Source organism: Simochromis diagramma, unplaced genomic scaffold, assembly GCF_900408965.1.
Source record: "Simochromis diagramma unplaced genomic scaffold, fSimDia1.1 OVJJ01000308.1, whole genome shotgun sequence".
Lineage (NCBI taxonomy): Eukaryota > Metazoa > Chordata > Actinopteri > Cichliformes > Cichlidae > Simochromis > Simochromis diagramma.
In genome coordinates, this window is record NW_024386785.1 from 1,502,900 (window position 1) to 1,791,257 (window position 288,358).

The window sequence follows — 288,358 nt, forward strand, 5'->3', positions numbered from 1 at the left end:
TCCCATGTGGTTGCCGTGGCGACTGCATCATGTGGTCAGGAAAGTTGAAGCAGATCAATTAAATCCTCATCTGCTCTGCTTAACTGATTGATTAGTAGCTCTAATGGACGCCATCTTTAACGAGCCATTAGCTAATTGGCTGGAGCTTTAAAGACCGGACTCTGTGTGTGTGTGTGTGTGTGTGTGTGTGTGTGTGTGTGTGTGTGTGTGTTTGACTGAACTGACACAAGACTGTGTGTGTGTGTTTCTTTTACTCCCTTTATTACAGATATCAATAATAATAAGTCAATTGATTAGTAGAAAGTGGAAAATGAAAGGAGATAGAGAGGGTGAAGAGTTGAGCAGATAGAAGGTACTTCATTTCCCATCATACACCTGTCAGACATAATGAATAGGACCTTTTTAAAACTTGGATTAGATATTTATGCTGTTTATTAGGTATGGATTTGTGAAAGGTCATTAATACTAAAAGAATCCAGGATTATAATAGCTAGGTTCTGGATTAATCCTGCTTTGACATCCTGGGTTTGGGTATTAAGAGTATTCAGACTTTGAGTGATTTATCTTTCAACTAGTTCAAGACTAGAGAACTATTAGAGTCCTGGGGACGAAGATAATCCTGGATCAGAGCGATTATGCTGTAAGTTTGTTCTATGTTTCAGCATTTTAATTCTGCAGGCGTTCTGGATTAGAGAAAATCCTTTATTAGAGAATTTAGTTCTTGGATTTAGCACTTAGGCTGTGAATTAGTCCTGGATTACAGTATTCAGGCAGTAAGTAAGATGGCAGTTTAAACACACTGAACATAAGCTGATTTACAGTATTACAAAAATATATATGAGTATATATTTAAAATAGATTATTACTGGATCAGAGTATTTATATTATATAATAATCATGTATTGTAGCATTTCAGATAAAAATGACTCCTGAGTTAAGGCCTTTACACATCAGATGTGCAAATATTTCATGCATTAAAAATATTTTTCGGACCAAGCTATTCTTAATACACCTGTCCTCACAACCGTGTAATTTCATTGGATGAATTTGTGGTATTTACTTTTTTTTTTTAAAAACCAAGCTCTATTTTTCTGAACCAAAAAACCAGATCTGACCAATCAGATCACTGCATTTGGCAACAGGCACACTCGTTACACAAATCACATACAGGTACCAAATACTTAATGATATGCAAATAGTAAAATAATACTACTTTACCTCAGACACTCAGCTAGAGGCTGCCGTGGGTCAGTCAGCAGTCTGAAATGGTTTCTCTGCCTTCTCACGTGTGGGCCCTACTCTGCCAACAAGAGCCCAAACTGCCCCACCGACATCCTGAAAGATCTACAAAAGCAGCTGTTTAAACTCGTGGATCAAACCATGAAATTCTCCCTGCTGCTGCCGTCTCCTGGGAATTGTTTGGAAGCATCCGGACCAGCTCGTCATGGCCTGATGGCAACCTTTTTTTAGAGTATTTTTTGAAGATTGATTTGCGTTGGATGTGCATGCCAGTAACATGGCAAGCTTGAGTTTGAACTCTATTATTGCAGAAATATTTAAGTAGTTCTGGATTTAGCTGTAAAACTAACCATTTAAACCCTGATTAAATCCTGGTTAGTCTATCCTTAAATGAAATCTAGATTAGAGAATGCACCCCTGTTTTAGCTCTACGTCAAACTTTAGAGCACAGATTAAGACGGATTTATTATTTCTTAAACAACATGTTAGCGCTGACATCATGAAGCTAAGTGATCAAACTCTGTCTGCCCAGGGATTAGTCTGTAACTAAACAATATTCACTGGTGGACTCAGGCTTCCTCAGGGAGGTCTGCATATTTTGGTCTGGCTTTGTCTCTGGAGAGCAGACACTTTTGATTCGCTGCGCCATGGCAACTGTTGCCAGTTCCTATTAGAGACATCAACTGTAAATAAACTGGGCCAGTGGGACATGCCTATCACCTGGAAACAGGCTAAATTAAATATGCACTCCAAAGACGTTTCAGAGGAATTGATAATTCTGGTTAGTGTCTAATGTCTGGATGACTATTATTCATTATTTGAGTTCTTTAGGGATGTGTGGATTCCGACCTAAAAAAATCAGTGATGAACAACACATCTCGATTTGGTCTATTCTCTGGAGAGGGCATATTATTAGTTTTTCAGAAGCTCAGAGAGTAGTCCAGTCCACGTGGGATTTGTCTGCGTCTGTTACATTCAAACAAAAATCAAAAACTGTAAATAAGAAAGTAATAAAGTCATTAAATGATGAGGATAATAATTAAAAATGACATTCTTCTGCAGTGAACGGCTTCCCACAGGTTTTTTTTTTGGTTGAATCTCTGAAGGGAGGTGGTTAATTTTCTCCTGAGGGATTGTGGGTATTTTCATCTCAACAACAAACACTCAGAGCCTCATTAACGTCAGCTCAGGGGGAGAGAAGGTTCAGTGCAGTATAATCCCTGGCCAACTCTCTTTCCTGTTGTATGGACGTCAGATCAGCTCATCCAAAGTGAGTAAACATCAACAGTTACCTTTAAAACGTGCAGACGATGCAAAGAGTGTAACCATGCATCCAAATTCAGATATGAGTCACAACGTGACTGGAAGAAGGTATAAGTGGGAGCAAACTTTCCATGTGTGATCTAAATTTGAACTGTGCAGAGGTGTGTACAATTGCACGTCTTTAATGTGTTGATGCCAAATAATGTGCGGTGGTCATGGGTACTCTCAGTTCATCGATGTGTGAACTAATGTCTGAAACACACATCAGGGATGTGTTTCAGTTTGACCTGCAAAGATTGAGGTGTCTTTCCCAACTTGTAATTTTTCAGTACCAAGTATTACGGTGCTTCAAGACAGGAAGTAGCAACGTGGCAACCAGAGACCATAAAGGGTTGATGACCCTTTGTGACTTCAAGCAGCTGTCATTGAAATAACTTGAACGGAGTGACTCCCAAGTTAAACTTTTCTTAACTTTAAGCCAAGTCATTGAAGCAACTACCAATGAGAGTGAGTTGACTGACATATGGTATGCTTAGTCACACTATGGTAAAACCAATGTGGCAACCTGGTTGCAATTAGGAAAAATTGGTTAAAATACAAAGATCACATTTTTAAAGCTTTATTTTCTGCAGAAGCTTCCCTGCTTTCTCTGGATGAAATATGCACTTCTGGTTAATACACTTCTCAATTCCTAATGAAATCACAAATTCATGCTTGACATGGAATAAATGTCACAAATCCTGTTCATGGACTTGAATAAATAGATTTTTTTGTTACTATTTTATAAGAACGGTTTGAATTCATAGTAAGTGTCATTTTTTCCTGATCCTGTGTTTTGGTTCTATTTAGGTTTTTTATCATTTAAGTTCCTGCACTTTATATTTTGGATTCCTGTTTTGTTTTCTTCTAGTTCTGCACAAGTTGTTCGAGGTGTTTCTTCCATAGCGGCCTCAGTTAGATTTGTTTGGTAGGACATAGCGTGCTCTGAAACCTGCTTTAGCAGTATCTTTAGCGTTACCTTAACTTGGCTGACTAATCAGACTGATGGTAGGACAGTTTTCCAGAGGTGTAAGTTACCTTTCTTGGGTAGAATGATGATTAGGGATTGTGTCCATGGTGTTGGTTATTCTCTAATCTCCTCCTTTATTTATTAATCCTGCGGGTATATTTTCCACTCCTACTGATTTCCCCAAGCGATTTAACTGCTTCCTCTACGTCCTCACCAAGGATGGAGAGATTATTCTAGTCTGTTACTGGGGGGGGGGGGGGGGGGGGGGGCAATCAGTACCTCTGATAATACCCTGATTGGTAACAGTAAATTCAATACCAAGAGTACTGTTATTAACACAGTATTATTATACAACACTTACACTGATGTCATATCATATCTTGAGATGACTCAACGGGCCTGTCAGTATTGTTATAAAATTGGTTTCTAAGCCAAATGTTAGGTAGTTATCGGTCTGGGAACCTGTTGGCAAGTTGCTTAACTTATCTTCTTGGACTGATATTTCGGGGCATGTGGGGTAGCCAGGGCAGACCTCCTGTTCCCCGTACCAGTCATTGTCCACAGCATGTCTTTATCCTGTCTTCCTTCTCTCACCCCAACTGGTTGCAGCAGATGGCCCCGCCCCTCCCTGAGCCTGGTTCTGACAAAGGTTTCTTCCCGTTAAAAGGGAGTTTTTCCTTCCCACTGTCGCCAAAGTGCTTGTTCATAGGGGGTCATATGATTGTTGGGTTTTTCTTTGTATGTATTATTGTAGGGTCTAACTTACAATATAAAGCGCCTTGAGACGACTGTTGTTGTGATTTGGCACTGTGTAAATACATTTGAATTGAAATACAAATGTAGATATATTTTAAAAAGCTTATCAGACATCTATCAATAATTGATTCGTAATAATCAGCGCCTTTAACATTACATTATGCCTAAGAATATTACTCTGAGACTCTTCACAAGGACTGTTTACCTGCATTTAAACAAGGAGTGCTCAGATGTGATTGGTCAATAGAATTCACACTAGACACCAGAAACTTTCTGCTACCGAAAATCTTGTCGTGCAGATTCTGAATATTTATGTGCAGATGTCTGTTTATAGTGATAAGGAAGGGACTGACAGAAAAACAGAGAGATTTATTTAAATCTTGTACTGCCTATAAATTCTCCTCCAAATCCAAGGAACAATAGAAGTAACCGAGAAAGAAGAGTCTTAAGAAGTTTCCTAATCAGACACAAAGTTTGAAACCAGAAGTTTTATCAACAGGAAAACACACAGACCCAAAACACACAGCAAAGAAACGTAGATATCAGAATTCAATAGAGACAGAGAGAGTGAGCGTTATCTGTCTGAAGACTCTGTGTGTGTTTTTCTTCCGTCCCTCTAAAATGTGTTGTTAATGGGCCCTCCCATGACGACCATCATTTATTAATAATTCACACAGACCACTCCCTTCACTCTGACTGGGTCCCGTCGCTTTCAGAGGTTCTCATGGGTCCAAACATTGCAGATGGACTCACTTTGCAAACCGACTTATTTTGCAGTTTTGGTCCAGAAATATTTGAATATTTTGACTGATATCGATCATAATGAACTCAGACCCACTCAGATTGAATGTGCAGGAATACACACAAACACACACACACACACACAAAAGTCAGAGCCGGTCAGAAAGTGCATCAGTTTTGGTCAGCACATTTTGCACCTCAACATAAAGCAATGGCTTTTAGATCAATTTACTGTTAGCACTAAACACTGACTTTATATATTATAAGGGAAGTTTCTTAAACCTGAATTTATTATTATTATTATTATTACAACAAGGCGGCTCTTCTGACTGCAAGAAGAAATCAATCAGATAGACATAAAGGTTGTCCAAATACTGAAGAACTTCATGATTCATGGGAGGTTTTTGTGCGATGGCTCAGATTGAATAGGACTCTAAAACGCTCCAGCTTAAACAGTATAGTTCTATTTTTAGATTTTTAAATGTCTCGATAGCGTCTGTGCAGTGTTGTTAAGGATTAAAAACTTCTTTATGTGTTTGTTACCTCTGGCTGGACTGGACTTTGAGTCCTTATTATCATTATTGTTCTTAAAGGTTTGCCTAAAGACTTCAGCTGATCATATTTCTCCCATATCACCTTCTCTAACTGGCTTCCTGTTAAATCAAGAACTGAATTTTAAAAATCCTCTTTTTTTACATACAAGGTTTTTAATTAAACTGTCCCCATTATACTTTAAAGACCTCCCAGTGTTATATTAACCCATATCTATTTCATATGAAACCCTTGGCTCTCAGACTGCAGGTTTACTTGTTGTTCCTAGAGTATTTAAAAGTAGAATGGGAGGCAGAGCCTTCAGCTTTCAAACTGGGAACCAGCTCCCAGTTTGGATTCAGGAGACAGACACTATCTCTACTTTTAAGGTTAGGCTTAAAACTTACTTTTTGATAAAGTGTATAGTTAATGCTGGATCAGGTGATGGTGACTCATCCTATAATATGATGCTATTGGCTCAGACTGCTGGGAGTCTGCTGTCTGTATCGTCCTGTTCTGTCTAGTGTTGCGCTGTCTTGTCTTGTTTTGTGCAATGTTTACAAATTGAACTTCACATAGTCGTGTGTTCGTCTGTTATATGTGATACGTAGCACCAGGGCCTCGGAGGAACATGGTCTCCTGTTCCACTGCAGATGGCTGAAATGACGATAAATGCCACCTGACTTGACTTGAGATTTTTCATTCCTTCAGCTCTTTTCACTCTCGATCTCTTTACATGGTGCTCCTGCAAATCATCAGCATTTACCGCATTTTCTGCTGTTTGTTGATCATGGTCTCTTCAAGCTCCCCCTTTTTTCTCTCTTCCGTCTCCTCCTCCAACTGGTCGCAGCAGATGGCTACCCCTCCCGAGCCACGTTCTGTTGGAGATCTCCCCACGAGTGCCAAGTGCTGCTCATCTGATTGTTAGGGTCTATGGTTTTATCCTACAATGTCATGTGCCTTGACAACATAAGACAGCCTGAACAGAAATAAATTAAATTACACTGCATGTGCTCAAATATCTTATTGAGCTATAAAAAAAGGAAGGTGATGTTTTTTGATTACAAAAATGAGCAAACTGATGCCTCGTCAGTCGATTAGCAATAAAGTGAATGTTTATTCCAACAAGATGTGGTCAAAAGGTTTAACCCCCTCGGTGCATACTTGGAATTTCTGAGATTAGCCTAAATAAATCCATATTGACGTGACCTGACTTTAATCTTTGTTCGCTGTCAGTTTGCAGCAGCTGTTCAATGTTTTTATGCTTTGAGTCATTGATTATATTGATGTCTGGTAGTGAAGGGACCCTGCTCCAGTGAAAGGCCTGAATGACTCCTGTGACCTGGATCGGCCATTAGAGATACCATGTGCGTATGAGTGTGGGAAACAAACATCTTAGATCTGAGAAATCAATGTATTGATTTGGTGATGACTGTGTGATTCTTGTATTTAAGTTGTGAGTTGGCCAAATGAGAATCAGCTGAGGTAATACTGTTGCACCATTGTGTCGAGGATGCCCCGCAGCACGTCAAATAAAGCTGTAAACACGACACATGACCCTAATGTTTGTCTGTATCAGACTTGTACAAAGGTCAGCAGATTATGTTTACTTTTATAAGGAAAAGCTTGTAAAAGTCCTTCAGAGAATAACCAGCAAAGGTCCCGCTCTCCACGCTGCATGAATATTAACTGGATCTGAATCATCACACAAGGGCTTAAATGCTTGAGAGAATACGCAGCCCTCAAACATAAGAGGAGAGCTTATTTTACATCATTTTAAAAAGGCTGTTTTCTTTCTTTTATCATTGTTACACAATCTACAAACTAATGCCAGTTTTTGAAAAAAAAAAACCCACAATTGGGTGAAAATAAAATGCTAAAACTTTAGGCTATGAACAAATAAAAGTACTTCACAGTACTCCGGTGTCACTATCAATAACCCACTGTGTGCTGTGATGAGAAAGACTATAGTCTTCCAGGAAACAAGTTTTCTGGGACACATAAAAATATATATATTTGGCATTTAACTGCATTTTTCATATTGTTACATTAAAGCTTGTTTTAACCACATGTCTTATTCCAGGCATCAAACCAAAGCCCCATTTAAAAAACTAAACCCTGCTGAATTCAAGCTCAAAAATTCTAATTTTAGGACTTGATCCTGCATTTTTTTTTTTTTAAGTTTTACGGTGACGGTTAAATTGTCTTTGCTAAAGTGACACAAAACATGCCAACAGGCTGCGAACACTACTCAGGGTCTCTTGACTGTTAACCCTGAGACGTATGCTGCCACCTCTCCCTGCACTTCAGGAGCTTTATGGACAACCATTGAACCTGTCAGTGGTCTCAGAACACCGACACTAAAGCACACCTCACGTGCAATGAAGAGCTGCAGCAGACAAAGCAGTATTATATGTATTTGGATACGAACGCACTGCCCTTTCAAAATATGAGGCTGGTAATGCTGCGCGCTTTGAATTATTTTGCCAACCAGATCAACAGAGCGTAATCTCCCCCTGGACCATCTTCAGGCCAACAGCGATTCATCTAAATATTGATGTTCAGGAAACCGTTAAGAAAAACCCCTAAAAAGCTCGGCTTAGCAGTGAGCTATCCAGAAATAGAGCTAATGAAAATCTGTGGAGTGTGGCAGAGACAATTGTGATTAGTGTTTTAGCCGTTTTTGGAGAGTCATCACAACAAACAGATAAAACGGATGTCAGGCAGTCAGATCAGGTTGAAAAGGGTTCTCACTTCTACATAAACTTACTGAAATATGTACAATTTTAGTGATTTCAATTGCTAAAATCTTCTTTGAGCCCTTTTTCAAACACAAACTAGTTACACTCATATATTATACAGCTTCTTAAGTCAGTTTTGACCTTACATACAGTTACTTCTGCATGCTTATGAAAAGTTGACCTGCTTCGTTGCTGCTGGAAGAAAAGAGTAGAGGAGGAGAAGGAGGAGGAGGTGCAAACAGGAGGAGAAAAAACAGCCCGAAGAGTTTCAGCTCAGCTCATAAAGTTCATCATCAGGTTGGAAAATAAGAATCGAGCCACAAGCAACAATTCCTGCTGATACCGTTAAATCCGTTTCTAAATGTTGGACCTAATTAAAGCTGCTGGGGGAGAAAATCTTCAGTGTAATTAACAGAAACAGATCTGACCTGCTGACATCAGACACACTCATGATGAAACAATTATGTTATGAAGATTCTCAGCAGAGGACGGCGCTGTGACTTCAGTCGTTAAGAGTTAATGAGCCACTGTGATTGTTAACTTTAACATGATCTGTGAGATCAAACAGAGCACATGAACCAGGAATTTCCCTCAACTGTGAGAGACAGACGAACCAATGACGCTCGTTAGGTTCTGACAAAGATGCAGACAATACAGCCTGGATGGGAAATTATCAGGTTTATGAAAACTCTCGCATTTATTAGAGTTATCCAATCGTAGAAATATTCATTAATTCATTCAAGATCTTCACACAACAGTTACTTTGTCTTGAGATATTTCATGGGTGCCCTGGAGTGTGTCTGCTGCCAGTGTTGGGTAAGTTACTTTAAAATAGTAACTTAGTTACATTACCAGTTACTTCTATCAAAAGTAACTCAGTTACTTCAAGTTACTCGTTACTTTCAAAGTAACTAGTTACTAGGCAAAGTAACTTTGGTTTTACTCAGACTTCTTTTGTTAATGTGTTGCTCTGTAACTGGATACCCAGCCAGACTGGCAGTCTTCTAGCTTGCTTACTTGCCACAACTGCACTGTGCCACCTACCAATAGAAAGGAAAAGATAATGTGCATATTTCCACGAGAGAAATCCCACGCCTGGACCGTCGTTGACCGCTGCCATGATTCTAGCCTATGTCACAGCGTCATGTGCGCTTTTACATCCAACACAAAAACTGCAGTCGTGGTGCTTTGATTGTACTCAGAACTCAGAAACATCTTCCCCTTCTGAATAGGAAGATGTAGGTAACACCAGACTGCAGATGAGCTGCTTACAGGGCTGGACTGGGACAAAAAAATCAGCCCGGGCATTTTGACTGACCGGCTGCCATTATAGGAAAAATCATAAAGCCTTTGAATGAAAACACACGCTGTTGTGACAGTGATGTTCACTGTTCTGATGGTATATATGCATCAATCTATCAATCGTTTGTTGTAAGATTCAGATAATTATTTTTTAAAAGTGAGACATTTTAAATGAGAATAAGAAAGAAAAGTATTTCTTTGTGCCCCCCTTTCCCTGTTAATGCCCTACATGCCCCCCTGGCAACACTTTGCTAGACCCGCCCCTGCACAGTTACCAGCTGTCAGCTACTTAGAAAAGGATCCTGGTGTTATTTGTCTCTCAGAAACAGTTCATAACTTCCCTTCAACTCATTCATGTCACCTAAAAGGTAAACCTGTTTCTCCATCACAGCTCTGATGATTCAGTAAGGACATCTCCTGGTTTCATCTTCATGTTTCCCTCTCACCACATATCCAAACCGACATCATGACCAGCAGCTTTACAGCTGTGGCTCCAGCAAACATCAGCTGATACTAGAAATTAATATTAAATAAATTCTAACAACAGCTGATCAAGCTTAAACGTGCTGCTGTTGTTTAACGCGACATCCACTGGTTTCCTCTTTCTGGCACAAAGTGGGCGATAAACAAACAAGAGAGAAAAGCCGGTCAGCTGATCATTGATCAGTTTCATGATTGAAGTAGAAACGGGAGAGGGAGGGGGAGAGGATGAGAGAAGAAGAGGCAGCTGTGCAGCAAAGATGCAGAATAAATCCAGCTTTGTGCCTTTTTCATTGTAGCTGAAGTCCGGGACAAACTGTGTTTCTTTTCACCTCAATACGAAACAAAAATATTACGAAACGCGTAATATTTTCTCTGAATACGGAACGATTCTGTTTTTTATGGGATGGTTGGCAACTCTAATAATTAACCTTATGAACAAAATAAAGTTTAACATCAGTAACATCATAGCACCCACCCAGCTGTATAGAAACTCTGTCATGCTAGCTAGTATAGAAAAGTCAGCATAACGAAAATAAACTCCACCTAACTTGGATTATATCTGACCCAGATAGACTGCAGGTCATAACTTCTTACCTGAAGTTCAGTTCACACTCGGACCGGCGGCCGCTTCGGGTCTCTCCTCCACCTGCGTCCCCTTTCCCTCATCCACCTGCTGGCCTCCACCACTTGCTAATGTTACTGAATCTGTAGAAGCTCCACGATAGCCACCACACGAAGCAACGAATAACGAGCCTATCTAAATCCCAGTAACGAGTAACGCGCTCCTGATTTTGGCATAATAACTAGTTACGGTGCTCGTTACCACAATAATAACGTAGTTACTGTAACGCGTTACTTAATAACGCGTTAGTCCCAACACTGTCTGCTGCACATGACACACTGTAAAGAATAATATAGCCTGCTGGCTTTGCTAGCTGGTGGTAGTACTGCAGCTAATGCTAAACTGAGTTCATGTGAAGACTTGGGTTGCTGGTCTCCTGCTCTGCCTTGTTGCTACTAGTGTACTGTCCGTCTTTCAAAGGGGTCCTGTCGCCTTGGTCGCTTCTCGATTCCCAAGCCTCCTAAGGCAGCGGTCCCCAACCTCTTTTGCACCATGGACTGGTTTAATGTCAGACAATATTTTCACGGACCGGGCTTTAAGGTGTTGCGGATAAGTATAACAAAATAAAATGACACGACCAAGACAAAAACTGTGGCATTTCGTAAATATAATAATAAATGCAAATTCACTGTTTAATTGTCTAACTTTATTAGCAGCATCCTCCTGAAATGCGCGAACAACATTGAGAGTAACATCCTCCTCTCTGCTCCTTAATGCTCTCTGGTTGCTATGGTAACATGTAAACATTTCTTTCAAAATAAGATACAAAACTAGAACACCGGAAAAGAGTTAACGATAAAACCCCTGAAAACCATAAACTTCACACCCAAGCCTCAACTCTCGAGGCCCGGTACCAAACGACTCACGGACCAGTACCAGTCCGTGGCCCGGGGGTTGGGGACCGCTGCCCTAAGGTGTCACCAGCCACCAGGCAGGGTTCCAACTAGTGGCAGCTGCCAGTCTGTTGGTGGGGACTGGAGCCTAAACCATCTACAATAAGGCGAAAGGCGGGGTACACCCTGGGCAGGTCGCCAGCCTGGCACAGGTCTAACACAGAGAGACAATAATTTATGCTAACATTCACACTTACGAAGATTTTATAATTGTACAGTCGGAGGAAGCCAGAGTACCTGGAGTGAACCGAAGCAAGCACAGGGGAAAACACAGAAAGTTCCCAGACAAATGGTGGATATGAACCCAGCTAACCAACGAAGCTAGCCACTGCTCCACTGTGCTGTATACAGCACCTGGTATTCCCAGATGGTCTCCATTCAAGTAATAACCAGGCGAGATCAGGCGTGGGGATGGTATGGTCATAAGCTCCAATTCAATTTCATTTAATTATCTGTTATTTATATAGCACTAAATCATAACAACTGTCACCTCAAGGTGATTATTTCTTGTTGAGCCTGACACTGTTAACAGTTTTGCTTCCAATTAGGAATGTGTGCAACTGTTTGACGAGATACGTAGGTGCATATATGTATGTTTCGTCATATCTTCCTCTCTTCACCCCAAACGGTCATGGCAGATGTCTGCTGGTCCCTGAGCCTCATTCTGCCAGGGGGTTCTTTCTGTTAAAAGTGCGTTTTTCCTTCCCACTGTCGCCAAGTGCTTGCTAATAGGGGGTTGTTTGATTGTTGGGGTTTTCTCTATATTATTGTAGGGTCTTTACCTTAAAAATTAAAGTGCTTTGAGGCAACTGTTGTTGGGATTTGGTGCAATATAAAAATTAATTGGAATTCAACTGAATTAAAAATACACACAACATAGTTTTTGGCTAATACTTAACTTATATGTGTTTGTTTTCTGTTTTGTCGAATAGTCAGCTGGTAAATTAGTTCTAAGAAACATCTCTCCTTCCAGTACCTGACATTCACTGCTCCAGTTTAGTTCCCTTTCTTTTCAGGCACTTTAAAAAAATCTTTTGGAAGTAATTTTATGTCTGTTTTTGACTTATTTGAGTAATTTTGGCCATCTAGCCACCCATTCTCTTCTGTTTATCCTTGTCGGGGGAGCGGGGGGCTACAGCCTATCACAGCTATCATCACCAAGTGGTGAAATCAAACACAGGACCTTCTGGCTTTGAGGCAACAGCTAATCACCACACCACCGTGCTACCCTAGTAATAAGCAATTACACGAGATTGAGATTACACATACATCAGATAAAAAAAACAACCCAAAAAACATTTTAAAAACCATGCTGTTATTTCATTAGGTTTTTCAGTTTTTTGCAGCTAATAATTTAAGAAAATTTTCAACACAATTATGAATGATGTCTCTCAATCCCACCTGGAGCACCTTCACTTCCCAGCCTGTAAACACTTTGGTCATTCTAAGTATCAGAAAGGAGGAATATCAACGATTTGCTGAGTGAGGGTGCAGTTTCACACTCAGACCCACCCCTTTCTTATTGTGCCCATTTTCAAAACACATTGATGGCAAAAACATGCATCTTAAGGCTTCAAAAAAGGATTTCACAAACCAATATGTAATGTGATGATAGCTATGTTCGTCTTTAATTTGGTGAACACCAATGATCAGATGGTACTGTAATGTCCGAGTAAGCGCTTCACTTTAAATGGAAGAACTTCCTTTCAAACATCTGGCAGAATGAGTCCACTTTCTTACTGTTAAATGGTTTGTGGATTGTGCATTATGAATGTAAGCTTGGTGATTTTAGCCTGTTTGAAATAAACTTTGAGCTGCTTCACGTTAAACATGAACATCCGCAGTAGTGGATCAGACATCTTACCCAGCACTGCATACAACAAGCACAATCCGTGTGGTCCTTCTGTGGAAAGAAACGAGTATTGGAATGTTACACAGACGGGAAGAAATAAAAAATAAATACAACAATTTAATCACACGATATATCAGGGAAAAAAGCTGCACAATACAACTTTTTGACTTTTTGATCTAAACGTCTGCGGACTCCCACAAACATCAGCAGAAAAAGAAAACACACTGAAGAAATGATTACTTAGACCACCAATGCTCTGTGTGTGTGTGTGTGTGTGTGTGTGTGTGTGTGTGTGTGTGTGTGTGTGTGTGTGCAAGGCTTGGAGCAGCAGAAGAAGAGGGGAAACTCATGACTCAGCACGTTTTTTACCATTTATGATTAACGGTTAATTTGGGAGAGTGGCTCCCTGTGGGTGTGTATGTGCTTGTGCAACTATCTTTCTGAGGACCAATGGGAGTTTACGACATTGTGGGGACATATGTGGTTACAGGAGACATCTGTAAAATGAGAGGACATTTTTTAAAAGGGGAACATTTGTTTAAAAAAAGAAAAAAGTAAGGACAGTTTTCAAAGTTAACAGACTTGAACATGAGTTGTTTTGTGTGTGTGTGTGTGTGTGTGCGTGTGTTTAAGATGTGGTTAGGAAAAAGTTGACATGCATGGATATTGTCAGACAACAGTTTTTAATGTAAAGACACTTTTATTTTGGAATACCAGGGGACCCAAGAATGCATTATGTCAACAAGGGTCCTCACAAAGACATATGCACCAACGTGTGTGTGTGTGACACCTGTAGATGCTGACTGAGCAGCTGCTTAACTGGCAGCACAATCTGACTCAGGGCTTTACAAACACACACACACACACACACACACACACACTGAGCTTTAATCAAATCAAAGCTTTATTGAAGCTCATTTGTTTCTCCACTGCAGCTTGTCATGATAACAAGCCTGAAGTCCTGACAGAGGCCGACATTTGGCCTCGCCTACCTCGTATGAAAACACTGGAGCGATCAGTCTCACAGTCACTGACAGAGGCAAGTGATTGATGTAAGTTTGCAGTTTACAAAAAGACTTAATTGTTAAAATCAGGGTCAAAGGAGGGGCTATGTGCTTACCTGCTGCTCTCTGGCAGGTAGCTCCATGCCCTCCTGGGTTTTAAATGCACCTTAGAACACACATGCATCAACATTACAATGAGCGGGTGGAGGGAGGTTTGGAGTCTTCACACACCCCCGTTCTCTGTTGCCTGGTGGGGCAGAGGGGCTGGGAGGAGGAGTTGGCCGTCCGATTGGGGTCTGGAATGTGGGGCTTCCCTGCTGCTGCGTAGTCGGGGCATTCTGCTTCACTCCACCCCAGGGAAGAGGGTAACACCACCTGGGTCTGGGTGCAGTTTCCCCCTCCAGGGGCACGGGTACCTAGACCTGGCGCTTGGGGAGTGTGATCGTGTGTACAGCGTCTCTTCATGTCTGTCTCCACGTTGGTTGAGTGTGGAGTAAGTGCATATGAGAGCATGAGGGTGGGAATGGATGTTTGTATCTGTGTGCGCCTGTATGTCTGTGTCTATATGTCAGGTTGGGTATCAGATGCCACCTCTCTGGGGACATCTCAGGCCCTCTAAGGTATGGAGGCCTATCTCCCCCCACCACTTCCCCTACCAGTGGCAGATGCCCTCAGACATCGGTGCGTTGGTGGTTCTTTGTGTTCTGGGGATGGGCGTCCAGGTACACACTGGCTCACTCCTTGGTGGCTGCTTATCGGGGCCTGGAGCCTGGGGCTCGCTCGGGCCACTTCGGAGGTGGGGTGCCCCCGGCCTCTTGGCCTGGGGCTCGGTCACTCAGGCACAGCTGGCTGCCGGTGGAGCTCACGGGCACTGCAACCCCCCCTGGCTTCTGCTCCGCGGCTGCTGAGTGACCCCTCATCTGGGACTCTCCTCAGCTCTTCCTGGGATAGTGGAGCGGCTGCCCCTCTGTTGGTCTTCCTTGGTCTCTTGTGCTCTGAGGGCCTCTGGATGTCTGGAGTCTTGATCTCCTCCATACCTGCTTCATGCCCAGGAGGACGGGGCTGTGGCCCCCCCACACCCTCTAGCAGATCATTACATGAAGGAACCTTTTAAAAAAACAAGCGCGTCCATGCTCACAGGTGTACACACGGGTGCTCACACACACACAAACTACACCCTTTTTGGCTCCTACCTCAAAGCACATGTCGATCCTACATGATGCACAATAATATTCAATATTTAGTATTTACTGTTATATTCCCATAGATCATCGCGATCTATGGGAAGCAGGTTTACAAAGTTAAATTTAATCCTCTCAGGCTCAAATTAAAGTTTTTGTTGCTAATGCACAACCAAGTCCTGCAGTGGTACTTCTGAGTAAAAAAACCCTCATAAAATATGTATGTGGGGTAATCAGGTTGTTAGTTTTTAACTGTTGCAAATCGGCAACGCCTACCTTGAGAGGGTTAAGAGATTTAAGACTTTTTTGACCCCATATACTGTCATGGCCTAAGATTTTGGCAGTGGCACAAATTGTATGGCCTTCTGCTTGTCCACCCACTACAAAAAAAACCTTAAAAAAAGCAACTAAAACAAATATTAGATATAATAATAATCTTGTTACTGAGTGTAGATTTATGGGGACAAAAGTAGTGAGTTTTATTTATCTGTCAACAAGTACAGAGTATTTCTTTTAAAGCAAGTATTTCCTGTTTTCATATAAAAAAATCTGTCCACATGACAGTGGAAAAGCAAATGATATTATCAGGGATTAACAGATGGGATTATGACCCTAACCCTCACCGTGTACAACGTCTATAAAGGTCAAAACACAGAAAAAGTTACGTTTCCAAAATTAGAAGTGTATGTATCAGCAGGACCTAAAATGAACTCCAAGAATAAATAAAATAAATATGAATAAAGTGTTGAACTGGAATCACTGCATGCACAGTTTGTCCAGACTTGAAATAATCAGGATACATTTCTAAAAATTAAAACCCGGTATGGGATGAAATGTCTTTCATTCATGAAAATAATCCATATCTATGCAAAGTTTATAGAGTAATTTCAAATACATTAAGTCTGGAACTTAACACTGCATTTACAGAACTTTATCTCTCTCTGTCTATATCTATATATCTATATATAACATTAAATATATATTCTCAGTCTGATGTTTCCTTTGCATGTACACAGAGGATGCAGTCATGCATAATGCAAAAGGTTAAAAGCTATTTCATCATTGCAGAATTGAATCCATCTTTCACTTAGTGTCATTTGGTCATGCGAGCCATCTTCAATATTTAATCTAAAGTAAGTTCAAGATGCAGCAGCACAACATGCTTTCACCCAAATAAATGAGGAAAGAAATTGTGTTGGACGTCATTAGTGATAGTCCAGATCTGTGAATAGTTTTTCATCTTTACTTGTCAAAATAAAAGGACCGTTTACTTTTATGACTGCCTTTTATTCTGCGTTCCTACCATTGCTTTCGGCGATCAGTTGAAGTGTGTTACTTCTCTCTACAAATCTGCAGACAGCAAAGAAGGCCACCCTCGGTCCATTTACAGAGATAGACAGCAGGCTTTTGGTCAAACGACCATAATTGATGTTGCTTTTCTTCATAGTTTACACTGCAGTCTGTTTAAGGTTTCAGCACTAAAATTCACTTGGTGAAAGGGATACTGTAGGGGGCAAACTTTAAGAGATAAAAATAACCAGAGGCAGAGGCAAAGCTATGTAGACCACAGGGAAATCCCCTTATTGCCTCCAGCAAATCTGACCCTGGACATAATGGAGACTTTAAAGGAATATAATAGCTGGCCACGAAAACATAAGCGTTACCAATTCAGTTCCTAACAAAGTGTAAAATGTACTTGCTATCACAGCCCTCCAACCCCCCAGTTGTATTTTGTTGAACAAATTCATGAAATCATAACAGAGTTGGATCTTTAAATGAGTGGTTATTTTATCCACTTAGACTGAGTCCAAATGTACTTTTGTGTCAGAAGTTAAACATTTTCTCATTCCTGGAGAGGGAATGCGTATTCATGAGAACGTGAGGGACAGCAACCCTGAGAGATAAAGTCCTCGGGCCACGTTCATGAGACGAAGCATCAAAAGTTAATGGCCCTCAGTGCTTTCTCAAGGAACTTCTGTGATAACTTCAAAGTCCCTTAACAAACAGAATTCAGGGCTTTTTAAGATTTTTCAGGTACATTCTGACTCCCTGATTTGCTTGTTCACGTCACTTCTTAAATGGAGACTACTTAATGTTTAAATACCTTTGTCCTCTTATAACAAATACTTTTATATACCAAGGAAATGAGAGTTTAGACTCTGTTTTATGGTGCAGGAAAGAATCCAGTTAGGAACATCCATCCAAAGCTTACCCAAAGTTGGTTCTGGCAAAGCAGGGCATCCTTTTCTCCAGCATTGTTTTCCAGTTCCTCCTGTTGGAATCCAGATGCCACAAGTCAAATTATATCAGTCAATCAACTAAGCTTTTGTATATACTACTAAGTGTTTCTGCAACTTTAATTTCTTCTGAGGTGCTCCCTCAGAGATAAGATATATATTCTTGGCAGGGACTCCTGCATCTACCAAAGGGTTTCCTCTGAGTTGGGAAAACCTCCAAGGGGAAGTGCTCAGGAGGCATCCTGATTAGATGCCTGAACCACCTCATCTGGCTTCTTTCGACACCAAGGAGCAGCAACCGCACTCCGAATTCCCCCTGGATGTCTGAGCTCCTCAGCCTATCTGTTTGACCCAAGCCACCCTATGGAGGAAACTAATTTTGGGTACTTGTATCTGCGATCTTTGTCGGTCACTTCCCAGAGCTCCTGGGCACAACTAAATGAAATTAAAAGCTTGCTTTCTGGCTCAGCTCTCTCTTCACTACTGCTGGGGAATATGTTTGATCAACGAGGGCTCTCGTAAAGATAAATCTCTTTTTGCTCTTCAACAAACAACAATAATCAATAACCAAGCTGTAATTTCTTCTCCTTGATTCTGTTTGTTTCTCAAAGCTGACCTTTTCAAATCTCATGAAATCACTGGACAAAGCTGTCAGCTCTCTTTCCGTCCCTCCATCTCTCTCATTCTCCCTCTCGGCCTCGGGCGGATTTTAATCAAGAGTGTTTCCTGATAATGAAAACCTGCGATAACGACTCTTTTCTTGCTGCTGCTGATAAGCACCGCAAAGCCTGGATCATTGTTCTCCATTAATTAGCCTGTACCCTTGCCAGTATTTGATGGGTTGACGCCGACACAGCGGGAGAGCGACCCTGGAGTCATCTCACAAACGAGCAGAAAATTGTCTGATGTGTGAGGAACTGGCACCGACACAAATGTGACTGTACCTTCACAGAAACTGAACGCCGTTTCTGTCACTACTTTATGGATTTGGACGTTGTTTTTGATGTTTCCACACTATATACACTCCGTCCCCCCGAGCAGAACCAGAAGAAACACCAAACTTCAGTCCAACTTTTCCATTACACTTTAGTGAAATCACACAAATATACAAACTCAGCAGAAGGCAATGGCAATGATATAAAAACTGACACAGGCTATTACATGAAGATTCATCATCATCGTCATCATTACATTTTAATTCAGCAAAAATGACAAATAAAAACAAGGCAATGGCGAATGGTCTCAAAAAATGGGCCCTGACTACATCCTGGAAAGCGCTGCATCAAGGCGACATGTATTTCTGCGTTTTTAGTTTTCAAACAGAACAAAAACTGTTTTTCCAGGCAGAGAGATGAACGGCAGCGCTGCAGAGCTGCTGGCGGCGGATCAGGAGGCTTCGATGGTGGGTTTCGTAGTTTCACACATTCTTTGTGTTGCATATGAAAAGAAGGTCGGCTGGTTATGAGAAAATGTAAAGACCTGCTGAAGAGATATGTTTATATTATAGTATTTTGTGTGTTTTGTTACATTTGGTTTCATATCTTCTATTTTTCTGTTTTTATTCATTTATTCTGAAAATTGCATTGCAGGATTTTATCCCTGCATTTGAAATAATTCATCTTCTCACTTCAGTCAAGCTACAACTGAGACTGTGTGTGGATACTTTCAATACCATTTTCTTTGTGTTTGATGGGAAAACATTTCTAAAGGAAACTGGTGTGGAATGATTGACCAGAAGGTTTGTTGAGGCTGGAAATAATATAAACAGGTGATAAATGCTGATAAGGCAACATGATAAATCCTTTTGTGTATTCTTTTAATTTTCACAACAAAGACGACATCAAACTATCCTTCTTACTACATTTTTTAGATTTCTCGCACTACAACTTGGATTTTGCTTTAAGCCACCTCCAAGCAGAAGCCCTCACTGGGTTTCATGAGCTCTACAGTTACTGACTGGGCAGTTATTTGGGTAATTTAGAAATGGAGACATTTTTAATGCGCTTAACATCGTGACAGGATTAAACCCAAACCACGATCCTATTCTAAACCTAACCACACAGTGGACCGAAACTGGAACTTCAAGCTATAAAAAACAGCAAACTAAGTGAGAAGATATTGCAATCTCAGGGCAGTTTGTCCCCAGTTTCTTGGGTTAAAGTCCTGTGGATTGTGCCTCCACCTACACTGGCTGACTACACCTGTATTTTTAAAATGTAGGGTGTTTCATTGGACAAATACGTTTCCCTCAGCACACGACTGACACGGTGTTTAGTTGTACAGTAAAGGTAACTTTTAGGTGCTTCAATTAGCAGTTAATCTGAATGTTGTAAACATGTAAGAAATTAGCAGAAAAGTTCAGGATTGCTTGAAATTTGTGACAGTTTGTGAAAATCTAAAAACATAACACATAAATACTGAAAGAAGCCCATCATTGGTTTTGTGACAGGTTATTTCCAGCCAAAACTGAAAAAAATGAGTATAATGGTGGAGGACAAAAATTATTAATTTGTTTGTGGCAGATGGTTAAAAGGGAATGTTTTTATTTTGTAACAGTAAAATGTTTAAATCTTACATTTATGTGTAATTACTAATGAAATAATGTGATTTTTGGACTGTCGCGCATGGTCACCTGTGTTTTTAGGTTATATATTTATTATATATCTAAAAAAGAGATATACATGACATCTACAGTCATGCTGACAGCCATGCCCTGTACAATAAACATCTTGCATTTTTGATTATATCTTTTTATAATTATCATGAGACAGCTGCTATTGAACTTCAAAAATTCCGGCTCTACCAAATTTTAGTCATAATAATATGTGGCATCCGGCCGTGATTCATAAACTAGATTCACCGTCAGCTTCCTAATAAATAATGACAGGGATTTATCAAAGTTTGCTTGGCGAAGCCTCATGATCCAACGCTCGCAGCACCCCAAACACCGCCTGAATGAACAATCAGATCCTGAACTAAGACACAAGATCCAGTGTGAGCGGCGCTTCTCGACTGGTGGTTCAGGGACCCAGACGAGGACTTTTGGACTGTGTGTTTAAAATCCAGGACTATATTCTGAAAGTGCTTATAGATAAAATTTATTTGAATGCTGTGGATCCTGATGGCACAGCAACCAAGAAGCCTCCGCTCAGAATATTAATAATAATTATAACTGTAGTAATAATAATCATATTATGGTACAATAAAGACATCTGACCCCCCCGTTTGAGCTCAGAGGGGAGTCCAGTGATTCGCTGTTGCTATGGTACAATGAAGCCCGCTGGGATCCGCTGTTGGCTCAACTCGTCTATCAGTCACCCAACTGTCTGTCTGGAGTCTGCAGGGGTGGGAGGGGCCTAATGAGGTGGGGTCAGCCAGCTCCCATTGATTTCCAATGGGAGGTCAGTGCAAGTTTTCTGTAGGGAAACTCTCTGACCTACTTCTGCTGCTGGTTACTGAACCTCCCGCAGATTATTAATGGCAGTTATACCATTGAGTTTAATCTCCCATTAGTATAAAATGGATTTTTTTCCCACAGGAAATCAATGAAAGCTTTACAATGTGACTTGCATCTTAAGATACCATTAATGATAAATTGTTGGTTGAGAGATTTCCCAGAAAGTTAAGAATTATGGTCAGATTCATCTAAATGATAAACAATACATAATATGAAAGTGGATTTGTTCTCCGTGGTCACCTGATTGTTTCCAAAGAATCTGATAAATATGTCGAACTCTTCATTGGGTATTGATTCCATTACAGATGGACGATAAACTCTTCATTAGGTTTGAAGGGGACATTTTTGTAGTTTCTAGCACTGATTTCAAATCCAATTCTTCGAAATAACACAATGGATGGAAATATAACAGAAAAATAGAAAAATCCATTTTTTAACCAATGTACAGTAAGAATACGATGAATGGAGCAACTAGTTTCAAATAAGAGATTCCTAAGAAAAAATACAAAATGATAAACATTAAATCAACTTGTTTATTTTCTGTCAGAAATAAGAATAACACCATTATACTAAATGTATTTTTGTCAATTGATCTTCAGTGGGAGAGCTCCATTTCCCTGCTGATGTCTTTCCCCAACCCCTTCTTTGCTTTTAAAACTCCTTAAGAACATCGTCTGGTAAGGAGTCGAACGATTCAACAACTCATCAGACGGTTCGCCATGTGAGTGAAGTGAGTCTGATGGGCGATTCTGATCAATAAAATTGATCAGTCTCTCTGCCTCCTTCTTGGTTAATAACTCCAGGCTGAGAGGAAACAGACAGACGGATGGATTTGATGAATTGACTATGTGCACGATGGGAAATGACCGACTGAACCAGAACGATTTGTCACATTTCTCAATGTTTTTCGACACGTCCTGTTTCTGACTGCTCTTAAACTGGACATAAATGCAGGAAACAAGTAATGAGTTAAAAAATTAAAATGGCAAGAATGAATATGAAGTGTGACCAACAGTTCTGGCTGTTTCCCAGGCTGCACATGGACTGTTTTATGACCTGTTAAAGTGTGTGTGTATGTGTGTGTGTGTGCAATTAACGTCTGATGCTGTTGGGCTCTTCCTTCTGCTTTAACGCTGTACAAACTAATAAAACTGTCTACATCCTCCAACAATAAATATAACCCATTGTAAAAAATAAATTAAAACAAAAATAATAAATATCTCACCACTGGAGAATGTTAAAAACGCTGAGTTGTGTGTGTGTGTGTGTGGATGGATGCACGTAAAACAGGGTGTAAATCAATCTGTTTTTTGTTTTGTTGTCACAGGAATTTAACTTCGCTCTCCTTCAGTCTCTGTTGCCTCCTCCCAGGTGCACGTGTGTGTTCAGAGGATGGACATGATGTTAAAATGTACACACACACATTCTTGCTACCACAGTGGAAACCCACCCAAGCATCGTTTTATCCCAGCTGAATTTAAACTTGATTGTAAAGGTTTTCTTTTCCTATTCACTTTATTTGCTAGTATTCGTTGTATCGAAGTCTGTTGGCGGCTGACATCAGATGGAACCTCTCAGGAGTTTGTGAGATGCGTTCAGTGCTGCACCAGGAAAGAGTGTCACTACATCTGACGAGCCCGAGCTTCATGGACGAAATGCTTCCATTACCATTCGTTGGTTTGCCCAACTAAAAGCAGGATTCAGGTATCAAAGAAAAGTGGAATATTGGCCTTGGTGCAAATGGAACATCTGGAAATAAAATCATGAGCTCAGTCTCATGGCAATTCATGAATGCATGATGTAAAATAAATCTGTTATTTTCGTTGCCACAATTTAAGGCTACCAATAGGAATTTTTAATCATAGCAACTCAGCTTAATATCTGCAATTAGCATGAGGATTGTTTTTTCTGGACAAACAACAAAGAAATACAAATTGGCGAACTACTCAACCACAAGAAAACTCCTTCTAGAAGCAAGTTGTGACAGCCATCTTGGAAACTCCTATAGGCAATTATGTTGAAGCCCCTAAATTAAACGTGGAGACAGTCCCACCATTAATTCCTATGACAGCATAAAAACTACATGCAGGGAACCACAACTTAAATCTGTAAAAACTGCTTTAAGTAGATCCAGCCTTTCTGCTACAGTAAGTAGTTATCATAGTTATCATAGTGTGGCTGTTGATAGGCTCATTGATCCGAAAGTGCCAATCAACAGCTGATCTTTTCAGGACTTTTTGCAGGAGATTTCTTGTAATGTCTCTGCCACAAACCAGTCCTTGCCCAGACGAAAATGCAACATGTAATTAGCGTGCTACAAACTGCCAGCTCTTGACATGCTAGCTAGCCAATCGCTCATTTGTTTATCCACATGTAAGTATGATCAGCAGAGGGGGGCTGAGCTGCTGAGATGATGGTCTGGTCAGTTCTGGTAATTTGAGGGTATCTCACTAAACAGCATAAAACTAAAAAGCTATAATTTTAAAGTCACATCTTGTGCTGTTTAATGTTCATGCTAACATAAAAAAGCTACATTGGCACCAATGCTAAAAACAGATTCATGTTATGCAACTATTGCCATGACACTAGGAGTGCAGGTATAACAGAAACAGTCTTTAGTATTTGCCCCTGCACACCTTTAGTCATTCCTGCCCCTAAAACTTTTACCTTCCATCCTCTGATTTCTCTCTATAATGAATTTTACGTTCGCACGAGTAACTGAAATGAGCATGAAGCGTTTTTGCCTCCTCTTCTTCTCAGAGACCTTTCCTTCCCCAGTTGGTTTGATGGATGACGTTGCCTCCATCTTTTTTCGGCCTGATCAGTATTCTCCCTCTCTCCTCCCTCTCAGTATTCCGGCAGCATCTCCCTCCATCCTTCCTCCTCACACTTTAGCATGCAAAAAGAGAATCTGACCTCCCGCTTTCATCCTCAACCTCCTGTGTTACTCTAACATTTATTTCTCCTATTTACATTTGAAGGAATTCAGGTTTTCTTTTTCACCTTTTGGCACAAAAATACCCCTTCTCTCTGCAGTTCAACAGTAATTTCTCCTCTTCCTCACTTTTCAGCATGCAGAGGGAGTTTACTCCTGCCTTACAGTTTATATGCATCGCCCAGCACCTTTTTTTTCCCAGTATTCGCTGGTTTTCTTCTCTCCTCCACCTCATCGCATCAACAGAAAGGTGAAGCCTGATCAAACACGATGCGCTGAATTATATCCGATTTATCTGTTCTTGATGACTTTGAGTTTAAAGGGCGAGCTGAGATTTTCATTATTTTTTTTACAAAAAGACTGGAGATCTGATTTGAGATTTCAAACGCATCAAAGATACAGATCAGGTGATTTAAACGGTGCAACTACAAAGAAAAAGATTTTTAATTGAGCTGCAGATACGATCAGTGATTTAATGGCTGAGTTTCCACTGCAGCAGCAGCAGGAAAACACACACACACACACACATACAGGTTGGTGAACAGTGGTATTGGTATGGTAGTGGCTTCCCTCCCTGTTCTACAATTAATCATCTTAAAGGCAGTCTTTTATCAGGACCCTTTCCTCCTTTTCCTCAATCCTCCCTCCCTCACTCAGGTCCTTTTGGCCCCAAAGATTCAAACGACAGTGAAACATCAGCAAGAAAGAAAAAACAAAAGGTGCTTGGTTGCTCTATGGCATCGCAGAGAGCCAAAAGACAGATGCTTCATGGTGGAAGAACATTTTCACGCAAAAAAACTGGCTTTAAGTTTTGACAACCCCGTTGAGTTTCTTTTCACAGCTTGGTAAAACCATTGATGTTTCAGGTTTTCTGTGGTTTGCATATAGGACTAACCTGCAGGTTACTAACCTGGACACCATCTTACGCTAAAGATATGCTTTCTGGGTTATTTCTCATTCTCAATTTAAATCTTCAAACACCATGTGTGTGTACAACTTTTTTTTACCTATTAGTTTTCCTCTTGTGTATAAAAATGGTCTACACTTTACGGTCTACATTCAGTCAAACCTCTCATCAAACATTTTTTTTAAACATTAACATTAATGACATTTTCTGGCAATCAGCTGTAAGTTGGCAGAAATTTGCAAGAACTTTTCTGGTTTTTGAACTATATTTAAACACACCAAAAAAGTTGGGGACCTAAAATCTTGTTCCTGTTAGAAGCTTAAACGTGAAAGGCCCTGAAGCAGTTTGCATCTTATTTAAAAGGGGAAAGCAAAAAAATACATACCAGTCTTCCACTGGCACACATTTACACAACATTAGTTTTGACCGAACAGTTCTGGTGCAAGTTGTTTGCTGGATGTCATATAGTTCGACAGAACTAGAAGATTAAAATCTGCCTCAAATCATTGTTGAGTAGAGGTTAGTTTGTGTTTTTAGTTTTCAAAAGGCCAAATACCTATGCAATCAAACTACATCCCAAACTGAGCTTTGGGCAATATTTACAAGCCAGTTTCATGATGTGAAAATGTTCTACCACACAGGTGGGACTGGGAGGTTGAAGGGTGCATTGTTGCCATGTTGGAAAGGCCGACGTTCACACAGAGAATAAGAGCTTTTCACACAGAGCTTTTTTGAGTTGCAGTAGTTCCAAACTTCTTCATGAGCATAATTTTTACTTGTAAGGTTTTAGAACTTAGGTGTGTGAAAGCCCTGGATGAGGCAACAAAAGCTCAGACTCCATCTGAAGCGCTGCCTAAAACGCTACCCAAACCTTCAGGACAAACCTCCATCCAATGCCGCTCTGGAAATCTGTTCAAACAAACAACCAGTTTGGCAAATAAAAGCACCAAAAAGTTCAGTTTGTTTCCTCATCTTCCACATACAGAGCTTCTAACACAACAGACTCCAGTTGAATCCAGTTTGGTTGGGTCTGGGCCTGATCCGATGGTGAGGGGACGGTCTTGGTTTGGCTTGAACCGTCGCTCTGCCTCCTGGCTCTTGCTCTTCCTCCAGATTCTGATGTAGCATAACGTTCAGTATACAAGTTCAGCTCTTTAAAATCCATACCGTCAAATCCACAAAGTTCTTATTACATGTTAACATTTCAATATTTTTTTCCTTTCTTTTGTATTCTTTTTTTATACTTTGTCATCATTATTATCTTTCTTTTTTTGTTGTTTACAATTATGGCCACAAGTCTTAAGAGTTCTTGAGTCCGGTCCGGCTAAAATTCTTTGCCGGGTTGTTTTCAGTCCGGATTTGGTCCAAGTCCGGTCCAGTTCTGATGTGATCCGGTCCGGTCTTTACATGGCACTGGGCTTGTAGCTCTGCACAGTATTTCCCCCTGGGCATGTTTAGCATGGTGCTGTAAAGCATGGCTGTATATGTATGTGCAAGGTCTGTCGATAAAGCGCTGCACCAATAAACGTCAAAGTTTGTATCCAGGTGTTGACTCCAGGACCCCAGCGTCTAGGTTCTTGTGGTCCTGAAAAATGCCTGTTACTCCACTTTTGGAGATTTTTTCTGTTGAAAAATTCTACAGTCAACCTACTTATTTACAGACCTTGCCTGTGTGCCTGTGCTGGAATGTATTCAAAACGTAATGCTATATTCGTTTATATTCACTTCTAGTAAATTATTCACAATTCTGGCGAATTCCACAGTCTTGATTGGTCGGGCAGTACATTACTAAAGAGTCTTCTTGGCCAGTAGGATGGCCAGAGGCCAGCATGACTGACCAATGATGGAGGGTCGAGGGTCGAGGACGAGCAGGAATCAAAGGTGGGGAGAAAGAGCGAAGAAGGAAAGAAAAGGAAGGTAGAGAAGGAGTAGGACGAGGAAAATTAGGAGGTAAACTTCTGATGGACTGTGAAGAAAAGAGGGAGGACGGGATAAGGTTATGGACACAGGTACTGGTCTGTCAGTAGGCATCGGGCTCAGTGTGCTGTGGTATAGAGTGATTGTCCAGAGAATCGAGTGGTTATTTAAACAGCAACTTAGAAACATTTAGATCCTGACGAGGCTTGGCCGAACAAGTCCAAGGTCAAGTTATATCATCTCGCTTCAGAGTCCTTATTACTCTATGTCCAAATCCTCTTAGCATCCAGTGATTTCAAGTTAAGGTCAAGCCATCGGTTTATTGGACATTTAGTTTATTTGCTTTCGTCTTCTTCATTAAAGCTTAAAACAACCAACTGAATCCAAAAAAGTCCACGGTAGGGTCAGATATTCCAAATCGGTGACTTGACTTTGTCGCTTCCAGCCTCAAGTTCTGACCTGACTTCCTTACAGTGGATTCTTCCAGACAATGCTAAGGGTATGGTTGAGGATAAGTGGTCCAAAGTTACGACATCAGTAAAGAGGCTTTGAACCTCTGTGGTAGGCCTTGACTTAGCCCTGGACTTGTTCAGATTATGATGAGGCTCTTAAAGTTCAATCCAGCCTGTTGTGTTTTTCCTGTGACTGTCTGACCATAGGCGTAGTTTCTTGATCCTTCAGACAGAACAAGCTTTTCAAAGTGTAGTCTGTAGCTTTCATGGAAACTTGATCTGACCTTTCAACCAAGCACCTGTTAAGTTCCAAAGCAAGCTGAAGTCAGGTCACTTTGTTCTCACGTCACATCCACTGTTCGGAGAAACGTGACACAGTCTTTAGCCCACAGCTACATCCCCTTTGTTTGATCCCTGCTTGCAGTAAAATCAAATCCAAACCGACAGATGCATCTAGAAGGGTTATTTTTTGCCCCCAAATGACTCAAAGTTCCGTAGTAAATGTATCCGCATCGGTTTGGAAATCAATTTTCCACCCCAAAAATCCACCAAATGGAGGTAGTTGGGGTCCCACCCAGCCAGTCGATCTTCAAGTCAATCAATCCATCAACTGACAAATAAATTACTGATAGATTGATTGCTAATGCAACTGGAGCTGTGGCTGTCAGTTCGGTCCAACACGGAGCAGTTCGGCTGACTGTTTAAACAGTTCAGAAAAACCAAATGCCCTCATTTCCCCCTCCCCCATTCTTCTTCCCACGCCCCCCCCATCCATCAATCCATCAGTCCATTCATCCTTCCCCTTCTCTCAGCTGCTTCCAGACATCAGATTGATGGCTTGCTCCAGTTTGTGCCTCAGTTTGTGTTTGCGACAGTACCCATCCCGGTCCAGTGCTGTTAGGATCTGCACATGCGGGAAAAACAGAAGAAATGATATCAGCTAAGGGTATTGCTTCATGTCCCTGATATAAACAAACTTGTTCGTGCATCAGTGAAAATGTTATTTTGATAGAGGTGCTACGAGTGGTTCAGAGGATCTGGGAAAGGATCGTCTTGCTCAAGGTCAGGGTTGGATGACTAGCTGATTTATTATTTTACTGCCATGTAAGGTAAGTTGATGAGGCAAGTCTTAAGGGGAACCAAAGAGCTGGAAGGTCGTGCTAGTTGCTTTTACAACATCAGTCATGTAGCGAATGCCAATGTCAAACCTCAAAGTTACTAACTCACTCACCTCTTCCTTGTACTTGTTGATGTAGAAGTAGAGCTCGCTGAGTGCACTCAGTGTGTTGAACTCATTTCCGTGGAGTCGGGACTGCTCCACCAGGTATGCGTCCATGTCCTGATCGCTGATGCTAGGCATCTTGGCTATATCCCTGTAATACCTGAAGGACACAGACAAAGTTAGCTGTGGTGACTAACTTCAGACTTTAACTGCATCAGCAAGTTAATGTGTAGCTTTTGGGTTAATTTACCAGGATAATTACCCAAGTCGCCAGCTCTAATGGTGTAATATTTTTACATTTTGCATGAGCAGGCCTTATTAATCATCAGCACTAATTAATGTGATTATGACCCCATACTATTATTCTAATAAGGCAAGAGTCTCAGTCTCTGCAAGCCTTTCTTCTTTCTTTCTTTCTACAGTTCTGCTCTTCAGAATGTAAATTAAGCTGTAGTAGCTACTTTAACATATTAATTCTGACAGGTTATATTGATCAGTCACTTTCTTGTCACAGGGCATCAGCTAATATTAGCAGGTTAGTTAACTGGTTATTTACACCTAAACCCAGCTCACTCATTTATTTTTCTTAAATATATAAATTAATTAGCATGTTAGATACTTGCTTTACACAGGATGTATTAGTTAATAAGTTAGCGTGCTATCTACCTTTCCACCCAGCTCTTGTAGTTGGGGATGTCCTTCGCGTAGAGCAGTTTGTTGGATGGAGAGTCTTTGCCGAGCCGATGTTCAGACGTCGAGCAGGAATCCATGAAGGTCTGAGCGACGACTGACAAGCAAGCGTCGGTGATGCTGCTCTTGTGGATGTCGAACACAAACTGAGGATTCTTAATAACATTCACCCAGAACCTGAGAGGAAGGCTGCAAGAACAGAGAAAAGAGATGTTTTTAAAAAAACATTTAAACAGCTGTGACTTTACCTTATAATTTTTTAAAAATCCACATTCTTGAGCAACTTTCTCTCACCAGTTGCTCTTCCAGGTGTGTCGGACGTCTGGGTCAGTTATCTGTCGTTTGTCGGCCTGCTCGTCTAAGAAGTCGAACATGTATTTTATGGCCAATGGGAGTGCAGAGCCACGATGGGCGGTGCTAAACACAGTCTCAAACAGGTCATCCACAAACTTCTGCAGCGTCCCCTGTTGGTGCGAGGACCAAAACAAAGGTTTAAATATTTAAAAATTAGATAATAGAAAAAAAAGATCATTAACCAGAAACATTGGACAAATTCAGAAGGTTAAAATTAACATTTTACCTATTTTGCTTAAACTAGATTATAATATACAAAATGTACATCTTCTGAAACTACAGTCTCTGCGTACAATGAAGATGATTATTACAGCCATACTTTAAGGCATTACTGTAACTTTAATCTTAAGCCCCACACTGACATCTGTGAAGGCTTGTGCTGTTTTGTTTGAGGTACCTTGGTTGCTAGAAGTCTGGTCAGGTAGATTTCAGAAACCATCTTGCTGCCACGGTCTCCTTCTCTCTGGTCGCTGTGCTCATGATTTTTCACCAGGTGCCACAGTTTAGTTCCTGGAAAGACACAAAGGCTCGATTACCAATCCCAGTTTTCCAGAAGCCACAGAAGTCTCAGTTTTACTCCTTTCTTTGGTTAATTATCAATTTATTTGAAGCAATTACCTGCAAATTTGCCAAAAACTGGCATCACTCTGTAGGTACCCTGTGTCAAACTCTATTTCAGGTGTTATTCATTAACTATAGAACTCCAATATTATCATTTTTGGTATCTAGATAATATAATTTCCTTTTTCTTGGCAGAGTTTTTGTCTGAGATAGACAAAACGTCCAAGTATATCAAAGATCATGACTGTGCTGTCACAGAAGTTAAATGTAATGCTGTCTCAACACAAGCAATGAATCCTGTTCATCTTTCACAGCATCTTTGAAACAAACTTAAAGGTCTAACACATGAAAACACCACAGATGTATCCTAATGTAAAGAAAGCTACTATATCTGAGTATATCTGCTGCCATATTACCTGTTTCCTGGTCTGGGGTGATCATTGGAGCTCTGGATCTCAGGCTGTCGGGACTGCTGGATGTTCTCAGTAAAGACTCTGATGGCACAAACAGAGAGAAAGATGGTCCTGATTAGTCATCTGGTTAGAAAAGAAGAGGCTGAACACTGATTTTGTGAGTCAACACTGTGCTTTAATGGTGAGAACTGAACAACAACATCTGGCCTGGATATAAACTAAACTTTCACTGTTTTCCACACAGCTGCTGTAGCTATAAAGGTAAACAGTTATTGTGCATAACTTCCAACAAACCACATCTGTATAACTTGTAACGCCCTCAAAAATACATCTGTGTAAAATTTATTTTCACCAACGGAATGTAAACGCTGTAATCTCGCAAGTGTTATGGATTAAATCAATCTCGGATTATTATTATTTCTGACTGCTGTGTTCCCCATTAATTCGTCTGTAGCGTCTCAGTGAGTTGTGCTAACTTTTACTTTCCACCTCCAAAGTTATTGTGACTCTCAGACGTGTTAAATACATTTATTTCCTCTTCACGTTAACTAGCTGTGGGCAGACACTGAAGGTAGCAAGCTGAGAAGACATGAGAACAAAAAATTCATTTTGATGAGTGAATATCGTGTTAGATTTTCTCTGTCACTTCACTGTCGGTCCAATCCTCTGTGTTTGCTTCCAGTTTTGGAGCCAACTGTTTCCTAAAAACATGTTTGAAGATGGTGATTGATGGTGTTGCCACACTGTCTAAATCAATCACCGTATACTCATATCAAAAGACTAAAGACTAAAAACGCCGTTCTTCTAACTTTGATAGTTGCTAGTTCCTGCTGTGCTCAAACACAAAAGAGAGAGACTTCCTGTAGAGGTTGGGTTGTCCGTACAGGTTACCAGTAATCCAGATCATGGTACGAGTTTAAAAACCAGAAGAAGGAGGAAGCATAAAGCATTCTTTAAGTTTGTGAAGACGTTTCAAACCCTCATTACTTTGATTTATAAGCAAATTGAATGGATGCACTGAGCTGCTTTTAGAGCCAGCAGTCCACCACAGTGTTAATACTGTGGCGGATTGGGTCCACGCGGGCGATGCCATTGGCAGTCACGATAACCTTGAAACTTGAAGGACTCCAGGTTACCTCAGGTTTGTTAAAAACAGATATGCTGGCATTTCTGCAGCGTGTACAGGCAGTACAGCAAATTTTAAATTGCAGTTAAAAAAATGTTTGGACTGTTGCTAAATTTAACTTTCCTCCATTTCTTGAAATATGTGCAATGTGGTACAGAATGAAAAGTTTGCATGACCTATGAGGAGGTAATAGAAACGGGAAATACAGTCAGGTGAAATAAACCAGAATGATGCATTTGATATATGAAAAGTCTGGAAACCATTAACCCTGCCAATAAAACACGACGCAGAACTGGCCAGCAAGAAAACCTAACAACCGTGTGTGTGTGTGTGTGTGTGTGTGTGTGTGTGTGTGTGTGTGTGAGCGCGCTCAGTACCATATCTGCTCAGTGATCTGGTGAAGGTGAAGGAGTTGGCGATGTTGTAGGCAGAAACCTGCTTCTGGACGAGCGCCACCACGGAGCCGTCTGTTACCTAGCAATGCACAGTGAAACATCAGTTAGTCAGCCAATCGCTCCATCAATCAGCTGACTAATTATCCGTTCAGCCAGTCGATTCTTATCCCGTCCACAATCTTGATAAAATCCACACGTGCCGCTGCAGGAGCTGATGAAGAACACGAACTTGCTCGGAGCTCAAACAGAGAGCGAGGGTGCACAGGCCGCTGAGATTTTAATAAATCGGCAAGAGGAAATGTTTTCAATCTGCAGCTGCACAGTCATTTTACGAGTGCCGTTTAAGTATTATGAAGTGGACTGACTGTATACTTACATTAGACCATTCTTTCATTCTATTACATCTTCAACAGTCTTCTTAATCCTCAAAATGATCTTATACTGTATGTATATTAGATTACATTATGTTACACTATATCACAATACTTTATGCAATAGAATTTTATGTTGCCTTATACTATATAGTATGTTCCATTACATTATGTTAAATATAAGAGTTTTCCTGGATAATGTCACGTAAATCAAAGCTTTGGTGCTGTCTGGGTTCAAAGGTTTGGCTTGTGGTTGTCAGTAGTTTCAAACTGTCTAATTTTCAATTCTTTCTTGTATTTGTGAAAGAAAACTGAGAAGATTTATTGACTTATTCAAGTAAAACATCTGTTCTTTTCACCAAACAACATGTTCGGCTGGTTTCTGTAACAAAGCAATGTTTCCCATTAGTGTGCAAAAGTCAGGAATTCCACTAAGCTATTAATGAAAGACTTATATGTATTCTTACATAAGGTCTTCAGTTATTAACACAATGGTGCTAAAATCAGGGGTGGAAATATGAACACCACCTTCCTTTTTACTGTATAGTGGAGACATAACCCGACCTGCTGCTGGTAGAAATCTAACTGCACTTTTAAAGCTCTCGACAATTGTGATTGGTCTGTTAAGCACCATTGATTCCAGCTGTGATGTTCAGGATACTTTTTGCTGGAGTGTTTGGGAAAAACGTGTGAATACCACTCTCCTAACATTTTATTTGTCTCCATCGTGCACACAAGTGACTGGCGGCAGCAGCATCAGCCACTTGTGCAGGTTACGGTGTAGGCTGTACAGAAATCCGAATCAGCCGACAGACCGAGGACAGAAACACAGACTAAATACATACAAGGAGTGAAGGGAAGAGGGGAATTAAAGCACTGTGGGACAAGAACAAAGAAAGGAATAAAAAATAGGGAAAATAATAATAAATGGTATTTATGTTAACTAGACAAGATAAACAGTTAAAAGTTTCTTTACTGAAAACGTTTCAAATGTGGAGAAAATATTATATTCTTACTAAAAGGTTTCATGTGGATGAAACTGCTAACAAACAAACTTTCAGGTGATCTCTGCAGTAAATGCACGTCTGTACCTGGTAGTGCGCCAGCGTGTTGAGTCTCTTCCAGTCGCTCTCTATCTTAGTTGTCACGTCTTCGTCCTGCAGGATGATCCTTGTGAGCCGACCCTGACGCCACTCTGACATCACGAGCACAGACAAAGGATCAGAGAACTGTCCACCCAACCCCGAACTGCAGTCGTGTTTTAAATGAACTGGGCTTAAGTTTGACGACTCTCTGCTGGAGTATGTAACTGATTTATTTTTACTGACATTTTATTATTTACTGAAATTCTGATGAATGGGGACCTATTCTCCTCATGTATTCACCTAATTTAATACAATTATTAGATACACAAGTATATTTTGCAGGTATCGTGTGTCTCAGAAGATGCATTTACCAAGAACTCACATGCGTAGTGACTGTTTACTCGGTGGTACAGGGTTTTTTATTTTTCCCCCACTAGGGATAAATTAGCATCCCCCGACTGGTTTGTAAGCAGTGCTGAGTTTGCTGGCTGTCTCTAGGTAAAACCAGCCACAGTGGTTGTGGTTTCTAGCAACTGCTGCAGGCAACTTGTATAAAATTATCGCTCAACTACTTGCTGAGATGCAGCAAAACTGTGAAAGGTGCAATACAAACTGGAACTGAAGTAAAAGTAGTGCTGTGTAACTGTAACAGTCCATTTTAAAAGCTGGAACTTTTACTTTGAAGGCTAACGCTTCCTCTTTCTGGTTTGCATTGCGGTTGCCACCAGTTTTGCCTGTTTACTACCAGCAACTCCCACCGCTTGCCAACCAGTTAAGGAAACATTTTTATCTAGCCACAGTGGTTGCCAGGGAGTTGCCAACTGGTCTTTAGTCCTGTGTAACTGGGGACTAACTAGCAGCTGGCGGGTTGTTGGGGACATTAAACCCCATCACGCTGAAGACAGGACCTGAGTGGTGATGGTGACGTTAAACTCACTGAGTAACAGTAGCGTCTTACATATAGCAATTGCAATTATGTCTCAAAAACTAGAAAAACAACATTGACTTGTAGATGTTATGCTGTTAAACAAGAAAATATTTTCTGAGCTAATCCAAAGTTTATGTAAAAATCACATCACAGCCACAGAGATGTCATCCATTGGTTAGCAAAGTCCTTTCATAAGTTATAAACCAGCGAACGTACCCGACTGTAGCCACCTTTGTGACTCCGGTAACGACCATTATTACCAAAATAATCTCATGTTCTATTTAATTAGGCTTTGAAACAGCACGGAGGCCATACACTGAGTGACAACTTTGAAACAGCAATACTTCTTTCTGCATCCAGTGGAGTCGCCCCCTGCAGGCTATTAGAAAGAATGCACTTTGCAGATGAAAAGCTGCATCCATGTTTTATACTGTCTGCGCCTTTTCTTGAAGTAGGATATCTGTCAGTAGTTACCCAAGTCCATGTCGTCGGCCTGAGGTCTCTGCGAGTATGGGATTCCTTTGTAAACAGCGTCCAGCAGTTTGTCTTTGACCTGAGTGACTGTGTCGCAGTTCAGCACCTTCACTGGCACCTCAGTCCCAACTTCACCCTCAGGGGGGATGCACATCAGCGTCTGAGACGGCGAGAGAGAAAGCAGAGACTCATCTGTCTGCACCAAACTTTATTAAGCTGCTGCTTGTGTGTTTACCACAGTGTTGTCACAGCGAGGAAAACGTCACTGGCTGTTAAATTGGATATTTTTAACCACACACACACACACACACACACACACACACACACACACACACGCCCTTTACATAATTTATAATAATCCCCAGATGGTGTGTCAAACACTGAACTTTCATTCGCCGCAGACCCCCGACAGAAAACAACGGCGAGTGGTCGTAAACATCCAGCTTCTGTGCTTCAATGATGCTTGTTGCTATGGATACAGTGAACGCAACAAAATCCACTTTGTGGTGAGTTAAAGGACTCATCTGTAACACGTTATAAGGGAGCCTGCAATTTACAGGGTGAGTTTATTGTATGAATCAGGTACCAATAAAACACTGCTGGTTCCTGCTGCAAAATTATGGGGAACAAGTCAGTAGCCAGCTGTGTATTTCAAATAAAATAAGAAACATATTGTACTCATACACTCACACACTACTCAGCTATATCGTATAGCACGCAATTAAAGACTAACACAGACTGTTCTGGAAAGCACTCCCTCATTTAGTGATATAGATGTTTGTTTTGAGGTTATCAATTACAAAAATTGCATTTGTTTTCTATGAAATTGATTTTTATTAACAGATCAAGTCTAAATTAGTTAAATTAACACAAATTATTGACCTTGGGTAAACGTGGAGGGAACAAGCAAACAAGACAGCTGACAGACTGAGAGCTCTGGGTTAAACGTGCTGCTATAGCATAAACTTATACTGCATATTTCAACACTGCTATTCACTGAAAAACCCCCGACGTGGCGTGCTGTCATTTAAAATCTTTCTGTTGGGCAATGATACAGAAGGTGCCTGTCAATAAAACAAAGATTTAATGGAGGTAACATCACATTAGAGCTTTACTTCATTATTCATGGCATCTAAATTAATGCATTCATTTAAAAAAATCATAAATATCTACAGAAGATTTTTTTAACAAATTTAATTATTTGCATTTGTCACTGCGAATTTTTAATAGATGGCTTTTTTTGGGAAGTTATTTTAGGTCAAGTCAAAAATCAATTACCCGGTTTGTTTCCAGTATAATGTGTTATTATGGACACGCTGTTATGTTTAGCATTTAGCCGTCAATGGGCCACGAGGACTAGCCGCAAATCTTTAAACTGGAAAGTAATGTGAATAAATATGTAGCGTTTTTTGTCTTTTTTAAACGGCCGTGTGCTTTATTTCATCAAATTTCTCTAGGAATGACTTGACAAAGCTAAGGCTGGAGATGTGGTTTATAACTAATAAACAAAACTACCAAAATATGGTGAAACCAGCAGTCTATTCTCACCGCAGCTGCACTCAGTCACAGCTCAAACTGCTGTATTTAATTTTGGTTGGTGTGGGTGCGCGTGTGCGTTACCAGCTGTTTGTAGTCGATCTGCTGTCGGATGAGTTTGTCTTCACTGAGAGAATAACGAGCTTCTCCGGTGATGGCGTCAATCGGTCCCTTCTCCATCTGCTGCTTTATGGCACAATACAGCATGAAGAGAGGCTCGCCCGCACACTCCTGAAGGACAGGAAGAGGGGAGGGAATGAAGGGAAGGAGGGGAGATTTTTTTTAAAAGGAGGAAAGAAGAGAAGGAGGAAAGCCAGGTTCATTACTACAGTTTAATCCTCAAAACTCATCAGGGGGATTTAAGCCAATCCCCTTCATTCCCTATGAATAAATTAGCTGCAGCTCTGATCTGATTGGTCACGCTCAGAGTTGAGAGGCAGACTTTAATGAGGTCAATTAGGGGGAGCAGGAGGAAAGGTAGGAAGGAAGGAAGGAAAAAGCAGAGAGGATGGTGTACCTTGAGGAATCGATGGAGGAGGAAAGTGAACCAGTTCGTCAGCATCTTCTCAGCAACAGACTCGGTCCTAAACACATATATACAGGTCGGAGGTCATTAGTGAAAACATTAACTCCTGCTCTTTCCTGATTGGTCACATCAAATTGGACAGGAAGAGCTTAATGAGGTCAGTTAGAGAGCAGGAGGCAGGGATTTGGGGGTTGAAGGAGGAAAGACAGGGCTGCTACACCGGCTTCATAAACAAGGACTTTTATTCTGAAGTCGCTCTTAGAAATGGGATGCGACACATTCAGTGCAGGCTGTTACTCAGCCAGACGTGGATTCATTCAGGAGATCAGTTTTAATATTCCAGGTGTGACCACCCACTCACACTGAAAACAGTCAAACTTAAAGTGAACAGCAGGGAACGCACCTCCTCAGCAGCAGTTTGGGATGGTTTCTGTTCTCCAGGTTTTTCTCAATCAGGTCGGCCAGCAGCTGTTTTAACACCACTGTAGCATATTCCATCCGACCCTGAAGAGGCAAAGACAAAGACTTTAACCGCTCAGCAATTATTTACATTTTTTTTTTAACTCATAATAGGTTTACAAGCCTCTACTGCTATCACTACAGGTGTAGTAACCAGCATAATTAGCAGGCTGTAGCACTGTGACAGATACCTGCAGAGCAGCCATGAGCAGGGAGGCCACGTTCCCCCTGTCTCTCATGGAGAACGACCTCTGAGCCTCCAGCGTGTGGATGAAGGTCAGCAGGAACATCTTGTTGTTCAGCAGCTGGCTGAAGAGACGCAGAGCTTTCTCCACATTGGCTGGAGACTAAACAGATGCATGTGCACTTAGTTATTTAAACACAAACAGAGAGTCGCTCACCAAGAGGTCAGGTCAGAGGTTAAAGATAACACCAGTAAACCAAATAAACATCAACAAATCCACAGTGATATAAATATAAATTCATTATTTAGTTGATAAAATCTAAATAAACTAGAAAAATCCTAAACAAACCCCCTAAAACCTAAGACCTAAACATGTGGAAATAAATCAGAACAAGGCAAGTTAACCAAGCTAGGACTGAAAAAAGACTAAATTTGTACAAGTTGTTATTAATCTGAAAAACCATCAGAAATTTAAATGGATTTAATAAATAAGCCCCAGAGGATGAAAGAAGGAAAGAGCAATAAACTCAACCAGATGACAAAAGCAGAATGAACCTGAATAAACATGAACAAACCTGACAGATGTGGAATAAATGTAAGTAACCCTGAACAAATATAATAAATGTAAGTAACCCTGAACAAAGTAACGCTGAACAAAGAACCAAACTGAAATAGGAAAAAACGTGAAAAAATAAAAAATAAAAGATGAACAAATCTGTACAACAGACAATAAACCTAAAGATATGAATGAGAATAACCTTCAATAAAACTGACAAAGTTCCAAAACAAAACCTGAAAACAGAACTAAACAAATTTCAATAAACCTAAAGGGGAAATAAATGTGAATAAACATAAAATGTTTGAATAAACCTGGTTAAACCAAATAAAATTAGAATAAATGTAAATAAAAGATCACAAATATAAATGTTTAAGCCTGAAAGAAGGAGATTTTGTCTTTTTGAAAAAATAGAAATAAATAGGAATAAACCTAAATAATCTACAGAAATAATTTAAACATAAATCCACGATGAGGGAAGAAAAACTAATCTCTGGAAATTATAGTTCACTAAGTTTAGGAAAATCTTTCCACCTGTGGGCTGATTTGCTGCCACACCCTGTTATTATGATCAGGGAAAAATTGCGGCTGTGGATCCAGAGACTCAAAGATCCGAACATCCTGCCGTATTGTACATACGTCAAGCTCTTTGAGGACGGGGTGTTCTTCTATCCCAGGGAACATGACCCTCATGGTGTATGTCCGATATTCCAAGAAGGGAATCTTCACTCCATCCATGTCATTGGTAAGTTCTTGGATGTCTGTCTGCAGCTCCGCAAAGGCTGCGAGAGGAAGAAGAACATTAAAACAAATCACCACAGAAGGAAGGACTGGAGGTAAGGAAGGAAGGCAGAACGCACCCTCTTTGCACTCTAGCGCCACCCGGCTCTCCAGGTTGTCCATCTGCAGCTGGAGGCGTTTGAGCGTGCGGTCGGCATCACGGGTCTTCCTCTTGTAAGCGATCAACACTGCGATGATCGCGATGAGCAGCACGCCTCCGCCTGCTCCGATCCCAATGATGGCAGGCAGCGTCAAGGCACTGTCGGAGTAGATATGGAGCATGCCCGGGGAGTACTCCAGACCACCCACCAAGATCTACAGAAGACAGAACAAAAACGTGTTTATGACACGGTTACCTCCCAACATCAAAGTTTTTTTTTTCTTTTGATCAATTTCATAACTTTTTATCTACTTTTGATTATCTCACAGTTGACATACCTTATTTCAAAGTGCCATAAAGACTCATATTGTCATGAAAGCTTCATTAAATGGACTCTGTCATCAAAAAGTCACATATTTTTCTTATATTAGCCTCTTTTAACAGCCCCCTGTTAAAACCAGAGTTACATTTAAAAGCCTTTAGCTCTGAAAGTGCTGAATGATCATCATGTCTTAAAGACCTCATGATATCATACTATTATACTAGAGCACTTCTCTCGCAAACTGTAGGATTGCTCGAGGTATTTAGAGTTTCCAAAAGTCGAATGGGAGACACAGTCGTCTGCTATCAGGCCTCTCTCCTGTGAAACAGCTCCCAATTTGGGCCCAGGAGACAGGCACATCTTATATCTTATATTTTATTCCAGTTATGATCCCATAACTGTGACGCTAATGTGCTTGTTTATACCCGTCCGATAGTTGTGATTCACTAATATTCAGTTTATAATATAAAGCTGTTGTGAACTGGCACAATATGAATAAAATTGTATGGAATTATCTGAATTGAGGCATTTTGCTGCTTTACGTACAATTCCTCCCTTAAATTACTCTGTTAAATCCTTCATAACTAACACAGTTTAGCTTTGGTTAAAGAAAAACTGTAAAGTTTTAAATGCTGCCATCCACTGTGCAGATGTTACACGGTAACTTTGGTAATGATACTTTGTTGCAGGAGAATACAGATTTTCAGTCTTTTAAAGCGACAAAATTGTAACAAATTATACAGTTAATGTATAAACACACACACAGATAGATCTTCATGTTATACGTGTTTCATTATCTTTGTTGTCTCTTGTATTAATGTTTCATTAAAGTGTTTCCTCTTTACAGCCTTTTAATATCGATTCTACAACAGATGAAGGTACTATGAACAAACTGATAAATAAATGATAAAGAAGATATGAACAGACGCCGGAGGGGAGGGAGGCATTCTGAAATGATAATCGATACTTTTAATAATATATCAATAGTTTGTCTCGTAGGAGGTTCTGTTCATTGATACCAACTTCACTTTGAAGAGCTCTGTGTGTGTGTGTGTGTGTGTGTTTGTATACATGGTGTTGTGAGGACATGAATGTATGTACAAAACCACTACGTGGGGACAAAAAAGTCCCCATAAGGTAAATCATATAAGTGATAACAGTTTATTCATTTCTTCCACAGGCTGAGCTGTGTATATCTCATTCATGTGTAAAGAAATGATTATTTCTTATTATTAATTACATTTTTTTTCTCATATATCTGAAAATGTTCTTGCTTTTGTTTGTTTCGTATTTGTCGGTTATGTATGGTTAAGCTTGGGCTAAATTTAGTCTTCAGGAAATGAGTGTAAGGCAGTGCAATGTCCTCTGAAGTCCGGGAAACATTACTCTGTGTGCGTGTGTGTGTCACTCTATGATATGTGATATTGAACCAATTACCCATGACTCCCTGCGGCTGCACTTAATGACTTTCACCTTTATAAAGACCCCCTCCTTTTCCTCCTTATCCTCCTACTCCTCCTCTTCCTGTCTCTGTTCTCCCTTCAAAAAGTAGTTCACGGCCAGGATACTCAAGTCCATGTAAACACAGTCAGTGTCTATGACTTAGACAAAGTCACATCAAGGCTATTTTAGGCTTGTTTTTCATGTGATACTTTAGTGAATCCTGGTAGATGGAGGAGAAAAGCCAAATCCACTTACAGGTATTCAAAAAACCTTAAAAATATGAGTGAGACCTATTATTCTCATATCCAGCTTTATAATTCCACTGTACTAAAGTAGCTTTCTATTATTCACAGTTCAAAATAATCCTTGTTTTTCACATACTGAGTTCACCTACTAGCTAAAACAAGCCATTTTAGGTGTCTTTCATTTCTCCCTGTAAGCCAACTTTCTTCTCATTGGCTGCCCCTCGTAAACAAAGACATAAACAACAAATAGGTGGCGTTTCTGTGGAGAAATAAGCACATTAGACATGAACTCTTAAAAGGTCTGGAAAAAGCTGACAGAAAGCTTTTCGGAAGCTCAGTCAGGAAATAAATTCAGCATAAAAAAACCTTACATACACCAACACAAAATATTTATTTGTAATAAGTTGATCTATTGATTTCCTGCTTCATGGTTGGTTCATTTTCTGTTATATAAAGTTGATGTTTGCAGAGGTTTTTACCTGTTTTTGTCCCTTTTATTGGCTCTATGGTCATTTTTTGAATCCTTTTTGGAGTCTTTGATTTGCTCTTTGTGGTCATTGTGGTTGTTTTTTGTTTTGGCCATTTTTTAAATCTCTGTGTAGTCTGAAGCATCCTTATAATGTTTTTTTCCTTTTTCAGGTCTTTTTTGTATCTTTGTTGTCTGTTTTTTCTGGTTTCAGCGACTGTTTTGTCTCATTTTTGTATGTTATGGTCTCTTGTCTCTCTTTTCTTGCTTTGTAGTTGTGCGTTTCCTCTTTGTATTTTACAGTTTTGTTCACTTTAAAAACAAAATGTAACAAACTTCCCTTTCTTTGTCCTGTAACCTTTCTTGATTATTACTTGCTGTTTTCTATGAATCACTGGTTAAGGTAAGAATGAAGAGGAGATTACTCACCACAACTCTCTTTTCTCCGGTGATATCCGGTGAATCACAAAGCAGCTGGTTCTCTGACACGGTTAGGAGGCAGGGTGACTCTCCAATCAGGACTGTGTAGTTCAGGCGGTTGTTACCGGGGGCAGGAGGGATCAAATTTTTACCCTGAAACACACAGACAAGTTTAGCTGGATCATTCACACATATACTTTGAATATGGATTGCATCAAGTTTGAGAACTCAAACCTTGAGGATGATGGGTGACCCTGGTTTCACCTCGAGGATCCCAGAGTTCCCCAAGGAGTCAAAGGTTGGGTTCGGGTAGTGTGTAAAGGGGGTGGAGTTAAGCACCAGCAAAGAGGACACCTGCACAGGATGAAAATATTAATGTAATGTCAACATGTTATTTAGAGAAAAAATGCTCCGCGTGTGTTTTTATCTCTGATCTGTGTGATTCAGGCTATTTTTTTCTTTTGTGCGTGTCATAAGCTTGTACTATGATAAAGTAGAAGCTGCTGCTTGCTGTGGGTGAGCGATACCTGGTCGAAGATGAAGCCAAACTCATCGGGCCGCAGCGCCCCCTCTGGTGGGTCGGGTTTAGTGTAGACCAGACCAGGAGCCAAGCATGTCATTGTGCTGTCATTGACTACAGTGCAGTACTAGAGAGAAAACCATGAAGTCCGGTTAGGACGAAGAATGCAGGGTGACTGCAGAGTGCAAACGGCTAAGGTCGCAGCTGAAACTGGTTTAAAACAACATCTCACAAACAAACTTCATCTCCTCAAAACTCCAATAACCTTTATTGTATTTCAGAGCATAAAACCAATAAGTGCTGCGGTACAGTTTAAGGTCCCGATCCTGAACTTGGGAATAACTGAGGTCAGAGTTTTGTTCTTACATTGTTAGTTTCCACTCCTCCATATTTGGCTCTGACTTTGGGCTCCTGGATGGTGTGCAGGTTGGTTCCCGTCACCGTTATCAGCGTACTGCCACTGCACAAATAACAGACGCACAGGTTACAGATCCATTATCGTGATTGATTATTTGATTAGTGATGAGGAGAATGTGGAGGATTTACTTGAGGATGGTCCAGTTTGGTTCAATGCTGGTGATGGTTGGGTCATCCGTGTATGTGTACTTGGTATCTGTGCTTGTAACCTCGGCCCTATCAATCTTCAGACGGATGGGGGCTTCGCCCGTGCCTGACGTGGAGCTGGGAGTTATGCAAACTATCTCCCGATCAGTTCGTCTGGTGGAGAAAGAGAGATATGTCATTGCATCTGGTTATTATTTACCAACAGATATATTACTGGGTGCATGTCAGAGTCAAGAGATCCCAACTAACTTGACAAACAGACACTCCTCCTTGTTTATGTAGACAGTGACAGAGCTGCCGGCATTCAGGTGTCGACCCATCACCGTCAGCCTGGTTCCCCCAGAAACAGGTCCCTTCTCTGGATGGACACGGCTGAAAGTCGGGCTCTGGAGAATAAAACACAAAAAACAGCGGTGGTACATTAAAGAATAAAAAACATCAAGTATCATACAGGAGTTTTTCCACTGTATGATAATTTATAGTCCATTATAATTAACTCTGCTTCCTCCATGCGCTGTTAAGACAAGGCAGACCTGAAGATTTAAATGTAAGAAAGTCTGAAATTCCACGAAATCTAATCCTGATAACTCAACCTTTCAGTTTCCATCACAAATAGTGCGAAATGGTGACTTTAGTGCACGTAAACACACCAACAGGATGCTGAAGCACTCACCACGAAGGCGTACGTGTCACTGGAGAAAGCTCGATATTCTTCGTTGCACAAGCCGATGCAGACCTCTACCCGACCGCCTGGAGAGTGAGGCAGAAGAGCCTCGGCCATGTCACAGACGATCCTGCAGACAGAGAGACGGTCAGACTCACTCACACACTCCAACGTGTCCTCATAACAACATGCTGACACCACTGACCTCTCTGCGCTGATGTATTGCGAGGGGATGGGGTTACAGCGGACTCCCGCCACCTGAACATGGGCGATCTCCTTCACCTGAAGACCCAGGTTCTCCCCCTCGATTGTCACCCGAGTCCCTCCTTCCCGGGGTCCTGTCACTGGACTGATCTATGGGGGAGGGGTGCAGCTTAGAGATCACATGACATCTGTTTCTTGATTTGCTGCAGCTGCCACTTACTGTCTGTCCATGTTTTCTTGTTGTCTCAATAAGTTATATTTAAATAGGTTTCAAAACAGAGAAAGACACAAATGATAAAAATGTCTGTGCAGTGATTATCCTTTAATAAACAGCATAAACTTAAACAACACATCTACAGGTTCCTATGGGATGGTAGCGCACACCCTCAGGGTCTTTTTAAGGTCATTTTAGGGAGTTGTTTTAATTTTATGATCATTTGTGTTGCATTGTGTTACTTTCCTTGACATAAACAAGGAAGACAAAATATTGTGAACACATGACTTAATATCTTCTAAAACATGTTCGACTCAAAACATGCAAAAAGCCAACATTACTAGACTGTTTATGTATTAGTGTTCTGGTGACCAGTTGGGACAAACAGCATTGTGTAGTATTGAGCAAAGGCCTTGTTCTACCACACAACTGTATGTAATGGCAGAAATGTAAAATCAGGCCAAAATGGGTAAATTATTTTATTATTGGTTGTTTGCGATCATTCGAAGAGGGCTTCCAGTGCTGATTACAGTGAACTGACAACCCTGCAGCATGCAAGTCGCAGGTTTGATTCCCTACCTTGGTGATGCGTGGGTGGCTGCAGCGCAGGTTGTGTCGGGTGTAGTGCATCCAGTTCTGTTCGGGGGACGGGCAGTGCTGTCGGAGGAGGCACTTCCTGCTTTCGGTGCACCACCCGCACTCGAAGGCAGTTGGAGCTTTGAGGCACTGACCACAGCTGGAGCGCTGAGCCTCACACTTGTACAGCAACGCTGACAAACAGCACACGTTTGATCAGACAGCAGCCAAACACGGCGTATCACAGGTGGAAGAGTCGTATGTGCATTTTTGCTACTGTCAGCATGAAGATATCATGAGGTGATTTTTCACAAAGCAGAAAGTTTAAGAAAAATCTGTTGATTATTTTTGCCTTTTGCCATTTAGTCCCATAACTTTATCCAAGTCTCACAGTTTAATCAGTTTGTTGGGGATGTGGTGTGATCACAGTCACTGTGGTGGGCCCACCGAGGGGTTAACCCGTCCCACTGGAGGAATTTTCAAAGAAACTTGCAGATAAATAAAGCAGGCTTTTTGGGATTTTGTCACAATCATTAAGAAAAGACGGATTGATCCGAATGGTTTTCCAAACGTTTAACTTCATCCAAGCCAGAGGTCTAAATCATCTGCAGGTTTATGGGCTTTTAATGATTCAGGCAATAATCTATTCCAAACTGAAAGATGTTAGGCTGAGAAATAATGACAGTTTTTTTCCCCACAAAGTTACCAAACTAAGTGCACATACTCTCATAATACATTGTTTAAATGATACTTATTTTTCTTCCTCAGGCTGTTTATCATGTTTGGTAAAACTTTGCTTCATTAAATGTGAGAGTTGAGTGTGAAGTTTAAAAATAGTTTATAGCAACATTGTTTTACTGATTTGGTCCCCTTGAGATCAATTTGTTATATACGTAGCCCATGATATAAAATGAGTTTGACACCTGTGCTATAAATACTCAAACTCTGTCCCGACAATCAGCAGCAATCAGCTGCTCGACGCTGCTAAAATTACACGATGGCCCCAAAGCAAGAGAACACTGGAAGAAAATGAATGTTTGCAGGAACGGGTGGAAGTTCAGGTCTGCAAGTTCAGAGGAAACAACTTGTAGAAGTTTGACTGATGACCTTCAGGAAGCAAACTCTGGGGCGGTGTCGCTCTGTTCTGCTAAGCAGCTAACCCGCATCGATGCAAGCTTCATGGAAGAACAAATCTCTGTTCGACACAAATTTCAGTGCCAGATGTTTGCAATCAAACATCTAAAGGGCTTAAATGCATGTTTGGAACAACTCCTAGAAGGCAAATAGAAATTTTTTGCTTCACAGAAGTATGAGCATCTCTCTAAGTGTTCAGCATGGCAGTGGATCGATCATGCTTTAGGCCTGTGCTGCAGACACTGTAAATGTTTCACTGGCAAAAGGAAGCATGGATTCAACCATGAAAGGACCAAATTCCAGAAGCAAATATTACAAAAAGCTATGAAGAAAAAAAATAATGAGATTTATAGTATGGAAATACTTCCAAATCAATGGGATACCTCAAGAGAGCCACAAAGCCCCCGCTCACACCCAGCGTTAAATATCTCTAAGAGCATAGCAAACAGGAAGAATAACCCAAAATCCTGAGCTACAAAACACCTTGAAAACCTTTCATTTGTGTCAATATGGGCTTTAAATATTGAGCATTTAAACGTTTTTTGTCCTTTCTGTTTTCATTTACGACAAACAGAAACGCACACTTTTGTAGCTCTATATGTTTCATTTAAATAAACGTTATGTTTATATTTACTGATGGCGTCTCATTTGTTTCATATTCACCATACAAACTAAAACTTAAACTAGACTGATTATAAAACAATCAAAGTTGATAAAAGCTGGTTCTATTCTGACTGAGACAAAGTCCTAATCGACTCACAGATTTCTGAAGACGAGCAGTTTGATTAGCAGGTTTTACCTTTCATAGACGCGGGCTTGTCGATGAAGAAATCTCCATCCCAGACAATGGAGAAATCCACCGGGAGATCACCAGCCTCGTCCCCTTCATACCAATACTGCAGAGACACAGAGGGGGAGTAATTTAAGTATGGCACGTTTTAATTGGGAAACGGAAAATTTGATTCTGTGTTAATTAACGGGAAGCAGCAGGAACAAATTTTAATTAAAGGAGGAGAAGAACAAATCGATGTAGAGAAGAGAGAAGAACAAAAAACAATGCAAATGATTGTATATGCAGATAAAATATACTGAAGCCAGCGTTCAATAACCACACTGGCAACTGTAATAATATGAGTACAGCTGATATTCACACAAGTGTCAGTGCAGTCAGTATTCCTGTCTGACAAACATCAAAACTACCCTCCTGCTCCAAAAACAACTCTGAACCATCAAACCCTGAACTCCACAGACCTCCGGAGGCACCAAGGTTTTAGAGACTTTGCAGTAAGTCCTGGATGTTATCATGTGAGGTCACCATGGACTGGATGACTTTTCTTTTCCTCAGCACATCTCACAGGAGTTCAATCAGACTGAAAGGCTGAGGCAGCACCTTTAACTCCTTGTCATGTTCACTGAGAGCCCCATCCTGCTGAAAGAGACCACTGCCATCAGGGAGTGCCAATGGAGGGTTGGCACATGTTAAACAGTCTGCAGACTTTTCAGGGTCTAAAAAACCGCCCGGTGTGCCGGATTGAACCCTGTGACGGGGTATACTAGTGACCAAAGCAATGCACAACAGGAAAACTGCTTTGCATGTAGACTTTAAAGAATTAAGTAACACAGTAATGGCAAATACCATACAGCAGACAGATATCCATCTTCAGGGATCTGAGCAGACATGTGCCTGAGACAGGATAGCCATTAGAGAAGATGAATGCAGGCCCTAAGTATTGCTTAACTGCAGTCATTGTTTAGGTAAGTGGTGCGCATCATAGCGACATCCATTTAAATAGCAGGAAGCCTTTTAAAAAAAAATCTTAAATGTGCTCTTAATTATGTCCGTGGTGCTGAGGTTGTGGCAGATTGCAAGTATGTAACAATATTACTGAAAATAACACATTTTGTAGGCGCTACAGCAGCATATGGTGAAAGTCCCACAGCTAATGTTTCTACAGCCGGCGTTACTTCAGGTAAGATCTGTACAGTTTCTCTTCAGAGAAATTGAGGACAGATGGTGCTGCTTTAAAGAAAAAGATGGAAAATGGAAACACACACAGACACACACATACTGGATCGGTGTTGTCATGGCGGCTGCAGGTCTCTATGGTAACCAACAAAACACTGTCAAAGAAACAACATAATGGACTTAGAGCTGATAGGAACCTGATCTACCTGCCGGTCTCATCGGAGATAAACAGTGGGGTGTTAATGGAACAAAAATCTAAAAAATATAACCTCTGTGAGCGTGAGTGTGTGTGTGTGTGTGTGTGTGTTGAACAATACACTTCATCTCCCATGCTGCTGAGAAGACAGAGAGGCTGTGTCCTGAATATGTCAGCTCGACTCCAAAGGCACCAGATAATGTGACGTCACACAGCCGCACACACAGTCGGTGAAACCGAAGTCGGGTTTTCAGAAAGATTGAAAATCAATGTGTCTTAATGACTCTGGTCTGCTGCTCATTTCATTAACTTACATCACACACACACACACACACACACACACACACACACACACGCACGCACACACACACACAGATTAATTAAGATGTGGCAGCTCTATAATCTTACTTCAGCAAAAACATCTACTGTAAAAAAAACCTCCTGTATGACACTACAGGACAGAGTCTGCTGCACACACACACACACACACACACACACACACACACACACACACAAAATTAACAAATTTCATTAAGTCAAAACGGGTTCAGGTCAATATTCCATCCTCAGCAAAAATACTTCACCATCCAACCACAGTTTTACGGCTCTTTACCTTTCTCACACACACACACGCACACACACACACACACACACACACACACACACACACACACACACGGAAGCAGAGACAGGGCTGTAATTAATAAAGCACTGATATTAAAATGATCTTTTCTGCAGAGCTGCAAGAACGGCCTCATTGTTCATAAGTGCGAGCACTTTTGTGTCTTTGTGAGGACTGAATTGAATTTCAGACCTCGTGAGGACATTTTGTGGAAAGTAAAGTTCCATTTGGAAAGAGAAAATTATCAAAAGAAATTACCAAAAATTGAGGACATTTAGTTCACAATGAGGCCATTACAAGCCCTACGTCCCCTCTAAAAACTGGGGTTGTGGAGCATTTTCTGTAAAAAATGAAGAATTTTTCTTTGTAAAACAGAAAATGGACATTTATTGAACCTTAGAAGCGCTTTTAAAACAAGTGCATTTCAGAAAATTGGAGATATTTGGACAAATACAGCAATTTTTTTTTTTAAAGAAAACCTTATTTTTGGAAAAGATACATTTTCAAAAAAATGTTGGTATTTTCCTAAAATATCCTCATATCTAGTAGTTAGTGGGGTTAGGTTCATTGGTGACTCTAAATTGCCCATAGGTGTGAATGTGGGTGTGATTGGTGGTACCCCGCCTCTCACCCTGTGAAAGCTGGGATAGGCTCCAGCCCCCCCGTGACCCTGAAAAGGATAAGTGGAAGAGATTGGATGGATGGATCCTCATATTTAGTGGGACATTAGAGAAAAGTGATAGTTTTCTGAAGGTGACGGCATTTTGGAATTCATCCTTTGTGTAAGACAATTTGGTTACACATTTTGCAAAAATTTAGAAAAGTGGGGATGTTTTTGAATGTATTTAGCTTTTAAAATGTGTCCTTTTTAGAGGAGTAGTAGATTTTTCTATCACATGGGCACATTTTGGAAGTGGAGATATTTTGGGAAAGTGAATCAATGCCGAGCAAAGATTTTTGGTGGAAAATTTGTTGGACATTTTATGCAAATGTAGAAATTTTGGAAAAGTGGCAGCTTTTAGTGAAGTTAGCATATTTTTCAAGAGTACATTTTTAGAAAATTAGCATTTCAGAATGTGTTGTTTTTACCAAAGTAGGACATTTTTGTTAAAATGTGGATATTTAGGGGAAATATTTTGGAAAATTGAGTCTAAAAATACTTCAAAGGCACCAAAAGCAGGTTGTAAACATATTTACTTCTGCTGTAAAAATGGGAATTTCAACCCAAGAGTCTGTGGGCACAGACTTGTGGAGCGAGTGGCCGTCAGAGGAACTGCAGTTTTTGTCTCATTGGCTTCATTTTTCAGCCTGGGAGGCTAGATTAGATTCAGGTTAGGATTGCAATGGTTAAGATAAGAAGCCCTTGAATACAGTGAGAGTCCTCGCAAAGACATAAGTACATTGAGTGTGTGTGTTAAAGTGATGACCACACAGCTGAAATATGTGAAATACCAAGACCAATTGAGAGACAGAGAGAGAGAGATGTGTGTGTCTAATGTGCTGATTTTCCATTAAAAGCAGCCAGCTGAGCCCAAGAGAGCAGCATCATAAGTCATTGTAACGCACACACACTCTCTCTCACACACACAGAGGCAGGCAGGATAAGAAATGAAAGGAGAAAGTGCTGTTGAACACACACTGGCGCCACAGATGACAATCACAGGCGATGCTGGTGAACGCAGCTCTTATCTGCAGCTCGTACAGTGGCAGAGCTCCAACCTGTCACATCTGAAGCTCACAAACACTCCTGATCTCACACTCACGCCACAACTGAGCCTCCAAGATGAGGCACAAACACGACTACTCAAGCATCAATACCCAAGCACCAAAGTCACTACATTTTAAGCATAAAACATGAAAACCGTGTGCATTTAAGCCATTTGTTGCATCGCTTTTTTAGCTGGGCATTCAACTGTAATGTGTTTGTGCACGTATGTGAGCCCCTGGGTATGAACATTTTTAAATAGCGTTATATTCACCGAGTATAGGCATAGAAAGAACAATGACCTGCCCTTTCAGGGCACACCTGTATTCATATCCATCCAAAAAAGCCTCTATGCCAATTTTATTTGGAGTCTGAAGTCAGATGAAGGCCCTTTTCACAGCACATTTGTAACATCTGGACCTATAATTTGTTTTGCAAATGTGCCACCACTCCACTAACAAATATGCGTTTTGTAAGACACACACAGGCTAGTAGCTGCTCGTGTGTGTAGTTTAGCTTTCTTGGCACAATGCTAGCATAAGCTAACTTCTACCAAAAGATGAGGCTGAGGACTGTTGGCATATCCGGTCTAGCAGAAACCATAAGAGTGGTCGTCTTTTCTCTTCTCTTTAGGAGGTGGGACGTCTGTACTTGTGGTTTCCTCCACACATGAAAGTGATCTGTTTCCCCCTCTCATTAGCTTCCTCACTGTTAAGCACAGTCTTTGATGTGTCACACTCCCATAATTTGAACCATCCAGCAGCTGGTTCGAGGCTCCCTTTTGTCAAAAGGAATTTTCCAACCTTAATTTTTTAATTTACCTGGTGCGCTTCTGCAGGGCTGTTCTTTGTCACCAAGGACCAAGTAATTCTGCTCATAACTTTTATGGATATAGTTTCCAAGTGCAGCCAATGGGTAAAGGGTGTAAGCTTCATTGGCCACAGGATCACATTTCTGCTCATGTCTGATGGTGCGGTCGTGCTGGTTTCAACAAACAATGATCTGTGACTCACACTCGCTGTTTGGGATTAGAATTAGCAAGTCTGAGGTCATGGTTCTCAGTCAGACGAGGGCGGAGGGCTCACTCTGGGTTCAGAGTGAGTTGTTGCCCCAAGTGGAGAAGTTCTAAGTATTTCGGGAACTTTTTCGGGAACTTCACAAGTGAAGGAAGGAGAGAGCTGAAGATTGAAAGATGGACTGGTTCAGAGTACCGAGTGGAAACTTTCTGCTGTGGTAAAGGGTAGTAACTAAAAGAAGGGAGACTGTGGCAGAAATGAGCTTCCTCTAAAAGGTGGCCAGACTCTCCGTTAGAAATAAAATGAGGAGTTTGGCCATTCAGGAGGAACTCTACTTTTCCACATGGAAAGGAGGCAGTTTATATGGTTCAAGCATTGGATGAGGATGCCTCCTGTGCACTTCCTAGTTGAGGTCTTTCAGGCATTTCGTACCAGGAGAAGGCCCGGACACCCAGCGGATGCTGGAGAGATTACATGTCTTGGTTGGGAATGCCTCACTGACACTCCAGAAGAGCTTGAGAAGGCGGCCGGGGAGACGCAGGTCTGGGTGTCTCTGCTGAGATTGCTGCCCCACAACTGAAGTTACTGACTTGGCTTGAACAATATTCAAAACAAAGGCGTAATTGCAAAAAGCACCTTTACAGGTTAATGACTAGGCAACCACATAAGCGAAAACGATCCCCCCGGACTTCTGAGGAGTTTATTTGCAGAAAAATCTGTACATTTTTAAAAAGAAATGTAAAGTGTAGATACTGCAAGCAAAGCCTTTTCTATAGAGTTTTATTTCTTCAAATTCAAATGTTTAGGTTTAAATTTAATTTAGTGCTTGAACTTCCACAACCTTGAAACTGTAACAACTTCAGAGACTTTTAACCGTCATTCTCTTCTTTCCTATTCACTGTGCTGTCCGTACAGTTTATATAGCTGTTTGCAAAGAGGCATTATTTCTTGCTTGCTTGATAGTTTGTTTTCCCTGCTCTTTAAAAATATATAGTGATAGTACAGTAAGTCTGTACAGTACTGCAGGGCCTGAGCGTTACAATAAAGCCGACCCATGGCTGTGCTCTGTGTAACCTGCCTTCCCTCTTTGTCTCTTTAAAGCTTCTTACGTGTGTCTATTGGCTTTCTGGGAGCTGCTGAGCGCTCAGATGTGATTGTGTGATCTATGTTTTGTGTCACTTGGCTTGTTATTCAGAGTAATTCACTGGGAAACATTTCTCCCACCGGGACAATAAACTCGGGTCGATCTTAATTCTTGTTTCTTTTTACTTGTCAGTATTTCTCTTCCTGCTCCTGTCTGCTTTCTTAGTGTCTCTCCTCTGTCTCTCTCTCTCTCTCCTGCTGGGTCTTAATGTCACAGAGCTGGTGGACACACACAGAGTATGTGTGGCTCTGTTGTCCCCATGGTAACCCTTGTGGTCGCTAGGGATGCCACTATGGGGTCAGAGGTGCTTGGCAACAGCGGCATGAACGTGTGTGTGTGTGTTTCTCTTTAAGAGCTGCTCATGCAGTACGTTGAACTGCAGTTCCACTGGTGTCCACTGGGTTCTGTGTGATTAAATTTAGTGGACTTAAAGTGGACAGGAAACCTTATGATTCACAGTTTTTATACCTGCACAGGTGATCTTTATCACCACAGATTTGAATGGGAAATTTAAAACGAGGCTAATTGGTTTTTAAGTGAGACAAAGCTGGCAGTTTGGGCCTTAAATGAAACAGAGTTCATTTAATCTGACTGTTACAAACTGAGTTTGTAGCTTCTGTATCAAAGGCTTTTCCAGAGGCCCTACACACTTTGATAAAGTGAACATTCACACTTTGGATAACTGAACTGAAACGTAGTTAGAGGCTGTACAGAAAACATCAATCAATCTAAATGTTATATAAATCAGCCTATATCTTCCAAGTCGTCTGATATGCACCATTGAACAGCAGATAGCCTCTTTGCTTCTGGCCTTACAGTGGCAGTGCATCAGTAATCCAGGGGCTAAAATTGTCCACACTGTGGATAAAGGCGTGCCTTTGCTGCAATGATTCAATTTATCTTTAAATTTTAACTTAAATGTAACCCATCTTTCTAAATCTCTGGTGCCAGTCTTGATTTCACACTGGTGTTAACAAGCTGAGTTGTATGTGCCAGGTGAAACTGCTCACAGAGATGTATGGTCTTGGTAGAAAATCTCCTTGCTGTTGCTTTGGTCAGTAGCAGACTGCCACAGTCCCCTATAGTTTGCAAACGCCAACTACTTGCTAAGCTTTCACTACAGCCTGGTGGTGAGTTAGCAGGGCAGCTGGGTGCCACAGTAATCCATGTAAATTATGGACAACTGCAGGAATCTGCTAATGTCCAAGGAGGTTGTGACACAGCACTCTGCTGGTGACCAATTTTACCCAGTCACAGCCATCAGCCCATAGCAACGATTTTCAAACCGCTTTGTGAATACAGTGGTACAGTTTTTTTTAATTATTTGAATATATATATATATGAGTGCTTGTGTATAAATACACAAACAATACACATATGCTTTCAATTGTGCAATTTAAGTGATCTGTGTAGCTCTGTTTTGGAAGTGTGTTTTGGAGGTTGTACGTGCTTTGTCTCTAAGGGCCACTGTATATATTTATATATAAACATATATAAATAAAACCACGAGTAGTGACTGTTGCTGAATGTAGCCTCTTATCTCTCTGTTGTTCTTCTTGTTTTCCATTCAGGATGTTATCTAGAAGACTGACATGGTCCAAAGGCATTGCATTTTCCACATGAGTTCTCTACATCACCAAAGCACAATATAGTGCACACATAGGGATGTATTATATAGAATATTTGTAATATAGTTTTACGTGCATGTGTTTAATTTGGAATGAATGGAATGAAAATACTGGGTTTCATTGTATAACTTGAATAACTACGAAATAATTGTTCATCAAGTACTGACAGAAATATTCAGACGTTTTACTTTTTTAAAGTGATTTATTGTAATAACAGTACAAAAATATCGGCAATCAAAATAGTCAAAGAACTCGTGCTGCAGAATCATATATACATTAATTTATCGGACCATAATTGATTAATTAACATCAATTTTGCTTTAATGATGCAGTTAGAGATTGTTTTACTTTAATTCTATACTGATAGTGGAGTTTGATTTAACACAGTGATACAGCCAAAAATACCATGAGCTTTAAAATAAATGGTATGCTGTATAAAACAAAATATTTGTACTTAGTGGCCTGAGGTTGCAATCAAATTTCAGTGGGTTGGTGCCACCTCATGCCCACAGCATGGGCACACCCCTGGCCACATTATAACCCAGCATAAGGAAATCATTTTAGTTCTTAAGTAAAAGCGCTTCCTCCACCACATTCTGCTTTAATAATATTGGGGGTGAAAGGAATAGGACAGAGGAAGGAAAAGAAAAATGATAAAGGAAGGGAATGGGAAGAGAGATTGGAGAATTAATGGAAAGGTGCATGTAGAGTAGGAGGAACATAGCAGGAAGGAACGGGGGGGAAATGAGAAGAATTCCCTTTGGAATAACTGCGGGCGAAGATGGAGAGACAGATGAGGAGGTACGCTCTTAAAAAAATGAGATCATTTACCATCCACTGTCACTTCTCATCAAGCTTTCATCTATCAGACGTGCTTCCACATGTGAACTTCATCACATGATCGTACATCAAACCCAGACCGGCCGGGCTGAAGACAACCCGCCATCATTAAAACAAAAAATCCTGCGATAACACACGATAATTAAGCTGAGGTTAGCCTGTTACCTTCAGTAGATACAAAAATAAAGCAAAATGACTGACAAGGGAGTGTAATTATAGACTTCTATTAATTTATTTGAAGTGTTTTCTTTGCCTACTATCATTTATATGTCGACTATAAGCTATTTTTGAAAATTACGACAGTATTTCCCCAGAGATATTATAAAAGGGGAGAGAGATGGTAGTTCGATAATCGTACAGAAATATGTAAAGAAAATCTGAAATATATATATCTAAACGGCAGCTACTCCACCGGCCACTGAAGAGCTAACGAACAGCCAAGACGGGAAAAGACTCGTTGACTCGTTTTTATAGTAAAGATCTGCGCAAGTCAGTGTTTTTTTTACTGAGACAAGGTCTCCGTTTTACAGATGTTTTTATTACTTTTTAATTACTATTTGGTAAAATAGATTGGGCAGTCTTGTAAGAAAAGCCAGTAATATCTCAGAGAGGAGACAGCCTGTGCTTTGGGTCATTTATAACAGGCATGTCCTTAGGAAGGCTAATGACATACTGGACTGTCTGAATCATCCACTCCACGGGGAGTTTGAGCTATTGCCCACAGGCCATCATGTAAAACACCACATGTCTCTTTTTTATTCTGAGGACTACTGATACACTTAACGGCAAGTTACACTCTGACCATATTTCTGCTGCTACTGTGGCGTGTGTGCACTTTCTTCGTGTTTATGCTAAATTTTAACAGTTTACACGAAACCCCTGGTGTTATATTACAAATAACCTTGAACATTAAAATGGAATTTATTCAGTGCTCTGGTGGGATGAGCAGAGAAAGTGATCGTGTTGCCTGTGTGGAGGCTGAGTGTGTGTTACAAGGCTGGATGTGGAGCTTCATAAATCTTATTTTGGAGCGAATTCACCAAACCTTCTAACTGCCTTGTAATGGCTTTAACAGTTGACACTATATATCATATGAATGTTCCTTTGTTGATCAAAAGGAAAGTTTCATGTATGTAAGGGCCTGAAAAAAACTGCCCTTGCTTCTAGGAGGACTTTTGTTTCCCCAAGATTGACCGCTGCAAGGGGCTGGGGGTCAAATGATCTTTGATGGCAGGATCAAAACCACACCCACCAAAAATCAAACAAACAGGATGTACAAGTTAGAGTAACAATGTCACTGCATCTCTACTGCAATGGTAATCCTGTCTGAAAGCAGTCTTAGACCATGCTTTTATTTTGAAGATTCAATAGTCTGCATGAAGAATGTTAGAATAGCAGGAATGTGTGTGTGTGTGTGTTTCTCTTGTTGTACTAAATGGCCAATTTCCACTGGGAATAGTAACTTAATTAAATACAGACAGAGAGACACACACACATACTGACCATCTGTATGTAAGTGTTGTGCTGTTGTCTGCCATAGTAGCGGTATGTTACTGCATAATAAGTGTGTGTGTGTGTGTGTGTGTGCGCGCGAGGTGTCTTTAGGGCGGCCTCACCGACAGGAAGACAGATGAAGGACAGGAAATGAGCGCGAGCAGACGGACAACAGTTGGTTTGTGTGTGTGTGTGTGTGTGTGTGTGTGTGTGTGTGTGTGTGTGTGTGTGTGTGTGTGAGAATGCAGGACATCGAAAGGCGAGTGTCATCTCACTAAAGGACAATAATCAATCTGTGGAGTCCGTGTGTTCTCGTATGTCTAGTTTTGTGAGGACAGATTAGATTTTATGTTTTGTCCGGGATATGGGAATAACTTCAGTGAGGGACCTCACAAAGATAGCCCTGCAAACGTATGTGAGTACATGTTTGTGTGCATGAACTAGAGTTAATGAACAGTGAGCGTTTTTAAGGTCCTTGAAATACTTGGCAAATGTAGAGTTTTTTGAAAGGTATTTCAGGGAAGCAGACATTTGTGAACGCTCCTTTTTAAAAAATAAATAAAAATGTGGGCATTTTAGAAAAATAGCAATACCTTGGAAAAATGTAGAGCTATTGGGAAGTGTGGATGGTACTGGAAAAAATGGAAAAATGAAAAAAAAAATGAACAATTTTAGGAAAACTGTTCAAATATTTTCAGAAAGTGGAGATTTGGGGAAAGTTTGGACGTTTTGGTAACTTAGTGACTTTTTTGTGAACTGTGGATATTTCAGAAATGTTTGGATGCTTCTTGGGAAAGAATCGGTATCTTTGAGGAAAATGTGGACATTTCAGGAAAGATTTAGAACATTCTCAGTTCTCTTAGATAAACTTTTGAAAAGCAAATAAAAAAGCCAGAAAACTGTTGGAGGCACGTGTAGGCAATTATAGAAAATAAGGACATTTTTGGGGGCGGTTTGGACCTTTATGGTAACATGGGGATATTGTAAAGTTTGGGGACTGTACGATTGTGTAGATATTATGGTAAACTTGGAACATATTTTGGGGTTTTTTCTGGGAAAAGATGGACACTTATGAGAAGTGAAAACCTTTCAAGAAAATATGGGCATTGAAGGAAGTGTGTCACAAAGTGTGGATATGATTTTGGGGAATTTCAGGAAATTAGGAGCACTGTTAGGTTTACATAAAGTTTGTAAAAGAAAGGACTGTTTTTGGACAAAGTTGAAAGATTTCAGAAATAAATTTGTTTTGCTTTGGAAATTGAAAGGAGGAACATTTTGTGAGAAAATGTCCACTTTTTTAGCAAATGTGGATATTTTGGGAAAGTGAGGACATTTTCAAGAGGAAAGCATATTTTGGAGAAGCGGTGATTTTCTGGGAATGTGTTTTAGAAAGTCTGACTATCTGTGAAATGCGATTTTATCTGTCTTCACAAATTTCGGGAGGTATTTACTGTTCAAGTCTCGGGATCTTATAACCAGATTAGGGTCAAGAGCTGGGGAAATATCATGACACTGATGGTACTCACACTGACAGAAAGACCAACCTGAGTGTGTGTGTGTGTTAATTCAATCCCAGTCAGACACATCAATACTGGCTCTCCACCTGAAGCATGACCTTTGAACTCTGGAGGTTCACCATCATCATTCTAGACACACACACACACACACACACACACACACACACACACACACACACACACACACTCAGACACACTAGACTGTGTGTGTGTGTTTGCTGATGCTGCAGATGTGTCAGAGTCACCTTCAGCTGAACACATGTTAGCTTGTTTTATATTCTCGTCTCTCTCTCACTTGGCTGCATAATGAGGAGCAGTGCATGCTGGGTCATGTAGTGTATCTTACCGAGGTGTTCTGACACTGAATGCAGGAGGAGTTGAAGCGGACGGCGGGGATGCGCTGGACTTTTCCCTGGATGTTAAACACGCACTCGTAGTTTTTCTGACCGGACTGAGGTTGGGGAAGGTTACGAGCTCTCAGCGTGATTGGACGAACCATCCCGGCTGGAACCAGGATGTCAGAGGTAGGGATTATCTGAGGACAACCCTGCAGAGAGGGGGGAAGGGGGAGGTGGGTTAGTACACAATCATTTATCATTTATGACAGGCGAATGGAAATCAGCCCAGTGTATGATGATATATGTCATTATTAGAGAGAACGGTTTCTATTTTATTCACCGTAAACTATTGATCAGAGTCAGCATATGTCACTGTTTACAGGTACAATAACATGTTGCATAGCTCACTTTAAATACACCTGTTTTTAAAGTTCCCTCACCTACTTTTTCACAAATGCTCATTTCTTTTCCAAAATGCCCTCACTTTTCACAAAAGTACACTTTCTAAAAATGTCCCGACTTTTGAAAAGTGCAAAATGTGTTCAAAATATTAATAAAAAAAAATAACATTTTCCAAAATGTCCCTGTTCTCATTTTATGCACATGTTAACAAAATATCACTTTCTCTCTCTCTTTCAGAAAAAGCTTTTTTTTTTTTTTTTGCAAAAGTCTCTAATGTCCATGAATGTCCCCATAATCCAAAAATGTCCATATTTATTCTTGCAGTTGTCTTGAAATTTGGACTCCCAAACACAGAAATACATCATCTTCCACACACACACACACACACACACACACACACACACACACACACACACAGCCGACAAAGGCAGATAGCTTATCTAACAATCTGTCATCACTGAGTGGGGACAGAGACACTGTAACAGTGAGTTTGTGTGTGAGGTCAGTAATGGACAGCTGGTGACAGATCCAAACTTCCTGCGGCTGCTTGAAACACACCCCACACAGCGTACACACAAACACACCCACACCCACACACACACAGAGTCTCTCAGTGGGGTGAAAGCTTTATTAACGGCCGTCACTACGGTAATTAATTGTCTTGTGAATGACAGGAAGACCATTAGCTCCACAGGAAGTGGACCAAAGCGCAGTGGTCGCCAGCAGCTACCGTGGAGACCGTGTGTGTGTGTGTGTGTGTGTGTGTGTGTGTGTGTGTGTGTGTGTGTGTGTGTGTTTGGGATAAAGGCCAAGTGTGGCTGTGAGTCTCTCAGCAAACCCTCGACATTTAACCAAGCACATCAGCCATCGGCTGCACTAGAAATACCCAAACGAGCACAACGGCCCAGACACACCATCACACCGACACATCAAACAAACTTTATTTATTAAGCAGATTTCATGTGGAAGACTTGATGTTTCCACAGATGGGATTATATGATCCATTCTGATGCTTAGATCAGTGATTTGTAGGTTTGGAATTAAACATTTCTAACCAGGAAACAGCAGGAAACTCTAATCAAAGATTCCTCTTCCAGGAACACCTGTCCCTCTGATTCACAGGATCTGTACCAGCAGCAGCAGAAAGGCTGCAACTGTTTCCACCTTATGAGTGCTTGTGCTTTTCATCATGGTGAAATGTGGCCCTGGAGCCCACTGCTGTAGCACGAATTACAGCCGAGGCTATTCTGAATGCTCTGCCATATGTTTATATGTCTGTATGCAGATTTTCAATCATAAAACTTTAAAAGTGCGCAGCTGAGATCAAAATTAAGGCTCGTGTTAAGGAAGCGTGTAGTCCAGCTTGTGAGTACTGAGTACTACTGAGTCCCAGATATACATGTAATGTTTTTGCAACCCGATATATGGGGTATTTATCGGGTGTATTACATTTGTTTTGGGGTTTTTTCCAGTGACGGTGTTTCTGTTATCAGTTTGTAAATTGGTCTCCAGTTTTTCTTATGATATTGCATTGACCAAATTCAGCTTGGATCCTTTTTACTGTCAGTGATTGATGAAAACTGTGAGGTGTAGTTTGACTGAAGTGGAGCGTGCTGCATAAGTCTGAGAGAAAGTTTGTTACTCTTACCTGGGCTTAGGTTACAATTCATCGTAGTTACAGCTATACGATTTAAATGTTTAGAACGTTTTACTTTCATGGGATTAAAAATTGCCAAACTCGCCATTTTGGAAAGAAAATGCTGGCACAGACTCACACGAGCTTTTCAACATTTTCCATGACATTGTACAGACTGTTCCAGAGGAGGAACATATTAACATATTAAACATAAAAAAGGTATGTCCCAATTCGAAGGCCGCTCCAAATGCGTCCTCCTTTTCCCCAGATTTGAAAGATGGGTCGGGTGTATCCTTCGTGGCCCAACCTATCCCAGAATTCATAGCGCAGCCCAGCCAATTCCAGTTTCCAACAATGGCGGCAGCTACTTAGTTTTAATATTACTCTTATTACGCTGTCTGGGTCACAAATAAACGTTTAACATATTTTCAGGCGAGAATGTAGCTGTGTAAACTTCAAATATCTGCTCGGTTTATCAAGACATCACATATTTGTAAAAGTCCCATTTCTGTCTCGGTCTTCGAAGGACCCGGCCCACGTAGACGGCGAAGGCCGGGTCCTCCGAAGCATGCGGCCTATGAGTTGGGACATAGCTAATGTTTCAGTTAAGGTCACTGTGAATGATCCCAAAGCTCGAGTTGCAGAATGTTTTGCGTACTCTTGAGTCTATATGATGCCACAAAAAGGGGACATCCCCAATGTCGTCATCACATCTCTAACTGTGAGTGCTGAACCTCCACCTGCTCTTCCAACCTCCTGTTTGTGAGGAGCAGCCAGTTTAGAGAAAGTTGGCTTAAAGGGGGAGGAGCCAAAATGGCTCGTTACAGAAAGAGGACGAACTGAGGAGCCAGTATAAGAGCCGTAATGATAATTATGAATATTAATCATGCAAAGCGTCTCTAGCTATAGCCTTAGCAGACTGTATTTTTCCTCTTCAGAGGCTCATATGGATGCAGCGAAGGCTTCGAGGCAGAGCCGTCTTCTTGCATCTGTATTGCCTCAGCTGCAACAGCGCCAGCGTTGGGCTTGTCAGAGGCTGAGCTCATGAGCACCATGGTCCTTGATTAAACTAATGTCCACTTCACAGGACTCAGAGAATTTTGCTGCTTTCTATATTTCTCTGCACTGGAGATCAACAGGTGAGTCCCGTCTCACACATTCAAACCTCGTATCTTATTCTCCTTTTAGCATGTTTACACAGAGGGTGGGGTTTAGCTCAGGGTGAGGTTATACTTTGGGGGTAAAAGAAAACACAAAATCGCATGACTGAATCAATGGAACTAAATCTACACAGATCTCCTTCGTTCATTCTAGTGCACATTTTTGTTCCTCGTCTATGCACCGACTGTGACAACTCCAGAAACCGGCTCCTTGTTTCCTGCACAGCTTCGCCTTATCTCTACTCTTTTAGTATTGCAGTTATCGCACAAATACTCTCTTATTCTGCACTGAGTCTACAAAGGCGGCTCTTTTATTGCACTGAAGTGTGATTTGTAAGCTTACATGCTATATAAACACCGAGCTTATCATTAGCAGAGTCTGGAAAACAGAAAGGATTGGCTTTTGTGGCCTAGTGTTTTCAGCTATTATCATCAACATATCATCAGCTTTTAAATTATCTTAGCAAACTGTGTTTTCACTTATGTTCTGCAAACACACAGTGATCATTAGCAAAATGATTATTGGGTGTTTCAGTGGCTTTTAGAGCTTTTACTCTGAGAACAGCTGCCTGCTGCAGTTATAAAAACAGCCAGAGTCAAAACACTAACATTGTGGGGGGACAGAAAAACATGACCCAAGACTGAATCCAAGATCTGTGAAGTCCAAATCAGCTGCAGAACAAGCTGAGGATTCTCTGTAGGTTAATCGTTGCTAGCGACAGCTGAATACTGCCAAGGGATACATCATTTAATTAAAACACTGACTTTAAGCACTTTAAGAGGAGACAGGTAGGAAAGTCCCTCTGATGAAAACGTGGACCACTAAATTCCACATGCAGAGATTAGCAGTTTTCACACGTGCACCTTAACATCTGTACACATTACTCAGTGGTGCTGCATTCAAGGTCCAAAGACAGCGCACTAAAATGTTCTTGTGGTTTAATAAAATGAATTTTAATGCAGAAAAGGTACAAAATGTATCAGAATTAAAGGATGTTCACAGTTTTTAGTGGGCGTCACATCTGCTACCTCCTCCTTCTCTATTCAGTTAGCTCATGTAAACCCCACAGAGCGTTTCCAATAATGCAAATGAGCTGAAAGTGGACTACATCCCCCACGAGTCAAGGGTGGAAATCTGAAGTCTGTTGGAATTTCTAATAAAATTAAACCCTGCATCATCCACAAGGATTCAACAAAATATGAAATCTTAAATTGAGGCTGCTGCTGTTTTGCAAACGAGAAAATAATCTATGTATTTGTTCCCAGGTTTTTGTGTTATTGTGGAGTTCTAGTTTACATTTAGATTTTATTGTTATTCCCCTTCTGGTTTTAGTGTCATCAGTGTTTCCCTCCCATATGGAAAAGAAATAGTAAAAACATATATGATTTACTCATGAAAGTGGCCACTTTCTCATTACTTTCATATATTTTTTTAGTAAGTATACAAAACATACAAGTTTCATTATATAATTTTTCAAGGGATCTTATATGTGTTTTCACTCTTGTATGCTTTTCATACAAGTTTCATACAAGACAGATAAAAACTTTATAAGATTTATATATATCTTTTCCATATGGGCTGCCTTCGCCTCTGTCCTGTCTTAATCCGGTCTTTAAGTCTGACGTCATTCGCCGTTTCCAGGTCCAAACTGCGCTTCAGGTCCCAAAGTCAAACGAACACTGCGGCATCACTGAGAGTCACAAACTGTCTAAATTCTTTCATCATTAATAAAATGATCAGTGTTGCTGCTTTACCAGGTGTAAAAATCAAGTAGCTTGCTAACCTAAACATGATATAGCATGTTCTGACTTAAAAATTCAAACGTACAGCTTTGCTATCACTTCCAACATAACTGAAAACAGAAAACTAAACATTAAAGCATTAAAACATGTTAAAAACACAACAGCTTTAACCTCCTAAGACCCGAACTCTTCCACGGCATGCATTTTTAATTTCTCTTTGATATTTGGGCTGATTGGTACCTGATTAATGTAAAAACAAAGAATTACCAGATTTTTTTATTTTTTTTTTACCTAATTTTTGTTTCTAAGAAAAATGAGAGCCATAAATGAGGACATTCTTTTAAAATTTCGATAGAACAGTAGCAATATAATGTCCTCGTAAGTGGATATCAGGCCCTTGTAGAGCAAAATTGAGTATTTTGGTCTAAATAACCCAAAATGTGATGTCCACATATGTGGACGCCAGGTCCTAGGAGGTTAATAAACGCAGAGTAGTTTGCATCTGGAAGTTCACATGTCATCACTTAACTACAGGATAATTTAATCATTTCTCGTCACCTTCTGTCTTTGTTCTCTGATCCTACAAATATTTATTTTATCTTCTCGTGTCTGAATTTCCTCATTTCTGATCGTCTGCCCCACCTTAGTCATCTCCACCTGTGTCTCATTGTGTTACAAGTTCTCTGGTTAACAGTATTGTTCTTCTCCTTTCATCACTCTTCTCTTCACCATCCACAGAACAATCCATCACAGTTCTATAATTCATATTTTAGTAATTAGCCAGAAAACGTTTTGCCCCGGAGAAACATGCATATATTTATTAGCAAAAAGGTGTTTTTCACTTAAAGCTGATAACTAAGCTGCTGTAACATTTACATGAGAAGCTGTTCCTCATTTAATAGAGGAATAAAGTAAAATCAGGAAGAAACAGCAACAGAATGCAAAAACAATTTACTTACAGCCTGAAATATGAAATTGTTAATTAAAAGTCGTGTTGTCAGGTGAGTTCTGTGAAAAACAGATAAGTAGTTGTGTGGTTCAGCTGTGCACTTTCTTTATTCTCCTCTTTCTGCTGACAATCCTAAATTCTCAGCTGCGGATGAAGAACATCAGAGCTGCTTCTCTTCGTCCTTTTCCCTCCCTCGCTCCGTCTTCCTCTCACACAGATGAAAAAGAGACCTTTACTCTGCGAGACACTTTAACCTGCTTGAATAAAGGTTAAATAAAGAATAATGAAATTTCAGCCTCCTCCTTCTCCTTTTTCCTCTATTGCTCTTTTCTCCTCACGACTCCCTCGTTTCCCCCCTCCCTCTCTCTCTTAGTTTGCCTAATTGCCTGGTAATTAACATTAATTGCCAGGATTGGACGTTTTCATGTCAATTAAGTGGCTATTCATCTTCTATTAACCAATTAGCCAATCAGAGGTTGTTTCTGTCACCCGGTAATGACACCGAGCACCAATCACGTCAACGAGACGCCCAAACAACTCGATCCCGGCTCGCTATCCTCTCCACTAACGAGATAACAAGCAGACTGAGAGCAGCTCGGCTCGTTAGCGACACGAGTGATCTGTTACTCAGTGGCAGGTGGAAACTGACTGCTGGATCCACATTACACAGCAAACTAACTGCTCTGTCTGCTGAAACACTCCACTCTTTACTTCCCTCTTTGTTTATTTAGCGCTTACTTGTGTGCAGCTTGAAACAATCATACCTTTTGATGTGACGGGCTTTTAACGGCGACATATTCTGCTCTCTTCCAGCTCCAGATTTTTATTCTGGGACACTGAAGTAGCTTTGTTCAAAAACAATCTTTCTTTTCTTCTTCTGGCTCTTTGCACAGCCTTAAACAGGCCATCCATCCATCGCCTCTTATCTAGGCCTGCGTCTTGGTGGCAGCAGAAACAGTCACATATCCCCTTTTCTGGCCACCTTCACCAGCTCTTCCGAGGATACTCCGAGCTGTTCCCGAGCCAGCTGAGAACAATAATCACTCCAGCATGTTCTGGGTCTGCCCTCCTCCCAGTTTGACATGCACTAAGCACCTTACCTAGGAGATGTGGCATCACATGCCAGAAACACCTTTGCCAGAGGATAAAGGACTTGCCCAGTGTCCCACAACTACTCCTGTATCCAATCGTCAGTTTGATCAATGGAGGACTATGATGCCCCTGAAGTTGGGACACATCCTCAGATCTCTTTCTTAAAAAAAGGACCACCACAGTCTGCTAATCCAACGGCATTGTCTCTGACTTTTAAGGAGGTCACTCTCATTACTGAAGCCATGACAGAGGGTGTGCCCTTCTCCTATGTGCTTATTTTCTTACTACTGCCTACTACTGATTGGACAACTTCTGGTCCCAGTACTTGCTCAGCGCTGCCTTTTTCTTACTCTGTCTCACAGAAAAATCCCACCTTCTACCACTGGCAGCACTAATCTCAGAAAACACACATTCATTTCCTCATCTTTAGCTGTTAACATCTGGTCATCTCATAAAAATAAACCAGTGGTCCTTCACATCTTCTGTGTCCAAACTATTATCAACGATGAGATCTCCCTGAAGCAGCGTTTCCTAACCTTTTGGAGCTACGGCACATTAGAAAAATCACACGGCACACCACCAAACAAAAATCCCACAAAAAGCATATTGATAATCAGATGTAGCAGAATTGGCTCGCTTTGTCCACAGTTGACCATGTTTGCTTTCTTCTGACCAGTACTCATGCCAGGGCTTTCATCTGGGTCGGGATTTTCTCCAGGACCAGGTCAGACTGACTACTTTTTCTTTTCAAATATTTATCTATTGCCATTATGCGCTGTGTTGTCAGATGACTATGTAATTTGTTCGTTTTCTGATTTACTGGAGGTTGGCAACCAATTTAATTGGAGCAGGAAGTTGTACTGCCCTCTAGTGGAAGAGAATGTAACTCTGCAAGTTACTCACGCAGTCGCTCAGACCAGCGGTTGATGATAAAAAACGATAAAAACCATAAATTTCGCACCCGAGCGTCAACTCTTGCGGCCCGGTAACAAACGACTCCGGTCCGTGGCCCGGGGGTGGGGACCGCTGCTTAGATTGCCAATCAGGTGAAAGCAGATAATCTTCCACGGCACACCTGAACAGCGTGCCGTGGCACAGTGGTTGGGAAACCTAAAGCATATCCCTGCTTTATGTTGCTTCTGCACACGTATAATGTGTAAAATAAACTTCCTGTTATATTTAACAAGACCTTAAACTATGGATTTGTTGATGTTACGACTAAGTTGTGTTTCTTTGAAGCAGGTGTCTGACTCATGCAGATGACACTGTGACTGTAGAGAAAATCCAAATATGTTGTTGGTTTTTGTTTTTAAATCAAAAACATTCGTCGTTTTATTTTCACGCGTTGACTAATTGGGTCAAACCCCTTTAACTGATATCTGCAGCAGTTTTTGTTTTCTGAGATACTTTTTCTTTGAACTGTTTTGTCCGGTTTCTGCAAGTTCATTATTTTGTGAACACGTCTTGTGGTTCGTCTGGCTCAATAAAAATGTGTTCTTAAAAAAAGCTGAGAAAACAAGAAGATAGAGAAAGCATGCAGTATGAACGTTGTGCTGCTTCCTGGTTTTGTTGACTTTTCCACATGCCTCACATGCTTGAAAAACTTCAGCACTTAGATCAGAAAATGGAGAAACATCCGAGTTTAAACAACATTCGGGCTTAGCTCGTCTGACTGAAAACACCTCTCAGGAGCCGACTCTTAAATCCCATCAGTCACAGAGTCCTTGAATGCATCAGCAAGGACAGACTTAAACATGGTGTGTGTGTGTATGTGTGTGTGCGCTTCCACCCTTCACTGTTGACCTGAAGCTTTACTGTCGTTTACTGAACCATGTAATGACAGAGGGAGCAGCTCTGACCTCCATCACTGCTCCATCCTGTAGAAGAAACTGTCTGATTTAGACACACTGTCAGCTAACAGGTCTCTATAAATACCCAGTACACCGAACTATAAATTAATGAAGAAATGGCTGAAGACTAATAGATACTAGAGGAATATATCTATTAACATTTGAAGATGACTAGGTGTGAGAAAACCTCTTTTTTGGTTCACTGAAAGAACAGATGGGAAATCCAGAGGTGTTGTGTTATTTGTTTAAGCAATGAAGCTCAACAAAAATGCACCAGCTCGTGTGAGTTTGAGCTATAACTCATTTTGAAGGTTATGGAGTCATCCGTCCTACAGCGGCAGGTTTACAAGCGTCAGTCAACTATAACCGACCAAATGATCTAATATTAGACCGACTTCATGAATCGATCATCTGTCCTTCAAGCCTGTCTGACCAGCTTCATCAGCCGCTACATGCCCCTCCCATCCCGCTACTCTCCATCAGTGCATGTTTCTCTGATTCTCCTTTCTTCGTAGCTCAAAAGATTAAAACAACTCAAGTCTAATTAACTGTTACTGTTTCAGCTGATCAAAAAAGGCCTTTCATCTTTAGCCTACTTAGCCAATAAGTAGCTTACTTTAGTTTTTTTTATTATTTTAATGTGCGCACTAAACGAGGAAAAGGACTAACAGCACCTTTTAAACTCTTGGCAACTTTGCAAGATCAAATTGTTATCAAGATTTTCTTGCCTGACACAAAATATAAAGGTGGATTGTGTTTTTCCTGCTATTTAGTGATAATTTGTTCAGCTAAATGGACACACTTTTTTTTAAAAAGAAAAGGCACCCAGTCTAATTAACCAATTTTCTATGAAAAAATGAGGCAGATCCTCGTTCCAGTGAACTCTGGCAGCACTGCACCTCTGGCAAAATCCGTCAGAGAGCCAAGAATTAGAGCCGTCACAGACGACGAGCTCTCAAAGACAGAGTGGGAAAGTGTCAGAGAAAATGAGTCAGAGAGAAGAGTCTGACAGCAGAGAGCGAGAGTCCGCGACTCAGACAAGAAACACTATTGTGGGTTTCATGTGTTTCATGTTTCACGTCTAGCAGAGAGAAGACTTCAGTGAGGATAATGTTCTTCCTCTAAAAGAAAAAAAGACACCTGCCGTGAGGGTGGCCAGCATGAAACAACGACTTCCACTGGGATGGTTTTATTTTTACTGTTAATTAAGGTCACAAAATGGTCACAATTAATCATTGCTGTTGTGCTATTAACCTCCTCACATCCACCCGGTCACCGGTGCCCACCTGAGAGCTAGGCAAGTGGAAATATCTCACTAATTACCTTTATTTAGGTCCAGTGTCTTCAAATGCAATGATGGAGCCAGATGCTAACGAGAAAACTGGAACCCGAGATTTGAGGTCCAGTTGAAGAAGAACAGATCCTGTTATGAAGGATGTGTTTTTTTTGGTTATCTTGGTTGTGATACATTTGTTTGCAGTTTGGCCTTGGCTCACCATGGGCGGCAGGTTCAAATCCTGCTTTTTTCCCCATCTCTTGATCAATGAAACGTATATTAACTTTGACAAGTGGTTCTTGTGGTTCCTTGGGACTTGGGGGAGATGGACGTCTTCCATGTTGTGTCTTGGCCTCGTGAATTAAAGGCAAATGGGTCAATCAAAAAAACAAAAACCAACACATGGCCTGAAACTCTACACAGTGAGAGTTAGGCACAGAAATTGAGTGGTTAGAGTTCGAGTTAACCATTAGGATCACCATAAGATAAAGGGAACGTCCATTTGAAGCAGCAGAGGTTATGCTTATAGAGGACTTATAGCTCTGCAATAGTCCACACTGTAAGTATGTCGTAACTGGAAACCCATCTGAAACCTTACACCGCACATTATTCCATACTCTAAACCTCAAGTGCACCTACTACTGTATATATATTGTACTGACCCAGCCCTCTTCTATGTGTACTTCTAATCGAACAGTAAAGTCATCCTGAAGAGCAAAAACTGCCACTGCCAACATGTTTTTGAAAAATCTCAGAACAGTCCTGCACTGGAGTAACTGGTGGCAATCGTGTCGGCTACTAGCATAAACATGAAGTCTTACATAAGGTTAACACAAAAGTATAAATAAAGTTTTAGAGGTTTGGGATGGAAAATTCTAGAAATTTGCCTATTACTCAAACTCCAGGCCTCGAGGGCCGGTGTCCTGCAGGTTTTAGATCTCACCCTGGGTCAACACAGCTGAATCAAATGATTAGTTCATCACCAGCTTCTGGAGAACTTCAGGACATGTTGAGGAGGTCATTCAGCCATTTAAATCAGCTGTGTTGGATCAAGGACACATCTAAAACCTGCAGGACACCGGCCCTCGAGGCCTGGAGTTCGACGCCTGTATGATGTGTTCAATTATGAACAGGTTGGAAAAGAGGTCTCGTCTTACACATCGATAAGCATCTTTGATGACTTTTGAGACGACGGCCTCACTTCCTCCTACAGAGAAGCCATACTGACAGCAGAACTGAAGTTTGAGTTTGTTGTGACTTGCTCATAGTTATATGTTGTTTTGTGTCTTCTTACAGTTGTTTTATGTCTCTTTGTATTCATGCCAGATTGTTTGTAGGGCTTTCGCGCCTCATTGTATTTAATTTGTGTCTCTTTATGACGGCTTTCCATCTGTTCGTAGCCATTCAGAAGCAGGTTTTTATTTATTTGCTGTTGCTTGTCTTTGTACATTGTTGTAGATTATTTATGTTCATTTTATTTAATTTTCAACATGTAAACGACTCAGGCCAACCATCCAATCTCCTTGTGATTGTTCAGATCTGGGCACAGTAGGCTTGTGTCATTGATCCTTATCTTGGTATTTAGCACACAAAAAGGTCTTTAGAAACCTGGACCTTTTCTGTTCTAATAATCACAGTAATATTACGTCTACTTATCATCCTCTCTGCCTTATGTTAGTGTCGAAACATGCCAGGCAGCTATGTGAAGCATTGTGGGGACCCAAAGATGTTCCTTCACCTTCCTTCGGGGGACATAAAGTCCCATACGGTGAATCACATTTTAGTGTGAGCGCTTGGTTGTAAGTCCAGTTAAGTGATGAAAACAGGTCTGTGTGTGTGTTACCTCCATGTTGCTGACTCGTCCCTCCTGGAAGGAGCAGTCCTGCAGGTTGTTGGTGCAGATGTGACGATATTTACACCAATGACACGGAAACTCACTGCTGACACAGGAAGTGCACCTAAGAGAGGAAAGAGAGAAAAGTTCTGAGTGGTCGAGCACAACCAGCAAGAATTTATGAGTTCATTACCGAAGAGACACACGAGATAATTAGGTTAGAGGTGTTTAAGGCTTACGAGTTGAGCACAGAGCAGTTGTAGTAGATGAGGTTTGTGGTGATGAACTGGTGTCCAGTCTCTGTGGAGCGAAGGCTGAGCTGCACCACTCGTTTCGCTCCTGAAATTAACAGCATAATAACATCCTTCTTAATACTTAGTTCATAGTGATCAATATAATGGCGCGTTACACTGAAGCTGACATGATTACAAAACATTAAATGTGATAACCGAGAAAAACGAGAAGGCAAAAGAAACAAGTTCAGAATAAGTGGGAGTGTGTATACTTGTTTTTCTGCTGTTTGGGGACTTGCATTAGCACAATCTCAGAATGGGGACTTTTTGGGTCCCCAAAAGGCAAACCACTGAATTTTAGGGTTAGGCTGGTGTTAGATTAAGGTAAGGTTAAGAGAAAAGTAGGGTTAGGTTAAAGTGAGGGTCAAGTTAAAGGTCAAATTTCCAGAACACGACAGGACAGTAAGGAAAGGTGATGTCCTCTGAATTCACTGAAGCATGAATTTGTGTGTGTTTCTTACCAAAGGAGTGTGTCTGTGCTGGAAGGTCCCTCAGTGATGGTGACATACACATCACCTGACCTTTGGCCCGCACCTCTCCGGGGGCATTACTCAGGTCCTCAAACACACAGGTAACCCCACCAGACAGCGCAGGGACGTTCTGCACCTGAATGGTTAACTGGACACCAACAGACACTCGATCACTAAAAGTAAAGTTCTTATTTACACTTCAGAAAGGTTTCTATTCACAGCTGTTGCATGAACCAAACAGCTGAACTAAAGAATAAATCCACTGACTTTCAGGGAAAATCAGCAGATTGTAATGGGAATTCTGACGGAGAGTATTTTATGTAATTAAGAAAATAATGGTTCATACCTGCATTGCCGGGGAGGTGACTGACATGCTGCTCGGAGAAACAGAGATGTTGACGCACTGGTCCAGTTGTGTATTAAAGTGCTGAGGCTCCTCCCACTTGTCACATGCTTCCTGTCTGGAACACCTGCAGGAGAGTGAAAAGTAACCAAGGGATTAACATTGACGGAAGAAGCCACTTGGACGAATGATGAAACGCAAATCAGCTTTTTGAGGTTAACATCTACTAAACATATACATTATTTAGTGCTGTTGACTGACACAAGCGTAGCTCTGAACCTCAGGCTGGACCTTACAGCGGTTTACTTTTTTGCAGCTTTCCATCAGCAATCATCTTCAGATCTTAATTCTTTAAATATACTTTCTTCTCATTCGCCCTTTCAGATCAAGTCCCGTTTACAAATGGGTGTTTCTGAGGATCATGTAAATCATTTTGATTGTGCTAACTTATTGTCTGTCAGTTACTTTATAAAATTCACATTAGTAGCTCATAACTTCCTTTATTAAATTATCCATCCATCCATTTTCTTCCGCTTTATCCGGGGCTGGGTCGCGGGGGCAGCAGCCCAAGCAGAGAAGCCCAGACCTCCCTCTCCCCAGCGACCTCCTCCAGCTTATCTGGGGGAACACCAAGGCGTTCCCAGGCCAGCCAAGAGATATAATCTCTCCAGCGTGTCCTGGGTCTGCCCCGGGGCCTCCTCCCGGAGGGACATGACTGGAAAACAGCGCCCAGGAGGCGCCCAGGAGGCGCCCAGGAGGCATCCTTGTCAGATGCCCGAACCACCTCAGCTGGCTCCTTTCGATGTGGAGGAGCAGCGGCTCTACTCTGAGTCCCTCTCGGATGGCTGAACTTCTCACCCTATCTCTAAGGGAGAGGTCGGCCAGCCTTCGGAGGAAACCCATTTCCGCCGCTTGTATCCGCGACCTCGTTCTTTCGGTCACTACCCACAGCTCGTGGCCATAGGTGAGGGTAGGGACATAGATCAACCGGTAAATTGAGAGCTTCGCTTTTACACTCAGCTCTCTCTTCACCACAACAGACAGCGTCCGCATCACTGCAGCAGCTGCACCAATTCGTCTGTCGATCTCCCGCTCCCTTCTCCCATCACCCGTGAACAAGACCCCGAGATACTTAAACGCCTCCACTTGGGGCAGGGTCTCGTCCCTGACCCGGAGTGGGTACTCCACCCTTTTCCGGCTGAGAACCATGGCCTCAGATTTGGAGGTGCTGATTCTCATTCCCACTGCCTCACACTCGGCTGCCAACCATTCCAAGGCAAGCTGGAGGCCATCACCTGATGAAGGCAACAGAACCACAGAACCACAACAGAACGAGTCCGACTTATTGCCGGCTATGCGGACCAAGCTCTTGCAACGGTTGTATAAGGACCGAATGGTCCGTAGCAATGGGCCAAACACCCCGTACTCCCGGAGCACTCCCCACAGGACCCCCTGAGGAACACGGTCGAATGCCCTCTCCAAGTCCACAAAACACATGTAGACTGGTTGGGCAAACCCCCATGCGCCCTCGAGTATCCTCGAGAGGATAAAGAGCTGGTCCAGTGTTCCACGATCAGGACAAAAACGGCATTGTTCCTCCTGTATCCGAGGTTCGACTAGCGGACGAACTCTCTTCTCCAGCACCCTGGCATAGACTTTCCCAGGGAGGCTGAGGAGTGTGAGCCCCCTGTAGTTGGAACACACCCTCCGGCCCCTTTCTTAAAGATGGGGACCACCACCCCGGTCTGCCAGTCCAGGGGTACTTTATTAAATTAACTACTTAAATTAAATTAAATACTTTATTAAATTAATTAATCTTTAATCTTTTAGCACTTTAACATCTTTTGTGTGTAAATGTGATGTAAAATCATAAATAAAACTTCATGATACTAAAAACATTTTACTTTGTCTTTAAACGCACAATTTTAAAACTTATTTAAATTTCATGCAATGATTATTTACTTTAACTCTTCTAATTTTTTTATATCACATTTTTAGATATAAACATTTTTTTATATCTAACTTCTTTATGACATTTATTTTTATTTTTATTTCTCTTTGTTGTTAATTTATTATTATTACATTTAGTTCACTCTCTATATTTTTAAAAGGGTTGTGACTATTAACCTAAAATCAGGTGACAGAGGAATACACTGGTGGACGACAGGATCTGTCAAACTAAAAAAAAGATGGAAAACATATTTTCTATTTGTTGAATTTCACTAATAAAATTAAAGTGAGTGGTGAGTGACACTGGTGTCGTCGTGGGATTTCAGGTGGAGTTGGAGCAGGAAACAGTCGGAGGTGAAGCTTGGTGTCTGCAGAAAGCAGCAGCTCCAACATATGCAGCGCCACACAGCATAGACAGCAGCCCGCAGTAATGATCTGTTTACTTCTAATTAACAACAGATGGACAGAATGAGAGAGGGAGCGTGAGGAGGAGAGGAGATGAAAAGCAGAGAGGACCACAAAGATTGTACATTTACAGTTAAAATCATCCGTTTGATGAACTGAATAAGTCACAGTTTGCTTTTCTGCTCTTTTCCTTTCACACTGCGAACCAGACACCAGACATCACTCTTTAAAGTAGTGGAGTCTGTACCTGGCCTTGGAGGCAAAACTCGGGGTAAAAAAGGTTCAAAAAGGAGACTTCCCATTGAGCTAGCTTATTAAAGTTGCTCAGATATTTTTTTCATCCACTCAGACCTTCTCTTGTCTGAACAGTCAGAGATTTTAGAAAGAAACTTAAAACTATAAAAGTGAGGGCGACATGTCTTCATGTCACACTGGGAGATGGGTTTACGCACAAAGATGTCCTGCTGCAACATATCTAGAAGCTTCAGCATAAAAACAAGCTGTGTTTTGTTCTCTGTAGTTCACTGCCAGTCAGAGGCTTTTACTTTGAAGGGGGAGCTAACTGATGACAATCCAAAGAGGAACTTCCTCCACCTGCTTGGATGCTGAACATCAAACATCGTGATGAGAGAGACTGTGTGAACCATTTATAGAAGCATTAATGACGCCTCATGGGAGCGTGCGCGCGCACACACACACACACACACACACACACACACACACACACTCTGTTCAGTACTTTTATTTCTCTAATTTATGTCCTGCTTCTCTTCTCATGTTTGAAATACAGAGACTGACTTTAAACTTAAACATGTATTCTTATGTATTGGAGAGGAAGTGGTTACTGTAGTTGATTCACTGCCATTTGCTTTAACTTAATCAGTTACCAAAAAAAATCAATTAATAGTTTTAATTCTTTTAGAGCAAATAGAACAAAAAAGCATGAAATGTTTGCGGACGCTGGCGTCACAAAAGACAAAAAAAACTGCTGCTTTTGAGTTTGGATGCAAAATTAATGTTTGAAGGTTTTTGGACCCAAAGAAATTGAGATATTCCAAGGATTTTGTAGAGCAAATAATTAAAGTTTTTTCTTTTGCTTGCTTTAATAAAATAACTTAAAATGTCTAAAGAGTCAAGATCTTCATTTGACCTCATCAGCCACAACATTAACCTGTCTGTCAGTTATCCAGGTGAATGAGTGGAAAAAACACAAACTCTACACAAAGTCCTAAACTGTATTTTGTACCAGGCTCTAAATGTGCTTGTTAATGCTGTTGCAGCGGGACTAAACGCAGATTGACTCACTTTTGGAGACAGCCTCATGCAGCCACTTCAAGTTTTCGACACTTTGGCATTAGCTTAATTTCTCAGTTGGCCCTTGGGTCATACATGTCGAAATCACATCTACATGGATGCCAGGAAGCAACGTTTCATAGCATAACATTAAACTGAGCATCACATTCCTCTGTTGTCTTCACTTTTCACAACAATGAACAACGACTGACTTTAGTTGGCAAACGTTGGGAGGAAAAAAATTAAAACAGAAAGAGATCTCCAACATCTGCTGCAACCAGATGCTGGGGTGGGTGTAAAAGAGGAAAGCAGGAGAAGGAGCACACACCTGGCTGTGCACAGAATCTCAAAGAAACTGTGATTCATGAGACCGGACCATCGGCTGTAGCCGCTTTAGGCCGTAGACACGGGGTCACGACGGCTACTCAAGAGACCGTTCTGCAGGTATGCAACTCCAGATGCAGCAAGCTGTGAAGCATTGTATGTTCCGACACCTTTCATCAGACCAAGCACTAAACGGTTCACATTACAGTAACATAATGAGCTTTCAGCCACCATGACCTGTCAATGGTTCACTGGTTCTCTTTCCTTGGACCTCTTTTGTAGGTACTAACTACTGCACCCCACGGACTGCGTTAAAGGCCTGCCATCTAAGCATCACAATTTAACCCTCGGCAAAGTAGCTCTGACCCTCACACAGCCATTTTTTCTGATTGTTCACTTCCTGCATTATTTAAGTCTCACCCCTTCATAGGTGCTTGAAAGGAGACAATCAATGCTATTTACTTCTCTCAGTGATTTTACCAGCGCACAGACTGTTACTGGGTGCATTTTAAAATGAGAGACGAAGCTGTTATTTTGTTTTAGCAGAAGAAGAGCAGGAGCTGTTCGTTCCTTACTTGTTGAAGAGGACACACCATCCACAGTGAGGGTCTCCTGATCCCAGACAGTCTGAGCAGCTGCTGTACTGCTCACAGCTCTCCACCGGCAGTCTGCTCACCTGAAACAAACATTCACACCAGACATGTGACCAAGTCCACCAACAGTCGTGTTTAAAGCAGAAACATGGGCAGGTACCTGAGAATGAAAACTGGGTTGGTATTTGATATTTTTTTGTTCATGTGTTTTTGAGGCTTGAATGTTCAACAATTTTATTTCCTGTGTGATTTGGTCTCAAACTGTATATCAGTTTTTTAGGCAGCTGAAAAAAAAAATTGGCTAAATTTATTTTTCCTAGAAAAACTTTTTTCCCCCCAAAACATTTGGTTAGGTCACCAGTGATGCCTTGAATCACTTAATGCCTCTGAAAGCACATGAAACATACGTGAACATAACTGAGCTGCTCGCCATCTCAGTTTAAGATGGAGAACAATGGATGTTTGAGACAGTGAAGACAGAGACGGTCAGTTCGGGTCCTCACAAAGACGTAAATACAAGCGTGTGTGTGTCGTATCTTTTACCCAGAAGCCATTGCAGCAGGGAGACAGTAAACACAGTGATAACTCTGTTGGTCTCATTCAGACGTTCACACATGAATACATTCATTGTCTCGCACAGACGGTCCTGTCTCCTCTCTGACCCCATTATCAGGTTGCTCTTAAAGAGACGCTGCTGTTTCCGTCGGACTTCATCTAAAAGCTGCTGACGCCGTGGTTCCCATTCTCATACAGCCCCGTTCACATTGTTTATTCACTGATATGTGGAGTTCAAATCATGCTGACGCCAATGAAATCCAACTGATGAGAAGAAACTCCCGGAACACTTATTTTTATCCTTATTTTACGTGTTCACAAGCAGCATATGAACCTGTAATACACTAGTTATATGCTATAATGCAACGTTGAACTTGGTAAATGGTAAAGTAAACAAGTTGTGGGTCACAAGACATCGGTTTTCCAACAGGTCAGCCAAAGTCAAATCCATTTAAGGTTTCAGTGGTAGAGAGTTCTTTGTTTCCTTTGTCTGTTGAAGGACCCGGCGCTAAACCTCCACTGGAAATCTGCTGATTTAAAAGTTAAGCAAGTCTTCCAGACTGACAGTCGCAAGAATGTCAGATTATTAAATTCAGAACTGTGAACACTTTGTTTGGTATTATCACAGGAATCTGAACAAACAGCACTCAGTGGTCACAAACAGTGACGCTAGAAGTACTGGATATGCTGACCCAGAGTACCTCATGTGTAACTTTCAAGCTCCTGTGGGGTCATTTATTATCACCGCCCCATATTTATATGTATAGTTATTGTAAGTGTTTCACAGTATGAATACATCTACTTTTTAAAAAGAAGAAAACCCAAACAGCAATGGGTCGATTGGTGAGGCAAGAGCAACAGACAAATGTGAGGGGGGCATTTATGTCATTCTCATGTTCTACTTCTAACTGTTGTTGTTTCTGTTTTTACTGGGACTTCTTTTGGGCATCTTGAGTGTTTTGCCCAAAGGCACTTGGACCGGAACACCACCCACCTTCTAACTGGTGGAGAACCCCAGTAATGTGTTGCAGTAAACAAAGAAAAACAGCTTTAAGGCAGACACTCAGTGCCTAAAGTGACAATTAAAGCACAGCACAGTTGTCAGAGATGAGTTGGGTTTGAATGAAAATGATAAAAAATGACATTAAGCCCACCACCAGCCCACCTGCTCAGGAGTGGCAGTTGGACTGTGAAAATGCAAACTTCAAACAGAGTAAAAGGTTTTACTTTGAAATGTGTTGATTAAAAACAAGAAGATTTTGTGAGGTTATGGCAAGCCAAGGCATGAGATCATGGATTATCATGAATCATGCAAAGCTACTCTAGGAGACATCAAGAATAAAAATGTGCTGGGAATGAGCAGACTAGGTCCTGTTCAAGTAAACCTCATTTTCATGATATGATCAAAACAGGAAAAAACTCATAAAAGATACTCATGTCCATGGAAACACAGTCGCTGAGACTGTGTGTGTATTTGTGTTTTCTTATTTTATTTAATCAAAAAGAATAAAGTCAGGAGTTTTGCTGGGAATCTGCTGATTTAACTCTTACAAAGATCTTTAATTCAGAGATGAATATCTTTCCAAAAAACATCCTCTGGAAAACTGCATTTCTCCGTATCACTGAACATAAGGTGGGATGTATGCAGGATGGTTGCTGTAAGAATGCTAATAACACCAGCAATTCATCTTCCTCTAGATGTGTTTACTCGTGTTTATGTTTATTTAATTCTCGGCACAGCGGCTAAACTGAATCGTGATTAAAACACGGAGCTGAAAACACTGCAGGATCTCAGTCAACACTTTTTTTTTGCTAATGAAATAAGGATTGAAGTGTTTTTAGGTCATGCGAGTGTCTGTTTGGGAATCCTGTCTGCTGTCTGTGAATGCAGCAGCTGCTGCAGGTGTGGCACTGACAGAAACAATCAGTTTGATCGCAAACTGGTCGAGTCTGTCTGCTCGTATGGCAGCCAGCCTGCAGTTCTGATTGGCTGCTGAAAGCTCATGTAAATGTGTGCGAGTGTTTATGTAACACTGCAGTGAAACAGTGTCAGGCAGAGAACGAGCCGAGGACTGCGCCTGTGTCTCTGAATACTAATCAAATACAACTGCACATCTGACCTGTTTGTACTTCAAGTGTTTACACTTCAGGACACTTGGAATGTATACAGGACCTTAAATTATTCTATTCACATACAAAGTCCAGAATAATCACTCTCCATCATCTCTTAAAGACCCCGTAGTATCAAATTATTCCAGTAGGGCAGTTTGCTCTCAGGCTGCGGGCGTACTTGTGGTTCCCAGGATATCTAAAAGTAGAATGGGAGGCAGAGCCTTCGGCCTTCAGGTCTCTCCTCTGTGGAACCAGCTTGGATTCAGGAGTCAGACAGCCTCTCTACTGATTCTAGATCAGTCTTTTAACTTTCTATCTTGATAAAGCATTTAGTTATGATTGGATCAGGTGAGTCTGATCTTACACTCCTATAGGCCGAGGCTGCTGAGGGACCTCACATGATGAACTGAGCATTTCTCCTTTTCTAGACAATCCGCCCTTTAAGTCTGACGTCATTAGCTGCTTCCAGGTCCGCTTGAGTAGTTTGGACCCGGAAGCAGGGTTCATACGTCATCACTTAACAACCAGATAACACAGCAGACTGTAGCCAATCTGGTGTGTTTCCAGTATAAATGGAAACAGGACTGTGGTGATGTCACACGTTTTTCTTTTCACTGATTCTTTGTAAAGTTCTGATGATTTGTATGTTGAGGTTCGTTCTTTACTCCTTTATTCTTTCCTGATCCAAAACGGTCTGCACGTTTTTCCCGTGTGCGCTCTCGCTGACTTCCTCCCACAGACCAAAGATGCACATGTCAGATTGCCCGGAGTCTAAACCCGGTCGTCTGTCTCTCTGTTGAACCATGCAACAAACTGGGGTTGTATCCCGCCAGTGACTTATGACCCTGAATCCAGTAAGTGGAAGAGGATGGATGGGCATTTCATGGTCCATGCTTTGGAAATCATGGACTAGATAAATAATCAATTTGTTGTTTGGCTGTTTATCACCAGATTATTCTTACATCAAAAAACATCATGTCAGAAATCCCTTTTAAGAACCAGCTTATTTAACAGTGATGTTTGTCTTTGATATCTTTATTTATTGAAAACTGCTCATTTACAGTATCGACTGCTCTGTCACAGAAATTATTCATCTTTGCATTTAAAAATGTACTGATTCTGAACATATCAGCAACTTAAAAAATGTGTCTCTATGAAAAACAAATTTTTAATGGAAATCAGCTTATTGAAGCTTTTCTGTTTCTCTTAATCAAAATATATTAAATCAGACCCTGATTGAATTTTTACTTTATCAAAATCACTGATGTAGAACTTCCACAGTTTTTTTTCCAGAGTTTTTTAGATGTACGTCTTTAAATGCCTTGACTGATGTGATTATTTCATATTGTATTAGGTAATGTGTGAAAAACCTCTGACTCCAGAACTACATCATTTAATGTTTGTCTGTGTTCATCATGATGGAGAGGAGCTCAGGTCCTGCAGGAGCTGGGACGTTCTGACAGTCGTTTACTGACATCACAGCTTTAAAATGGACAAAGACGAACATTTGTGTGTGTGTGTGTGTGTGTGTGTGTCTCCCCTCAGCTGCACAGGAACTAACAGTTGTTGAACTCGTCTCTGCTTCCTCTCAGTGGTACAATGAGAGTTTTAACATGGGACACACACACACACAACACACACCCTCAGAAACACAGTGTGTGTGGTGGCGCCAGCTGAGCGATATTCATATTCTCAGCTTCCTGTCTGCAGATGTTAAAGCAACACAATTCATATTTCTCTTTCTGGCAACCACACACACACACACACACACACACACACACACACACACACACACACACGTAACCTCCCCTGTAAATGACTGCAGCTCCTCTGATAAACTAACCTGCTGTGTATTTTTTGGGCTCATTTTCTTATCAAAAAGACAGAAATGTGCAGATTCTCCTCAGTGCAGAATCTTTCCTTTTTTACATCAGCTGCTGGAAGCCCTAATGCGGAACTTCCATTGGGAATGTGCTGATATAATGCTCATAAGGCTTTCTTCTGTGCAGGACTTTGTTCTCTGCAACTTGAAAAACCTACGCTAGAAGTTGCATTACAAGAAATTTAAGCCAAATAGTCCGTTGGAAATCTGCCCACTTAATCCTCATGAGTTCTGTGCAGAACTTTCCCTGCTTTTCATTAGCTGCTGGAAAGCTTCCATTAGGAATCTGCTGATTTTACACTCAGAAGCTTTCTTCTATATAGAACATATTTTCCCCCCAATTAATGACTGGAACCCTTATTGACGAACTAAAAACCAACCCATGAGTCTTTATTGTGTACAGACCTTTTCTTTCTTTTCATTGGCTACTGAAAACCTCGATGCAGAACTTCCATTGAAAATCTGATGATTGAACATGAAACAAAACGCCTTCTTCTGTAGAGCATTTTATTTTTTATATTTATCAGAACTTCCTCTGGAAATCTGCTGATTTAGTTCCATTTACACAGATTTGCTTTTCCTCATCTCATCTACACCAAGCTTTTCTTTGTTTTCATGATTGATTAGAAGATAACTAAATGATTAAAAGTCTTAATGCAGTTGGAAATGTTCTGATCTAGCTTGTTATTTTCATTTTCTTTAGGTTATTCAGTAATTCTATTATACAAGGATACATTTCTCTGGGTGAGTAAAAGTTCACTAAAATCATTTACTGGAAATCTTCACAGTTCTGTCCAGCAGAACGTCCATTACAGATCTGCTAATTTAACCCTCAGACGTCGTTCTTCTGTGCAGGATTTTATTTTTCTGAATCAGGGAGAATCTAAGCCAGAACTTTTTGATTTCCTTATCTGTTAAAATGCAGGTCAGTTATAAATCTGCTGATCAAATTCTTTCGAGCACAAATGTTGTTAGATTAACCCATAAAAAAAACCAATCATGTCAGAGCGTCACAACGAAACCTCTGTATAAACATTTAATATGAAATGTTCACGGTGACCCAAACAAGCCGATCTGGTGCGTCACCATCACGCCAGCTTTGTGTTTTTTGGGCTGTAAAATTCAAAGAAGAAATAAAAGGGACAAACGAACGGAGAAGAGTCTCGTGACCGTTTCTCTGACTGATCGTGTAAGGGCTCGGCAGGTGTATTTACCTGTCTGTCACTGAGCAGGTAGATGTACTGATGGTCAGGACTGAACACCATGTCTCTCAGGATCGGCTTCCCCTCCACCACAGTCACTGTCTCATACAGCAAAGCGTTCTCGGCCGGCGGCGGGATCCCATCCACGCGGATCTGAAACGAACACAAAAGGAATGACGATCATTAAAAAAACCTACCTGTAAAAACAATAAGAAACGCTAACAAACTGGAAAATCACTCAGGAAGGAGCAAACGGAAACTTTTATTTTCAATTTTCAAAGAAAATTATGTCAAAACTTCCGTTAGAATCTCCTCCATTAACACAGAGATTTTTATTATGCAGAAAATTTCTTTTTCTTTATCTAGTGAAAAACCAGAGCCTACATTTGAAATACGCTAATTTAACTTTTAATTAGGTCTTCCATACAAAGATGATTTTCTTCCTTTAAAAAAAGTCAGACTCGCTTGGAAAATCCGCCAGTTTAACACCCACAAGTCTTTCTATTGAAAATCCAACAATGAATCGAATGATTTACCTTCTGTGCTATTTTGTAGCAGAGATACAGTTTTTTTTAACAAGAACAATGAAGTCAGAACTTCCACTGAAAATCTGAGTTAACTCTTAATTACAGAATTAAAGTGGAGATGCTTTTAAATCCAAAACAACATCAATTACAAACCTAATTTAATCATTTTTTCCTTTAAAGAAATATTATTTCTATAATTTATTGGAAAATCTATAATCTAAAGCTAAACTTCAACTAGAAATTTGCAGTTTCATCAGTTCCAAATATTTTTCATATACCGAACGCGTGAAATAAAAATCTGTCTTTTTATTTTTTTATATTTTTCCTTTTGTTTAGAACTTCAACTGGAAATTCACAGATTCAAATGCACAAAGATTTTTTTTCATTGGGCTTCATGCTCTGGTGACTTTGAATATCCACAGAAATCTGCCCGGCAACTGTGAGGGTGCCTCACACTTAATGCAAAGTGTTGAACTGTTTCATAGCACCATGTAAAAAAAAGCCGCCATTTTACAGATATAAAAGCGAATAATGGGATTAGATTTCACTGAATAGAGATGATGATGATGATGAAGATGATGATGATGATGATGATGATGATGATGATGGTGAGCATGTAAAGTTAAATACAGCAGAGGGCTGATGAGGAGACACACTGCTCGAAAATGTGGAGCGACTAAAATAAGATTCCCCAAATCTCCCCAAACCTTCCCGCCTCCCTCCCTCTGTCTGACCCAGAAAAACACCACAGAGGAAGAGGAGGAAGAGGGGGGTAAAAGTGGGAGAGGGGAAAGAGAGAGGGGGAGGAAACGGGGATAAAAAAAAAGGAGAAAATGAGAAGGGGAAAAAATTAGATGAGAGAAAAAAGAGAAGGAAAGAAAATGGAAAATTACAAAAGCGACAATTAAAATCACAGAATGGAAGAGAAATAAGATCTGAGGGGAGTTCAAGGTAAGGAAAGGAAGTGAGGAGAAAGGAAGGAAGGGGACAAGTGAAGAAAAACACAAAAATATAGAGAAAGGAATGAAAACAGGAGGGAAGTAAGTGGAAAGATTCAAGGAAATGAATGAGGAGGCAGGGATAAAAGTTAAATAAAGAGCAAACCACACAAAAAAGGAAGACATAAGGATTTAAGGGTGCAAAGGTAGGGAATAAAGAAGGAAAGAAGGAAAGAAGAAAGATAGCAACAAAAACGATGAAGAAACCAGAGCGTGTGATGAAGGACAAATGTGTGTGTGCTTCTCTTAGTGTGTTAATTAGCTGTCTGCTCGTTAAGAGGCCGAGCTTAATTAGAGCTGACGAGTTGCACACACACACACACACACACACACACACACACACACACACACACTCAGAGGCAGCAGGTCTGACTCACAACCAAATACACACTTGCACAATCCTGTTTTACAGAAACACACCGATTTTCTCTCTCTCACACACACAGACACACTCATAGCAGAGTGAGGGAGGAGACGTTAAAGTAGGACACTGCAGCAGACAGAAACCTAACACAAATTTCTCTCTCACACACACACACACACACACACGCTGTAAAATTCAATTTAAAGGTGTAATCTATAGAAAAATGAATTTTTCCAAACACCAAACAAACAACATTTCATTTTCTCAGGTGAGTTTTTTACCAGAAAACAAGAAACTAACAAAAAACAGCAAATTCCAAAATGGGACTTTTGTGGCTATGCTCGCCGTAGGAATCAGAGGTGGTGGTGGAGCTGGTCTCTGGGGATGTGGCCACCAGTTTGGTTTCCACCAGTTTCCAGTCTCGTGCCAAGAAAGGCGAACATCATCCTGAATCTTTCAGCCTTTTCCACAAAACACATCAAAAGTCAGATTTTTGCCTTATTTTCCGAAACAGGATCGCATTAAAATTCTGCCTTTTTCTTAGCTGGAGCAAACATGACATCGACCAATGAAAAACTTCAACGAGCAGCAATCAGAAATCTGAGAGACTGAAAATTAAGATGAGGAAGAAAAGAAGTAAACAGGAGAAGATGAAAGAGAAACAGAGAAAGAGGAGAAGAAGACGTGACGGGGGAGTGACAGAGCGACAGAGGAAGTGACCTTTGACTCGTGACTCCCGGCTGGATTCAAACCGTCAACACCTGCTTTGTTCTGAGCACAGCCCGAGGTCGCGATCTCACCCACACAGCCTCGCTCTGACCTTTGACCTCTCGCCCAGAGACACAATCCGTCTGTCGTATTGTGTTGCCCCGGGGTGTGCTTCGGCGATGAGCATTACTCACTTTGTGGGGACTCGACAGAAAAAGTGCCATTAAGATAAATCGTTAACTTTCACTGTGAAGTTTGTGGATTGAGCAAGTCTCGGGAAACGAATGTGTGTGTGTGTGTGTGTGTGTGCGCGCTGACAGACGCACTCCTTCCGAGTTTCATTAACCGACAGGATCATGTGACGAGAACAAACTCGAATGTCCAGCTGAGCTCTGAATCACATATCCAATTAGATTCGGCTTTAACGCCCAGCAGCAGCTGTTTCCACCTGATTTCAGATGCAAGTCACAACTTCCATTAGAAAAGATACTAATTTAACCGTCGCCGAGTCGATCTTCAGTGCAAAATGTATACGATTCAAAACTCTGAATCAGGAAACTGTGATATAACAAGTCTGTTTGTTTCTTTAATGAACCAAGCTGTTGGTTTGTTTCATCCTTGAACGTCTTTTGGAAAACTGCTGATTTAAAACTTCAGCTGTAAATCTCTGGATCAAGTGTAATTTCTTTATTAAAATCCATCAGTCCAAGTCAGAACTGTCTCGAGTGCTTTTATTCCTGTGGAACGCGCACACTGTTTAGTAACATAATCCCTATCAGGACTCCTGCTGGAAATTTGCTCGTGTCATTTTTTTTTCCAGGACGAGCAGTTTTCTCTTTTTTTTTTAAAACGTTCCCAAAGTCAGAACTTCTAACAGACAGATGCAGATTTCACCATCATCAAAGCTTTCTGCTGCACAAAGCTTATCCAGTTCAAAACTTCTATTAAACATTGCTTATGTAACGCTCATCAACTCTTTTTTTTAATGATCCAAACTGTTGTTTTTGTGGGAATTTAGGTCAGAAAACTGCAGATTTCAAACTCCAGCTGTGAATCTTTGCACTGAAAACTTTCGTATTAACCTCCTAAGACCTGAACTCTTTCATGTGATGCATTTTTATTTTCTCTTTGCTATTTGGGCTGATTGGGACCTGAAGAATGTAAAAACAAAGAATTACCTGATTTTTTTTTTTTTTTTACCTGATTTTTGTTTCTGAGAAAAATGAGAGCCACATATGAGGACGTGTTGTAAATTTCGATAGAACAGTTTGAGTATAACGTCCTCGTAAGTGGATATCAGGGCTTTGTAGAGCAAAATGTTGTATTTTGGTCTAAATAACCCAAAATGTGATGTCCACATATGTGGACGCCAGGTCCTAGGAGGTTAAAGCTCAGTCCAACTCACGTTTGTCTTCAAGCCCTTTTGACTCGATGAACGTCTAAACTTTCCACTTTAGTCAGAACTTAAACTCCCATCAAGGCTTTCTTCAGCACAAAGCTTCTCCAATTCAAAACTCGCTGATTTAAAGCAATCGAACAAAAAGATGTCTGATTTTTTCCCCCCAGAACGTAAATCAGAACTTTAGAAATTAGAAATGTAGTAATTAATCCATCAGGTTTTCCAGTGCTATCAAATGGAGAACTCTCGAGGGAAACTGGCAGAACTAACAGACACTAAAGTGTTCGACTGTCTTTGTGTTTCACTCTTTCATAAAAAACAACATCAGGCAGAAACGGGAAAATTGACTTTTAGGGATTTCTTTCTGTTTCTCTAAAGGACCGTTTGTCCATGTTTAATTTAAGCAAATGCAAACAGGACTGTCTTCTAAACAACTCACAGTCAGAATTTCCACGAGAAATCATTTTCTTCCGTCTTTCTTCTCTGCTTTCCTTTTCCTCCAAAGGATCTAATTCACAACTCCCACTGGAAACTTTCTTATTTAACAGACGCTGATCACCATTTAATCACTGCCGTGCGATTGGGTTCTGTTTGTCTTTGTGGCTGAAACGCAGTTCGAGCCATCCTGATTTTTGGAAACTACGACACTGAAACTCCAGCCTGTACGGAAAAGAAGGAAAAACATCCAAGTCAGAACTGCCACAGAAAACCTGCTGATTTCACATCCTTCTGTAAGCCTGTCTGCAGCCAGTGAATTATTAACCAACACAATCCGAGTCAGGACGTTCATTTCTCACTCTGCATTTTGTTTCTTCCATTAGAAAATATGCTGATTAAACTCTCGTGTGCTCTTCCTCCTGGTGTCTCTGATGCCACTCGCTGCCGTTTCAGTTTGTTAAACGCACACAATTTTTCATTTTCACTGTTTATTCTGCTTAGTTGGTCAGCGACTGGTGAAAACCAGATACCACACACACACACACACACACACACACACACACACACACACACACACACACACGGCCTGCAGCCAGCTGCCTGAAATTCCGTTGTAATGCAATACCTCCATGTGTGTGTATCAGTGTGTGTGTGTGAAATAAGTATTAAACGTGTGGTCCAGCCCGATGGTGAGGGAGGGAGACAGAGTAAAGCTGCCGGTTCATCTGCGATAAACCGACTCTATTACTGATAATACCGACTCTGAGCGTGTGCATGAGCTGCACACACAAACACACAGGACTACATAAAGCTTTTATAAATTCATGACAGAACTTCATTTTAAAATCATACGATTTAATGTTTTTCCCTGTTTATTTAGATATTGCAAAAGTTCCTCTTGGAAGTTTGTTGACTTCATGTTAACTCTGTTTCCACAGATCCATTCATTTGTTTTAAAATCATCATTTAAAAACAATTATTGTTACTGCATCCAATACGCTGTGTGTGTGTGTGTGTGTGTGTGTACAGTGTGTATTTATGTTTCTGGAGGTTTGTAGTTCAACTCTATTGCTATATGTGATATAGAGCTTCCAGTGAAAGCTGACAGTATGATGACAGCTTTATTCCTATGCGCACATTTTTAAAACAGTGTTATCAGCAGCAGATCAGCTTTTGACTGCATCCTCCCACCAACATCATGGCTCTAATTTAAAGGCTGATAGCGTTGACTATACGTCAGAATCAGTTTCCATCCAGCGGTCCCCAACAATACATTCAGCGACCGGCCTTTAAGGTTTTGCGGATGAACACAACAAAATAAAACCGGTTCCTAGGATGGCCACTTGAGGCTGCCTCCAAAAGTGAGTCAGTCCTAATAGGTTCCCATGTTAAAATGTCGAACTTTTGTGTTTGTTGTTTTGTGTCCTTTGGATTATTTATCTTTCACGAGTCACATGAGTCGGGGGCGTGGCAGCTGGTATCCTGGTATCATTAAACTGTAACTTTTTACCATGTTTGTGGCTCCGGAGACACGTTTTCATGTATTATCTAACTAAGATTATGATCTGCTTTATGAAGCAGGCCATCCAAGAAGCTCCGCTTTTACTGAGTGAAATTCTAGTATTTTATGAGTCTGTAACTCAGCATAATTAGTCAGGATGTGTGTGTGTGGGTTTCAGCCATGCTGTTTATAGATGCAGCTTGTTTTTGCACAAGGCAGCAGAGTGACATCGTGGTGGCTACGTTCATCTTTTTATATCATCTCGGTCACTACGGCAACATTTCTAGAGTTTAATGACCACAATGGGAATTTTGTGTCTCTCTGTGTGTAACTAAGCACATAAGTAGTAAAAAATAACTCTGTCAACTATTTTTTAAACTCTCAGAAACAGTTTAGATCGCACTGAGAGTCAGTAAAAGTTAGTGCTGTTTATGGATTTAAAGCTTTAAACATGGAGCCACATCGACTGGCAGTCCTGAGGAAACATTTAGATGTGTTATTCCTGTGATTGTGTGTCTGCAGCTCAGTCTGATGCTGTTTCTGAGTCAGATGAGGGAGGTTGTTGTGGTGTTGTATTGTTTGTGTTAGTGCAGCTTTAACCCTGACGATGTTTCTTTCTTTTTATTTTTTAAATTGTCGATCATTTGATCATGCTTTGACCCAGTTTTACACAAACTTGTGTGAGACTTTCATTGAAATTTTTTGATGTAAGATTTAAAATCTTGCAAAAAAACCACTGAATTAACTCGTGTTGATAATATGAAATCTCACTGGAGTCGTGATGAATAAAGTATTTATCTGTCTTGTATTAAAAAGAAAAAGAAAACAGTTAAACCTGCACAGACTAGCGTTGAGTTTTCCTCTTCACAGACACTCGTGGCATTTCTTTCGCTTCATTAAAAACACAAGCATTTTTCCTTCTCTTCATGTGTCACCTTTCTGGCATGTGTGTTTTATTTTGGTAGAGACCTTGAATTCAGCGTCTTTCTAAAGGCAGCCTCGTTCTGTCAGACTCATTAGTGTCTGTTAACAGACTCATTCAGCTCTCATTCAATCTGTCTGCCTCTCTCTTTCATTCACAAACACATTATAGCACCCTGAAACTCAACACCTGCACTACTTTCCCTACAGCACGCACACACAGACACACAAAAATATGCAGCAGGTCTGTTAGCATGCTACGCTCAAGTTTCATTCAGCTGCTGCTGCTTCTCTGCTGCAGACTCTCCTTTCAGCCTGTGTTCTCACTAATGTGGACAAATTTGAAAATCATGTTTTGCTCAAGCTCTGCTTTGAAACTGAAGCACCCGATAACAGAGCGCTTCAGCGTTGAGTTTGCTCGCTTAGACCGGACTGCTGCGTCGGAAACAGTTTCTGCCGTTCGGCCCGTCACACAAAGTGTGTGTGTCTGGGATTCTCCGCAACGTTGGAAAATTAGACATCATTTTCTATATTATTGGTACAAATTCTGCAAATTAAACTCCTCTTAGAAATAGTCTGAGTTTAGGTTCTAGTTTAACGTCTGTGGCTTGATTCAGGCTAAGTTTACTTTGTGAAGTAAAAGACATCCAAGACCGATCTCCTGATTTACCTCAGACTGATTTGCATGTAGGGCAGCACAGTGGTTAGTACTGTTGCTCCACAGCAAAAGGGTCCTGAGTTCAAATCCACCATCTGTGTGATGTTTGCATGTACTCCTGGTGTTTACACGGGTTCTCTACGGGTACTCCTGCATGCACTTAGTGGGGTTAGGTTAATTAGTAACTCTAAACTGCCCATAGGTGTGAATGGCTGTCTGTCTCTATGTTAACCCTGCTACAGCCTGGCGTCCTGTCCAGGGTGTACCCCGCCTCCACAGACAGCTGGGATAGGCTCCAGCCCCCCGCGACCCTGAAGAGGATGGATGATCTGCATGTGGAGCTGCTTTTTTAATTCTTCTAATTTCTTTTAAAAATCAGCTAATTTAAGCCCTTCTAATCATTTGACCTCATCTATAGTATGAATACTCTGTTCAGTGATTTTCCTAAAAACTAATCTGGGAATAATATGACATCCTCAACAGGAACATATATTATACATATTACATTTGAAAAATATTCTAATATAACACTCAGAAAGGCCTTTCTGTTCCATGGAGGCTATTTACTTTTTTAAACCAGTGAGAACTTGATTTAAACCTGACTGGAGTTACTGCCCATTACAGCGTGGAAAGACACCAGCACTAGAATGAGAAAAAATGGTGGCATCTTTTATTATTCCGTCAGAAAACAATTAAGCTGCTCATTAGCACCTCCAACAAGATAGCAGAGCGTTAGGACCATCAAAGTGTCTCTTTAGACCGAGTGGGGCCGATCACGCCATCCAGCCGGTGTACGAATTACCACGAAATGTATTGAAACTCCATTTCAGATGGAAAATAATCATGTTGTCGCCTCCTTCTTCTGACCTGAGATCAGACAAGAGGAGGAGACAGCGTGAGTGTGTGAAGGAGGGCCATCGTATCCATTTAGCTCCTTCAGACGGACACTAAACATTGTTCAGTCAGCCATCGCACCCTGAGGGAGGAAGAGGAGGAGGAAGAGCAGCGAAGGGTGAAACAGGCAGAGGGGAGGCACTTAAGCTTATTAGTTCCTCCCCCATCCCCCATCCCCCAACACACACACACACACACACACACACACACACACACACACACACACACACACACAGCAAATAATAGTAAGACCTCCAACTGATGGTTTTAAGCCCTCAGGCACACACACACACACAGACACACACACACTTAAACTGGATTATTGTTTTTCCGTGAGTCTTAAAATCATATTTCCTCAGTAAGCAACAAAATTAGCTGCAACTAATGCACAGAAGACTTAAATTAGCACATTTCTGATGGAAGTTATTTATAAGATCCTTTGGAAGTTCAGTGGATTTTTAAGTTTCCATCATTTTTACAATGATGGAAACTAGCACCACATGCTAGTCCAAAACCCAACCTCTGTTTATCTGTTCACAGCAGATGCTATTGTTATGCTTTGTAACAGTTTGGTATCACCACTGCATGACGAGTTTTCCTCACTGAGCTCTCAAAGCTACACCACATATGAGAAGGTGACTGGAAGGTGGTTCCCAACTGCAAACCCGGATCAACGAAGCAACGGGAAGGTGTGGGGTGACAAAAGCCAGCAGGAAAAGAGCTGACAGGCCGAACCAAAGACGAGAAGATTTCAGATCCAAGTAACGGCAAGTGTAGGGTCCGGTCACTCGTGCACCAAAGGGTTAATCAACCTTAGCGGCTGTTAAAAATGTACTTCCAAAGAGAACGAATCCCAGAGTGTCCGGGGGGAACAGTCCTAATAGGTGTAGTAGTTTTTAATTTGCCTGAGATTATACGTGATTAATGGTGCATGCAGAGGGAACGGTTAGGTTAACGTTCAAGTACAAAGTTTAAGGTTTGGACTCGGCTCAGTTTGTCATCTTATTAGAAAAAGTCAAGTCACAGCTTCCACTGCAGGTTTAACTCAGCTCTGTGTCTGCCTCTCACACAGATCACAGTTTGTGTTTCAACCAACATCATCTTTAAACATCATCTGATTTATCGCTCATATATCTTTACTTTTCTGCAGAGCTTGAAAACAACAACTAGTCACCGACTGTTAGTTTTAATCAACTTATTGTTCAAGAAATGATGGAAACTAGCACAGCAACAAACCCGTGAGGGCCCAAAAGCGCTCTCCCCTTTAAGCCTGCATTATCTTTGCCATGGTAACAATTACACATGCTATAACAGATAATATACCCGCGTATATCCCCTCCCCCACCCGCAAGTCTCCTGGATTGAGTGGAAGAATGAAATAAACAGAGAGAGAGAGGATGAAGTGTGAAGAGTCTTCAGTCTCTTTGGGGAGCTGACAGATTTGCTCATTCTTCCATCATCTCCCTGGCAACCGAATAATAATTAATCCACCTCTGTGCGCGCGTGCATGGTACGACGGCATGTGTGTGCGCACCGTGTTTTTCTGCAGTGTGTGTGATATTTTTTCTGTTGCCTGTGGTGATGCAACGATATCTATCCTTCAATATGTAGGGCAGCTGGTAGCAAGGAGAGAAAGAGATGATGCAAAAGCAAAAAAAAGAAAAGGGGGTGGGAGTGAGAAGCAGCAGCGGGGGGAGGGATCCAAGTCAGAACTGCCACTGGATATCTGGCAATTTAAAGTCCAACTGTTTGTTGTATATGCAGCTCATTTTGTCTGTTACTACCAAGTAACTTTAACTCAGGAAAAGTATATATATATGAACATTTGCTTTTGAGATATCTCTACACCTAAAATGAAGTTTGATCATTTCTGACTAAATGTTTATGTAACAGCTGATTGATGACCTAAAGGACTGTAGGCCACTGGAGAGGCAGTGACTGCTTTAAGTCAAACGTACGCTGCACTACATGGAACAAGTGAAAAGTCTCCAAGATGCAAGATGCACTGTCTAAAAACAAGCTCCTATATCTCACTGAAATGTTACTCTGCAGCTGAATGTGTCTTATTTTAAGTGTAATTTTTTTTTGACTAGAAATAAGACAAATATACTTGGTAAGATTTTGAGTTTCTGCAAGTGTGCATTTTCCATTTTATCCTAAAAACCTGCTAAAACGCACTGAATATTTAACAGCAGGTTGGTAAACACACAGGTGCAAAGTGTCCAAATCCAAACCAGAAGTGGTATCGGACATGTGACAACATCTAACCCTGAGAGTACAAAAATCCATACACAATACAAAAACCTCAGAACAAAATCTCTTGATGTAATCACCTCAGACCCCTACAGAGAAAGAATAACTAAAAACAAATCTGCTAACTTACCTCGGTTGTGTGTCCACAACTAAAATGGAACTAGGCTAATCATCTCCATTAAGTCTTTCTTCTGCATGCAACTTACTTTATCTATCATACTGAACAATTCAAGTCAAAGCCTCCAGTTAACATTGATCATCAAGTCATCCAAGTCTGAACGTCTATGTTGAAGTTTTCTTTGTCATCTGAATTTCAGTTAACTTCCCAAAAGGTTGATTCTGTTCATCTGGACGTAGCGGAAAATGTTTCGTCATTCATCCAAGTGACTTCTTCAGTCTCAGCTGACTGCAGGTTTCCCCAAACGTATAAACAGTACATTTGCACAAGTAGGCTTCAGTGGTGCTGGTTTCAGTCATGATGCAAATGTACTGTTTATAAGTTGGAAACCTGCGGTCAGCTGAGACTGAAGAAGTCACTTGGATGAATGACGAAACATTTTCCGCTACGTCCAGATGAACAGAATCAACCTTTTGGGATTGACTTACCTGGATGACTGAGCATGCATCAAGACATTCTGTTAACTTCATCGAGGACAAATCTGAACCGGATTTGGAAATCTTCCAATGTATCAGGTATGTTTTACAGATAAAGACACAGGACAGACGACAGAGCTGCAGAGTGTTTAGAGTTTAGCGAGTTTGCGTCTCTGCGTGACACAGAGCAGATCGCACAGGAATGTAAACGACACATCAAAGAACCTGACGGCATACATCTTTGTGAGGACCGCTATTAACATCAGACATTCTCTGGTCCCCGAACTGGAGTCCAAGTCAAACCCTTAAAACAAACATAAATACTAAATATGCTCCAAAAATTTAAAAATAGACTCCCCAAAGCAAAAAGTAGTCAGTTTGCAGATATGAAAATAAAAACTCTTCGGTTTTTAGCTTGTTTTTACTTTATGCTGGGGAAAAAAAATCCAAACCAAAAGTCTTTAAGTATTTGTACAGCTCTGGTTTCTTATTTATTGATGAAAAATAAAAAAGTAATAGGATCCTCCACTGGGATTTATCTCTTTTTGGTCTTGCAACAAAACTCGACAGGACATTTTCTGATAATATTTACTTCTTTAGACGCTGCTGTAAATATTTATCCATTTAAAACAAGCAATCAAAAGAAAATCCTGATTGTATATGTACTGATTTAGCTCTCATTGCTCTCTCATGTCCACAAATAAATTAATCCAGGTCAGAATTTCTTTTACGTACTCTGCACCAGAGTTTCACATTTACCCTCTAAACAACACTGGATGTCAAACGAGGCCCAAGGTCCCAGACGAAGGACAACACGTCCTCACAATGTCTAAAACTCACAGCGGTCCTCACAAAGACAAATGTTCAGCTTGTGCCATCCACCTGCTGCTGTGCATCTGTCCATCATCCAGCTCCGAGGCCCGGTCCAGCTGAGCGTCTGTGTTTGCTCAGCAGTAATCGTCTGCTTGTTCACATGGACGCAGTATTTGCTGCTGTCCATTCTGACTGCGTGTGTTATCAGCTCAGTTTGCTTTATCAGAGACTGATAAAAGTGTCACTTTCACTCTCTGGTTCTTTTACAACTTTGACAACATTTCTACCAAAAACCAACAATTAGATGTTTACATCAAACACTTATTAATATAAATGATGAATATTAGCTGAATCTGAAAGCAACGAAAAGAAATATGTTTTAAACAACGTAGAATACTGTCCAACATTTTATTCTGCATGCAGCTTCATTTATCTTTTATCTGAGAGACAGTGTAAGTTATAATTTAATAAGCTGTAGTCATGGGCTGTAGCCTCTTAATATTAATGAAGAATAAACATAAAGACCATCCCAGTCAAAATTTACTTTGAAAATCACACGATTTAAATTAAAACTGCAACCGTAAAGGAGTTTAGCTTTGTTTTTAAGTCTCTGATGGCCCTCTGCACAAAGACCACTGTCAGTATTCAGTAACAAGTTATCCAAATATATCCGCAATTGTTGTTTGTTGGACTGATGGTAGCCGGCTGGATACTACTACTACTATGATGCATGTTGAGGTTCAGCATTAGTGTTTTGGCTACTGCAATGCTGGTTTATTCAAACCAAAAGCATTATTTCATGAACGAGTGGAGTGTTCATTTTTCACTAATAAACTTGGTTAGCTAGCAGCATACACAAACTATACATGCACATTGCACAGGATTATATGACAGGGAATTAGATGATTGTTACAGACTTGTTACGAGAATTTAACTCAGCAAAAGGGAATGACGATGTTTTTCGGATGGTGTGTTCACCATCAAGCTGTAATATATTCAGATAAAATGCTCTAAAAGACTCCAACGGCTCTCTCACAGTGAAGCCGTCGTCCTAGTTTCATGATTCAGAGTAATGGCTGAGGCCATTGAAGCTAATTGGGATATGTCGGTCAAAGATCCAACACTCCTAATGCAATTATCCAGGTGGATGAGTTATTAAAAAAAAAAAAATCTCAGAGTGATTATGAAGGGAAAAACTGTTGATTAGGCCAATGGTTTATTTTGTGTGGAGCTGTAAATATTTTTTATGATGTAAAGCTGAATATTTAACATGGGAATCTGCAGTGGCCGACTCTTTTTGGAGTCAGCCACCACATACCAGGCTAAAATGCCTGTATAGATCAGTTACTATCCCTAGATTACACTGGGGGGACACCAGTTCGGTTCATGGATGTCTCTGTGGTAATGAAAGATGTTAGCTGTTCACTCTGACGAGACACAAGACCCAGAGCTTGTTAGTATGGATTCAGGTAAGACTGAGCTAAATATGTCTGTCCATGGATTCAGGGTGATGAAACATAAGGAAACTGTTTCAGTGGAAACATCAAACCAAGACATTAATATTACTTATTCATTTTCCTCCAATTAGGAAAGACGTTAATTAATGACTTGCTTTGCTAGCTGCAACATCAAAGGTCACACAAACACAGATAGAGAGAGCTGCGTTTCCATCACTACAGAGACCTTCCCAACATGAAACCAAGGCTTCCAACTCAAAGCTTTCCTTTTCAGGACTTTTTGTCCCCAAAAGAAACCCGGGTCCCCAAACTGCGAGATAATGAGATTCAAACTAAGTGACTGATACTGTACAGCGTGTCAAAATACGTGTTCTTCAGGAGTCTAACCGTGCTCAGATTTAGCCTGGGTGGGGCAGCACACACACACACACACACACAAAGAATAACTCACAGGCTTTTTTCACTCAGACCACACACACACTGGTTTACTGTGTCTGTTCGTGACGTCACACTAAAACGTGTCCTTTGGGACAAACTTTATGGATTTTGCTCTAAAACACAGTCAATAACGTGAGAGAGAGAGGGGGGGGGGAACAAAAGTGTGAGAGAGAGAGGAGGGGTGAGGAGGACAGTCATGAAGGCAGAGAGATAAAAAGAAAAGCGAGGTAGAGATGAAGTCATTCCCCAAGGTGAGGCACACACACACACACACACACACACACACACACACACACACAGCTGTGATAAACTGTGTGGGGTTTTTTTTTTTTCATGAAATTTATTTATCAGTGATTCATTTATCAACCTGCGAGGACACAAAGTCACAAAATTAACCCACAATTTATGGGTCTGTTTAGCAAAAATGTCCTCACAAGGTCCATAAATAAATGCAGTCCTCACAAAGACACATGTGTAAGAACATGCACACACACCCAACGCGGTCCCAGGTGTTTAGAGGTGCCTCCTAAACACCTGCATTTATTACTATGGCAGCTACAACAGGGGAAAAAAGAGAGAGTGTTGCAAGTCACTGCATTAAATAATTACAAGAAACACACATGGCGCAGGAAAAAGGCCTGGATACTGCCTTAAACATACGCACACACACCCACACACACACTCACACTCGGGAGGGGAGGGGGGGGGGGGGTCAAACAGTTAGGTAAACAAAGTAAATCATTACTGTGCTCTGTGTCAGGTTCAAACCCGTTAGCGCCGCGACACACCGACACTAACAGCCGACACACTTACAAGGACGGATTACGAGACAAAGACCCTCCACCTCCGCCCTGTCGCCTACAGAAATGTCTCACGCACTGGGTTTTGTGTCCCTTTTAGGTGAGATTAAGCTGCTGTAAATGCAAGTAAATTGACCGAAAAACTCCGCAACATACATGACATTCAGGGGAGGCTCTGTTCTGTCTGTGGAGCTTACAAATCAAAGCAGAGACCTGCTCAAAGCAGATCTGAGTCAGAAATCCTCCCCCCTCTCAGAGTCGCAGCTCAATCTCACACACGAAACATATATTTTTAGATTCAGCGTGGCAAACGGCTTCCGGGGCTATAATTATCTCTGACATCTCTCCAGAACACACCTCCATAAATCTACATAGAAATAAGAGGAAAAAAACTTGAAGTTTTCTTTGGTATCACAGTGATCTCATGTAGTATCTGAAGTATCAGTACGTCCACGAGTCCGTTAAAAATAGGCCCAGCTAACTGATGCTTCTACAACTTTTAATGGAACTAATTTAACTAAACAAATATCTCTAATGTCATTCGTGAGTAAATGGACATAAATCCACTTTAAAACCTTAAAAGGGACCAATTTTGATACTTTTAATGGCTGGTCTTGCTCCTACCATGGCTTTCATTTTTTCTGCTATAATATGGGCTCCCAAACAGGCCCACGTGTTTTCACATTATAGCAAAGAACAGTCAAAAACAGGTCAAATTTCACACTGACATGTGGTGATTTATTCCTACAAATGGACTCCATATGTGTAAAAATATAGCATCTAATTAGCATGTGGGCACATGCCATCAACAGGTTTTTTTCCCTCCTCAGAAAGCAGAAACAAACACCAGCTGCTTTTAGTGGACCGCTGTCTCCTCCAACTTGCACAGCTACAAAATAGCTTAAACTAATTACAGTAAGCTAACAACACTAGTTTTGCAGTTATTTCCTATAAAAAAAATTATAGCTACATCTCTACACAGAAGGAAAAGAAAAGTGAAAAACGAATAACACTAAATTTCCAGCATAGCGCTGATGTGTATATACTTTATGGGTCTTTTCACTCTGTGACTTCAGAAAGGATAAAGCAGCCTAACATGTTGTGCTAACAATCCTAAAAGCCAATCTCTATGAAAGCTAGCATGCTAAAGGGCCTCAAAGACTGTAATTCTGTGATCTGTATGACATAAAATTACTGTTAGCATCATAAAAGTGATACAGAGTGAAACTAATCTCAGTTTGGAGGGGTACAACTCAAACGATAACCAACAGGAGTGAAGAAGATCATTGATTGACACATGACACCATAATAAATCCAAACCATTAAAGGTTTACATTTTAGCATAGAAACTGCACCTATTCTCTGTACTCCTTACAGCACCATAATAAATTACATTATTATTACTTTAAACGTGTTGATCTATATAAAAAGTCACCTTAACTATCACAAAGATCCCAACAGCAATTTAAACTTTTAAATGTTAGTTTAATAACATCAACTATATGATATATATGATATAAAACATTTTTCCCTGATATAAAATAAGCAGTGTTGGTAAAGGTTTCATTGTAGCCGACTGAACAGCTTTCAGCTTTCAGAGATAACAGCACTACTCCTCTGTAAAGTATAAAGAAATTATTTCTACATCTTGACAAAGTCTTTGAATCACAGCATTTAATCACTGTACAGGTGATGTTTTTGTGCGTTTGTATGCCTCACACTGTGATCTGTAGAGCAGGTGTATAACAATATAACGTATTATTGAAACAAAACTCATTTTTATGAGGCTCTTTGTTCATGTTGTAAATTATTTAAATGTGGATGTTTAAATCTTTGTTTACAGTGAATGTTTGTCATTATTTACATTAAATCATTGAGATTACATTTCATATCTATCTATGTACTGTCGACAAGTCATATAAAACACTGTCATTAGAGCCCAGGGTTTGGACTACTCTGACTCTTTCTGATGTTTCTGTTTTATTTCTCTCTGCTTGTTTCAAACATTATATATTTATCTATTACAGACACAGCATCCCCACCAAATATAAGCAGAGCAGCTCACAAACACTGGTGGAGCCCTTTGGTAGGCTTCCCGCTGTCTGCCAAGCAGAAGACAGTAGCCTTTTAGGGAGGATGCCCTTAAAGTTAAATGGCTGGGGAATTGGGGGGCTTAAACTTTTTCTTGTAAGCTGTGAATCATGCAGGGCTACTCCAGTGGAGTTCCAGGACATAAATATAGAGCCTGAAATGAGCAGACTATGAGCGGTATATGCCAGTTGCATTTCTAAAGTTAATGTTCCAGCTGCCCACTGATTTATATAATAATCAGTTACCATGAGGAAAGTGGATCTTTCTCTGTGGAAACGTCTGAAACTACAGCTACTTTCAGATATTAAAAGAAAAAAATTACATTTTCCAACAGTGGAAAGATTTAAACTTGCAATTACCGTGACAGAAGTTATATAACTAATTATATAAGTGTATAAAACAGCCGAAAGCCAAAGACTTAACAAGTGACAGCAGGTTTAAACTTCATCACAGAAATGGATCGTACATCTGCTTTTAACTTGAACATCTGGAAGCACTCTGAGACGGTTCATACTGTAAGTTGATGTTTTAACACATCGTTGATTCGTGCTCGCCAAACTCCGCCCTCCTCTATCGCAGAACTCGCACATGACAGTTGAGCTACACCTCTATGGAAACCAAAGCACATCGGATTCTGGATAAAGTCCACACACACACACACACACACACAAATATGGGGTACATAATCAGACAAACAACTGCACGTTAGCACAAAAACACAACCTGAGGTGAAGGAGGCGATTTATGAGTGTCTGGCCGGCCTCTGACAGCTGCAGCTCGTCCAGGCGGAGACATAAATCTGAGCCCAGGCTTCAGACTTGGCCTGTTTTCCTTGATCCATTTAGAGCCTATTAGAGAGAGGGTGGGCAGGTGGTGGTGGTCATGCAGTAGCTCTGTGACTACAAACCAGAATAAAAGGGTCGACTTGCCCGAGAAAAATCACGTTTCCTAGTATCCTAGTAATCCAGGGATAGTTATCTGCACCGTAATAGGCTCATTGGAAAACGGAGCTGGTTTCGACACGCTTTTCTTGGCCCGTTTTTCTCTGGTAATGTTGTCTTTAAAGGTCTCTGTGAATAATGGAGGAGATGGTGTGTTATTTATAATTTTAAATAGTTTTTAGGTGTTTTGAGACACGATGGCAGCACAGCTACACATGAAAGGAGAGGCGGATAAAAAAAAATGTAATTTCACCGCAGCTAAACGTCCTCCTGCTCCAAAATATGTGTCTGTTTATTTGGACTTTTCTTGTTTATTTGCACAAGGAAAGCAGCATGAGTGAAGAGTGGCTGTTGTCCAGAGGAGGCTCAAGTTCAAACTGAAACTCAAAGTGAGGACGATTATTTGCATTTGCATTAAAAACGGCACTCATCCTGACATCAGCAGCTTTAACGTGACCACAGCTGACTGCACTGCAACTCAGGCATCCTGTTGCAACATCTTAAGTTAGCTTGAATTTGTTAGTTCTTTAGATTTCCTGTTTTCAGTTTAGAGTTTAAATATTGTATTTCTTCCCAAACTTTGTCTTTTATATGTATAAAAACTCTGATCTCATCTGAAAGAAGCTGAACATTGTACCTCAAGCTAAATAAAGTTATTTCATGCATTATTTTAGATTCATATTATGATGTTTTGTAATCTTGATCTCTAGGGAACACGCTGTTTGGACCAGACCCACGTCCAGTGCATTCCTGGGGTTAGTGAAGGGCAACGCTGCATTCGGCTCTGTTAATACACAGAAAACAGTCTGACATAGTAAAGACAAAGAAAGCTCGGCTATCTTGACAAAACCTAAAAAACCTGCTTTGGTGCCTTTACAGGTTCATCCCAAGTTATCAAATGTATCTAGGATGCCTACTGACTGGATGTCTGCTACCAAAGAAAAGAGGCAGAGGGAGAAGTTTAGGGATGATTTCCCGGTTGCCACAGCAACTGCCAATTGTCTCTAATCTAATTTATGGCCAATAAAAACAAAAACACCAGCTGGTCCTTAAATCAGTAAGAACAGGGCCGAGATTTTCTTCCGAGCCTGTCTGAGGGAGTTTCTTTCGATGCTCATATGGGGGTGATATGCAGTCCTCTGAACTCCAAATGCTGCATCGTGGCATCCAAAGAGTTCAATGTCCGTCTCATCTGACCAGACTATTGTCTCCTAGTGTTCTACGGGTGATCGGCAACATTTAAACTTCACCGTGCTTGTTCTTCAGCAATGTCTTGAGTGGTGAGCGTGGATACAGGCTGTGGCTGTGGCTAACCAATGACCCAAGTGTGTCTTGAAGCAATAAAGCTGCAAAGGTCTTGAGACACCCTTTTATAGGCCATCCGTTGGGACTGAACCAGCTGATTTAATCTGCACTAAGATCCAGGATTGTTTTCTAATTACTGATAGATTTCAGCTGTTGTCAAGACTTTTTGCTCCCTTCCTTCATGTGTTCAATACTTTTTCCCTGTGTCATTCCTCATTATCACACAGAAGTTAATTTATTTACAGACATCTATGGTTTGATTTCTTTGCGTGTGTGGATTGGATGGATCGTTACAGACATCTGGAGATAATTTCATGTCAACAGGACCTTTAGAAATATATTTACTTTGAGAATTTGTGACGTGTTCAGTATTCGTTTCACCCGCTGTATATGGAGAGAGGGGTGTGTGTTTGTGTGTGTGCAGAGCTCAGGTGTGAAGCTCCCTCCTGCAATCACACACCAATCAACCTCAGTTAATATCCAACCATGAAGTTTCACTTATTGGCAAATTTGTGTGTTTGTGCACTTGTGCATGTATCTGTCTGGGTACAGGCTCAAGTTCTAGACGTAGCGATGACACCGTTTGAGGTTTCAGACTCGAATTTGGGGTTCAGGTTACAATCAGACTGTCAGGCTTGTTATAATCCTGCTTACACATTATTATTGTTACGGCAGCCAGATCCCCACTAAGATAGAAGAACAATTGTGTGTGGCTTTACATACACTCGAACTTGTGTGTCTCCAGCACTGTAGCAATATAAACTGTTTATGTTGGCAAATGCACACTTTAATTCCTTCTTACAACACCTAACCAATCAATGGCCTCACTCTGCTGAGAGAGTGATGCGATTGGCCAGGAGCCCAAAGTGATAATTAACCACAGAGTTCAGTTCAATTTCCAAGAAACATCCAGAAGAAGAAAACCCTCAAACAGTCCAGATGATATCCAACAAGGTCAGACGCGACTGGAGGCAGAATCGACATGAGAGCTGAGTGTTTTTCCAAATCATCCAATCACCTCCTGGATTGATTCTCCTGCAGGCTAGCCATTGGCTAAGTTAATTTCTATGGAAATCAGCCTGTATAGACTCATTTGGAAAGCTAGCCTAAATGATAAAGGAAATTTCTACCTGGTATATGAGTGGCCAATGTTACTCAAATATTCGTCCATTTTTTAGTCAAATAAGATGGCTGCACTGCAATTTCCATCATTTTACAGCTGAATCTACTTCTTCTTGAATACATTTTTGCAGATGAAGGTGAAAAAACTCAGGTGAGATGCACAGGTGCACCAGCCTTGCAGAACCAAAGATAATCAATAATCAGGTCTCGGTTGGGGAAGGAGCTCTGATCTCTTCAACAGTGAAACCAAACAGCACTTCACTTGCACTAAAACTGACTGAGGGTTGGTTCGACTCCAGATTTCTGCTCTGCAGTAAAAGAGAGAAACAGGTGCAGTCATCTCCTAATAATAATCATCTATATGAATCTAAATCAACAGATTATTTTCCCTCTCTGGCAGTGAGGATCTATTCCCCGGTCGCTGCTGCGAGAAGGAGAAAAAAAAGAAAAGAAAAAGCAGAAAATGATGCTTGGAAGAAGAGAGAAGCAGGTGCAGGCGGCTCAGTTACAAACAGACATTACTGTTATTAGAATAAAAGCTTTAATTCCCCGTCGTCTCATTAGCCAATAATGGCTCCGTTCCCTCTGAATGCCACAGCTGATTGGCTGACTCATCTCGGCTAATTCACTTTGTGCTAATGGAAAAGAGGAAGAGGAGGAGGACGAGGGTGTGTTCTTTTTAAGAGAGAAAAGGCTTTCAGTCTGTCAGTTTGAATCTGCAGGGAGAAGAAGACTTAAAAAAACCACACAATATTTTATAATTTGTATTGTTTGACACAAGGGTGCAGACCAGCAGGAGGCGTAAAAGCAGGCTCATTTAAAACATTTAATAGGTTTTGTAGAGTATCAGTAATTATATTTCTGACAAAAACTGCAATTTGAATGGTCAAAATTATAATATGACCAGCTATAATTACAGTTCGAGATAATTTCATTTAATTTTCCGTAGATTCTCTTTTTCTTCTTGTTGGCCCGGGGCATTTCGCCTTTATTAGGTAGGTGCAGCAGGGACAGACAGGAAGTGCAGATAAATACAACTGGGGAATGACAGGCAGCAAGAGGTCCAGCCGGCTGGGAATTGAGCTGGAAACTCAATGCTGATGGCATTTGCTCCCATGTGGTATGCGCCCTAAGCACTCAGCTAGTGGGTCCCCCATATTACTGGAGCGTTTGACTGGTGCTGAAGAGCTTGTGAGGCTCGTGACATTACAGGAATAAAAACTGAAGAATCCAATGTCTCAACTCATGCATACAGTTTTTACTGAATGCCAGAAATAGAATTAGATGATATTTTTCATCACATATACATTCAACAACTATTAGTACCATGGTGACTTCCTTTAGATTTGTTTCTTCGTAGTTCTTTTTGTTTTAGGGGTTTTGTTGCAGGAACTATTTGGACATGTAAAGTCTTTTCTTTACTATGGATTAGTAAAAATCTGGCAGATAAGTATTGGAAGTGTTAAAAATTATTCAAGTAAACTAAATTCAAATGTTTTTGACAGGTTATACCTCCCATGTCAGATCTCTATGATTACATTTTTACAAACTTCTAATATTAAATATAATATATAATGTATTATAATAGTTATAGTACATTAAATATACCTATATTTTAAAATTTTGACCCGTTCTGGACATCTGGAAAATTCTAATTTTGAGTTAAATGAGTGTCCTTACACACTAGAACAGACCAAGACTTCCTGGTTGGAACTTAATTACAGATATTTGGAGAAATAGTTTTGGCTAGTGAGAAATGCCTTGTGGATGTCTTTAATATAAATACCATTTTACATAAAATGCCACAGTAAAAGCAGAATAACAGTTATTGATCACACACCTAAACAATATTAATCTGCCATTCAAATTTGCAATGCATTTGATTTCATGTTAAACGTACACAGTCTGTAGTGTCCACATGTTTTAGGTGAAGCCCCCTTGCTATTAGTAAAGGTGTTCCACAGGGATCAATCACCGGACCTCTTATATTCTCCACACCCTATATACACATAACCACACCTTAAGATACGATTCTTATATAAAAACATGCAAAACACCTAAAAGTATCCAGTATCCAGCCTTCATGGCTATGGAGTGTTTGAATGTGGACAAACATTCAAACACTCCATAGCCATAAAATGAAAACTGTTTATTGTTACAGACAGTTGGGACTTTAACATTGGACTCTTCAAACCGAAGACAGAAACAAATCGTGCTTCTCTTACCAATCATAGCATCACAGCACAGTCTACAATTTCATGTGTGCTTGATTACGGTGATATTGTTTATATGCATGCTTCTCAGTCCACACTCTTGATTCTGTTTATCGCAATTGCATCTTTTATGAAAATGCGGGATGGTCCTCTTTAAACAGACCCGACCAGTTTATTTATGAGAGTATTCTTCAAAAGTTGCCCCTGCTCCTTTGTTAAACTTAAATACAGTACTTATAATGTCTGGTCACATGATATTCAAACACCAACTCTCAGTGAACTCTGAAAAGCTGTGTAAACACTTTTCTGCCTCCGAATGGACCGAGCTTCAAATACTAAGAAACCGTGCATTATCTTTCTGTATTGCTGTATATGTTCCTGCACACCAGTCTCTCCTGATCTCAGTCTACCTTTACATTAAGGATCTTATAATAGTAAATATAATAACAGTCTTGAGCCCGAGCCTTTCTACTCTCCACTTACTCTGGCCGATTGAGGCAGACGGCCGTCCTCTCGAGTCTCGTTCAGTCAGAAGTTGTTTTTTTTCCTCTCTACTGTCGCCAAGTGCTGCTTAGAGTGGAACCGATGGGTTTTTCTATCAAGTGCCCTGAGATGACTTATGTTATGATTTGGCTCCATCTAAATGAAATTGGATTGAATTGAGACATGTCCAGCCATCCACCTCCTCTGTCTGACTTCTAACTGCATTATAAGGCGCATCAGCCTGATGATCAGACTGAACTGAACACTGAAGTCCTCCATCAGTGAGTTTAAAATCCCAGAAATGCATGAATCATTGGGTTTCTCTACAGCGGCAATCAAAACTGGGAAAAAGAAAAATTATTCTTCTATTTACTCATGAAAAATACTGTAAGGAAAAAACTTTTAATGATGTTCACAACTCATATTCATTACATTAAATCTGGCAGTGACAGCACCCCAATGTATTTACTGCAAGCTCATCAAGATTAGAACACAAACGAGTCTTACTTCCTGCTCACATAAATCAGAGAGATTAAAGATCTAAATTGAATTTGGTCCATTCGCTCATTTTGTTGATTCAGTATGAAACAGACAGATGACAGACAGATTCCAAGAAACTGCTCAACTGTTTTTACTGGAGAGCAGAGCTCTAAAATCAACCTTACATGTAAATCTGAAGAAAAAATAAGCAGACGCGTGTACAAAAAGAGTGACAAATTAAAGGAGTCTCAGTAAAGTGTCAGGCCATCATGTGAAGCCCAACAGCTTCTCTAAATCTCTGTACTTAAATGACGAACACTCTTCTCGTGCTGGTGGTTCAGTTTTTGTTGAGTGACGTAAAAATATTTTAAGTATCCAAAACATCAAGAAGCCAGTGTGTGACATCACAGTAGTTATATCAGTTTTTATATGCTGCTTATGCTCACGACAACCTTTTAAGTTGCTCTGGAATAAAAACGTAGCCGTTTTTTTCAGAACTGAGAAAATCGATCATAAAATAATGATCACATGACGAGATCCTTCAAACGTGATCGAAAGCTGAGAGTTTGTCCGGTTTGCAGCCTTTTACATCCGTGCGTTTGTTTTGTGTTGGAATAAATGAAGCAAAGCAAATTAGCCCCACTTTACAGAGTCATTGACTGAAATAGTTAGAAATGTAAATGATTGTTATTTTGTTACAAGTCGCGAACAGTGTGTGTCTTTGTCACGTCACAGACCCGCTTTAAAGCTCGTCCTTCAGCAGCAACAACAGCCTCTTTATGACAACTTCAGTCTCCGGAAATAAATACTCCTCATATTCTGATTAAATTCCACTGAAGTTCAAGAAGTTTGCGTTTGTGTGCGTGTGTGTGTGTGTGCGCGTGTGTGTGTGCGTGTGTGTGTGTGCGCGCGTTGGGAGGTGCGGTCAGTGCAGCGTGTCTCCTCTCTCCCCTCAGGCCTGTTTGTTTTGGAACCAGAACAAAGAGAGCTGCTGACAACACACACACACACACACACACAAACTTGTGCTTCTATATATTTGAGGTCCCTCGTTGCTACAGTGCATTCTCAGGTCCTAAACCTCGAGCCTCGTCTTCAGGTTAGGTCGGGTGTAAACACCAAATATGATGATCACACCGGTTCTCCTAAAGGTAGACGTATGCACGTACATACACACACCCTTTCTCCCGGGACAACCCTTGCGCTTCCTGTCGCCTCACTCTTTGATGACATCACTCTCTCTGAGCCAATTGTCTGTCAGATTAGCTGATACGCCGATAGGCTGCCAGCCACTACTACAACTCCCCCCTCCTGCCTGCACTGAGGGGGTGTTATTATGTTTCGTAAGTCTTGCTGGTACTGCGCCCACTGCACTCGTCTTTGCTGTGACGTTGAACACTGTTTGCCCAACTGGTGCCACTCACTCACCTTTTGGTATTTTATATTTAGTTCATTCATGATTTGCTTTTTGAAAGTCTAACTTTTTTTCTTTTACTGAGAGAACTTTGTAGATTTGCTGATTCTGGCAGGAGTATTAAAAAACTTAAATAACTTTAAAGAAATAAAGAAAAATGATGCAAACCAAATTAAATTGCATAAACATATGGTTACAAAAAGGCTTCCAATATTTTAATTTTGCTCAAACAAAGGTGAAGAAGAAGCTGTGTCTGTTCACGGTGCAACAACAAATACCCACTGAGGTACATCAACCTGTAACTACAAATAAATCCATAAAATAAACAAGAAAGACAAACCGATACGAGGACAACGTGTGTTTGCATCAGCATCAATCTAAACTTACTGATATACCCCCACAGCACTGAACTGCCCCTTTGTGGGTTTAACTTCATCCGTCACTCAGTTTACTTCAAATTGTTTTCCTCTCTTTGGAGGTGCACTGGTGAAACCTCTCCCCTGGAAATGAAACTGAAGATCCACTTTGGCGTTGCCCGTCACTCCTGTTACCTGTGCAGCCATCTGAGGTTTAACTCAATAATACAAATTGCTGAATTTTATTGAGAATCAATGGTCTCTGGTCACCACATCACTGCCGGTCTCTTCCTGTGTAGATGTCCCTTCAGAGGGAATTATGGCTAATCTAAAGATAGATGCAGTGGAGGTCTGCAGCAGCGGATTAAAAGGTCAACCATAGGAGTAAAATATGATTACGGTCCAGCCATTTCTGCCCACTGTCTTCATATACACACCAAGCAGAGAGCACCTTTGTCTAAAGCAAACTTGTTTACAGCGTTTCCAGGAGTGAACATGAATGGACCATCACCTGACACCGTCAGCATTGACTCACACTGTGCAAGGTTTAGACTGAATGGTTAATCAACTTTTTAAGCAATACTGATATATTTTCAAATACGTCAAAGACCTTTCTCCTTATTCTCACGAGGTATGTCGTTGGCATTTAGGTCAAAAAAATATTTTTCCATCAGAGGGAAAAAAACTAATATTTTGTTACATTTTTAATGCGTTCTTACTTTGTTATATTCCACTGAGTAATAACATGTCAGGCTAAATAATTTCCATTTATTGTTTTCACTTTAATGGTTCATGTTTTTTGTTCAGCCAACACCCAGCGTTTAATGCAGTCTCTAAAACACTGCATTAGAAAGGGGTTAAAACCAGTTCCGACTGTGGTGGTCTGCATCCAGACGTGGACCTGACAGGAAGTGGACGTTGACCTGAAACCTGAAGCCCCAGTGTGTGTTCATATGGAGCTAAATCGAGATAAAAACCACTGCTGCACAAACCTTCTTCTTACCCTGCAGCTCCACCCTGCTTCAGATTCTTAGAGAGGGGTTTAAAAAAAGAAAAAACAGGGACATAAGCGGTGCAGCCACAGTGCTGCTGCCCAGTGAGCAGCTGGGCAGGATGACAGCAGACTCTGCAGAACCAAGAGGATTTCAGTGGATAATCCAGAAACTTAATTCAGTGGGTTTCCACTCTGAGCACCTGATGAAATTCACATAAATCTTCCTGTGCATCAGGGTAAAAAGCTTCCCAGGTTGGAAATGCATAAGTTTACACAAGTCCATCAAAATGCTTTCATGTGCAGCAGCTTGTTTGGGGAGAGGAAGAGCTTTAAAAAACAAAGACCGAGTCCTCACAGGCAACTTTGCATTAAAGCCGAAATGCTCTTATAAAGCTAACCAAATGAGCCAAGTGAGTTTCTCTGAACAGAGACTCACACTGGGTCCATTATTTATGCTGCATTTTGTTTTGCATGAGAACATAAAGAGGTTCTGAATAGGAAATGGGGTAAAAATAACCCAAAGAATCAATGTCAGTAAGCTTACAAGAGGCCATTTATAAAAAATGACTTTGCTAGGAAGTCTAAAAAGCCTCCCTGACACAGGTGTGCACAGACTGACAGCTTAAACAGAGGCACCTTTAACCTGTGCAATTAAGACCCAGCTGGTAGCCAAACTCCCTGCAGTGACAATGAAGTCTTAGCCGAATGCAGCTAACAGGACTAATCAGCAGGACTTTAAAAGCGTACACTGTGGTGTATTTTTAAACCCGGGCCCTATTTTCACGTCAAAAATACGGACAAAAGTGTTTGAAACCAGTCCAATAATGTGTTTAAAACAAAAAAAAAACACTGTGAAAAATAAACACTGCTTTAATCCCACAGGGCATGGATCCATGTAACCGTCTGTGAGGGAAATGAGGGCTGGTACAGGTAACAAGTGCATATTTGTATCTTTGACATGCTGATGAATTCAAGAGGAGGGCATCTACAAAGTGGGAGCAATGGGAAAACAAGAAGTTTTTCCAAATAGTCCAGTTTTCTGGAATCATATTTGGATGCATCAGAAATGTTTTTCTAGCATTGTGTATTTCAAAATAAAAGCATCAATCTCGGCAGTGAAGCTTTCACACATCAAAGCCTCTTTTTCTACTCTGATTGTCCGATGACGCATCAATCACAAGTTTGATAAAGAATCACACCAGATATCTGACTCAGTAATTAAATTGTAATTAATAATAAATGATAAATATCTTATTCCTAAACACCAGGGGGAAGCGCTGCTCAGAGGGGTTAAACACAGGAAAACTGTTAAACGTGACCTGAATATCTGAAATTCTGAGAAATGAAAGATGATTTGCTTAAAAACAAAAATAATCCAGTCCCACCGAGTACTTCAGATTGAGGTGGTATTTCCTGGGATTGGTTAAGGTGGTATCTTTTTTGCTTCAGTGTTTTTCCATCGAGGCCGGCAGCAGGCTGATTGTGTTGCTGGGACTCGGGCCCAGTCGGCCTTCTCTAACAACATAATCACATCAGCTCTGACTGTCGCTGGCAGCCTGACACCTCATTGGAAGCTTCACAGTAAAACCTGCCGGAATCGGATGAGTTCAGCTTTTAAATACCAGCTCTGAATCCAACATTTACAGCCTCATACTCTGATTTCGCTTCCTCCAGGCAGCCACTGGTTTCTATGGGGAAAAAAGGAAAAAAAATCAACCTGCACAACAGTCAGGGTTAAAGTTATGGTTCTATCTGATGATTATCATTGATTGCAGCGATTGTTTTACAGACTACACATCATCTCCTCTGCCAAAAATGTTCAAAAGCTCATAAAACAAATCATCAGCTCACAGCGATGAACAAAGAAAGCAGCAAACCGGTTCTTCAGAGACAAAGAAATCTTCAAATATGGGCGTTTTCTCGTATTTGTTAAAAGAAAAGCTGCAGTTGATTATCAATTATGTTTTGTGACAATCAGACAGGTGCTTATAGTCAAGACTAAACAGAAAAACCAGCACAAACGCAGAGCAAAAGAAATGTTTAATAAATCCACTGAAAACCTCATTAACGACCCCACATTTGGTCAAAACAGCTGATTTGGATGTAACCGATAACCAGCGGTTTTAAGGATAAGCCTGGCTGCCAAAGCCAGCTCACTAAGTTTTAGACTGAGGTAAGACTGAGTCTCGGGAGTGCTGCCTTAAGGACAAACTCAGGGAACTATGTTCCCTCTCTTGTCCCACGATCACCTGTGAGCTTCATATCTTGCAAAGATAAAGATAAGAAACTGGCACATTGGAGGATTTTGAAAGTTGTCAACACAAATAAGAAGAAGAAACATCAGATGACGTTGATGAGCACGCTGAGAAAGCGAGACGAAGGGGATGTGGGAGCTTCTGCTAGTAGATAACAGGCTTTTATACCCAAAAATAGCCAGCACTACGTCATCCCAGGGCTACGTACTCTATACAGGCTATCAGCTCCTAGCTGACGTGTAAACTGTAAATAAAAAGAACACAGTCACAATTTTAAATCTGATGGCAACAAAATGCTTCTAAAGTTTAGACAGAATCAAAAAGGCGCCTGGTGGAACATTTTGTAATTAATTAGGCTAATTAGTAACATAAATATCCCAGAGAGGCTTTCAGGAGTAAAGACGGTGTGGACACTTCAGCAGGTTTGGAGAAAATGAACATTCTCGGCTATTTTAGGATTTTATTATCTACAGTTTTAATACTGGCCAAAGCCGTACAGGACAGACGAGGCTGAAAAGCATTTTGTGCGGCTGTGATGTTCAGGCTCTCAAAAACGCTCAGGCACTGCATGAAAAACAGACATGAAATCACCGCATGGGCTCAGGAGCACATCTGCCTTCTCTGGGCTCAAGCTCATTTATGATGGACTGAGGCAAAGCGGAGAACTGCACTCTGACCAAACAAGATATGAAATTCCTCGTGGAAATCACGGATTCTGTGTTCACCGAGCTTTGGAACAGAGGAACCATCCCAGCTTCTCATCAGCACACAATTCATGAGCCGGCACCAGCGACAGTGTTGGGGTACATTAGTGCATGTGGCACGGCAGGCGCACATAAAGCACCATTAATGCTGGATGTTATTTACAGCTTAATGACACAGCAAAATATTTAAGAAACATTTTGCTGCTTTAGAAATGAAATTAAAGCACCAGCAGCCTGATGGCAACAGCCAGGAACGTAATCTTTAGAATGATGGAAGAAAATGTGGCAAACAAAGGATTTAGAGACTGAAACGATGACAAACTGCTGGACAGCAGAGAGTAGGACAAAAAGAAGAAGGAGGAGGATAAAAGAGTCTGACAGGCAGAGATAAAGTCAACAGAGTTTGAGTTACAACTTGTTTTCCCTTCTGTCATTGCGCAGAGTCTCAGTGGAAAAGCATCAGGAGGGCTGACAGACGCTCTGTGGTCAGCACTGCACAAACTAAAAATTATTACTCCCTGCTAATTTAATCTTAAAGCAATAGTTTGACATTTTAGGAAAAACCATCCCTTCACCATAACTGTCTGGTATACTGCTAGATGCATTCTTTTCTTCCATGAATGCAACACTTTCATGGTTTGAATGCTTTTCTTTGCCTGTGTGAGGCTCTTTTAGTTCCCTCTCTGGGACACTGCACAACCTGGCCCTCGAATCTGTTTTTCTTCTTCTTCTGGTGGTACATATTATTATTTCTTAAATGTGGCCAATATCAGATTTCAGTGTGAACTCATCACAGTTTAAGCAGGGACTGAATGCCCAAAAGGGACAATGCAATATCGCACACAGCACGCCGTCATACCGAGTCAAGCACGGAGGCTATTGAAGGCATCGCTTCCAGTTTCAGTTTCATTTGAAAGCAGATAATAACAAGAGTGAGGAAAATAGATCCTTTTAATTATGAATTTTGTGGCATAATAGCAGCGATTTCTTTAGGGAGAGATATGAAGTGGCTACAGCGACCGACCCGGAGACTTAAACCAGAGTTTTTAGTAAAAGAGCAGACTGGCAGACTGAAGAGAGCAGGCTGCAGTTTGACCATGTCAAAATACTTTAGGGACGAGTGCTCGCCTTTGTATTCGCCTCTTGTCAATGCACGAAACTGGTGAACACTCGATTTGCAGCTTTGGGCAGTCCAAGATCTGTGTTCCTGAGTGAAAACGGCTGAAGAATGAGTTCATTATTATCATTCTAATCAGGCAGAGACTGGAAAAACCCACGTGGAAGGTCATAACACTGTTAAGCAGGAGACTTGGGTTTGTTCTTAGTGTGTGAACCACATAATGGACATAAAAGATGGATGTTGCAACCGTGACATCGATCTTTTGCAACCAGACAAGTCGCCCCCTACTGGCCATTAGGAAAAAAAATGCAGGTTTAAGGTGCTATCTCGATTTACATTATTAGCTTTTTGCTTAGGTTCAGTCACCAAAACATGTTTAGTTTACGGAAAACGTGACGTTAAATCCTTTTGGACAAACTGCTCCTCTTTCTATCTCAGTTACCCCACTGAGGACAGGACTTTTTGTCTAAGAAGGTCAAACATTAGAGGCATGAACATGAACAGTGTCCAGTTTAACCCCCAGTTTAAGTTTAAACTGACAAAAATGCAAACAGTTTCCAGGTAATGGCAGCTGTTTACAAGGACTAATAAATCCTCTTATACTGACATTCAGAAATGTGCTCAGAAAGTCTATACAATTACCAGTAAATACAGCAAAACATAGAAATTAGTGCTTGTCTGAATCAACATTTCTGTCCACTAGCAGAGCCACCAAACAGAAAACACAAGTCTCTGCGACTCAGACCAAACGACTTGAAGACATGAGTAGAAAAGCAACTTTTAATCAACGCTAATCAGCTTTAAAGCTTGCGTTTCACTGTCTGTCCGTCCATCTGGTGAGTATGATGAGTGAAAGGTCATGTTTGCCTCTGGGATCTGCTCCAAAGATCTGTTTCAGTCCAAGATGATTAGATTTTAAGTGCAGAGTTGTGATAAAAGATGAACAAAGAGTTCTGGAGGCTGCTGCTCTGACATTTAAAATCACACTGACCTCGACTTTTCTAACATCCACAGAGTTGTAGCTTTGTGGTCTCTGTTTATCTCTTTTTAGTCTCTTGCCAAATTACCAATTCACCCTTAATTCAACTGATCAAGCGTCTGAGCTCCCGTCCCAGCAACAGCCAATCAGATCAGCCCAGTTGGGAACCTCTGGAATGCTTTGTGGAGACGAAGACACGGACGAGTCCTGGCATGAAACCAGTTGGTCAGAAGGAATCCAGCAGCAGATTAGTGAACTGTATGATGGTGAGTTAGTGTGGGGTTGGTTCGGATGCTGTAAATAAAAAACAAAAAGGACCCGAACAATGGAGCTTGGCGCAGTATGTCCTTTGGTTCAAACGGCTCTTTCAGAAGTCTTTATATTATTATACTCTGTAATTACAAAACCAGGCATCAGAAAATGCTGATAGGACACCTCCAGCTGCAAATAAGGCAATTTATACTCTAATTTTGCAGATTGTCACACATCAAAAGCTCAATTAAGATTCAAAGTTTCTTCTGAAAGTGAGCCAACACTATCGCTTCTTCAGCAGAGCCACGTTTGGCATTTTTACTGCTGCTTTCAGCCTTTCGATGGGAGAAGTGAACCGTTTCGGCTCGATGTGCCAATTCAGCAGTAAGCAGTCATTCGCAAAAATAGTGGTTTGTTTAACTTTTGAATCTTTATGATCTGACTTCAGAAAAATGGCTCCACGAGTCTAGAGATGTGCTCAAAAGCCTGAAGTCTTTTTGTCCTATTTTTAAACTGCGTACATTTGAAAAAGCAAAGATCTGACATTCATGTGATGTTAGCGCACCAGATTTTAACCACATATGTGGACATCACATTTTGCATTGTCTAGACCAAAATACAACATTTTGCTCTACAAGGGCCTGATATCCACGTACGAGGACGTTATACTGCCTCTGTTCTATTGAAATGTAAAGCAAATGTCACCATATGTGGATCTAATTTTTCTCAGAAACAAAAATCTGGTTTAAAAAAAAAAAAGACAATTCTTCAATTTTACCATCATCAGGTCCCAATCAGCCCAAATAGCAAAGAGAAATAAAAAATGCATGCTATGGAAGAGTTGGGGTCTTAGGAGGTTAAAGCTCAGTGGATAGTCAACCACAGTGCTTCACAGAGTCGCACCAGGCTAAGATTTAACCCAAAAAGGGTTAAACATGTTTAAGTCCACTACCTGTACCAAATGATTTTAAAATGATGCAGATGCTGATGGAAGCATTTCCATGTAAAACAAGTTTCTCATTAAGGATAACAATGACCTACAGTATATGGTACAATGGTAAACATGTGATAACAGACGTGTGCTCATGGCAACATGCTAAAAATGCTACATGCTTTAAATATCCCACATTACAGTGCAAAAAAAAAAAAAAAAAAAAAAGTAATTCATGTTTACGGAAGTGCCGTCCTCATTTGAAACGATTGGCCGCTTCAAATGAGGAAGCGGCGATTGAGCGTTAAATGAAAGATTTGAAATGAGGGAAACTGCTGATTAACTGACTAATAAGACCATTACTTATCTTAATAGAAATTGTCAAACCCAATGACTGGCATAAAGTGAAAATCAGTCCATAAACGTATAGATTTTCTGGGAAAAATAATCACTTTGAATTTAACAGGCTTAAAGGGAAAGCGAGGGAAAAGCCTCCCAGCCAGACTGGATTTGGGTCTATTGCTTATCGTCTTGTTGGGCGTTGAAGCAGTGGAGAGCTTTTGTTGGATGCCAGCAGCTCAGAGAGTTGAGGAGGAGGAGGAGGAGGAAGTTCCACTAAACATAGAAACAAGAGTTCTCCGCCAACTCCCAGCCACACAGAGCCCAACATCTAAAACCAAACCCAGTGATTTTCACCAAGCTGTTCACTGTACAGACTACACCCCCGGCCATTCCTCCCTCTCTGCCTCGGTTCCTCCCTCTATCCGTCGCTCTCAGAGGTCAGCTTTCAGAGAAATATCTCCCTATGTGAATGAATATTAAAGCGGCAGCTGTGTGGGAGGAGAGGTGAGCGGGGTGAACGCCAAGAGGATTCATTCACCACCCATCCTCCGTTTTTAGTGTTCAGGCAATTAAAATTCATCGTTGGCAGGCTGGAAAATGGAGATGATTGTGTGGTCAAATGTGGGAGCAGAAGAGGGTTTTTAATGCATCTTTTAATTTTAATGACTGCTGATGATGTGGATTAATGTGCCCATCGTGCAGAGGACGATGTATAGAGAAGCTTTGCATTTATTCAACCAAAAAGTCAAAAGGGCAAAATTACTGATGAATTCATTTATTATTTTTAACTTTAAAATGCATGAAAAGGATGAATCCAAATCCCTCCAATTTAAATTAAAAGTCCTTTAAATATTTGTGATTGCACTGCACAAAATATTTTTCTTTTTGGAGAGATGGTTGGGTCCCCTAACGTGTAAAGTCTTTTTGCTTGATTTAAATTGAATTTGGTGTCCATCTGTACTATCAGGAATCCAGTGGAGATCCTTCAAAGCTCCTTTAGGTGCATCTAGTTGCCATTAACGGCGTTGCAGAGCTCCTTCTGGAGGATTTAGTGGTCCATGAAGACAAAGACCAGCTCCTTTCGGTGCTCATCGTTGTTGCTAAGGACAATGTTAAGCATCTTTGTAGTGGTTTAAATGGTCCTTTTGATTCTGGAGGAGATGCTTTAGGAGATTTACGGTAATCATACGGATAACTAAAGACTTAGCACTTTAGCAAAACACCAAATGGGGGCTGTAACAAGGTTCTCAAGCAACTACTATACACCTTAATTACTGTACCAGCTCATCTAATGACCCACAGGTGTTCAACCACACAAACTAGCCCATAAATCGCTTAAAGGGAACTACCTTTAAGACCTTAATAGACCTTACAAAAAGGCGCCAAACGCCCAGTACTGAACCAGTTCTGCCTTTGTGCCTTTGAGAGCCAGCCCACGTTTGGAGAGGTTTGAGAAGTGTTTGTTATATAGCATTACTAGCAGAAGTCGGATAATTTCTCTTCTGGGAAGAAAATCAGAAAATGCGTGGGCTGAATCTGTCCATCATTGGTTAATTTCTTGAGTTAACCACTACCAAGCCACTGACAGTGGTTCCAACGGTGGGCGGAACAATTTTATGGTGTTGTACTGATGCCAGCTCTTCATCGCTGGCACAAGTCCTGTTTCTTTGTGGAAATGTGTAAAATGAGTTCTAGCGTCAGCACCAGCACAGCATCCAGGGAAGAGAAGCACAGAGGGCTTTGCTGAGGTAGACGTCAAGCCAAACTGAAATAAAACTAATTGTGTTTAAGAGACTTAAGGACCTTTTATAAAATCCCAGACCTTTGAAAGACCTTAATAAGATTTCATCAGGTGGTTGAACGCATGGGTTATCAAATGAGCTCTGAAGAGATGTCAAACTATCTAAATGTCCTAAAGTTCCTCTAAAACATCTTCAATGATGACTCTAAGCATCTGAAAGACCTTTAACAGCGTATCAACAATAGGAACCTAAAGAACATAAGTTTGCTGCTCTTCCCAGGTCCCCCAAACAATGTCTAGAAGTTTCAGACTGATTACCAGGATTACCAGGGTATCCTTGGATGTCCTGGCTCCCAAGAACTTAAGGAGGACCTCTAAAAAAACCCTCTATAATAAATTTCCCTGTAACCAACGAAAGCTTTTAGAGACCATATTGTGGTGGCTTTAACCGGTCGAACGCACACAGGTTGTTAAACATCTAGTAAGATATTTCTTTGTAGGACGGATCATTTCACAGATGATTTGACATGTTTAACCATTTCACAGTCCTAAAAGAATAAAGGTCCTAAAGGCAAAGCTATCTTAAAAGAGCCTAGAAATATTTTAACTGCCTAAAAAGAACCTAGAGAACTTGTGCTCTCGTTCTTGCTCATAACAAACCTCTAGAACATCAACATCTTTAACATCTCCAAAGAACTTTGTGTTTTTGAACATCTTTTCCTTTTTCCCTTTTCTAAGATAATCATTTATTTGTTTTTGTGAAGGTGCTCAGCGATGCTGCTTGCCAGACGCACTTGTTTGACTCTCAGACAGTCTGAGACTTGTTATTTCTACTTGTGCTTTACTGGACGAAATTTTGCACTGGAGTCAACAATGTCAGAGCGCAGTCAGGCCTACGGTCCACTTTACACGTCTGTCCTGTCCTTTTTACTTGATTTAGGTTTTTAGTTTCACCCACAGAGTGTAGGAAAGCTTTCTGCCGCTCAGCAAAGTCTTAAATCCTCCAGAGAGGACGGAGTTTGTGCTGTGGGAAACGGCGAGTCTTTAACCGACTGCCGAGCCCTGAAGGAGACAGAAAACAGACATCTTGTGCAGCTAAGTGGGGCATTTTTCTGACAGCAGCAGACAGTCTGAGCGTCTCTGCAGCTTTCTGTGAGGTTGTCCGACACCACTGAGACAACTTTACAACTTCAACAAGGCTGAGAGCATCTGTGCAGAGACACCGGCCCCATCCTGAACTGTCACTGCTCACATTTGCTTTAATCCTGCACCAGTCCTGCTTCCTGTCTCCGTGCTGTTTATCTCTCCTGCCTGAGAATAAAAACCCTGGAAATGAACAGATTGTGTTTGCTGCGTTATGAAATCAAAACAGCGTTCAGCTTATTTTCAGCTCCAGATAACAATAATAACAGTGGCGCCACAGGCTGCAGAGAGCAGGCTGGCACATATGGAGGTGTGACCGAGGATGAGTTTCATAAGCAGCAGAGAATATGTAAAAGAAATGAAATATTTATCAGATACCTGTTGCCTATGGGTATTAATATGGTTATTTATTTTATTATGGAGTCCCCGTTAAAGGCTGAATAACCAATCTGTCTGGATACATGTGAATATTGTTTACAGAGGTGTGAAAAATCAGACTCTTGATTTTGATATTCCAACACCTGAACTCAGATCTGAGATACAGTAAAGACGTGACATCAAAGCTTTCTCAGACTCACAATGAGTTTTCATTCATACGTGATCGATATTTGAACATCCATCTCTCCCAAAGCCACCTGAGTCTGCAGCGTGCCAACAGGTTTCTACAGCTTTGCAAATCTCTGCTTAAAACTTAGTCTCTTCTGTAGCCACCCGACTATCAAATATGATTATAAAACTCATTTTATTTTGTTGATTCTGGTTCCAAAATTACTTTTGCTCAAAAACACAAAAGCTTTCAGACCATTAAAAATGTTTTGCTGGTGGATTTTTAATTATTTCTAAATTTTTAACTGATCCTTTCGTGGAGCTACTAACTAACTTATTATTAATGAGTAATAGAGCAAATATCAAACTGCAATAGATAATGGAAGACCGTATGTGATGTTTCCAAATGAGTCTTTAAAATGCATCCAAATTATTTTTGGGAGACAGAAAAGAGGAACAACAAAGACGACACATGGTGAGTGTAGCTGCACCGAGCAGAGGTCTTCTTCTTCTTTTTTTTGACATTGTTTGGAGACGTATTTGAAAACAGAAGACAACAAACATAAAAATATTGTTGGTTTTTGTCTTTTTAATCATTACTGTATTAAGTTTATTTATCAGGTGTGAGGTTTTCAGGAGTAAGAGTGCAAATGAGAAGAGAAACACAGCATTTCTGAAAGCAGTCGACTCAACAGTCACGCACACATCTCAATAAACATTTGCACTAAAGCCTCATCAGGCAGCTTCGGAAAAGACATTTGATGAAATGAACAAAATAAAACTGAAGACATTCCTGTATAAATGCACTCTCACACTGTTTTCAGAGCTTTGCAATAACTGTTATGCCAGAGCTGAAATTACTTTCAGCGCTGATGAACTGAAGCTCGGTAATAACGCAGCGTGAAGACTCACTTCTTCTAAACGCTGCCTTGCGACCGTTCCCAGTCCTACAGCTTCACAGCTAAACACCTCCGACACAGCCGAGTTTGACATTCGACAACGAACAAACAAATGATTCACAGGTGAGAGTCACACTGACGACTGATAACATCACATGGCTCCATCCGAGTGACAAAGAAAGCTGAGTACTTTATCAAAACCCCTTATAAATGGAGAACAAACACCTTGATTGTTTCAAGATGGACTGCAATCAAACAGGTGAACTTCAATCTCTTCCTTTCATCCGAACCAAAGAACTAAAAGAGCCTCAAGTGATTTAAAACATAAGACAATTGTCTCTCTATCTTTCCTTCTAACCTCCTTAAATAGAAACTCTAGAAAGCAATCAAAGCCCCAAAAGCAATTTTAAAACATTAATGCAGCCCTTTCCTCTCAGCAGAGGAAACAAAAGCCCTCAAACAGTCCACCGGTATTCCTTTCCTGTCATTCTGTCCTGTCTCTCTTAATTCCCTTCCCTGACTTCCTTCCTTTCCCACAGAGTACCCAACTCAAACAGGAGCGCAAACATATTCACAACAGCTTTTCCTCCTCGGTAGACTAATCATCCGTTCTTTCCTCCTACCTTCTTCAGCTGTCCACTCCGGGTTCCCACGAACACCACCGTGTGCTCCCCGTAGGTGTATGCGGCCACAGCGCCCATGCCCTCGGTCCGGTCCTCGTACAGCGGCTGTCCCTCGATCACCCTCAGGCCTCCGAGCGGCTGGTTCAGTACCAAACCGCAGAAATCATCTCCGATCTGCTTCGGCTGTGGACCAGAGGGAAAAGGTGGCATTATTAGAAAATATCACAAGAAGCGAGGACGCTCAGCTTCAGATGAAAAATAAGAGGAAGCTGCCGCTTTCCAAAGCCACCTAATACCAGCGTTATTGATCTGGTGCCCGCCTTCAGCCCATTAGGCGGGGGATCAGTATCGGCTCTCGACAATAGCGCAAGATGTGGCCCCTTAACTAAAGTTAAAGCAGCTTGAGAGCAAGATGTACAGAACGAGTCGTCCAGAAGACAAAAGCACAGACACACACTTTGGTGTTTTGGTATTTAAATAGACAATTTAATGCTGATTTTTCTTTGGTCAGATGTTCAAAAGTCATTTAAAAGATCAGTATAAATGATTATAAACAAAACCCTATGTGATCGCTTTGTTTACTTCTTATATTCCCATCGTGATTCTTAATGCGCTGCAGACACCAGTGTTTTAATAGGAGACTGCAGGACCACATGGACGTCACAGTCTACACAAATCATGACTGCTCAGGCCTAACGGTGACTTTAGACCAGCGGTCCTCAACCTTGTTTGCGCTACGGACGGGTTTAATGTTAGACAATACTTTAAGGTGTCGCGGATAAATACAGCAAAATAAAATGATGCGACCAAGAAAAATCTGCAGTATTCTGTAAATATAATAATAAACACAAATTCACTGAGTAATTGTGTAACTTTATTAGCAGCGTCCTCCTGAAATGCACCAACAACATTGAGCGTAACATCCTCCTCTCTGCCCCGTAATGCTCTCTGGTCGCTATGGTAACCTGTAAATATTTCTTTCAAAATAACACAAAACTACAACACGGGCACTGCGCAGAAATGGAACTGTGCATCACTTCAACGCGGCCTGTTCAGCACTGCACTACTTCGTCCGCCACCAGGTTTTGCATTGACTGGAAGAGAAAAGATCAACTTGCGGAGAGAAATTCCACCTGCCTGTTGGTGCTTTGATGGTGAAACTGCAGAGCAACATAGACAAACTGTACACAAGCACACGCTGCCTACGGCCACTCGCACAGACTGCATCGTAGGCTCTACACGAAGAATTCTAAATCAAGCTTTAGATGTAGGGTTAAGAGCCAATTACACTCTGCTGCAGACACGGACGTGGACAGCTGAAGACATCACGGCCAAGTAATCATTCCTGTTCATGTGTACTTGCTGCAGAGTGTGCATGGTCACAAACATCTGTAGGCATGCAAACATCCTTTCAGAGCTCTCTCTCTCTTGTGCTCTCTGATGGATGACGACATTTAACGATAATGCAAAATAACTGCTTGTCATGCAGAGTGGACAGGTCTCAAGCTACCGATGAGTGCACTGATTGACATATGACAGGGTAGTACAGACAGAGTGCTCTAAAACCAATCAGTGACAGAGAGATCCATGATGAGTGAATCACCTACTTAGGGTTAGGTTGCATTTTAGCCTCATACTTAGCGAGCACAGCTCCAGAAAATAGATGTTAGCTTTCAAATAAAGTCTCTAACACTCTGTTATGAGATTTCCATTCGATTGTACCAGGCACCTCAAACGTCTACATAAAAGGGATGAAACCAAACCCAGTCGCTGTCCTCCAGGTGGATATTTCAGGTTAACAAACAAACATCATGTTTTTATTAAACTTTAATACACTGATAGATTACATGAAACTTTAAATAGAAATGTAAGGAAAAGCAAGTAAAAAATGAGCAAACGTGGGGTGCATGGTGGAGGACAAAGGGCTGTAGAGCCAAAGCGCTTCATGCTTCTGTATGTTGCCCACAGGGCAGAGTGTATGGAACAGGGAGGAGACGAGTTATTACAGGGTCCACATACACTCAGAGGGTAGCTAACACCCTGTCATTAGCGGGTTAAGGCCTTGATGCATCACAGCGACCGTACAGGGTGGAAAGTCTGAAACCCAAATGTTCGAGCCAACACTCCACTGGCAAGTTTATCTCCATTTTTGCGCATCAAAAAATAGAGATAAATACCTTTTACATCTTAAAGGTTCACTCCTGGGAATAGCAGTCAGAATGGTTTCAGGTTGTTTGGATTAGATAAAAAGTTTCCCTCGCCATCATAAATCCCTCGTGACACCTTCAGCTCTCAGTTTGTCCAAATCATCCTTCTTCAAAGATGACTTTCGGCTCAAATTCACTTTCACACAGCAACATGTGACTATCAAACATCTTCTGTCGTGTGACCTGTCAGCTAAGTGTTGATTCACTTAAAAGATGTCTGGCTTCTATTCAACGTTTAATGTTTTCAGCTGAAACCTGTGTGATGCCGACACAGGACAAATCAGAAGTCTAAAGTCTTAAAAAGGCTCAAATGCTCAAAGCAGAGATACTCAGCTGGTTAATAAAGAAACAACATTTATTTTCAAATCAACTCACTTATTAATTAGCCAGGACGGACCACACGCCATGTAAACAGTATATTTAACTGTCCAAATACTTCAGCCAACTCTTTGTGTAACATAGAAGACAGTTTGAGTCTCTTCAGTTTTATTAAGTGAGATATTAAATGGTCCCTGGACAAGTTCACACCCTAGTGCAGTGGTTCCCAAACTGTTTTGCAAGAAAAATGTTCGCGCCCCTCCCCCTCGCGCGCGCACACACACACACACACACACACGCACTAACACATCCTCCAACCACACACGCCCATATTTTGCTCCACTGCGGTTTATTTCACACCTCAAACATTTACTAAACAATTAAGCAAATACAAGTAATCTGCAGGTAGTAAGAAAATAAACTACTAACTCTTTTACGCTGCGTCCGCACCTACACGGGTATTTTTGAACACGCAGCTGTTTCGTCCACGTAAACGACGTTTCGAATCACCGAAAACGGAGATTTTTCAAAACTCCTTTTTTGCGTTTACGTGTGGACGAGGAATACAGAGTTCGTCACGCAACTTCAAAGGTATGTGCCTTTTTCACGTCACACTGTGTGCCACGTTATTGTTTACATGAGATGAACTGCAGAATGGCAGACAGAGACGAAATACTGTTAATCTGACTGTCTTCAGTTTTTACAGCTTACATATAAACACGCAGTTACTGTCCCTCCATTTACAAAGGCAGAGGCGTCACGGTGTGATTACTTTACGTGTAGTTGTTTTTTTCCTGTGTAATAATATTCAACATTACTATCAAATCAAAAAATGCCTCTCTGTGCAAAATGGGTTCAAAAACATAAACAGCTGTGGGATCCTGTTTGTCTGTGATTTGGACAGGGGGAACAAATCCTGGCAGGATCAGCCTGATGTTATTTGTATCCCGCTGTAACTTTACTGTATAAAGAGCTCACATCTCCAAAATGTCAGGAGTAGTTGGTCATTACAAGAAGTGTTTGTGAACTAAAAGTCAAGAATGTGGGATCCTGTTTGTCCGTGATTTGAAGAGCCCAGCGCTGCTCCCGATGAAGGGAAAACCAATTCTGCAGGGAGACCTACTTCGGCACTTGTGCAGGTGAAGCCAAAGGGAAGATGCTTCACCATATTTTCTAGTCTTTGTCTTAGAATGAAGTTTGTTTGGAAACATATTCAGCGATGCTTCATCTCCTGCTTTGCGTTTGTGTGGAGCCCCATTGCTAGTAGTGTCCAAGCGTTGTTTTTGTTTTTCCCCTTTTCATGCCACGCCCCCCCCCCTGCAATGACTCTGCGCCCCCCCTAGGGTCGGGCCCCACACTTTGGGAAGGTCTGCCCTAGTGTATGCCTGGTTGCTCACCTTAAAGCCTGCAGGCGTTGAAAGCTGAGCAGTACTACCTCTGAGGTCTCGGGTCTGTTTCCTGCACATTTACTTTGCTTGCGAGGAATGCATAAGCATACTTTAAGATTTATTTACCTTCTAAGATAACAAGTGATCGACTGTAGAGGCAGGGGGGTAGTTCAGCGATTAGCAATGTTGCCTCACAACAACAGAGTCCTGGGTTAAAACCCGGGCATGGCTCTTCTGGTGGGAGTTTGCATGTTTATCTGCCAATGAAACTTTAACTCCACAGTGATCGGCTGCAGCTGGTACCGAACTAACGCTGGCAGCTGCAGACTGAAATAGCGGAACTGGAGTTCATGCACAGGATGAGGAAGTCACGTGAGTCATCAAGTCCACACACTAGTATCTATTCATTTATTCGAAGAGGCGCGCCTGTCCCACTACTGCCACGAGTACTTTAAAATGAACTGAGAGACAACTTAAGTCTTTTAAATTCTTTGTTAGCTCAGGGGTTATCATTTACTCCTCACACTATGAGAGTCCGAGGTTTAAACCCACACAGCAGGTGAACTGGTGCTTGGATAGTACATTTCCATTCAATCTGAGCACTCAAAGCATTTTTACTACCCATGTACACACATCCATGTGTCCTTTTGTTTTTGTCTTTCTGATGGAAGCATCAGGGCGACTTGGGGTTCAGCATCTTGCCCGAGGTTTCTTCAATATGCGAGCTGAAGGAGCCAGGAATCGAACCACTGATGGTCCAATTAGCAGACGAGCTTCTCCAGCTCCTGAGCCACAGTCGTCCAATTTACCCAATGGCCCCTTATCAAATCTTCTGATCTCTTTGCTATCAGGCATGAGACTTTTTTTTTTAATGTGAAGAGCTTCTAGAGCTCACTGGCTTTGCTTCCAGGGTACATAAAGCTATGCAACTATAGTGTTTAAACAAAGTTTATAATGTTTTCTGTTTCCTCAGCTCTCTGTGAGGGTCCTCAAAAGTTTAAAAGCTCAAATGAGACAGTGTGGGAAGAAAAAGTGCCGATGGTACGACACACACCTTGGTCTGTCTGCATCTGACGCACCCCACATTGTCATCACGCATACTGTTGACTGAGTGAGCCATCAAACAGTCATTTGGAGCTCTGCATCTGTGTGAGGTCTTGATAAGATTTCCTCAGAATGAGGGCTTCAAACTAAAAACCATAAAAACAAAACAAAACCATCTACTCAAAGCTACAAACACACAGATGCACACACGGAGCAGAGATTGTAACGTGATGTGCAAACAGGAAACCTGCTGCTGACACTTAATGAAAAACGAGATTAAAGCACTCACACAAAAATATAAAAACACACACACACACACACAAACTGAGACCATCCCAATGTCACATCCCATTGAAACACACACACACACACACACACACACACACACACACACACACACACACACACACACACCCTGCTGTTTTTGACAAAAGAAGGAGGTCAGAGCAGGGACAAAGGCCCTGCTCTGACCTCCTTCTCCTTTCACTTTACCCTGAAAACACACACACACACACACACACACACACACACACACACACACACACACACACAACACACAGTAGCATGGGTCATTAACTTATATTTCATCACTTTCATCAGCGTGTGGCTGATTGGCTGTGATTGGTTGCTTGGTTGCTTGGTTGGTTGCTGTGGGCAACTCAACCCCATTCCACCCCTCCTTTTCCAAAACCCAGGCCCGGCTCAGAACTCGTCTCCTGGCGGGTTTCCCTGCCTGGTTGCCATGGTTACCACTGCAGGCCATTACCGCCATGAATAAGAACATCATCTACCCCCGACCTGAAATAACCCCACTGCAGACATTGAGAGGGAGGGAGAGCTCTTCCTTCTGTTCGCTCTGGCTTGTTTTTCCTGTAGTTCACACTATTTCTCATCTTTTATCCATTTGAGCAAATGAAGTATATTCAAAGTCATCTTTAGTGTGGGGACGAATCTGTCACAGTTTGTGAACCTTGGTGCCTTGTGGGGACAAAAACATTCAATTTAATAATGAAATGTAAATGTGAAGACTTAAGGTTGGGGTAAGTCTCCAGGAAACCAGCGTAAGTCAACGTAATGTCCTCTGAAGTGACAGAAACATGACTGCGTGTGTTGCAGCCTCAGGGCAGCCTCTGGCCAGATGATGTAGTTTGCACAAAGAGACCGAAACAAAGGAAGAAGCAAAAGACGGCAAAGAGATTTCTCTCCTTTTCTTTATTTTCCTGCTAAACATGCAGGAGGAAATGGTCAGGACTATTTTTTTAACAATCTAATTAAAAATGTCAGTCTTTCCTCTTACACTTGGCTTTTTTGGCTTCAACAGAAATCGGGAAAATGTGGCAGGAAAACACCCGATCCTGATATTGGACTAGCCTATACTACAGAGCTGTTTAAGAAGTTCAAGACATGTGTTACCTTTAGCAGCAAAATCAAGGTCATCTCTCAAGCCTGTAGAAAGCAAGTCCAAACAACAACCTTTAGGACTAGTCTCCTGCCTGCAGCGGGTCAATCTGGGGCCCATCAGCTTATGTGTTTACTTAGAGCTTGGATAAGATCGCCAATATTTTACAATGTAGCCAGTGGTGTCATTAATTAATGCAGACATATATTAAAAGTGTTTTCAAACGCTAACCCAAAAGCTTCTGTTCCTGACATTTCTTTTCACCTTTCAACAGGTAGCACACGTTCTTATCCAAATATCGTCAGACCTTAGAGGCCCAGTCCAAGTCAAGTTTCAGGGCTGAAGGTGCAACTTACAGTGTGGATGCAGGGCAGCTCTTTGTTCAGTAACCACGGTAACGAGAGCCGTCCCTCTCCACGGTAACAGGAGCGGATCCTTTCTCTCATGGCCAGGTTGATGTCATGGAGGGTGAACAGACAGAGGACCGTCTCTCTTGGTGGATTGGAGCGGTTCTTCTGACCCTGAAAATCCACAAAAGAAATTAATTCATTTAAAAATAAATGAGATATTTGCAGGTTTAAGTCCTGGACAGGCCTCTGAGCAAGGCACCCTTCAACAAAAAAAGTAAAAAACTCAGAAAGAAAGTTCAAGCTCAGATCGAAAACATCCAGTCAGAAGAGAGGGCATCAACAGTCACCTACCTGTGAGAAGACGACAAACAGGATGTCGTCGTTTTCAGAAAGGCCGAGCGCTTGTGCCAGCCGCCGCCCTGGTTTTTGCTTGTAGGCGGCCTGGACCAATCGGTACTCTATGCCATCTTTTGTGCAGCCCAGAGGAAACTCCACATATGAGTAGAACTCTGTGTCATCAGAGCACATCCTCACAATCTTAGACGTGAAGAAGTTCTCTCCTCCGGCATCCATCTGAGTCAGCTGTGTGTCCAGCTGTAGCGTCAGGAAGTACACGTACGTGCGACTGGAGAAGCCGTAGACGTAGTAGATGTCGAAGGCAGGGTAGAGTGACAGGGTGTCGGACGGGATCTTGATCTGCGAGGAGACGAACTCATCCTGGTAAACCAGAGAGAACATATCGACGCTCTCCTCATCAACCACCAGCTTCCTGCTGGACAGCGTGGGGAAATATTCCGACTTTCCATCGATGGCGGCTCCGATGAACAAGTGGCTCTTGGTCTTCTCCAGCATCTTTCTCTTTGGGTCATCCAACCAGTGGTCTTCAACAATCACACCTGCAGAAGAAGGACAAATAGGCAGGATGCGATTAATACTGTGCCTTCCAGAATGTTCGGGACAAAGTCCTAAATTTTGTAGTTTTACAAACACTTTGCATGAACTGTTTGCAGATATTTTTTTTTTTTTACATAGGCCTCATTTTCACAGCTTTACAATCTACTGTGATGCTGTACAGAGGTCAGTTCTATCGGCGGATAGCCAAAATAAACACATCTTCCTTTAAAACTAATCAGCTACTTTTAGCTTTTTCATAATAGTAATGTAACAGAAAAATATATTGACTTTTATTCTGAAGAACATTTACTGGAACTCCTTCGGTCTCCAGCAACAAAGCTATCAACAATGCAACGCACAAACAACCTCTGGATCAGATGCTAAAGAAAGGACAAGTGTTAGCAGGCAGTGTGAGACCCATTTCCACCAGAAAAGCTCCGGCGGGTCTGATTAGCTCTTTCTTTTCAAGCAGTGTCCCACAGTGGCTGTTCCAGTACTTTAATCAAAGGTCTAACTAATTTCACTCACACCTTTTTTCCCCACTGATACCAGAGCAGAGAAAATATTCCAGCATTTGTGAATGAACCAAAAATCTGCTTTACAAAGAAATATGTGGGCAAAGTCTAGCTGTCAGTCATCTGCTGTTATGTCCTGACAGTCTTCATTCAGGTTTTTGTTCATGCCAAAAACTGCACATTATAAAAACCTGCAAAATATTTTGACACTTGATTGACGTCTGCAAGTCGAAATGCTTCTCCAGCCTGCACAGAAGTCCAGAGGGAACATTGGAGCGTATTGTTTTTATTTTAGGCATTAAAACGATTACATTGGGACAATGCATCAGTACAAAATCTGCCGAATGTTTATAATTGAGTATTTACAACAAGACAACATGAAAATAAAACTGCTATTCTATAAAATATTGTTTACAAAGAGCATGCATTAGATTCCCTCTGTTGCATTAGCTGCTGATATCACTGTAATCCAATAAAACAAACCTTCAGGGAAAAAGCAGAGGCACAGTTTCACAGTGAGAGTAACTGCTGTCAAAGCCATCAGCTACTAGCTAACTTAACTGTAAAAAAAACAAAACAAAAACGTGCTTCCTTGAGAAAACCTTTCGAAACAGCAATTAGTTGCTCTAACCACTAGTGGAGAAATATTGTTAACGTGAAGCTAAATGTTGACCAGATCAGCTAGTAGTATTAAATGTAGCACCAAATTAGAAACGATTCTGCAGTTAGTTGAATTCATGCTAGCCTTGGTTAGCGGCTAGCTTTTGTGATTTATCTAAAAACTATTATAAGAGACTTGGGTAGAAGTTTCCATGTTTTTTTTTTTTCTTGTGCAAATTGATGGATCAGTGACGCATCATTTATGGAGCTGTGAGTGTTAGTCTATCCAGTCTGTGAGTTGTAATCACAGACTGGATAAAAGACGCAGCTTTATGGTCTAAAAACTGTTCAATTTCAATTCAATTTTATTTACACAGCGCCAAATCACAACAGTCGCCTCAAGGCGCTTTATATTGTAAGGTGGACCCTACAATAACACATACAGAGAAAAACCCAACAATCATATGAGCCCCTATGAGCAAGCTCTTTGGTGACAGTGGGAAGGAAAAACTCCCTTTTAACAGGAAGAAACCTCGGGGAGAACCAGGCTCATGGAGGGGCGGGGCCATGTCGCAACAAGTTGGGGGTGAGAGAAAACTGAAGGAAAAGCAGACCTGCCTTAAACCTGTGTCATTTGTAGTGGGAGTCTGTGGCCATCTGTAACCCTAGTGAACCCTTTCCAGATGACCTTATTGAACCAATCACTAGATTAGGTTGCATCAATTAAAACGTGGACTTCTTTTTATAAATTACAGGCTAATTCAGAAAAGATTATCATCCAAGGTTTGCTCACTGGACAACAGAAGATTAACCAGAAGTGGTTATCAAATGAGCAAATGGAGTTTTAAAGTCAGCTTCACCCCTCGGTGACAAAAACGCTCAGCTTACGTCTTCATAGCATGACTTCACTAATCAATGGGTGACATCATGGTGGCTACATCCTTCTTTTCCACTGTCCAGAAGCTAATTCCTTCCAAATGTCTTAAATTGTATTACCTGTCGAGGACTCTCTAACTCCACCCCCTCTTCAGCCTTGCTTACCTGCCATCCCATCAGCCTCTCGGGCTCCAGACAGGTAGTGCTCCTTGCGGTGATGCGGTTCCCCCAGTTTGAAGAGATCCTCCAGCCTGAGGAACTGACAGACGCCCTGCCAGATGGAGCCGCATGCCACCAGTCTGTTTCCAATATAATCCACTAGTAAGAGCTTATTCACGTTATCTGACATCTCCAGTCTGAGGACAGAGGCAGACAGGTAACGCAGACAGGTGAGACAGGTGTAGACATACAGATGTAAGGATATATAGAAATAAATAAGTGAGACAAGAGGGGACAAACCGATGAGCGCAGGACCTGACGCTGGGTGGAGGGTAACAGCTAGCATTGTCCTCCACAGGTCCGGTCATGTGACTCCGCAGCTCCGTCAGATTAGCTGAGAGCTTCAGCACTCGGTTCACTGCTCCGACATACACCTCACCTGTACTCTGGTGGACGGTCAGGTGGGTGAGGGAGGTGTCAAAGGCCCGGTACACCACTCTGCCCGATGGCACGGAGGGAGGCGGAGGAGCAGCAGGGGCAGAGAGGATAGGGGAGGAAAAGAGGACAAGGGAGAGGAGAGGGAGGAGGAGCAGAGGAGAGGAACAGGAGAAGACCATGGTGGACACGAAGAGGAAAGGATGAAGGGGCAGAGGAGGAGAGGGGGGAGGAGGAAAAGGAGAGAAGAGCTGGCGGCAGGTCTGGTGAAGAGTCGGCTTCAGTGGGGCATGGCTGCAGGGAGAGAAAGAGGAAAACGCATTCAGAACCAGCTTCAGAATATTCATGTTTTTAAACTTTCTTTAGCGTTGTAGCAATTCACTGATGGACCTCTGAGCATTAATGGCTCCATTACAAACGGGTCCTCCTCACAGACAATTCAGCTGCTTTTAAAGGCACCAATGTGACTGAATGCATGAAAAACAATGTGTATATGGTCCGTGTACAAGATAGATAGCAGGAACTTGGATACATGGCAGAGACGAGCACTCAGCATAAGCGACTCAATCCTTTGAGGTAAACATGCAGGAGGTCCTTTTTCTCTTCCCCCTCAGCTGGGTACACGTTTCTTTCCCACTGTCACAAAGTGATAGTTTATAGGCCTCATATGATTTTGGGGGCTTTCTCTCCAATATTGGAGAGTCTTTAAATTAAATATAAAGTACTTTGAGGCGACTGATTTGCCACTGAACTGAACGGCTGCAGTTCCTGCGGTGATCACTTAAGGCTGGCTCAAAAACGTAGAGTCCCGTATCAAAAAAAGCCAACTCTGCAGCAGAAATAAACACGTTTGTAAGGTCATTTTAATTTTTATTAACTTAACCATCTGGACAATGGAGTTAGCTGAGCAGTGTCTTGATTAAAATAAAAGTTTATATAGTATTTAATTTTTTAATTTTGACCATGTAATCTTCTAAATTCCTTGAAAGGACGTCACATCCCTAATCTGCATCTCATCCCTGGTCTGATCAGCCTCAGGTGGATCACCTGCAGGAGGATAAATGCTAAAATATGAGAGTCACGCAATGACCACAGGAACATCTATTCTTCACAAGGCCACCTCAAACGCCAAGCAAGGTGTTTCACCAACAATAAACAGAATTATCTTCAAAATTATCCCGGCCTTAGCCTGACAGGGAGCTTTAGAAACCAACAGGCAGTATTATTTACCAGAAACACACACACAGATAGTGAGTGCAGAGATTAGCAGAGTGTGGGAGTGTAATCGAAGCAGATAGAAGTATTGATCTGTTTCTGTCTGTCTTCTCACTGAATCTCTCTCATAAGCCTCAGCAGCTCCAGTAACACTAAGCTGGATGGAAACTTCACTCTTATCCTTGCAGCCAGTTCAACTCCGACTGACTGACAGTTCTAATCAACACACACACACACACACACACACACACAAACACACACATGTAAATGCCTCGACAGTTTAATCCTAATCTACAGCGATATTAACACCAAACGCAGGACAAGTTTGGGCTGCAAGTATTGTGTTGAAAAGCCTGCAGCATTTGCGCTCAGCGTGGGTGTCCCAGTGGGAATTGAACCCTCAACTGCAGCACTGCTTTATATCAGCCTCCTGGTTTTCAGCTCAGACGCATTAATCAATACGAGAATACGAGAAACGGCGTCTGGAAACAAAGAGCTGGATTTATTTTATCTGGCTTTCAGGGGTTTCTTCTTCTGCTTTCTCGGTTACATCTGGAGTGTCTTTTTATTCATCTGAATAAGGTTTAACAGTGGAAACGCTCACTGCAGTCTCAACGGGTCAGATTTGGTAATATCTCTTTTTTAAAAGTCACTTTTAACTCGAGTCAGGATTAGTGAGCAGGCCTACAGAGAACACATCTGTTCTGTTCAAAAATGTCTTTGAAGTGATTTAAATAGGAGCTCTTCGGCTCATTTTCAGCTCTGTACTTTCACTCCGGTGACTGCAGCGGAGCAGCTTTGCATGACTCACAGTTCAAAGAAAAAAAACAACTGTATTTATCTTATTCTGGGCTTTTATGCAACACTCTTTTCCATCCTTTGTCTAAAAAAATCCATTTAACTATACAGGGTGGGCCATTTATATGGATACACCGTAACAAAATGGGAATGTTTGGTGATATTAAAGTCCGAAGACAATTGAAAGTCTGAAGGCAATTGTCTATGGTGTGAAGATACGAGATGTGCAGCACCTGAAACTACGGATACTGGATGCCTGTGCTGGCATTTCTCCTGCGGTGTTGCTATCAGTGTGTGAAGAGTGAGAAGAGGGTTGCATTGACAATCCAACACAATGGGCAGCACATTGAACACATTTTATAAGTGGTCAGAAACTTGTAAATAACTCATGAAAGAATAAAGTTACGTTGAAACCAAGCACACCATTGTTTTTCTTGTGACATTACCAATAAGTTTGATGTGTCACATGGCCCTCTTCCTATTGAAAAAACAAAAGTTGTACCCAAGATGGCCGACTTCTAAATGGCCACCATGGTCACCACCCATCTTGAGGAGTTTGCCCCCTCACATATACTAATGTGCCACAAACAGGACTTTCATATCATCAAACATTCCCATGTTATTACGGTGTATCCATATAAATGGCCCACTGTGTACATTAAAACATTAGCTGTTGTGCAAGAGCTTTAAAGCTGCATTCTTCCTAATAGCCAGCAGGGGGCGCGCCTCTGGTTGCAGAAAGACTTGAGGTTCTATAGAAGTTTACAGGGACGCGGCGTTGCTCTGAAACCTCAGTAAACATATTCTCGATATGTCACGGATTCAGTCACTAGTTTGAAGTCTGAATATACAATATTTTCGATTGTTGACATTATCAGGGTCAGAAAGAAGAACAGAGCAGGATATGCTTATTGGTCAAAACCTGACACGTCATTAGCCAATAAACAGACAGCTTCAAAATGTCACAACAGAACTTCTTGAACCAGGCAGTGACATCAGATGGCTACAGTCATTCTTTAAATACAGTCTATGATTTTTTTCTCTGAAGGCCTGCCTCTCTGAACGCTCTCTTTCTTCCGATTGGCCGAGTGCAGGAAGTCCCCAGAAGTGAGAAAACAGTTAAAATCGAGCACAGATCAATAAATATGGTTAAACAGTCTGTGTGTGTATTTAAACCATTTAACTCTTTCACTGTATTTTAAAAGTGACTAATGTGTTCTGCACTTTGCCCAATTTTGTACATCAATAAAATATGAACTAGTTTAACCGACTAATATTTCTGGTGCTGACAAGTAGTAATGTTTACTCATCATGGTCAACTGAGCACACGCGTCTTCACTAATAATACATATTCTAATCCCAGAAATCCCACAGAAGAAGCGGGAACAAATTATTTTACAACTGGGTGGAAATCTGTCTTATTTCAGGTCAGAGAGGTGCTCTGCCTTCACATGAGTGAAATTTTGAAAAACACAGAAACAAAAACGAATTAAAAAAACAAACAAACACACTATATACACTGTACAATGGAATATTTAAATAAAAAACGTGTGAAATAAGACTGCCCTGTGGGACCAAATCTCTACAAAACAAATATTTTACACAGTGTGTCCTCGCTGTAATTAACGTATTTCAAATAAATAATAAATCGCTGTTTTCAGACAAAAATGGGGGAAATGTAGCTTTGAGCCTCTCAGGTGTAAAGAGCTTCTCGTTGTCATCCCTGCTAACGATGTGAGTATTTGTGACTAATTGTCGATTCGAGGAGTTTACAAGACTCCAGGATATGCATGAGGGCTCAACGGTCAATTGAGAGCGTAATGATCAGATTAACAGCAGGTGGTAAATGTAGATTTCTGACATGCAGCATGATGGTGGATCCACTGAGGCTTAAATTTCACTGCAAAATTTGGGAGAAATGAAACGAGTCCCGTGAACAGAAACAATGTGAAGTAAACCTGGAGCTCTTTCTGAGCAGCAAACAAATCACGAGCCGCCCTGTCCTGTTAATTTTACTGTCAACGTGTGAATTAGTTTCAGCAAACGGGGGAGACATGTTGGACTGAGGAGGTCCAGGCGTCTCTCTGCAGCTTCATTAATAAATGAGAAGAAGAAGAAAGAGTCTTTTTTTTTTTTTTTTAGTGTCATTTAAGAGAGGTCCTCCTGACTGAACTAAAACAGACCCTCCACACAGCGACTGCACAGCGCCGTGAACGACGGCTTCTAATGAGACAGAAACTGAATGGAGGGATAATAAAGTTTTCAGCCGGGCAGCGGAGACGTACAGGAAGCCGAGTCCAACAATTAACCCCGTGACACACACACAGAAACACAAAGAGGCAGTGAAAGATCAGCACATTAGTTAATTAGCCCGCTGAGCTGAGGGGGAGACCAGAGAGAGGAGAGGTCGACAGATGGACCAGTGTGTGTGTGTGTGTGTGTGTGTGTGTGTGTGTGTGTGTGTGTGTGTGTGTGTGCGCGTGTCTCAGAGTGTGTGACGGACAGCTGGGCAGACAGAGGACACAGAGTTTCTCTAACTGGACTACGATTTCACTGGATCATCCATCACCCTGGAGAACAGGAGGCTGTGACTGAGGACGAGTGATGGGACGACCCCATCAGAGAGAGGACATTTCTGCACCTTAATGGCTTGTTTGACATTTTAGACTTGGTTTTAAAATCACGTTCAGGGTAGAGCTGGCTAAATATGAAGTCTTTTTATCTGGTTGGCCTGAAATCTCACAGAAAAGCCTTCAGCTGATCCAAAACACCACCGTGACAACAGTAACAACACATAAGAGATTATATATTTCCCATATTAGCCAGGCAAGAGTTCAGAATTCATCTAAATACATACAAAGTCTTAAATAATCAGGACCGGTCACATGTTAAAGATCTCATAGTGCCATGTGATGCTGACAAAGCTCTCAGGATGCTTAGCTGTGGTTTCTACAGTTTCTAAAAGTAGAACAGGAGGCAGAACCTTCAGCCTGAAATGATGCTATAAAAATAAAATGGAACTGAACACAAACGAATATGTCACATTATCAGTCAAGCTGAGAATAAAGTTATAGGTCCTTTAATAACAAAAGGGAAGTGGTGTGAACAAACATGTTCCCCTTCGGCTGTGGTTGGCCTGTAAAAAAGAGCTGCATTCACTGCTTTTTGTGTTTCTTCTTTAAAAATGCCAAACAAATTTAACTTTGCTTCACAACCAAAAAGCATTTCTGGGTGGCGTCCAACCTGAAACCGGAGAGGTGAACGAACTTTCCGAAGCAAAATGGAGAAGGCGGAGAGTCTGCTGTGCCTTCGCCTGAATTGGCTCAACATAAATAAAACTGAATAAAATGGAATAAATCGATGCGTTTCTTTTCCTTTACGGTGATGCACTTTAACCCTCCCTAAAAGCACAAATACATTCACTGTTTGGCTTAGCTTGAGATAAGATCACAGAAAGAGCGCCTTAGGCCAGCGGGGTCCAGGAGACGTAAAACTGGCCCATGGTGTCACAAAACCCAGGTGTTGGTTGTTTGTTGGCTAAGGCGTCGGTTGCTCTCCCTGCAGGTCTCCCTAAATGCAGGAGTCTTAAATAAAGTTAAATTATTCTTCAATAAATCAATGAATATTTGTGTCGAATCGCTGAGATTTTAGCATTTACCAAATTTCTGATGACGATAGTTTCTGTGATCGAGCGGCCTGGTTTAGGTCCGGTGCGTTGGCGGCCAAACACCAGCTGTAACAGTCAGTTTGTTTCAGCAACGATCAATATCAAACGTTTCAGATGTTCTGCTGCCGCTCGGCTCGTCGTCAGGTTGGAGCTGCAGGTCGTCAACATTCATCAGGCTTCATTAATGTTCTGTTGTCAGATCTGAACCGACTACGTGACCTTTGGTTACTCGCAAATTATGAAAGCTAAACTTAATTATCAAAGGGGGGGGGGCAGGGGGGGGCTTCAGAGGATTCATATTTGATAAGTGGATTTGATATTCAGAAGCAGCTCCATTAGGAAACATTTGTATGCAATTACCCACAAAAGGTTAGATTGCTGAGAGAGCAGGAAAGAGACAGAAACCACGAGTTATTGATGATCAAATAAAGTAATCAATCCAAAGCACTATGCTTCAGACAGATCTAGCACAGTCTCCTGAAATTGCCTTTGCGTAGTTTTGCAACACTGTGGCACAGAGAAGTAAGAAACCCCAAACACCACCACACAAGTCAGAGCGTAACAGCTGTGTATTCTGCCACATTAACACTCATGCTTCATGGATGGATTTCAATACAGATGCTGCAACTACTTCAGTGTCTCTCTACTCAGTTAATGACTTTAAATGGCCGCTAAAACAGCTTTTAATGTGGTTAAAGCACAAATGTAAATCAATTAGTTTAAATTCATCAAACAGCAAATATCTTATTCGCCAAGTGACTAATGACATGTAGCCAATGAGCATGCAGCATCTCTCAGCTCTGCCCCGAGGCAATGACCCCGAGTTTTCAAAACAAAAGATGGCAAATGGATGATCAAATTATTTTTACATTTTATGAACTTAATGTTAGGTTAGCAGCAAGTAACCTTTCAAAATAAAAGCACAGGGACTATCTAGTCCTTGTGGAGGCGAGTCTTGCCACTTGGCGACCCTCTTAGAGCATTACTGGGGAAATCATACAAGGAGAAGATGTGGCACTCAAAAATCCTGAATCTATGGGAGAATTCTCACATGTTAAATATGGATAAAGACACAACAAGACAGCAAAGCAAGGGGAACATTTTAGCCTGCCGTGCACATGCACAGTAGAGGTTCACAACTTTTCAGGCCCTCTCTGAAAATCATTTAGACTTCAGGGTGAGCTTCTTCTGAATTCTTTTTTTGACTTTGCCCCAAAATAAGATTTTAAAAAGTCCCCCCGGACGTTGTGTTTCTACATCTCTCAATCTGGTTCACCGATACCGCGCATTGATCTCAGCCTTTCAGGCATCATTCCTGAAATGCATTTCCATACTCCTATTATGAAATTATGTGACCATCTACAGCATCCAAACTGCCGTGTTCGAGTGCTGAATTTAAACGTGTAAACATTGCACTCGGCCCCGCCTCCACCGAACGGGGATAAAACGCTGCCGAGTGCCAGCTGTATCTCAGCGCGGTCGCCCTATCAGGCCTGAAAGTGTCTCAATCTCCCATCTGTTGGCCCGAGTCGCCTCTAAACCATCCAGCTCTCAGCTCTTATCTCTGACCATCTCTGACCACCCTGCATCTCTTGCCACCCAAACGGCCCCTGAAGCCTTTCACACCAGGAAACTGCAGCACAATGCTGCTTTGTTGTGTGTTTATCGGAGCCCACAATTCACACACAGAGCCTCAGTCACAGAGATGAGGGGGTCACACAGGGGGGACGCAGATGGAGGTGATGGATGTGGGCGACAGAAGGGGTGCGTTGGTTTTATAGCTTCTGGTTGGGCCGTGATGAAGCATTTGGGTGGAGTTTGCACTGGATGTCATATAAACTATAAAGATGTCGTTTCAAACTATTAAGTGTTGGTGCGGATAAAGATCACCGGGCTGATTGGGCCTGAGGTTTCACATCCGGGCCGGTTTCTAAGGAGATAAAATCATGCGAGAAGTTTGTGTTCATTAAATCTGTTGGATTTAAATATAGAACAAACGGAGCTACAGTAAAGAAATTAAATAAAAAGACATATTTGGAATAAAAAAATGGACGAGATATTTATTGATTTGATTATTTACATGACAAATAAATAACAGAAGCATCCAGTGGATGGATGAAGTCATTATCATGTTGCCCTAACATTTACATTTTATGGTAACATCTTTTTATTTAACCTCATTGATTTTATTTTAGACCTTCCCATATAAATCATTTTGCACCTTTAATTTTAAAAGATCCCAGATACATGCTATTGATTATTTAGTATTTCTATCATATTTTTATTGCACATTTTCACAATTTGAAAAAATATGATTTTTAAATTTTCTGATATTTTAATATTGTTACAGATTATCAGTTTTTTTTATCCTTTTTTCAATAAAACACAAGTTAAACATTACAATAATTATTCCTTGTGATGCTTTCGTGTAGTTTAGGGTTTTTCCCTGTCTCTTTGGGCATTAATGGGCATAATAAAATATTTATAAATGTATCCTAATATAATGACAAACTTATGATAACAGTAGAATAAACTGGTGTCCAGAAGAACAATGTCATGGTGGGACCCCACATGCTGCTTAATCTAGTTTACACAGGAGTCGGCGGCAGAGATCATCGCATCCATTTTCTCTTTTTTTCCCCCGTTATCCGATTAGGGTAGCATGGGCTTTGGAGCCAATCCCATCTAACATTAGGCCAGAGTCAGGGCGCACCCTGGACTCGGCCCATCACAGAGTAACACAGCCAGCCTTTCACACTTACATCCACACCTCCAGCCAGTTTTACAATAACTAATTAACCAAAACATTCACATGTTTGGACTGTTGGAAACCCGACATGCAGAGAAGCAGAAGTCAGAGATGCAGACAGAGCGGGTGAAATGTTCCTAAACAGATAACATATTAGACTTGTTGTTTTAATATCTATCATGTAAAGAAACAAAGTGGGAGATGAAATCTGTTGATAAGTGCGAGTTAAAATAAATCTCCAGTTAGACGGGAAAGTGAATGGGAGGTCACGTGAAAGTCTGTGTCGTGCTGATGGCTGCTTGTGTGAAGGTCACATCTGTCTAACAGGGAGCCCAATGTTTCTGAATCAGCGAATTCAAGAGCTGCTTTATTACAACTCCACTGAAGCTGTCAGATACGGAGCTGCTATATTAATAACAAGAAGACAAAAACAGATCATATCACACAACTTATTGAGATTAAGCTGAACGTCGGCGTCTATTGTCTAATGAGGACTAAAACTTTCCTAAACACAGGCTGTGAGAAAACATTGAAAACTCTAAAAATCTAAACGGGGTGTTACATAAGAGCTGACTATGAAAAGGGCTTTTACTCCAGTCTGCCCTACTTTCTTACCTGTCTGGACCCTAATAAGAACCAAAATCTCCAAAACTTTTTTCATACTGTATTAATTAAGACTTAAAATCAATGACTGAACCCATAAACACATCAGGAGAGCGTTGACTGAGGTCACAGATCAAGTAAACAGCAGGGCCGTTTTCCCATAGACCTCTATACAATCTGACCTTTTTGCAGCCAGATGAATCGCCCCCTGCTGGCCGTTAGAAGGAATGCATGCTTAAGGCACTTTTGCATTGTCTCCTCTTTTCAGACCTGGAATCTCTTATGTACAGTGTATGGATAAAACCGGTCGGGTCAGAGGATGAACTGAGGGGATGCAGAGAGGGCCACACTAACATAGACAAGCTTTTTATGTTTTTAACACTATGAGTCATGCAACGATGATCCCCGGAGTAATAACAGAGAGCTGAAAATGAGCCCAAGAGGACTCCTGTCCATTTGAGGGTGGTTTACAGTCTAAACATTGCTTCATGAAAACCAAATATTCCTTATAAATCTGCAGGAGATAAACAGAAGCTGCAGTGATGCTGGGAGGATACCGTATCATCGAGGCTGAGATCACAGTAGGCAGGTGGAAGCAACGGCAACATCGGAGACGATTTAAAGGTGATGCCAAAAAATAACTGCACCCCACCCCAACACACCACGACATTCAAGTGTTGAAGCTGGTAAAAGCGGCTGCTTTCAGTTTGCTTCTCGTACACAGATTTATGCAATGAGTGTTTTTATTGAAGTCGATTCAAATGTGTTTTACAACCTATAAGCTGCTGCTAAGTATGATTTTCCCTGTAAACAGACAGTAAATCTTTTATGTTGGTATAACAACAGCTGATCTAATTTAGTCTGATTGTTGTGTCACTTCCTGTAATTACATAAACACAGTGAGCCGCAAACCACCGAGTACGCTAATACGTCCGCTTTAATTTCACTGCATCTTCCTCTCAGCCGGCCCCTATAATTACAAACCACTGTAAACCGTCTGACTGTGCTAATAACAGCTAACACGCTAACACGCCGTCCTGAGAGTCCCACGGCGTGATCGCTTCACTGTCCGTCTGGAAATCAGAGCTTCTTCCTGCTGCTGGCTGGAGGTAAATAAGAAAGAGCCTCTGTGGGGAGGGAGAGGAAGGCTCTGCTTCACCAGACCGAGCTGCTAATTACACACTGGAGCTCCCGCCACAATAGACACTGTTCGTTAAACATACGAGAGAGAAGCGGGGGAATTTACCGGGAAAGAGGAGACGGCAGAAGGGGCTTTTGAATCTCTTCTGTAGCACTAGTTTTGGCTTATTTCTATCTGATCTGATATTTAATGCTAAAGAGTTTCACCTGAAGCATCACAGGTCCATGAATATCTTTGTCTTAAAGTCTAAAATACAACTAATTAACAAATCCATGAATCTCTTAATTTTATTCAGTTGATATTGTTGGTTTATTTGGGTCTCCTCCTGGCTAGATACCAGCATGTCCAGGGCTCACACAGTGTATGAAAACTTGGGATAAAAAGGAAAAAGAGCAGCAGTGGAGTTTACAATGATAAGGGAAAAAAACCTACACAGAAAAATCCAAGATTTAAAAGAAAATTAAAAACTAAAAACATAAATCAGTGCACACATCATGCAATGCTCTGCAGCTCTGGGTGCTGAAGCCTGAGGCCTGACCCTCCAGAGGAAGCTCATTCCAGCAGCTCATATCCTCGATCTACTTCAGTTGGTCACTGCATACAGCTCGTGAGGAACGTCGACCAGTCAGTAAATTAAAACTGTTGTTTATTACCCGTAAACGAGCCTGCTGTAGGTCAGAAGGTCAAACAGGTCATTCGCTAACCTGAATTTTGGTGGTTTGAACTCCAAAGTGTCCTTCACAACGATACTGGATCATAAAATGGTTCCGGTGTATTCTTAACATGACAGTTAAAACAGTTAAAACTGACTAATAAAACAAAATTAAAATTGTTTAATCAATAATGGTAAATTATGTTGATGTATATCATAATCGTTTGACAGAAGATAAAATCTCTCTATTCGGTTTACCGCTGCAATCATTTAGCCGGTGTTAGCCAATCAGCTGCCAGCATTTTCATGATAAATGAGTTTTTTTAATAGCAGAAAATACTCAATATCAGAAAATGACACTACAAGGAACGTCTCTGTCTTGAAACAAAACACAGACAGCACAAGGTGTTTTTTTGTTCAATGAGTCCAGGACCTCCTGAAATCATCACTTTTCTGTCATGTAAACAAATAAAAGCCTGAAATCCTGACATTTAAAGGAAAGAAGCAGAATGTTTTGGGCGTTTTTGCACATTCTGGGAAACATTTTGTTTATGTAGATGTCCAAAAAGCAAGTTTCCATTATATGGAGCAAAGAAAAGTAAAAAAAAATCCTTTACATTTAAATGTATCTGATCAGTAATTGTTCTCAGCAGTCCTGGGTGCAGCCCCGCCAACAGGTCGCTGTAAAATCTCCCAATCAGGACAAGGAGCAATTTTAAGGAGGGACACCTTAAATAGACGGCAGTTAAAACTGCTTGTTCGAGACAGGATGAACTAGAGGGCACAGATACGTGAGGGTTATTTTAATCTGTGAATCATGTAACGCTGCTCTAATGGAATAGAAATATGAAGCAAGAAATGAGAGAAGATCCACTTTAAGCACTGGAAAAATACAAATCAAGGAAAACCTCTTCAGATGGCATGTGGTTGGTCTGTGGGACCGTTCATTGATGTTTATCTCTGCAGATCAGATCCTTTTAGCCTCTGAGAGATGTTTGTTTAAGTTTGCTGTAACCGCTCAGGGTCAGACGTGTTTAGATGTTCGGCCTCTCTGGTTTCCATCAGCTGATCCATTAAATAAATAACATAAAAAAAGAAACCAACCACCAACATCACACAGCACATGGAACTCTAATGAAATAACAGTGTTAGACACTGATGTGTGTGTGCGGCCTCAGACTTTGTGGTAATGACACTATAGACTATAATACACACACACACACACACACACACACACACACAGCTAATGGAGTTGGTGGCTAAACCAGAGCTACTCCAGATAATTACTCTTCAAAAACATTACTATATCCTCACACACACACACACACACACACACACACACACACACACACACACACAATAATTATATACACACACCTGCATTTTGGAATATATTCAATCTTTTGGAATAAAATTAAGATATAACTCAATGTGTGCTGCAGAAAGCACACTGCTATTAAAATTAGCATAGGACGTTTTTGGGACTAATTTAAATGTCAAATAAGCCAGAAAAAAAAACCAGGCCAATCAGCTAGCCTTAAACTAATAAAACATACAAAACAGAAAACTGTAATAGAAAAGGTCTAATATTGTCCTGAAAAATACAGCATGTGTGTTTAAAAATTCATTCCTCAATACCCAAAAGGTATTTTAAAACGTCATCACCATACAGGCACAATAAACACACTGGGTTTGTGGACCGCTCTTATGAGTGCTGCTCTGGCACGGTGGTTATAAGCCAGATTATTCTGGTTCAACCACATGAAGCTATACTTTTATTTTCTTCCAAACTGCTGTTGGAGGATTACACCTGTGACACGTTCAAGCTTGGTGGTTTACTGTACCTGTGCAGGTAACATGCAACATTTAACTCTTGCACATAATACTTTATAGAGCCTATATTACTGGTATATTTCCTGCGCTAACTAGCGCTAGTTGGATAATCACACACAGATAAATTATAGAACAAAGCTAACCTATAGATAACTAGGTTAGCTAGTTATCTGTAGGTTAGCTCCAAAGCGCCAGATGCTAACAACACTGGCAAAGACTATAAACTATAAAGCTAAAGTCACCAACCTGTCAAGTGTAAGCTAGCTGCTTAGATACCCATCTCCTAGTCATTGTCTTCAAATGTTACATTTTTATAACCTGATCTTTATTATGTGTTTAAAGTTTGAGGGAGCAGCTAAATCGGTTCGTGAGATTTAAAGAAATAAACTTTGATTAAAGTCGCTAGTTTAGCCTCATGCAGGCTTAGAGATTGATCAGTGACCCTCTAGCAACCACTGGTTGCTAAGGAAAATGTCCATTCCTCAACAAAAGTAAAGTAAGAATGTAAAAGTTTATTTGTGTAGCACATTTCACAGACAGACATCACAAAGTGCTTCACAAGAGAGGTAACAAAAATACAATCCAATCATAAATGCATCATAAAAGCCCTGGGCTTTAAAACGTGCTAGTGTCAGTGGTGAGGCACAACTTTGTAAGTTCTTAGTTTCCAGTTTGTCAGGCACGTTTTTCAAGTGTTTGCAGAGAAGTTTGCGTCTCCCTTGCATATTACAGGAGATCATGGCAATCTACAATTCATTTTAGACAGCAAGCTCCAAGCTACAGCTCGCCAACCGCTGGGGGAAAACACATTTTCTCTTGAGTATCTGGCAGTTCAATGTAGTCTCCAGCCGGCCTCTATGCTTGTGCGACTGCAGCCGTAACATTTTTTATTTTTTCCAGAGATTTGATTGTTAAGCTGCCTAAAAATATACAAACTCAAAGCATCAAATTATAATTTAATGTGTTGCTGATTTCAGTGTATTTATTGGTAGCACTTGGCCTGAAGCACTTGAATCCCCAAAGCTATGACTTCAACTTACAACCCTGATAAATGGATCAGAAAATCATCATTTTGTAAGTAATGAACCATAAAAAAAATAGTTTTTCAGTTTGTTTCAGCCTGAAAACATAAAAGGTGTTTTTAATTGAACTTAAGGCTACTGCTTCTTCCTGCCCTCTGCCTTTCTCCCGTTGTCGCCACCGTTACACACTCTTATTCCTTTTGTTTTATGGGTCTGGCATGAAATCTGTTGTCTAAGCAGAAAATAAGCATCCATTCTTATATAAAAGCCAGTATGCACCATGAAATAACAGCCAGGGGGCAACAAGCAAAGGCTGGCCATTAAAAAAAAGACAGGTAGAAAAAAATAGCTCTCAGCAGCTTACACAGTAAATTTATTATAATGTCCCATTTTCCCAGCACTAATCCCATCACAGCTGAGTCCTGAGTAGGAATTCTTACGGATATCGCCTTTAAATGTGCAGTAGCTTCAGTGTAACTTCCTTCTAAGAAATGATTGCATATTTTCATATTTTCTTTGTCAGTAGCTGCAACACATCGTTAAACTCCCACTGCAGTGTATAGCTTGTTCTACAGTAAATGGTACTCAAACTAATATGTTAAATAATAAAGTCATGATTGGTATTGTTGCACTTTTATGGCTTGCTGTGAGGCTACAATTAATTTATTTTTATAATCGATTAATTTGCAGTGATTATGTTAATAGCTTTTATGCTTGAACAGCAGCGATGCCAAACAAAAGGTGGAAATACTTTATTTTCTATCAGCCTGAAGCAGAAAATCTTTTGCAACTTCTCGCTGCCATTTCAAACAAAACCAGGACTGCGAATGCAAACGGGCCAACGGGGAACTCGTTCATTCATCACACAGTCCTGGTGACCTTTAACCTCGCTATATATTAAGGCCGCACTGACAGAAAATCCAAACAAAGTGTACTCCCATGACTGACAGCCAAGTCACGCTGCATTTAACCGCACTGAAAGCTATATTTATCCTCCACTAAGGTCATAAAGAGCTCACAAACTAAACACTGATTGGATACATTAACTCAGACGGCGCTGGACTTCATCCATTAGAAATAAAGACGAGCTGAGGGAAACGGGAGGGGATGACAGCGGCGTGATGGATGGTAACCAGATTAATTCTGTGGTTTTACACACAGAGTTTAAAGTGGACCAATTACACTCATATTAAAACAGTAACACACGTAAGTCCTCTGTGATATTTAGGGATTATGTCAAGGAGGAAAGGTAAAACCTCACTTACCAGACAAATCCTGAAGATAAAAGTGATGCGGAAGAGCCGGCTTCACTGAATCAACATTAGACAGCACTCAGTCCACGGAAGTAGGAAAAGAACAACTGATCATTTTAAGGTAACTTCAAGCAGACAAAAAGTCAGAGAGGTAGTGGATGGATTCCCCACCGACCCGAGACACGAAACAGATGAAACAGAAAGCAGTGTCACAAAGATGAGAGAAGCGGACGTTGATGCTAGGATCTTCACAGGAGGGGGAAAAAGTCCCCGAAGCCCAGCTACAACGGGAAAAGGCCAAAAGCATCCTGCTCCAGAATCAAACAGATGATCATCCGCAGCCGTGCACCAGAAACGGAGAACGGAGGTTAAACAGAGTAAAAAGCTAAATGCAGTAAATATGTTAAATGCAAAAATAAACAGTATGAAATGTGTCTGTTCAATAGTAATAAAGTTACCATTGCATGAACACACATACCTGCAACTTCACCCAATCTTTTCCTCAACATACTTGAATCTTTAAAACAGTCGTTTTATAAAATGTAACAGTATGAGTCCACTTTATCATTGGGTGACAGGCCACTTCATTAGGCACACTTAACACAAATACCTGATCAGCCATCAAAGTTTTGGAGACAAAAGGCCAGAGGTCATGGGGGAATAGGCAGACCGCTTTGATATGATAGGAACATAACAAGAGCTCAAAGTTACAACCAAAGTGGGCAGAAGATCACCTTTAAATGGCAGGTCTGGATTTCTGAATGAGTTTTGTCTTTATTTTTACATATTTGGTGATTTGCCTCCTTGAAAATTCAACTACATGCACTTACTCCCTTTTTGCTGTGCTGATATTACGGAAGCCGAGGATCCCTGGAAATGTAGGGTCGATGTTTAATACTATAGAACAGGGGTAGGCAACTCCACACCTCGAGGGCCGGTGTCCTGGAGGGTTTCGATGTGTCCTTGATCCAACACAGCTGATTCAAATGGCTAAATGACCTCCTCCTGAAGTTCTCCAGAGGCCTGGTAATGAACTAATCATTTGATTCAGGTGTGTTGGCCCAGGGCGATATCTAAAACCTGCAGGACACCAGCCCTCGAGGCCTGGAGTTGCCTACCCCTGCTATAGAACAAAGAATCAGCTGCGTGTTAAAAGGAGGCTTTAAAAAAAACCCACAAAGTGAGCCTTTGTGATTTCAGAATATTTCCCCCTGTTAACCACTGCTGTTGCATCACAGCCTCCAAACAACAGCATATCAGAAATGTGTTAAAGAACCGGCAGTAATTTAAAAAGTTTGAGAAACAGTGTGAACAATCGATAGTGTGAATACTGTGACATTAATGAGCTGCAACATGGGAACAGTGGCATGGTACAGGACACCCCACCCGGCTATAAACAAGGTGACTCCAACACCTGAAGACCTTTTCTGTCCTAAACTCCGGGATCATTAGCATCTGATAAACCCCATTTACCTGATGCTGCGAATGCTAAAGCAGCTACTTTCAAACCTGTGAAGTCTGTCCAGAGCAGGGGGGAACACTGAAGTCTGCTGCTGTTTCAGTCATTAACAGCTCAACGACAACGTCTGACTTGTACTCCAAGGTCAGAACGATGGAAAACAAGAACAGACAAAGATTTACCAACTCTGATGTTGGTTCATTAGAGAAAAACAAGCCTTCCTATATTTAATATTCACAAAGAACCAGAGAGAGTTTATTATTTTTTTAGCACCTTATGTTCCAAAAACCGAAAAATGTGACTGCAGTTAATTATTACTGATTTCACTGTATAACAGCTAGGATAGGCTCCAGCCTCCCGTGGCCCTGAGCTGGATGAGCAGGCGATGGATGGATTCTATCTTTTTAAATCTACGAACCAAAGCTTTCAGATTTCAATAGCAGGACATGTGCAGAGGATGGATAGTTGCTATATTGGGAAAAGGATGAGAAACTTGGAGCTCCGAGGCAGGAGGGAACGAGGAAGACCTCAGAGATGGTTCATGGATGCAGTGAAGATCTCCCTTTTAACAGGAAGAGTCCTCCAGCAGAACCAAGTTCAGGGACGGGCAGCCATGTGCTGCGAACAGCCGAAGGTGGGGTGGGGGTGGGTGGGTGAGTGGAAGGAAGAGGAGAGCACAGAGACACAAGGACAAAACACAAACTACAGACAGAAGTTCATGACATGCAGCAGTGAAAGGAGGGGGGAGAAGTGCTCAGAGGATGATGGGAAATTCCCAGCAGCCTGAACCTATAGCAGCAATTAAGGGAAGGTTCGGGGTCACCTGATACAGCCCTGCATACAGGAACCGTTTGACACAGCTTGAGATTAAAAAACAAAATCCACAATTATGTCCCACGATAAGCGGCTAATGAGCGTAATAATTAGCGAACAAAGACGTCCTGCTGTAATCTTTGTTGCTGCAAATGTTCGTGCCATCCGCTCTCACAGTCCGGATCAGATACGAGCTGAAACATGCACGGATGGATATGACAAAAAATACCGTTTTTAACCAAGAAGGAGAAATCTACTTCTCCCAATTACTATTTTTTAATGTAACTGGAAAAAATGTAGAAAAATATTGTTCGAATTACAGAATCCAGTGAAGGTTTTCTAGCCACGGTTGATTATTATAGTTGTTTTTTTCCCCTTTAAAAGCAGGATGCATTTGGTTCTATCCGCTGAAGCCAGGAGAGCGACAGGTAATCTGGGAAAATTGTGGGCTTCAAGGAAGGTCACCTTAAAGAGGAGATTTAAAAAGAAAAAAAAGAAGAGCTAAAACTGAAAACATAGAGACTCGTTTCAAAGGATGAACTGCAGGGCTGCATCAAGGCCGACGCTGAACGGAGAATGATGTAAATCTACTCCAGTGGAGTCCGAGAATAAAAAACACGGAGCTGGAAATGAGCAGAATAAATGTACTTCATGTTCAGCGTTAAATAAAGAAGAAAGAAACTAATGCAAGTACACACAAACGAGCAGTCTGAGGCTCGAGCTTTGAGCTCACAGGCTTTACATGCTCACCTCTTTATTTAAACACTGCCAGCTCTTAATACGAGCATTCACTGCTGTAACAGCATCATTTCAAACCAAAATACACAAACACAAGAGCGAGGAAGAAAAGGAAAGTGAAAATGGAGAAAGCGCTGGATCTGTTTCTCTGCAGCTTCTGCATGCTTCTTCTGTCCGTTTTCTGATTTCAAAACATCCTCATTTAAAAGGTGCTGTAACTTAGCAACTAATGCATTTTCAAAAGTGGGCAGTTTATGCGTTTAAGTGTCTCGTTTTGCAGTGAGAGGAGGAAGAAGAATGCTTTTACGCGTTCCAGCCCTTCTCTGCAGAGCGCACGGGGAGCGAGGTTTAAAATAGGACTGCAACTTAAACCCGACTGCCAGCTGCTCCAACGGCGAGCTCGGTAACCAGGTGCAGATTAGAAAATCAGCCCAACAGATAAATATGAGTACAGTTGTGATGTTATCGCAGCTTTCTTGCTGATAAAACCTGTTCTTCATGTCTCATATACCCAAGAATAACCCTTTCACCCGTGCACAGAGGAGCCATCATGTCTGCCGCTTTCACGCGTGTAACACACCTAAACACGAACCTTTGTTCACATCCGACTTTACAGGAATTACAATTTGTCACAAGAAGATCTGCGGATCACAACACGCGGCGAATCTGAACATCAGAGGCCCACTCAGCCCTCCGCAGCTTATCTCGACGTGTTGCGAACACCGGACCTAAATATTTGTCAGGATAACATCAGTGTTGGAGCTCAGGGACACTTTAGCTCACTTTTAATGGCTTAAAAGAACCAAAACAGAGACGACAAGTGCCAAGGAGTTCGTGTTCGAGTCTAAACAGACGATAAGAGAAGAAACTGATGAAATAAAAGCCTTTACTTTACAGTCCTATGAAGCATTTGTATCTGGGTTTATACGTTTCCGAGAAATCGATCTGAAAAGTCCTGGAAAAACATCACAGGAGTGGAAACTCTGTGATTTGTGCTCAATCAGGAGGCAAAACAGTGTTATGCTCCTTTAATGGCCTGAAAGAGCTGTAATGTTGACTGTTGGACACCACCCTGAATGCACACACACACACACACACACACACACACACACACACACACACACACACACACACACACACAGTGTCCCTGTTGGTTCATAAAACATTTCTAAGACTCGGCAGCTGCAGAGCGATGCCCCCACACACGGGATGTGAAATCACTCGTGCGCACACACACTTGTATTTAACCTTGGACTCCAATGATTCAAAGATTCACAGGAATGCACAGAAACATGCAGGATGTTGCAGCAGTTCAGTGAAAGTTCGAACACAATGCAGGAATTTGACTCTCACTTCTAATTCACACCATCCTTCACAGACAGGTGTAGCGATGACAACAACTGCAGAACCGTTAATTTGATAAGCAGCAACACGTCTGACGGAGGGAAGAATCTAAATGTGAACATTTTTAGTTGATTTTGAACCGCCACGTGCAAAACATCTGACTGGGAGCAGCTTCGTTTTTCAGAAATGTAACGATCCAAACGCACTGCTGGTGCAGTAAAAGCACGGCGTGGACTGGCCTCCCCAGAGCCCTGACCTCAAAACTATCGAAGCAGCGCGGGATCCTTCGAGAAACCTGAAGAACTGAAGACTGAAACAGTTACAAGAAAGACTGGCTTTAGAGAGTTCAGGGTGACAAAAAGAGGAACGGCAGCTGTCTTCTTCTGGGTTTTGTTTGGGGTTTTTGTTCCTTTAAAATCTTTGTACATTTTTTTAACCTGAATCAGCTTCCAAGAGTTCAAAGAGCCTCTTTCACAACTGTGTGAAACTTATCAAAACTGGAAATGAACACATGAGATGTTGAAATCATAATGTGGAACATTTTTACACGAGAACTGCTCAAAACACTTTAATTTCTCACTTTCACTTCTGCTTGTTTTGAGTGTTTCACTCGGTTTTAAATGCATCAGTGTGAGATGGTTTAGAGAGTAGAAGCAGTCGGACAAATGCAGCTGAAGCTAAATGTGAAAGAGAAACACGAAAAGGTCATTAGGACTTAAGTAAAGAACATGAGTAAATGTACATACGGCTACGAACACACACACACACAGACAGAAAGTCACATGTATGTCTTTGACCCTGGCCTCTCTAAGGCCAAATCACACATGACCGCACACATCCAGCTGCTAGAGGTCAGGAGGCATCGAGGGAGGAAACCAATAGCCTCAGCTGATTGTTTCCTGCCTGTTCCTCAGCTCATCCTGAGAGTGTGCGTTTGTACTTGTGTGCCTAGCTTTGTGAGGACCCTTGTCCATTTTAGTCCTGTCATCAGGGCACGAGTGGAAAGTGGGCACTATTTAAATGGTTTCAGAGTTCAGGGAAGGATTGGGTTCGGGTTGAATGTTTGCAGGTCTGGGAACACGAGGTTCTAACAAGGACACCAGTATGTGTTTTACACCGGTGAAGCCATCACATCGGATAAGAGGCTGCCTATGAATCGTGCCTTGTTGTGTCAGATCTGATAGCAGTGAAATGAAGTGAAGTGAAACCCTCCTGATGGTGAAAGACCAGATGTGACAACACAAATACTCCAAATATTCCAATGTTTGGCGATCGGATTTAGCCCGGTGTGGACAACGGCTCCTTTATTCAAACACAGTTTAGATTTACAATTCAATGATTAGAACAGGGTGTGTACTTCTTATATAAACTAAATTCCTCGCGAGCAGATTAGAGACCGACACGTATTTTAACACCGTTCAGCTGCAGGTTCGCTTCTTTTTATCAAGACAAATAAATGTTCTTCTCAGCTGTTGAAAAGCCGACACGACACAAAGAGCCCGAGCACAAGTTTATACTTCAAGCCTTCAAAACGGAGCATGAGATCATGAATAGCTCACGAAGTTATTGTACAAACCATCAAACTTGTGCAGAGCTCACTGACAGGGTCACTTTGCACTATTTGCAGACTAATTAGAGAAAATCTATCCCTGTTGTTCCAGTTAGGCTGTGGAATTGAGCGACTTTGGTCAATAAAAACTATGATAAAAATGTTTATGAACATTTTCAAACAGCAACAACTATAAAACTAAATGATGACTAACAATTAAAGTAATTTGTGTTTAATGCGTCTGCAGCGTTTGTGAAATCACAGCCTGCAGCTTCCTCCTCGTCCTCAGCACATTTGTCTGAACTGCTGCACAAAAAGAAGCTCTTAGCATCCGTCTCTAATGAAGCTGATGGCTCTAGGAGGAAACTGATGAACTAACTACACTCATCTACACATTACCACAAAATATTAGACAATCAGCATTAAAAACAGGCGCAGGCAGCAGCGGGGATGGCCGGTGGCTCGTCGTCAGGTGACGTTAACGTTTCTGTCGTAAATCTTTCACGTTGCCGTCCGAAGGAGTGAGACGGTTCCAGAAACAAGTGAACTGCTCTGTTTAAATCGTGGCTGCGTTCACGTCCGTGTTCAAACAGACAGGAAACAGGATTTCAGTGAGCAAGCTGCTGCTCTTCAGCGGAGAGGTGCTAAACGCTATGTGAGGAAAAGTGAATCGACTCCAGGAGCCAAAGTCAACACTGAGCCGGCCCTGAGGCTGTAAAACCTTGGACTAAACTAACTAACTGATTATAAAGCAGTTAAAATACACCTGCTGCATGAAAAGCTGCCAGTGCATCAGGACTGATAATCTAACAAATTCATAAATAATGCATCAGACTTTTACGACTTCATAAGTATTTTTTTTCCTTCGACACTTTAAAAAGGCTCCATGTGTTTTATTCTTCGACTCTGCTGCAGCAGTTCAAAGCAGCCTCTCTTCATCCTACACCGCTCTGCTGCTCCTGAATCCATCCTCTGTCTGCAACAAGCCATTTCAGCTTCTCTACCTTTCGGTCGCCCTCCCCAAACAACACCGCTACTTCAAGAACTGCCATTCTGTGGACTTCCTGTTCCACAGGAGGCACTCCAGCATGAATGGGACCCTATACAGCATTTATTTTGGTTTAAGGCATGAAGCAAGCCACAAAGAAATCCTATAGGCACTTCAACGAGTTACCTATTTACACACACGGAAGCTTCTGTTGTGCGTTTGCTTCTAACTTCTTGTTATCCTTTGTGGGAGTGAGTTTAAAATCCATCCACCTCTTTTCCACTTCAGAGTTATGACTGTGCCGTCACAAGGCGAGAGGCAGGGCACATCCTGATAGGCTGCCAGTCTGCCACAAGGCTGAGACAGAATAAAAGACAACCATTCACTCTCAGTTTCACGTCTGCAACCAATTTAGAATCACCAAATAACCTGATGCGTACGTCTTTGGACTGTGGGAGGAAGCTGGAGTTCATGCATACACGGGGGGAACGTACCCACTGCACACAGAAAGGCCCCAGCAAGCCACTGGATTCAAACCCACGGTATTGTAGCTGTGAGGGGGTGGGGCTAAAAGTGCACCGTCATGCCCTCACTGTTTAAAATCCTTGATGGACTTAATTATATGTGTTAACATACATATTTGTGAAAACTAAAAATTTTTATTTAGTTTTTCGTCAAGAAAAAGGTGTAAAAATACATTTTAGCAATTTAACACCAGCTTCAGTACGATGAGATTAGCAGCTCTGCCGTCCCTTTAAGCCAACCTTCACCTAAACAGAAGGTTTGAACAGCAGGTGGGCGGGGCCACTGTGCTGAGATGACGATGATAAGGAAATCCTCTATCTATGACATCATATATTCCCAAGAATAGAAAAAAGCTCTTGGTAACAGCAGTAAGAGCATTCTGGGATTACACGTACATACACTGATCTCATTTATTTGAGACTCTGGTCATGCTTAGTATGAGCATGCATGACTGGCACATGAGAGGCCGACTAACTTTGATATGTTTATCTCATTAGGACGGGTACTGGGGAGGATCTGAAACTGAGGTTTCAGATAGAATCAGTTTGAAGTACACGCTGGTGCACAGAAAGATGACGTCATCGCAGCAGCAGGACCGGCTGGTCTGGCTGTAAAACGTCTTCACAGACAGAGTCAGAGGTGAAACGCTGCCGGCAGAAATATCATATCAGGGTCCGTCTCGCTCTGCTGACTCAGTGTTCTCTCAGCGCTGACTCTGCCAATGACTCAATGTGACAGAGTGCGAGGTTTTAGACTCAAATTGTACATTAACAAACAATGGCGTGTGTTACAGGGAGACAAAGCGCTCTGGATTAAATTGCACACGTCTGCCCGCTCTGATGTCTAACACACACAAAAACACGCCGCTGCAGGTGACACTGTGACCTGATTTCGACAAAAGGATAATTAAGAACGCACATGAGGTCAAATACACACACACAGACACACTCATATCAAATCAATGCTCCATAATAAGACACACTGATGGATTTCCAATAGCAGGATAACAACAGCCCTTCACCTGAAGGACTACAGCTGCGCGTCAAGTAACGATCCAAATATTTACGCTTTTTTAATGAAGTGCAGACTCGGCGTCCGTCTTCATTCCACTCCACGGCTATGGCAGCACTCAAACACTGGACAACAAATGACTGCAGATTGCAGCCAGTAACTGGGAGCTCAACCAAACAGAAAGACGCAAATGTTTCCACAAAGAACGTGAGACGACCGATGCAAAACACGACTCGCCGCAAACACGTTTAAAGGCAGCCGTGCGGATGTTCGCTCTGTCTGTGACGTCCTTTCAAACAGATTTAATCATGACTAAATACTGCGTGAACGAGCCAGACCGAAAGCAGTCCTCCTGCGGAGGCAGACAGCTGTGACCTCTGACCTCTTCACTTGAACAGTGATTTTAGGCCAGCAGCCAGAATCAACATCACTAAGATGGCAAGTTATTTCTTCAGTTAATCGATTAAATGTTTTGCCTTAAAAATGTTAGAATAACAGAAATTATGCAGTTTATCCACGAAACGAGTCAAACCAGCCCCTCAGACTGAGACTTTTACCAGTTTACTATGTTTGCAGCGAATCGCCACCTCTGATTAATTTATCAGTAGATGACTTGGTCACAGCTTAGTTCACTGTTGTAGCAATCCTCCATGGACTCCAGCTCCACCCTTTCTACTGCAGCTGATGGGAGAAGTCCTCCTTCCGCTCCTTCCGCTGTGAGCTGGAGCTCCACTCCAAGGAGAACCCTCAGCAGGTGGAGAACTGTGCAAGCAGGACAAAGACCATGTTCAGTGGCTGCAGTCCAAAAGGGTGGAGTTGGAGTCCTTCGAACCACGGGATAAGAGTCTCTGTGAAGACCCAGCTTTATGACTTTGTAAATAAAATATTTGCAGAAGATAAAGTAATGAGTAGTTTACTTAAATAATCCCTTTAGGAAGTAACTGCATTTGCTTTTTAGGAATGATTTCCAGATGTTCAAGTTGTCATTCAATCATAAATTTTGTAACTGTTTCTGTTTTTGAAGGATGCATCTTTTCAGGTAAGATGCAAAACCATAACTCTGCCAATAACACACCTAGAAGCTGTTTGCCAGTCATAAAACATTAAAAACTGAAAACCAGTAAAGCATGACTGGCATGATGAGATTAGATGCCAGTCAAGAGTGGTAGCGCCGTGTTTGAAAATAGTGTAAAACCTTCCAAATGTAACTAACGCTGTAATCACTATGTGAAGAAACAATGACATCTGTGTGTGGTGATGAAGCGCTATCAGCTAAAGCTGTACTTGGGCCTGGCTGTACTTTTGTGTAATACCGGTTTCTACCATAAGGTGGCACAGCAGGTCAGCCCAGCAAGTCATTAACAGCACTTTCTTACTTATAACTGGAGCTAGGGGTGGGCAATATACACGATATACGATAGAAACTATATAAATTTGGCCAGCGATAGAGATTTTGACTATACCACTCTATCGCAACAGTGCATGTTGATGATGTCATCAAGCTGCACCTGTTCCGCAGCGGCTACAACCATTATCATCTGCAAATTATTCCGGGCGACAGTCATAGCAAAGAGATGAAGCACTTTTGAAATATGGGTAAAGCCAAAAACTGCGCTTCCTCCACTTCCGTAACATTGATTCATTAATGTTGAATTCTCTCGCAGCTGTTCTGTTCCCATGTTGTTGCAGTATATTAATAACTAACCTCGTATTGTGGATGAATGATCTCAGTTGTTCTCCTGACTGAAGTTTGGTCCGTGTACAGCATCCTGCCATGCGATTGCATTTGTCCCTGACCACCAGAATCCCTCACGTTAACTTTTATCGAGTGGAAAAAAAGTTAGCGTTCATCCTCCAGCTTCACTGTGCTAATGTTATGCTAACATAGCTGTGTCGCTAGCAATCACGTAGCACAACATTATATACCAGCTAGCCCAACTTCAGTAACCCTGCAAACGCCAGAGCTGTACGTTTGAATTAGTTTCAAAAATCTCTCAGTCAGAACATGGTATGAAATGTTTAGGTGGAAACTAGCGAGCTAACTTCCTGCTAACTTCTAACTCTGTTAAATTTAATAAATTCTGTTTTCATGGATGCCTGGATGTTAAACTTAATTGTTACACCTGGTAAAGCAGCAACGCTGATCATTTTATTAAAGATTAAAGAATTTAGACCGTTTTTAACTGTCAGTGTTCGTTTGACTTTGGGACCTGAAGTAGACGGAGTTTTGGACCCAGATTACTCCGCGAAGCTCCTCACTACGGCAGCCGTAATGCTCTGACAATCCATCAAGCAGTGCGGCTTACCAAAGTTGTACCAAAACATTTTTTAACAGATTTCTGCACGCAGAAATCGGTTCGAGGTCAGTAAGCACAACCAGAATTCATACATAAGGCACACTCTCGATTTTTGAGAAAATTAAAGGATTTTAAGTGTGCCTTATAGTGTGGAAAATACGTTATACAGAAGAAAAGAATATATCGCGATATATATCGTTACCGCACATGTTTCAAATTATATTGCGATATGAATTTTAGGCCATATCGCCCAGCCCTAACTGGAGCCCCACAAAAGACAAACCTGATGAGGAAATTAGAGTAAAAAAATAATAAAGAAACGTTAAAAAGATCAGCGCACGTCTGAAAACACCGCCCCCTGGTGTTGGACGTTTTTGTCTAAACCTGACTGTGAGGAATTACAAAAACAAACCTTTAAATAAATGAACAAAAATTATCTCCAGTGCAAACTGATCCGGGTACAGCTGGCATGTTACAGCATGGAACAACAACATGTAATCATTTCAGAGCAGTTAGGGCAGCAGACCTCCTCGTGAGTGAACATCGAAACCTTATTTTTTTGCATGAAACTATTATCTCAGTGGAAAAAAAATGAACATGATGTTAACTAAACAGATAAAAAATTGTAACAAGTCCAACATATCATCTCCTATTGCATTCCTGAGATGCCAACTTGAAAATGAAACCTGCTGTGGACTTTCAAAAGCGCACACACATTTGTACTGCACTCTGTGCGTGTCTTATAGGCTCCAGGGTTGGTAGTTCAACTCCCTCTTGAGCTGAACTGTATCCCAAAGCGAAGGCAGATTAGCTCCAGAGGTGCCTGCTGACTGGACACACACACACACACACAAATGGAAAAAGTGATGCTGAGATAAAGCAGCAGGCAGGAAAGTGAAGCTCGGTCTGGAAACATGTTGCAGCTTCACAGCAGGAAAACTGCAACTTTATGAGATGCATTACAATCACAAAGAGGACGTTACAGTAACAGAGAGGCCGAGCGAGCAAAATGTGAAAAGCACGCTTCCTCCAGAGGATCTGGAGTCGTTTGGCATTCGTGCAGCTGCATCCAGCTGTGCTCCATCTACACGCACCTGTAAGGAACATTAAAGTTTTACTTCCAATGTTTCTGCTTCCGCATTTTGTGTGAATGATTCAGGAAAAACAAACATTTGGTGCCTTTCGGACATTTTATATCATTACCATCCCAAAACTATGACTCAGCTCACAGTACTGGGCTGTATTATTAAGAGCAGAGTGGCATTTAGAGTGATTTTTACTAAATGAATACACAATTAAGTCTTTTTGCACAAAAACATGCCACAACAATTAGTTGTTGGCTTGTTTTTTGTTAAGCTTCATGTTGATACTGGACCATCACCTTGAACACCAGGATGTTGTCCCATGTTTTCTCATTTTACACCAAATAACTCAGATAAAAAAAAGTTTTATTTGTTACACAGAACCTGCTTTAAGCACAATAAAAGCTGATTTCAGTGACGAGCTAAAGAATCTAATCAAATAATTCGAGCTGTTCCAGCCCAGTGTTTATTTTAAAAAGTGTTTCATCTCAAAAAGGCTGAGAACAAGAATTAATGAGCTGCAATAGCGAGTTATAACAGTCTGATTTACTCCGTGGTGTCTTTGCCTTGTTTTAAAGTCATTTGTTTTGCTCCAAAGAGGCATGTTTCCCGCCCCTCTGTGAGTGAAAGCAGCTGCAGGAATCATTAAAATCCCCACCTGCCTCGACATGAACGTCTTTCGCAAGTGGATGTAGATGTTTGTCCAGCGCTGCAGTGAGTCACCGTTTGATAGAGAGCAAGAGTTTGGAGTTATTTGGATGGCGAGTAAAACTACAGGCTGCATATAGATTAAAAAATGGAGGACATCTGTAAAATGGCGCTAAACATAAAGTGTAGCTGAGGCTGATGGGAATGTCATTAGTTCTGCTGAACTAAGTGAAGTGCGATAGGCACATGGATCTGATCCACGTTTATGTTTTAGAACTTCTTTGCCTGTTCCTGCGGTTTGCACGGTCATATCTACTCTCTGAGCTAAGCTGTGCGTTCTTCTTTTACCTTTGCAGCTTCCTCCTCGCTTCTAGATTCATCATTGCTGCTTCTGGCCACAGTAACATGCTAACAAGTGCTTTAATTTAGTGATTACTCCAGTACTTAAAATTCATCATCAGTTCTTATTGAGGTCCTTCATTGGGTTGGGCAGCGCTGAGCATTTGGTGGATAGAGCGTGATGATGGATATCAGCTGAGTGACGTTTCTCAGAGGACCATTTTTGAAAACAACTGAAAAATACTTTACAGAAACTACTCAGACAGTGAGATTGAGATCGGAGCAGCAGCAAGATAGCCAGCCAGTTTAATTCCTGTCTTTTTAACCTCCCCTCCATTCTAAAAGCTCAGTTTCTTCTGATTGGTCAACTTCCAAAAGCCAGCTGAGGGGCTGCACCCATTCTTCATGAGCATGTAACGAAAAATCAACGAGTACGATGTTCAGAGCAGTCGGGAATCCGCTTTTCTGTCACTGCTAGTCTATAGACTATGTGCGCGTTAGCATATGCTACTTCCGGCGCGGAAACTCCAGTGGGGAGCTTTGTTTCCGGTGTCCTATTCGCGCCTTGTTTACGGTCCAAAACAAGTTAAGCAAATGAATGAATCAAGCGGCGATTTACATTTCTATAGATGTCTCGGGCATTTACCCAATATATCTGTAAATGATGTTCATCGACTTGTCGATATTTTTTCCCCTGCGCCTCAGAGCAAAAGAGAAAAGGGATTCAAATGTTATATTTCTCAGCTGTCCCTCGTTTATCGCGGGTGTTATGTTCTAAAAATAACCAGCGATAGGTGAAATCAAGTAGCCAGTTTTATTTTTTGACGGTGCAAAACGTTTCATGGACATCGTGGACATACAGCACTGCACTTCAGAGTCACACTGCGAGTGATCAATGCAGCGATTCTGTACTGTACAGGAGAGACGGAGGAGATCGTCTGCAGCGATCAGGACGCAGGACACAATGTGACGTAAAAAAAAGCATGCAAACTTGCACTAAAAAATCTGCGAAACAGCGAGGTGAAAGGTGAACCGCGTTATAGCGAGGGACCGCTGTAATTTTGAAGGTAAGTCACAACATACCCTTCGTACATACTAATGTATAGAAACTCTTACCAGCAATCATTCATTTTTGTGTGGCTTTTTTCACAGTTTGTTAACATGCTGTGTAGGTGTGTACTTGACGAGCTGATCTCGACATAACGGGGAAACATCTGGTTTGACTATTCTTCACCTGTAGTTTGAATGCTGAACATTTGCCTGTTTAAATCATGAGACCAGTCACTATACAGAGATGTGCTTCTGCATGTGGACGATGTGTCTTCTGCTGCAGTGATGCAGTTCTGCTTGTTTTGAGTGATGTAAACAACTGATCGATCTACACGCTTCAAAAGTCAAAATTGATCATTGGATTTTTTATGACACAACAGCGGTGAGTGTTCCCACCTTCTGCTCTTTGTAACTTAACGCCATCTTTCCGTTTTCAAGTTTTGGACATGATTTTGGAGGATATCTTCGCAGTAGCGATTGACCGCAAAGTAAAGCTACCAGAAATGTACAACCCCACATCCGGTCTCAAACCAGGAAGTTAGCATTTTCTCGTGCACAGGAGCTGTATCCTAATTCAGGGTCTGCAGCCTTAAAGGCCGCATTTCAAGGCCGATTACGTCACAGCGGCGCGCCGAAGGCTGTCCCAATTCAAAGGCTGCTCGAAATGCGGCCCTGAAATGCGTCCTTCATTTCCCTGAATTTTAAGGCTGTGGCAGTGTAGACTTCGTGGCCCAACATATCCCAGAATGCATAGCGCGGCGGTGGGTGTGGATAATTTTGCCGAAAAAAAACGGCGGATGAGGGGCGGCCGAAGAGTAAACTTTAAGTAAGTACTGAATATTATGTCACTTATTTATGTGCAAATGTTTAATAACGAAGAACATTAAAACATTACTGTTGGCCACATGTCGGCAAAGTTATGTGACATTAGCGATGTTTGTACTAACTTGGTTTTGAAGCCTTTACTTTAAAATATACGCCGTTCAATAGCTGAGCTTAATCTTACAGAGAATGATCAAAGCTCATGTAGAAACAAACAAATGAACAAAAGATTTTCTCCTTCATTCCTGTCAAACAAAGCTGTATGACACGTTTCCAGCTGTTAGTATCATGGTTGCTAGGCAACCTGGGCAGCGTAACGGAGGCTAGACCGTCCCATTTCACAAGCCTCGCACTTCCGGCCTTAGCGGTCTTTGAGTACGCGGCCCTTGAGGATCGTTGAGGCTGCGTACTTTAAGGCTGCAGACCCTGAATTGGGATACAGCCAGGGTCTATTTTCCAGCATTAGCTCAATGAGCTCATCTGCAAAAAGCAATCCAATCCTGATTACTGCCACCTGCTGGACTGGAGGGGAACACGTTGCTGCAAAGCCACTGGCAACACAGCTGTTTCACACAATGTAGACAAACAGTGTGAAGTGAAACAGTTCCATTCCTTAAAATTCCAAATAGTGTGAATGGAAAAGCAGATAAATGTGACCCGTGTACACAATCAGATGAAATATTGAAATCAAATATATTTTTTTAACTCACAAAAATTGGTTCTGATACCAAACATCTCATCTTGGTCAGGTTCTAGACCAAAAGTGCCAGATTCCAAATCATAGAAAAAATCAATGCAGATCTCCATTGGAAAACATATTAAGTCTAGAGTAATGAAGGAATAATGAGGGACCAGCAGACTGAAGCCCTGGCAGGACTAATACACTAATTTGAGTCAAACTGCAAATGGAACCGTGACTTTTTTTAAACTTAAAATGTCAAATCTGTTACCAAAACAACCGGAGATTCATTTCTTTTCCAATCACCTTAAAAATGTATGGACTAGTCGTTACAGCTCTGACCAGATTTATGGAAAATCTCCAACTCTGGGACACGCTGCGGTCATCATCACCTTCTTGGCTTTTATTCATCCGCTGTTTGGACTTTAAAGCTGTTTTTTTCTCGTTACTTTTTATATTTGATTCAAACTTAACTTTTTTATACGATTCATTTGAGATCTCCATTTGATTTTCTGTGCGCTGCCGTTATCTGATCCAAGTCTCTCTGGAAAAGTTTCTGAAGCTCGCTCTTTGCAGATAATGTGTTTATCTGGGATACTGGTTAATCAGCTGGTTGTTGTCCTGGTGAAATGGGGAACATGTTAGAAAAAACACACCATAAAACTGAAGAAACTCCTGAGACGACTTCTTGAACGACGGTTCAAACAGAAGCTCTTTGTGTTTGTTTGCTTAAAATGATCAATCGATGCGATTAACTGATGATCAAAGCGCTCAATCCACCGTCATCTCTGATCAGTTTTTGCACTTTTCTTCACGTAGGTTTGGAGTCATTATTTAATCTCAAATTTGTCTCCTTTATTATTGATCTGAATCTGACCCGTGCCATCGATCAGATTATTGATCACAGGATCAGTGTTTAGCTGAACATCTGTTTGGTAAGGACACATGTGGGGGAGACTTGCTGCTACTCCTGGCACCATTCAATTCAATCAGTCATTATCATACAGCCCATCACATCACTTATTGATCGTGTGATTATTGATCGCCTGTGCAGGTTGTTTCCTCTTCTTCTTCTTCTTCTGCAGCAAATTTATGTTTTAATCCGTTTTTAATAACTGATTCTTTTTGTTATCGACTCATTTTTTCGCTATTTGGGGCCGTTTGGTCCTGAAAACCTGATTTGGACTGTTTGTTGTTAAACTGATCACATCATTGATCGACTTGTAAACACATCAGCAATCCTTTACCGGGACTGTGATCCAAACGTTACTTGAGGATCAGCGCGGTCTGTTTGGTCGGGATTCTGATTGATAACCTTCAGCCTGGTGTGACTTGAGTGTGTCAGGAAGAACATCGATCACAATGAGATCATCACGATTGCGGCTCTGAAATAAATCCCGACCCTGAACTCGCCGAACCGGGATCAGAAATGTGCCGGTCTCGGTCCGTGAGCGGAGCTGGGGGCTGATCCAGAAGATCGAGGCTGCTCTTCGGCACATGGGCAGTCGGATGAAGGCGGATTCAGAAAAACACAAATCCGAATTTGGTGCGTGGATCTCGGCAGCAGCCGGCGGTTCGTCCGCAGAGTTCGGGGCGACCATCGGACACGTTTCCGGGGTTTCGGCTGCGGTTTTGAACGTTTTTCTGCCGCCTTCCCCCCCTTTGTTCTTCCTTAATGGATCGGCGTCTGGAGCTGTGCTACCTCCCAGACCCCCTCCTCCTCCTCCTCCTCCTCCTCAGCCTCCCCCACCACTCTCCCCTTCACCACACACAGAAAAACACACACTTGCAGCTCAAAATCGCCTCTTTTACGCACCGAACCCCGCACTTTAAAATGGAGGAAAAACGCAGAGCGAAGCGGTCCGCTTGGTGCCGTAACACAGGCCGAACCCCGAGGGCGAAAGCAGCCCCTACCTGTGGTATCAACCAACCCCCAAGTCCCACTCCTTCATCCCCACTCGCAGCATTGAGAAGGAGGAAATTTCCACGCGTAAAAAATAAAGAAAGAGGGGAAAAGCAGGCAGCAGGAGCAGCTGATGAGCGGTGATGCGGAGGGCAAGCGAGGCGTTTTCCCCCTGAAACATCCACACACTCATACACCCCTCTCCACAACCGCCACCACCCCGATACCCCCATATCTGCCACCCGGACCCGGAGAACATCACCGGCCTCTCCACCTCCAAACACCACCTACCCCCTCCGGAATCCCTCAGACCTACCTGCACGGGGACGCGCAGAAAAGTCCGATCAGTTATTTAAATCCACACAGTCCCACGCGCTTCTGCTGCCTTTCTTCTTCTTCTCCTCACATAAAACCTGAGCGAGGTGAGCTCAGCTGGAGGCAGCAAGAGGAGCCCGCACAGGTCACCACAAAATCCTGCGGGTTTTAAAAAAGTGAGGAATAATCCAGAGAGCAGAGATCACAGAGCGCAGGAGCGCGGCGAGGTCTCCCATTCACACACAGCCTGCCTCGGCTTGGCTCGGCTCGGTCTGCCCCTACTCCACCACAGACAGCCCCCCAGCTGGAGCGTACCACTCTGCGCTGAGCTGGGAGGGGATACGGCCAATTAGAAGCGGTCATTTAAACCAATTATCAATAGATTAATCGGCTTATCAAAGGCTCGGTGCTCCTCTGAGGACGTTAGCTAACGCGGAGAGGAAACGAGCATCGTTGAGAGGAATGGGACAGTGAGCGCGCTGTCTTTTTAATTGAAAACCAGCTGTTGTACCCCCTCCGAAAAGCCTCTCATGGTTCAGTCCAACTCCTTAATCTGCTGTTTTTCTCCTCCCAAAGCCAGATGTGGAGAGAGAAACTGAGAGAGAGACATATAAGTGCTGTGTGTGAGAGAGAGACCTATAGAGAGGTGCGGTGGAAATGTATAGCCTGAAAATGTATAAGAGAGAGAAAGAGGGGGTGAGGAGATGCATATCAAAATAAAGGGGGGATGGGGGAGTGAAGAGAGATGGTGTAAAGACACATGGAGTCGTGAGGGATAAAGAAACACAAATGAGAAACTGAGACGTGTGAATGAGAGAGGGAAGAAGCAGAGCAGTGAGAAGAAACCGAAGCAGAGGGATCTGATGGAGAGAGAGACGCACAAACTGAGCAACACATTCAGGAGATTTCATTGTGCCTGATGATAAAATTGCTGCTGCGTCTCCCAACAGGTGTTGAGTCATCGAGAGATACTGAAAAATAACAATAAAAAAGTTTAACCCTGTAAAGCCCGGCACAGCAGATCACCTGCCTCCAGCTCACGTCTGCCACACCAACCTCTGCGTGTCCTCCTTCACCACTTCCAGGAATCTTCTCTGTGGTCTTCCTTTTCCTTCCTTCCTTCAACGAACTTTGTCCAGCACATCGGTCTTCCCTCGTCACACATGTCCAGCCTGTCTTTGTCTGACCTCTCCCTCAGATTCTTTCTTTTCTAATTCTGTTCTCCCAACCATACCATGATAGCAGGTCTCAGTACGCTTTCACTCTTGTGTCAAAAATCACCCCTGACACTCATCTCCACTCAGTCCACCCTGCCTGCTTTCTCACCCCCCCCAGCTTTGGATGGGCACTCCCGGATATGTAAATACATGTATCTGTGTTGCTTCTGCTCTTCTCTTCAGTTCATGCCTCCACATCTCCAGCCTCTCCTCCACCTGCTCCATATTCTCACCACAGATCACAGAGTCATCTGCAAACACGATCGTCCACAGAGACTCCTTCCTGATATCATCTGTCATCCTGTCCATCACCACCCCAAACAAGAAGGGGCTCAAAGCCCATCCCTGATGTAATCCCACCCCCACCTTGAGCCCATGTGCCACTCCTACCTCTCACAGCTCACCACAGTCTCCCTGTCCTCATACACGTCCTGACTTCCTCACGCAACACCACACTTCCTCTCTTGGTACCAATATCATATCTTTCTCTCAATCCACAAAGACACAGTAAAGCTCCTTCTGACCAGCTCTACACTCCATCAACACACCCTCAAAGCAAACATCACATCTGTAGAGCTTTTTCTCAGCATGAAGTCACACTGCTGCTCGTGGATCGTCACCCACAAGCCAGTTTCCTCCCGAGGCCGGATAAATAAGGAAGGTAGAGTCAGGAAGGGTGTAAAATCTTTGGCAAATCAAACAAAACACTCGCGAGAAAAGAAATAAGATGATATTTTAAGCTCTTAGTGTGATTTCTTTTTCTCTATCACACGTGATCATGAAGCCTCTGAGCACAGGTGTGAAAAGGACCCCCCAGAGTCTCACAGAGGAGACAGAATTAAATCAAGAGCGTTAATTAAAGTCTCTGTTTAGCTGTTTTAAGTTGCTTCTGCTGATTTCTGTCTCTTTATAGATATTTTAAGTCTTTTAAAGTAAGCTACTTTCAGCTGCTGCCTTACCACAGGCGTCGCCACAGCTGGCAGCGCCTGAGCGTTACGCTGCATGGCCTTTATGCATGCAGCAGGAATCAAACCAGCAGCTTTCCTTATAAACGTGCTTTTAGTTGTTTTAAGTCTCTCTGTCATAATTTTAGGGGTCTTTCTAATTTCTGTCTCCCATTTCTTGATGCTTTCGTGTCTTTGTAGCTTTAAGTCTCTTTTTAGTTGCTTTATGTCTTTATGATGTCATTTTAAGACTCTGTCATCATTCAAAGGCTCTTTGTAATGTTTTCAATCATTTTGTGGTTCTAAATCTTCTTTTTGTAACTGTTTTCATGTCTTTTAATTTTTAAGACTGTCATCATTTTTTAATCTTTTACATGTTTTTTTATTTTGTCTATTTATTTTTAATTTGCTTTATAGTTGTTTCCTGTCTCTTTGCTGTCATTTTAAGACATTTTGTAATCTTTTACATCATTGTGTAGTTTTAGATGTCCGTTTATATATTTCATAGCTTTGTTGGTTTTTTATGTCTCTTCTCATCATTTTAAAATTCTTTTTCTGGTCTTTTACTGAGTTTTTCCTTTTAGAGTTTTAAAACTATTCATATATATTTTAAGTTTAAGAAGAAGCTGTCTCTCAGTCTGCTGGTTCTGCAGCATCCGGTCCCGTACCAGCAGACTGAGAGACAGCTTCTTCCACCAGGCCATCAGACTGCTGAACACGTCATAGACACCTCAGCTTCACTACTGGAACTTTAACATTATGCACTCCATACTGTACAGTAATGCCACTGTTTTGCACATGTCTCACTCTGTATATTTTTATATATTTTATTTATTGTTTACTCTATTTAATTTGTAAAATATGTGTACACACACACACACACACACACACACACACACACACACACACACACACACACACACACACACACACACACGTAGAAAAATATTTAGTATACACATCCAGAAATGCATATACTATTATATATTGTACATATATTTATTAGTTTCAGATGTAGCCATTCTTGTATTTTGCTTGTTTACATTATTGTATTTTGCACAACTCTGTTGCTTGTGAAGCTCGCACACAAGAATTTCACTCACATGTGCTGTACCAATGTACCTGCACATGTGATGTGACAATAAAAGTGATTTGATTTGATTTGATTTGATTTGAAGTTGCTTTGTAACGTTTTATTCCTCCTGGTAAGTGTTGGTAAGACTCGTCTGTCTTTTGGAGGCTTTTTGTGATGTTTTACATCCTTTTTGCAGTTGTGTGTCACTTTTACTTGTTTCAAGTTGCCTTGAGTTGTTTTCTGTGTCTTTGCTCTTATCTTTTATAATTTTTTAATGTGTCTCTGTAATCTTTTACATCATTTTGTGTCTTAAAATCCTTTTTAAATATTCTAAATTGCTTTGTAATTCTTTTATATTCCTTTATGTAATTTTTTTTACCGCTTTCTTTTTCATTTATTTGTTGTCACTTTATGTCTAATGTATATCCATATGTACTTGTATAGAGTTATACTGACTTTGTCTTGCACATCCGTGTACAATAACACAGACGTGTCTACTTTTGCAACGAGTAAAAGTCTTTTTATTTGACATAAATGTGCAAAGATATTTAAAATACAGTTGTGGTAAAAACGTTGCTCAGTTATGGATTATTACTGAATGTACGTACAGACCCACTCATATGTTTATCACCATTAGTAAAGGGTAACTAAAGCAGTCAGACACACTTTTTCGCACACACTTGGACGTCACAGGTATAATTAAGACAAAATGTAGATTCTTGTGTAAAATTTTAAGCACATTTCATCGCTGCCTCTTGAAATGCAGCTGAAGGAGAATCTAACAACAACAGAAAAACACACAGCAGGCTCCCTGTAATAAAGCAGAAGTGCGTGATTACAGATTAGTCACATCCTGACTGACTGATGAGTCAGTCGACAACCAGACAATAGGTGTGTTTCCACTGCGGGACTTTTCCTCGAGAAACAGAAACCTTTTGAGGAACTTGGTTCCACCATAAGACAAAAAGAAGAAGGTCGGTACATATTTGGACATTAATGCATTTCTTTTTTTTAAACTTTTAATTTAGTCACAGTTATCTGATGTATGTGGGGTTTAAGTGCAGGCTTGCAGCTTCAACTTCAGGGCTTGAACAAAACTATCGGACACCCACTGAGGATTATAGTAGCTTCCAGTAGCTTCCAGTAGCTAACAGGATCTTCTGATATGAAATTTTCATTGTGTTGAGATTTCTTTGTCTGATGTCTGGACGGCACCGACATCCCCACAGATGGTGTTTCCTCCTTTGTGGTGCTTTTATTGCAGCTCTCTCCTGTTTTTGTTGTTGTTTTCTACTTTTAGTTTTGTCTTCACTGAATGAAAAACAGTTTGATTGGCTGGAGATCTGGTAAATCTCTTTGTCATTGGTCAATATTTTAATTTTACCTTTTCCTTTACCTACAAAAACTCGACAGTACTTTGGGGTCATTAGTGTGGAGTGCAGTCAGCTTGGCTGCATTTGGCTGAATGTGAGCAGAACATAACTCTGAGCACTTCTGAATTCATTCTGGACACATTAAAAAACAGAATCAGTAATCAACAGTAAAGCGAGGCCGAGTAGACGTTGTATGTTCTCACGCATCGTCCTGCCTCATGTATGCTTCAGGTTATCAGCTGTTGTTGGTTCAGAGAAGCCTGAGCTGCTGATCTGGGCATCTTGGCTTTTTAAATGTGAGATGTAAGCACCACAGATTTATTTTATTATTTGTGTCATGACGCTTTTCTTTCTTTTTCTTTTTTAACTGAACCTAGGAAGTAAACCCAGACGGCTTTAGGCAGATTTATGGAGTTTATTTACAACAAGCGATGTAAATATGAGTGAGCCGGGTGGCCAGGAACAAAAGAGAGCGCCGGACGTCCGAGCGGGTTTGATGTCCAAAGACAGACGATGATCATGGTACTTGCAAGAGGGCGGGCAGAGTCTACAGGTGAAAGGAAAGTTTGTGGTGCTGGATGAAGGGCTGGACTTGACCGGTGACTGGAAACTCCTCCACAGGTAAGAGTTTTCTGGCTACAAAGCTCCCCAGAGTGGAGGTAACGATCAAGCAGAGATCCATCACCATAGCTGGGTCGTAGCAGCCTCTGAATGAGACCTGCCCAAAGGCAGAGCCCGAAATGATCCCTCCCAGAGCCACCCAGAGGGAGAGGAGGGAAAGAACCGGCCAGCCTGGCCCAAACATGAAAATGTAGTTATTTAACTTTTTGTTTTATTTTGTCACAAGTTTTCACCTTTGTACTTTATTAGGTGGAGACTTCCCTTCATAAAAGACATGGACAAAGATCTGTCTACTTCCTGGAGAGGGTTCTTCACATAATTCTGAAGAAAAGACCTTGTGATTGTCTTCAGGGTCATTCTTCCAGGACTCCTTTATCGTACCGAGCACACCACAGTGTTCTTGTCTCTGTTTAGTCATCTCTCTGATGGTTTCTGTTCACTTCAGTCTAAGGATGACCTCGCCGCTGCTCTGCGCTCTTCTGTGGACGTTCTGGGTTTGACACAACTGGACGACTGTCTACGAAAAATGATGAATGGACTGTTACTTATATATCATCTTCCTATATACTATAATACACACACACACACACACACACACACACACACACACACACACACACACACACACACACACACACTCAGACTGGATGCTTCAGGGGTTCAATATCTCGCCCAAAGATACAAACTTCAGGGATCAACCCCCTGACTTTCCACTTGGTAGACGACTCGCTCCACTTGAGCCACAGCCGCCCTCCTAAAAGCAGACGCACATTTAAACCCCTCATTGATTAATGGTTATTATAATGACATATAATCAAGTTAAGCATCAAAACAGTAAAAACAATAATTTTTCTATCAGACACTAAAATCAACCATCTAAAGTCAGCTATCAGAAGCTAATAGAAGCTAACTCCAGCTGAGGCTACGCGATCCGTGTCATTCAGGGCGTCGTGAGGATGATTTAGGGCAAATAAAACTGAAATAAAAGCAGCAGAAATGAGTGAAGTCGGAGAGAGTTGGATGTGGTCTGTTAGCAGCAGACTCAGTGTTTCCACACCGAGCATGCTGAGCCTAAAATAACGAGAGGGGGGGACTCGGGCTGGTCCGGGTTCAGGTTTAGGCTGGGGTTACTTCTGGGTCTGCAGCACAGGGTTGGCCCTGTAATCAGCTGACAGCTCTGGTTTCGCCTTCGATCTCTCTGTAATTTTCTTAATTGAAGCCACTTGAGGGGTCGAGCGCTCAGTTCATCCTCCTTTTTTTCCCTTTCTATGTTGCCTGCATCCTGCTTCCTCTGTCCTTTCCTTTATTTGGTCTCCTATTTGGTTTCCTTTCAATATTTCTTTCTCTTTATTTTTCTTCTCTCCCCTGACTTGGTTTCATTTTCTTTCTTTTCCTATTATTTTGATTCTTAAGTGCATTCCTTTCCTATCATTCACTTTCTCCTTTCTATGTTTCTTCAGTCTTGCTTTGTTTACTTTTCTGCTCTTCCTTTCCTTTCCTTTCAATAGTAACTCGGGGTGAGAAAGAGTATAAGGGTCAAAATAAAGTGATGATAAATGTTTTTGTTTTGTCGTTTTTGTTTGTTTTCCAATTTAAAAATGAAAATAAAGCTTGGGATAAAAAAAGTGACGATAAATGTTTAAATTAATGCTCATTTCCTTTTTTTTATGTCAGTTGAACCAAAACTTTGTGAATTAAAAAAAAGAAGATAAACTCTCGTCTCCTGCATTTGTCTTTTTATTTCTCCACCAGGCTTGTTTTCGTTCTCTCGATCATTTTCTTCTTCCCCTCCCCCGTCCGACCCCCATCTCCCCCAAAACTCCCATTCTTCAGTGTAAATTGATGCTGATCACCCGTTAATCTTTTTAAGTTGCCGTGAAACAGCCAGCAGCATGCATGACAATGGTCCTCTCTGTGAGTCTATGTGCGTAAATGACAATGGCTCTGTGTGTGTGTGCGCGCGCACATTGTGGTTTCAGGGCCTACTGTATGCTTCCTTTTTTACATCGCTGCTACTATTACTGCACATCTGGACCCTGCATGTGTGCGTGTACTCAAATTACTTGTGTTGTGGGAACTCTCCTCCATTACAGGGACTCAGCCCCGCTGTGTAAATTAGATTTATGCATGTAAACACAGTTTTTGGTTAGAATAAATCTTTGGAAAAAGAATCAAAGTTAACATAATGTCCTCTCAAGTCTATCAGCCATGTTGTGAGGGCAAAATCCAGATTACACATCGCATTGTGGGGACTTGATTTCCTTTAAGAAAATAAACAAAGTTATTTATTCATTTTTGGTGTGAAGACTGAAGGAGTAAGTCGTCAGGAAATGAATGGAAAACGGCGTAAAGTCCTCTGAAGTGATGGAAAACACGTGTTTGTGTGTGTGTGTGTGTGTGTGTAGCTGTTAGTTTAATCCTGAGTGGAGTTTACGAGGTTGAAGCCGCAGAGCAGAACAAATTCTCTGTGTCTCTGTCTTTATTTATTTTTACTTCTCTTGAGGTTTGCCTGATATCCAACACATCTGCTTGTTTGTTTGTGCGTGTGCGTGTGTGTGTGTGTGTGTGTGTGTGTGTGTGTGTGTGTAATCCAGAACCCAAACACACTTAGAACAGGGAGCACAGTTTGCAGCTCTAAGCTTGACGTGCGCCCTGCCCTCGTAGATTTGTTTCTGGCGGCGTCTGTTTTCAGTTTAGGAGCTGTAAAAACCTCTGACTCTGACCTGCCCATGAGCAAACAGCAGAATGACACAGTTAGAGACGAGCTCGTGAGCAACCAGTGAATCATTCACCAGCTACTTTCCCTCAGGCACTGGTGGAGGCCAAAAACTGAGCTGAAACATCAGGACTCCTTTACTAGGACTCATCAGCCTAACCAGATCATCCATTGCCCATAAGCACTGCAGTAGCATTACATGTTTGTTAAATCAATCAATCAATCAATACACGAGTAGGGATGGATATTGATACGATTTTTACGATTCTGATTCCATTTTCGATTCTGTTATCGATTCTTTTTAAAAAAGGAGAACACTAAGGTCGATTAGCTTAGAACTTTGTTTTATATCTTCTCTTTGAACAAGATAGAAATTTAGGAGTAACATGGCCTTACAAACCCAACAGTGAGATCTTAAGAGATCCAGCCTACGGCTCTTCCATGGGGGTCCCCAGGAAAAAAATTGTAAATGTAAAATAATAAAATAAATATTCTTCTGTAGCAATAACAAAGTATAACATAAATTATTCTGTAGCAATTACACAAGAATATCCAGTAATGTCCCTGCCTGCAATTAAACACATTCACTTACCGTAAATCGGGGGCATCTGCTGCGGCAAATGGGTGCAAGCCTTTGACCACAGACTGAGTCACTGCTCGGTGACATTCGTCTATCCTGGCCTGAAAGGAGACGCTACTGGTAGATACTGGTAGAGCGTCTGAGCCGCCATGTTTCCTGCCAGGTAAATGACGCGCCGCAACGTGGTGACGTCATTCGGGGCGACTGGAATCGATAAATCAGAATCAGAATCAGAATCAGAATACTTTATTAATCCCGAAGGAAATTAGGGTTACAGCAGGCAGCACGCTAATGGCGCATGCAAACTTACAAAGGAACCTTCTGACCAACTTTACACAAACATCACATTGGGAAAACATGTCAGAGAGGTAGGCTGATAGGAAAAAAACAACGAAAATACATAACATGAGGTAAGAGGAGGAGAAAAAAAACTCCACTCAGACTGAGCTCCTAGTGGGAGAACAGTTTGATAACAGAAAAAACACCTCAGCACAAAAAGCACATGACTATCAATACACCATAGAAACACAAGACAAGCAACAGGGACGGGTAAAGGGTGAGAGAAAGCCGGTGTAGACAGTGCATCCAGTCCTGCAGCATGTCTGCGCTGGTCCAGTCGACTGCCATCTTCCCCGGTAGGGCACAAGCATCGAAGGCGTTTGGAAAGGGAGGGGGGGTCAGTGTGTGCATATCAGTGTATGTGTGTGTGTGTGTGTCCAGAGTTCAGCTGAGACAGTGTCCTTCGCCCCGCCAGGCTAAGTAAACAGTCTTCCAGCCAACCCAGGTGGCCTTGCATAGGAATGGGAAGAACAGTCTAAACACAGTCGTTATCAGGGTGTTTTGTTCAGCTCCAGCCTTGAGGCCGCAGCTGGCGCCGAAGGGGTCTCCGCATGAAGTGATGATAGTTTTTACTTTAGTGCGAACAACTCATATGAATTTCAAAGCTGTTCTAACAGTCCAACACTGGTCTCTCAATCTCCCGTTGGAGAGCCGCGAGCTTCCTATGATGTTATCCAAACTTACGTTCCGTGATGTTGTCGTTCTTTTTGCTCAAAGAGCAGGTTCTGAGAACTCACGACCGCAGTGCACTTCCCCAAGATGTGATCGAATTTGCGCTCAAAGGTGTTGTTCGAGCTAGCCCCTCCAGATGTAATCCAGTTTTTCACTCAGAGGTCTTGTTCTGAGTGTTCACGGCAGCCGTGCGTTCTCCAAGATCTTCTCCGTGCTGCACTCAATGAGCCCATTTTTAGAAACTCACGCCTCGTCCCATGATTTCAATCCCAGCGGGCAGCCTTGTGGGGGTTTGAACAGCCAGTTCTACTTCTTTAATTCTTCGATAAGTCAGGGCCAAGCCAGCTCCGATCAGCCAGAACCCTGTTACCACGGTTCCAAATAGGTAGATATCTTCAGCAGTCAGGCTCACCTGAGCCCAGACTTCTCGTTGAGAAGGGGTGTCAATTGCATTCAGAGACCAGTTGATCAAATCCAAATCCATAATTCCTCTTTTAGGTTTTAGAGAACAGACTGTGAGAGAATGTTCCAGGGAAAAGTAATACAAAAAAAACCACGAGACTAGACAAGGACATAAGAGGCTAAGCAGGGAAGCTAAGGGAGAGGAGGAGAGGAGAAAAAGTGCGACCGCCTTCGCTGAGAGCCAACTACTCGTTGGGAATAAGGGAATCGTTTGCAAAAATGTCAAACAATTCCAAGGAATTGAAACAGTGGGAACCGGTTCTCAAAAAGAACCGGGTTTTGATACCCATCCCTATACACGAGTTGTGAAATTAGCTGCTTATTGGACTAAATAAGACACATTACTAAAGACACCTTTTTGTCTTTGGCCCTGCACTTATTGTTTGTGGCACAGTTCTACAAGGAAACAGAGATTGTGGTCCATAATAACATGTTAGCATCACACAGATTTGCCTGTCAGCTGAGATTCTCCCACAGAGGGATTTCCTGAATAGAAACAAAGGACAGACTCATTGACCCTGTTTTACAGCACCTGGAACTGAATGGTCCAGCTTTGCTTTGATATCACAGGAAATGATTTAAATCTCTCAACTTCAAAGCAAATAATTGAGACATCAGTCAATGAGAGTGCAGCATATCTTTTATTGACATGTCAGAGGGTGGGGAGGGTTACCAAGGCAACCAGAGCCTGGAATGCCTGCTAGCGGTCGACCATCATCAACAAACTGATGTGCGATGAGTAAATCGTTTCTTGTGTGGACCCCCTTAAGTTCTGGAAATGTGTTACTGTAACTTTGGTCCATCCAACATATTCCTCCTCGTCCTGTGGGTCGTTACAGGTGAACATTTGCGGCTTCCTGCCTTTAGCGTGGTCCAGGATCAACATTGCAACTAACCAATCCTGTTGTCTGGCAGTTCAGTTAGCGTTAGTGAAAAAGTTAGCTAATGCAATTAAAAACAACCATGAATAAGTTAAATTTGGCTAGCAGCAAAACTACTTTAATAATATATATTTTTATATTGCATAAATTAATAAAGGAAACACTTTAAATGCTTAGAGAGTTTTATATAAACAAAGACATTTTTCTTTCTTTTCCCTCCATATTCCAAAGCTTTGACATCACCACATGATCAGTCAGTAGCAATGCTGATCCTGGGCCGACATTATAATGATGATGCAAGGACAACAGCAAAACTGGGATATCAGATACAACTTTAGTTTATGTATGTAGCTGTCATACTGCGGTGTGTTATTAATGTTGCTGACTCAAATGCCGGAGGTGAGAATCAGGAGCTTAAACACAGAGCAGAGCTTTTAATGTCAAACAATCGTTACAAAGTCCAGAAAACAGGAGAATAAATTAAAGCAAGTCTGGGAATCCAAGGTTTCCAAAAGTTAAACATACAAATACTGAACTAAGAGACACACGCAGAGGAGGACTTGACAAAGGACAAAGGGAGACTAGGCAATATATACAAAAGGCAAAGACTGAAATGGAAACAGGACAACTAACCAAATCAGATGAGAAGCAAAATTCAACACAAGACAGAGAGCAACTAAAGTATAAACGGGAAGAGAGACACAGCAGAAAGGGAAAACATGGTCAACTAAAAAGGGGGAAGAAGAAGGACAAAAAGGTTAACACAAAGATGAGCTCAGAACAGAAAGGGAACCCTCAAGTGGTTTCTGCTAAACCACCATCTGTCTTTTATAACAAAACAATAAAGAATAAATAGTCATCAGAAGATAATAAAGCTCACTATAGTGCAAGGAAACACAAAACCACACTAATAAGCAGAAAACTGTAGAATGTGAACATAAATCACTTCTCAAAACCCAAAAGGAATAATGAACTAACCGCAAAACCAATGGCCCCAAACCAAAGACACCATAACAGTAACAGGACAAAAGCCTACATTTCATATTTGGTGTGAACGCACCGTAACAGAAAGCACCTACGAAGATTAAAAATAGTTATCCACTTAAGGGAAGGAAGGAAGGAACCACAAACTGACCCGGATAAGAGTAGAGGTCATGATTTCCTCATGTTGCAACAGCCAAGTGAAACCACCTTTGCATGGCTGCTGCAACATTAGGCAACTACAGCTGAAACACTTGGTTCTTCAAATATTTGGATGCAATCTATTCTTCTTGGCTTTGTGACGGTGATTTCTGACAAGTTGTTCAGGGAAAACCAAGCAGCGATTTAAGGTAAGTGCTAACTTAGCTAGCAGCGTTGATCCAAAGCTAATGACAACAAAGAAGAACTCGTAGACTGCGGCTTGCAAAGGTGAAGAAATCGTGACAACGAACGCCATGAACTCATGCCGTGAGGTTTTCTTTAAACCTTAGAAGTATGCAGCACATACGAGGAATAAGATGAAATACTGTGCTGAACAGGTGTCAGAGCTGAGCTATGATTAGCTCTGACTAAAGAGGATGTTATACTGAATAGATGTGTCTTCCAGAAAAAGAATAAAGCTTCGAGATAAACTTCTAATTCTAAGACAAAATCGTAAGTGAACAGCCCGAGGTTATTAAAAGAGGTGCTGAAGGATCAGATTCATGTTCTTTGTGTACTTTTGGTTTGGTTTTTTTGTAAAAAGTGGGTGCTTGCATTATTTGAGGTTAACGCGTCACCGAGCTGATCATCAAGCTTCTTAGTGACAGAGACAGCCTGAAGAAAGTCTAAGCTGCCAGGGTGAAGACAGACACTCTGTTGTTAACAACAGAGACAGAGTCATTGTTATTTACCGATGCATAGGATGGATTATGAATTAAGTTGTTTGAGGAGGTCTCCGCAGAAGTTGCTTGTCAGAAGTTTACACACATCATGGGCATGGTGGTCACAGTGATTTTGGACTTTTAATAATATTTTTGGACTGTTCTTTTCCCCGGGCTGGAATGATTGTACAGCACGAGTTTAAAAAACATAAACTGGTTGCCCAAATTTGAAGACATACACAGAAATACATACATGCACTCACTTATTTTAATGAGTGGTGCTGAAGGTTCTGCAGTGTCTTTTAATTTGACAAGGCCAAAACCTATTAGCTTCCCATTAGTGACCATGGTTGACTACAACTGGTAGTTTCACTCTGCCAGCATACAAAGGTTTTGTTTAACACTCTTCATCGGAGTGGCCAATGTTCCAAACAATGAGAAACTCCAAGAGACTCAGTAAAGATAATAGAAGGAAAACTGAAACAGTTGTACGCACGTTATTTGAATGTGTAACCACTTTGTCAGCCTCTAGTTTCACTGCCAGGAACTAAGAGGACCAACGAAGGAAGAAGGTCTTTCTCCAAATTCAAAACATTCAAAAGCAGCTGAAATTTAAAAGCACTCACATGGAGAAGGCAAATATCTTTTCCAGAAAAGTTTTATGGTCAGACCTAATTGACCAAAACAATAAAAGGTATGTTAGGAGGAGTAAAGGTGAGGTTTTTAAACCCAAGACCACGATACCAACTGTCAGGCATGGTGGTGGTAGCATCATCCTCTGGAAGAAGGAAGGAGAGGAACTATTCAGTTCAATTCAGTTTTATTTATATAGCACCAAATCACAACAACAGTAGCCTCGAGGACCTTTATTATTAAAGGTAAAGATCCTACAATAATAGGGTCTATTTCCAACTTCTTCATCTTCACCTCAGATCAACAGTTAGATGGTTGAAACTTGGATCAGGAGTTTGGTGATGGCTACCAAAAGGATATGGTCAAGGTACAGCTTGCTATGACCAAATATTATTGGGGGGTTCTGTAAGCGTTTGACCCTGAATGGATTACAGAAAATCCAAAAATAAATTCAAACTTGTTCACCTAATTCTTGAGTTTTTAAAAGTCATTGAAAATGTAGGAAAAAGAAAAGCTCAAAGAAATAATTAAAAGAAGAAAATTGCCCTGACACTATGCCCATGATGCGTGTGTGTTCAAAAGTTTGCCCTGTGACTATGATAACTTATGGATAAGATTTCCACCACACAGTTAAAACTGGTAAAACTCTACTGCGCATGTGCCAGCACAACAATACGATTGGTACATTTGCTTCCTGGGTCAGCTGTGGATTGGCTCTCTCTGACAGGAGGCGGAGGCCAACTGCCATCTTTGCCATCACACAGATTTATATTTAGTGTCCTCTGAGTACCCGATGTCTCCGTTGTAATGTGTCTGCCCCCAGCTCTCCTACACAGGAGCACCACCTCTAACTGAAGGAGACACAATATGTTGTTTTCAAGGTTTTTAAGATCGTTTTCAACTCCAAACATTTGGTGAATGTCTTGTTTGTGTCTACAGACACTGGTAAAGTCGTCTCTGCTGACACCGTGCCATCTGATTGTGGTTTAACTTCAACCTCAGAGTTTCCCCCGGCCCAGAGTTTCTCTTTCTCTTCAGGGATGGGATGGCCACCAGGCGTGGTGCTGAGGTGGTTGCTATGGTTGCCACTAAGCCTCGCTCTGACCTGATTGTTCAAAAAGAAAAAGAAAAAAAACAAAAAAAAACCAAAACAATGAGGGAAAACTTCAAAGAGGAGCTGCTCAGTTGCCTAGCAACAAGGCTCAGTGGCAGGACTGCGCTCTCTCTCTCTCTCCCTATCTATCCCTCTGTTTCATCACTCTCTCTTTCTGCTAAACCACTATCTGTCTTTTTCATCACTCTGTAGGTCTGCTTCCATCTGTCTCCGTCTCTCCTTCAGCCCTCACAGGCTTTATCTCTTCTCTCACTATTTTATCACTCCATTGCTAGGCTTCTGTTTCCCTCTCTCTCTCTCTCTTTGAGTTTCAGCCCCTCGTCTCCTCATTCATCTAAAGTTGCTCTTTCCCTCGGCCCCCCCGTTTTTCCCTCTCTCACTCTCTGTCAGCATCATGTAATGGAAAATATGTGATGAACATTTATTTTTTTATAATTTAATTATGGATAAAAAAAATAAAAACAGGGATAGATTTAAGGCACGAATGTGGGATCTGGAAAGGGAAGCTAATGCAGAAGAGACTGCATGTCCAGCAGGGGGCGCCTCCTGTGGCTGTAAAAAGAAGTCCCTGGGTAAACGGCTCCACTTTTCCCTTGATCTATGAGCTCAGCACACACTTTCATTATCAGTGTGTGGTGTCTAGTTTCAAGTCTTAATGAATAAAACATGATTTTAAAAAAATTACTGCTCCCAAGGTTATGCTTGATCATGTGACTGACAAATTCGTTACACCAACTGTACAGCACACGATCAGTACTGTGACACAAGTTCAGTCAGAAGCTGATTAACCAAACGATTAGAGTTGGAACTATGCCACCATTTTCTTTTCATCACACTACACTAATAAAAAACTACACACACACAAACACAGACTAATATTATTTGACCTTCCCCCACCCAAAATAACTACAAATGTTAAAAGTTTTATGTAAAACACATTTTTGTTTAAAAATGCATTGACTTCTGTTAATTAAGGTAACAATAACTCACTGCTGTAACTATGCAAAGACAAACTGTGCTTCCAACTGTAGAGTGAGCCCCCCACAGTCCACCAAAAACCCCTACCTCTTTCCTGAAATTACCAGGAAGAACTGGAAATGTATAAAACTTTGTGGAAGAAGAATTTATAGCAGTGCTGTTGGATTGGATTGCATTATACTGCACAGGTGTTCCTAATAAAGTGCCCGGGAAGTGTACAGCTCACACATACACACACAGGCGTAGATATGTGGACATGTGAGTGATGGGTTTAAAAAAAATCCTCCTTTAATTTCCATTATCGCAGTCTATCACTCGATTTCATTGCTCTCCTTTTCCCTTTCTCCCTCCCTCTTTCTCCATCTATGGATGCCTGTGGTCTCTCCTCCACTGAAGAAGCCAACACCCATGACCTGTGTGTGTGTGTGCGTGTGTGTGTGTGCACACGTGTAAAATGCCTGTAATAAATGGAGTGTGCTTTGTGGCAAACTGGCAGCGCAGCTGGCAGCACGAGAGTTGCATTTAGTGGTTTTTTAGACTCAAACCGAGGGACAGACAAGTGTGTGTGTGTGTGTGTGTGTGTGTGTGTGTGTGTGTGCATATGCATGTGCATGGATGCGTGCGTGTGTTGGTAGACTTCTTTGATTACAGCAAGGCATGATAGAGAGCTCAGCCCTGTGGTTGCAAAAGACAAAAGACACAAAAATGCACACTGACACACACTTTGTTGTACAGTGTGTGTGTGTGTGTGTGCGTGCTGAATCATCTGCTCTTTTTTTGAACCTGATTCAGATCTGATGATGTCAGTCTCTCTCTCTCTCACACACACACTTTTGTGTTTCCATCACTTCAGAGGACATCACTTTGACTCATTTCCAGCATCACACTAAAAGTTGATGATTTGCTTTATGGGGACTTCTTTTTATCCAATTAAAAGAGTTGCGTTCCCACAATGTGGTTGTGTGAACACATTTATGTTCCCACAACACGAGTAATACAAGTGTGTCCACATGTCGTTGTGGCAAATAACCCAAACCTGAACCCTGAAACCAGGTCTGAACCCTCACATGGCTCTTTGAAGCTCTGTGCCAAAGTCAGCAAATGTCCTCACAAGGTCTTAAACTGACAGTGGTTCTCACAAAGACAGCCCCACACACGTGCACACACACACACACAGTGACCACAGTCCAGTGAAGCCAAAAGTTTAATTGAAACCACCTTTCTCCCTCCCTCAGTGTGTTCTTTCTGTTCATTCACACTGCCTCTGTTCTTCTTCCCTTTATTGCTTTTACACACCAACAGGCTCCAGGCCTTCCTGCTGTTGGTTGGTGTTGCTCTGCTGCCTCCTGGTGGTCATCTGGGACACTGTTTTAGTCATCCTGCAGACACCAGGTTCAACACACATACACAACAAGTGAGTTTCATAGGGAACATGTGTAATGTCATCAAGGTTGCTTTGGAACGGGTTACTTGAAAGTCTGCATTACAAAGTGAAGAGGCTGCCTCTGCATCCCATGTGTTCTTTGCCCCAGTGTATTAAAGAGGGGCGGTACTCCTCAGGAGGGAGGACTCCTCTACAAACAGCCAGGCCTTTGTATTCAGCAGCTGTTTCAGCTTCATGCTCAGACTTTGTTCTTCACCATGTGTTTGTGTTTTAAAAACAAATGTGTTCATGTTGTTGTGAATTTAACCCTAAATATATTTTAAAAAGTCATGAGCACTAAAATGAGATGATAAAATACAGCTGCAGGGCTCAAACAAAACTATTTATGATGTAGTTGGCTCAAATATATTTAATTGATTTCATTTAATTGCTTTAAAATGAGGCTGCAAAGCAAGGTGGTTTTATTTTGTTAAATCCCAGTTTCCTTGACTCATCTTTAGAGTGACGAGAGGAGTCAGGGATGTGCAATCTAGCACATGAGGAAGCCCAATATGAGGTGTGGCGTTTGGACAACCTGGCTGCAGGCAGGAGCTAATGAAAAATCCCATCAGGTGTATGATGGGAAATGTAGGCAACCAACCAGGAATATTATTCCATAGTGACTGACTGTACTGAGATTAGCTCTGAGGACTTCGAGGACTTCTGCTTTGGTGTGTTTGAGAGTACTTCACTTGTTGATATAATTTCCTTTTTGTAGGTACTTCACAGACCAAAGAACCAGGTTTTATCTTTTACTTTTCACCGTTTTGTGAAAAGCAATCCCGCGTAGATCAGCTTCTTGTAGCATTTGTTTAAAATGTACAAAGCACAAAACCTTCAAATATAAAAACTTAAGGTGTGTTGAGCCAAATTAATCCTTTTCCCCCATGAAACCTTACAGTTAACAGAAATCCTTTATTAGTAAAAAAATTAATTACGCTCAGCAGATGTGATGTTCCATTTTTATTTTTACAATTTGTCATTAACACTCATGTTACAAAATCAAAGTACTATGTTAGTGATACTGAGCTTTTGTGTCTTCAAATGATAGTGACAGTGAAGATTCAACATCTAAAATAAGATAAAGCCCCTGGTCAGGAGGTCAAATATGATTTAAGATTGTGGTCAAAGTCTGTAAACATCTATTCTAAATATTTAACATATTAAATTATTCCCACCAAAAAGGTAAATTGAACCTTAAAATACATAAAATACAGACACGTCAAGCATGATTTCGATAAATATTTACAGGCAGCTTTCTGAACCTGGTCAGATGATCACAGTGACACCAGTTTAGCAAATCAAATCACACAAACAGTCAGATTCAAGTCTAATTCAGTCCAGTCCAGTAGTCTCTGATAAACCAGTTAAACCAGTTCATCTCTCCACCCGAGTCCACTCAGCTGGAGGATCTCTGGGTCCTCTGGGCTTCTGAATCCGACAGTTAAACCCTGAAAAATAACAAAATAAAGAAAATCAGAGAAAGTATAACTTCACTATGTGACACACAAACGCAGCAATAAGAGAGCAGTCCAACTGTGAGTAAACCGTCTTCTCTTCTGTCATCACCACTGCCAACTAGCACATTTTTTAACACCATCACCTCCCCCATACCACCTACACCCTGTTCAGTATTCATAAGCAGAATTTAAAATAGTTAGTAGCACACCACAGTGTAGCTGTCAGATAATAGTAATAAACATAAAACAATCCTTATTTCTGAGCAGCTAGAAAAGCTCCAATGGAACACCCAAAAGGTTTCCAAGAGCACCTATTTGACATCTTTACTCATTTTTGGAGCAAAATCTTCCTTCAGTTCTGAAAAACAGAGACCAGAGAGTTAAACAGTCCAAACTCTTTCTCTCTTCGCAGGACTTCTGACCAGATCGCGACCCCCTGATAATCCTCAGTCACTTGGGAAAATGCGTTTTCCCCAGCTGGTCAGCAAGTGGTTCCCAGTCAGCAAATAAGTCAAGTCAACTTTATTGTCACTTCAACCATATACAGTTAGTACACAGTGAAGCGAAACAACGTTCCTCCAGGACCAAGGTGCTACATGCAACATAAATTTACAACATAAATAAACAGAAAACACTAAACTAGTTAACTAAGAGGCCTAGTTAGCTGGCTAGCAAAGACAAGACAGACTGACCTAACATAAATTACAACATAAATTAACAAAAACTAACTAACTATCTAAGGAAGACTTTTTTTAACTTTTTTTTTGTTAACAGACAGCAGACAAAGTGCACGTGCAAATGTGCAAACAAGAGCAGCAAAGTGACAGTGTGACAAAAAAACAAAAACAACAAAAAAAACAAACAAACAAATAAACATTTTTAACTAGACTGACAGGTCTCCAGGGTTGGGCAACAGAGTTTAAATGATCAGTGTAACTAGTCACAGGTTTTATAATATTGCTTAATCCTCTTTCATCCATGAAAAAGAGGATTTACAAAGTTTAGCTAGATGTTTAGCTAGACGTTTAGCAGTTTAGCGAGAAGCTAGCAGTTTAGCTAGTTTGTTTCCATCTAAAGATTAAATACATCAGTAAGAACATGTTTTAAACTTTGGACACAAACTAAGATGGAAACTAAATAACAGTTTGGAGAGTTAGTATAGTTTGAATGGCTGACAAACAAAGATGTGATACCTGGTGACTAGCTATGGTTAGACTGGTATAAACACATTAGCACAGCTGTGTCTATGCTGAACGAGGGTTAAATTGTTCTTAATGAAAGTTCATTTTTAAGGTCCCTGATGGGCAGAGTGTAACACATTAATCAGGCGGGAAGAAGAAACCGAAAACCGACCAAACTTGAGCCCAGACAACGTCTGAGACGATCCATCTACACAGAGGTCAGACATGGTTCACATTACTCTCTATGAAAAAGTCCTGACCCAAAGCTTAATGTCCACACCGAAATCTCAGTCTGAGTATTTCTTGTCGTTCTTGTCACTCTTATGTGTAGCTTAAAGACTTTCTGCCTATGAGCAGCAGCCAGTCAGAAGTATGTTAGCTTAAAAGTGGCTTGAGTTTGATTGAGGATGAACAGCACCAGTAAAAGACATAATTATGTTGAACTGCAAGTCCTGCCAACTACCCATCGAGTCCTTGGATTAAAAAAAAAAAAATATATAAATGGAGCTAGAATGAGCACAATACATGCCCTTAAAACACTAGCATGCAACCACTATATCATTACATACACATTAAAATGACATTTCTTAGTTGCTATTACTCAACCTATATTTACACACATGCTTTTTAAGACACACCGACTCTCTAATTGGCCTAATGTGACACAGTGAGCACTACAACACACATATTGTGTAGTCCGAGCCTGGCACCGAGAGTGTGGAATCTCCCATTCAGGATCTTGTGTTTGTTTTCTTTTTTTTGCTCTATTTTTTTCTTGTGTGTTACTTGGTTAGTTACAGAATCCACAGAGTATTTGATTAGGTTAGGAATGAGTTGGACTGGGTTAAAAGATGCCCCTTCTCCATGTAGAAAAATGATGCTTACTGAGTGTGTTCAAATGTGTCAAGCGCAGTGTTGGGTAAGTTACTTTAAAATAGTAACTTAGTTACATTACTAGTTACTTCTATCAAAAGTAACTCAGTTACTTCAAGTTACTCGTTACTTTCAAAGTAACTAGTTACTAGGCAAAGTAACTTTGACCGCCGCCATGATTCTAGCCTACGTCACAGCGTCATGTGCGCTTTTTACATCCATCACAAAAACTGCAGTCGTGGTGCTTTGATTGTACTCAGAACTCAGAAATTCTGCCGTCTGAATAGGAAGATGTAGGCAACACCAGACTGCAGATGAGCTGCATACAGGGCTGGACTGGGACAAAAAAAAAAAAAAAAAAAAAAAAAAAAGAAAAAAATCAACCCGGGCATTTTGACTGACCGGCCGCCATTATAGGAAAAATCATAAAGCCTTTGAATGAAAACACACGCTGTTGTGACAGTGATGTACACTGTTCTGATGGTATATATGCATCAATCTATCAATCGTTTGTTGTAAGATTCAGATAATTATTTATTAAAAGTGAGACATTTTAAATGAGAATAAGAAAGAAAAGTATTTCCTTGTGCCCCCCTTTCCCTGTTAATGCCCTACATGGACCCCTGGCAACACTTTGCTAGACCCGCCCCTGCACAGTTACCAGCTGTCAGCTACTTAGAAAAGGATCCTGGTGTTATTTGTCTCTCAGAAACAGTTCATAACTTCCCTTCAACTCATTCATGTCACCTAAAAGGTAAACCTGTTTCTCCATCACAGCTCTGATGGTTCAGTAAGGACATCTCCTGGTTTCATCTTCATGTTTCCCTCTCACCACATAACCAAACCGACATCATGACCAGCAGCTTTACAGCTGTGGCTCCAGCAAACATCAGCTGATACTAGAAATTAATATTAAATAAATTCTAACAACAGCTGATCAAGCTTAAACGTGCTGCTGTTTAACGCGACATCCACTGGGCGATAAACAAACAAGAGAGAAAAGCCGATCAGCTGATCATTGATCAGTTTCATGATTGAAGTAGAAACGGGAGAGGGAGGGGGAGAGGATGAGAGAAGAAGAGGCAGCTCTGCAGCGTAAAGACGCAGAATAAATCCAGCTTTGTGTCTTTTTCATTCTAGCTGAAGTCCGGGACAAACTGTGTTCCTTTCACCTCAATACTAAACGAAAATATTACGAAACGCGTAATATTTTCTCTGAATACGGAACGATTCCGTTTTTTTACGGGACGGTTGGCAACTCTAATAACTAACCTTATGAACAAAATAAAGTTTAACATCAGTAACATAGCACCCACCCAGCTGTACAGAAACTCTGTCATGCTAGCTAGTAAAGAAAAGTCAGCATAACGAAAATAAACTCCACCTAAACTTGGTTTATATCTGACCCAGATGGACTGCAGGTCATAACTTCTTACCTGAAGTTCAGTTCACCTGACACTCAGACCGGCGGCCGCTTCGGGTCTCTCCTCTTGCCTCCCCTTTCCCTCATCCACCTGCTGGCCTCCACCACTGAATCTGTGGAAGCTCCACGATAGCCACCACACGAAGTAACGAATAACGAGCCTATCTAAATCCCAGTAACGACTAAAGCGTTCCTGATTTTGGCATAATAACTAGTTACTGTGCTCGTTACCACAATAATAACGTAGTTACTGTAACACGTTACTTAATAACGCGTTAGTCCCAACACTGGCCAAGCATAACTTTACAAGTGTCTATATACAAAAAGTTGAGAGGGAAAGACCTGAAATTATGAGTCTGTGAGGTGTGACAACATGAACAACAAAATGAGGTACTATTACATTAACTGTGAGAACAGGTATACTGACCGATGCTACCAGGCGAACAGAAGCTGGTCACATCTGAGACTGAAGAGGAAAAATCTTCATAATCGTTACCGTCCATTGAAGATTTCTCAGCTGCAGGAAGAAAAGAGTGAATTTACATCTTTAGTAGGCTTGATTACTGTAACAGCATCTTTACAGGTCTACCTAAAAAAAATCAGTCAGACAACTACAGCTCATTCAGAACTCTGCTGCTCGAGTCCTCACTAAGACCAAAAAAGTGGACCACATCAGTCCAGCTCTGAGGTCTTTACACTGGCTGCCTGTCCGTCAGAGGATAGACTTTAAAGTTCTGATGCTGGTCTATAAAGCTCTGAATGGTTTAGGACCAAAATACATCAGTGACCTCCTGACCCAGTATGAACCTTCCAGATCCCTCAGGTCATCTGGATCCGGTCTTTTATCAGTTCCCAGAGTCAGAACCAGACACGGAGAAGCTGCATTCAGCTTTTATGCTCCTTATATCTGGAACAAACTCCCAGAAAGCCTCAGATCAGCTGAAACACTCAGTTTATTTAAATCCAGGTTGAAGACTCACCTGTTCTCAGCTGCATTTGAATAAAGCACCAAATCCTGTAAAGCACTGTTTTACTTTTAAGCTTAAATTTCAAAACTTACATTTTAACTACTGATTTTATCTACTTTTCTGATTTTATCTACTGATGTTTTAAATCAATTTTAAATCATGCTTTTTATTGTTTTTGTTTTTTAATGTCTCTGTAAAACACTTTGAATCACCTTGCTGTTGAATTGTGCTATATAAATAAACTTGCCTTGCCTTACATTTCGAGTCTTCACGTCCCCTTAAATCCCAAACAGCACTCACCCGCCCCTCCTTCACCACCCTCTTCTTACCTGCAACCAGCTGATAGTCTGAGCACTCCCCAGGCTTTTGACCGGTTGGGGATGCTATGTCATAGATGGGTGTCACTGAGGGTGGCAGGCTCTGCTGTTTAGCTCGGGGTTTGACGGTGCTGTAGATGGGAGCAGCTGACACACTCTTGGGGTCGTTGTCATAGTGATGGGAGGTGGGCATTGTCCTGAAAGGACAAAACAGCCATGATCAGTGAGTGGAGGTCTTGTGGCTCTATAGTGTAACAAGTGAAAGATCCTGGGACAAATCCCTTTGCGGTTGTGTCAGGAAGGGCGTCCAGCAAGCATGCCACGCCTTTAGGGTGGAGGGTTAAAGAGGCAAGAGGGAGTGAAGGGGTCAATCAGCCAAAGCAACAAAGAAAGGTCGAGAATAGAGTGCAGGCAGAATGGCGAGGATGAGACAAAGTTAGAGAGGCAAGGCTGCGATTGGTTGGACATGTCCAGAGGAAGGAGAGCGGATACACTGGACAAAGGAGCTGAAGATTGAGCAGCCACGACCACGGAGAAGGATCATGTAGTGAAGGAGGACTAGCACAGGGTTAGTATGACAGAAGATCCGTCAGGATGCAAGCGATATGCTGAGACGACAGCAGACGAACTGCTGTGGTGAAGTAGAAGACGGCGAGGATTTAGGAATGAGACTTTTCATAAACAATAACCATTTATTCTTTTTACATGTTTGTGCATCACAAAATCCTAAAATTTCTGCATAAAGCACACTTTAGTTTCTTTACCTGCTTCCAGTATTGGATCTGGACAGGGGTACAGCTGAGTAGGTGGGAGCCGATGGGGGTGGATGGGCGTGTTTGGGCTTGCTGACCACAGCGTACGTATCATTCATGACAACCTGCTGTGATAATCTGCATGCAGACAGAGAGAAGGACAAGCACATTTGAGCTGCTGTATGAGGCCACATTTTCAATCGTGTGCAGCTCAGTGATGATCAGGACCAAGCGGTGGTAAAAATTACAGTAAAACGTCCAAGTTTACAGCAGCAACAACTCCACAGCCTGTGACTAAAAACAGTTTTGGTTTCTGTAGCTAGTTTCCCCCTTTGCAACACTTCTTTTTGTGGGAATGACACGTAACCGATGAACGCTAACACAGGAAGCTGTAGCTGCTGCTCACCCCAGCCAAGTCTCTAAACTGGACCATGTTTGTGCTGTTGTTGCCTTTTGGACTGATTTTAACAACGCACCAAACAACATGTCAGATAATTCCACAGCTTGTCCACAAAGTTTATTATCCAGTTTTGGGGTATTAAATCCCAGCATTTCAATATGTTAATTAGCAAGTGCGTGTTTATTTGTGTACATTGCACCTGTACGGCGCACCAGAATTAGCTCCTGAGAGCACCTGTCAAATGTGGCCACATTTAGTTTCAGAAGACCAGATATAGAATCCACAAAACCCCCTGCATCACATCTTCCTATTTACGTCAGCTTGTTTCCAGTTTGGATTCTTTGTATCCAGTTTGTTTTTCACGGAAACATCTTTATATTCTGACTTCACGGTGAACAAAGATGCACCACATTGTTTATTATTAGTAGGTATGTTTCTAGTTTTGGACAGAGATAGGTGACCACTTCCTGACAGTAGCAAACACAAAAGCATGACGTTAGCTTCCTAAACTAACCTGAAAATGACTGTTTAAGGCGTGACATGCTTTCACTCTTCTCCCACCAACAATATGACTGTTGATTAACAGAAGAAATAAAAATGTTGAAGTAGACACAATTTGAAAAGTGCCAGAGGCACACCAGAAGTGCGAAGAAACTGTTAGACTGGTGCGATCAGAGGAGAGGAAGTTTGAGTTTCACAGGCAAAACTAAAAAAGCAAAAAGAAACAAAAAAAGAACTCCCCTGCCCCCAACTCAAAAAAAAAAAAAAATTAAATATCGCAATTAAAAGTAAGAACTCAACAGCAGCAGTGTGGTTTCATATGTGATGAGCTGCAAAACTGAGCAGATGGGGAGTGCTGCCAATGTGCTACTCAACACCACATGCAACAGCATACCATCCCACTCGTCAACAGCTTTTCATTTTTATTTTGAGAAATGCAAGTAATATACAGTACTGTGCAAAAGTCTTGTGTCAGTCTTTGTCCGGGCTTTCCGAAGGTTTTGTGGCTGCTGTCTCACCCAACATCAATGCAAACTTATTACTGAGCATTTTCACATGAGTGGTTCATTTTTGGGGTTTGTTTTTTTTTTTTTTTTTTTTTTTTTTAAACGCCATTTAACACTGACCGATGAACCATTTGCTAAAAATGAACTCAAAGTAGCGTCAGTCAGATTTTGCTCCACCATAACATGTAACTACAAAATGACAAGAAAGCCGTCTAAGAGCTGGGATGAAGAAACAATGTGGTCAAACTCAGTACAGCAGCTAAATGCTAACACGTATGTTTGCATTTATGAAAGCTGATGAGTGCGTCTTGGATATGAACACAGTTTCTAATACTTAAATGAGTTCAAAGCAGTGGGTGTATCATTTGATCCTCTACTGTTAACTGAAAGGTTTAAGGATGGCGTGACCTTTTAACTCCTATTATTAAAACTTTAAAATAAGCTTCGACTCAAATGTGACAAACGAGTCATGTACACGAACAGTTTCTTCCGGCTCTAAAACCTACAGACTAGAAGCTTTTTTGAAAACCCATCAGATTGTGGAAAAGGTTACGCATGGTTACATTTACTCAGGTTAGTCAGTTTCACTTCCTCATTTGCAGTTAGTCCAAATTAATCACTTGGACTCAGATTACTCAATGTTAGCACCTTTGCATGGGATCCCTGTGGTGCTGCTTTAATTAAAGCCTTAACACTCCCTCCAGACGTCCGTCATCCTGTGCTCAAAGTTCACCTCAAAAGGGCCTTTTGGACTGTGGGAATGATCCATGTGACCTCAGACAAGCATCAGCTGTGACCCACTTTAAATCAAAGATAATTAAACACTTCCTTCTTGGTCGAGCTTTTGGAAAGTGCTGATATCCGAGTTGTCATTTTATGTAACTAGCAGAGCATCTCACTGGTGATGTCCACAGGTTCTAGACTTCAGCCACTCGCTGAACTTCACACAGTGGACAAAACATGAAGTGAGTTTTTACAGCACAGCACTGTGGAACTATAAAAATGTATCGTTGTAAACTACAGGCCCCATGATGCATTGCAGAACCGAGCGTTCACATTAAGACCGTCGATCTGATATCTTTATATTGTGGCTCATGCTGTCACTGTAGCACTGCTGCCGTCGGTTAAAATTTGCATCTCTGCAGGAAATCACAACTCTACTTCCTGCTGCAGCCTCGTGATCACGGTCGTCGTGGTTACAATGATTGCAAACACTGTGCACCAACTGTGGTCCCGGAAGGAAGTAAAGACTGTTTAATTGATTGAGCTTTGATCTGAGTTTCATCATTGTTATCATTTGCTCCTACTCTAACCTCCTTCCTCAGCTGCTTCCTTACTTCCTCATGTTTCCTCTGCACTTTCATCATTTTCTCCCTCTCACATTTCCCTTCAGTTCTCCTTTTTTTCCTTCCCCTCTTCTTTTTATGTCATTCCTTCAGCATCCCTGTCCTCCAATTCTCACCTCCTACATCTACTTCCCCCCCCCCGTTTCCTCCCCTTCTTTACCCGCTCACTCTGTCTCCACGGAAACATGATAGCATATGGGAATGGAGGGTGGGAAGGTGCTAATTTAACACCTCAGGGTGAAGCATGCTGTCTATATCGGTCTCTCTGCCTACACAGACGGGTGTCAAATTAAAGAAAGGGGCTGAACTCTCGACCCCCTAAAACGAGGACATTTTCCTGTGTGGTGAATTTTTATGCACCAATTTACAATCTTGTGCATTAATTTATGGTGAAAATGTCTTTGCAAAAAGAACACACACAAAAAGACTCTTAGAAAGCCTAATTCTCCTCGACGTTCTCATTTATTATTGCCCCTCACACACATGCAGGCGTGATTTACTCTTCTGGTTTTTTGCCCGTTGTCTCATATGAAGCTGCGTGTGCGTCTTTTGTTTGGGAAAGAAACCTGCTTTAATGCGCGTGTGGCACCTGTCTCCCTCTGTGATATCTTAAATCTGTGTAATTGATTTTTGATCCCTGGATTCTAATAGCTCAGGTAAGTTTTAATTAAAACGTGCTGCACAGTCACAGATCTCTTATCGCTGCGCTTTAGATCGCAGCTTTGTCACCGAAGCTGACTGAAAACAAAGATGACAGGATTATCTAAAGACTTGGTTTAAAGCCTGACTGATATTAGGCCTTCTGATTTTCCTTCTGGCTTCTCCACGTTTGTGATCACAGCTCTGAATGTGTGCAATGCAGCTGGGATGACCACTTATCACAAACACACTGGGAGTTTCCGTGAGAGTCAAAAATACCGACTGATACCAGCTGAAAGAACATTGTGAATAATCTTGTAACTATTCTGCCTCCTTAATGCTTTTACTGCAGCAGGACGAATGCATGCATTATAAACGTGTATGCGGGACTAAAATCTTTGCCCCTGAGTGAGGGGATCAGGTGACTCTGCTGCCGCGGGGGTCGTTTTGCTGACATGGTTTGGGTGCTCTTGTCTCCTCAGGGCAAAAGGTCAATACAAATCAATGAAAAGCTGTTTTAGTGAAACATTTCCAATCTGATGGATGTGCCCTTCTCTGCAATGACAACGTCTCCATTCATAAGACATGAGTGCTCACTGAAAACGATGTCAATCTAATGCCATAACTCGATCTCAGACCAATTCTGCTCCTCTGGGAAATACAAATCACATGAGGGCCCGTCACGCAGTTTATCGACAAGCTTTCATTTAGTCAATAGCGCACGTGCCATAAATCATTTCCTTGTACATTTTGGTGCATATAAAACCCTCAGTTCTGCTTCCAGAACAACTGATTACATTTCTATTCAGCTCATAGAGCTGAAACTGACAGCTGCTGGTTCTATGGAGCACTCACTAACACCAAATATATCCTGACGCCAAATCAAAATAATGGACCCTTACATTTGTTCTTGCAAATGTGCATGCAAGTGTCTCTCAGCCTGATTCGCAGGCCTGAACATGAAAGCTCCCTGATGGCATAGATCACTGGTAACAAACAGTCCAGCATTATACCATGAAGCTGGCTGCACATAAAACTTAAACCAGCCTTTGGCGCTTCGTCCCTTTGAGATTTGCCTTGAAGAAACATTCTGCTGTAGCTGCATGCCTCTTTTCAGCTCAGTGACTCTCTGGAGCGCCTGTTCTCTGCCTGTGACTCCGTCTCTCTGCTGGTGTGTGGATTCGAAAATCAAAACAAGAACGCAAATTATGCTCTTTGAAGACATGGCGGCTACACGGGCCTCCGTTTACACCCAGTAAAGTTTTCAGTGTCCCACCTCAGTGAAAACTTTTCAGACCACAGCTATGCTGGTTGGGCCAAAACAAAGAGAGCAGGTCAGCTACTATTCTGCCAAATATCCTTGTTCTAGAAACGAACCCCAAGTTTCTCTCTGATGCCTTCACTGGAGTATTAATGTGTGAATGTTAGAAGCACTTAAGCATAGAAAAAAGTGGTTGTAAGAATAGATGAACGGGGCATGTTGTATAAATAGCTTTGAGTGCTCAGAGTAGAAAAGCGCTATAAGAACCATCCATTCACCTACTTAACCTGACACATGTGCCTAAGATGGCACAGGCCACGATCTGCTGTTCTGAGACCATCATGGTAAATATAACTGACGCTTTTCTGGTAGCACCTGATGGCTCTACAGCTTCCTCTACAACTTTTCCCACACGTTACCTGCAGGGCACGCAACAAAGCAAATGACTCAAATTCAACATTAAATGGCCTTTAATCTACTGGCTCCCCATTACGATGTGTGTGTGAGTGAAACTGGTGTGTGCCTGCGTTGTGTCTGACAATGAAAGGTTAAAAGAAAGACCTCCGAGTAAACAACTTGCCTGCTCCAACTCCTATTAAATAAACAGTTGGGTCGAGAGTTAGCTCACCTCACTACAACTTCCAAGCTAGCAAGACGTACTAACAGTGCCTAGGGGTACCCCAAACCTATAGGGCTGCACCAAAGAAGAAGAAAAGGATGAGGAGGGGCTCTAGCTTAATAGTCTGGAGCATTCACAGCTAGTGAGTGTTTGTCACGCTCACTGGCTCCATGTTCTATCCGAGCAGCACCCTCACTAAACCCAACGGAGCATTTCCTAAACATTGTAGAGACCAAAGAGGTCCACGTGAGGAGGTCGGAGGGTTGGCAGGGGCACGTGCAGGAAACCTTTTGTGTTTTGGGACTTTTCCAATTACACTTTACTTTCAGTTTTACTCACTGAAAGGTTTTGACACCATGAACTACGTGGTTAAAGTGCTTTGGGTTCACATTACTGACAGACACCTCTCACCAATGACAGCATTAGGCACGGATACCGAAAGACACATTTTGTAGAAATAAAACACACCAGCAGCTTTGGCAAAACCGCATTACCAAAATTCCCGGGAATGAGACAGATTCTAACATCTTCTGGACTTCATGTGTAAAAGCAGATTGTGTGTTTTTTTAATGTATGTATGGTGCCTCTCTGTAGATAACATGCACACACACCTGTTGCTGGAAGATGCAGCTGTTGTGGTTTTCTTTGTCTGAAAATAGAAAAGAACAGTTCAGTTCATCCTGAAGAAGAAATGAAGGATTTCTGTACAGCAGATGGAAAAGGGCTTCTGGGCAGAGTGAGACAAAGATGACTGAGTAAACGTATGTAGCACACAGGCCTCCAACTGTGGGGCCAATCATCACTTTCATATTTATGGGGTGTGTCCCAACGTTACCCCTCACAGAGTAAATGCAGCAGCAGAAATTCAATTCAGTTTTTTTCAGATCACCCGTGTTGACAATATGCACATCGATACGTCTCATTTCTGAACTTAAGCGCTTTCCTTTTATTTATTTCGGACCTAAATCCACAGAAATGAGGTCACGGAAGATGAAGATCACCTCCGAGTCTGACTTGAAAACGTGTCGGCTTCGCAGGCTGGGATTTGCATGTTGCAGCTTTAGCAGAGACTGCTGCAAGTGAGAGAACATGCTCGTCAGCTTTGTTTGCGTCGAGCACTGCAAGTGGTTCATGTGTAGATCGGAATAATTCAAACCACAACACTGGAGAGGACAGATCTGTGGCTGCTGTTTCAGCGGCTGCTTTTAAAACTCTGATGTCTGTTGTGTGTGTTTAGATCTAGAATAGCCATTGTGTGTCTGCAGACAGCAGCTCAAACTGGGGAAGCAACACTGATTTAAGAGGTTGTTTATGGGCTTGTTTTGTGCGTTTTTTTCCCCATTTGCTGTCTTTGTAAGGAAACAGGATGTGGCGCTTCACGGGCTTTGATGCAATGGTTAAAAGGTGCATGAAGTTGTCATTTATCTGATGATCATGATGTTATGTTGTCCAGTATAATTCATCAAGTCCTTCATCAGATCCTTAATCCAGTCACAGGTACAACACAATAAGGACGGCCCAACAAACCTCTGCCTGTGTTTATCGTGCTGTTCGGCTATTTTAATACACGGATCACAAACCTGCAGCTTCCCCCGTCTCAAGAGGTTTGATAAAACATAAATAGAAATAACACAACATGACTGAGCTATATTACTAAAGCTAACAACATGTTAGCCTTCAATCAGTTGGACTTGGAGGGTAACCACACACCTAAACAGCCCACTGCAGAGCACTCATATGTGATAAAATAGGATTTATTTGCATCTAATAGTGATGTTGAGAAGCTAATTTATATGTAACAGTCTAAAATATGTTTTGTTACTCTATCCGTGTGGTTTTAAATTTAAAACTCAGTATAGGTTTTTCGATCGTAAACGTCCACAAACCCACTGATGGGCGAAGCTTCTTTGTCCTGAAAAAGACCTGATTGTTTAGAAGTCGATGGGAAACAGCCCGGCGTGGCTCTGTGACCTGTGTGGCCTGTTTGTGCTGTTGGCTGTGAAGTTAAAATGATGCCGTGTTTATTAAATCTGCTGAGCGTGTGTGAATGATAGATATGTGAAGGTTCTGAGCTAAGCTGTACCCGTGTGCAGAGTTTGGCTGCCTGCCTCCTGATTGTGCAGGAGGAGGAAACGGACGCGCAGATACCAGTGTGTGAATGTGAGAGTGAATGAATAGTGGCATTGTAAAGCGCTTTTGTTGCCTTGAAAAGCGCTATATAAATCCAATCCATTATTATTATTATTATTTTTATTTTGTGTTTTATAGTAAGAACAGAGAATGACATCTCCATCACAAGCCATTAATGAGCCTGCAGCGTCTTTGGTTTCTCAGTCAGAGCTGAGGAGGCAACAGTGAAAACACAACCTTCACAACTGAGTGCTCCAACCCCTGCATCTGTCCATCATTTATCTACAGTCTTTGTGCAGAAATTAAAAAAAATATTTTAACCTAAAATTCAGAAAATGGTTCAGAAACGCTCATTCTGGTCGGTTTACTTTTAAGTCAAATTTACATCACTCAGAGTTTTTAAGAGGTTATATAAAATGAACTAAAAACAACAAACGTGTTAGTCATTTAAATATACTACATAAAGAAACAGTCTCTTAAATTTATTTACTTACACTAACACAATACACAGTTTTAATGTGGCAAATTTTCTGTAAGAAAAACTAACATGAGGCAAAAGCTGGTTGTACGTTTGGTTTGCATATGTTACATGTTATAACTGCACTGAATTTCTTTACACGCTCACGCAGCACTAATACTGGGTCCTGTCCCCGGACAGGCTTCCAGAAAGCGAGCTTTTGGAAGAGAAGCCAGTTCAATTTCTTTAATGCAAATACTGTGTACATATATTACTTTACTTATCACAGTAAAGACACAGATAAGTGTACAGCTGTCACAGTATTTATGAGAGCTCCTGTTCGTGTCAGCGCTCTGGATCGAAGGTTAATGAATCTGTAACGTCACGAAACGGCGCACATTTGTAGCTGAAGGTGGTGAAATAAAAGGATAAAGATCATGAATGCTATTTTGTGGCAATGTCGACAAAAGTTTGATGCCCAGAAGAGCTTCGAGAATGAAGCTGTAGTACCAGATAAAGAAAAATATTTACTTTAATAATGCCAATATGATCCACTGGAAATCACCCCATCAGCCTTAAATGTAGAAATAAATAAATAAATAAATAAATAAATAAATAAATAAAGGCATTTGAGAAAATTTGGAACTACATTTACATTTAATAAAATTAAATGTCAGTTATTAATAATTGTATTTATGCTACTATAAACAGAACCATCTGTGTGCTACTTCCTATCAGAGTTTCTCTCTATTGTGTGACCCACTGCTGGATTTTTGTTCCATTTGTACTCATTTTTATTATGTCAGCTTAAACACAAATACATTAAAAACCATTCTTGCACAAATAAAGTACAATTCTAACTTAAAAGGCGGCTCTCAGTTTAAAGTCAAGTCCAAGATAAAAATAAAAGAAGGAACGTGCCAGTGTTTCTAAATATCACCAATTCCCTTTTTTGTTCAGCAATAGAAAAGCGAGCCATGGCTCTCAGCTCGCGAGGTGAAAGCAGAGATACCACTGAAGCAGTGACATAAACAACAAGGTTAAACTCAGATCACCTCAGAAAACTCTACAAAACTGATGTAGCACAGAAGAAAAGCACAACAAAAATAAGCCATGTTTGTTGGAGTGGACCTACCTTCCGCCTCTTTGTGCTCCGAGCACTCTGCTGTCAAACTGCGTGCAGTAGAGGATTTGCAAAGAGGAACTCTGAGTTAAAGAACATTTCCTCTTTCTGCAGCTGCTGTCAGTCTACTTCCTCTGACTCCAGCATACTCATTTTGTTGTTACTGTAACATAAATAGAAATTTGTGTTTTACCTGTAGGGTGCTGTAGACCTGCTCCTTAGATGTCTGCAGGAATTGTTCAAACATAGAGATGGCAGCTGTGTAGATGAACTGGAACTGATCCTGCGAAGAACAAAGGAAGAAAAGTTTCCTCTCAGCGTGGAAGACTGATGGAAGCTGACCGCGCTGGGGTCAGAAAACAAGACCAGCCATAAATGCAGAAATAAAGCCACTGTTATTCTGACGCTGTGCAACACAATACATTTTAATCTAAAAGTCACAAAGTAGGGAATGAAATGTTTCCATTACAGAAATCTAAAGTACGAGGAAAAGAGACAAACTTTCTCCATAAATATACACCAACCAGACGTAACATTCTGACCACTGACAGATGAAGGGAATAACACTGATGATCTCTTCATCATGGCACCTGTTACTGGACGGACTCAACCTAACATTTTGTCCTCAAAGTTGACATGTTAGGAGGAGGAAAGATGGGCCAGTGTAAGACGGTGTGATGGTTAGACGACTGGGTCAGAACATCTCCAAAAATGCAGCTCTCGTGGGGTGTTCCCAGGCTGCAGTGGTCAATCCAAAGTGGTCCAAGGAAGGAACAGTGTTGAACCGGTGACAGGGTCGTGGACGGCCAAGGCTCACTGATGCACGTGGGTAACGAAGGCTGGCCCGTGTGGTTTGATCTGACAGATGAGCTACTGTAGCTCAGACTGCTAAAGAAGCTAATGCTGGTTCTGTATAGCGAGAGACCCGTCAGGGTGCCCGCGATGACCCGTGTTTAAGAGTGGGAACATGAACATCAGAAGTAGACCATGGAGCAATGGAAGAAGGCGGCCCGGTCTGATGAACATGCTTTCACATCATGGTGGATGGCTGGCTGCCTACATCGCTTATCTGGGAGGCAGCCAGCTGGTGGAAGCAGTGTGTTGGTTTGGACGGTGTTCTGCTGGGAAACCTTGGGTCCTGCCATCCATGTGGATGTTACTTTGACATGTACCAACTACCCAAGCATTGTTGCAGAAACTGTGCTCGCTGATGGCTGTGGCCTCTTTCAGCAGGACAGTGTGCCCTGTCGCAGTGCTGCCCCTCAGCCTGTCAGCAGATACAATTATGGTATCAATTTCAAAAACCATTGCTTTGTTTTCAAGTTGTTGCATTCACGAGGTTTTCAGAGAACCTAAGGCCGACCTTGAGGTTCACAAACTAAGATGACCATGCTGCATGCCGCTGACAATACCCCATCAGCCTTTTACGGGTGAAGGGTAAAAATGGTTGAGGAATGGTTTGAGGAGCACAGCTACAAGATTGTGATGGTGACTTGTCTCCAAATTCCACAGACCAAATCCAATCAAGCATCTGTATGATGTGCTGGACAAAGATCCACATCCCAGCGTACAGGACTTAAAGGCTGTGTTGCTAACATTTTTGTGTGGACACCACAGCAAACCTTCAGGAGTCTATGCTTCAGGGGGGCATTATGGCATGATGCTATGCCTGATCAATGTACATCCATCCATGCATTCCCATCCCAGCTACCATTGGGCGGAAGGCGAGGTAAAGCCTGGACAGGTCGCCACACAGGGCTAACACAAGGACACCAGAAACATCCACACCTATCCACAATTTAGAATCCCCAATTAACCCAACCCCACTAAGCACCTGTCTTTGGACTGTGGGGGGAAGCTGGAGCACCCGGAGAGAACGAATTCATGAACTGAAAAAGAATAAAAATTTTAAACTTTAACTTTTTAAGCTAAAGAGTTACAGAGAGAAAGATGTTGCGTGTCATGGCTGCTGTTGCGTTATGAGATAAAGTGATGTCACAACATTTTAACCGAATACCATTATAATGTGAAATTGACTCCCTTGCTGTTAAAAAGCAGCTGATGTTCTTTAAGTGCTGTTCCTGGGGATTAAATAACTCCTAAACTCTCACACTTGCTCGATGAAGCACTTACTTTAGTTTGCACTGTTGAGGGTCTCTGCCTCCTGAGCTCCAGGACGATGTTCAGGATGCTGAACTCTGGTGTGATCTTCTGCAGAGCGAGCAAACAAACACTGAAGAGCCGCCCCAAAACACAGAGTCTGAATGAGCCGCACACAGAGAGGCTGCAACATTCACACGTTACATCTGACATGCCTGATCTCCTGGAAAACAGACTACGTGCTTTTATCCGGCCTCATCTTCTGGTTTCATTAAAAGGTTTACTCGTCACATTAGGAAGCTTTTAAACACACTGATATTAGCTCAACTCAGGCTTCTCAATCTGAGACGTTTGTATCTTCTGATCAAACTCCATTTATTACTCTTAGGTCATTAAAAGAAAACCATTTAAAATCTTTAAAAAGGGTGAAATGTGTATTTAAAAAAGTGAAAACATGAAAAGAGAACAAAGATTCAGGACACGTCAGATTCAGACATTCAGCAGCCACACGGCGGACCAGCACTGAGGCCATGTGATGTGTTATCATGTGTTACCTTGGTAACCAGCAGGTCATGGATGTAGTCTAGTGCACAGATGACTCCTGTCCTCCCACAGCCTGCGCTGTAACACACACACACACACACACACACACACACACACACACACACACACACCCCAACAGATGCAGCATGCATGTTAACTGTGCCATCGTTAGCAGGTGTTACCTGCTGCATATTCACAGCCTCCTGCTTTCGATGTGTGGGCATGTGTTTGCACGTGTGTGTGTGAGTGCGTGTCTGTTTGTGCACGTGTGTGTGTGTGTGAGATAAGCTGCCATATGTGTGATCTATCCTGCTGAATGTTAATGACCATCTGACCTGCGATCTGCACCAATTTCACAAACAAGCTGCAGTAATGATGAGGCATTGCCAGCCGTTTGTGTGTGTGTGTGTGTGTGTGTGTGTGTGTGTGTGTGTGTGTGTGTGTGTGTGTGTGTGTGTGTGTGTACCTGCAATGTATCAGCAGAGGTGAGACGTTGGCTCCACGGCTGCTCCTGGCTCTCTCCAGCATGTCCAGGACTCCAGCAGTCTCGTAGGGAACGTCATGATCCGGCCATGAAAGGAACTGATACTGAATCACTGACCGGCTGGCCTGGAGGAGGAGGAGGAGGAGGAGGAGGAGGAGGAGGAGGAAACAAATTATTTTAAAGCTGAAAAGGTCAAGTCATTGATATTAGCATTCATAATGATGCTTTAAGTTATTCAAAAGGTCCGTTTCCAAAGAAACTTCGGAATTAAAAACAAAATGCAACGAAAATGAAATCATTCTCCGTTTAACTGAAAATGGTACAAACTGAAAAAAAACAAAAAACTGAAATTGAGATCATTGTTGGATGTGATGCCAGCAGTTCTTTCAAAAAAGGTTTTGATGGCCCAGAAAATCCTGGAAAATGTTTGTAAAACTAAAAGGAGAAGAAAGTTTTGAGTGCATTAACCCATAAACTCGAATCACTGCTGCCTCCTAATTAAGACTAAAGCAGAAACATCTCGTCAAAAGGAAAACGTCTCCTAGAAATCGCTGCCACTGTGTCCTCTGGAGGCTGTGCGTCTAAACTGGTTCATTCCAACAGGATGGCTCTGTATTGAAAAATTTGGGAGCTGAAGTGGCTTTTCCAGATATCCCGCCCATTGAAAGCACAGATTATGAAACAGAAAGGAGACCAAACAGCTGCTGAGCAGTTGAAGGAAAAAGTTTGGATTTTAAAGAACAGTTTCCAAACACACAAAAGAAGGCGTGATGAAAAACGTTGTCTTTGAACTATAGCCAATGAAAGCATTCTGCTTTGTAAGGTCCAAACTTCTAGTTAACCCGTCCCAGCGTAGCTTTTTGAAACCACTCACTCATGTGAAAACTTCCTACCTGCTGGAATGTGACAGTCAGATTTCTCACCACTATATCTTCATTGGGATGTGTCTCCTCCTGCTGGAGACACACAGGAACAACACGTCAGAATCACTCCAGATTATTCTGGATTTGTATTAAATAAAAGGACTCAATACAGTCTGAACAGTTAACATCGTTAATGAGGAGGTGAACTGTGCTGTATGTTCTGTGTTAATCAGATTTATTAGCAGCCTGTTTGTTCTTACGTTGCTGACAGTAAACGGTCCAAATGAAGCCGACTGCTGAGCTGCAGCCCAGTAACACTCACACTTTTTCTGCAAAGGAAAATACAGACTTGTTAGTTAAGAACACGAACCTTTAATTCTGTTTTTATTATTTCTGGTTGCACGCAGCTGTTCCACATGTAAAATCAGTGATGAAATACATGCATATGAAGTGTGAGATTCCCTTTCATTATTCAGGTGCCATACTTCGGTCACTAATGCAATGATATTTGGGTAGTTATAGATTTGCATATTTGCTCTATTTTAGTAAACTTGAAAAAGCTTTGAGGTTCGAGAGGTTAAAGAAAATAAAGTAAAAGAGAAGTTTTTAAAATCTGAAGTCAAAGGTCTGAGCCAACAAAGAGATCAAAGGGCAAAAAGGAGTTTACCTTTCCCATCTCTATCTCTCTGCAGGCCATGACTATCACCTGAAACACAGAGTCAGATGTTAGTCAGAGCCTCCTGAGGAGAAGCTGCTGATCTGATGAAGAAAACGTCCCTGTGCCTCAGCGATGCACCGACTTCAGCTTAACAGTGTTCATGTCAGACGCAATCTCAGAAGCTGAAAAGAGCACAGCTGTGTGTGTGTGTGTGTGTGTGTGTGTGTGTGTGTGTGTGTGTGTGTGTGTGTGTGTGTGTACACACTTTGTTCCCCTGCTACACATTTTGGGACACATTTCTAAAATCTGGCTTTTATTCAGCGCCTGTGAAAAACAGGGAAGGCTGTAATCGTGGGCTGAGTTCAGGTGGCAAATTTCAGGACACTGCAAATCTCAAGTTCTCCAGATTTCAGCAAATATGATGAACAGGACAACAAAGAAAAAGAAATGCAGCTACATTAATTATTTACTTAGAAATGTAGAGGCATGCAAATAAAAAGGTGTAAATTTATGCTTTGTGTGCTAAACCTGGAAATCGAGGCTACCTTCAGGGTATGAACAACGAAGACAGCTTCTGATTTCCCATTTTCAAGTCTAGACTTCTACACACAGCTCACATGGTCCAGACAATCCTTAGTTCAAACTAGCAGACCCTACTTTCAGTCACTGTATTTGTTATCATCAGAAATACATTTCTTTGGGCCTTTCTGGATCCATATTTTGACGATGCTTGCAGTCACATATTCAGCCACCATCAGCAGCCATCAGAAGAACATTAAATAAGACTGAGAGAGTTTAACTGGTTACTAGTCGTGCATTCATGTGTAGGCAGCATTTTATTGCACCGTCTGGTTGGATTAGAAGCAGCCAATCACATCGCGACACATTTGGGATGCTGGATCTGAAAGAACTGGCAGACTGTTACAGCGCTGCTTACTAATGTGAAGTTTAGCGTGAGCCAAAACATCATGCTTCATCTGTTTGGAATCCAAAAATCTGAGCACATAAAACACTTAAACTTTTTCCCTTTAAATGCAACAGAGTGGAAGCCCTAAAAAAAATAAAATAAAATAAAAATCTAGTGTTTCTGTCAGAGTGGCTTTGGTTGATTTACATTTCAGTACAAGCCTTGTTTGCCTCATCATGCATCTTGGAGCAGCTTCCTTTTAAGCCAGCTTTTGCTCTGATTGGCTGCCCCCCGTAAGCAGCAGGGCTGAACAGTATAAGACCTGCTCTTTGTGACATCATCCGAAACCTGAAGCCGAAGTTTTAGGAAGAATAGCAAGAAAAAGAAGAGTCCGCTTTAATGATTAAACTAAAGTTTATAAACACCATTTGTAGCTCAGACTAATTCGTGGATATTAACTGAATGCTAACGGTTTGCGTTGTGCGTTTGACCTTGACGTTGTACTGCCAGATCATCCTCCAGAAATCAGTCACAGTGGAGCTGAGGGGCCCCTGACAGCCAATGTATTTGCAGTCTCCTGTCGCCCCCTGCAGGACAAACGGCAGCATTACAACCCCATCAGAAACAGCCAAGCACGAATCGTTAAACACAGCAAACTGAACGCAGTGTGACATAAATCTGATTGTTTGACAGGTGTGGAGTTAAAATGATCTGAAGAGCATGCCTAATAGAATACAGAAACATGTAAGGGGCCTCAAACCGTGCTGCACGTGTGAACCAGGTGATGTTTTCACATTTAGAGGAACAGCTTTGAATGATTTGTGTGAAGGCAGACAGCGTTTACCTTGATGAAGCTGGCGTTGATGTAATCAGAGTTGGAGTCTGTGGTCGGCAGAGAGAGCTCCACCCGAGACTGGTCATCTACAGACACACACACACACACACACACACACACACACACTTACTTAAAGGACAGGTATTTGAGACCATTAAAGCAGGTTTCACTATAACTGTTCTTCATAAATATTCGATCAGTCTCTGCTGAGCCCAAACTGATTTCGTAAAGCACTTTGTTAGGATCCCTGTTCACTACAAGCAGTCGAGCTACAGAACAGCCACAGGGACCCACAACAACCAGAAAAAAAAACGCACGGCAATTGAAAGATTTCATGAAAGTTTCCAGAGATGCAAAACAAAGCTTTGTGTCTCTTGATAAAATGTTTTCCTCCTTCACTGTTCAGCTTGTTTGCAACTTGAAAATAAGCTAATCCTTACAGGAGAGGGAAACAAAGGAAAGAGGATGGAGGTATGAATGAGAGAAAGGCTGAGAAGAGTGAGGACATACATGGCAGGATGTCTTTATATCTGTTCTTCTTGATGTTTTCCTTCAGAGCTCCAGCCTCAGAGGTCAAGCCCAGCTCTTTCTTATACCCCAAAGACCGTGAACGCACCATCTGTCACAAGACACAACAACAACACACAGGTTAGTGTGTGTGCAGGTCTAATGCACACCAAGTCCAAGTCACAAAGAAATGAACTTTTTCAATTCATTCATGTTTATTTCAGGGACAAAGTTGATCCTTTTTGCTCCAGAGTATGTAGTTAGAGGTCTATTCGCACGTGCATGTTGTAATTGTGTAAATGTGATGTGAGAATTTACTCCTTATGTATGAATGCAGTGCAGCACATTCATGTATAAGAGACAGGTGTCAGCAGTGAGTCAGGACTGTGTTCACATCATGAACTGAACATTTTGTAAACTTATTACACGGTGCTGTTAAAAAAAATAACATAAAATAAATTACATGCGCACACACACACACACACACACACACACACACACACTTTTATTATAGCATTTGAAAAAAAAAAATGTTGAAAACTATTCTCAGTGTTTGAAATGGTTACAAAAAGGTTCGTAAATTGACCTGGAGTCCAGTCTAATAGTCCACAAAGTTCCCTCCTCTTATTCCCATAATTTTCCTTTGACCTGGAAAATATCACGAGGTGAAAGAAAGGAGTGAAGCAGACTTAAAGTGTTAAATTGCTCAGTATCAGTTTTCTGTTGCATGTTTGATGAGACCAAAGACTCATACATCAGGGTACTTTTTTGTTGATTACAGCTCCGCCTTCAGTACTGTCATCCCACACAAACTCACACACAAGCTGGCAACACTCGGCCTGCACCCCACCCTCTGTGACTACAGGACTTTTTGACTGGCAGGATCAGCACCAGGACCTCAGCCAGCATTATCACTAACACTGGCGTTCCACAGGGTTGCGTCCTCAGTCCCATCCTCTACACCCTGTACACCCACGACTGTGTCGCCTCCAACAGTGATAACAGCATACTGAAGTTCGCGGACGAAGGTTCAGGAGTGTGAAACCCAGAACATCTCGACTCAACAACTCCTCCTTCCCCACTGCTATCAGACTCTTGAACAGCTGACCTATTTTAACAGTAATAATAATTTTTGCACATCAGGTAATCTCACATATCAAACCAGCATATTAAGCTCATTGATCGTTTGCACATAAATCTATTTAATACTTCATTTTTTTGTCTCCATTTATTTATTCATGCTATTTGTATTGTATTTTTTATTGTACATATTAACTGGCATCTGTGTGTGGACAGCAGAGAAAGAATTTCATTATACAGAGAAATACTTTTTCTTTGCACACATGACAATAAACGCTTTGAATCTTAAATGTTTGGAAAAGCAGCCTCAGATTGAATCATTGGAATTTTATTTACCATTTAAATGAAGTCCTTCTTGGGGATACTTGGGGTACATGTCAGTTTCACAGTCAAACTAAATTGTAAACATGTTTTAATTAGTTTCATTAGTATAACCTACACCGGTGGGACAAACAAGCATTCATTTAAATCCATTTAAATTCTGAAGCAGACATGGACCAACCTGACTGCAGGCGTTTTACCTCAAGTGACCACATCTTTAACTGTCCTGTGAGAAATCAAGCCTCACTGCCTCAATGGAAAATAAGAGGCTCAGTAGCAGCAAGGTTCAGCATGCCAGCACCTCTGCAAAAGCAGACGCTTTGGCAGTTTGTTGGTCCGGAGCGTTCAGCTGTGTTAATGACACGATGACGCTAATCAGAAAAAGACTGAACAAAGGAGGGTTGCTAGCACGATGCCTCTTATCTCTAAAAAGAACATGGCAGTAAAGTTTAAGCTTGATTTAGACTTCTGCAGGAAATCTAGTTCCAAACTTACAGTTCACCCAGAAACCTCTCAACCCTAGACCGCAACTTTCCCCTCCGTCTTTGCGGGCTGCGTCCACCTGACGCACAATGACATCAGATTATGTGAAAGCGTTCCTACGGGAAAATAACGGTAATCTAATTACCGTTTTTGCAATAGTAATCCCTTACTTTACTCGTTACTTGAAAAAAAGTAATCGGATGCCCATCTCTGGCCACAGGATTCTCGGCACCCTGCAGTCATCGACCTTGAACTCTGTTTCGGATAATTTCAGTGATAAAAGTGAGGACGTTTGTCTAATTGCTAAAACTTTGGATTACTTAGCTGTGCTCGGACAATGATCGTGAGGTCAGCTGCAAATCTCTACGTCCAGACCTCGACATGATTGAAAGGCTGTGGTGGGACCTTCAGACACCTGTGCATAAACAGGTCTCAGGTTCCCCACAGCGATATGAAAGACTAACGATAACTTATGTATTGTGAAAATTATTTTTCACATGTCATTTTGCACAGTTTATATAATGTATTGCTTTATTGTAGGTGTTTGTGCATGTTTATCGTTTATGGCTTCCTATCTTTAAATAATAAGGACAGCAAACAGTGACGTCACAGTTGCTTCAGCCTTTTATATACAGGTCACGGACCCGGTGTCCGTGAGCAGTGTGGATTATTATTATTATTATTAGTAGTAGTAGTAGTAGTAGTAGTAGTAGTAGTAGTAGTAGTAGTAACTGTCCCTGAGACAGTTAAAATAAAGTTGTTTATTTCATGTTGCTTAATTTAGTTCATTTATTTATAAGATACGATGATAAAAGTGTAACATTGATTAAAAAACATGTCTAAAATATGTGATTACAAAATATGGGTTTGTTAAATATGTAAAGTGCTGTAAAGTTTGTATGAGGTAGAGTTTGTAAAGGTCACATGACCAGGTTTGGTTGAGAGCACAACCATGGCACGGTGGAGCTTGCATGGATACATGGCTACAGATGCATCTACAGCCTCAACGTTAATGTCATTCTGCATGTGGTCCAAGAGGCGCACACGGTATGCTTTCATGTATATTGTTTGTATAATGTTGCATACGTGTTCTAAACTGGTAATAAGAGGACATTTATGTTGTAAACATAAATGTAAACTTTGTGTTTCTTCAGTTTTCACGGTGTCTGAAGACAAGAGTGAGAGAGAGAAAAATAAATTTGATGCGTGGCCATTGTTTGTTGGACCCCTGTAGTTACATTATTATTATTATTATTATTTTGTGATGTGTGCGTCTTCTGCACGATGCTGTCATGTCTGTGTTGCACTTATTGTATGTATGTATGTATGTATGTATGTATGTATGTATGTATGTATGTATGTATGTATGTATGTATGTATGCATGCATGCATGCAGGGGCGGAGCGTGGGGGTGGCTTACTGGGCTTAAGCCCGGGTTGTTTTTTCAGAAGCCCGGGGTCTTTTGGAGTGTAATTTTTTCATAGATGTCTGGCTGACAACAAAAGTACACACAATATTCGAAGCACATAGTGCACACTGTGGGAATTTACGACTGTGCGTGAATCCCCCCTGATGTTGGTATGATCCGAGCTCAGGCACTGAGCGACTGAGCGAGAGGGCGGGGCAGCTGCTGCCTGTGAGTGCGCTGTTGGAGAGGCGGAGCCAGCTTAAGTTTGACCAGGTATCAAAGCAAATCATTCGTACTGTACAAATAATGTAAATATGACGGTGAATCACGAAAGATTGATATCAAACTGATCACTTGACCCATATTACGTTACTCGCTCTTCAAGTGAATCAACAAATGGCGAAATGAAAAGCCGAAAAACAACAAAGCTGTTTCTTTAGAGAGCCTTAGCTTACGTGTGTTTATTTCATATTTTCAGTTGTTTCCCTCCACGGCTAAATAAATCGGTTTCAGTAATGTACTGATATACAAGAATGGACATAAGGAGCTTCTTTCAAAGAAAAAACTCTGGTAGTATTTTATATATTATGCTTTGTATGTTGTTCAGTATATTTCTATGCAAAACAAGAGGAACTTCAATACACAGCAGTATATTCACAGTTGAAACCAGATATTTACATACACTTTATGGAAAACACAAGAACATTTTTTTACTGTACAACATCAATTTAGAGTAAACTTGTTTGTTTTAGATAAATATTGAAATATCTTTTGAATTAGTTAAATGTCAGAATAAAGAGAGACAGAGCTTCTATTTTTTTTTTTTTATCACTTTCATCAAATTTAGGAGCACATACACTAAGTTTATTGTTAATTAATAAGAAAACTGCAGACGATTCCATTCTGAGCTGAAGAAGCTTCTGATTGGTTCGTAGAGTCCATGTGAGTAAACTGGTGGCACAGCTGTGGATGCATATAAGGCAAAACACAGAGCCTGTTTCTGTGACATGGGAACATCAAGAGATGTCAACCAAAACACCAGGAAAAGAACTGTGGAGCTCCATAAGTGTGGCTCAATTTTGAATACAATTTGGTGCCATTTAAAATTAAGAAATATAGATAGTTTCTCTCTTTACTCTTAAAGTTAACAAATATGTTATTGATAAATAATATATTTAAATAATATATTTATCAATCTAAAAAAAAAATAAACATTTAGTCTGATTTGATGTTACAATTAAAAAAGTGTTTTGATCTGAAGAGTAAATATGTGGTTTCAACTGTATATTTGATGATTGTCAGCAAAAAGAGGGAGAGAGAGGAGCAGAGAGGAGCAGAGAGGGAGATGGAGAATGAGGACAGAACAGAGATGAACAAGAGCAGGTGAGACACACATGTTAGTCAAATGGTTGTTTACCAAAAGTATCACCGTATCATAGGTCCTCATGTATCTCGAACCTGGTGTTTCTTTTTAGGTTTACTATTTTTCAAATTCTATATTTATTACGTTTTGCAGGCTTGTTTGCACAACAAGGCTGAATAATTATATAAACTTTTCTCAATCTAAATATTGTACTTTGGTAGAATTAAAAAAAAAATAAGTGTAGTGCAGGTCTATGATGATTTTAGTGCTACTATCATCTAGTTCTGATTCTGGTTCTGTCTTGGTTAAGTCCTCAGTAGTCCTGATTTTGAACTGTTGTAGTCCTGTTTTAATTCCGGATCAGTTCTGGGTCTGGTTGAATTGGGGTTTAGTCCTCGTGTCTTGATACAGCCCCGACTTTGCATATGTGATGATATATATATTTTTCCCTATATGAAGTCATTCTTTTTTGAACAAAACTCAAAACAGAGCCAATTAATCTTTCAGTCATTTCAGCCGTACCAAGGTCGAGGCTGGTTCATAGAGGCGATCGAGCATTTGCAGTCGTAGCGCCTAAGCTGTGGAATAATTTGCCCCTATACGTCAGACAGGCTCCTACTGTCAGTCTCTTCAAATCTTATCTTAAAACATTTTTATTTACTGGCTTTTAATACAGCATGAGAGTTATTTGTTATTTTATTAGGTATGTTGTATTCTTGTACAACACTTTGGTCAACGCTCCTGTTGTAATTAAATGTGCTATATAAATAATTAAACCATAATAATCATGTAGTTATGTTGAACTGCAGTGAAACAGAAGTGCAAAGGCACCACAAACAGGTCCCTGTTCCACTCGTTCCAAATCTCACTTGTTGCCTTATTAAACCTTGCATCGACATGTCCTGCACCAGTAAGCAAACACCACACACTTACTGTAATCTAAAGCTGAGACCAGTGTGAGGAACAGTGGTGTGTCCCTCAGCACTTTCACTGGATGAGTCATTTCAGGAACAACAACAAGGAAGCCGCTGTGGCGGGTTAATCATAAACCAACCTGAGGGACAGAATGAGGAAGCAGGATTATTGACTAACCAACTTCTGCTGCCACACAGGAACAAAAAACCAACTTGGCAGCTCACCTTAAAACAGACAGCCAGAAAAAAGCTCAAGAAATGCAAAGCAGCCTCTGTGTGCACGGCTAAAACAAGGGCGTGTCTGTCAAATTAGAAAGTCCCTCAGGGTTTCATATGCTCCGACAGGTTTTTAGAGCAGGAAATTAAAATCTTGTAATGCGTGAAAAATAGTAGGCTACTCAGCATTTCAAATGAGCTCGAGGCTTTTTGTCACGTGAAGGTGGTTTTATTTTAGAAGCAGGTTGTTTTCAGTTTGATGCTGAAACCAAAAAAGGCTGCTGCCGTAGCCAAACTGAAACTCAGGACATTTCCTCTCCGTTTCGACCTCATTAGCTCCCTTCAAATAAACAACAAGTTCTCTCCTTTTTCCAGAGAAATCTTGGCGATGTTTTCAATCATAGTGTTTGGGAGTCGCTCCAAATCACAGGAAGTTTGGGGAAACCAGGTCTTATTAACATGATGTTTCCTGAACAGCTCAAGGAGACATTCTTAATAAAAAGATATTGAAGTGATGATGTTTTAAAGCCACATGGTTATGCACATAGACCGTATAAAAGATGGACAGTGTCACTATGGCAACCACGATGAGACTGTACCTTTCTTAGTGTTTTGAAACCAGATGTCACAAGTGTGGAAACATGTCTCAAAAACATGTCTCAAATGAGCAGTTTGAACTCCTGTGAGTCAGCCTTCTTCTGGTTGGTTGCCCCTCTCAACAGAAGTTGTGAACTACAGGTGGGTGGAGCTTCTGTGTCTGAAGTGGAATTTATAGTCCAGCATATATTCATCTGCATACATGTTTCGGTTCCGAGAGGGGGTTTCACACACCAGAGTTGCACTCCTGTGCAGTCCTTCAAGATCTTGACTGAGTGTTGCTAGAAACAGATGATGTATGCGTCTGCCGAATGCTGATTGGTTAACACGTAGTCCAGAATAGGGCGTAGAACAACAGAAGTTCACCGAGAACGTGCAAAAAGCACAGACAGTAGCTTCAGTGGACACTTTTCATTGTTTTTAAAACACCCGTTTTCACTTCAGCTTCTTTGTTTGCAGCACAAGCAAGAGTGAGCGGTTGTACAGACTTTGTACAGCGCCTCCATCTGGCAGCGGAGCCCTCTGCAGACAGACAGGCCCGATCCCGGACTGGAGTAGACGTGTTGATGATGATGTTTGCACTGCTCTGTTCTGATTAAAGAACCAACACATTTGTCTAGTTGAATGTGTCGTCATGCTCGCTGGAGCACTCGGTGCATCCCACTTCTTTCTCTTTGGGGTAAAGATTGTTTCTGTTGTTCTGTGGATGAGTATTACACACTGTTCTATGAAAAGTTTTTTTTTTTTTTTTTTTAGGTGAAAGAAAAATCAGAAGAAATGAATCAACATTTCTTAGAATCAAAATGGTTTTTCCAACATGTTAAGATTATAATGAGGCACGGAGGATGCTGCTTTGGAGACTCAGCTGCGTTACTGCTCTTATATTCACCCTTTGAGCCTTGCTCACATACTTGGAAAATGGCTTTGTAAGAATCACTCAGCCTTGCAATATGATCATTTAACGTGTCACTCAAACACAGCAGTCTTGGTTACTAGAGTGAAGCAGATTTAATCTTAAATGATTTTAATTGTCATTGAGATCATGCTCACCTCATTTAATGCTATATTACATGAAAAACACTTTTTTCTTCATAAAAAGATTGTAGTCTGTATAGACGTGTGTAAATTGTAGCTTCATGTTTTCTGCTGCTGTCATTTAATTACACGAAAGACAAAAATAGCATCATTAAATGTCATTATCCAAAATAAAACCACACAAATTTGAGACAAATAACAGCTTTACCTACAAAAGCTACAAAAACAGAAACCTAGGCCTGTGGGTTAAGCTAAATTTATGTCACAAAGTAAGTCTCAGCTCATGTTGGATATTTTAAGAATATTGACCTAAAATGAAACCAAGTTCTAAAATAGAAGGAAGACAAAATAAATTTGAACCAGTGTTTAGATTTAATTACTGGTACTTCATCGCTAATATAGAGCTACAAAGGCAGAAACAACAGGAAACACCTAAACTTAATTTAAGTTTTCATTTTCACATGTTTGGTTTGAATAAAATGTGGTGGATTTTTATTGTAGTCCATGAGTACATGAGTTAGCGTCATGGCCCCTGAAGAAAAAACAGCAGCTTGCGTGCGTATGTTTTGTGGTGAATGGTTTCAGTGTAATGTTGACACTAAACTCTGCTTTTAGTAACTCCGCAGGTTGTTTCTGCTCATTTCTAACCTCACCGTGAGTTTAAATTCATCTTCTCTCAGAAATATGTGAGCAGAGCAGCAGCGGCAAAGTGACAGGCCTGAACACAAATACGTTTTGTGCCCCAAAATAATCAATTTAGCAGCGCCATGCGAGTTCACATCACTACTCACTCGATCCAATTACATAGGATGTAATGCCCGATCAGGCCATGTGACTCAGCCACACACCGATTAAAAAGTAGCAGAAAAAGGCCCTAAAAGGTGTGAACTGTACTCTGATATAAAGAGACAGGAAAACAATAGCAGGGTGACCATTTTAAATATTGGATTATGAAATATGCCGCACACAGATTAACCTAACATCAATAAAATTAAAGAAAATTAGCAGAAAGCTGCAGTTTCCTTGCAGCTCAGCAGCAACAGCTACACAATGTCACCATGCTTCATCGTTTCGACTAAGAGTTGTAATGTGTACTTAAATGTATGAAGATAAATAACACACATTTAGAGGACATCAGCATCCTGAAAGGATTGTTTGGATGTTCCTCTGACCAGTGAGCCTGAGAACAGAGGACAGCATCAGTTTGATGTCAGGAACATCTCATCTTAATTAGCGAATACCGCGCTGCGCTGCAGACAAAGCAAAGGTGGAAATCTCTCAGCATTGATATTTCAGACACTCGTCTGCTGTTCCACCACAGAGGGACGTTGGGTTTGACATGTTAAATAATGTAAAACAGTTTGAGCAGTTTAAGGTCAGCGCTCACGTGACATACATGACTTTCAGACTGACCACAGCATTAAAGCATTTATAGTCCGAGTTATTGTACGTCCTGCTGCTGTAAAATAAATTAGCCAGTCCTCTCAAATAAAATGCATTTCCTTCTTGTTTTATGTTATAAAATAAGGATGTAGTTTTAGTTTCACAGAGATATAAGATGATAGATAGTTGGACAATGTCAACAGTTTGTTTTAGCAAAAACAGGCTTCCTTGTTTGATTCAACAGTAAAATGGAAAATTATCAGTTACCTGATGTTTAAGTTTATAATTACACTGGATTTGTTTCTGGACATAAATTTTATGTGACTTTGAAGCTTCATTACACAACGTTTTTAAAGAGTCTCTTATCCAAGCAGCCACTTTGGAAAGACAACAGGATAAAGGACACTGTGCAGTGGGGTCGGGTTCATTCATGAACAGAGCACAAAGTGGACCCAGAAGATGCAGATGGAGGACAAGTTAAAATTTCTGAAAGCCACAAACGAGGGAATTTACTACAACCCCCCCCAAAAAACAACGCCTTGATCCCAGAGTCTGACAAAAAGCCAAAGACTCACCAGCAGGTATATCGACACCTTGACATCCACCTTTGTTGTAGTGTTCGTGTTGCATACCATCACAGGACCCTCGGCCGCATTACTGTGACAATGACCACGAACATTAGGTGGCACTTGATTGTAATGGAAAACTGGTCAGTCCAGCTCGCCCTGGCGAGTTGATCCAAGTAGGTAGTGATGGAAAAGAGGCTATACAAAGTTGATGGAACAAACAGGGAGAACAGACAATGATGGAGACACAACTCTGGGAGACCAGACATGGGGACGTGACCGGGGAGAGAGAAAGGGTAACGACACAGAAACAGGAGTGACTTCCACAGGAGACGCTGATGATTGAATTTTTATGCAAACTGGCCACCTGCATATAAATCTAGTTCCTGCAGCTTTTTCAGGAGCATGAGTGGATATTCTGTCAGTGTCTACCTGGCACATGATGATTTGGACCATCTACAGTTTTGCTGGTAAATTACCATAAGTGTGTCTGTTTGTATGATCATGGTAAAACATCAACCTGGAAACGCCTACAGAAGTGAGTCTCGTCTCTTTGTCATGTTCCGATAGCTCACAGTTGCTGTGGCTTTTGTGATCCAGTGGAAATTATTTTTAGTATTTTCTTGGCCTGAGTTTGACCTCTGAGGCTGAACATACACTTAATAAAATACTAAAATTAAAAAGAGACGTTATTTTTGTTTTCACTCACTGTTCGGGTAAGGTACCAGTGTGACTCGGTTCAGATTAGAAAAAGGCCTTATTTTGGGTTCAGATAAGCATGTTCACAGTCTTAACCCTTTGCATTTTAAATGGCATGCCGAAGAGTATCGTGTAATTGAAAGTGTGACACAGAGGAGTTTGACGTATGATGGACTGAGTCATAACCTTTCTGCCAATGAAGAGGACTATTGGACCTGTGTGAGGTTTGTAAAGAATTGGTCTGGACTGCAGGTGTTTATTCTAAAAATAAACTTTGAAGAGAAATGGACCGAGATTGGACCCCTGAGGAACACCCGTACAACCTGTCAAAATCTGGTTTGAGGTCGTTGAGACTTAACTGAAGTGAAAGCAGGAATCTTTGTGTTGAATGAAGACAGGTAGGATTAACAGAGCAGGTTTTTGAATAGGTGGAGGAAAAGCTGGAGCTCTTAGAGAATTCAGGACCCTCTTAATGTCTTAATGTTAATGCTTAATACTAAAAACAGGGTACAGTGCTGATGGGGGTTCATGAAAATAAGAATATCTCCAGTCTGAAAACAACCTAACATGGTGTGCATGTTAGACTCAACCTATTTAGCTTTGCATGTTTTACACACACCAGCCTCACGTGACTGAGTTTATCTGATTATTGGCTGCAGCTCATTTAATTAGATGGGTCAGAGTTGAAACTAGAGGCAGGTTTTTCCAGGAAAGCACATGAAAGAAGTCATTGACAGAGATGAAAAGCAGCGAAGTTAAAGGTCCACAACATACAGAAGTTTGTGCATTGCGTATAAATGTGGCGTATAGGAGAAAACCTAACCTCAAGCATGACCTCAGAGTTACTCAAGCTGTTCTCAATCGTTATCTGAACTTCACAGTGCGTTATTACTGCACTTTTATTTCTATAAATACTTTTCTGACAAATAAGACGTTGGACTAGATTGTCGAGGATGTGAAAGCTCTCAAACCGGCTTTTCCATAAACTGAGGAATGAAAACAAACACTCACACTGTACTCCTGATCCACAGTCCTGGAATCGACTGTCTTCAGTCTGGACAGCAGCGAGGGCAGCAGCTCCATGTCGAGTCAAGTAACATCCAACACCTGAGCCGAGCTCGTGCGCCTCACTGATTCTACTCTCCTGGCTGCAGGCTGATCAGCCAAAACTGAAATTGAAATAAGCCTCTCCCTCTCTCTCTCTCTCTCTCTACCTCTTAGTTGTCTCTTTCCCTCTCTGTGTCTCAGTTCTGCCTCTGTCTGTCAGTTAATAATTTAACACCAGCTAATTGAGCCTCTCTCTCTTGCTCTCTCTCTCTCTCCCTGTCTGAACTGAAGAACAAGGAAGTATGTGGACAGTTTGAAAGAAATACAAAAACTTTATGACTGGTTACTTCACTGAATTTTAAAGCGTGTGTTACAGAAATATATTTCCTTCCTGAAGCACACAGCTAGTGAGTAATCTGGCACAGGCTGCATACCCATGTATGCAATCAGGCAACCTGTTTCACCTGTGTGTTCACCAGACAGCGTGCAGAGATAGATAATCTTGATAGAGAAGTGTTGACAGACGTGGAATTTAAAACCACTGAAAGATATAGGCACGTGTTTAAAAACACTGATCTGTGATGGACACGTGATTAATTCTGCTTTTTGCCGACCAGGCGTGGAAAGGTTACTAGATAGAGATCTAACTTATGTAGTTCAAAAGTTGAATAACCACTCTTACATAAATTGGAGGCAATCTTATCTAGCTCTTTTCTGTTCTACCTGAACACACCTCATTCACACACACTCATATAAGCATTTTTCTTTTCCTGTCCTTAAGTGCTTTCTATCTAACAAGGATATTTGGCATGCCAGGGCTCAAACCACCAACCTTATGGCCTGCGCTACCTCCTGAGCTACAGCCCCTAAAAACATTAGAGGCAAAGACCACCAAATACACTCAGACACCTTGCAAGAAACAGGTTTGACTCCCTTTTACCTTCTTCAGTGAGTGCTGGAAACACTCCTCATCAATTTTGGTCCATATTAACATAATTAAATATGAATACATTAAAAGCCACATACACAACTAATTCCCATTACTCTGGATGTGATATTTTCTTTATTCATTTATTAATTCAGTAATGAAATGACCCTGGCTCACCATTGCACATCTATTACAGCTGTCCAGAACCTAAAATGACACCTTAACAGTGCTTGTTTTGCTCAGTATTCAAACAACAGCCTTAAGGAAACCCAGAGTTAATCTATAATGAAGAACCTCAGAAAGAAAAGGACAGCACGTCCTCACATGTGAGAAGCTGGGAGCGAAAAAGGTTTTTAAATTTATTTACTGGAATTGTTTTGTAAAAGCATCACTCATTTGGCCTTTGAATGTTAAACAAAAGTTCGTATTTCGTTATCTCTCATGACATTTATATGGAAATATCGCCATATATTTAAATCTGACCTCTTAATATTCGCAGGTCTTGAGTAAATGTGATTTGAGTGATCGAGGTTTCTCTTAGGTTCTCGGAAACAGCATCAGAGTGAGCGCTCTGTCATGGCGGCTACTCTGTCAGCTGCTCGGTTCTCAGAAACTGCGTCAGAGTGAAACCTCCATCCTGTCTCTTCCTCTGTGTCAGCTGCTGCGTCTCCTCCTCCGCTAGCTTAGCCTGCTAGCTCGCAGCAGCAGGGAAGGTAAACATGGCTATGTCGCAGGCTCTGTCCGAGGAGGAGTTCCATCGGATGCAGGTGAGAAAAACTACGGCGATTGTTCTTTTGGTGTGTAGGTGTCAGTGTGGTGAAAAACACCTGTGCGGTGCAGCATCACTGCCAGGGGCGTTTGCCCAGTCTGCTAATCGTGAGCCGTTGCTAGGTGGGAGCGGTTAGAACGGCTAGCTCGGCTGACATTATTCATTTAACGTTGGCAGGAAGGTAACGGGCAGCCAGAGCTTTGACATGCCTCCGGGCGATATACTTAAGAAGGGGAGGAAGCAGACACAATGAGAGAGCTCAGTTCAACACTTAGCCTAGCTTACACCCCCCCTGTAAAGAAAAGCACAGCGTAGCATTTTTGGTGCTAACCGTTATTTCTATCTGACAGCGGGCTAACATGTTAGCATTCACGGGACTCTCGCCCTGCTGAGAGTCACGGGGTCCTAGGCAAGCTGCCGTGGGCTCCTCTGTATCGGAGACAGGGCCGGGAAGCGCAAACACCTGTTAACATACTAACCACTGACCTCCCCGACTACTTTAATAGGACTGTTTACTCATAGAGTCGTTCTCTGTGTTTGCACAAAGTGTAAGAACAGGAATCTTGACTGTCTTCACACATGGTAAACAGCAGTAGGGAAGAGTTCAAATATATTTACCACAAAAAAGCCGTTAATACAGCTGTTATACTGTAGTAAACGCATTTTTTTATTTCTTTAAATGCAGCTGTAAGGCCCCTCTGGGGCAGTAAGGTGGGTCCCCTCAGAACGTCATGCTGTTTATGAAATATTTAGGAAGAAAGATCTTTCTAAAAGATGGAGGTAGCCACTGGTGTCAGCAGCTGGTTTTGGACTTTTATAACTGTCATTGTTGTGTTTTTTTGGTGTCAGCAGTGAGTGTATTTAGGCAAGTGAATAGAGTGCTCTATAATGAGCATAAACAGCATTTTGGGTGGGTGTAGCTGCCATGATGTCACCCGTTGGTTTGCGAAGTCCTGCTACAAAGCTTCAAGATCAGGGTGTTTAATGTCGCCCGCTTGAAACTGGATATCTGGGATGGATCCGACTATGAATCCGCTTGTGTTAAGTGCTTCAGTTGAAGGCAGCTGGACTTCTTGGTTCATGAAGACATTTCATCTCTCATCTCAGGGGCATCTTCAGCTCTGAAACCTGATAGGGGGTCCCAGGTATTTAACTCTTTGGGGAGGGGTGGGACCACCTGTGCATCACCAGCGGTTATTTTGCCTCTTGCTGACATTCATTGATCTCTGGTCACCATGCTGCTGCTTGTTACAGTAATCAGTTTATTTACATGTTAGATTTGTTTTTAAAAAGATGAATAAGCTCATCTTCAGTTGACCTACTGGCCAATCAAAAACACAACATGATTCATGCAGTTTCTAAGTAAAGCCGGTCATAAATTAATACTTGTGTGTGTGTGTGTGTGTGTGTGTGTGTGTGTGTGTGTGTGTGTGTGTGTGTGTCCTTGTGCAGGCCCAGCTGTTGGAGCTGCGGACGCAGAACTACCAGCTGTCTGATGATCTCAGGAAGAACACGGCAGGTAAAACCTTTCACTCTTTGTCCTTCTTGTTCCTGCTGTTTCATCTCATCAACACTTGAAATGACCACAAGCACACGAGAGGCTCTTTAAAGCAACAGAATTTTTAAAAACACGGATTAGAAGACCCACAGCATAAAACCAGTTTTCCTGCTCCACCTGAGCAGTTTTTGTCCAGGTGAAAGTTTTACTGAAATTAAAATTCTTTTTCGAGAGCGACCTTGCCAACGGGGCAGCAGACATTATAAGAGACATTAGAGGACAAGTGCAAATGTCACACAGTGCATGAGAGAGAACACAACATTGAGATTATATGAAATACAAAATAAAAGGTCAAAGTCAAAATGACTTCAAACTCATTTTGTTGCAAGATTCAGAGAAACCACACTGACCAAGAAGCTTTTGTCTCAGGGTTTACAAGTGACTGATGCAAACCGTTAACTGTGGGGCGGTTTACGACCGTTTCAGGTCCGTCTGCATATTATTCCAGGAAAACAGGACCGGACAGATGAATCTTTGTTTGTGTAGAAAGGGCTGGGATTAGCTGCATTTTAAAAAGTCATAAAATAAACATGTGTAGTTGGAAACACTGTAAGGCCAGAGGAGGATTTTGGTGTAGTTAACTTGGAGCCGTCCTGTGTAAAATGAATCAGTGCCTTGAGTAACAGGCCCTCAAGAGTGCACAGATCTGGGTCAAAAACTTCTGGCCTTATTTTGCCAGCATTTTTAAGCCCTCATAGGTCCATGAGTACAAGGATATCCACAAATTTCAGAGTTAAAAGACACATTTACATGGCTGGACTAAAAAAGAAGACAGCATATGTAGGTAGAAAGGTCTTCTTTCTACCTACATTTTGATATCAGGCTCATCTCTAGCCACAATCCCTTCTAGGTCGTAATCATTCTGTAATATAGTCATGGTATGAAGGTAAAATTTCCATGGCTTTGTTAAATACGCGGAGGGGCTCAGGTGGGAAGCATTTTAAGTGGAATGGTCCAATAATCATAGTGATGGTATTTTTATTTCTGTCCCACTTTTTAAAATGTACATATTCACACAAAATAAATTGCACACAGATAAGTGTGTACATATCACAGCATAGCCTGCATGAAAGCAAGCAGGGTCCTTCACTAGAATGAAATAACACAACATGAGACGGTCTACGAAAACGCAAACCTACAGGAGGGAATCTGCCCCCAGCCCCCTGACATTCACCGATACAAGCAGGCTTTAAATGCAGTCGATGTACAGACTCCACTTCAGCTAACGAACATGAAATCATTCATCGGATAAATATTTGATTGGCCCATGTTAGCAGTAAAACTTTAATGAAGAGGAAACGTGTGTTTTCTATAATTAAATGTCGTCCTGGTGCATTTCAGAGCTGAATGCCGTCCGTCAGAAGAATGTGGTTTTGGAAAGAGATTTTGTCAAAGCACAGAAGGTAACGAACACTTTATTACTATGTAGTTGTTTTTGTAGATGAGTGATTGGAAAAAAATAACCTGCTGACCTGAATTTGGGGGTTTATTTTCTAACAAAGCTGAGCGAAGAGTTTTCCTCATCTCTTCATGTTGTTGATTTACATTAAATGTTTTTCTGCTTTTCTTCTTTTCAGGCCTTGACTAAGAGTAAGAAAGCTCAGGTAAGCTGTTGTTTGATGATAATTGTTAGCTCAGTGAATTTCTAGTGTAAACATTTTTCAATTATGTCCTTTTAATTGTTCCTTATTTTGTCATTGTTAATGCTTTATGGCTTCCTTATTATGCTAACACAATCACCAATAATCTGCTTATTGGAGGTTATTTCTGTAACTGAGACAAATCGCAGTGCAAACATCGCGTCTTCTTGTACCGTCACATCCCAGGAGCTGTTTAAGCTCTGCTTCTCTGGTGAAAGCTGTAATGTTTAAAGGTCATTCAGGCAATAGGTGAACTGGAAGTGCATCAGAAAAATAAGAGTTTAGTTTTTGGCCGTGTGTCATTTCTCTGTTCTGAAGAAAACCTGAAGTACGACTGAACTGTGGTTTTAAAGTTTGTGTTTGTTCTCACCTGGTGCTGACGTCTTCTCTATTTTTGGCACTGTAGTGTTTTCACCGAAAATGTTAATTCACTCTGACTGCAACATGTTCCACTAGCTTTCTGTCGCATTGTTTGGCACAGAAACCCAATCACCCGCCACTGTTTGGATGGTTTAGTTGCAAAGGAATGACAGAGATATAACAATATGTCAAAATACTACATCACGAAAGTTTGGTCAGTCTGTCTGTGAGAGTGATCTCAGTTGGAGTTTCTGTAACCTGTAGTCAGCTTTTTATTCTGAATGTATTATTTTGTGTGTTATTTCTCTGTGTTTAGGAGGTGGATGCTTTGCTGAGTGAGAATGAGATGCTTCAGGGGAAACTCCACAGTCAGGAGGAAGATTTCAGACTACAGAACAGCACACTGATGGCTGAACTCTCCAAGGTGAGTCTGAGTGTTTGTGTGTAGTTCAGGACACTGTAGAAGCTTCATATCATTATTGTGATCTTAACATTATAACATTTATTTTTCCAGCTGTGTACACAGATCGAGCAGCTGGAGCAGGAGAATCAGTGCCTGAAGAAGGAAGGAAGAGCAGCCTCTGCATCCAGCCCCCCACCTAACCCTGCATCCAGCCCCGTGGATGGAGAACTGCTCCGCCTCCAAGCAGAAAACTCCACCCTCCAGAAGAAAATGAAGGGTGAGGTGACATTTAAAAGGTGTAGATCTATCATCTCTGCAGTTTTAGAGGCTCATATTTTAATATTTTTTTCACATAAAAATCGTCCTGAAGGTGTGTAGAGCCAAAGACAAGTAAAGGAAAAATATCACGATCTGACAGTTTATCTTCAGGTGTCGAGCTGATATTCGCCCACCTGTGTTCTCTCTCTCTCTTCCTGCATCAGCAGCAGTGTATTTAAAGACTTTGACACGCAGTAAGCAGTGTTGGGGGTGGATAGAGCTCCTTTAACTCCCCACAGCGTCGTATTCTGTGCAGTTCAGGAGACAGACAGAGGCTACTGTTGTTTTTCGGCATATAAGTATTAATTTTCACAGGTTTAGAATTCATCATTTAAAAAAATGTAATCATAAGCCTTCCTGACACATTACAATATAAACTCAACTATTCGTCCACAGAAGGCCTTTATCATAAAACATTTGCTGACATATGCAAACATTAGTCACTTTTGTCTGCTGCCCTCAGTTTTAACTGACCAGTGATTTTTGAGGAAATTAGGTAATTTTGAAAGGAGAAGTGTTGTATGAAACAAAACCCCAAACAGGACTCAGAGAAGGATGCTAGAAACTAGGCTGATGAGACGAGCTTGTATAAATCTGTACGGATGGAGAAACAGCACATGTGTTAGCAGTGTGTGTAATTAGCTGGGTGTATTGTGTACTGATGACTGAAGGTATGGACAAAAACATTGTCATCATACTCATGAATTCTTAATGTTCTCACTGTGAGAGTTAACTTGTGTGTGTTGGGGAACGTTGTCGGTACGTGGGTGTGATTTTTAGATGCTCTTTAGATTGAAGTTTAGGTAGAAGCTCCTATTGGCCAGACGGAGACATCATTTACTGATCTGGTTGATCACAGCATGTTTGCAACATCAGGCATTCACAGTTGACCTCGTTCACATACAGTGACAAATAATTTGGACAGATGAACAAGTAAAGTTGGTTTAGAGTTATAACTTGTGCCTGGTTATTTATTTCCCTTTTTAAAGGTTTTAATACATTTTCATGTAAAAAGTTATGAAGCTAACCTGGGCGCAGTGACCGCCGGGCTTGTAGTAAAACTGTGGAAACCTTGTGATTCCTGTTAGTCCTTCATGAAATGACTGAATGAATGAATGATGTGAGCTGCAATTCTCCTCCAGCCCTGCAGGAGCGCTTCGACAAGGAGCTGCAGAGACAGGCGTCCGTTCAGGGCACCCAGAGTGCGACCACAGAGACTGACGGATCAGCAGGTACCAATGGAGTCTCTGATGTCACAGGGACAGGGGAGGAGTCATTGCCAGGAGGATCCAATGAGAGACTGGAACAGGTGATTGGAAGTCAAAGACACAGCCGATGCAGCATGTTTGTGATATTTTCAGCCATCGAAGATGATGCGTTCAGATTAAATATATTCTTTGACCAAAAATCCAAAATCCTCAAGTATTAAGTTTACAGTTTAGATATGATGAAGAAGGTGCTTTAATCTTTTTAAGTTGAAATCTTGTTTCAACTTTAGTGCGAGTCACCTGATGTAGTGCTGCTGGACTAGAGTTTACTGAGTGCTTCTAATATTTTGTCCCATCACGTGTGCTCATGTTATAGCACACTATACTGTAATAAGTATGTTTTTTTCCCTTGTCTGTTTTTCAGGCGGAGCCTGAGCTGCGGCAGACGGAGAAACAGCTACACGGTGAGTTTACAGTTCGCTCTTTTGCTCACACAGTGTTTCCACTCAGAGGAATAACTCCTGTTCTTTCATGTGGTAATTAGTAACTTCCTGAAGAATAGCATTTAAAATATATGCTGTTTATTACATAATTAAAGACTAAAGTATTGAAATGGTGTCTGTCTCACTGTAAGTACTTTTATTGCCCTGAAAAAATGACCATGACGTACTTATAGAAGACAGGAAGCTCAATGAACCGTATGAGCTTCACATGCAGAGACAGGATTTATCCTCCACAGTGGGTTACACTGAGCTTTGCTTTCTGCCTCCACTTAACATAAACCTCGAAACATAAACACTGGATTTTGATGTCAAATGGAGTTTTGAGTTACAGAGAGAATTTTCTGATGGTATTCAGGGTTTTTCTTGCAGTTGGCAGGACCTGTGCAACAGGACCTTAATCTGTTTTACTGAACGTTCTAATTGTTGGAGCCTCTCAGCTTTCAGCACACTGGCTCTAAAAACACTTGAGTGTTTTTTCCCTGTCTTGGTAGTAATGAAGGTGCCTGAACAGCAGTGTGATTCACTGATGTGTCTTTGAAGCAGCAGTGAGCTCTGAGTTGATAGATTTATTTTCTATCTGCACAGGGGGTTTGTTGACAAGAAGAATAATGCTGAATATCACAAGATTTTAGGTGTAACATGTGGGCTTTAGCGTTTGAGCTATCTTTATTTATGTGCTCATTACCACATTACATGCAAACTAACTGTATCAACATGCTGCACGAAGATGATCAAGATGGGTTTTATTTTGTGTGTGAATGGATCTGACAGCTCAGACTTTAATAAGGTCATCTTCGTGCAGCGAGCTTTATAAACCGATTTACACCTGAAGCCAGCAGCTGAAAGGAAAACAGTCTAAAACCTGATCGCCACGCTGGTCTGAAGACAAGCTTTAATCTGTCAAGCTTACAAACGCACGCTGTGTTTTAACAGCCGTCTTTTAGTTTGAATTTTGGGCTTCTGTAAGGTGAACCCACAGCTGGCTTTATAGGTGCAGAGCAGCTAGCTGGCTCAGGGCAGACACACACTACAAGCTGAAGCAGGGAAAAACAACGAAATCTGTTAGGAAGCCGCAGATTAATTAGGCTTTAATGTGGATATAACAGCTGAGGCTGCTTGAGCAGGTATTCCCTGTTAGAGCTGCAGAGCCAAACTCATTTCCACCTGTTATAAATAAAATCTTTGTTTTTGGCAGTCACTCCTGCAGTCTCTGCACTTTATGAACTATATGAACAAGTGATTATTAATTTCAATACATAATTAGTGTGAGACAATCATACTGAAAATGGTAAAAAATAGCTGTATTTTGCAGCAGCCTGTGAGTCAAAGTTACCACTGGTTATTTTTCTGGTAACATATAAGTGAAGTGAAGAAATGTTGCGCTGCTGTTCTCTGTTTTGATCAATGTTGGATGACACCGCCTCTCTACAAACAAATGGACCTGAAAGTGAAAACCTGCAGAGTTCATATAAGCATGCTGTCAGTGAACGCAAACTCACAAGGTGCAGCAGTTGATGTTTGACTTTGCAGCTCACCCGGAAAATCCTGGGCTCCGACTCTGTCTGCCTCCTCCAGAGATTAAAAACAAAACAAAAGAAAAACCCAACCTCTCAGACGGCGTGTAAAGTGAGGAGCTGGTGTAGTGTGTGTCTGGCCTAACGGACTGCCCCTGCTGTGTGCGGCGCCCCCTTTAGGCCTGTCAGAGAAGAGCGTAGAGAAGATTGTAGCTAAGCAGGCAGCGCTAGGCTGGTCGGCTGCTCTCTGTCCAATAACTCACTGCTTTGGACCAGAGCTGGAGATGGCCCTGAACACCGAGCAGGAGGAGAAGAGGCTGCTGAAGGAGCAGATCCACACCCTGGAGGTACACATGCACACAACAAACACAAAAAACACATTTGCACTCACATATATCAGAGTAAGTTCTACTCGAGTACTTCCTTTATATATTTACTTCACTAAAAGTCTAAAGTGATAAAAAACTTTCCCCAGAGTGAAAAAAATTCCAACTAAATCTACTTAAAATGAACTGTTTTACTCTGTAAAATCTAAATGAGCAAACCAAAGTCAGGTCATAATTTCCTGTTTTATTGTCCAATGTTTGTGTAGGACATGTGCAGAAGTGTAACTCAGCGTTAGTTCACCTTCACTTGTGTTTCTTCTGAGAAGTACATGGATGCTTACACAAGGAGGCTGCTCCAACACTGCGGGCTCGATTAGTACACTGGATCATGTTTACCAGAAATAACTTTGAAGTAACAATCAATAATTATTGTTCGATAATACCATAGCAAGCTAATTTTAGGTAGCATCCCACACTGAGCCAAACAAACATGTTTTTGATGGATTTAGCTGAGAGTGAACTCCTAAAATTTCTCCTCCTGAGTTTTTGGCTTTGAAACACAAAAACACAAAAATATGACGTCTCAGTCTGTGGACATCTGCTGCTGGACTCCATAAGCTCCACGTGTGGACTGGTTCAGTATTTTCTCTGGTTCTGCAATCTCAAATGAGAATATTCACAGATGAACGTATTGACGTATTGTATGGAACGTATCGTATTTCCAGGCCGATCACAGCAGATCATCGGATCAAATTTTAAAATTGATTCCATTCTGCAGTAAACACCATATGAACAGGAATAACGTTTAAATATTAGACAACATTATAGAATATTACAGTAACATCTACTTCTTCTTTTTCGTACTGCTTCTTTGTGGTGTAATGTTGCTCGATCTGTTGTGTAATTAACTTCCACTTATCCAAAAAGCCCAAAGAATAAAAAAGTCAAAATGTTGGCAGATGAAACCGGTTGTATGTCGTGAGTGAGAGAGGAAACTAATTAATTCATGACAGGAACATAAACGGCAGATGGAGAGCAGCGGTGAAATGTCAGCGTGACTAGCGGACGACTGTGTCCTTTCCTCAGCGTTCACCCGCTGATGGAAACACTGAGGCTTTTTATGGGAAACATGCCTGAAGATGATTGTGATTTCTTGACCTTTAAATTGGTTGAACATTACGGGTTTGACAAATGAGTACTAAGGAGGAGGGGACAAAACATCTCGAGTGGTAAATGGTCTGTATTTGTAAAGCGCTTTTACTTGGTCCTAAGGACCCAAAGCGCTTTACACAATCATCCACCCATCCACACACTGGTGATGGCCACTGGTGATGGCAGCTACATTGTAGCCACAGCCACCCTGGGGCGCACTGACAGAGGTGAGGCTGCACTGGCGCCACTGGGCCCTCTGACCACCACCAGTAGGCAACGGGTGAAGTGTCTTGCCCAAGGACACAACGACCGAGACTGTCGGAGCCGGGGCTCGAACCGGCAACCTTCTGATTACAAGGCGAACGCCCAACTCTTGAGCCACGATCAAGAGTGTTCGTGCTGTAAACCAAAACAGCTAAAACGCTGTGTGCTGCCCCTGTTTGAGTCCAGCTTTGAATTTGAATGCTTGAAAGTATTTAAACAGAAGAGCTACAGTGTGCATTTCAAATGAGCCAGCAGGCACAGCTGACAATTTGAGCCAGAGTCACAAGTCTGCTGTTAACGTGTCATTAAATTAGGTTTCTGTTTTTACTTTTTGATTTTGAAAACTGCTGCTAGCTCTGTCAGGGTCACCCACACTAGAAATGATTTTTGTTTGGTGGATGATGACTGTGTGATTGATACGTGAACCCTGAGCTTGGACACAAGGCTGCACTTCTCATAGCCTTTGTTTCCACATCATATAAACACGTTTCTGCTGCCACAGCTCAGCTAGATTTTCTTTTTTGTTGGATTTCCAAACATGTAGCTTTGTTTGGACTGTTTGACTTGTTTTGCTCTTTTTTTTTTTTTCTTCCAAAAGTGTTGGTGTCGAGTTCATCAGCATGTCATCGTCATGCTGCTTTCCTATTGGTTGTTCAGTCGTAGCGCATCATGGTAGAAGTGCGTTATGAGATGCTCTGATTAAATCTCTGACACGCTCCTGATTTTTCACACATTATATCACCACAGATCTTTCATGATTCCAGATTCTCACGGTTTATATTCAGCTTAAAGGTTTTGATAACAGAAGGATCTGTTGGTCACATGACACCTGTCAAAATCCACTTTCATCGCCCAAATGTGATTTAAGATTACTTTAATATGTGAACTGTATTTCTTTTGGAAAATCATTTGTGAATATTTGCTGCAGGATTATCTGTTTAACCAGAGTTATTAAAGTTTTAAACCTGGGCCTTATTTTCATATCACCTTGATGGTAAAATTGTTAATGGGAGCAAATGAATCTGAAAGAGCTGCACGTAATCCCAAAAGGCTCAAAGGTTTTTGGAAAAACTTATCGTGATGCTGCAAACTGAGTTTCTTTGTGTTCGGACTTCCAAGAACCAAAACTCTGACTGCAGTTACCGTCGTTGGTCTAGGAACAGACGAGACATCCATTCAGAGGAGCAATAAGTTCACTTTGATTAATAAAAGTTAAGGAAATGTAATTCAGAGCAATACTTTTTAGACTCTTTGGACATTAGCCTGCACCGGTGTACTTAATAAAGTGAGGAGGATCTATAAAGTGAGCACTGAGCATGCTGTAAGTGTAAGTGTCTCTCTCCTCAGTTGACTGAACGTTTGCTTTCTGTCTGCCTCCAGGCGTCCAAACAGGCTGAAATCACCAAACTGCAGGAAGAAATAACAAAGGTAAATCTTCTCAGGGCTGACAACACACAACCACTGTGTAATAGAGATTTATTTTGCAGTAGCTATGCCAGTGAGCTGATATTGGCTATTAAAGGTGCAGCTTTTTAATGCTGTCTCCGTCTCTTTGTCCTGCAGCTGTCTGACAAACTAAAGAAGAAGCAGGAGAGGTGAGATGACCTAACCGCAGTCACATTCACAGCTTTTTGACACACAGTTATCGGCCAGTAATGTAGCAGCAGTGCTGTATAAACTGCTTCAGGCATGGCTCAGTTCACTTAACCTTCACAGCAGCTGCATATTGTTGGTAGAACACCCTGCAGTACTAGAGAGAGAGAACCCCAGCCAAGTAAGAAATGAATAAGTCTTAAACTGTGAATCAAAGCTACTTGAGTAGAGGTGAAGATTTAAAGAATATATATCCCGGTCTGGAAACAGATTCACCATAATGTTAATCTGTTCTGGGCAACTAAACGAAAGCTTATGTTGTTGTTCTCCTGCAGTTTCCAGCGTCTGCAGACAGAAAAGGAGGCTCTGTACAACGACAGCAGGTCAGGACTGCCGACACCCCGCTGCTCTTACTCCCACTAGTGTATTGACAGCTCTAATGTCCACGGTTCAGGCTGTCTGCTTTTTTCCCCCCTTTAAATGTGCTGCTTGTTGTGGAAATGTTGACCTTTTGTGGTTTTGATTCTCTGCAGGACAAAGATCGATGAGATCAACCAAAGAAAAGAAGAAGAGCTGAAGGCCATGAATATCCGTGTCCAGAAACTACAGACGGACCTCATGGCAGCCAATCAGGTTCGATCTCGCTAAGAAATCGCACCAGTCCATTACTATGTACATTCCCCCAGCTCCTCTATGATTCTTTCCCCAGTCAGGGTAATGTCCTACAAGGAAAAATAACCATGTTGGAATTATTTATGTACACCGATAAAGGTTTACAAAAACACTAAACACAGGAAGTCTTGCTCGATGTTGTGTGGTGTAAGTTTAACCACTGAAAACAAACAAAGCACTTTCTATCTGAAATGAATTTTTTATGTGCAGATTGTTGAAAAATGGGCCCTATCAGCCCATCATCAGTCATCCTCTAGGTGAGATAAACACACAATCTGTGTTAATACCAGCTCTGGGTGCTACAGCCCATAGAGGGCGCTAAAGCACGTGATAGATGTGTCAAAAGTACAAAATATTCCTGGTTAAGTGATGACGTATGAATCCCGCTACCTCGTCCGAACTCCTACATTCATTAAGGCTGTTGTCTGTTTAACATGTTGTGATGTGTTGTATCTTGTTGTCTTTAATATAATCCACCTCTCTGGCTTTTTGTTAGCACCATTCATGTGCAGCACATCTTTAAGCTCAGTTTTTAAAAATGGATGGATGGTAACTGTGCTACATGGGCTCACGGTTTGCCAAACACCAAATAACTAAGCTCTACAGAAAACTGTCCTTCTGAGGCTAACTAAGAGTTCAGTGGGGACATGAAGCTGAGGAGCAGGAATAACGAGTAATCCAAACCACGCAGCAGCATATTATTGACTAACCTGGTGTTGTGGATGGATCATCACAGATGTTCTCTTGACTGAAGTTGGGTCCTCTTTTAGTGCTTTTTTTCCTGTCTTATGATTTCATTTGTCTCTGTCCATCTGGGACCACCACAATAGCTTTTATTGAGGGGGCAAGCTTTAATGTTCATCCTCCATCTTGGCTGTGTTAATGTGTTTATATTATCCTAGCTATAGCTCTGTAGCTAGATACCAACTAGCCCAGCGTTAATGACACCACAGATATTGCTGCTGTTTAGTTTTCTTCAGTTATGTCTGAAGTGAAAGCAGAACAATACTTTTGGGTCTTATCTAACAAAGAAAAGAATCAGTGAGCTGCTGAGATAATTACACAGTGATGAAAGTTTGGACTTGTTTAAGAACACACCATGTCTTCATTGTTTGGACTTTATGTTTTTTTTAATTGACAGAAACTCTTAAAAATCAGACTTTGTATCATGAAAAGTAGTTCATGTCTGTGGCTGACGTCTGTTGAACACCTTTGGGTGTTATTGGAGAATCTGAATCAGACTGAATCCGTTGGACACACTGAATAATTAAAACATGCATTAATAAAACATACATGCTGTTTTTCATTTAAACGTGACGTCACATTTTCTGTACGAGTCCAAAAACAAAAAAACTTCTAATTCCAAAGTTTGCACACTTCACATGTCATTGTGAACATAGTGAAAGAGTCTCTTTCTGTTCGGTTTTCTCCTCTGTAACGATCATTTCACCCTCGTTATGAACTTTGACTTTTTACTTTATAAACTAATCATTTGTGTTTGTGCGTTTTCTTGTTCAGACGGTGTCAGAGCTGAGAGAGCAGCTACAGAGCAAAGAGAAGGAACATGAGGTGGCTCTGCACACACTGAAAGACGAGGTAATGCATGCGTGCACGCACACACACACACACTGAGTCAGAGACTTCTGAACATATTTCCATGTCTCAGGCGCAGCAGGAGTGCAGTAAAACACACACATATAAAGACGTGACGGCACTCTTATTTAGATATTTGTCCACATCCAAATTCTGCACACACATATTAGAATACAGTTTTCTTTTTCTTTTTCTTTTTAAATTGAAGAGGATAAGGTTGAGGGAAAAGGGGGCAAGGGAGGAAACAGTGTGAAGGTTGTAGGAGTTTGATTAAAGCTGACCGTTGCTCGGTTCTTTCACTTCTCTGTGAAGCTGCTTCTCTGCCAAAGTGATATAAATGTTTAAAAAGGATCCGTTTTCACCAAAAACAGGTTTTTAAAATGAAGGAAATGAAATGAGAGATGGTGGGATGGAGAAAGCTCCTTAATACAGATGATTTTTTTTCTTAATAAAGTACAAATATGTTTTGGAATATCACTCTGGTAGTGGAACTGGTACTTCTGTGTGTTTCTGAGCTGCTTTATCCTTCTCTAATCCTCGACTCTGTTCTTTCTGTCATCTTTGTCATTTAACATTTCTTTACCTGTACACTCTTACGTTTGTGTGTGTTCTTTTTGCTTTGTTTACCTCCTATATTGCCTTTGTTTTTCTCGCTTTCTTTATTTGCTCTTTACTGGTTTCTTTCCCATCTTATCTTTTCCCCTCTGACGCCCCCTGCTGGTGGTTTGGTGCGACTGCAGGTAGCCAGTCAGAGTGCAGTCAGTCAGGAACAGGTGGACAACATCCTGCAGGAGAACGATGCTCTGAGGACAAACCTAGCTGCTCTAGAACAGGTAATAAACGTTACACAGCATGGAGAGAGTTAACGCCACTAACTTAGTGGCCATGAAACCCGGAGAACCCCTCATAAGCATGACGTCATCTCTGAGCACTAACCCAGCTACTTTTAACATGTAATAAAACTGATGAACAGTACCATAACCCTGACAGTACATCATCTCTGTGTACTAGAGAAACTGACAAGAACGTTACACTGACCAATGAGGAAAAAGTCATTAATACCTCAAAGACCATCACGCTGCTGCTAATCACACAACGGCTACCTGATCCCAGCTGTTGCTTTAGAAAGAAATGACAAAAATTCACATTACTGTGATTGTCTGCAGCACCTGGACTTGGACCATGCTAACACAAAGCAAGTAGTTAAAGATCAGAGCCGTGCGAACCAAGCAGCTGAAGCTTTGTTAAAGGTTAAGAAAAATCTACAAAATATTAGCATCTTACAAAAAAGAGGAAATTTTGCTTATTAGAATGAACTGCTGTTACAAGAATTACTTGTAATCGACTTGTTCCATATATATATATGTGTATATGTATAATATGGAACACTGGATCAGGCTGTGTTAATGCAAAGAAAAGCGTGTCATGCTCCGAGCATTCAGCTTCAGCTGTTTAATAGCTTCATTTACTGGTTACAGGTTAAAGACAGACAGCCCAATCAGAAAGAAGTTTAATGTTTTATATAATTCTGACCTCAAAACGCTGGTTTGAACCACTTACTGTTTTTTGTAATTGATGTCATTTCACGTGAGGTTTTGTAAATCTGACCCTGAACAGGATCATCCAGAACACTTTACTCACACACTATCAAACTGTAACTCACCTTGTAGGAGAACAGTGCTCTGGGGACTGATCTGTGCACGCTTGACCCTAGATGAGAGCCCTCATCTAGGACCCTAACCTTAGCTTGTTTTTCTGGACTAATGTGAATCTTGAAAACTAAACTACATACTGCTGCACCGAGTGCTAACAACAGAACACTTTAGAGAGGCTTACATTAAATCTTTTGTGCAAGTGTAAAATTCAAAGCGCTTGCAGGAAACTAGATGATAGACCTGTGAGGGCTGCCCTACTAATGATGGTAGGTGGAGTTAATCTAGAATAGCTTTTTTAGAGAGAGTATCTAGAACCTGTTTGTTTATTGTAGCAGCTGTCTTTAATGTCAGTGTGGAACACGTGTTGCAGGAGAACAGTGCTCTGAGGACTAATCTGTGCGCTCTTGAACAGGTAATTATTTCCTGACTCCTCATGTAGAGTTTAGCCTTAGATTGAGGTCCTGAAATGAACTTTGATTCCTAGAATCTTTTCCAGAGGCTTTTTTTAAGATTGATCCCCTTAAAAATAAAATAACATGACTGTGTATGCTGAGTAGAATGTGTTGATGTCCTGAACCAGAAGCCTAAGTAGAGTGACTGGTTACGGTGACTGAGATTAGTTGGTTGGAGCTCCTCAAAGTAATCACGATGATCAGTTTTTCCTGCTTTCCAGCAGGTTCCTGCTTTAATTCTGATTTATGTGATGAAAATGTTGATGCTGGAGGAGGTCAGTAACCTCAGCTGTAGCTCATTAGGGTTCACATCCATGGTCCGTGTTGCTTTCTTTGTTTGTGTCTAGCAAGATATATATTTGATGAAATGTACGACCTTTGGCCTGATTAGATCTGTTCGTGTTGTTCTTTGTCGTCATTCTGAAACACTTAACCAACTGTGTTATATGTTAGGTTTTCAGGTTACTTGGAGGGCAACATCTTCACCTTTTGATGTCTTAAATGCTTTTTAGAAAGAAAAAGTCTAAATAGTGTTTGATTTTTCAGTCAGACTTTTTCCACCCAAATCCCAGGACTTGGAGAAATACTTTTTCAAAGTAAAAGTTGCATATTCTGATGGCATACTGTTGGGCCTCAGAGGTAAAGATTAGGCCTTTTGCCATTGTCAATGACATAGACCTCACCGGATTATTCATACCAATACAAAATGTTTACTTAAGTATAATTTGTGTCCTGTGACTCTTGTTTGTGTCGTCATAAACTAAAGAAAAGGTCTCATGATCATCGTTCGTGTTTACGTTGGCACTTTTCGTCACGTCCATAAGAAACTGCAGGACTGAGTTGGTGCACTTGTTGTTCATAAACGGGTAACAAGTTGAAAATAGTTGAGCTTTAAAAAATCGCTGCACTCCTCAGTGTCACCACTTTAACTAAAAAAAATAAGAAGGGGCGGGATTTATGATGTCTGTACCGTCAGTGAACAAACACTGTCGCTGACGACAGTCACTGACGAGCATGGTTTCATGAGCCAGCAACAGGTAAAGTGCTCTGATGTTCCACGTTAACCTCAAACTGGAAGATTGATTTAGAACGGAAAATTGCAAAGAACAGTTAAGACGGTGAAATCATTAAGTCCGATACAAAACGCACTGTAGGATTAAATAAGTTCTTAAACTTAGAAACCTGGACTCAGGAGACGCTCCAAATGCTTCATCCTCTGTTCTCAGACGAAACAATCCATGTGCTGACTTACACAAATCTTTGTGTGGTCTGTAAAGCCAAAGTATACATTCACACTCTTTTCTCACTTAAAGTCACTGTGCTGTACACGTGAATATTCTGACTAGAAATCAAAATAACACAAAAACATTTTTCTCCCAGGAACTTTGTCATGGTAGTTTTTTGTGTTTCCTCTGAGACACACACACACACACACACACACACACACACACACACACACTGATGTTAACACAAAACCTGGCCGTGTGGAGCTGTGCTGCTTTAGAACATGAGAGCATGACTGCTGTCAAAGAAACTGGAAATTAAAATGTATTTATCAGATTCACTGCTTTGGGTCTTACTAATGCCGGCTAGTTCGCTCTCTGAGCTGGACAATGTTATGTTTAAAAAACTGAAATGAATGTTTTGAAATACCTTACAGTAAGCAAACTGATTTTTGGAAATCACCACAAGTTTAATCAGAATTAGTGGCTGAAAATTGCAGCTAGGCTGCGACCAATCAGAAGTGTGCAGTGGCACAAACTCTAGAGTCTGCTTAGACAGCCATCACCGTGGTGGCTCCAAAGGGTGTAATCCTACAGCCTGAAGGGATATAAAAGAGGGTCAGCTGATGTGGGTGACCTATATATTAATGCTACAACTTACATCTTATTTAACCTGTGGTCATCTACTGTTCTCTGCTTCATCTTAATCATCTGTCATCGTCATTCTTTTCTATCTAATATTTTCTGGCAGTTGTTATCTGTCCAGGACATTCTTGTACATGTACGTGTTTAAGTTGGACAGGTACTGCAAAGAGTTGTTCAGGAATAAAAGTGAACACTGTAAAGAGAAATAAAGTGTTTGAAATGTGTTTGTAGATCCAGACGGTGAAGACGCAGGAAATGAACCTGTTGCGAGAGCAGCAGGAGGCGCTGACGGGCGAACTGCAGCAGAGACGAACTGAACAGGAGAATCTGCTGGCTCAGAGGGATGACCTCAACTCCCAGCTGCAGGTAGATTAAACAGTGGTTTGTTTAACCTTTGGGTTTTATCTCAGCTCGTTCTGCCGATATAAACGACTCTCCAGCTGTTTGTTTACACGTGGTTTTCTGCTTCTCTCACTTTACGTCCTTCAGGAGTCGAGTTTTGCCAACAGGAAGTTGTTGGAGCAGTTAACCGAAGAAGGACAAGAGAAGGATAGACTGCTGAGAGAGCTGGACGAGGCTAAGAAGGTACACACACAAACAACAACAACACACAGAGTGCCACATGGTGTCTGTACACAAACCAGCTGAACCAGTAGACACACTTACACCTGTTTGTGTGTGAGCAGACAGCAGAGAAGAGGAAGGCCATGCTGGATGAGATGGCCATGCAGCTGAACCAGGAAAAGTCTGACCACAAGGAGGCGCTGTCAGACCTCAAACTGCAGCACGAGAAAGAGGCGAGTGGTCATGGATCTGCTGCTTTTAATGGCTTTTATCCATCACAGTTTTCATGTCTTCTTTGTTTGGTTTCTCTATATAGTTTCTTTGCTTTGAATTATCGCTGATCTGTTTTTGTTTGTGTGGTTTTTAGTTTTTAAAATGTGCAAAAATAAAGAAAAGCCACAAATTTTCATCAGATTTAGTGAATCCTTCTTGCTTTTGTCTCTTCTCTGTATTCCCTGACTCATTTTCTTCTTCTGTCTCCTCCTCTCTTTCAGGTTCTTGCAGTGAGGGCTCGATACGAGAAGGAGCTCAGAGGACTTCATGAAGACAAGAATCGCTCTGAGGAAGAAATCCGACAGCAGCTTAGAGATGAAAAGGTAAAGAGGCACACAGGAGGTGAAAGTGGGTAAGGAGACAAAAGAAAACTCCTGATGTGTGTCTTCCAGATGTCTCGTATAACACGAGCAGCAGAGTCGTTATCGCACAAGTTCACGATACGCTTTGTGAGTTTTCAGGCTCGGACGAAGGAGCTGGAGGGTTTACAGCCCCGAGTGGAGGAGCTGCTGAGTCAGGTCCAGTCCATGGAGGGAGCCAAAGGATGGTTCGAGAGACGGCTCAAAGAGGCTGAGGTCAGTATCTGCTGAGTGCTGGCTGGTCACCCTATAAACCAGCGGTACTTTTCCGCCAGTTCGTCCTCCAAATCCTCCGTAGTTTAAAGGTCGAGTTTGCACATTTGCATGATTATTTTAAAGTGAAAATGCCAACATTTACAGTTTTTAGCTTCTCGGCTGAGCAGATTCTGAGTTCCTTTGATTCCAAGTGTTCCTCTGTGACTGACTGTACTTTATCTGTCTGCTGATGCGAGCAGGAGAATATAGAGAAGAACAATCTGCAACATCAGGAGGAAATCGAGCAGCTGTGGAAAGAACACAAACTTCAGCTGGAGGTACACACACACACGCACACACACACACACACACACACTTTCATTTCGTTTTATTTAATCAGGTAAAGGTGTCACTGAGAAGAGTAATGTGTTTTCTGTGAGTACAGAATGAAAGCCGGTGTTATAAGAACAAAAGCAGACAACAGACGATGACTGTCACACTTGATGAGATTACACACATTAAAGCGAGCACAGAAACATTGATTAACAGATCCTGTAGAAGTGACTTAAACTCAGCAGCAGTAATCAGCTCTGACAGTTTCACCTCCGTCTCTACTTCGCCTCAGGAAAAAGATGCTGAAAAGATGCCGAGACTGTCTTCACTCAAAGAAGCGACATCTATAAAATGTTATGTTCAGCACAGTTGAGGAAGATCTTCTTGGGGTGGAGTTACAAACATGTATAAAAGTCACTCGATTGAAATGACGGACAAGAAAAGCTCCTTATATCCAACCGTCACACCTTTGACAGGCGTTAGGTCAATTTTCAGGCACTGTGTCAGTTTTTCTGGATATCATCAGTAAACTGTGTTCCATCATAACCCACTGCATAACCGTTTCTTTGCATTATGTTCTGTTTCCTCCTGTAGCCTGTCTGGTAGAATAATCATGTCTCTCTAAACTCCAAATGGAGGATTTGTAACAAGAAAAGTAATGAATACAGTGAGCTGTGTTTAACATTTTGCTCCATTTGCATTTATTTTATCTAATCAGTTGAACTCCTCGACTAAACTGCTGAGCAGTAATGTGGATGAGATGATATCAAACCCAAACTGCCTGCTGCACACCTGTGAACTATAAAAATACAATTTCCCATCTTAGTAGTTATTATGGATATTTTCTTCTAGGAGATATTGTGCTATTTATCCCAGCGTGTTGGTCTCACGGACCCAGAATACACACACCATGTATGCAACGGTTTTAAACTGGAGTCCTGTGTGCATACGTGCAGTGATTGGCCTCCTGCATTAGTGCACAGGCTGTAGTAAGACAGTCGCTTCAATCACTTCACAGCGATGTCGCAAACCTGCTGTTCAGTTACAGAGATCTGACGGGCTTCAGAGGTTTGAAATGCAGACACAACTGCAGAGCCGGGCTCAGCTAAACCTGCTCTCTGAGACACACAGCAGTGGTGCATCAGAGAACCGTGCAATGATTTGTGTGATTGCTTCCCAGCATGCACTGGGACAGAGGATTTATCATAATTTTTCATGTGTTAGTGTGCTCTGTAGTGTTTCCACAAGTGATGCTTTCCTCTGTGATTTTTTTTTTTTGGTCCCCATGACTGCATGAAACATTGATAATCTGGTGAGACATATGCAGTTTAATTAATGACTCGTGCTAATCAGCACACATTTAATTTGTCAGAGAATCGGTTACATCTCTGTGCAGAATGAGATGAAATGATACAGAATCTGTAGCTGGTTTAATAGTAATTCACTTTAGTTCAGTCTTATTTATATAGTAAAGCTCCAGTTCACAACAGCAGTCATGTCAAGGTGCTTTAGTTAGATTAAGAAGCCTGAACTCCAATATAGGAGAGAAGACCCCATCAGTCAGACCAACCTCTATGAGCAAGCCCCAGCAGAACCAGGCTCAGGGCTGGGCAGCCATGTACTATGATCAGTCAAGCGGTGAGGGGGGAAAACAGGAAGAAAAGGGATAGAAAGCTGAGAGCAAAATATAAACTACAGGAGAGAAAAGGCACAAGATATGAGGGCTTGCAGTAGTGGGATATAATATCCATGGAGAGTGGATGTGGAGAAAAGTGCTAAGTGTTTCTTGGGCCATGAGCAGGACTAAGGGATGGTTGAGGGTCAGCTGATCCAGCCCTACCTAAAAGTTTTATCAGAAAGGAAGGTTTGAAGCCTGTTTCTGAAAAGTCGAGAAAATGTCGTCTCCCAAATCTACAGGAACAACTGAAGGCTCTGCCTCCATCCAGCACAGGCAAGGCTGCAGTCTGAGAGCGATGTGATGTGAGATGGTGGCGCTTGATCATTCATGACTTTGTATGTGAGAAGAAGTATTGTAAATTAAATTCTGGATCTAACAGGAAGCCAATAAAGATGAGCTAATGCAGGAGAAATATGATCTCTCTTTCTGGTTCCTGTCAGTACTCAGACTGTGGCCTTTCTGATCAACTGAAATCTTTCAGGGAGCTTTAGAACGGCCTGCTGATAAGAATTGTAGTATTTCAGCTTAGAAAAATCAAATGCATAGACTATTTTTTCAGTAATTGTGACCTCTTAACAGTTGCACTTTTGAAGCTTCTACAGAGGCTTGAAATCATTTCTGAATGTTAAACTGCAGCTCAGGTGAAGACGGAGCATCCGCGTCCAGAACAAGACGTTTCAGAAGGCGCCTCTATAAATATCAACACTTGTGTGCGTGTGTGTAGACAGGCACACAGTGCGTGTAGGCATGTACGTTTGTGTGTGCGCTCTAATTGAAAATGTTTCTGATTAAAGCGTAGTTGTCTCCATGGTAACTTGGAGAGGTTAAGCTGTGTTAACAGCCGATCAGAGTGGAGGCGGCTCATGTGAACGCTGACAGTCTGCTGCAGACACCCTGAACGCTTCACGCCATCTGTCAGCAGGACGGAGTTCAGCTTGTTGTTCAGCGCCGTGATTCTCGTTTCCACACTGACCCGTCGTCGTCGTGCACTAACAGCACAAAGACGAGGCTTTGTTTACAGCGTGCGACGAGTGGATACCGCTCGACGCGGTGGTGTTTGTTTCCAGTCTTGAAGCTGATTGATTTTGTTTGCAGTGTTTACAGACATCTCTGTTGTGAAACGAGGATGGATGGAGGGCGCTTTTTGGACCGCGCTGCTGTAATTGGTCACTGTGACACGCTGTCAATATTAAGAAGCACTGGATTAGCTCTGTCAACACTGTTTCCAGAAGAGTTTTGTAAATGAGATGGCTCCACTAAACAGACAAAAGATGCTGAGATTTTTAAACGTTGCAGATGTTTGTTGTTATTGATGTAAGGTGATGTGATGGGCCGCCAGGCTGCGTACAAGTTTAAATAATCCAAACATAAACCATAAACACTAAATGTAATTTGCAGCTAAAACAAAGACTGAAAGGAGAGCGCTTGCCACCTGCTCTGATTCCTGCAGTGGATATAAACACACTTGGTGTACAGAACTCCACAAAGACTAACTGAAAGGAGTAAAGACCCAAATATTAACACAGTCTGATTGTGGCTACAGCTCCATATGTGGTTACCATTAGAGTCTCATAACCAATAATAATTCTCATTACTGATGAGCGTAATTATTGGTTATCAGTAACGAGCCCTTTCAGCAGATTAGATGACCACGGTGATCGTGTATACGTCTGTGAGAAAGTCTCTCCTCAGAGACCTGCTGCACTGATTAGTTTGTCTGCGTGTGCGTGTGTGTTTTATCTGCTGGATAACAGCCTGGTACTGAAACCAGAGTGAGGAAACTTAATAGGAAAAGTTAATTAATGATGGAAGAAGTCTAATTAGAGGGCAGGTCAGGTCCCGGGCAGGTGCTCCACGTGTCGGGGGTTTGAGTTTCAGCCGTCACATGTCGTTTCCTGTCTTCGTTCCTGAACGTCAACGCTAAGGTTTGTTAAACTGAACGTTAAATGGCAAATTAAAAATAATCAGTTCACCCTGTTCTCTCCAGTTACATCAGAACATGCTGAAAAAAAGCAGGTATTTAAATGCAAGTCTTATCTCTTATTCCACAACACTTAATCCTGGAATTCAGGTGTTTTAATTCCCATTGCTACAGATGTGTAAAATCAAACACTTAGCCATGAAGTCTGCTTTCTTTTGTAAAAGAATGAGTCACTCTTAAGATCCTGCTGAATTTAGGTGTGGTACCGTAACAGGATGCCACTGTTGCAAAACAGTTTGTGAAGCTTCTTCAGTCCCAGATGTTCCACGATCAGCTGTCAGTGGTGTTATTTCAAAAGTGGCCGACCACAGAAAGCTACCAAGGGGAGCCATCAACCAAAATGATGAAGAGTCTCCAGCGCTCTGCTGACTCAGTAGCTGCAGAGCTCCAAGCCTCCTCTGGCTTTAACATCAGCACAAAAGCTTTGCACCGGGAGCTTCATGCCAAGGGTCTCTGTGGTCGAGCAGCTCCTGCAGGTGTAATGTGTAGGTGGCTCAGGGTTTTTGTCCACATGCTGTACTTCTTGTAAATTTCTGTATTTGAGAAACTGTTTCCAATCTTCCAAAATAACTAATGCAATTAAATCGAGTATGAAAAACCGTGTCAGTGCCCTTATGTCTAAAACATCTGTGTGCTGCAATGAAGAGGGAACAGCTGGCAGGTCATCAATGGCACATTTTTATTTACAGTAGCATCCTGTAAGAAAGCAAAGAATAAACAAGTTTTCTTACAAAATGAGTTTAAAATCTGCAGTTTAGAGTTTTTATTATTATTTGTGATTTTTTTTTTTTTAAATAAATAATGTCGTACATCTCAGTAAAGTCTCAGAGCTTCTCTCCCACCACGTGGTGAGCTGTTGATAGAGGTGTAAGACATTACAGGGAATTAACAGACTCTTGTTTTCCTCCAGAAAGACATTTCCCCCTCCCTCTGTCAGGTGAGCGGCTACAGCCTGCAGATGTTTTTAATGTAGATTTTAGTCAAATTAATTAGCGGCAGAAGATTAGAAGGGAATTAAAAGCAGTTTCCTTTTTCAAATTAATCTCTGTGTCAGATGGATTAAGAGCATGGGGGCATCGCTGGAGGTGCAAATGTAGCTCGTTTAAATGTTTTTCGCCGCATTTCTCCTCCAAATGTTTGAGCTGCTGAACGAAATCCTGATGTGTCGCTTTGTGTCCTGCAGGAGAAGCAGTCAGAGATGGAGAAACTGAAGCAGCAGCTGGTGGAGGTGGAGAAGCAGAGGGAGGAACACGGGGACACCATCGGGAAACTCAAACAGGTAATAGCTTTGTGTCAGAGCTGATATATCTCGTTCCTCCAGTGTCCAAAGACTGCAAACTTTAATTCAGACCCACTAACACGGTTCTGTCTACGAGACCAAATGTGGTTTGATACGCCGCTGTAAATAGTCCCTTATAGTCCTTTTCCTACTGTTTATAATGATAGAACAGAGAGCAGCTTTTAGGAGCTTTATAAATATGGAAATACATTTGTGAGTTTTGTAAATAAAGGTTGATGTTTACAGTATGAACCAGCGGGCTGAGACCATACACTGTATGTACAAGATGGACATAAACAGACACAAATACCTGCTGTTTCATATGCAAGTAAAATGCTATGAGAAACAAACATAACAGAAATTAATACTCGTAAATTTAAATTGATTAATTTGTTTTTTGATTTGTCAGAAGCAGGTAGCACGGTGGGATGGTGATTAGCACTGGTCCCTTTGGGTTCTCCAGCTTCCTCTCGCAGTCCAAAGACATGCAGTTAGTGGGGTTAGATGAAGTGGTGGTTCTAAACGGCCCATTCAATTCGATTTGAATCGGGGAAATTTTGCCTCAGACAGTCAGAAATATTATAATTCTGATCATGCATCAGTACATTTCCATATTTTTATATTTATAAAAAGAAAGCTGACACTTGTGAGACTTTATCAAAGGTGTGAGCATCACAGCAGAGGCCTTTGTGTCAAAGTAGCTGAGGATGAAACAGAAAAACATGAAGGAGATTTTCCTGGCCTGAGATTTTATACAAATATTCTGCAGTAGATCAAAAACGAAGGAAAACCATTCATCAACACATGAACATGACCTGATGCTGCTGACGTGAAGCAGAGCAAAGTTACAGAGGTATATTTAAAAATCGAGTCAGGATTTTAATGAATTGATTTTAATCAATAAATCGATTATCAACACCCACCCCTACACAGGAGCTGTCAATCATTAGTCTCTGCCCCGCCCCTCCCCCTTCTTACGCGCTCTATACACTTCTTAATAAATGACAAAGGATTTTACAATAAGAAATTAATGATACACAAATACATTTATTTCTTTATTTCTAGCCATTCGAATGCTCTTTGAATCATTGTAACTCCGGTAACCTTTGTGCTACAGACAAAATTCCAAGGTGAGCTTTTCAGGGATCACAAAGCATTCACAACGCACTGCTGTCTGAACACGGGCAGAAAAATCCGTTCTGCCGAGACTTGAGTAGGTACGCTTAACGTTAGCGCTGCTGCTCATCTTTTTTGAGCTAGAGAGAAAATTCAGAATTCTAAAACAAGTCTATCAGTGTATGATACTTGGATGATAAAGGGTGAAACACTTCTACAAGAACAAAGCAAAGAACATGATAAAAAGAAACAATAATGAGGAGACACAACGGGATCGAAAACATGGCCACACACCAAAGATTCACAAAAGCCTTTCAAAAGAGAAAATTTAAAGACGAGATTTAAAAGAGTATTTTGGTGTGAAGGGGCAGACGGTTCCACAGTTTAGGAGTCCTAATGGAAAAAGCCGATCACCTTTACTAGGATTTCTCCCAGCAGAGCTGAAGTGGTCTGCAGCACTGCAGCAAAGCTTTGAGCAGGTCCTCTGAAAGGTCTTTACACGGTTGATGCAGCGGCCCACGCTAGAGATAAAAGGAGACGGTCCCTTTGAGGCCGAGGTTTTTAACCTTTACAAATGTGTCACTTTGAACCCAGGAACTGTGGACCTGTTTAAAAAGCACCAAAATCTGTTTACTCTTCTCTTTGTTTATTCACCCAGCTTATGTGTTTTAGTGTCTGCCTTTAGCGTCACCCTCCCTTTATGCTGTGTGGAGGTGCGAGCGTCTGTTTAGCTTGGTGTTTGCACGATGCTCTGCAGATCACAGCACAGAATTTGTGGGCCAAAATGTTAAGGAACCAAAATAATTTGCTGATCAGATTTAAAATCAGCTACAGGCTCAATATGGCTTGCTTTCATTTTGACATGGTTCTGGCTGGTGTCTGTGTTTTTGCTGGTTTGGTTTTTTTTTTCATGTTTAATAATTTCATCAATCGTGACTGCAGATGAAAAAATGTCCATTTTAAGCTAGATCTGGCACGTTTACAGTATGGACCCAGGTGTTCATGTTTGGTATTGTGCACTTTTTTTTTTTAATAGTATAAAATGCCCTGAAAAAGTCAGAAAATATAATGTCTGACAAACAGAAGCAGTAAATTCTCAGTTCAGGAAATGTTTCTGGCGTTTTTACTTTGGAAATGAACTAGAACGATCAGAGTAACTGACAGTGATGTCTCTGACCTGCTTTCTTTGTTTAGGAGATAAAGGACACTGTGGACGGTCAGAGGATTCTTGAGAAGAAGGGAAGCGCAGCGGTAAGTTTACTGTTTATCTGACTGATGCTGCCAGAGACAAAGAGACGGATGGACTGTGTGAGTGACAGACGCAGACTGATCAACCGATACTGCAAGACGAGAATCTGAATAGCAATGAGAAAGGAAAAAATATTTAGCAGAGTAATTTGAGAGCAGTGGTGCATGGAAAATAATAATTAGAAAATAAACCTGTGTGTGTGTGTGTGTGTGTGTGTGTGTGTGTGTGTGTGTGTGTGTGTGTGTGTGTGTGTGTGTGTGTGTGTGTGTGTGTGTGTGTGTGTGTGTGTGTGTGTGTGTGTGTGTGTGTGTGTGTGTGTAGCTGAAGGATTTGAAGCGGCAGCTGCAGCTGGAGAGGAAGCGAGCAGACAAACTGCAGGAGAGGCTCCAGGAGATTCTGACCAACAGCAAAACCAGGACAGGTACTGTACGCACCTCGAACTGTGATGCTGTCCTCACGTCTGCATGCCCCTGCGTTTAGTTAAATGCTGGTATTGTCTGTTCATTCTTCAGTCCCACTGACGCAACATCAGCTTCAGAGTCTGAAAACCTTTAATCTGTTTCCTCTCATTCGGTGAAATGGTCAATTTTCCCATCAGGATTTACAAAACCAGAAAGAAGCCCCACCTATTTGCTCTGGTAGTTACTGTTAGCAGGGCAACCAATTAGAGGAAAACTGGCTTAAACAGTGTGACGGGGAGGCTGTGGCTCAGGAAGTAGAACAGGTCATCTGTTAATCGTAAGGTTGGTGGTTCTCTCCATGGCTGCTCTGATCTGCGTGCCAAAGATACTGTAGTTGCTGAGTTGCTCCTGATGCATTTGTTGGAGTGTGGAAGTTAAATAGAAAGGCCTTGGATATAGAAAAATGATATGTGAATGAGACATGTTGTATAAAGCTTTGTGCCTAGTATAAATGTGCTGTACAAGAGCCAGTCCACTTGCAACCATGCAAGGGAGAGAGTGCAAGCTCCACACAGAAAGACCGAAGGTGGCTGTGGATTTGACTCCAGGAGCATCTCGCTGACCGTGCTAACCACTGTGCTCCTGTGCTGCCTTGTAGTACACTTTAAAAGTAAACTATGGAGCTTGATATGAGCGTACATTTTTTTTTTGTTCATAGCACTGCTGTCTATCGTTACCGATTCTCTTTCATGTGCACATTATGCTCAGAATCACCCTTTTTCACAGAACAGATGTTAAGTAAGCAGCCCGTAGTTTTAAAAGGTGAGTCTTCTGTGGAGTAACACATGTACATTACATGGAGACTTTAACATTATTGTATGCCTCCAGGCTCAGGATGTTTTGAAAGGAAAAAAGTGCCCCCCTGGTGTAAATAAGGTTTTTGATGACGATTTGATAAATTCTAATAATAGCTTTTTAAAAATGAGTCTACGTAGGTTTGTCCTGATTTATGCCTGTAATTGTTAAAAATGTTCCAGTAAAAAAACTAAAAGTCATCACAGAGATGCCTCAGGACACAATGTACAAGATTATGCTGACGTCTGCTGCTGACGAAACATTCACAAACACAGGGTATATGAGAAGCATGAAACATGTTGACACCATACCTGAAGTCATGTCACAGTTATTAGGTGTCGTTTCAGTAACAGTGGTCCAAGCTTTTGCTCGATGATACACTTGTCACAATCATGCCTCCAACCAATGAGCCAAGAGCCTTGTGCTCATGCAGCACAAGTTCATCCATGATCATCAGCATCTGTGCTGGAGGCTGAAGCCCTGGATGGCAATCAGTCGGTGTCTAAAGCAGGCGACCCACTTATCCTGGAAGAGCTGGGCATTTTAAAACCAGTTTCATGTCCTGTAAAACACCTGGTGTGATGTGCTCTGGATGGGAAACTCTGTTCCTCTCTCGAGTAATCTGTAGACATTAGCACTGCATGTTTCTGCAGGTTATCGATTGCTGCACACTTAGAGCTCCATAAAGCTGAACCTGACGGGACTCTGAAACTTAGAGGTAGAGGACGTAAATCCCCGAACAGGATGGTGCTCCCATTTAAATACTCCAGGAAGGAGAGACAGCAGTTTTGGGGCTGTGTGTGTGTGTGTGTGTGTGTGTGTGTGTGTGTGTGTGTGTGAGGCCAAGATGTGATTGTAACGTGACCAGTCCAATAATAAGCGGCATGCTAGCCCTGCGTCAGGAGGTTCTGGCTCAGTCCGGAACCTCCTGCTTAATATTTAATGGAGCGCTCTGGTTCCCAGAGCTGAGCTGGACACACTGGCGTCTGCTGGCAAAACACAAGCAAATACACACACAAGCAAATACACACACAACCAAAACACTTCTTGCCCACACCTGCATCAAATGGAATTTTGAAAGTTTTAACTTTTTCCACTTAATATTATTTAAATGTTATTCTTTTATTGCATATTTTCTTATTCCCTGGTGCTTATTTAGCAGACTCTCTGTTGTCACACACACACACACACACACACACACACACTCTCTCAGTTGGAGCAGTGCAGGGTAGTTCTGAGCTTCATGTATAATCTATGAGCAGTGCTGAATGTTTAAAAGCTTCTTCTGCACAAACCTGAGAATCAGACATTTTAAAGTAGCTACTTATCCATCTCTCCCAGTACCTGCCTTATAGGGACGTCCCAGTGCCTTAAAGGGGCAGTTTGTCGTTTTAACAGGACAGCGTGCTGCTTTAAAAGTGACAGTCCACGGTCTTAATGGTAAAGTGGGATGTCTTATAGAGACAGTTCATTGCCTTGGACAATAAAGGGACAGCCTGAAGGGTCGGCCAGTTGCCTTAAAAGGACATCCTTAAAGGAGTGACTTTGTCCTTTAAAGGGACAGTTCTCTCACTGCTGTCTTACTTGGACAACTTGCTGCTTTAAAAACACAGTTTCACTGCCGTAAACAGACAGCTTACTACCTCAAAGCAACAATCATACTCTTACAGGAACAGCCCACATTTAAATGGGCAGCTTACTGCCTTAAAGGGCTGTTTGCATTCCTACAGAAACGGCTTGCTGCTTTAAAAGGATGTCCACATTTTTTTAAAAGATTGTTTGACAGTCCAGCAGCTTAACAGGGCAGTTTGCTTTCTGAAAGCAATAACAGCCTTTATTGCCATAAATAGGTCTTATATGAACAGGAGGCTTTAAAATGATGTTCATATACTAAAAGGAATAGTCTTGGTCTTTAAATGGACTGTCCACATGCTTAACATGGTGGTCCAGTATCTTACAGAAACACTTTGGTGTTTTTAAAGACAGTTTTCTGCCATAAACACCAACTTGCCACTTTCAAACAACAGTCTTAAAGGGGCAGTGCACGTTTTAATAGACAACTTACTGCCTTTAAGGGATGTTTGCAATCCTAAAGAGACGGCTTTCTGCTTTCAAAGAACGTACGCCCTCTTAAAAGGTACATTCACCAATCCACTGCTTAAAGGGATCATTTATTGCCATAAATAGACCTTATGTTACTGCTGTGCTTTGAACAGTGTCCTGCTTTAAGCACACTGAAGAAGAAAAGAATCAAGATGCTGCAATGCTCCAGTCCATGTCCAGACCTCAGCCGGATTATAATGCTCTGTCAGGACCTTAAGACAGTTGTGCGTACATGAACGCCCACAAACCTCAATGAACTGAAGCAAGGTTGAGTGGGCCAAAATTCTTCCCCAGTGATGTGAGACACTGATGAAGTCATATAGATGCTGCTAAAAGTGTTTCTACGAGCTACTGAAACATGGAGTGTTCTTAATTTCTCACAGGACTGAACAGACTCAAAGTAAAAGGCTACGTATTAAAAGGTGGTTGAAGTAAAAGTCTTTGTCAAACAGCTGCGGGATTTAGAGTTTGTCTGGGGTGGACTGCAGCTTTAAAGAGGTGAATATGTCCTGATGCTTAGAGTGAAATTGTTGTTCTTTCAGGTTTGGAGGAGCTAGTTCTGTCAGAGATCAACAGTCCCAGTCGAACTCAGCAGACCGGAGACTCGTCCTCCGTGTCCTCCTTCTCCTACAAAGACATGATGAAGGAGTCTCAGTCGACCAATCAGAATAAGGTGGGTGGAGCTCCTCGTCACCTTAAACACAGAGCTTGATGTCTGTGACACTTCAGGCTTTGGTGTGGACATTATCCCAGCCAGCACACTCGGCTCCAACTTACAGAGAAGGCAGTGTTTTTCAGTTTGCCTGATCATGGTGCGTTTGAATGGCTGCCATGCACTCATCTGTTCTCTCTGTTGACTGGTGTTTGGACCTCGTCTGGTTCAATATCTCACGTTATTATTTATTTATTTTTGATTGTACTGATGGTGGTTTATGGCTGAAATGTGATCAACATCATGAATCTCAAAATCCAAACACAAACATGAACATCTGAGAATATGTCCTGTCAGCCTGGAGTCAGCAGCTGCTTAAGCCAGAATGGCGTTCTGGCTGGACGGCTGAAAATGCTGAAAACGTTCCATCAGTACTTCATACATGACCAGCAACAGCAGCTGGATCTTCTTCAGGATGTGGAGATTCCGGCCGGCTCTGGATTCAGCCGTGAGCGAGATCACAGATCGACTGATTGAGGAAACAGTGAAAGGAAAATTTTCTGATGGGCCTTTTAATGCTGCAGCTGCAGTTTGCTGATGTTACTTTGTGACAGATTTACGCATCATTAAAGGCTTTACTGGATACGGCTTCTCTGCTGTTCAGCTACTGGAGCACACATTGAGTGCTTACACAAAACCTCAGGCAAGTTGAAGAAATCTCAATTTCAGATGAAGGTTTAATTGAAGTGCTACTTTGTGTCTGCAGCTACAAACTAATGCTGTTGGAAGGACACATTGTTTTCATAGCAACAGCTATAAAAGGTTAACATCTGAGGTTTTTTTTTTTAACCTTCTACAGTAATAAACTGAGTAAAATGTGTGATTAAAATATGTTCACATTCAAGGCCATCTTCTTGTTCACCTCTGGACCATTTCCTGCAAAGACCCAGGTTCAACTCAAAGTTCAGTTAATGTGATGTAAAATTTCAGGCATGCTGGAAGCTGTGTGAATATGCCCAAGAGTAGGATTTTAAACAGGTTTTTATGGAGCTGCTCTCAGAACTTTCTGATAACTTTTGCCTTTTTGTTTGAATACTTCAGGCTTTAGGAAAGTGAAGCAGAAAATTAATTTGGCAGAATAATGGAGAATAGCCCTGACCGGCTGTGCGCTTTCATCACATTAAAATGTAAACCGTGGTATTTATTAAAGCTGTGTTAAAACTAAATGTAAGCAAAAGTCACAGTTTGAAACCTCGACAGATAAAAACTGTCATGTTAAAAGTGGATTAATTCGTGTTTTTAGTGTATTCAGTGAAAGCTAAACAAGCTTCTGCTCCTGACCTCTTAGCTCTGTGTCAGGTCGAATCACGACCTCTGACCTCCAGGTTGTATTGAAAGACAGATTTAACTGTAACATCCCGTCATCCTCTCTTTTGTTCTTTTATTACGTTTTACAACTGATTTATCTTTAAAGTTCCTGGTGCCATATTTATCTCTGTCAGTGGTGTGTGTGTGTGTGTGTTTCTATTGATAGAAACACTGTAAATAGAGCTGACAGACTCTCTGTATGTCGATGAGTGTTTCTGTCAAAACATGACACTGCAGAGTCCTCCATCACTTCAGTTTACTGTGGTGATGCGGTTGTTATTAGCAACAGCATCACATGAGAGAAAAGAGGGTTTGATGATGTCCTGCTGCTGCAACGTTTCCCATCAGACACCTCTGTGATGATTAAAGCCTCAGCGTGCTTCAAAGGTCCTGTTTTGGTCCACACTTTAAATTTTAATGAGAAACTACAAACTGAATGCTTTTGTGTGCATTCAGACATATAGATCTCAGTGGGCTGATGATGATGACTTTTTTCACTTGTTTCCATCCGACTTTAAAGTTCGGCTCAGCAGAGTTTAACACGCGAGACTACAAAGTCTGCTTATTATCTTGAACCCAAACTGTGACAGCAGCTGCTGTACCGAAGTGTAAAAGCAGAACAGACTGTGGCAGCAGTTTGATCCTCTCACACACAACTGGGGTAATGTTCATGTTAGCAAGCCTGTGAAAGGCAGCAAAAGCTTCTGGCACAACTTCACCTGCTTCCAAGATGCATAGAGAGGATGAAACGATTCACAATGCAGGAACTGCAGGAACACTTAAGAGAAGAGGAACAACTTTATTGATTGACCAACGTGTGAATCTGCTAATAAGCTCTCTTATCAAATAGCTCACATGCCTCCATAATGGAAGAGGAGAAGTTCTGTCTTAGAAACCTTTTCTCAGGTGGAAATACGACACTCTCACAGTTGCATTTGAGAGTCTCCTCATGTGGCACCATAAGTGTTTTTTTAAGACGTCTGTAGTTTGGCTTCACTGTCCTGCCATTAGCACCTGACTGTACCAGCAGGAAGCTGCACATCAGACACTGTAACCTCTGAGATACAGCGAATGATCAGCTTTTGAGTTTGATTAAACACAGAGTTACAGCGATGAGTCTATTACCTTACCAAACATTATTGTGTCTGTTTTCCTGATGATTCTGGCCAGTGTGTTTAACCCAACTTAAAAGAGTGGTTATAAAAGTGTTGTTATTTCAGTCCTGGCGTTCCACACATGTGCAGTACATCAGACACAGCTTCTGTACTTTTTCTTTACAAATAAACTGTTAATGATAACGCAGCCTCAACCTCATCCGATTCTTTAGGACTCTTCCCTGTGACGTGTCCAATAATGTGACGAATTCCCTCTTGGTTGCATAATGAGCTTCTGGGTTTGAATGAGCTCTGAAGTGCTATAAAGCAAGGCAGCAGAGCTTTCACATTAACTGAAGCCTCTGTGTGTGTCTGCAGTCCGGAGGAGGCAGCCCTCAGTCTCAGCGCCCCGCCGAATTATCCGATGATGAGGTCGGAGAGCTGTTCCAGCGGCTCGCTGAGGTTCAGCAGGAGAAATGGATGCTGGAGGAGAAGGTGAGGAGTCTTTGGCTAAACCGGAAAGCAAACTATATGTCCTGTTCCTGAAGTCCTAAGCACATGACACAGGAGTGGAAAACTCTAACAGAGAAAGCAGAACATTGATTTAACGCCTCACTTGTGCCTTTTAGAGGCTTTAATGCTTCTCTTTGTTATTCGAGTCAACAGTAAAACGTCTGTCCTGTTTTTAGATGCAGGTTTGTATTTTTAGATGCATTATTAATGTCTGTTTAATATTTAGGTAGTTTGTATCGTAGCACTGTGAGGCCAGTGGATAATTCAGCAGAACTTTATTAATCACTTAAATATTAATAAGTTGTTTCAGGTTTAATGATGCTAAAGAAAGGACTTAGTTTGTTGTTACATAAACACATTGTGACATCAGTGAATACTAATTGTGTTTTTTGTCTGTTTCAGGTGAAACATCTGGAGGTGAGCTGTTCATCGATGGCTGAAGACATCTGCAGAAAGAGCGCCATCATAGAGACGTACGTGATGGACAGCCGCAGAGGTGAGAAATCGTTTCATCTCCTCACAGAAACATCTGGAACTTAACTGTAGTTATGGAGCATCTGTGATTCAGTTTTTGTTTCAACCACAGACTGTGATGACCAGGAACATTTCTTTTAGCAAAAAAGGCAAAAAACATGTCAAAGACGGCTGTTGGCGTCATGAACGTGTGTGCAGGCAGGAGTGGTCAGAAAGTGGAGATGTGGTGTCGAGTCCCAATTCATGGGAAACAGCCATGAATGTCATGTCAGGACTGCTGTGGACATCCACGCTGTGACTCAGCATTATTAATAATAGTTAGCTCCTGACCTAGCTAGCTACATTTCAGCTTTTTTCTTCTGTGGAGCCGTGCTCGATGCTCACAGGTGTGAGGTGTGGTGATTTTGGGTCTGTATATTGTCACTGAGAGCTGAGCGTTAACATGGTCATCTCATCTTTAACTGTGAGTCATGGAAAGCTACTTTAGTTGAGCCTAAGACTAAAAACATGGAGCTGGAAATGGATATGATATCTATCGATACTCTGTTTGCTGCTACAGTTTTGTAAACACCGGAGCTGGAAATGCTGTCCTCACAAACTTTATGACATCACCATTGCTAAACGACTCCGGGCTCTTTTTCTGCTTTATGATCTGTAAAGTAAGCACCAGGTAGGAGTGTGATGTAGTTCAAAGAAAAAAAGAAAAAGATTTTCTTTAAAATGCTGATTATCTTCATTTTTAGTGTTTTGGAACATTTAACAGACCGAGGTACAAAACAGTTATTTAATATGTCTTTGAAATAATCCTCGTCTCAGTGGTAAAACTGAGAGAAGAGTCGCTGGTGCAAAGTGCTAATACAAACTCTGAGGTACTTAAAGTGCGTCAGTCAGCAGAAAGTTAGCCAGCTCAGCACGTCGTTTATCTGACAGTGACACTTAATTAGAACCACTTTAATCTGCCGCTTCACTTACCTGCGCTCAGGTTTACATGGACTCTTTGTGTTTGGAGAAAACAGGAACAAGCGGTGGAAAAAACAGGCGTGCTTAACACTTTCATGTGCCGCTCGTGCCGAGCCGTTTCCACTGCAACACGACGGAGAGAAGTTCGTGCTGGACGGATGTCAGGACGGAGAAACTCGTTGGTCTGAGTGATTTTCACTTTCCCACGTCTCTGTAAATACATTTGCACGTCTCTGATGTTTCACCGCTGCTATATTTATCCGCTCGTCCGTCTTCAAAAGGTGACGCTGCTGTGTGTGAAGTGTTTTTAATAACTTGTGCAGCTATCAGCAGACTTATTTTTCAATTAAGTATCGTCCTCCTCGTCTGTTTGTAAAAATAATCCTGGCTGAAGTTCTGTTCAAGGTCATCATTCCTGGCCTCACAAACACTTTGTTTGGTCACACCTGGACCATTTGCCAGATTTTGACTCACCTGAGGAGCACCAGTGTTCACCGCACAGGTGTAAGAGGTGCGGAGGTCCACTTCAAACGACTGATTTCAGCTTGTGTTGTAATAAATGTGGCTCTTTAGAATGAATTGGAAAGTTGGTCGCTGCTGCAGAAGGATATGATAGATATTGTGTGCCTTATTTTTGTGGCTTTGATTTCTGTGGTAAAAAAATCAAATTAAAGCCGTAAAATAGAACAATCGTGCAGTCTGAGTGTGAACTGCAGATGGACTGAAACGTGGCAGGTTTGGATTTTAAACAGAAGTAAACAAAAAGCAGCTTCTCATGTTAATCCTCTCGCTCCCCTCAGAGTAAAACTCTTTGAACGACTCTGTGGGAAATGTGCTGTATAAATAGTTACCTTTCCTCCATCCCTCCCCCCCTCGTCCCGCTGCCTCACGCTGTCCTTTCTCTCCTGCTGTTTTCAATTTCATGTTTGACTGCTTCAGCCCTCCTCTGTCTCTCCATTCCACTCCCATTAACGCAGTAATGATGGTAAATCTAATGGGCAGTAAAACTGAGAGCGGAGCTGCTTCTCTAAAGGCTGGACTGTCTGTGTGTGTGAATATTTCAAACTGCACTCGTTAGAAAAGCACTCGCACACACAGTTATATGCTTTACATTCAGTGTTCATTTACATTTGTTTAAAACTTGTCTTGAAAAGCTGAGTGAGCGCGCTGCAGTCCGTTTAACCAGCTGCAGAGTTTCCAGCATGATACGAGGAGCAGTTGAGTGGGCGGTGCCTTGCTTGAGGGCTTCTCGGCAGCTCCTGGCGAGATGATGACTCGCTGATATTGTGATCGTCAGAATCTGGGTGAAACAGCTTTGGAGGGATGACAGAGTCCCCCCAGTAAACCGTATAAACGATTTATTGTGATGATAGGAAACAAACCGAATAGATGAGCTGCCGATGATTGATGACGGGGTTAGCTGACTCGGCTACCAAAAACGAAATGTTCAAAGCCACCTGTAACTACCCAGAGTCTGTCCTGCACCACAGCCCTCGTAGATAATGTCCGTGATCTGTGTTGCAAACTAGCAGCGTGGGAAGAATTTTGATGTAGAACATAAATGGCTGTGTGTCTGCTGTGCTCGAGTAAATACAGACGTAACTATTCAGGCGGTGTGTAACCAAGCAGGTGAGCCTGCTGGTACTATTAGCACTGCTAGTGTTAGCCACACTGTGTTTTCTTATCGTTAGAGTCAGTTTTTAATGTCTGTTTCCATGATTGGTGGCGAGCTTCACCTCTGCGTTCCTGCACGCAAAGACCCCAATGAGCAGATCCCCGTTATCGAGCAGGCTCTTGTTCGTGTGTCCTGCGATGGATTCTTGGGCTCTCTGGCTTTTTATTAGGAATCTTTGTGTAAATTAACTGATCATTTTGTTGAAGCAGAAAAATAGGACAGTTTTTAGTGTTTCAGAAACCTCACCGCTCTGAGAGGAATCCAGAGTGACGTTTCAGGGGTTCAAGGTCACGAATCTTATAATTTCAGTAATGTTCCTCCCAGAAGCTTTGTGTGCAACGTTTGGTTAGAAATAAAGGAAAACACCAAAACAAACAAACCTCCTGTTTCCACTCCTCACCCTCCTCTTCATCTCCTTGTTTTTATCTCCTTATTTCCCTGTTGTGACTGCTTCTGGTGTTTTCTTCGGGCCGTTTGACCAGCATGTTTCTTTTAAAACGAATCTCTGTTGAATCTCGTGTCTTTGCTTTTCTGCTCAGATGTGTCGGGGAGCACGGTCGGAGGTCACGGAGGCTCTCAGGGAGACCGGGGAGGTCTGGGTTCGGTCCTAAGAGAGCTGGTGAAACCAGGAGACGAGAATCTGAGGGAGATGAACAAGAAGCTGCAGCACATGTTGGAGGAGCAGCTCACCAAGAACATGCACCTGCAGAAGGTAACGGTCCACACCAACATGCTACATGGACAGTTTCCACGGGGTGAGGGTTTAGTTCTATAAAATATCCTTTAAATTACCGATTCAAACACACACAGGGTGATGATTTTCATCTTCACCGACTTGACTGTTTAGACCAATAACAGCAGAAAGAACAGCCTGGAAGTTTCACAGGTGGCTAAACAATGTTTTTTCAGATTGGCTGAGACTGATTGAAGTGTTTCCACAGGTCGTATTATTAATTTTTAATCTGCTAATCCATCAGTTTGCTGCATTCATCTTTGTCCAGGAAATCTTCACTGATCTCATTACTGAGAATGATTAATTAATACAGCTGAAAGAAATCTGATAGAAACATCAATAAACACTTAATAAAAGACTGAAGATGAAACACGTAAACAATGTATGTACAGTTTCATTAAGGTAATGTACACACACGGAGACCATCAGCCTTGTGGGTTTCTTTATGTGGTCACTCCACCCTTTTCCAGCTAAGAACCATCAGCTCAGACTTGGAGTTGATGGTTCTCATCCAAACCACTTTGCCCCAGTGCGAGGTCGTCGCCAAAACAGCGAATGTCCATGGTCTACCACTCGCTTTTATCTCACACAAACAATTACACACACGCAGTAACAGCAAGTGTAGCAATCTGTGCTGTGCATACGGGCGCTTTGATGAAAATGTAACAGCACGCCACGTCAACGCAACTGCTGTGATTGGCCTGTTCCGTAACATTGATTCCTCCTATGCTTTTTCCTCATATACCATTTCACCGCAGGTTTGAATGAATCACTGAGAGAATATCAATCATTGTCTCAGCATAAGGAATAATCATCACTCTTTCAAGTGTCAGATCTTCCTAGAGGGAGATCGTTGAAAGTATCAGTTGTGAGGTAAAGTCCAAAGATGTGGAAACACTTCAGGGACAAACACGTTTGACTTTGAAAAAGAAACAAAAAACACACTACAAGAAAAAATGGGGGAAGAGCCATTGCAAGGGGGGGCGCGGCATGAAAAGGGAAAAAAAAAAAACGCTTGGACACTGCTAGCATCATGGACAGGTTTTTGACGGGGCTCCACATGAACGCAAAGCAGGAGATGAAGCATCGCTGAATATGTTTCCAAACCAGCTTCCTTCCAAGACAAAGACTAGAAAATATGGTGAAGCATCTTCCCTTTGGCTTCACCTGCACAAGTGCCGAAGTAGGTCTCCCTGCAGAATTGGTTTTCCCTTCATCGGGAGCAGCGCTGGGCTCTTCAAATCACGGACAAACAGGATCCCACATTCTTGACTTTTAGTTCACAAACACTTCTTGTAATGACCAACTACTCCTGACATTTTGGAGATGTGAGCTCTTTATACAGTAAAGTTACAGCGGGATACAAATAACATCAGGCTGATCCTGCCAGGATTTGTTCCCCCTGTCCAAATCACAGACAAACAGGATCCCACAGCTGTTTATGTTTTTGAACCCACTTTGCACACAGAGGCATTTTTTGATTTGATAGTAATGTTGAATATTATTACACAGGAAAAAAACAACTACACGTAAAATAATCACACCGTGACGCCTCTGCCTTTGTAAATGGAGGGACAGTAACTGCATGTGTATATGTAAGCCTGTAAAACTGAAGACAGTCAGATTAACAGTATTTTGTCTCTATCTGCCATTCTGCAATTCATCTCATGTAAACAATAACGTGGCCACAGCGTGACGTGAAAAAGGCACATACCTTTGACGTTGCGTGACGAACACTGTATTCCTCGTCCACACGTAAACGCAAAAAAGGAGTTTTAAAAAATCTCAGTTTTCGGTGATTCGAAACGTCGTTTACGTGGACGAAACAGCTGCGTGTTCAAAAATACCCGTGTAGGTGCGGACGCAGCGTAAAAGAGTTAGTAGTTTATTTTCTTACTACCTGCAGATTACTTGTATTTGCTTAATTGTTTAGTAAATGTTTGAGGTGTGAAATAAACCGCAGTGGAGCAAAATATGGGCGTGTGTGGTTGGAGGACATGTTTTTTTTTTTTTCTTGGGGGGGGGGGGGGGGCATTTCTCTTGTAAAACAAAGAGGGGCCTAGCGAAAAAAAGTTTGGGAACCACTGGTTTAGGGGGAGAAATTCAAAGAATTGACTTTAAATGTCCCATTTGTCAACATTTTATTTTGAAAAATCGTTTTCTGCTTACCAGTCCAGCCACATCCCATTCAAAATAAAATGGCTACATATCTGATCAATCAGCTGAGAGAAAATTCAGTTTTCAGAGCCTTCAAGCACAGATCAGTGGCTTTAATCATGGAACAACCTTTTTCCATGAAATGTGTCTTATTAAGTACTTGTGTTTTTCACACTGAGCGTACTGCAGCTGTTAGTAACAGATGTTGTAAATTACAAAATGATGTTTTACTTGAGGCACTTGCTTGAAATCATTTCAATTACTGAGTTCACAAATTTGTAGCTTATAGGTTTGTAATAATTCACTTTTGTGATACAGACTATAGTCTGGGCTCTGCTGTTATTTTCTTTTAGCTGCAGATGAATTAAATGATAAAAGATTCGATCGTATCTCCTGGTCTTCATGTTCAGAGTGAGATTTTATCCAAAAACGGGTGCTGCTGTTTCAGAGATGGGCTGTAAAGCTGTTGATATATAAACATTTTCTTTCTGTTTTCTGCAGGACCTGGAGCTGTTGTCCCAGGAATTAGTTCGTCTCAGTAAAGAGAGCAGTCCCGGTAGCAGTGCTGCTGGGTCAGGATGAGGCTATCACCTGGATTAATCCATGCAGTCACTTCCATCTCACCACTACCATTCACCTCAGCTGGAAGGTGTCAGCCAGACTCAGGCTAACACCTGGAACCAAGTTTTCTTCCTTACCCCATCTCTGCGCTAAGACCTGCTGTAGGCTCTGACTACTGCCTGAAGCTGTTATGTTTTCACCATTTCAGCCTGGGTTGTGACTAAATGCTGAAATAATGTTCATGTCATGCTTTTCAGCCTGGAGGAAGCAGTACTTTTTAAAGGCGTAGAAGAAGACACTGAATGGAAACACTGAGGATATTAAAAGCTGGCCTCAACTCATGTACGTCTATGTTGAATGTACTGTAATTAGAGCGCACTGCTCAGTTTGCGCTGAGTCCTGGCTACGACCTGCAGTGGTCACATTATAACAGACTCGTGCTTTCTGTTGTCTGTAAATCTTTGCTTTCACTGGTTTCTACTTTATGTCTTAACACTCTGTCTGTCTGTCAGGGCCTGGCTATATCCTGAAGGACGCTTATCCTAAATGACTGACATTGGTTCCTGTAACTCTGTTGTGATCTGATTATGTCCCGTCTGCTAACGAATCGCACATTACTGAGTATGTGGGCTATGTCTATGCTGTCAGCTGACCTTTTTGATCTTCTTAGGGAACCAAATGTAAGATTTTTATGAGGTCATCATGACACCTGAGTTACCCCCCCCAAATTAAAAGATGCAGTATTTGCGTATTTTATTCTGAAAGTTCAGTTCGCCACTGCCTTGTCTTTCCTGCCTGCATGGTGGTCAGGTCTCTGTTGTGGTGTCCTCTATATAAACTCTCGTCCAGATGTGTTCACTTCTGACTTTTATATCAGTGGCTGACGTCACAGTGGCGACGACCATCTAACCAACAGACCTCCAGAGCAGACCGTAGACTCTGAGGTGAATGACGTCAAAGACACCACAGAAACTAGGCCAGGAAAGTAGTACGAGGTTTGTCAGCAACTGTTTGTCAGCAACTGAGCTTTCAAAATAAAATACTTACTTTGGACTTTTTAAGCAGTTTCAACCAGAGAATGAGCGATAATCCACCAGCTGTTGCAGCTTTAATCACCTTTTCTTTGGTGAAACTCAAGTTTTACACGTTATAGTGAAACTGTGATGACACTAAAAAAAACAAAACCACTTCTTATTAAGTGTTTTTCTAAAAGAACTTCATTCCATAGGAAAGCTTGTTTGCTTTAACAGATTTAACATAACCACCAGAAAAAATAAATGCCTGTACCTTAAAGACTACCTACAAATGTTCACGTTAAACTTCCTGTTAATCTGTCAGCTGGTGTCACACGTTAACTGATTGTGTCCTTAGATTAATTAAGAGTTGCTTTATCTGTCTGTGTTGGGCTGTGGCTACGTCCAGGAGTTCACAGTGTGAAATGTCTTAGGCGTCACAGGTTCTCTGTGCAGCTATTTTGCGTCCCAGCCTTTATTTATTGCTTTTTATACACTTTAGGATGCAAAATGGTCTCCCGTGTGTTTCAGCGCCTGCCACCAGAACAGTCATGAAAATTCATCAGGGATGGCAAAGGGATCCAGGCTTAGACTATTAGCTGGATTTTCAGACACAGTTTCTTTTGTCGAACCTAGTGTGACCGTGTTTCTGTGTTTCGATGGCTTTTATTCAAAATAACATCTCCGAGAAATAAAAACTGAAACGCTAAAATATTAAAACACCAGATTTTGTGATTATGTTTCCCTTTGTTTTAGTCAGGTTACTCTGGATAAAACCTGGTTTAAAAACATCATTGATGACAAACAGCAATCAGTAATAGCTGGACAAGGAAAAATCTGCACAGCTTTAATTAGCGTGACGCAGCCTGGGATCCACAATGGTTCAACAAAAGCTCAATGACTGCCTTGGTGTGGTCTGTGTCTATATCCTGGATGAAAAGAGCTCTAACATTTCTTGCACTATTATCAGTTTGTGAATACTTCCCTCTTTACCGGAGTCACCAAATGGCACACAACAAAGACAGTTTTCAGGGGTTTCTTTTGCTTTTCTGCAGGGTGGGTCTATTTCCTGCTCTATAATGTTCACTGACTTTGACTGTATCGTTGCATTTATTTCTGTTTCGTGAAATCTGACAGGAAGTGACAGACACTTCCTTTTTGCTTTGCCTTTGTTTCTTCTGGACTCTGGATCATGGGCCCTGACTACGCCCTGGATTATACTCTGCCCCAGGCTAGCTCCATCTAACTGGGCTGTGATTATATCCTGGACATTATGCTTGTAACAGATTTTGTGTTTTATGTTATAACTGCCTGTATATCACTGCTTTTTTGTTTTGTTTTGTTTTGTTTTTTGGGTACACTGCAGCACATATCCAGCACCGTCTGATGTTAGGAGTTTAAAATGTCAACATGTGGGAGGAAAACTCGAGCTGTTTCTGGTGCAGCTTTAAGGATTTTCAAATCTTAAGCTCAAGGGTGTTTAAACCAAACATTAAGCAACTGAAAATTTCCCCAAAATGATCACTTAGCAGTTGAGCTGCACCACAATCAGATCTTTTTCCACTTTTGCTTCAAAGATGGCACTAACCTGATCCACTGGGATTGGTCTATGTGCTGGACAGGGACTCGGCTGGAGCTTTTTGTTTGTAATGTTTAAATCTGTACATAAACGCTGCGATATGACTTCTAACTGTATGAAAAATCAACTGATCTATTTATGAAGCTGATAATGATCATGACGCTAATTATTGTAACTATGACGAAATGTGATTTAAAAAAAAAATACTGTCTGAACATGATGATCACGTGTTTGGGGTTTTTTGGCTCAATTTTTCCAACATTTTACTGCCTTTAAATCAAAGCTTGATTTTGGCGATCTGAACGCAGAATTCTCCTTCATGCCGTCAGATATGCAGGACGAATGGTGGTGCTGATTAGGCCTGGACATTTTATCAGATTTTAGTTTCAGTTACGACTTTGCCTGCCAATGAATATGAAAGCGGATCTTATCAGGCGCGCCCCATTTCTAACAGGGCTCAGTGGTGGCATTTGATAAAGCAGCTCAAAAAGAAACCAAAGGCGTGTTTCTCTTTAGTTTCAGCTCTTTGTTCCAACAATCAGTCCAGACTAAACCTCAACACTGGATGAATTTAATAATATTAGAAAGAAGTCCTACCAGACTGAAGTTTAAAGACTGTAAAACAGCACAAAAACTCTCTGTGGGGTCATCGAGGGGTCGCCAGCTGTTACCACCTAAAAGTGAGATGTTGCAAACAGTAAACATTGTAAAATATTGTAGGTTAATCTGTGGAGGATGATCTGGTTGCCTGCAGCCGTCTGTTTCTCAGTTGTTTTTGCCCGTCTGCGAGACAAAGGTTGGTTGTTGGCTGCAGCTCGCTGTGACTGTGCTGGATTGGTATCTGTCTCACAGACATCGGGCGGCTCAGGTGGTCGACCAGGTCGTTTACCAAACTTCAATCAGAAGGGAGTGGACGGATCTCGTCCTCCTGTGCATGTGTCAAAGTATCCTTGTGCAAGATGCTGAATCTCAATTTGCCCCTGATATACATCGGAGTGTGTGTGTGTGTGTGTGTGTGACGAAAGACTGGTTCGTTTACCATGATCATCACCCCCAGTACAACCCTGTCTCCCCTGTTAACCCAGACTTTATATTTTATCTGTTTGTCTTTTGAATTAATTTTTAAATTCAATGAAATCCATATATTTTTAAAGTTTAAAGTGCCCGACGCTTGTTATGAATAATATGAATCATCATGTTGAATAAAATCCTAATTTTGGAGTCTCCCATAATTTAGCAGCAGTGTCTGACCAGTTTGGGAGGCCCTGAAATTAAGATAAATGGACAGAAAAATAAGAAACAGAGTGAAGAGGAGAAAGGGAGCAGTCGGGCTTTGAAGGACGCTGTAGGAAATCACACACAGGTGTTTTTCAGACTTTTAGTTCTTAAACATTTCTGCTAGTTTAATCAGTGGCACGGCATGAAGTTAAAGTGTTAGTTTTTCTTCTTTAGCTGGACAGTCCTGATCAAAATAACTGAAGAATTATTATTTTGAAATGATTTGGGGCTCTGTCTAAGTCCTGGATTAGGAAGGAGTCTGAGTTCTGGCACCACGTGTTTGAGGATCAGCTCCTAAAAATCTTCTAAAAGTTGAATGAAGTTCGGTTTCTTCGGAAGTTTCACTCTTCAGACAAACGTACAGGAGGGCAGACTCCGCCCTCTCTGCCATCCCACAATCCTCGCTGTTTCCTTTTTTTCAGAATCCAACTCTTTGTGTTCCCAGTAAAGTTTGGAGATGGAGGTCGAGCTTCGCGGCTCTCTGCAGGGAGATGCCGCCTGGCTCAGCACTAATTAGCTCTCGGGCGCTTCCTGTCCCACAGAGAGAGGCGGATTAAAGAGGTGACCGCTCACCGCAGACGGGGTCCACCTTAACGAGATAGCGCCTGATTGGCCAGGCTGTGGGTTAATTGAAGGGGAGAAAGTGATGAGTTTTAATTAAAAGGAAACCTCAGAGGGAGGCCGACAGCCCGAGAGCTGTATTTCTCTGATTCGTCACCAACTTTACTCTCAAACTTTTTAACTATTCGTTTTTTGATGACACTGATCTGAACCTGCAGTTTTTCAATAAGAAACACTTGTTTTCTACTAACTTTGTGACTTTAATCTTCAAATTTTCATGAATTTCTAACTTTATAGAGGCAGCACGGTGACGCTGTGGTTTTGTTGCCTCACAGCAAGAAGGTTCTGAGTTTTCACAGGTTCTCTCCGATACTCTGGCTTCCTTCTTTTCTCACATATTAATCATATTCTGATTTTGTTCAGTTGTCAAATTTAGGCCTATATTTGGATCCAACAGTGTTATTGATGCTTTGCTCCCTAATCTTGTGAATCACTGCCTCATTATTAGTAACGTTTCCTAAACTCTTCCTCACAGTAATTATCACTGTAACTAAATGTTTTTCAAAAGAAGGACAAACTGCAAAAAAGGCAGGAGACACTGGGAAACGAAAGAAGAGAGGACGGAATAAAAAATAGAAATGACGGGAGGAGAGAAAAAGGATGAAAGGACCTGAGGCCTAGAGGGCAGGAAGTGAAAGAAGAGATGAGATGAAGATGACAGTGATGAGGGGAGGAGATAAGATGAGGAGGTGAAACAGTAGGAGAGAGATGAGGAGAGGAAGGTTATCTTCTGGTGATCGTTTGCATTAAAATCTCAAATTCACTCATTTCTGTTCATAAAGATGCTCAAAGAACCTTAAAGGGTCCTATAAACTTTCTGTTTAGTTGCTATGGGTTACATGAGCTTTACACTCTCCGTCTCCATTGTAGAGATTTGAGGACTTGAGTATCTGGGTAAAAAGTGCAAACTCACTCTTCTTATTTCTCTTTTCTTTCTTTGAGGTTCACTTTAGAAATACACGTCAACGTTACGGTCTCAATCTCATCAGATGTGTCACAGCACCAAGCGCCAACGGTGCCCAGCTACTCACTGAAAAAAATATAGTGCTGGGTTTATTTTTTATTGAAGGGCTGCACAGAGCGGATGACAAGGGCATGAAGTCAGACAGAGGAACAGAATAAAGAATGTGCTCAGATTTCAAAATAAAAGACCCCATGCAGAGTAAAAGTGCGAGTGGGAGTCATGCAGACCGCTTCACAGACATGAACCAGGTGCACTCCCAGGGTTAATCTACCGTTTAACCTCGACATGCTCATGCGTTACACAAAAGTTGGATGTAGCCACTGTGACATCATAAAGTTTGAAGCCTCAATTTGAGTGTTTGGAGTTGGAGACAGAAGAGACCATATTTAAGAGTGTAACGTGGAGGGTTTCATCTTGGTTAGCAAGGTGGAAGTCTCACAGACTCAGATACAGATACCTGCTGATTAGTGGTAATATTTTAGTACTAAAATACTAGAACTTCATTCACCAAGTGTGGAAGAGACATTTGTCGAACTGACCACACACAAAGCTGAATAGCAGAGGTGAGACCTAATGGAAAGTGGCCACGCCTCTAATAATGCACTTAATTATTACTCACACAGACGTCTTACTTAAACGTTTACTTAATTCAAACCATTTCCACCAACGGGTCACCAGGAGATGGATTTAGTTTAATTCTGGATTTGGTGGAGATTTCACAACAAACCGGCCTCCTTACTCAAGCTTCCCGTTTATCCAGGCTGCTTGTCTTTACTCCCAGCTGTGACACAAAGACCTTTTTCTTTCCGGACACACGGGTGAGTTATGACTGCACTTTTATTATGAAAAGTAATATTAATTATGAAGACCAAAAGCTATTCTTGTAGCAGACTGCAAACCTTTTAATTCTGCTCTAAAGTTGAACATTTCAACTATTGATGCCAGCCTCAAGTGGCCATTTGGGGAACTTCAGTTTTTCGAGCACTGGCTTCATTTTTTCAGATCACTGCTGTTTCCTGAGTAAAACGTCGTCCACACCGGCATTTCCAAAGATTTGCAGACTGTAGGATCAACTTATTATTGGATGTTTGATAAGTAGTCAGACTGAAGACTTGATGAGATGGAAGCGGACAGGCTGAAGCTCCTCAGGTGAAAACACAAGCTGTCGTGTTTCCTTTTGGTTTGAGGGTGTCGGGGAACGTCCTCACAAATCCAGATGCAGAGACGTGTGTGAGGTCGGGGTGATTATGTAACTGGACTCTCTTTTTGCCCCGGGAAACCAGGGGCTTGCCGTGGAGATCCCCTCATATCTGAATGAGGGTGCGACAGTTACACGGAGAGGGAGGAGGAAGTCGGTTTACAGAGTTTAAAAAATTCACGAGTTTTCTCCTGCAGCAGACTGCTAAATATAGACTGTGTGTGTGTGTGTGTGTGTGTGTGTGTGTGTGTGTGTGTGTGTGCGCGCGCGCGCGATACAGAATCCGTCTCCACAACAGAGAGGTCTTAAATGCATCACAGGATGTTGGTAAATGATGCACCATAAATAGTCAGTGGACATCATGAGGATGAACAGTAAACGCATCACCACAGCACACAGCCAAGAGACCAACAAGTCTGTGAACACATCACCATATGGTCATGAGAGGAAACACAGACACAACCAACAGACTGCAAACATGACGTAAGAAGGAACTGCGTGCTGATGAATGCATCAGCAGAAAATCAGCATCACGAGGGAGAGCAATAAAGTCAAATATGAGAGAAAGGAAAAGAAAATGAAACTAAGGTCATCATCAGAGATAAGGAGGAAAGAAGTAAATGCATCAGCTGCACACACACGCAGTAGTCCTCCACAGTAGATGCTAGCTGCATCACAGTGGAGGACATTGAAGGCATCATTGGCAAATTCAAGCAAATAAACCATGAATGAACTGAACCATAATCTGCTGATCTGCTGATTTCAGATTCAGTCATCTTCTCAGAGATGTTCAGCTTCCAGCTGCATCTTTACACCTGTGTGTTCTGTGATTCACCTCAGAGGTGTGCAGAAGCATCAGAGCGGAAAGTTACTGAAAAAGTGGACAGTGGGAGAGTCCATAGTTGTGAAGTCCGAAGGCACTGTGGTCTTCCACTACACCACCCTGACGGGAAAACTCAGACGCGGAGCAACACAAATACACCGATCAGGCGTAAATAAAGACCACCGACAGTGAATGACGCGTATTATTTCTTCATCATGGCACCTGTTAGTGGGCGGGACCAAACTATGACGTCTTGTTTAACTCATGATTCTTCTGCATTCTTTCTTATGACCAGCAGGGGGCGATTTCTGTGGTTGTATAGAAATCAGATTGAACTCAACAGGAAAACGACCTCACTGCTTCGCTTGATGTTTGATTTCACTAAAGACTTTTCTGATGAGTTCATGGTCTCTGTAACAAGCTTTAAATTCTGCTGAAAGCAACACGATGTTTGTTTTGTGAATAAACGCCCACATTAGTATCCGGAAGGATGACAAACGCAGCTTTAAGGCGGGGCTACCTTGTGATTGGCAAGTTGCTAAGACATCGGCGTGCACCCCTCAGTCATCACGTCTGTGGCCTCACTGCCATGGCCACATCCATCTTTAATAAGCAGTGCAGGACAAACAACAACAACCTGAACTCACATCAGACTTGCTGCGTTAAACGGACTTAACTACACACAAACACACACACACACACACACACAAACACACACTCAGAGTGCACTGTGGCCCCAGAGGCCTCTGAGTATTGATTGGACTCTTAGCGTGTGTAATGAAAGCCGCTGCGTTTGTTTTTAGCTTCAGAGTGGGAGGAGAGAGATGTGGCACTGCGGCAAGACACACACACACACACACACACACACACACACACACACACACACACACACACACACACACACACATGCAGTATCAGAGATGTACATGTCTTTATATAGACTCACTGTGAGCTGTGTGGGAGGCTGTAATTGAGAGGAAACAGCCTGAGGTCTGATTACACCACCGCTCTCCACTTTCCTCACTTCTTTCTTTCTTCATGTAATTTATCTTCTATTCACTTTGTTTCTCTTTGATTTGTTGTCCGGTCTCCTTTAAGCCTCCAAACCAATACCTGGATAAACTCTAAGTGGATTTCCATGAAATTTCATCCATTCTACCCCTGAGCATGAAGTTCAGATACGTTTGGGATTCTCTGACATTTCCTTTATTTTGACTTTTTAACCGAGATGAACCTTTGTGAGTGTGTTTGGTTACCTTCAAAGGGAAAAGTTGAACGTGTTGGAAAATTCTTTGTAGTAACTTTTAGCTCAGGTTTTGGTCTCTGCCAAGTGGCACCTTCAGAGGGCTGAATAGGAAGCAACCTACCATTAAGGGTGTGGCCAGTTTGAGTGACAGGCAGGTGTGCTTGGTTTTACTGAAAGTCTTTCTAAGGAGTCAGCTGTTTGATCTTTACTAGCCAAAATTAGCCTCCTGTGTAATATCACAGCTGCTGTGTCTCAAGTTGCATTTGTCAATACAGTTGCTATTTTTGAATGACTACACAGATGGTGCACCCTGGTCACTTCTCATCCTCACTGGAGATCGTTACGTAACAGAAAAGCCCCATTTCCATTAGTACCCAGACTGACTCGGCACAGTTGCTTAGAAGCATTGCTGTGACAATGACCACACACGTTAGGACGTACTGACGGAAACCATTGCGGAAGTTCCCAGAAACTGTAGTTCTTCTAGTGGCCACTTGAGGCTGGTTCATCCTAGACACCTAGTCTTAAAATATTCAACTTTCTGGAGGTTTTCTTCCTGTTAAAAGGGAGTTTTTCCTTCCTACTGTTGCCATGTGGTTGCTCATACAGGGTTACCTGATTGTTGGGGTTTTCTCTGTAGTGTTGCAGGGTTTTACCTTACAATATAAAGCAACTTGAGTCAACTGCTGTTGTGATTTGGGTTGTTTAATAAATTGAATTGAATACAGCAGAACACACAAAAAAAAAGGCTCAATGCGTTGTTACCTCCTTAACAAGAATTGTCATCTCCAGAGTAACAAGCGTGTTTGCTCGATAGGTGTCCAGACTCAGGCAGCTGGAGCTGGTGGCTCTCTGCTACAGGCTTCATCCTGGATAATCAGAGTTACTGATCCTCTGCTGTGTTTGTGCTGCTGGAACCTTCTGGAGAATCTTAATGAAGCTATCTAACAAATAATACGGTTTTCAGTGTGATACAGCCTATCAAAGAACTTTGCACTCTAGTTTAAATGTATGTTTTATCATAAAAAAAAAGAATTGTTACTGTCTACCAGGTCAGTATTGCACCTATAGGGTTTATGGATGCAACTTGCCAACAAAGCTGGCTGCCCTCTCATCCAAATATGGTCACCTTTGATGGAATGGTTGAAGTCAACACAGAGAAGCTAAAAAGCTTGAATTCCAAGTTTAGATTCAAAGGGTGACTCTATGGTAGCTGTGTCACCCTCACAGTTATCTGAACTGAGACACACTGAGCAAATGACCACGTCCTCCAAATATGGTAAGAAAAGACCCGAGTTCTCTCCAAACCAGTACCGTCATTCATGTGAGTAGCATGCTACCAAAGCATATATTTAGCTCACAGACTAAAGTGGCTGATTATAATGTTATTCCAGCTGTAGCAGATGTGTCCCTGAACCTGCTCATTCTCCCAGCATCACCATTAATGCTACAAAGAGACCCGATTAACTAGCCTAACAAGTATAGTCGCACAGTTCCAGAAATGTCCTCAATGTGGTGTCAAAATCATCTTGAAGCTCCAAACACACTGACTCATGTACTGAAAATCCATCCATCCCTCCATCCATCCATCCTTTCATCCATCCATCCATCCATCCATCCATCCATCCATCCATCCATCCATCCCTCCATCCATCCATCCATCCATCCATCCATTCAGTTCGGGGTGTCATAGGGCAAAATGAGGGGTACACTGTGGACAGGTTGGCAATCTGTTGCAGGGCTGTAGTGAAAATACTTCATTTTTTAAATTCAGAAAGGATGATGATCAAGCTACTATTTTCACCTCATTATGATCCTCATTTAAAGTAAGAACAATATAAGTGTGCAGAGACAGATATGTAAATATATGATAACCCAGAGAGCTGCATCGACCCCGAAAGTGACCCGAGCTGCACATAATTCATGAAGTCTTAAACATCAGTGAATAATTCCATACATCAGATCTGAGCACAGGATCATGAACCCAGCTGCATGTATGAATCAGACGTGATGAATAATAAAATCTGAGGTTCATCTCTGGGTCACACACATAGAATGTATGTCCTGCTATAGATTTCCATCTAAATCTGATTTCATTCATTTATTCTCTGCATGCTTAGTTACAGTATTTTAAACCTCTGACTGTTTTAACCCCCGAGCCTTCGGGACTGTCATACTCTGTATTTTCCCAGTGACTTGGCTGCAGGTTAAATAATTATTCTGTTTCTATAATTATTATGTATCAGCTGGTTCATTTGAAAGATTAACGAGTGAAGCCTGCTGCGTGCTCACTCAGTATTTGTTGTTGGTGCAGGTGTGTGTTGTGTGTGTGTAGTTCAGACATCAAACCAGACTGACCTAACTACCAGGTCACATGACCCTACTGTCTGTCTGTCTCACCCCCCGCCCCCTCTTGTCTTTGCTATGTGACCTGATTGGACTTAATGAGGTTTCATTGGTGCAGCAGGATCAGGTTCCCCAGAGCTGCTGCAGGACGACTCCTGACAACTTTACAGTGAAGCTGCTTAGTTTGCTTTTTTCCCCAGCATAACATTTTTTTACACTTAACAACAACAACAACAAATAAATATATATAACCAGACTATTTACATTCATGTGGAAAAAAGTAGTAGCCAGGTGCTGCCAGTCAAATGCACTCGATCAAATCGTCATCAGCACGTGTAAAAGCAAAAGTCCTGGCGTGTCCTTAGCACAATGCTAAGGAGGAAAGGCTTCAGCAGCAGGTTTAGAAAAGAAACTGTTGCTGCAAGTTAGTTTGAAAAGGGTCATACATACGACCATGATTCTAGATTATTCACAAGGCAGTTTCCAATCTTCCCAGGAGTCGACATCCCAGCAAATTCACCCCAAGGTCAGACCGGCAATGCCCAGAGAAAGTGAATCATATCTACCACAGGCTGTGACAGGCTCGCTGAAGCTAAAATCGACCTGTGTGGTTTGATTCCACAGAAGAGGTGGACTCTGTGCACCACACCTGCAGTCTCATAAATGCCCACACCTGAGTTTGACCCAAGGAGCACATCCTTACAGTCAGGCACGGAGGTGGAAGCATGCTTTGGAGATCTTTCCCCCACTGGATGCTTCCTGTTCATTGGGAAAGTTATTTTAAATGTTTCCTCAGCGAATTAATGAACATTTATTTAGATTTGTACGTTCTTGTTTTAGTTTGTCCTGCTTACTGATCATTTCTACATGTTACAGGCAATTTAAATGTAATAATGCAGATTTAAAAAATTGCATCTTATTATTAGCATCTCTTTTTGTCTCCACTGCACATAGAAGTTTATCCTGCCTCCACCCTCCACCAGCCCAGCCCTGATGCCAAGTGAGTGTTTAGTAAAACAAAACACTACGAGTGTCCCAGCTGGCAGACAGGACGACCCGTCGTCACCTCTGACAGCCGAACACAAACTGAATCTGGGGTCGAAGCCAAAGCTTTGCAGCGCACAGACAGAGTGTCAACTCACTGACTGATCCACGGGTAGATAAGGACGACAGGTAGGCTGATGGACACACGCTGAACATAATGAAGCCGTCAGGCTGAGAGAAATCCTGACCCTGAACACCTGAACGCCTCGCAGACAGATCTGCTGCAGAAAAGGGAAAAAAGACATCTGAGCAGATGAGCATAGGACACAGGGCCGGACATTTTTATGATAAAATTATAGTAAAAAATATCATTTTTTCATGGGTTCATGGGTTAATTCAGTAATCTCTCATTCAGATGCTGTGGGACTCAACATTTTCTCGTGTGAATTTGTACTTTGTGAACAACTGTAATAAAATGATAACGTTGGTTTTGGTCATTATGTATTCACGCTCATAGAATTAAATATTGACCGAACAGGTGCAGCCTGAAGTGTTAGCTTAACATGCCGGCCCTATTTTTATAACCTGTTCTCAGGCCTTTCACCAGCAACCCCACCCACATGTGATCATACCTCAGGTGTAACCGCTTAGCTCGTTCACTCTGGCAGCTTTGCTGCATCCATCCCTCAGACTTTCCAGGTGGATTTTAGACGCTTCTCATCTTAGGCTGACAGACCAGGTGATTTTTTTCTCTTTACTTTTTTACTTTATCGTTTTCTCCATGATCCACTTCACAGTAAGTGGTGGCATGGCAGCAAGCAGATGGTGAACACAGGCTGACTATGAGCACCGAACAGTGCGCATCATGAACGTACTTTCTACTCATGTATTAATGAAGGATGAGCACAGTTTTGGGACATCGCGTCCAACAGCTGTTTGTGAAAACTGAATAACCTAAATAATGTTATTCAGCCTTAACTATTCTGCCACCTATGGTCACGAGCTGTGCGTAGTGACCGAAAGAACGAGATCGCGGCTAGAAGCAGCGGAAAAAGGTGGCTGGCCTCTCCCTTAGACACAGGGTGAGAAGTGGGAGGGGCTCAGAGTAGAGCCGCTGCTCCTCCACATCGAAAGGAGCCAGCTGAGGTGGTTCGGGCATCTGACAAGGAGGACACGCCTCCTGGGTGAGGTGTTCCAGGCATGTCCCACAGAGAGGAGGCCCCTGCGCAGACTCAGGACACGCTGGAGAGATTATATCTCTCGGCTGGTCTGGGAAACCCTGGAAAAATGTGGCCAAAGATTGTTTTTGAAAATTAGTTTATTAGTTAGTTAATTAGTTAATAGTTAATTTCACAAGTTTAAGTAATTTGTAATATACAGTTTCTCTTTGCATCTGTTTCAGAGATGATTAAACATGTGTAGGAATTAATGTTCATGTCTAAGTCAATGGGACGTAAGTCTACGATGGATGATGTGTACATGTCACATTAACAGGATTTCCAACCCACAAACGCAAAACTGCACAAAACACAGAAGTCAGATTTAAAGTTTTTGAGAAGCTTTTTATTAAGAATCAATATGAAACCTTTAAAAATGCTTTAGGGACATTTTCTGTGTCATTTAACTCTACTGTGAAGTCTTAGTGTTGAGCTATGTGATAAACGGGATGTAGGATATTTTGTTCCATTCGGCTGAATCACTGGACAATACTGCATTTCTTTAAATTCCATGTATCTAAACATGAGCATGAATGCACAGATGCAATTATTTAGATTCCACATGGAACAGGTTTGTGCTTCACTTCTTTTGTACCAACACATCACATATTATGTAATTGTTCTATGCATTTATGATCACAGCAGAACAATGAGTCCCGTGACAGTCATGGTTCTGCTGTGAGTGCAGGAACGATGCACAAACAGATAAACGAAACCATTTTATTTAATGGAAAGTTGAAGTCCAAATTCTTCCACAACTACAAACACTGAAAACAAACTAATATGTTTCATGAAATGGAAAAAATAGATTTTACTGTTTTGCGCGAACCAAACCTGATGAACACTTGATGGATTTATAACCTTTTTTTCCCACCTCATAGTTACACGTCCACCCTCATGCCTGCTGCAGATTTCAGTCCAGGGTTCATGTTTCATAACATACGTGGTTACTTTTAGATTGTTTTTATTTTTTCTTTCCCCCCATGTAAATACAGTAGTTACATTGTTACACAACTTGCATGTATTTTAAAGAGGTTTTCTGTCTGCTGCACCGTTGGGCAGCAGACAGATTGAGAGGGACGGCTGCAGACAGAAAGCATCGTGTTACATGAGAGACAAACGGGTCTGAACAGGTAAGACTGTGCAGGGAGGATGGATGGACAGGTGAAATGACAGGTAAGAGTCACAACTGATCCTGTTCCTGTGGTGTGTGACACTACAGCCGGACACAAAGACCAGGATCTGGGGGCCAGACAGGCAGAACCACACAGAGCATCGGGTTTCCTTCGTCCCTCAAAGTTTCCACAAACGCTCAACTGCAGACTGACAGACACCTCCCACAGCAGGAGTTTCAAATATGTGGTGGGCGGTGCCTGAATCAGCTGACTGGATGTTGTTGCAAAGTGTGAAAAATCAGTGAGGTCACTAATTAAAATGTTTTCAATAAAATGCTGCTGTTCAGTCTTGACAGGCTGAATCATAAATACTTCATAAAATAGTCCATGAAGCTGCAGGTTTTGGGCCTTTCTGTCACTCTGATCTGGTTCACAGATCACAGAGAGGAAGACACTGGAAATACATAGGTGCTGGTCAGTGGGGTTTTAAACCCAACAGGAAATAGAAATATTGATTTTTTCACAGCTGAGCTTTAAGTTCCCCAATGAAATTTATTGGCACACCCACTCCAAATTAAAGACAAAACCTTGTTTGTTTGGGTGAGTCTGAGTAATATTTTCTGAGTATTGTTAGTTTCAAAAGAGAATCTGCAATATTTTAATGCCTAAGAGTTAGACTAGAGAGAAAAACAGAATACTTTAATAATCCCTAAGGACATGATGGGGGTTACAGCTGCTCCAAGACCGTAACAGTAACAGACTAAACTAATTAAATAATACGATATATTACAATATATCAATTATAAATACCAGGAATATTACAGAGGTGAAATATTGACCACTGACATGTGACTGTAAAACTTTGTCATTTGTTATTTTACTGTAGAGCGTTGCAATGAGTACAGTGTACAGTGGGGCAAAAAAGTATTTAGTCAGCCACCGATTGTGCAAGTTCCCCCACCTAAAATGATGACAGAGGTCAGTAATTTGCACCACAGGTACACTTCAACTGTGAGAGACAGAATGTGAAAAAAAAATCCATGAATCCACATGGTAGGATTTGTAAAGAATTTATTCGTAAATCAGGGTGGAAAATAAGTATTTGGTCAATAACAAAAATACAACTCAATACTTTGTAACATAACCTTTGTTGGCAATAACAGAGGTCAAACGTTTACTATAGGTCTTTACCAGGTTTGCACACACAGTAGCTGGTATTTTGGCCCATTCCTCCATGCAGATCTTCTCGAGAGCAGTGATGTTTTGGGGCTGTCGCCGAGCAACACAGACTTTCAACTCCCGCCACAGATTTTCTATGGGGTTGAGGTCTGGAGACTGGCTAGGCCACTCCGGGACTTTCAAATGCTTCTTACGGAGCCACTCCTTTGTTGCCCGGGCGGTGTGTTTCAAATCAAATCAAATCACTTTTATTGTCACATCACATGTGCAGGCACACTGGCACAGCACATGCGAGTGAAATTCTTGTGTGCGAGCCCCACAGGCAACAGAGATGTGCAAACACAACAACACAAACGAGCAAAATACAAGAATGGCCGACCTGAAACTAATAAATATATGTACAATATATAATAGTGTATGCATTTCTGGATGTGTATACTAAATATTTTCCTACGTGTGTGTGTGTGTGTGTGTGTGTGTGTGTGTGTGTGTGTGTGTGTGTGTGTGTGTACACATTTTTACAAATTAAATAGTAAAAAAAAAACAAAAAAAAAAAACACAACAACAATAATAATAATAATAATAATAATAAAATATATAAAATATACAGAGTTGAATATGTGCAAAACAAGTGGCATTTATATACAGTGTGGAGTGCATAATGTTAAAGTTCCAGTAGTGAAGCTGAGGTGTCTATGACGTGTTCAGCAGTCTGATGGCCTGGTGGAAGAAGCTGTCTCTCAGTCTGCTGGTACGGGACCGGATGCTGCAGAACCTCCTTCCTGATGGAAGTAGTCTGAACAGTTTATGGCTGGGGTGACTGGGGTCCTTGATGATCCTCCCCGCTTTCCTCAGGCACCGCTTCCTGTAGATGTCTTGGAGGGAGGGAAGCTCACCTCCAATTATCCGTTCAGAGCACCGCACTACTCGCTGGAGAGCTTTGCAGTTGTAGGCGGTGCTGTTGCCATACCAGGTGGTGATGCATCCAGTGAGGATGCTCTCAATGGCACAGTGATAGAAGGTCCTGAGGATGCGGGGGCTCATGCCGAATCTTTTCAGTCTCCTGAGAAAGAAGAGGCGCTGCTGCGCCTTCTTCACTGTTTTGTTTGTGTGTACTGACCACGTAAGATCCTCAGCCAGATGTACTCCAAGGAACCGGAAGCTGCTCACTCTCTCCACAGCAGCGCCGTTGATGGTGATGGGGGTGTGTACTTCTCTGCACCTCCGGAAGTCCACTATCAACTCCTTTGTCTTTGCGACGTTGAGGGTGAGATGGTTGTCTTGACACCAGTGGGTCAGGGCGCTGACCTCCTCCCTGTAAGCCGTCTCATCACCATTGGTGATAAGACCCACCACTGTAGTGTCGTCCGCAAACTTCACAATGATGTTGGAGCTGTTAGTGGCTGTGCAGTCGTAGGTGTAGAGTGAGTACAGGAGAGGGCTCAGTACACACCCCTGTGGAGCACCAGTGTTCAGTGTGATGGGGGATGAGGTGATGCTGCCCAGTCTGACCACCTGGCGTCTGTCAGACAGGAAGCTAAGGATCCAGCTGCAGAGGGAGCTGCTCAGTCCTAGATCCTGCAGTTTCCTGTCCAGCTTCGAGGGAACGATGGTATTGAATGCTGAGCTGTAATCTACAAACAGCATCCTCACATACGTGTCTCTCTTCTCCAGGTGTGACAGGGCAGTATGTAGTGTCAGGGCTATGGCATCATCAGTGGACCTGTTGTGGCGGTATGCAAACTGTAGAGGGTCCAGTGAGTCGGGTAGTGCAGAGCAGATGAAGTCCAGTGAGTCGGGTAGTGCAGAGCAGATGAAGTCCTGTTTTGGATCATTGTCATGTTGGAAGACCCAGCCTCGTTTCATCTTCAAAGTTCTCACTGATGGAAGGAGGTTTTGGCTCAAAATCTCACGATACATGGCCCCATTCATTCTGTCCTTAACACGGATCAGTCGTCCTGTCCCCTTGGCAGGAAAACAGCCCCATAGCATGATGTTTCCACCCCCATGCTTCACAGTAGGTATGGTGTTCTTGGGATGCAACTCAGTATTCTTCTTCCTCCAAACACGACGAGTTGAGTTTATACCAAAAAGTTCTACTTTGGTTTCATCTGACCACATGACATTCTCCCAATCCTCTGCTGTATCATCCATGTGCTCTCTGGCAAACTTCAGACGGGCCTGGACATGCACTGGCTTCAGCAGCGGAACACGTCTGGCACTGCGGGATTTGATTCCCTGCCGTTGTAGTGTGTTACTGATGGTGACCTTTGTTACTTTGGTCCCAGCTCTCTGCAGGTCATTCACCAGGTCCCCCCGTGTGGTTCTGGGATCTTTGCTCACCGTTCTCATGATCATTTTGACCCCACGGGATGAGATCTTGCGTGGAGCCCCAGATCGAGGGAGATTATCAGTGGTCTTGTATGTCTTCCATTTTCTGATGATTGCTCCCACAGTTGATTTTTTCACACCAAGCTGCTTGCCTATTGTAGATTCACTCTTCCCAGTCTGGTGCAGGTCTACAATACTTTTCCTGGTGTCCTTCGAAAGCTCTTTGGTCTTGGCCATGGCGGCGTTTGGAGTCTGACTGTTTGAGGCTGTGGACAGGTGTCTTTTATACAGATGATGAGTTCAAACAGGTGCCATTCATACAGGTAACGAGTGGGGGACAGAAAAGCTTCTTACAGAAGACGTTACAGGTCTGTGAGAGCCAGAGATTTTCCTTGTTTGAGGTGACCAAATACTTATTTTCCACCCTGATTTACGAATCAATTCTTTACAAATCCTACCATGTGGATTCATGGATTTTTTTTTCACATTCTGTCTCTCACAGTTGAAGTGTACCTCTGGTGCAAATTACTGACCTCTGTCATCATTTTAAGTGGGGGAACTTGCACAATCGGTGGCTGACTAAATACTTTTTTGCCCCACTGTATATTTTGGAATCTAGGACTTATTATGGAGCTCTTGTACTCTGGAGGCTATGAGCGCTCAGAAATGCTGTAAAATATGGCAAAATAACTTAAAATGAAAATAAATGGTCCCCAATTTGATCCCCACCTACACTTGATTCGATAGACCAAGTTATTTGTTTGGTAAAACAAATATGAAATCAGGCAGCTCAGTGCATTTGGGTGTGTAGACATGATCTATTGAATCTCAGACTCAGCATCAGAACATGCATGTTAGTTTGTGCCTGACAGGCTGGTGTTAGTATTTAAAAACTGATGAACTGTCTGGATTTTCTCACACAATCATCTTTAAGGTTTATAGAGAACGGTCTGAAGAAGAGAAAATATCCAGTGAGTGGAAGTTTTGTGGGTGACAATGCCTTGTTGATGTCAGAGGTCAGAGGATAACGGCCAGACTTCTCTGAGCTGATGGGAAGGCAACATCTCTGGATACACAACACGTCAAACCTGGAAGCAGAAGACCACACTGGCTGTCACTCCTGTTAGAGAAACTGACTACAATTAGCACAGGAGATTGGAAAAACGTTGCCTGGTCTGATGAGTCTGTTTGTGCTGTAAGATTGGATGGTAGGGCCAGAAATCACCATAAACAGCATCCATCCCAGCTTGTGTTAATGGTTTAGGTTTCATGGCACACTTTGGGCCCTTTAGTGAGCCTCAGTGAGCATTGTTTAAAAATCGCAGCCTGCCAGGATGTCATTGCTGACCATGTACATTATTTTATGATCACAGTGCTGCTTCTGGCAGGATACCACATCCTGTCACAAAAGAACATCTCAAACTGGTTTCCTGAACATCACAATGAATTCCCTTTGCTTAAACAGCCTCCACAGTCACCAGATCTCAGTCCAATAAAGCACCTTTGGGTTATTGTGGAACACCACGGTCGCATCATGGATGTGCAGCTGACAAATCTGCAGCGACTGTGTGATGATGTCATGTCAACATGGACGAAGATCTGCGAGGGACGTTTCCAGCATTCAAATCTTTAATCTGTGCAGTTCAGAGGCAAACCTGGCCGATCCCAGCACAAGGAAGGTGTGACTAATGAAACGAGTGCATGCATTTGACAGTAAGTTTGCATCACTCCTTGAAATACAGCCCAGTGAGTGGGTCAGGTGGACTGCTCTCAGAAGGTTTCTTTTGCTTTTTACAGTGTCTATTTTTTAACGATGGCAGATTATTAAATATACACATCAAAATAAAGGAAAAATACATTGTCACATATTCAGGCGATAGACAAACTTATGAAAATAAGTTTCATGTACAGATGGAACCTCATTAACACTGAGAGTCAGATCGTCTCTGCAGTCGTCACTGCAAGATAAAAATACGTCTCAGTCTCATTGCAGCTGCTGTTTGTGCGACAGCTGAGGGAGAAGATGGATTTATGTGGCACAAAAACGGCACCATTTGTTTCCATTAGTGGGAATCAACAGTTTCTGAAATTGAAGCTTCCAGCTGAGTGATAATATTCATGTGACATTAAAATAGTTTTTTGCAATATTTCATAAACATGGTGTAGATCGTGTCGTGGCAGCAAACTGCCGTCTTTTTTCTCACATTGAGTACGGTGGACACACTCGCAGTTTAAACCAAGGACAGCCGCTTCTGTCAAACTGCACTTGAGCTCTTTTGACTCTAAAAATAAAAACGCCACAGTTTTCCTGGTAAAGTTCACTGACCTGATTTGATTGGTTTCTCTGTATTAACATTAAAGCAGCACAGACTTGGTAAAATCTTGTCATGTCCCATTATCTAATTGGATTTCCCGAAGATAATGTCATCGCCTGGGGCAGCAACGGCGCTTGTGATTGGTCAGAGCTGTCAGCCTGCAGCAAAACGCATTTTAAATTAATGTATTTTTTTGATATATTGATTTGAGCTAGTTTATGTTTTGAATGCAAATTTTTCTTTTCATCTTCTTCTCCGTCTTTGGTTTCCTGCCTGCTGTGTGTAAAGCTGCCTTTGTGCGGCTACATAAGCCAGAGAGAGAAACCATTAGAAGCTTTCTTGCGCTCCTCCTCCAACCGTCACTTCCTTATTTCTCATGTATCTACTCCATCCTCTCACTCTTGACCTGCTCCTCCTCCTTGTATCAGTGGGTAGATCATTAAACTGACACACCAATAATTACTTCTTCGTGTTCTTTTTCTTCTACAGTCCAATTCTGTGAAACACCCCATTATCCACCCGCCTGCACTCTCTACCAGCTTCTCTGAACTCTCATTAATTTTGGCTCAGCTGAAACCACCATGCAGCTCTCTCTTTACTCCTCTCATTTCAGTCCACTTCAAACAAATGTGACTGAAATCAGCTTTTAACTGTTACTGATCAATCACAGCCTCATTACAGTAAATGGCTAATCTGATGTAGGGTTAGGATGCTGTTTATGGCATTTAATGGTACATTAAAAAGCGTTATCTTGTGTTGTGATACAATATGAAATCATTTGGTGTCTTGTTGTTGTTACTTCCTGGTGCCAGGCTGTGATAAAGGCTGCTTCACACGGTTTTTCATGATCTCAGGTCTTCACCTGCTTTCTGTTCAGTAGCTCTGCTTGTTAGGCTGCAGCTCAATAATTAAATGAACATAACTGCAGCTCCACGTTGCACGCTCCTACGTTAATGTCATGTGACACTCTCACAAACAAGAACACGGTTTAGAAACGCAGCGTGCTTACGGGAAAGTAACAGTAATCTGATTACTTTTTGGACAATAGCAATCCATTACTTTACTCGTTACTTGAAAAGGTAATCAGATTACAGTAACACGTTACTTTTAATGTGTTACTGCCCATCTCTGGTCATGGACTACACCGACTACACCGACCGCCTGACTGTGCGTCTGTTGTGTGTGAGTCTTTTAAAGGATGTTTACTCAGTGTGTTGCACTTGCGGAGTTTACGGATGCTGCTTTCATCCATATTTGATCACTTCCAAACAAAAAACCACCATGGAGACATCTTTGACGCTAGTCTTGACATTCAGACTCACGGTTGACATCACAGCGGCTATGTCAATCTTTTATATACATATTAACGTCCGTAAATGTAGAACAACTTTTCCAGAGCAGCCTGAACCCAGATGGGCTCCTTTTAAGCATTAACCGAATCATAGCTCGGTTAATTTGTTGCTTCTGACAAACAGTTTATTATAAAACACAGTTGGAAAGCTTAAATATTAGTACACTAATAAATGCTCCAACTTAACTGTTCATGTACTCTTTATGTAAGCTTGTGCAATTAGTGCAGAGCTGAATTTCAACTGGGTCGGGCTGAGCAAAAGCAAAACAGAAATCCTACACTCTGGTGTGAATACAGATCACTTTCCTAGAGTACGATCAGGTATTGGTGTCTTGTCTTTAGCAGAGGATGTATTCTCTGCATGCCTTTGGCGGTTTTAACCTTTAAATGCATATTTTTGCATCAGACATCAGGCAGTGAAACTTGCCTTTTTTTCTTTGACGTATGCTTGAATCCCTGCAGGACACATAAACACACATGAAGACATTTATTGTAATTTCTCAGCTGCACCACAGCTCTGAGATTCTCAGACACACAATACAGGTCGCACATATTTTTGTTACTTTGTGTCTTTTTAAATGTTTTATATCATGTGTTGCGCTGACATGTGTGGTGTTTGTTCTGCACCGCTCTGAAATCTTTTTTATTGAGTTTCCAGCAAGAAGTCTGAACATTTCACTGCAGATGCTCGGGCCCAACGAGCCCTTGGCGTTTTGGAGGGCTCGGGCCCGGTGAACATGTTGAGTAATCCATCCACGTGTGTATTTTTGTGAAACTGTGGCAGGAAGGATGGTATTGTGTATCTCGTGCAGCTGGAGTCTGATGTTGAGGACGACAGTTTAATTATAGAACAAGCATGTCAAGAAGATGATACCAGCCTCAGAGTGAGGGCTGGCTCAGGGCGCGTGTGGGTGTTAACTATAGATTTGATTTGATATTGAATTTCTTTCTAAACAAATGACAGTTTTGTCACCGTGGACCAGACAGTGCAGAGGGACGTGGGTCGCAGCTGTCTGCTCGGCTTTCCAAAACGACCTTCAAGGCACGAGTACAGTAGCCTAGAGTGCTAAAAATAAATGTCTGGGTCTTCCTGCACCGTGAATTATTTACTCTCATCTGAGTTTTTAGGAGAATCTGATTTCGTCCTGACACAGTGCCTAAAATGCAGCTCTGTGGCCTCAGATCACTATTGGCTAATAAACCAAAACATTTAGACACCGATCTTCATTAAATCAGAATTTAAACAATCAAATTAATTCATTAATTTTCAATTAAAAGCATCACAATAGGCTTTGCTTTTAACCCTCGTTACCCTGACCCTAACTCAAAATGGTCAGAGAGACCCTGATTTTCACAAAAGAAGAAAGAAAGACAGATAAATAAACTAGAGGGACAAAAAATGTCCAAAGACAGAAGCAAGATAATGACAATCAGAACTCCAAACAGACACTGAATGACACAGCACATCTGTAGGACACACAGCTGGAGGTACAAAGGGATATAAAGATGAACGACACTTCTTTGGTTTGTGGTCGTCTTCTTATCTCGTTCAGAGTGGAGGTCTTGGGGGGTTGGTTGTTACGTGGGGGGGTTGACACATTGTTTGTGCCAGGAGCCCTGGGATTGCCTCCCAGTACATCCATAATGAAAAGAGTCCATGATGCAAAACAGGATGGGAATTAAGTCTCCCAGTTTGTTTCAGTGCATGAATGAGTTAATATGAATGAATATGAATGAGATTTAGAGACAGTGTGTGAATGACTCTGTGTGTGTGAGAGACAGAGACAGAGAGAGGTAGAGAGGATTGCGTGAGAAGGAAGTGCTTCTTTGCTTTCTCTGTAAATGTAAATCGACCACTCACTGACCTTCCAGTGTGTGTGTGTGTGTGTGTGTGTTCAAGCATATAGTTTGCGTGTCAGGATCTGCATCTGTTGGCCTCTGGTTGCCTGATCGTGTGCAAAAACACTGTCGTGCAGTGTGTGTGTGCGTGTGTAACATCTGCAGTTTTCGACCTCCACACTGAGACATTTAGTCTTTAGATTGTTGCGTGTTGAGGATTCTGACTTGGTTGTAAGGTCAAGGTTATCATAAAGTTTGTGTTTATAGTTGTGTGTGCACCATAAAGACTTTTTTGTCTTTAAAGGGAAATGGCCTGTATTTATATAGCGCTTTACTAGTCCCTAAGGACCCCAAAGCGCTTTACATATCCAGTCATCCACACATTCACACACTGGTGATGGCAGCTACATTGTAGCCACAGCCACCCTGGGGCGCACTGACAGAGGTGAGGCTGCCAGACACTGGCGCCACCGGGCCCTCTGACCACCACCAGTAGGCAACGGGTGAAGCGTCTTGCCCAAGGACACAACGACCGAGACTGTCCAAGCCGGGGCTCGAACCGGCAACCTTCCGATTACAAGGCAAACTCCCAACTCTTGAGCCACGATCGCCCCAAAGACTAAGAAAAGAAGCACGTCTTAGAAAAAGAGTAGCAAAGTCAGCTGTTTTGACATTCTTGGTGCTTTGTACTGTGAATTGTTCCTTCAGGGATGGATGTCTGCAAATGTCTGCCCTGAGGGAACACCACCACAAACGACCAAGACTGGGATTCTCTACAATGACAACAGACGCTCACAGCGTGTTGAAAGTGCAAGAATTTTGGCTGCATGAGTGTAATCATCCCCAGGGTCAGACTATTAACACAGAGTTATTCTGTAATGCCTGCTGTGGAAGGGGTCACACAGTAGACAAGCACACCTTGGAGTAAAATATACTGTCTGATTGTATTATTATCATGGGAAATTTTGTTTCAAGAAACATGAATTAACATTAATTTTGCCCACTGCCATGAGACTGTTAGATGGTGGCAGTAGAAACACATCTAAAAAGCCTGTGATGCTTACATGTGCATATGTAAGCATCACATAGGCAAGCTCTGACTCTAAAATCTGCAGTACCTCTTGTAGCCACTTGAGGCTGACTTGAGGCAAGAAAGTCAGTCCCATAGACTCCTATTTTAAAACGGCCAAGCTCATAGCAGAAATTAATTATGTTCACAGCTTAATACAAAAACTAAAACAAAACAGTTTTGACTCCATGAATATTTCTCCCTTGTAATTGCTCTGCAGTGGGTGAACTTAAATAACTCACCTTTTTAATTCTATCTCCATTATGTGGGGTAGACCATCCAGTCAACATGTGCTTCAGTTCTAGCATTTTATTACTCTGGTACTTCATAATATCTATATGGATGTTAATTTTGTTCTTTATCGCTCATCTATCCAGTCATAGAACAGGACCTGATGACTGCAGAAGCAGCCCACCCAAAATCATATACTCCAGTAATGGCATTAGTATGACTGGTACTGATTAGCATGTCTTTGTATCTGTTCCAATGCAGTTTATAGAGACAGCTTGCTAACCAAGCTTGCTAACATTAGCTGATCTCATACAAAGATGGTCTCTACTGTACAAAAAACACTCAACACGGTGATTTCAGAGACACTGACTCTTTCCTCCAGCATAACCTACCTGTTCCTGCTGAGCTGGTCCTTCTTTATCGGCGATCTCACCACATCAGCCCACCTGCCCGTCCAACTACGACTCTGTTCACTGGACTCAATCAAACCATTGGTCCCCATCTAAGAATCCTTCTGTGCTTCTCACAAATGAGAAATCGTACTCGAATCAAACACAATACTCTGAAACATTCCTCTGGACTCCTTACCTGGATCAACCCACCTCTCCGCTCTCTCATTGACACCGGTCCCCATAAACCAAACTGTCCTCTGGAAACCTGCATGCTGACACCTCTTTCTTTAATTGTTTGTTGTCTATTTTATACACAGCCTATGCATATGTCACTCCCACGGTATGTTTGCTGAGACTTTGCACAGCTTAATTTTAGTAGATTTGCTTCCTCATGCAGTGTGACCCTCAGAAGAGTATCTTCCATCATTCTGTCATTCTCCTTGTTTTACTCTTTGCTTTCCCGTTGTTTTCTGCTCATTTTTCTCACCTCTTTTTAATTGATCTCTTTAATCTTTAGTCCCCCCCTTTTGATCTTTCTATCATACCAGATCATTTATCCATCTTTTCCTCTTCTTGTTGAGGTCACTTTGTCTCATCTTTCTCTGTTCATCCTCCTAACAGCCTTCTTTTCTCTCTCTAGTGTTTAAACCCACAAATATAGTTGCACACATAGTAAAAGTCCTTCTCCTCCTCCCTCTGCCTGCATTTCTTCTCTTATTCTCCTTTGCTGTAGATATTCTCTCTCTCTCTGTCCATATCTTTTTACCCCCTCCCTCTGCTCTTCCGTCTTTCAGCCTTTAAATGCAGAACTTTGTGTCTGAATTTGGCTCGTTCTGTGTGAGTGGCTCATCTATCTTTCATGAGTGTTAAATTATAAACTGTGGGTCACTGCTCCGCCCTCTGCTAACATCCCCTTGACTCTGAGAGAGACATAAACTAGCAGAGAGAGAGAGTAAACAGTAGATGGATATCAGGCCTCGATGTTATCGGGGTACTTGCTGGTGTTGTCCATTCTCCATCTACCTTGCACTCAAACATTATACTGGGCTCTTGCTCCTCGTCTGTAATGGAATGGGATTCTGTATCATTTTAGGGGATCTGAATCATCCTAAAAAAGACCTTGCTGCTCTCCCTTGGCACATAAAAAATAGTTTCTGCACCAAGTCTCTAAGATGTTATCAGAGCGTTAAAAGACTCCTTGACCTCTTTGAACACACCAGGTCACTGTGACCCGGTGTACTCCCCAGCCAGTGATTGCTGAAGTTTCTTGGGTTTCAGGTGAAATCAGTCACAAAAGAGCTACACCAGAAACCTCTTTGCATTTGTTTTGGTCACCAACAGACTTCTGTTGCTGCCTGGAAGACCCCTAGGTACTCTGCTTGTCTGCAAACACTCACCAACTACTTTCCAAGTGATACTCGGAGATGTTTGTCCTCAAAATAAAAGTTTCAATCAATACATTTCAAAAGCCGCGGCTCATACTAGCAAAGAGATTTGCTGAAAGGATTGCTTGTGAATGCTTTGTCGCTAGGTGAAATTTGCATCTAACTTCTCTTTGTGACTATCAGCAGCAGCCTACAGCAACCACTTAAAAACTCGTTGGGAAATGCACACGTTCTCTAGTGACCAGTGGCTACTAGTCTTTAGGCCCCTATGACTGGTAACCTTGCAACCAGTTCCACAACAACAGCTAGCAACCTCCAGCAACCAGTCACCAACCAGTCAGGGTATGCATAGTTTTCCCTAGCAACCTGTGGTTGCTCGGGGGCCACTAACTAGTCTCTAAGCCTCTTTGGGCCTTGGATAAAATCAGAGCAATCAACAGAAATCTATGGGAGGATCTGTTAGACAACACAGTGCAGGAGAGATTTAAACCGTAGAGATTTTAAACACTAGATATTTGACTTTGTCTTGGCTTTCTGTATCCGTAACTCAAAATGCAGTGAATTTTTTCAACTGGGTGGAACCAGACAATCTGTGTTACTTTGTGCACATACAGTAGAAGTATAACTTGTTTAAGAAAAACGTTTTTTAACTTCATCTTGGGCAAAGTCAGCAAACTTTTTTTAAAAGCTTTTTTAACTAGATTTGATTTGTCTGCTGACCAGAGAAATCTTCACCGTTGATTTACATAGAAACTTTAGAATAGGTGTCTACATCACTGCCAGTAGACGATATCAAGATATTGGCCAAGTGTCAAGACTGTCACAGGTTCCACAGAAGCACAGAAGGCATACAGTGCAAAAGTATTCGGCCCCCTTGAACTTTTCCACATTTTGTCACATTACAGCCACAAACATGAATCAATTTTATTGGAATTCCACATAAAAGACCAACACAAAGTGGTGCACATGTGAGAAGTGGAACGAAAATCATACATGATTCCAAACATATATTACAAATAAATAAATCTGAAAAGTGGGGGTGTGCGTCGATCCTGCTTGCTAGATTTAGCTCATAATTAACAACATGAGCAGAATTATTAAAACAAGACATAACGTATTGCTTACCTTCTCATATTGAAGTCTTATAGCTATCCACCGGTCAGCCACTGAACTGCACGCATATGTTTAGTTTTGAAGTTTGTTCCAAGCTAGCTGTTTTGCTATATTTCCAGTCTTTATGGAAAACCAGGCTTAGCACAAGAAATACAGCACTGTGCAGATAGATTGACTATTTTTTTTAAAAACTTTGATATATTTTTTCATGGATTGAAAATGTAATTTTTAGACAATGTAAACTTGCAGAATGACGATATCCACTACTTGATCACAAGAAATTGTAATCAGGGGAACTCCTGTTGATTAAAATAGAACTAAAATTAAATTAACAATATTAAAGTATCATTCAGTTAAATGTAAATCACATCAGAGATGTGTAAAAAAGCTGTGAAACACATGGAGGAAGTAAAAGCTTTATACGCCCTGGTGTAGTGAGCTGTAGTTTAGAGATCATGAACTCATGGTGAAATGTTGGAAACTTTTTAAAACTGAGAATAAAATTAGTTTCAGAGAACTTGTGTTATATTTCAGAATTCAGAACTTTTGGCTTCAAAATACAGGTTCATGCATTAATAATACAGCGATATAGACAGTATTCCTAATTCAACAGTTGAATTGTTGTCGTCAGAAGAGTCCTACTTTCTGAAAAAGTAATCTGGTTTCCCTGAATGGAAAACGCTGAGACACCTGGCGCGCAGGTGTAGCAGGGCACTGCTCAGCTAATCCCGGCTAACCTCCACAGAACTATTTACACCTCTGCATGAATGATTCATCGAGAAGGAACTCTTATAAATTACACATGAAACAAACTCTTAGCTGCTGGGTACATACTACATTAGCACGATCTCTCAGCTCAGCATTTACAACCTCAGCCCCTCTGCAAGAAACACAAAGCCACTTCAGGTTTTATTGCTGGACTCTAAAAAAACATCATCTGATTGGCTGAAAGAGGTTAGAGTGAAGCTTTTTTGTAGGAGAGTGGCGCGTTTCCAAAGTAAACTCCTGCACCGAGGGTAGGGAACACTTCACAGTCACTGCCGCTTTTTTAATGTCCAGAGTGAAATAAGCTTGACTTCATAGATCATCAGCACATTATACACATCAACACAGTCAGTGAGTTTATTAGTTTTTCTCTCTGGAGGCTTCAGACCAGACTATTAAACAAGGAGGACGAGCGCGATATTGGAGATGATTCAACAGGGATGACAGAGCGGCGTGGCGAAGTGTTTGTTGATGAGATGAGTTATAAACTTATGACCGATGACGGCGAGTGACTCTTTTGCTTCGGAGTGAAATGAAAAGTGGGTGTTTTGATGACGGAGCTGCTGTTAGGAGGGACTCCAGATGTCTTTAAAGGCTGCTGCAGATACCAGTGTAACATACTGGCTGTGAGTCAGTCTGGAGCTTAACGTGAGTTTTTCATAGGTCAATATGAACACAGCTGCTGTTTTCTGTATTGCACATGAAATTAATAATGAATGGCCGCTTAATGGTGAATAAATAACGATTCATGCTTTCAATTTCTGTTGCTGGCTTCCTGCTTAGACTCAATCTCTGGCCACCAGTCAACCTTCAGAAGGTTTCTGTCTTTGTTGATGGGCTCCTGAGGGGATCATTGTTCCCCGCAGGTTTCCAAAATGATTCCACCTTTGGCATCAGTTTCCTGCTCGGGTTCTGAAGGACCTGTGCCTGCAGGTTCGGTGTCTCCAGTGTGCTCAGCCAATCATATGTAGGCTCTGCCTCTTAGTCGCCCTCCAGAGTCATGCTGCTTGCATTCCCCACCTCCATGCCTCCAGACAGTATGCCTCCTGGCCATTCTCCTGAGTATTCTCACCTGTTTGCCCTGGTCCTCTGGCATTTTTGCTTCAATATGTCAATAAACAGGAACAGATGAAAAGTCCTGGACATCATGGGCAAGATTGTTTAATAACCTCGGCTTGGATGGACTCAGTCAGGACTGAGAATGATGGTGTGAGCAGCAGTTTGATGGCTTTTTACACTGAAGGTAGGAACTGACTCTGAAGTCTAACATCAGAGGGGAGGAACATGATCAATATTAGTATGTTTTGAATTTGATGGCAGCAACACAGTTGCTGTGCAGCATCCTCTCGTCTTTTAACAACAGCCCGTAAACATCTGGGAACTGAGGACACCAGCTGCTGGACTTTCTAACTGCTCAGCAGCCCTGGTTTTTTCTCATATTTCATTCATTTCATGATGTGTTTTCAGCTGGTGAAAGGTCTGGACTGCAGACAGGCCCGTTCAGCAGCTGGACTCTTCTACTGTGAAGCCATGCCGTTGGAATAGAAGCAGTTAAGCATCTATTCCTTTTTTCTATGTCCTATTGTGAATAAAATATGAGTTTATGAGCTCTGCAAATCAATACATGCACTTTATTCTGTTTTTATTTACGTTTTACACAATATTCCAACTTTTTTGGAATCGGGATTTTGGCTTTTTAACAAGGTCCAATGATAAACTTCCTGTGCTGGCAAACGTGTCGGTCAAGCAGCCACCGTTACCTCTAAGTTTTGATAAGGTTGAAATGCTTGAATTATACAAAAGTTCACCAGTGTGAAGTTGTAAAGAACAGGAAACAAGCTCCAGAGACCAAAATCATTTCTTGTAACCAGCTGAAAACTTGTTTATGAAAGCTGACTTGCTTTGTGGCCATCCGATAAACTGCACTTTCTGGCACATTCAGATTAGCTTCATTTATCAGCCTCAGAGGACGCTGTCCGGCCAGGTGGGAAAACTGAGGAGTAAAGTAAAAAAATAAAAGTGTTTTTCTTTTGTTTTGGTTTATAAAGTTCAGCCTTTGATATTTGTATTAACTTTCAGTTCGTCTTCGTTATCTTCATTGATATTGTTCAGTTATTATACGACCAGTACTTCCTCGGTAACACATGATCCTGATTTCTCAAAGAAAGATTTGTCCAGAGAAGAAGTCTGACTCTAATCTCCCCTCATTGAACCCTGAGGACTTCTGGGAGTTCCCGGTTTGTCTGGGAAATGTCAGTCCACTCAGTACTGATGTCTATATATAGGCATCACACACACACACACACACACACACACACACACACACACACACACACACACACACACACACACACACACACACTGTTCGTGTGTTCTTCTCTCCTCCTTTCTTTAGATTCCTCCTTTTTTCTATTCTGTTCTTTCCTCATTACTCCCTCCATCCCTCTGCCAAGACTGCACTGGGCCGCTCTGAATTATTAATGAGGCCACACACACACACACACACACACACACACACACACACACACACACACACACACACACACACACACACTATGTCTTCCTCTGTGATCAATACAGCCACAAAAAGCTTTTCCTCTGACCCTCCCTCCACTTCATCTTTCCTTTTACTTCTCCGCTTTACTCCTAGCTCATTCTATTCTTTTCTATTCTATTCTATTCTATTCTATTCTATTCTATTCTATTCCATGTTGTGCATAACTGGGACCCATGGTAATATATCACAAACTATTCTGTAGGAGGATTTAATGTTACGAGTCCTGGTCAGTTTAATCTGTGCATATTTCAATCACATCCAAGTAGTAGTTTTAGCTGCAATTACTTTTTTTTTTTATAAATCTCCCATGAATTGAAATCTACTCCAGATCCATGCTGTTGTATTTTAGAGTGAATTTTCCTTTTAACTTGTTCTGTGAAATTTGACTTTTGTGTTATAACTGTGAAAGCCAGAAATGTTAGCAGCCTCGTAGATAGAAACACCCACATATGAACCCTTTTAGAAACCAAAACGATGACAGTGATGAGCTTTGAGATTCTGCTGTTGCCTTGTTTGCTTGTTTTCTTTGTTCAGTGTTTACTTTGATGAAAGTGTGATGATAATGTGATGAAAACATTCAGCATCATGAAGAAAGTAAGAGGTGAATAAATCAGATGAACTGATTATGTGGGAATGTGAACATGAATTATGAAAACAAAAAGACTAATTTCCACTTTGTACTTTGAAATCCTTTTTAACAACTTTCACCTTTACCCTCAAAGGGGGGAAGATGACCCTCAGCCCATTCTCATTCACCAGGTGTCACTTAATGCCGTTTGTCAAATCTGCTGGCTCGGCTCATTTACGTACAAAATGTACTGCAGGGCTGCAGTAATGAAAGGTGCATGTTTGAACCCAAACCTGCCCAGGTAGCTTTAGTCTCCAAACATGACTAGAAAGGAAAAATTAAGTGACAGATGAAACAAATGAACAAGTAGAAACAAAGTGTCATGGTGTGGGCGAGTCACAGTGATTTTCCACAGTCCCTGCTCTCTCGGAGTCTTCATCACTCCTCCCAGGATGACCACCTGAGACTAATCAAGCCAGCTGTATTTAAGACCAGCGTTCACAACCAGCCTTCGTCAGATTGTCTGCTAACCTACGTTAGTGTGCGGCTTCATGACTTCCATGTTTCTCATAGTTCATGTACTTACCTTTGCTCTCTCAGTGGTTCTTTGGAAAACTCCATCATCATCACAATAATCTCACTAACCTGGACGCTGGTCTCTACTCAGGTCTCCACTGCCGGTAACCTCTCAGTTTGTCTTCTCCAGTCTCACCTGCCGTCTCTGTTTGGAATCTCGGATCGTTACTCCACTGGACTTACCCAGGCCTCGTCTCCACGCTCCCCCTCTTGTTAAACTCCACCTGCGAACGAGTAAGGCTGTTCCATTCTTCGGATCTGCCGAACCAATTTCCCAAACCAACTCTGACTCAGCTTCTGTTTCAGTGCCTCTCCACCATCGGCTCTCGCACCACAGTTCCCTTTGCTGGTCTTTGTCTATCACAGCTTATGTTCACAGTATCTCATAGCTCCTGTTCATAGTATTCCCCATTCATGTTCATTTACCCTAGCCTCACTCCTAGCTTTAGCACTTGTAAATATTGCTGTCACAACATCACTTAAAGTTCTTGTTCACTTCATCCTGAGCCTCTGGGTCTGCGTTTGGGTCCACTTCACGTTCTGGCTTCGGCCCTGACACAAAGAGAAACAAAATGCTTGCAGGTGTAAAAGTTTGGTGGACAAACTTGCAACTTCTGACACCGTCATCCCTCCAACCTCCTAGTGCAGAACTTTCAGCTCCCTAAAGCTTGACTGTTATCACTTGACAGTCAATACAGCTGCAGCCAGCACAGCAACGTTACAGGACACCTTGTTCATAAAAGGATCAAGTCGAAGCACCACAACTTCTTAAAACTGCATTCAATGATTTCAGCAGTATTTTGTGTTTTGACCATGAACTTGAACAAAACTGAAACACTGGTTAGGTGGAGGTAGTGTGAAATTGTAGAAAATACTGGCTTTTTGTTGGAGACTGGTTTCCAGCCCAATATTCATGTATATAAGTCTATATGACCATCCGTGCCGAGGACTGAGCAGCTTCACTGTATGTAATGTGTAGATTCTTTGTTGTAGTTTAGTTATTTCATAGTTGCTGATTTCTTCTTGGCCTTCTTATGTCTCCTTGAGTTCATTTCCTGTGGTTAATATGTGTCTATTTCCAGGACCTGCTGTCTTTGTTGAAACCCAAAACCAAATTGGAGGTACTGGGAACATGAATCAGGCCTCTGGGCCATTGTGGGGGTGTGCAATGGAAACCTTTCCTGTACTATTTATTACACACATCTTCATGAAATCACTCAAATGATACATTTTTAGAAATAATATTTCATCAAAAATGAGTGTAATTGTATGGTGTGTGTGTGCGTGTGTGCGTGGTATTTCCTGTGTCTCCTACAGCAAGTCAGTCAACACAATTACAGCCCAACCTTTGCTTTGACGAAACCAGACGAGACAAATAAAAATGGAAAATGCAAAAATAAATTCAGGCCAAATCCAAAACTCATTAAACTCCTTACATTGTGTAACGGGGGGTGGGACACATTGTTATCTGATGAACATTTCACTTCTATTAAACCCAGTAGATGGTGGCGGTTTGCACACATCTCGGATAGATCTTTGGAGACAAATATGCAGGTAATAAGATTATAGAAGACTTTGATTAGTAGCTGTATATCGACAACAGTGACTGACAGTCAGCTGGTTAATTATATATATGGTTGACATCATCAATAAATAATATTAAGAAATAAATACAGTTTTAGTTTGAGATAGAAGGAAATGGTTCTGGGACCCAAAAGGCAACACCCTGCACTGCAACAGACAGACACTAAACAAATGCTGGAGTCTGCAGGCTGTGATCTTTACCAGCATGAGTATAAAAGCTGGATGTAACTTCAGAGTCTCCAGAATGAAACCACTAAGCCAAGTGTTACTGG

The 288,358-nt window shown here is 41.6% G+C and overlaps 3 protein-coding genes across 8 annotated transcripts; 1 reads left to right on the plus strand and 2 right to left on the minus strand.

Moving 5' to 3' along the window:
• Positions 1-28,312: 28,312 nt before the first annotated feature.
• Positions 28,313-162,533, minus strand: plxna3 (plexin A3). Its single transcript, XM_040022702.1, has 38 exons — positions 162,263-162,533; positions 129,632-130,060; positions 129,338-129,528; positions 126,639-127,183; positions 126,294-126,458; positions 119,582-119,764; positions 81,897-82,037; positions 76,116-76,216; positions 71,572-71,695; positions 71,217-71,373; positions 70,702-70,801; positions 70,472-70,586; positions 58,529-58,729; positions 46,854-46,950; positions 44,924-45,114; positions 44,132-44,280; positions 43,936-44,056; positions 43,512-43,648; positions 43,245-43,415; positions 43,065-43,158; positions 42,706-42,825; positions 42,413-42,532; positions 42,188-42,331; positions 39,263-39,497; positions 39,042-39,184; positions 37,854-38,009; positions 37,607-37,707; positions 37,195-37,261; positions 36,762-36,908; positions 35,142-35,301; positions 33,746-33,849; positions 32,266-32,362; positions 30,766-30,843; positions 30,186-30,298; positions 29,729-29,898; positions 29,411-29,623; positions 28,754-28,904; positions 28,313-28,426 (listed from the first exon to the last, which is right to left on the minus strand). The coding sequence occupies exons 2-38, from the start codon at positions 129,946-129,948 to the stop codon at positions 28,331-28,333; spliced, it is 5,715 nt and encodes a 1,904-aa protein (XP_039878636.1). The 5' UTR covers positions 129,949-130,060; positions 162,263-162,533; the 3' UTR covers positions 28,313-28,330.
• A 17,545-nt stretch (positions 162,534-180,078) lies between these two features.
• ptpn18 (protein tyrosine phosphatase non-receptor type 18) lies at positions 180,079-213,526 on the minus strand. 4 transcript variants are annotated; one of them, XM_040022710.1, is made up of 17 exons: positions 213,063-213,523; positions 207,575-207,695; positions 201,990-202,098; positions 201,489-201,565; positions 201,136-201,231; positions 199,747-199,785; positions 199,340-199,408; positions 199,110-199,172; positions 198,199-198,341; positions 197,744-197,810; positions 197,223-197,300; positions 195,283-195,372; positions 191,991-192,028; positions 186,120-186,245; positions 185,368-185,552; positions 184,498-184,587; positions 180,079-180,584 (listed from the first exon to the last, which is right to left on the minus strand). In XM_040022710.1, exons 3-17 carry the CDS (start codon positions 202,096-202,098, stop codon positions 180,511-180,513), a joined length of 1,344 nt encoding a protein of 447 aa, XP_039878644.1. In that variant the 5' UTR covers positions 207,575-207,695; positions 213,063-213,523; the 3' UTR covers positions 180,079-180,510. The 4 variants fall into 4 exon arrangements, with proteins under 4 accessions (XP_039878644.1, XP_039878642.1, XP_039878641.1 ...); XM_040022708.1 differs by lacking the exon at positions 207,575-207,695 and having other exon boundaries at positions 199,110-199,169; positions 213,063-213,525; XM_040022707.1 differs by lacking the exon at positions 207,575-207,695 and having other exon boundaries at positions 213,063-213,522.
• A 1,117-nt stretch (positions 213,527-214,643) lies between these two features.
• gripap1 (GRIP1 associated protein 1) lies at positions 214,644-257,259 on the plus strand. 3 transcript variants are annotated; one of them, XM_040022703.1, is made up of 29 exons: positions 214,644-214,793; positions 216,248-216,314; positions 217,695-217,756; positions 217,931-217,957; positions 218,670-218,777; positions 218,868-219,033; positions 220,217-220,383; positions 220,707-220,746; positions 222,480-222,646; positions 225,422-225,469; positions 225,605-225,636; positions 225,970-226,017; positions 226,168-226,267; positions 227,825-227,902; positions 228,640-228,732; positions 232,106-232,240; positions 232,364-232,459; positions 232,561-232,671; positions 232,933-233,034; positions 233,173-233,286; positions 233,526-233,603; positions 238,441-238,536; positions 240,847-240,903; positions 241,223-241,322; positions 244,803-244,933; positions 247,753-247,869; positions 248,290-248,383; positions 251,536-251,708; positions 254,388-257,259. In XM_040022703.1, the coding sequence occupies exons 1-29, from the start codon at positions 214,746-214,748 to the stop codon at positions 254,466-254,468; spliced, it is 2,736 nt and encodes a 911-aa protein (XP_039878637.1). In that variant the 5' UTR covers positions 214,644-214,745; the 3' UTR covers positions 254,469-257,259. The 3 variants fall into 3 exon arrangements, with proteins under 3 accessions (XP_039878637.1, XP_039878640.1, XP_039878638.1); XM_040022706.1 differs by having other exon boundaries at positions 222,576-222,646; positions 254,388-254,468; XM_040022704.1 differs by lacking the exon at positions 228,640-228,732.
• The last annotated feature ends 31,099 nt before the right edge of the window (positions 257,260-288,358 follow it).

Excerpts from the sequence above, each read along its gene's own strand:
- gripap1 (XM_040022703.1), top strand. The coding sequence starts at position 214,746 with ATGGCTATGTCGCAGGCTCTGTCCGAGGAGGAGTTCCATCGGATGCAG. Across the intron at positions 220,747-222,479 it reads GACGGAGAAACAGCTACACG|GCCTGTCAGAGAAGAGCGTA; the intron begins GTGAGTTTACAG and ends CGCCCCCTTTAG. Across the intron at positions 225,637-225,969 it reads CTAAAGAAGAAGCAGGAGAG|TTTCCAGCGTCTGCAGACAG; the intron begins GTGAGATGACCT and ends GTTCTCCTGCAG.
- ptpn18 (XM_040022707.1), bottom strand. The coding sequence starts at position 213,134 with ATGGAGCTGCTGCCCTCGCTGCTGTCCAGACTGAAGACAGTCGATTCC. Across the intron at positions 198,342-199,109 it reads TGACTGTCACATTCCAGCAG|GCCAGCCGGTCAGTGATTCA; the intron begins GTAGGAAGTTTT and ends CTCCTCCTCCAG. Across the intron at positions 192,029-195,282 it reads AGGTCTACAGCACCCTACAG|ACAAAGAAAACCACAACAGC; the intron begins GTAAAACACAAA and ends TTCTATTTTCAG.
- plxna3 (XM_040022702.1), bottom strand. The coding sequence starts at position 129,948 with ATGGTCTTCTCCTGTTCCTCTCCTCTGCTCCTCCTCCCTCTCCTCTCC. Across the intron at positions 43,416-43,511 it reads GAGGAGTGTCTGTTTGTCAA|ACGAACTGATCGGGAGATAG; the intron begins GTTAGTTGGGAT and ends TTTCTCCACCAG. Across the intron at positions 39,498-42,187 it reads CCGGAGAAAAGAGAGTTGTG|ATCTTGGTGGGTGGTCTGGA; the intron begins GTGAGTAATCTC and ends TGTCTTCTGTAG.